At 40.9% G+C, this 288358-nt stretch overlaps 13 protein-coding genes and 10 non-coding genes across 34 annotated transcripts in view; 9 read left to right on the top strand and 14 right to left on the bottom strand.

Moving 5' to 3' along the window:
* Nucleotides 1-45493, top strand: part of LOC133441492 (sodium/calcium exchanger 2-like) — a 201862-nt gene extending 156369 nt beyond the window's left edge. The window contains exons 3-16 of the mRNA XM_061718836.1: nt 9010-9485; nt 13501-13638; nt 14347-14574; nt 14677-15030; nt 15418-15543; nt 17461-17656; nt 18546-18676; nt 26837-27210; nt 33346-33449; nt 35237-35254; nt 39185-39309; nt 42174-42273; nt 42350-42625; nt 44671-45493. Of these exons, the coding sequence (XP_061574820.1) occupies nt 9099-9485; nt 13501-13638; nt 14347-14574; nt 14677-15030; nt 15418-15543; nt 17461-17656; nt 18546-18676; nt 26837-27210; nt 33346-33449; nt 35237-35254; nt 39185-39309; nt 42174-42273; nt 42350-42625; nt 44671-45047 (2934 nt within the window). The 5' untranslated portion in view covers nt 9010-9098 and the 3' untranslated portion in view covers nt 45048-45493. The remainder of the gene's footprint in view (nt 1-9009; nt 9486-13500; nt 13639-14346; nt 14575-14676; nt 15031-15417; nt 15544-17460; nt 17657-18545; nt 18677-26836; nt 27211-33345; nt 33450-35236; nt 35255-39184; nt 39310-42173; nt 42274-42349; nt 42626-44670) is intronic.
* A 20454-nt stretch (nt 45494-65947) lies between these two features.
* srsf7a (serine and arginine rich splicing factor 7a) lies at nt 65948-78139 on the top strand. 4 transcript variants are annotated; one of them, XR_009782480.1, is made up of 9 exons: nt 65948-66141; nt 67805-68038; nt 68206-68379; nt 68475-68585; nt 71116-71157; nt 71269-71313; nt 75282-75386; nt 76221-76759; nt 77298-78139. XR_009782480.1 is itself a non-coding variant. In XM_061718834.1 (8 exons), exons 2-8 carry the CDS (start codon nt 67815-67817, stop codon nt 76312-76314), a joined length of 768 nt encoding a protein of 255 aa, XP_061574818.1. In that variant the 5' UTR covers nt 65948-66141; nt 67805-67814; the 3' UTR covers nt 76315-78139. The 4 variants fall into 4 exon arrangements, 3 of the variants coding, with proteins under 3 accessions (XP_061574818.1, XP_061574819.1, XP_061574817.1); XM_061718834.1 differs by having other exon boundaries at nt 68206-68352; nt 76221-78139; XM_061718835.1 differs by lacking the exon at nt 76221-76759.
* Nucleotides 78140-87430: 9291 nt separating this feature from the next.
* On the top strand, nt 87431-105842 carry LOC133441494 (heterogeneous nuclear ribonucleoprotein L-like). Of its 4 annotated transcripts, none has more exons than XM_061718840.1 (14): nt 87431-87548; nt 90558-90673; nt 90765-91002; nt 92085-92172; nt 92951-93045; nt 94051-94123; nt 98591-98623; nt 99669-99740; nt 99822-100072; nt 101766-101887; nt 102006-102207; nt 102304-102361; nt 102478-102588; nt 105282-105842. In XM_061718840.1, the coding sequence occupies exons 1-14, from the start codon at nt 87471-87473 to the stop codon at nt 105338-105340; spliced, it is 1596 nt and encodes a 531-aa protein (XP_061574824.1). In that variant the 5' UTR covers nt 87431-87470; the 3' UTR covers nt 105341-105842. The 4 variants fall into 4 exon arrangements, with proteins under 4 accessions (XP_061574824.1, XP_061574823.1, XP_061574826.1 ...); XM_061718839.1 differs by having other exon boundaries at nt 102478-102594; XM_061718842.1 differs by lacking the exon at nt 98591-98623.
* Nucleotides 105843-109205: 3363 nt separating this feature from the next.
* On the bottom strand, nt 109206-109396 carry LOC133442638 (U2 spliceosomal RNA). Its single transcript, XR_009782580.1, has one exon. It is a non-coding gene; the product is annotated as a U2 spliceosomal RNA (small nuclear RNA).
* Nucleotides 109397-112354: 2958 nt separating this feature from the next.
* LOC133442487 (kelch-like protein 10) lies at nt 112355-116366 on the top strand. The gene is made up of 5 exons (XM_061720495.1): nt 112355-112500; nt 113319-113805; nt 114801-115418; nt 115768-115917; nt 116034-116366. The coding sequence occupies exons 1-5, from the start codon at nt 112355-112357 to the stop codon at nt 116364-116366; spliced, it is 1734 nt and encodes a 577-aa protein (XP_061576479.1).
* A 4040-nt stretch (nt 116367-120406) lies between these two features.
* On the top strand, nt 120407-120597 carry LOC133442637 (U2 spliceosomal RNA). Its single transcript, XR_009782579.1, has one exon. It is a non-coding gene; the product is annotated as a U2 spliceosomal RNA (small nuclear RNA).
* Nucleotides 120598-124990: 4393 nt separating this feature from the next.
* LOC133442244 (olfactory receptor 2A14-like) lies at nt 124991-125999 on the bottom strand. Its single transcript, XM_061720202.1, has one exon. The coding sequence runs from the start codon at nt 125994-125996 to the stop codon at nt 125025-125027; it is 972 nt and encodes a 323-aa protein (XP_061576186.1). The 5' UTR covers nt 125997-125999; the 3' UTR covers nt 124991-125024.
* A 13598-nt stretch (nt 126000-139597) lies between these two features.
* On the top strand, nt 139598-143853 carry LOC133442243 (uncharacterized). The gene is made up of 6 exons (XM_061720201.1): nt 139598-139938; nt 141469-141604; nt 141697-141764; nt 141923-143154; nt 143288-143457; nt 143723-143853. The coding sequence occupies exons 2-4, from the start codon at nt 141534-141536 to the stop codon at nt 142828-142830; spliced, it is 1047 nt and encodes a 348-aa protein (XP_061576185.1). The 5' UTR covers nt 139598-139938; nt 141469-141533; the 3' UTR covers nt 142831-143154; nt 143288-143457; nt 143723-143853.
* Nucleotides 143854-156576: 12723 nt separating this feature from the next.
* Nucleotides 156577-156740, bottom strand: LOC133442617 (U1 spliceosomal RNA). Its single transcript, XR_009782562.1, has one exon. It is a non-coding gene; the product is annotated as a U1 spliceosomal RNA (small nuclear RNA).
* An 870-nt stretch (nt 156741-157610) lies between these two features.
* Nucleotides 157611-157801, bottom strand: LOC133442647 (U2 spliceosomal RNA). The gene has a single exon (XR_009782589.1). It is a non-coding gene; the product is annotated as a U2 spliceosomal RNA (small nuclear RNA).
* Nucleotides 157802-159007: 1206 nt separating this feature from the next.
* On the bottom strand, nt 159008-159171 carry LOC133442616 (U1 spliceosomal RNA). The gene has a single exon (XR_009782561.1). It is a non-coding gene; the product is annotated as a U1 spliceosomal RNA (small nuclear RNA).
* A 1979-nt stretch (nt 159172-161150) lies between these two features.
* LOC133442649 (U2 spliceosomal RNA) lies at nt 161151-161341 on the bottom strand. Its single transcript, XR_009782591.1, has one exon. It is a non-coding gene; the product is annotated as a U2 spliceosomal RNA (small nuclear RNA).
* Nucleotides 161342-163009: 1668 nt separating this feature from the next.
* On the bottom strand, nt 163010-163173 carry LOC133442615 (U1 spliceosomal RNA). Its single transcript, XR_009782560.1, has one exon. It is a non-coding gene; the product is annotated as a U1 spliceosomal RNA (small nuclear RNA).
* An 871-nt stretch (nt 163174-164044) lies between these two features.
* LOC133442646 (U2 spliceosomal RNA) lies at nt 164045-164235 on the bottom strand. The gene has a single exon (XR_009782588.1). It is a non-coding gene; the product is annotated as a U2 spliceosomal RNA (small nuclear RNA).
* Nucleotides 164236-168208: 3973 nt separating this feature from the next.
* On the bottom strand, nt 168209-168372 carry LOC133442754 (U1 spliceosomal RNA). The gene has a single exon (XR_009782673.1). It is a non-coding gene; the product is annotated as a U1 spliceosomal RNA (small nuclear RNA).
* An 834-nt stretch (nt 168373-169206) lies between these two features.
* On the bottom strand, nt 169207-169397 carry LOC133442645 (U2 spliceosomal RNA). Its single transcript, XR_009782587.1, has one exon. It is a non-coding gene; the product is annotated as a U2 spliceosomal RNA (small nuclear RNA).
* Nucleotides 169398-173026: 3629 nt separating this feature from the next.
* Nucleotides 173027-188253, bottom strand: LOC133442242 (pannexin-1-like). The gene is made up of 8 exons (XM_061720200.1): nt 188092-188253; nt 184121-184320; nt 183840-183955; nt 181567-181754; nt 177208-177486; nt 176884-177106; nt 173714-173963; nt 173027-173175 (listed from the first exon to the last, which is right to left on the bottom strand). Exons 2-8 carry the CDS (start codon nt 184299-184301, stop codon nt 173090-173092), a joined length of 1323 nt encoding a protein of 440 aa, XP_061576184.1. The 5' UTR covers nt 184302-184320; nt 188092-188253; the 3' UTR covers nt 173027-173089.
* A 7057-nt stretch (nt 188254-195310) lies between these two features.
* Nucleotides 195311-220014, top strand: rsf1a (remodeling and spacing factor 1a). Of its 2 annotated transcripts, none has more exons than XM_061718832.1 (18): nt 195311-195468; nt 201352-201443; nt 201621-201713; nt 201824-202029; nt 203063-203187; nt 203499-203588; nt 204446-205799; nt 205926-206118; nt 207086-207298; nt 209949-210053; nt 210210-210289; nt 210375-210423; nt 210679-210788; nt 211897-211961; nt 212249-212423; nt 212505-212731; nt 217811-218008; nt 218654-220014. In XM_061718832.1, the coding sequence occupies exons 1-18, from the start codon at nt 195315-195317 to the stop codon at nt 219433-219435; spliced, it is 4311 nt and encodes a 1436-aa protein (XP_061574816.1). In that variant the 5' UTR covers nt 195311-195314; the 3' UTR covers nt 219436-220014. The 2 variants fall into 2 exon arrangements, with proteins under 2 accessions (XP_061574816.1, XP_061574815.1); XM_061718831.1 differs by having other exon boundaries at nt 205902-206118.
* A 4960-nt stretch (nt 220015-224974) lies between these two features.
* capn5a (calpain 5a) lies at nt 224975-253135 on the bottom strand. Its single transcript, XM_061718837.1, has 13 exons — nt 253058-253135; nt 246805-247013; nt 241213-241344; nt 233550-233758; nt 232499-232691; nt 232226-232419; nt 230188-230265; nt 229812-230007; nt 229551-229673; nt 229272-229468; nt 228374-228495; nt 227436-227572; nt 224975-226520 (listed from the first exon to the last, which is right to left on the bottom strand). Exons 2-13 carry the CDS (start codon nt 246958-246960, stop codon nt 226344-226346), a joined length of 1914 nt encoding a protein of 637 aa, XP_061574821.1. The 5' UTR covers nt 246961-247013; nt 253058-253135; the 3' UTR covers nt 224975-226343.
* On the top strand, nt 235427-237841 carry ompa (olfactory marker protein a). Its single transcript, XM_061718843.1, has 2 exons — nt 235427-235570; nt 236453-237841. Exons 1-2 carry the CDS (start codon nt 235481-235483, stop codon nt 236882-236884), a joined length of 522 nt encoding a protein of 173 aa, XP_061574827.1. The 5' UTR covers nt 235427-235480; the 3' UTR covers nt 236885-237841.
* Nucleotides 253136-257626: 4491 nt separating the features above from the next.
* Nucleotides 257627-262095, top strand: LOC133441487 (uncharacterized). The gene is made up of 4 exons (XM_061718825.1): nt 257627-257805; nt 258527-258693; nt 259695-260088; nt 260657-262095. Exons 1-4 carry the CDS (start codon nt 257777-257779, stop codon nt 261537-261539), a joined length of 1473 nt encoding a protein of 490 aa, XP_061574809.1. The 5' UTR covers nt 257627-257776; the 3' UTR covers nt 261540-262095.
* dcun1d5 (DCN1, defective in cullin neddylation 1, domain containing 5 (S. cerevisiae)) lies at nt 261799-270817 on the bottom strand. Of its 4 annotated transcripts, none has more exons than XM_061718829.1 (10): nt 270733-270817; nt 269593-269670; nt 269384-269448; nt 268072-268168; nt 267745-267910; nt 267462-267553; nt 267248-267356; nt 266068-266172; nt 265770-265872; nt 261799-262680 (listed from the first exon to the last, which is right to left on the bottom strand). In XM_061718829.1, exons 4-10 carry the CDS (start codon nt 268134-268136, stop codon nt 262625-262627), a joined length of 696 nt encoding a protein of 231 aa, XP_061574813.1. In that variant the 5' UTR covers nt 268137-268168; nt 269384-269448; nt 269593-269670; nt 270733-270817; the 3' UTR covers nt 261799-262624. The 4 variants fall into 4 exon arrangements, with proteins under 4 accessions (XP_061574813.1, XP_061574812.1, XP_061574810.1 ...); XM_061718828.1 differs by having other exon boundaries at nt 269593-269650; XM_061718826.1 differs by having other exon boundaries at nt 269384-269426; nt 269593-269650.
* Nucleotides 270818-275397: 4580 nt separating this feature from the next.
* Nucleotides 275398-288358, bottom strand: part of LOC133441486 (cullin-5-like) — a 22311-nt gene continuing 9350 nt past the window's right edge. Inside the window, exons 9-20 of one of the 2 annotated variants that reach the window (XM_061718823.1) lie at nt 286611-286741; nt 286322-286429; nt 285691-285755; nt 284533-284601; nt 282336-282468; nt 282044-282175; nt 280717-280840; nt 279234-279409; nt 278573-278734; nt 278083-278201; nt 277752-277875; nt 275398-277131 (exon numbers count right to left, since the gene is read on the bottom strand). In XM_061718823.1, the coding sequence (XP_061574807.1) occupies nt 276937-277131; nt 277752-277875; nt 278083-278201; nt 278573-278734; nt 279234-279409; nt 280717-280840; nt 282044-282175; nt 282336-282468; nt 284533-284601; nt 285691-285755; nt 286322-286429; nt 286611-286741 (1538 nt within the window). In that variant the 3' untranslated portion in view covers nt 275398-276936. The remainder of the gene's footprint in view (nt 277132-277751; nt 277876-278082; nt 278202-278572; nt 278735-279233; nt 279410-280716; nt 280841-282043; nt 282176-282335; nt 282469-284532; nt 284602-285690; nt 285756-286321; nt 286430-286610; nt 286742-288358) is intronic. The other variant, XM_061718824.1, reaches the window with a different exon arrangement.

The following is a 288358-nucleotide window of genomic DNA, read 5'->3' as shown; positions in this document are numbered from 1 at the left end:
GGGTTTGAACTTTAGTCCTTGTTGTCCTGCACGAGTCCCCCAGTGTCAACGGTGCATTTGATAACGTCACATGACATCCCAAAGCATTCAGCTGATCTATAGCAGAAATCTCCAAAGTACAATAGTTTAAAGGGATTTTATTTGCTTTTGCATATTTTTCCTGATACTTATACTGCAAGCTTATCATTGTTAAAGCATTCATTTGAGTTTAGCTTACTGAAGGTCTTCCTTGCTAAAACCTGCTGAACCTGTGATGTTGTTTTGCACAGTTTTGTTGACTTCCAGCTGGTTCTTTTTCACACAAACCTCAATTTTTCCAATGTCTGTGACTGCAAACATCCATCAGACTGAAGTAAAACGGCCGGCGGCTCCAGAGCTTTTACTGAGGACGACGTCTGACTGCACGATAACGATAATTACCACCATCCTGGACTAGTTGAAAACCCCCGCTTTAGAAAAAAAACCTGCGTGTCTGTTTAAAAAGAAAACCTTTGACCGTCCCATTTACGAGGCCTTGTCCCAGCTCGGTATTTCAGTCGTCGTGCATCAAATGAAAGCTGACATCCCTGCATCCCTTTTGCTGCATTAAGACATTCAATTAGGAGAGGTCGTAAATTACAAATTTGTGAATTATGTGATTCAATATTACTGTGATTCATGTCGGTCTCCTGAGAGCAACGCCTTGATCAGAACTGACAGCAAAACAAATCGAATCAAAGGACTATAAATCAAGACTTTAGTGTGACATTTTCCCTGCTTGTCGTCGTTAGCAGCGCCGCTGGGACGTTCATCCGAAGGTCCATTAGGACCGGGAAAAGGCCGCCGCTGCTGCAGCAGCGGGCGAGATCTGTCCGGCGGACTGGAACAGGTTTCTGCGATGCGAAAGCATCGCAGAAACAGGAAACAAATCACTGCTGCACTGATTTCTGACAGCTAATTAACCGTTGAGCATCAAAACATCAGTGTAGCTGCCAATTAGCTTCAAGAGGAGGTCGTGTGCTGCTAATCAGCACATTAATTTGATTGCTATCGGACACGTTGAAAGGAAATTCAGCTGCAAATGAAAGTCTTTTGGAGCAAAAATCTGCTAAAATTACTGCAAACTTTACATCTTTTGTGCCTGTTCAGGTGCACGATAGGGAAGTAATGAGGCATAAAATCTGTTGGTGCATAAAACCTGTTAACTCCAGTGATTGATAGGTGTAAATAAATGAATTTATTTTAAATCATTCAAACTAAAGTTACTTCCCTGCGATCCTCAGTGTGTGTGTGTGTGTGCGTGCGTGCGTGCGTGCGTGCGTGCGTGCGTGCGTGCGTGCGTGCGTGCGTGTCCATGCATGCGTATCGGATGTGACTCCAGGTTTTTCCTGCGTCTCCTCCTGATCATGAATGATGGCTCTCCCTCTCTTTCCATCATCTCGGTGCCCGCCCTCCTCCCCCTTCCACTCACCTGACCTCACCCACCATGATCTATAGCGCCATTAGAGCTCCCCCTGGTCACCATGACAACACACCACATCTGTAAGGTGAATGAAAACTTCGACTCTACAGGGGCTTCCCCTCCTTTATTTATCACCATTTCATCACCCTTTTTTTATCTCCCTTGTTCATTTTCACTACTTTCTTTTGTACTCGCTCTTCTTTCCATCCCACCCTTAACAGTAGTTGTCGTCTCGGGACAGGCTCCTCCGCTCTTTCTACATTCTCACGACTCCTTTAATTTTCCCTGTCTACCGCCATTATAATACGTTTATTTCAACTTAAATTGCATTTATCCAAAGAAAGTGTGTTTTCACTGATAAGAATAGAAAAAGGCAGCATGAGGCCCTGCAACTCTGAGATTACTTCAACTTGGTGTAAATAATAATAATAGTAATAAAATTCCTCTATTGACTCTTTCTCTCTTTTCTCATCCGGTTTTCACACTTAAATCCTTTAGGCTTTATAAATGAACCCTGAAAAATCAGTCAGCATCTTTCCTGCAGGCATTAAAACCCCAAACCAACCTCATATGGAAGTTTGTCTCAGCGAAGCATTGTTAAGTTTGGTTTTTGTGTCCAAAGCAGTAAAGACTGTTAATGCAGCTTCCACAATACACAGTTATTACCTATAATAATAAACCAGGCTCACAGGAACCTCTACAGACCCTGCAGAGCCCCCTCAGTCGGCGTGTTTCCATTACACTATAACGGATGAAGCACCAGGTCACGTGACCCACTGGTTGCTTCAGAAGCGGACAGGGACTCCCGGCTCCTGCAGCCAAACCCCGACCAAATACCTGCAGGGGTCCCGTCAGATTTACAGTTTACAGCGGGATAAACTGTTCAACATGTCGAATCAACAGCAAAATCAAAAAATTACAGTCGCATTTAGCCGATGCTGGTTGATACAAACGGGTGGCTACTTTGCTAAGCGTGGTACCATGACGACCAAGTGATAATGGCTAGCTATTGGCTGAGCTGACTGTGAATCAATCATATTAGGAATAAATGTAATGCTTTGTATAAACTCTCTGTGGTTCAAAAACATTCACCCCCCTCAGATTTATTTGATTAATATTTTGATTTATTGCCATTTATCTGTCTTACTTAATTTTTTTAATTAATTTGAATGAAATGATTTATTTATATCAGGCAATTACCACAAAAGTGTTTGGTTAACAGTACTTACAAAAGAACAATCCCAAACAACATATACATATTAGCAATATATATAGCAATATATTAATCTATATTAGCAATATACAGTATATATATTCATTCATAAATTTGTAAATAATAGAAAAATAATATTAACAAAATTTCGAATTTAATAAACTTGTAAGTATTTATACCTTCAGATATGACTGATTGATGCAAATTGTCTGAAAAGGGGTATGAAGATGCAAAACTTATTTATTCATACCGCTTCCTGTTCCCAAAATTCACAAAAAATAATTAAATAAATACATATATACTCACACATACATACATGCACACACAAACCAAACTGTATTCAAACCTATATATAAACAACTACACAGCAGGCCCTTGTGAGACAATCACACCTAAATACACATTCACACCCCTGTACATCAGCATTCAGTACAGCGACCCTCTCCAAACCCTCAATCATCTGTGAGAGATTCCTCGTGGGAGATTTAGAAAGAATTGAATTAAATTTAACTGAATCAAGCACTACTCAGTTCTTGAATTAAACATATTGTTCCTGAAATTCATCGTTCCACAAGTATCTAAGCTGGCGTATGGTTGTCTTTGAAATCAGAAATAAACAACCATAATTAAAACACATGGACTAGAAAATCATCAGCGTGCATAAACTTTCCTTTTATTTGTTCTTACTCGGAGATAAAAGCAGGATTGTCACAAAGCCACTCAAGTAATCCTTTAAGTACAATAAATATCTGAAACTAAACTGATGTTAATTATGTCCTCAGTGTGTTTAATGTTTCTCCTTTAATAACTAGCAGAAAGAACAAACACATTAACGTGTAGATGCTGGAACACACCGCCAAAATAAAAGCTGAGGCGACGCCATCTCTGCGTGTGATGTCACGCTGCAGTTCCAGGGTTCAAATGATTGATGTCACTCTGTCAGCCCACCTGTTTTTAATTATTTCCTCCTCCTTTGTGAAAGTGAAAATGTAGTCCCGAAGGAACGAGAGAAACGGAGGAGTCTGCCGAATGTGTGGAAGTCCAGGCCTAAACACCAAACGATGGTCATTTTTATTGCCAACAACTAAAGTCAGAATTCGCCTTGATCGCTCTGATGGATCGATACAGTTCTAACACGACACCCCCTGCCCCCACGGCTCAGCTTTTTCTCTCCATTCCTCCTCCCTCACCATCCATCATCACAGTTTATGAAGCTGCAATAAGAAAATGAAACAAAAAGAAAAAATGAACCACAATTTCCAGCATTAACGGATGAGAAAACACACGTAGCCTGGGAGCTGAGACCAGCGGCGACTGAAGTGGAAAAACTAATATTTACATTTGGGTGGTTCTGATCCAATGAGTCAGTAACTCTGCTTTCCCCTGAGCTGCAACATTTAGCTTGCCGGGTCCTCCTACAGCTATAGGACACCTGTGTGTTATGAAATGCTCTTCCTCTCTTATACAATTACAATTACTACATCTCTTGTTCTCATCAGTCTGGTAGCTGCCTTTTCCACAATGTCCGAGGTAGATCTGATGGGTCACATCGCGTCATCGTCAAAATTTGTCAGAAACACATCTGGGACATGAATCCAAACTGACTTTGATTGATTTCTTTGGGTCTCTTGCTGAATTTAAACAGATTTTATTATGAAAAAAACTAATTTGTGTTGCTTTAAATATGATCACGATAAAACTTGACCTTTATGTTTTAATCCATTTGTATTTTGATCAAATATAAGAGTCAATGAAATGTATATTTGCATTTCTCTAGTGCTCTCTATACTCTTTGTTTTTGTAATGGAGGCCTCAAACAATGATACTAATTCACTATTTCAGTATTTTCAGACTTAAAAGACTCCAACAAGAAATCATGTTTCCAAATTTTAATGTAAAATATTGCTAAAATAAGATTTATTAATTAGGTTTATTAATAACATCCCTTTAAACCCAGGAGCCATGGTACAAGGGGCACACATCATTTAAGAACATATGCCTGAGAGTAGCCCGGGTTTAAAGGCTCTCGTGGTTTCCTTAAGTTAATGGAAACACAAATAAAAACAGACTTTCTGCCTCTTGCTTCTGCGGGACAACAAATGCAGCGTGAAGCATTTGAAGTTTCGGCTGAGAAAAGACAATTGTGCCGACGGATAAATCTCCTCTGATCATGGTCTGTGACATCACAGAATTCTCCAAAGGACAAAGCTCCCAAAAAGTGGCATGGTCACATGATTAAATGTCATTTTAGACACCAAAATAAATCCTTGCAAGCCGAAAGTTGTTTTTGAAAAAAATAAGGTTTCCTCTTTAAAGTCATCAATCATCTTTTTCAAGTTTGGAGATGAAACCTGATCTGAAACTGGGCCGAAGGTGGGCCAACGAGCGAAAGTGGCCCCAACCCCAACCCGCCCCGTTATCATTTCATTGGAGCTGGTTCCCACCAGGTTCAGTCGAGCATCTCGGCTGATGTTTAAAGTTTAAAGAAGCCTCGGGGGACTTTTCTCTTATCATCAGCAGGATTGTGTCGTTCCTGCAGCTTCAAGTTTATTTGAAATACATCATTGCATAACACTATGAATTATGATGTTTTTTTTACACTTTGAGACAAGAGGACCGCTCTATTGAAGAAAAAAAACATCTGCTTGTTTGGCAGAGCAGCTTCCCTCGTCTTTGTGTGACCCCGTCGGGGTCCGGCCTGCATGAGAGCAAACAAGCAGGATGAACATGTCTCATTACAAAAATCCAATCCAAAACCAGGCAGAATCCACAAAACCGCCATGTCAAAACATTTGGCAGCTTCTGCACAAATGAAGTTTGAGACGGCAAACGTTTGTTAGGGCCGACCTTCAGGCGTAAAAGTACGACAGCGGGGAGCCTGGGATTAGCAGCTGGTTTAGCAGCATGAACAGAAACTCTGATGGCTCTAAATGTTGTTTTTGATTATACAACTTTGTTTGTCAAATGTAAATAGTGTGTCCTCACGTAACCTCCCTCAGTCCATCTGTCCGTCCTTTGGTTTCACACCAAGTTCAAATCTCACCAGCTGGTATAGGTGATCTTTCATGCCCACACACCCACACGCATCATGTTTTGTTTGTTTTTGTTTATCCTGCTCGTGGGACCTTTATTTCGCCTTACTGCACAATTTTTCTGAGAGGATATTTTCCAGCTGGGTTCTGGACACAAATGCGGACTTGTGTCACATGATGCAGACAATTCTGACGTCATGATGAGTTCCTGGTGGAAACCCAAACGGTGAAGGGACACACTTTCCCTCTATGTGACTTGCAGTCTTCCAGCCGGGAGTCTTAAAGTTGTCATGGTGTTCACACTACATGACTGAATAGGGACTTGTAGTTACGCTCGTCATGACCCAACTGTCATGAAGTGGGGTGGATAGGACTCATATGCAGGAGACCAGCAGACAGGAGTTCCAAAAATACTGATTTATTAACAAAAAGCGCTGCTGAGCAGGATCCAAAAACCAGAATATGAACGTTACAAACTTGACCAAAAACATGGAGGGAACAAACAGTACGGACCAGCAGGGAGGAAGAGAAAGACAAGACCAGATATACCCTGAATTCCAATCTCCACCCTCACAGACTCACACACTTACGGGCGCGCTCCCGCAACTAGCGTAAGGGTTTAGGGCTGTCCCATTCCTAAAGTCGTTAAGTGCGCGAGGGCTCCATATTGGGCATACATATTGTACTGTGCGCATGTTTAAATTGTGTTCTTTGTTGAATTTTATGCTCCTTTATATAGGCTACCACTTTGTTTTCAAACATCAGCAGCCTCCTCTTCTGCTCCCAGTAAAGCTGCCGACGGCAACGATAGCTGATATGGTTGCCCGCTCCATATTTGCCAACAATGCAATTCAATATGCTCTCTAAATACTATTAAATAAGGCGATCCACAAACAATAACCTTTACCGGGTTTTTTTCCCCCGCCGTTGGCTCGTCGTGATGTACAGAAAATTATTGTCTCGTGAGACTTAAAAGCACTTAAACTAAACAAAATAGAATGAATAACATGTAGCCTACTATGAAAGGATATTGTTGCTGCTTTATTAAAAATAGGCATTATTACATTGTTAGTATACACTTGTGGCAGCCTACATCAGCGCATCAGAGTATTGTATATATATATATATACAATATATATATTGTATATATTGTATTGTATATATTGTATTGTTTTATATATATATATATATATATATATATATATATATATATATATATATATATATATATATATATATATATATATATATATATATATGTGAGTATTTCTGTAAATGTGTTTTTGTGTTTGTTTTATTATTGGCGTTGTTTGGAGCCAGGCTTTTATTTTGTTATATATTAAGACCAATATTTAGTGCTTTTATTTTGAAGGCGTCTCGCCGAGAACGCTCCGGTATTTAACGGTAAAGTTTAACGGCTGTAAACGTTTTCTGCCAGACTGTGTCGGGAGTGCTAAATGTGCCTAACCGTCACAAAAAGCACCTGGGTGATAAGGGGCACAAGGTTTGTTTTCTTTGTAAATTTTATACAGTATTTAAATTTTATGTATATATTGAGTTTGGTTACTGTCATGTATTGTGGTTAACGGTTTAGCCGACCCAGCGAGCTGCTAAGAGTAACGTAACGTTATTTTATTCCTTTATAGCTCTTTTTACGACGGAGTATTAGGACCAAACTAAGACCAAAAAAAAGGAAATTACGAGAATAAAGTCGTAAAATTACGAGAAAAAAGTCGTAAAATTACGAGAATAAAGTCATAATATTATGCGAATACAGTCGTGGAGTATTAGGGCCAAACTAAGACAAAAAAAGGAAATTATGAGAATAAAGTCGTAAAATTACGAGAAAAAAGACGTAAAATTACGAGAATAAAGTCATAATATTATGCGAATAAAGTCGTGGAGTATTAGGGCCAAACTAAGACAAAAAAAAGGAAATTACGAGAATAAAGTCGTAAAATTACGAGAAAAAAGTCGTAAAATTACGAGAATAAAGTCATAATATTATGCGAATAAAGTCGTGGAGTATTAGGGCCAAACTAAGACAAAAAAAAGGAAATTACGAGAATAAAGTTGTAAAATTACGAGAAAAAAGTCTTAAAATTACTAGAAAAAAGTCGTAAAATTACGAGAATAAAGTCATAATATTATGAGAATAAAGTCGTAATATTATGAGAATAAAGTCGTAATATTACGAGAATAAAGTTGTAATATTACGAGAATAAAGTCATAAAATTACGAGAATAAAGTCGTAATATTATGAGAATAAAGTCGTAATATTACGAGAATAAAGTCGTAATATTACGAGAATAAAGTAATAAAATTACGAGAATAAAGTCATAAAATTACGAGAATAAAGTAATTGCTTAATGTTGCGAGAATAAAGTCGTAATATTATGAGAATAAAGTCGGAATATTACGAGAATAAAGTCGTAAAATTACAAGATTAAAGTCATATTGTTGCGAGAATAAAGTCGGAATATTACGACTTGAATGTGATTTCCCTTTTTTTGTTTGTTTCAAATGGATTTTTGTATACGAGTGAATGATTGACTAGTGAAAACATATGTTCAATTTATGAAACGGTTTATTTTTATCAAGGTGGTGCTTCACCAAGAACAGATCAGTGCAATTTGCTATAAAGTGCAGTAAATTAATGCAGTATGCACATTGAATGAGACAGGTAGCCTATAGTCAAGGACCTTCTGTAAACAACACTTAAATATAACAAAATACTTTCAACTGTTTCAAGTACATTCCAGAACATGGAAACACATTAGAAAACAGAGCACCAGTCTGTAACTTCAGAGGCCTGAGCAGAGATTTAACAAATAGATTTATTTTTTTCAGAAGAACACCTGTCTGTTGCTCTAGAGGCCTGAACAGAGATAAAGCAAATAGCAATATTTCACTCAGTTGTCTGTTTCCTTTAATCCTTAAAAAGTCCTCCAGTTAAGAGTCACAGCTCGTCATTGACGAATTGTAGTGGCAAAAAAGAGTTTTCCTTGTTTCTTTACTTGCCACATGGAAAGGCTTAAGCAGTGTGTCAGACTCCCAGCTGGGAGTCTGACACACTGCTTAAGCCGTTCCATGTTTCCGAATGTGATAGTTCCGATTTTCTGCCATAACTTTTGAATGGTTTGGTATAGAGTCGTGGCTGGTGTCATCCACTAAATGTCCAGGCCTGAAGAATCTACATGCAAGTCATACAAACGCTTCCACTGCAGTATGCCTGAACGTGCACAAGGGTGCGAGGGCCCGTTCATCGCAGCTTGCAGCTTTAATTAAGGTTGTTTTTTCTCTCTCTCTCTCTTTCTCTGCAGGTGAGCTCGTCGCGTCTCTCTCAGCTCTACCTGGCGTCTCTCGCTCCCCTCTCAGCCTAGTCCCATCATCCTTTCCACCATCCTGCACCATGTCTCTCTTCACCTCCGCTGCCCCCTTCCTCCTCCTCCTCCTCCTCTTCCTCGTCCCGCTGCCTCCCTGCCAGTCGGAGTCCCAGCGCGGCGAGTCCAGCACCGGCCCCAACCTACTGACGGCCCTGCCCTCCACATTGTCCTCCCTGTTCCCGACACCCCTGTCTTTGGGAAACGCCACGGGGTATTCCCGCGCCAACAAGTGTGAGGAGGTGACGGTGTGCAGGCCCGGCATCCTGCTGCCCGTCTGGATGCCCGACAAGCCGGCGCTCGGCTACCAGGTGGCCAGGGCCGTCGTGTACTTCGTGTCGCTCATGTACATGTTCATGGGGGTTTCCATCATCGCCGACCGCTTCATGGCCTCCATAGAGGTCATCACTTCCCAGGTGAGAATCTGATGATCGGTTTGTTGTCACAAAAGACCAGCACATTTTCTCTACCCGAACATACAAGATTCAGATTCAGATTCAGACGACTTTATTAATCCCTTTGGGAGGTTCCCTCTGGGAAACTGACATCTCCATCTCACTCACTCAGCACTGTCAAATACAAGAACCAAGAAAGGAGAAATAAAACACCCCATAAACCAACACCCATATCAAAGATAAAAAGATGCAATAAATAGAATTATATGAATAGAAAAGAGAAAAAATTAAAAAGAAAATAGAATAGAATTATATGAATAGAAAAAAGAAAACCCAGAACAACTCTCTTCTTTTTTTAACTGATTGCAATCCATTAAAATCATCCCTTTATCCCATGAAAATCCTCCCTACTGAGAATGATTAAGACCACGTTTACACATAGCCGGGTATTTACAAAAACGGATATTTCCCCCTCTACGTTTTGAAAAATACCATCATTTGGCCGGGCACCGGGGGTGGATGAGATTCGCCCTGAGTACCTCAAGTCTCTGGATGTCGTAGGGCTGTCTTGGTTGACACGCCTCTGCGACATTGCATGGAGGAAGGGGACAGTACCACTGGGGTGGCAAACCGGGGTGGTGTTCCCTCTGTTTAAAAAGGGGGACCGGAGAGTGTGTTCCAACTACAGGGGGATCACACTTCTCAGCCTCCCGGGGAAAGTCTACGCCAGGGTACTGGAGAGGAGATTACGGCCGATAGTCGAACCTCGGATTCAGGAGGAACAATGCGGTTTTCGTCCCGGTCGTGGAACACTGGACCAGCTCTATACCCTCCGCAGGGTGCTCGAGGGTTCATGGGAATTTGCCCAACCAGTCTACATGTGCTTTGTGGATCTGGAGAAGGCATTTGACCGTGTCCCTCGTGCCATTCTGTGGGGGGTGCTGAGTGAGTATGGAGTCCGGGGCCCTCTACTAAGGGCTGTCCGGTCTCTGTATGATCGAAGCAGGAGTCTGGTTCACATTGCCGGCAGTAAGTCAGACTTGTTCCCAGTGCATGTTGGACTCCGGCAGGGCTGCCCTTTATCACCGGTCCTGTTCATAATTTTTATGGACAGGATTTCTAGGCGCAGCCAGGGGCCGGAGTGGATCCGGTTTGGGAACCTCAGGATTTCATCTCTGCTTTTTGCAGATGATGTTGTCCTGTTGGCTTCATCAGACCGGGACCTCCAGCATGTGCTGGGGCGGTTTGCGGCCGAGTGCGACGCGGCAGGGATGAGAATCTTTTCATACCGGAGTAGAGATAAGTGCTTTACATAATAAAATCAACATTTAACATAGAAAAACTCACACACTCATGGTTAAAAACACACATCTGGTCATTTTGACACCCATCCTCACTTTAATACCCACACAGCACACATATACACACCCTCGGTGAGAGCTCAGTGATTGGTTTTCACGGAGCAGCTTCACCTCAGTCTGCCCTTCCAGAAGACCCGTCCCACTCTATTCAGCTCATGGACCGGGCTCAATAAGACAACAAGGGATGGAACGAATGGCTCTGAGATTGCCCATTATGGCAAATCTGTCAGATAAGGTGGGGGGGGGGGGCATGTGGAAGAGGGTTGGGGTTGGTAACGGCGAGCGAAAGAGAGAAGAGAGAGATCCATCCTTTTCAAGGTCATTGCAAGTAAACGTCCAATGATGGGTCCTGCAGTCCATTACTGCGTTGGCCGGGATGCTCTCGGTACGAGCACGAGGGGATGCAGCACCACATGTTGGGGGCAGACGGAGGTGAAGTTCTTTTATGTTTTATTGGTTTTTTTACATTTATTCCACAGAGATGACAAGTACAGAACATATGCATGACTTCAAAGTGCATTGTTCAGCTAAAACCTTGACACAGTGAGTCCACCATTCCCACCCCCACCCACACACACACTCACCCACCCATAGGTTTACAGGATATAAAGCACACTTGAGGAGTAGAATAAAAGTGTAAAGGAGAAAAAATAGATAAATAAAACAAACCAAAAAATGTGTTGTCAAGAGGCTCCTGTAAGGAGTCATAGAAGTCGAGAAAGGGACTCAATAGTTGAAAAAAGATTGAGCGGATCCCTTGAGTGTGTATTTGATTTTTTTCTAACTTTAAGAAGTACATAATATCATTGACCCTGTGAGAAAAGGATGGAGGCGCCTGTTGTTTCCATCTAAACAGGATCAAACGTCTGAAAAAGAGGTTTTTAATCTCAACGGGACCTTCCTGGTTAAATAATGGTTAAATAAATAAAAAAAAAAAACATGCATGTGTTTTGGTTTTCTCCCTCCTCGTTTCGAGATGTTCCCTGTCTCATGTTTGACTGTCCTGAGGAAGATACTGGTCTTTAGATGAGCTGAGTTCAAGATACTTAATCAGTCTTAGTCCTCTTCAGCATCATTTTTCTCTCCCTTTTTATTTATTTTCTCTTCTTTCTCATTCCTTTTCGTGAGGAGTCATATAATATAGTAAACTGCCAAGACAGCTGGTGAAGGACACACTCATGCACACATACACAAAAAATCAAAAACCTTTGTTTGAAGATTAAAATGCATATATACGCTTTAGGTTGTTACCAGACTTACAGTAGGATTAACCATTAATATATATGCGGACAAGGGAAAAAAATCAATAAATAAATAAAATCTCTGCCTGCTTATTGGCTAAATGGCAGAAAAAAGCTATGAAAACAAAAGCATCCTCCCTCATGATCTGAGATGGCGTCATGAACAAATTTCAAATCTGTACGCAAAGAAACCTCTCGTGGTTGGTGTGAAATTTGAATAGAAATCAAGTTAAAAAAATAAATAAAAAAGATACGTTATGAGTATAAATAAATATCAGCTGGCAAACTAAGATGTTAGAAGAAGATGTCACATTTCAATTAATTAATCTAGTGAAGAGATGGTGCTTTTTGCTGCTCCTCCTCTACATCACCTCTAAAGCAAGTCTGGTTTTGGGATGCTTATTTTTTTTGGCTGTCGCTTGGAGCAGAGCAAAGGATTGCTGCAGGAGACATCATGGCTCAAGGAAGTGATAACAGACGACAAGAAATGAGAAGCGCAGAGCGAGAGAACGACCAACACTGAACCGTTCTTGCACTTCGAGCCTCTACACGGGGACCCGAAGTGCAAGAACATTGCAATAGTACCTTTGGGCTTCATTAGGTTATGAAAAGCCGAATTAGTTGCTGCCACTTGTACCACCATCCTGTTGTCATGGTTACTTATAATAGCAGACGTTTAAAGCGCCAGCAGTTACCAGCAGATACCCATTAAGCGGCACCAGCATTCAAACCAGAGCACAAAAATGCTTAAAGATAATAATGATTAATAACTTTTTCACAGAACAAAAAGGACACGGAGCCGAGCTCCTACGAGCTGCTGCACCAGCAGCAGCATTCACTAGCAGTCTATTTAATATAAAATATTAGTTATAAAACAAGTGATGACATCACGTGTGTTTAATGTATAAGAATCAGCAGATCTCCGCAGGTCACCTCGGATTTTGGACTTTAGGTCTGCTGCACTTTGGCGTTTGGTTGTTGTGATAACACTTTTATCTGCCCTAAAGTTGTTTTTTTCTTTGTTTTTTTTTGCAAATGCAAATTTATCAATTTTTTTATCCATGTGTATGAGCCAGAATCATCTCATCGTCAAGTGTCTCACAGTCTGTCGGTGTTTCACAAAACCCGGCCGTGATGAGTTCCTGCAAGCGGGGTAGTTATTTCACGTGCATTACCAGAAAAACAAAACCGCAAAAACTGCATCTGCTAGAACAAATCAATAGATTAATAGCTTTTATCATTTCACATTGTGCAGCGAGACGGGGTCGTTGGAAAAGTAATAACTGTGTTACAGTTAGAAGCTTGAGGTCTTTCAGAAGGTAACCATGAAGAGTGTGTGTGTGTGTGTGTGTGTGTGTGTGTGTGTGTGTGTGTGTGTGTGTGTGTGTGTGTGTGTGTGTGTGTGTGTGTGTGTGTGTGTGTGTGTGTCCACAGGAAAAGGAGGTGACCATCACGATGCCGAACGGAGAAACATCGGTAGCAACGGTTCGAATCTGGAATGAAACAGTTTCCAACCTGACGCTCATGGCTCTGGGCTCCAGCGCTCCGGAGATACTGCTGTCTGTTATTGAGGTATACACACACACACACACACACACACACACACACACACACACACACACACACACACACACACACACACACACACACACACACACACACACACACATACCCCTTTTCCACCAAACTGGTCCAGTGCTGGTTCTGGTTCACAACTCGTTCAACTTGCGAACCAGCTCAGAACCGGTTTGTTTTTCCACAGTTCGGGTGCTAAGAGGAGCCACGTCATTACGTCGCTGCGTTTGTGTGAAAGTTGAAGCAACAACAATGTATATGCTCTAATAGGACTTGGTCCACGTAGCTCCTCCGTGGACACATCTCTAACAGACCTCCTCAGACCACTGCTGCTTTGCTGCATCCAGATTCATTCTTGTTTAAAAAATGTCTCAGTCTCCCAGTCTTGCTGTTGCCGTTGGTCTTAACAACTCCGCCCCCTCCGCTTACGTAAGCGGTTCTTTCCTCTAGCCCAGCAAAGAGTTGGTGCTACCTTGGAACCGGTTTTTTGTGGCCTGGAGCCAGTTCTTTGTCAGTGGGAACAGAAAGCCCGGTTCCAAACTCATCACTGGCCCAGAACCAGAACCAGCCCTGGAAACAGTTTGGGTGAAAAGGGGTAACAAACACTCCAGTTTGGCTGCATCATTTCAACTACAGTTCATTTAACAACATGCTTTGTTTTGCTCTGCATCTTCCTGTCCCGCTGCAAACCTCACGCCTCTGCAGGTGTGCGGGCACGAGTTCAAGGCCGGACAGCTCGGACCGGGGACCATCGTCGGCAGCGCCGCCTTCAACATGTTCGTGATCATCGGGATCTGCGTGTGGACGATCCCCAACGGCGAGTCACGGAAGATCAAGCACCTCCGCGTGTTCTTCATCACCGCCTTCTGGAGCATCTTCGCCTACATCTGGCTGTTCCTCATCCTGTCCGTCATCTCGCCAGGTGTTGTGCAGGTGAGGCAGAGCGATGAAGAGACCCTCCCTGCCCTGGGACGAGGTAAACGAGGGCACGAGACACGTTCCCTGCTGTAACCTGGCTGCTGTGTAACGTTTCAGATCTGGGAGGCCCTCGTCACGCTGCTCTTCTTCCCGGTGTGCGTCCTCCTGGCTTGGATCGCCGACCGCCGTCTGCTCTTCTACAAGTACATGCGCAAGCGTTACCGCGCCGACAAGCGCCACGGCATCGTCGTGGAAACGGAGGGAGACCTGTCACCCACCAAGGGAGGCATGGAGCTGATTATCGATGGCAAGTTCCCACCTCGAGGGAGCACCGTTGTCCCCGCCGAGAACTGCGGGGACCACCTGGGTGTAGTCAGGGCCCCGGGGACCGGAGCCGGGGCCAACCTGCCCAGCTCCAACAGCATGATGGTCAATGTGGACAGCAAGGAGCTGTGTGAGAGCCGCAAGGAGGTGAGACGCAGGGAGGAAGGGAGCGGAGTTGGGAGCAGCGTCGTGAAGAAAGAGCTTTTTAATGGTTTTTATGCAACAATGCAGAAGTTGTTTATTAGTTACCATGAAAAAACAACTACCATTAATGGTCAGATTAAATCAAATCAACAAACGGATTTAATTTGAATAAATTAAATTAAATCAAATACTTTTTTGAACAACTTTATTGTTGCTGCAGCTACTTATTGTAACAGGCGTTAAAAAGTGTCAGAAATAACAGCACAAATCTGGTACACGTCCAAATCGACATATAAGATGTTTAAAACAATACAAAAACAGCATTTTAACATGAAAGACGCAGAAAAACACAGTCTGACGCGCCGTCGTGTTCGTTAATCTCTCCTGCAGGTGATTCGCATCCTGAAGGAGCTGAAGCAGAAATATCCGGACAAAGATCTGGACCAGCTGATGGAGCTGGCTAACTACTACGCACTGCTGCACCAACAGAAGAGTAGAGCCTTTTACCGCATACAGGTAAAACACACCTCTGCTGGAAAAGGACCATCTTGACGAGACACAAATTAACAACTGCAGTATCTTAAATCTCACATTTTTAAGTAAGATCATTGATAAAGCAGTTTTTAAAGCAACTTTTTAACACAAAATAACTGTTACGATGCCTTCCAGTCAGGCTTTAGACAGAACAAAATGTTAAATGACACATGTCTGAATACAGATGGTCGAAGCATGTCGGTCTTAGTTTTACTGGGTCTCAGTGCTGCATTTGATACAGTTTACCACAATATTTTACTTATATATGGAGAACTGGGCGTGTCTTTCTGGACCTGTACTAAACTGGTTCAAAACATACTAAGAGAACAGGAAGTACTCTGTCTCAGTAGGTAACTTCACATCTAAGCAGAGAATTACATGTGGAGTTCCCCAAGGTTCCATCCTGGGACCTGTTCTGTTGTCATCCACACGCTCCCACTGGCACAGATCATAAAGAACAACAAAATAAACTGCCATAGCTATGCAGATGACATGCAGATATATATTACAGTGTCACCAGTACAGGCTCTTGGTAAATGCATTGAGGAGATTAATGACTGGGTGTGCCACAACTTTCTCCAGGTAATCAAAAACAAAACTGAGGTAATTGTCTTTGGAGCCAAAGAGAAACGATCACAGGTCACCACAGAGCTTCAATCTATACACCTAAAAACCACCAACCAGACCAGAAATCTGGGTCTAGTGATGGTATGAATCTGAATCTGGAAAAACACTTTGAGCAACTCAATACCACCTTAAGAATATATCAAGGTTAAAAGGTCTGATGTCTCAGCAGGACCTGGAGACACTAGTCCAGCATACATCTTTAGTAGCTTGATTATTGTAACCGCATCTTTACAGTCCACCTTGAGTTAGACAACTGCAGCTCAGAACTCTGCTGCTCCAGTCCTCACTAACCACATCAGCTCTGAGGTCTTTACACCGGCTGTCTGTCCATCAGAGGACAGACTTTAAAGTGCTGATGCTGGTCTATAAAGATCTGAATGGCTCAGGACCAGAACACATCAGGGACCTCCTGACCCAGTAGGAACCTTCCAGACCCCTCAGGTCATCTGGATCTGGTTTTTTATAAGTTCCCAGAGTCAGAACCAGACTTGGAGAAGATGTGTTCAGCTTCTATGCTCCACATGTCTGGTACAAACTTACAGAATGCCTCAGATCAGCTAAAACCCTCAGTTGAAGACTCATCATGCTCTTTATTTATGTTTTAATGCCTCTGTAAAGCACTTTGAATCACCTTGTTCTTGCAATTATATTAGGACCGGTGTTCTGCCAATTTCTGCTGCTTTGCCAAAAAATGCTACCTAATGGTTTTCTACCTTTTGTAGAGCTACAATTTGACTGTGTTTTACTCCCTAAACCACTTCCTTTTACCCAAGTGGTCCTTGTCGCTTGCCAGGCCGTTATTGTAAATAAGAATGTGTTCTTAATGACCTGCCTGGCTAAATAAAGGCGAATGACAATAAATATCAAATAAAGCAATAGAATTGTTTTTTTTTCTCTTTATCGCATAATGTTCACAAAGTGTAATGCAATTCATGTCATGGGTAGTGTATTTTGAAGGATCAAATATTCAATGTCCCATATTATCAATTTTACATTGTGCAAGAAATGATGGGCGTGACAATCAAACTTTGAAAATCGACTGTGCACGTGCACAGAACCACAAAGTAGCATTTCTCGGCAGGTAGAAAGGATTGGCAGAACACCGGCACCTGCGATGAAGCACCTGTAATTTCATTGTTATGAATATGAACGATGACAAATAAAGAATCTTGAATCTTGTGGTAAAGAAATGAACTTGCCTCGCCTTTATCACTAAATACTCCTTTTGGTGAACTCACACAATTACTTACTGTCCTTTCTGTCTCTCCCAAGGCGACTCGTATGATGATTGGGGCCGGCAACGTCCTGAAGAAGCACGCGGCCGATACCGCGCGCCGCACGGTCATCGCAGACGAGGAGGCGCCGGTGGACGAAGACCTGCCCGTATGCAGCCGCATCTCATTTGAGAGCGCCCACAGCCAGTGCATGGAGAACTGCGGGGTCCTGATGCTGGCCGTCGTCTGCCAAGGTACTGGAATGAAGGGGACGTGATTCAGTCCATCTAAGGACCAATCACACTTCCTCCCCCCCTGGCCCTCGCTGGCCTTTTCCTCTGTCAGATCACTGAGTGGTGGTAATTTAGCCATCCAAAAGGCTGACAGTGCTTCTGTTAAAGGACTGCATGCACTTCTTCTAAGGTGCCGCTATTTTGCAGAAGGAGAAGGCAAAAAGGAGGAATTGAGAAATGCTTTAAAACTCTTAGGTTAATAGTGTCTTCTCAGTCTTGGACACTCAACTTTTGCTGTTGGCTGGATTTAATAACAACCACATTGGTACATTTATCAAAGGTTCAAATCCATGCCAAAGCCAGTTTATTGAATTGGAAGGTTATTATTTTTTAAATACAATTAACAAAATTAACCGTATAATGTACAATTTGCAGAACATAGCTGAATTTCAAGGGATTTGTGGACATCAACTGGACAAAAGCCCATAGATGTGGTTCTTCATGGTTTTTACCTGGGAGATGTTCAACACCTCTGCAGGTGGAGCCAGATGCATTTGTTGCATTTATTCATTATTCATTTATTTATTTTGATGATTATGTTTTGGTCACATTTGTTCACACTTTCCACAGCTGTTGTGACGACTTCAGCCCTTTGCATTGTGGGTAGTGGAGATGGATCGACATGATGCAGGGCTTGCAAGGCTTTTGGCAAATTTAGTAGTTGTTTTTTATTTTGTTTAATTTCCAGTGGGAATCAGAATCAGAACGGAATTTACTTTATTTGAAGGTTTACTGCAGATTCAGACAAAAAACCCTTAATTGCAGAGAGTAAGGAGGACGTTTCTACACATTAAATCAAAGCACCTTCACGGGTAGAAAACGCCTCTCCTGTTTGCTTTGTGCTGTTCAGGAGGACTCGGGGAGAACACCTTCTACGTGGACTACAGGACTGAGGACGGTTCAGCCAACGCTGGGTCGGATTACGATTATAGCGAAGGAACGCTGGTGTTCAAACCTGGAGACACTCGTAAAGAGATTAAGGTGAGTCAAGAGTTTTGGACACACAAGGATGGACTGTGTTCACATCCATCAGATCAACCAGATGGGTAAAACCAGAAAATGCTGTGATTTGGACAGGAAAAATGCCAGTGGGTGGGGGTTGAAAACAAAAACAGATGACATTTACAGAGAATCAAAGGTGACGAACGAGACTACTCAAGCAGTCAATGACAGAGGTGAAGAAAGGTCTATCACATGTCTGTCTGGCAACTCCACACACACGCACACACACACACACACACACACACACACACACACACACACACACACACACACACATATTCCACTCCTGGCAGGTTTTTATTTAGCTTTTTAAGTAATGACAGGAAACTTTTCATTTAATTTTACAACCAATCAGCTTAGTTTTTGTGAAATATTGAATCAGTCATGAGACGTCACCTTGTAATTTGCACCTTTTTTAAATTCACACAATTTTTGCAAAAGGTCGTACGTGCAAATGAGTCAAAAAACGGGAACGAGCCGTTTCACCTGGATGACTGATGGGAGACGCGTTCCTGATGAGAACGTTGTCATTGTAACAAGTTTTAAGCTGGTTTGAGAAAGCAATTCAGACAATAAATGTTGGATGTCCCAGTCGTCCGTTTCTAAAACTTGCTAAAAAGTCAGATCAGAACGGGAAGATCGTGGGAGGAAACGCACTGTTGCACCTGTACGAGGACGTCAGAGCATCTGGACAAGAGCTGCCCTGGAAAATAGAGTGCGAAAAATGAATCACCTTTTGTGATCACACTAAGAAATCAGCTAGAGGATGAATATGGAAAATGCTGCTCCTCCTGCACCTGCACCTGGACCAAGGGAGACGGTTGTCATCAACTCTACAAGAGTAAGCATCTAAAATAAACAGATTCACATCCTGGAAAACGTCTGATTACTGTAAACAAAAGCAGTTGAGATGATTATGGAGTCAGAGCGGGGAATGTTTCTTCAGGGGAAACCTCAAAAGAAAAGATGCAAATACAACATCAGGGGCCTCGTGTATGAACGGTGCAAAGAAGTCATGTGCACCATGTTCCACATCCACGTGGGGACGTCCTTAAATCAACCTCATACCGAGTGGGCTGCGTGTGCTGGCACTGGCAGGATGCCACAAAGTGTAGTTTCTCTAATGATGCTCCAGCATCGCAGGGCCTCCTCCTGCAGCCGCTGCGAAACTCCGATGATGTGAAGCAAGCCTTTGTTACATTCACTTTCATGTTGGACCACTTTATCTGGTTTTGGTTGGTTTCGTGGTGCGATGTTCAGGTCCCGCTGGTCTCACAAACTCTCACTTCAATATTCTCTCTTTTACTACTCACGCCTGAGGAAATACAACCAGAACAGTGTTAGGGCCCGAGCACTTACAGTGCGAAGGCCCTATTGTATCTGTAGGAATTATTCTTTATTCTTTCTTTCTTTCTTTCTTCTGACAAAAGCCCTTTTTGCCACCCTAAACGTGCCCCAAAAGTCACCAAATTTTGCCTGCAAGCCAGGCCTGGTGAAAAATTTGATATTTAATGGTTTGCATTAATGGGCGTGGCCTAACGGCTCAACAGCGCCCCCTAGAAAACTTTTCTCTGCCATAACTTTTGAATGGTTTGACATAAAGACTCGTGGGTGGTGTCATCGGACTCGGTATTGAGTCCTTGACCTTCATTGGCCTGAATTAGCCCCGCCCCTTCTTCTGATTGGTCAATATTTGATAGTCCCTATTTTCTGGCATAACTTTTGAATGGTTTGACATAGAGAGTCATAGGTGGTGTCATCTGACTCGGTTTTGAGTACTTGACCTTCATTGGCATGAATTAGCCCCGCACCTTCTTCTGATTGGTCGATATGTGATACTTCTGATTTTCTGCAATAACTTTTGAATGGTTTGACATAAAGACTCGTGGGTGGTGTCATCGGACATGGCTTTGAGTCCTTGACCATTAATTGGTGCAAATTAGTCCCGCCCCTTCTTCTGATTGGTCGATATTTCATAGTTCCTATTTTCTGCCATAACTTTTGAATGGTTTGAAATAGAAAGTCGTGGTTGGTGTCCTTTCTGATATGCTTATGGCGGGCTGTGGCCATGAGTGCGAGGGCCCGTTCATCGCTGCTTGCAGCTTTAATTTTGTCTTGCCACGGGTCAATTGGTAAAATTAGTTGTTTATATTTATTAATCGCAGGAAAATAGCAGAAATGAACCCAGATGTAACCGCTGCACACGGCATGATGCTCGGCATCAAAGATGCAGGAACTGAAGCCACGATTATCTTCATCTCTGGCAGCAAACCTTTTAATTCACTCACATCCTCTATGCACAAGTTTTTGGGTTATTGACGGACAACATTGTTGACATCTGGAGACTTTATTTACAAAAATGAAAACATAACTTGAAGAATCAGCACCTCCAAAACCGAGGCCATGGTTCTTCAGGGCCCTGTCCCAATACTCCCACTACCCCTACTTTTCAGCACTACCCCTAAATTTTGCTTGCTACGTCACTGCGTGGTTTACGTTCGGGTACGTAAGCGACTGCATAGTTACGTTTGCACATACGTCACACCATATCAGGAAGCAAAGAGCCAAAAGCTGTTTTAATTTCAGCTGTAGCGCTGTTAATATACCACTTTATTAAGTTTTAATATTTTTTCAGGCGTAAAAGTAACCGTTAAGATCCCCAACCTGGGCTCAGTATATCCAAATAACGTCTGTTAAGAAATTTGCTCCGAAAATTTCGAGATGAGTACAGCCGGCTGCCGGCTCGGGAGCTGATTTATGATTCTGCGTTAAATCGACGCAGAGCCTACGGTGTAGGGTACGGCGTACGCCGTGTGTCGCCACATAACCTACGCCATAGGCTCTGCGTTGGTGTAACGCAGAACCATAACCCACCCTTTATTCTGGCGAGGTTTGAAAAAGACTTCACAACAACAGGCAAACGAGTGAATATGTACATTCACTGAGTGAATATTGTGAAAGTAAAATATATATTTCTCACTAGAAATATAAAAAAAGAAAAGAAAGAAAGAAAAACGCATTTTTATGCAGAAACTAACTCAAAATATTGATTTTATTCACTAAAAAATAAGAAATGTCCGCCCTGTTTTTTTTTGGGATTCAGTCCGCAAATGACGACGAAAGGCATTCTAGGAAATTTTTCTAGCCCTCGGCCAGCTAGTGTGCATCTGAAAACCCTCGCTCCAATTTTTAAAATAACACTTGATTACATAAAACATCTGCATTGTGCTTTGCTTGCCTTTCCCTTTTATTGGAAATATAACTGTATTTTTACAGTTTTAGCTTCAAAATTGTGCGAATGATGTGCACGTGAGAAAAGGAGAGGACGGTTTTTAGTTCGTGGAGGTGCATGAAGATGCTGCAGACTCTCAAACAACTGGCAGCATGGCTGCAAAATCTGGCAGCAGATCAAAGCGAGGGGGGGGGGGTATTCCCAGCAGGAGAGCCAGAGAAAGGATGAAGACGCTGAGTTACAAGAAGAAGACTGAAAAACACGCCGTCGTTGTATTATTGAACGAAAGGCTCTGTCAAAGACACAGACCTTTTAGTCGCTCCTCCGAGAACCTGAGAAAACATCTTCATTTGTAAGTCCAGAATGAGGATGACAGAACACATTTACAGCTTAATTTAGCTTTTATTGGTAATTCAGCATTTATATTTTTATGTTAACTATATTTTCTTGAGATCCGTTCACATTTCTCCAGCCGTTTTAGGGAAATTTTTACCTGATATCTTTATAACCAACGCCGTCATCAGCCATCAATCATCCACTGAGTCAAGTTTTATTTTTATGGCACATGAAATGCAGCGTGTTTCACACCGACACGTGTACTCAGGACCCAAGCGGATATAAAAACTCTGTAAGGAGTCGGGCAGAAATGGAAACCCCAAAAAACATGTTGCAAAACTAAATATATCCCAAATGCTCAGGTTTGAGTGTTTATCTCTCTAAGTGCCACAGTTATGACACACAGATGCATCCGTGTGAGTCGTAAAGCCTAAATATAAAGTCTCACACCTCACACTATTATCAGTGGATTATCAGTGAAATGGCCTCTGATAAACAGGGAAGGGAATCGAGAACCGGTTGTTGTTCAGAACCGGTTCCCCGTGTGTTTTGCAAACGATTCCCTTTTCGATTCCAGCGGGCACGAGTGTTTAGTTGAAGTGCATCATTTAGATTTTTTTCAGCTGTTTCATCTTTCAGCATTTTTTCTTTAAGTAATGGCAAAAAATCATTGCAGTTACTTTAATTTTAGCGTTTTCTCTCTTCTTCCTCTGGATTTTCCTCTCAGAGTTCATCACATTTGTTTCCATCTGACCTGCCTCTCTTCTTCTTCTACTACAGAAAACTAGTCTTTGTTTTTTCCCTTCCCCTCCTGTGAGGCAGCTCCACCTCCAGCAGCCGCCCACCATTGATTTCGCTCCTCGATCAAAGCTCCGTTTCTTCGTCTACAAACCGTTGAATCCTCATTAATGTGATTTTGGTGAAGATCATTAAATGAACATCATTAGATTAAGTGCGGCCTACATTACTGCTGCGTTAAAAAAAAAAAAAAGATCTTATTCAGCACTATAACATTATTTCACATCTAATCTGAAATGAAAAGAGCTGATTGGTTAAAGAAAACATCTTCAAAGGTCCCCGACTTCACAGGCTCGTCTCCTGAATTGTGATCAAAGACCATCCTAAAGATCTTTACAATGAAACTACGATTAAACACGCGCCGCGTGAAGTGAAAGCACGTGGGATCTTCGGTCATGAAGAAGTGGGTTATCTCGCTCAGATTCAGGCTCTGATCAGAGATCAAAAGCAGCGTTGGAGATGCGGGGAGAATGGTACGATAGCAGTCCGGGTCTCATAAGCCAAGCTGGAGCACAAACACAGCCGGTATCCTATAGATGGGCTCGTCCTGTGACGAAGAATATATTACAGAGGTCGGTGCCTTTCATTTCAGCAGCGCAGTAGCAGATTATATCGATCGCTGCGGCAGCTAGAAAATAAACAGCAAGACACTAATTAAACCTGAACGACTCACCTGCCAGAGCTCCACTCTCACTGTCGTATCTGTCGGTGCTGGAGAACAAGAGGACGGGCTCACAAAGCTAATTAGACGCCTTGTTGGTTTCATTCGTGCAAAAAGTCCAAATGTTTTCTTTTGTCAATAGAGAAGCAAATCATTTGTTCCACATTCATCAATAAAGTATCCCTGCAGCAGACTGAGCAGATGCACAGATGTATTGGTCTCTGTGGTAGTAAAGGTACACACCTGGGGCCTCATCTATAAAGCTTGCTTGCGCAGAAAAAGCGCCTGAAAGTTGCGGAAGCCGCTTTCTACGCAAAGCCTCGGATCTAAAAAGAAAAAACTAACCGAAAAATCTGCTTATCTTTACGGCAACCGGGACCCTCCCGTAAGAATTTACTTAAGACACGGGGAACTGGCGACGCAGGCTGTGAGGTGGTGAAATGAAGCCAGATTCATGTCATACTCTTAGTAATGTCATCACATATCACAACATATATCAGACTTATAATAATAAAATAATAAAATAAAATAAAATAGCGCTGATCGTGTCCCTCTGTGTGTGAAGCTGTCAGTCAGGACTCTGCTGCTGCTGGAGCTGCAGCCTATTCTTCACCCACCGCTTTAGCACATAACAAATGAGGGGCTGCGTTTAGGGAGCCCCACGGAGCCCCTAAAGGGACTCAGATTTTTTTTCATATAATGAGTTTTACGCGCGCGTGAAACCCTTACGTGCAGGTGTATGGTGCCTAAATTAGGGTCCCGCGTTAAAACGACACAGAGCCTACGGCGTAGCGTACACGGATACGCGCACCCCCGCCGTAGGCTCTGCGTTGGTGACGCAGAACCATAAACCCTCCCTGAGCAGCTCTGAAGGGAGACGGGAGAGGAGGAGAGGGAGCGGGGGGTGAAGCGGGGCTGCGGGGCCGTTTTCGTATCGTTTTCATACAGTGTCTTGATAATTTGCAATTTAAGGCTGAGCCTACCGTTAGTTTTTAAACTTTAAAAAGTAAGGGGAAAAAATGTGGTTTTCCTTTCCTCCACATCATCTACAACATCTAGGTCTCCGTGAAAGTCAGTGTCACGGTGGCTGGACACCCTCTCATTCATTCTGACGCGTAACAGGCTGCAGGAAGCCACTGCGCATGCTCAGTAGGCTCATCCATATGCATTTATGGGCGTGTAGAGGGTGGGATTAGAGGCGGATTCAGCTGCGCAGGTCTGTGATTCATAAAGGAACGTTGCGTGCAAATCTGCGTGCACATGGTTTTATTGATCCAGATTTTTTTTTGCGCCCGGCATTTTCGGCTTTTGAGCGTACGTGCACTTTTAGTATGACTCCTACGCAGTCCATTTTAAATGAGGCCCCTGAACAATAAATAATATACGTCAAAGTTATCGTGTCTGCACATCTGGATTACAGCACTGAACTGATCAGCACTCCCATCATCTGTTAACCTGCATCTTCTCCCTAAAAGCGTCTTCTGGTCCTTACAGACTCTTTAAATGATGCCATTCCAACCCCGGGTCGGAAACAACGGGCGGTACTTTACATCAGGTCGTTATTTACTGGACAAAAACGACAATGCAGAAGCAGCATGACTGAACACTCAATACACTTTACTTACAAAGGAACTACAGGGGTAAATAACAGTCGGATGCTGATCAAACGCATTTATTTAACTGATCATCAGCTGGTGGAAGCAACTCGCAGATGTGTTGAGATAATACCGGGGATGAAAGACATTGGCAACTATCTCGGAAAAGCTATTTCTGCTGCCCATTAATCTGGAAACTGTTATTGAGCCAAACCTTGGTAGTCTACAATGATACCATCTCATTAGTGGGCATCCCAGAAAGTTCATTTGAAGGTCAGGCCTTATAATGTTCAGAGAAACTGCAAAATATTTTTTTTAAAACTTCCAAGAACTACATCCAAAATGCTGCTGGCCTTCTTTTGCTGGGTAAATGTTCAGGTTAGGGACAGTACAAAGATGTATCTCATGGTCTCCATGAAATACTGATTTCGTCCTCTTTCCTCCTCACACCTCTGTTACACCTTTCCGCACTGCCAAGTCATATTACCAACACTTCTTCCAAAGAGCTGATGCCTAAAAATTTACACCCCAGAAAATTCACAGCAAAAGTTGCAGATAGAAATGAAGCTGTCAGGGTCCAGTTTGATGTGACTTTAATACCCCTTTTCCACCAAACCGGTTCCAGGGCTGGTTCTGGGCCAGTGCTGGTGCTGGTTGATAACTCATTCAACTTGCGAACCAGTTTGTTTTTCCATAGCTCGGGTGCTAAGGGGCCACGTCTTCAGGTCACTGCAAATGTCGCTGCATTTGCATTGGAGTGAAAGTTGAAGCAACAACAAGGTATTTGCTCTAATACGGACTTGGTCCCCGTAGCTCCTCCGTGGACAATATCTCTAAAAGACAGGTTGTAATTCATCACTTATTTGAAAATGTCTCCGTCTCCCAGTCTTGCTATTGCCGTTGGTCTTAATAACTCCACCCCCTCCGCTTATGTAAGCAGTTCTTTCCTCTAGTCCAGCAAAGAGTTGGTGCTACCTTGGAACCGGTTTTTCTGGCCCGGAGTCAGTTCTTTGTCAGTGGAAACAGAAAGGCCGGTTCCAAAATCAGCACTGGCCCAGAACCAGAACCAGCCCTGGAACCGGTTTGGTGGAAAAGGGTAAAACAGCTGTGCATTTCAGCAGACCTCATTGAAAGGAGTGAACCAGAATCCTTCCCGGATCTATGACAGATATTGCAGCATCAGTTGTGGATTCAGACAACACAGACAAAAAAAGTTCGCTTTAATTAACTCACAGTTTAGAAACAGCAGATGAAAGATGAAGTCACGCTTTATTCGTTTATTGCTCGTTGTGCCTCTCAGAAGGCCAAGCTCCCCCAGATGTGAGGACAGCTGCAGCTGTTCTGCTTGGCTGTGGATGTGGATACGCATCCTGCTCCTGCAGCTCCTCGCCACCGAGGAAGCATCCGTCAGCTGCGTCTGTCATCAGCGTACCCGAGGAGCTCAGGAGCATCGGCGTAGCCGCCACTTTTTAGGAAGTAAATAAAGATTAAAACTCTTGGTCACTGTCTGTTCTCAGGTCGGGATAATCGACGACGACATCTTTGAGGAGGATGAGCACTTCTTCGTCCGCCTGCTCAACCTGCGCGTCGGCGACGCGGAGGGGATGTTCGAGAGCGACGAGGTGGGCGCCATGCCCAAGGCCCGGCTCGTCGAGCCCCTGGTTGCCACGGTGACCATCCTGGACGACGACCACGCCGGCATCTTCACGTTTGGCGAGCGCGTGCTGCGCGTGAGCGAGAGCGTGGGAACCATGGAGGTGACGGTGGTGCGCAACTCCGGGGCCCGCGGCACCGTCATCCTGCCGTACCACAGCGAGTCTGGCACGGCCAAGGCGGGGGAGGACTACGAGGACGTGCGAGGGGAGCTGGAGTTCACCAACGACCAGACCACGTGAGTCCAAAATAAAGTTTAAATAATAAACTTTATTAATCAAAATAGGTACAAACAAGTACCTACAATGGTGCTAATCTATAGAGGGCATGATGGAGGCATACTACAACATGGATTGAAATAAAATAAGGTTAAAATACACACAAAAAAACCTACAAGGGGGTATATATTTGAGGATTAACATATATTTGTGGGTAATTCCATTAAAATTTCATGCAGGTCTTCATATTTGTTTATATATTTCAGAGATTTCAAATATAATTGGAATTCAGACCAAAGTATCTTGTTCATGAATACAAAATTTTGCTAGGCAAAAAATCAACGTGCAATGTTTTTCAATAATACAAAAATATCTCTACAAATAGATTCAGGAAGTTTAATTTTCAGTTCGATCCATCTTTATAGATTATTCCAAAATATTTTGGTTTTGTTGCAAGATACAGTCTTATTGTTTCTATATCCTTTTCACAAAATGTGCATTTATTGTCATCAATACAGTAGCTCTTTGGAGGGGTCATTTGCATTTAAAATTTGAAAGTATGTTTTTTAGCTTTTGGTTGTATCTGTATCTTTTCATATTTAGAAATGATGTTATTTTTGTTTACTTACCATGTGAATAATGTTTTGTTTAAACAACTTCTAATTGTGTAGTTATTGATTTTTATTTTTTTTGTCAGTAAATGATATTCCAATAATAGATAGAGTGGCCAACTTTAACCAGATTATTTGTTGTTGGGATCTGGTTGAGCAGATTCCCCCAAATCCACCAAATCCCCCAGATCCACCAGATCTCCCACTCCCCTGCGTTCCCAAGACGACTGAGGGATCTAATCTCTAGCAGGTCTTGGATCTGCTCAAGGCCTCCTTCTGATTTTTAGTAATCCTTCATCATTTGATGGGCAGAGATTCTTTTTTTGTTAAACGATGCACAAATGTGCGTAAAGTTTGGGTCGGAGATGTTGGAAAAAAAACAGTGAGAGTCGGCGAAATGCAATAATCAGTAAGTACGACCCACATCGGAATTAGTTGAGCTGGTTTAGATTTGGAGAAGGGATTCATCTACTCTGATAATTGGAGTTAATTTTTATCTGAAGGGGAGCTGTTCACCGCTTTCTGACCGAGCTTCAGCCTTGGACGAGCTGGTTTCGTTCCAGCCGCCTCACAACCGTTATTACTGAGCTGCTGCGCTCATTTCCATAAATGCCAAATATTTGCCACCGTGTGAATTCTGAGTAATGCATCTCCATTTCAAAAGCATTTCTTAGGGAATAAATGCCTTCATTTCCATTTTATCCCTCCATCAGCCCCATCATCCCCATCTTCTCCATTTCCTTCTTTGACTTTTCCTCTTTCTTCCAGCTCCTCACTCGCCTTTTTCCTCTCCTCTTCACCTCTGTCTTCCTTCTCACGCCGCCAGTCTTCTTGTCATTACCCTCCAGACAGCCGTCCCATCCATTATTCATCAAGGCTGGCCCGGTCGGAGGGGGGGGGGTGCATTAGCCGAGTTCACGGTGCGTCCACCTGCCAGCTCTGCATTTGCTGCCATTTCTAACCACCTGCTTACGATGACAACGACTGCGGGAGGCAGATGGGATCAAGTGTTGATAATGACTGTAACTGTCATGAGTGAGATGATATCAGGCCCCAATTAAACCTTTCTGGTTAGTGCTGCTTGGCGTCGGACCGTTTGTGGGAGTCTGTTTAGACATTTTCATTCGCTCTGATGGAATATGATGGATTGCTAACTGTTAAACGAACTGGTGGGAGCATCCTGAAATATGCTTGACGCTGGTGAGGGAAGTAAACTCAGACTGACTGTTTGAGCTGGCAGCTTCCCCGACAGGCAGAGGCACAACTCACATGAGACTGGCGCTTTGACAACGGAAAACTTTACTAATCGTTGATCATCCTTTCATCACAGCCTCGGCTTTGCTCACTCTGCTTTCCTTTTAAACACTCAGCAAGTCTGAAAACTTCGAGCTCCATGTAGTTACATGTAAGACAAGTAACTGCCGTGAACACAGCTCATCTGTCACTGTGGTTTTCTGTTTTGTTTGGATTTAGGAAAACGAATGAAGTAAACTCCATTCTCCATCTTCAGAGTTAATAGTGTCAGTTTTGTTCTTTTCTTTTGTATAAACTCCATAAAACAGATGACAGTCCAGTGTTTTTCTATGAAGCTGAGAGCTGCAGATGTCCGGGCTGTCATCCCTGTGGAACTGATGCTTAACAGCCATTGGCTCATTTGCTTTTGAGGGGGTGGGTCTTGCAGACAGGTTAGTTGACCCACTGATACCCTTTTTCCACCAAACCGGTTCCAGAGCTGGTTCTGGTTCATAACCTGTTCAACTAGCGAACCAGCTGAGAACCGGTTTGCTTCTCCACAGCTCGGGTGCTAAAGGGAGGCACGTCTTTACGTCACTGCAAACATCAGTTACATCACTGCATTTGCGCGAAAATGGAAGCAACAACAAGGTATTTGCTCTAATACGGACTTGGTCCCCGTAGCACCTTCGTGGACCATATTTTCTAAAAGACAGGTTGTCTCCTCCACAAATCACTGCTGCTTTGCTGCATCCAGATTAATTAGTCTCTCAGTCTTGCTATTGCCGTTGGTCTTAATAACTCCGCCCCCTCCGCTTACGTAAGCGGTTCTTTCCTCTAGACCAGCAAAGAGTTGCTGCTACCTTGGAACCGGGTTTTCATGTCCGGAGCCAGTTCTTTGTCTGTGGAAACAGAAAGCCCAGTTCCAAACTCAGCACTGGCCCAGGACCAGCCCTGGAACCGGTTTGTTGAAAAAGGGGTATCAGTGCAGCGTTTGTGTATTTCATGCTAAAAAGCCAATGAGATCCTAAAATAATAGATACGCACGTCTGCAGTGTTGCCTGGATTTTATTTAGTGGATGCATAAATATGACGTAAAACAGATACATGTTTTCATAACTAACTGTATATGTAAGGGATAATGCCCGACGAGCTTTGCGTCGGACGGTTGACGCCCCCCCGTCGTCCATATATTTCTGATAATGTACACCTCGAAGGGCATTATCCCGTTTATACCATGGTCACTTACCAAAAAACATAAATATTAAATAAGTTATTCATGCTTTAATGTGTTTTCAGTTGAAATCATTAGTTTTATAACAAGCCACAGCTGAGCGGCTGAGTGGACTATTTAATCTCTCGTCGGCAAGCCGTTGTAACCTAGTAAGTTACAAAGTTTTTTAACAAGCCATAACTCAGTTTCCTTGGTAACGGGAGATGTTCTAGTCCGCTCAGCTCCGCTCGGATATTTTCTTTTCTCTCCTCTTCTGCATCCCAGTCAACAAAATTGTTAAATTCACCAAATAAATTAAAATAAATGACAAAAGCACTCATGTCGCCGTCCTGCGTTAGCCGGCTCTTCTTCTCTGAATCTCCGTTGCCGTGGTTACCACCTGGCAGTTGATCCAGCGCAATGATATTCAAGTTATTGGTGAAAGTTCTGGAGTAGTTCCCGTGGGATTCAGCTCCTCCTGATAATTCTATTGTATCTGTGACAGAAAAGACACAAGACACAAACTAAAATATAAAGGACAACCATATTTATATACAGTATATATATATATATATATATATATATATATATATATATATATATAAAAATGTGTATGTATATGTTTATATCACCTCTACTGCTGGCAGTGTTGTCATCTCCTTATCTCCTTGCCTGAAGCACATCCACCTCTCTTCTCCATCTCCTCAGGCCCTTGTTACATTCCTGGGTTTCTGTCTGACAACATGATTCACGCCGTCAAGTCCTCCAGGTCCGAAACTTTGAGTGAGAAAACTGCTGCAGCTGCAGTTTCACACCACTTCACGCTTCTGCAGCCCACTCAGCCCACCCGTCCGGAGAGCAGCCTCATGCTCTCAGAGCCCTGAGATCCATCAGGAGAGCAATTCAACTCCTCTCAGGCATGACTTAGCACCAATTTACTGCTCAAAACTAGATGTATTATGCCACAACTCTCGCAGTGCTGACAAACCGGCTTTGTCGCAATAATGCTCAGTTTAACTGCAGAGTTTTTCCTTACGTGAGTTTTATGGATGCACCTGCAACTGGATAATCAATGACTTGTAAAAGGAAACATGATGGGAACCAACACAGGATCCATATGTGTGCTTTGTTACACATATAATGAAATATTTGATCTCATATTTGCTCCTCAATTTGAACTTGTCCATCGAATCACCTCAATTCTTCTCTTTTTCAATCATTTTGTTCTCGACTTACTGAAGTGCTTTATATTGATTTCAGCGTTTTAGCCTCCCATTTGACTTTTGAAAGCTTACAGGGGGATTTTGTGATCAACTCAAATGACTGCAACCCTGATAGCAAAATATGAGTGAATCAACGTTGAAATATGGTTAGGCAGAAACATTGAATCCATCTTGAAGCTGTGTCTGCAACAAACAGAATCCGTTGATTCAACATTGATTACACGTTAGCATTTGAATTGGATGATTGATTGATGATTGATCCGCCATCAATCATCAACCTTAACCAAAAATCAATCTTTTTGACCATGATTCAACATTGATTTAGCATCTTTTGCTATCTGGGAAGGTTCTGTGTTTGGAACACAAGCCCCAATCATCAACCCTCCACCATCATGCTTGACCGTTAGCGTACAGCGTGTAGTGTTTGTGCTGATATGGTGCCATTGGGTCTTTACCAGAGTAACAAACAAGCAGTCCATCGTTCCAGTAAGTTTCTGCATGATATCGTAGCAACTCCGCGTCTAGTGTCTGTTTACGGAGGTCGCGACCCTTAAAACCACCCTGCACGTTGACTCCTGCTGCTTGAGGCAACGTCCTTTCCGCAGCAAACAAACTTTGCTGGATGAGAAGTCAGCTTTCAGCGGAGTGTATTTACCTGCTCATCCCATCTTCGTCTATTTAACTGTCCTTCATTTCTGTCGTTTTCACAGCACACCGCTCTTCAGGATGACCGACCACTGATTACATCTCTTTAGATCCCTCTCTTCCAGCTCATCTCGTCGTCCCACGCTTAGTCTCTCAATTATCCACCTCACCGAGTTTCATTTTCCTCACACCAGCACTTTCCTCTCTGTTTTTTTGTCATTTTAAACATGCTCCATCTCTTGAGTACATCCTTTATTGTTTTAACCCTTTCCTCTGCTTCACTTCAATCCCCCTTTTATTCTATAGACAGTCCTCAGAAATGCTGAAAGCTCTTGTCATCCTTATTAATTCAACTTGACATCCTCTTTTTTAGTGGGAAGCCATCATTGGAGTATTTACTAGGACTGAGGGTCTTACTGTGCAGCTTCATCTCAATGCTGACGTAAACTTCTTTGTGCCTCGACATTTGTTATGGACAGATAGTTAAATCATGATGAGGTAAAAAGAACCAAATTAAGTCTATATTCACTCATCATTTGGTCTGTTTCTCCGACTTGTACCTTTTAACTCCAGCTGAAGTTTCTTTCCTCAAATCTTCGGCTTCATTTTTTTCTCATTTTTTTGATGCAGCATTTTTGAATCATTTGTGTTTTGTTTTTACCTACGTGCACTAATCTTCACAGCCGCTGGGGAGAGCCGACACAGTTCTGTCAAAAGAAAGGCTGTATTGTCAGGACATGGTGAATCAAATGATCTAGTCCTTCCTAGCTCTTAAAGGCAGCTAAATAAAACTTCAGATAAAAAGCTACATGGGACATTTCAAACCATTTCATTGTTTATTGATCACAAACTACACAAAAATGCAAAAGCCATGTATGGAAACCTTTCCCATGAGTCAGTTTATGACATCATCAGCCTCTCACATCTCGCAGTTTTTTGCTTCTCTGTTATCATTGCTGATGTCTTACCTCGTTGTTGTTGTTTTCGCACACAGCTGAAGGCTCCGGAGCAGCAAACTGCTTAAACTTCTGCTTTCACAGAGATGTTCACACTTACTTTTGTTCTGTTTTACTGGATCCTGATGCGCGGGGTGTGGTTTCCTCTCACCGCTGTGCGGGTTTCCAGCACCAACGGGAAGCGCGGTGAAAGCGCGTCATTAAGCACCGATAGAATATTTTCCCACATCCTGTGTCTCCAACTTACAGTTTGTGTCTGTTTTTACGTTTGCAGTCAGACTCTGCAGGTGAGGATAATCGATGACGAAGAGTACGAAAAGCAGGAAAACTTCTTTATTGTGCTGGAGGAGCCCCGCTGGCTCAAGAGAGGAATCTCAGGTATTTGTGTGTAAATATTATTCTTGATTTTAACCTTTAATTTACCAGATTTAAAATCATTCACGGATGAGTTTGATGTCAGAACCTTTGCTATTTTGAAAGAACCAGAAGAAGAAGGTTGCAGAGATGTCGATGTTTTGCAAATTATTTTTTGGGAAAAACTGGCAGAAATGTATATATGTATCGCACAATCTTTGATAACAAAAAGGAAAAAGATGGAAAATGATTCAAATAACAATAAAATAACATAAGTAATGAATGCATTGAGGATACAACAGCTTGTTTCACCTGAACCAAGAAGAAGAAAAGACCCAAAAACCTGCAGATGAACTAAAAATGAGTCGCAATCTTATGGAGCTAAAACAGTCTCAATATTTACAAATGCACAGGACGTTTCACAGGTCCGTAGGACAAGATTCACAAATATATTTCTGATGCACATACAATTATAACCTGATTGTGCATCAGAGATACATTTGTGAATCTTGTCCTGTGAATATTGGGTCCGTTCTAGCTCCATATAATTTCTTGACATCCTTCACAGCAGTTTCTGTCTGCTTGCGTTTGATAATGGCGCAGTTTTCAGGTACTATGAAGTATATTAGTTGGAAAGTACTTAGAAATAATTCAATGAGTCTGTCTTAAAAACAAGCTTTAGATTTTTTTAGCTAAATAAATGAGAAATTCAGCCTCTGAGCCATGTCTTTATCTTCCCATATCTCTAGCCTCATTATCTATGAGGGATTCTGAGTGGGCGGGGAGGCTATGATAATCAGGCACTGTGCTGATCGGCTGCCTGAATGACGCGTAGCAGGAGAGGGCACAAAGCATTGCACTGAGCGCAGAGGAAAAATGGCTACCACGTCTGAAGAGCAGCAATTCGCATGTCTAGCTCAAACAGACGCCATCACAATACACCGCTTCGAAAAAATGGCGGAAGCTCCGGCTGGCGGAGTTGTTGTTGTTGTTCCGGCCAGAGTTAGTTGTGGGCGTGGTTTCACGCATCGCTCCCGTCGTTACGTAACGACGGGAGCAGAATCTGAACGGCTCGTAGAAGCCACATCACACTGGATGGATCATCCGGGCGGCTGTACAGACACTGCAGAATTTGGTTGCTTTCCTCCTTCTCTGAGTTGGCAGGCTGAGGGGAGACCACTTTATATATGTTAAAGCAAGAAAAAACCTGTTTTTCATAATAGGTCCCCTTTAAGAGCCTTTATGTAGCAATGCCACCTTCGACCACATGGGGGCGCAAATCACTGCCCTGTTGACAATAGAGCCGCTGACAGTAAGGCGTACTAATCAGTGGGAACTGTGTTTTATATCACTTTCACAAAGTTACCTAATGCTTCTTGCATCTGGTGAAGTATTTGAAAAAACATTATTGTAACCTCGTAATCTGCCGTCTGGTGACGAAAGGTTGCAAGTGTCCCCTTCTCTCACACGCCAATGCCTGGATCACATCCCCTCCTTTCCACTTTGTATCGTATGAACGTCTGAGGATTTCCAGACTTCTCGGTGTGTCGTTTAAGAGGAGACGGCAGGAGCATCAGTGGCTGTCAGGCAGACGCTGACGAGGAGAAACTGGTGTTGGTGGTGAATACCGAATAAGAAAGATTATAAAAAAACCGAAACTGAGACAGAAGAAGATCTTTACGAAGCCTTTATCAGTGACATCCTGTGATTGGAGATTTAAATGCATCGTCAGGATGAGTTTTTGATTCTGTTGTTGTCTTTTCTCAACGTTTTCTGTTGCTCATGACTCATCTTTTCTTTTTTGTCCTCAGCTCTGCTGCTCAACCAAGGTAAGGCCACGTCTGACCTCCGCCGCCGCTTCACACACAGGTCTGAACTTTGATTAAACCCGTCTAGAAACGTCTGCATGGCTTCAGCTTTGCATCGTGCCCACAGGGCAGAGACATCCGGGCTTCTTCTGGCACCTATGGCTCAGTTACAGACGTGTGTTAAATTTCAAGAACTGGGCCAAACGTGGGTTTTTTTATTCCTCCTACGAGCCGGATGTGGTCAGAACTCAATAAACATGTCTGTAATTATGTTTTGACCAGCGGCCCAAAGATATTCCACATTTATTCCCATAAAACTGTGCTAATCATCCAATTATCAGAGCAGCTGCTGGGGATTTTTTTCTTCTCGTCTCCTGGCGATGAATGACACATTCAGTCATTCTGTCCTCTCGTCCTCCTCCTTCCCTTCATTCAGCCGTTTCACCAGAAAATAGAAAATGTCAATATTAGACGGTGAGATTTCTGTGTTGACCTGCTGAGCAAAGCCTTGCCGCTGCACAAAGAAAGACGTGACAACGTCTCCCTTCTTCATCTCCTTTTTAAATATGGAGCCTCTGATGACATTCAGCTGCGCTGTGTCTCCGCATGAAAATGTACTCTTTATTTTGTCTTTTATGAATAGAGAAAGGATGCTGCCGACCCCAGTATCTCATCCAGCATCACACATTGCATGAATCTGAAACTCATCTAACGCCTTTTACATTCTAGCTGTTACAGAAACGACACGCTGCACGAACTAAGTCGGGCAGATCTGAACAGATGCTGCAGTTTCTTTCAGCCGCACTTGTTTTTCCTGCAGCCGCTCTGCTTGGCTTCCCTGCAGGACGGTGTTTACTCTGCACCGTATTACTGTAAAACGACCTTCCCCACATGTCTGGCATCTCTTTTGGCCTTGCCTGGGGGGGTAGTCCTCTGTGTTGCATGTAAATCACAGCAGAGTTGGCCCGTGTGAAGAAGCCCAGCACGGAGCAGTTTGGAGATAAATGCCCACAAATGCGTGAAAGCTGGCCGTCTTTGTTGGAGGGAGGTTTCCACGTGAACCTGATTTAGCTGTGTGTGTGTGTGTGTGTGTGTGTGTGTGTGTGTGCACGATACGTTCATTAAGAAACAAGTGAGCAGCTTGAATCTCAAATAACAGATGTGAGAGGTCCAGGGAAAGGTGTTGTGAGTTTAGAAGACTGTCTGGTTCTGATGAGTCTTAATGAATGTTGTTGTGCTGAAGGTGGTTTTCTGGATCAGCTCATTTATCTGCAACAGCAGGACGGTGATCCCTGCAGGTCCTTCGCCTTCGACCAGATGAAATACGTTTCTGAGAGCTAAGTGAAGCAGGGTTTGGGCTTGTAGGAGCTGAAATAGTGTCACTGAGAGCAGCAGGGACTCTTCCAGGTCTTCTGATAATGAGACAGCAGCCACCTGAAGAGAGGAGGAGGAACACGGTCCTTCACACTCATCCGAGGAGACGCAGAGCCAAGTGCTCCTAGCGCTCTTGTGGTCGTCACGGTTACAGGAAGCTGAGAACAAAACACTTCTGACCGAAATAAAACCCCTGACTGGCTCTTGGGCATTTCTCCGGAGCTCGTTACAGACACGTCTGCACCTGAGTTCACCTGAAGACGCTGCGTCCTCGCTGAATTCACAGCAATCCAAGTCTCCATGAAAAATGTTTTCAGAAACTTAAAGGGTGCTGACTCAATATGACAATGACTGTCAGCTGTCTGTCCGTCTGTCTGTCTGTCTGTCTGTCTGTCTGTCTGTCTGTCTGTCTGTCTATCTATCTCTATATCTGTCTGTCCGTCTGTCTGTATCTATATATCTGTCTAAGGATATAATGTCTGACATTTAGCATTAAACAGCAGTTTATTCAGACAGTTAACAGTTATTATGTAAATTACATTCTGAAAACTGCTTTGATTCACAAAGTTTTGGCCCCTAACCAGGTTTTTACCGTCATAACCATCCAATAATGGACCAGGAGCTGATTAAACTCTGGTATATGATTTTAAAAACACCCACTGATGGGTTTGATGTGCTGATGAAAGCCCAGCGACTTGTTGCTGCACTGATTACAATCATTATATCACCTGTCTGAGTGCTGACAGCTCCGGTCCACATGATCCCATTAGGGATGACCCGGTAACATCTGTGTGTCACTCCCAGCATAGACGTCTGGATCGCTGCAGTCGCATCAGCACCAACGTCATCAGCTGCTATAGCTGCAGAAGGACTTGCAGCGTTTAGTGGGGATGTTTCAACTCTCCTTTTGTACCAATACCGATGACAGCTCATTGGTGCTATAAGACGGGTTCTTCCTTAGAAAACAACGGCTCAGAAGATGTTTTTAGTGACGTGTTTGTGTTGACCTCCTCAGTGGTCGGTCCAGAGGATCCACCACCAGGAGCAGCGCCTCCAGCTCCAGGGACACCAGCTTAGTGGTGACAGGGTTCCTCCTGTGATTTCATTAGGAGGAAGTGTCACTAAACTTTGGTGCAGAGCGGCTTTAAACACATTTGCGACATAAAAAAGTCCCATGTTGTTCAGTCATTAGCTGCTGCGGTTAATCCTGCAGCTTAAAGGCAGTTTTAGTCATTTCTTTAACAAAATTAGTCTCGTAAATCATCCTACATACCAACTTTGTTTATATTTGTGCTCATTAAGCCCCACGCGGTCGGATATTCTCTTGAATAAAGATTAGGCCATTGTATATTCTCGGAGGCGTACACTTACCATGAATAATAGGAGGGTTGAACATTGGTTGTTGTCTCTAGATTAAATACCAAAAGAAACATACATATTTATAGTGCATCATTTATTCACCGGTATCACTGCACTGTGTGGAAACGCAGCATAAATCAGTATTAACAGGTGAAACGTACTGTCAGCTCCTTCAGCTCCAGTGGTTTCAATAGGAAACCAGAACTCTTAGAGCCGACGGAGGTGTCCTCTCTGGGAATCATCAACTTTAAGTACGACTGCAGGTTAAAGTTGATTAAAGTTAATTATGTGCAAGCTGACGGTGCAGTCGCCCCCTAGTGGCTAATACTGCACACTACACAAGTCAGACAGAAGTTCTGTCCTGCAGTTTTTCAAGGGGCAAATACTTTTCTAGTGCTCGGTCACGTGTCTTTCCAAGGGCAGGACTAAACAAAGAGGTCCAATGGGCTTCGTGAGCCCTTCAACAGAACACACAGCGGACACTTAATGAGCATCTGAGTTCATTCAGCAGACAATAAAAAGACTTCCCTGTTCTGCTGCAGCGCTGCGTCAGTCCTTGTTAAGTCCAGCCACTGAGCCGGGCTTAATTCTGTCTTATCATCTGCAATAATGATCCCCAACCCCCACCAGCACAACACAAAACCAGAAAACACCGACCAAGTTTCGTGGATCGAGCACCCGAGGAGGCTTCCTGCTAATATCAAAGGATCAAGAAAAATAACGGCGGCTGAGCCTTATTGATTACCAGCTCACTTTCCTGTTTCCACCTTAATTTATTGCTTCTTTCCAGGTTGCTGATAAAAGATCCAGTGGTCACAGCTTCCTTCATAAATAAACATGTCACTGAAGGTTCATTAAACATCCTTAGCCGCTTCATAAATATTATAACAAGACCAACTAAAGTTCATGAAAAATACTAATGGGGGAAGCAGCCTAAGCAGGGAAGCCCGGACTTCCCTCTTCCTCCAGCTCATCTGGGAGGGTCCCGAGACGTTCCCGTTCCCAGAGAAACATCTAAATATCAGACTGAACTGAGTCAAACATCCTCCTCTGTAGGTCCAACTCCCAACATACTTACATGTGCTGTAGTTAAGACTAACAATCTATTATTTATAGAGGCAAAACCTGGCAAAAAAAAGCTTGACATGCACTTTACTTTTAGCACATAATCAATATTTGGTCCTTCTGTCTGGTTTCCTCCCTTTCTTCTCCCCACAGAAGGGGGAGAGGGGCAGATGAGTGCTGAGGAGGAGGAGGCCAGGAGGATAGCTGAGATGGGGAAGCCCATCCTGGGAGAGCACAGCCGCCTGGAGGTCGTCATCGAGGAGTCCTACGAATTCAAGGTGAGCCTTCGTTTTTTGATTTTCTTGTGCTGCCCTCTACAGGATTGGCACCTCCTGTGCACCCGGATCAATGCACCCCCATCTGTGCTCCAGTGGCCTCCATGTATACATGCGTTAGTGATTTATGGCGGTTAATTAGGAAGGCGTTAAAAATCGTGTGCCTAGGTGGTTTTATGGTAATTAAAAAACGACAAAAGAGCAGGACTTGCAAAGAAACTGCCACAGAAGATGAAGCAGTGACAACAAACAGGAGCAGAGACGTGATGGAAATAGAAAATCAGCCTTGTGGAGCAGCTTTCTTCTCCTGTCCACATGATATTCAGATATCTAGTTCTAAACCCTGAAACAGCAGCAGATATGTTCACTCGTGGTTCAGTTTTGTGGTTTTCAGGGGGAAAAATATGCCAAATTAAATTCCCCGTGGTCCTTTGGTCATATTACATAATCCACCTTTATGCTCTTTCTCCTCGTATTAGACTCTCCCAGGACACTAGTGTAGTGCGGCTTTGAATTATTAAAGGCACATTAGTTGCCCTCGATATGGCAGCGTGCATGCCGGATTCAAGTTGTGCACTTGAGCACAGCTATCGCTACAAACCTCCACCTGACCCGATGCCTCTTATAAAACTACATGGCAGCTCCCAAAAGTGCACAAGGCCGTAGTGTTGCTATACTCCGTCTGTTAAATGTACCTTAAACCAGAGGAAACTTTAATTTCCAGTGTAGGACGTACACACAACACCCCCTTGATACCTGATGTGGCTTATTTAATATATACCTGAGACCTCTGCATCACCTCCAGAATCAAAACAATTAAAAATAAAAAAGATTCATCCCATTAAATACATTCTAAAAAATACATACAGTAAGTGGAAAAATAAATAAATGTACCTGATGTATTCATAGAGGTACCAAAAACAATGAATTAGAAAACTGTTAAGGACAGAATTAGGAGTGTTTTTAATCTTTATATATATGTATATACAGCACAGACCAAAGGTTTGTCCAAAACCTTTGGTCTGTGCTGTATATATATATATATATATATATATAATTTTAAATTTAAAACACAATTTTCTGTGTATTTTTTTATATATACTGTATCAGGCATCGAAGGGTTAACAAATCTGATATCCACCTCAGTTTCAGCCAATTAATGAAAAAATAAGATTGTATTGTTTTGAGGATTAATCAAAGTTTGAGAGAAAAGACAAAAGTAACAATAAACATCAATAAGAACATATTAAATTAATCCAAACGGAGTCCAATAAAGTTCAATATCGCCGTCTTCGGCTTGATTAAACGACCCCCTCACACGTAGCCGTCCTCGTCTGCTGGGATTTGTGGGGGTGTGAACCAGCCGGAGGAAAAATCCGATCATAATGATCGACGGTCTGATTTTATTTGTCTTACAAGACAGAGTGAGTTATTTGTTTGCTGCGAGCACAAATAAATGACAAATGAAGGGGAAATGCTTGCATGTCTAAGTCACAGATGTTTTACTGTTGTCTCAGTTCAGTTTTAATTACAGGAGCAGGTTTTATTGATCCAAACAAAGATGTTCCAGTTACAAAGTTAGAATATCTTTTAATTCGGAGCCTCTGAATTTAATTTTAATTAAATTAATTAAATTAGCCCTAAAGTTACTTTCCTCTTTTCAGACAGTATGAACAAAGAAAGTTTAGGTTTGTTTTTGTTGGGGTTTTTTTGGCAACTTTATTCCAATTGTTTATGTGAAACATATTTTAAGAAGAAAATGCTACCGAGTTTAAATTAGTGTCAGTAAGGAGTCGCGGGGGGAAGAATAAGCACGTTCATTCAAACAGGTGATTTTAATAATGATTTGGATCAAAATATGTATCTATGAAAGTGTTTGAGGTTGGCAGCAAATATGTGATAAAACCACTAAAATGTTTGAAAACATTGTTCCTCAAAGAAGGATTGTCAGGGGATTGGATGGATCCTCGGCAGTCACGATATCATTAAACTACGTAAGGATTAGATAGTTTTTCAGGACTAAAAGATCAGGGGGAACAAGTCTAAACTGGAAACCTTGTTAGCTCTGATCCTTCAGACTTTCATGGCTAGTAGAGGAAACCTTTTCCAGGAACTGAAGAGCATATTAGTGTTACATTAACTCTGCAGAGTCAACATCTCTGGGCTCGGAGGCACCAGTCATCCCACAGAGGAAATGTGTTGCGACCGGACAGATCTGTGTTCCAGATTTTTTCCAGAAGACGTGGATTCTCCGTTCGCCAGAGCAAAGATAAAAGGAGCAATTCCCTGATTAAAGCAGAAAAAGTACACAAAGGTTTCAGAGGAAAATGCTGCCTTCAAGGTCACATCTTTTCCCGGGACGATGTGCGTTTCTCAGAGTCTTCATCAGCCGTGAACACCCCCGAAGCTTTACTGTCCCAATCTTTCTGGGATACAATGCAGGGTCGAATACAGAAACAAACTGTTTGTATGTCAACAAATGAAATGACGCTAGAGAAAAAATAAATATTTCAGGTTCATTCTGTCAGTCATTTTTATTTGTCTTAACTTTCGAATCGAGCTCTAGGCACTATTATATTCAAATAAAGTCATTTAAACGTTTACTTTTAGGCAAGCATGTCAATAAAAGGTTAATTCCAACACTTATCACTGTGAAAAGTATAAAGTTTAAAACTGTTTTATAGTGGCTGACCTCTGAATGAATTACCCATGAACTGTTTTTGAATGATATGACCCATAAATGATCATAAAAGCAGACAAACGTGCATGCGGATGGTTCCCCGCCCACCTGAACGTCCAGGCGATGCTGGCTCACCTGTTTAGCGTAACCGGTTGCTGATGAGGTGAATTCTGCTTCTCACGTTCAGAGCACCGTCGACAAACTCATAAAGAAGACCAACCTGGCGCTGGTCATCGGCACGCACTCCTGGAGGGAGCAGTTCGTGGAGGCGGTCACCGTCAGCGCAGGTGAGCTGTGTTTCTGCGAGGTCACGGGTCGTCCGGGTCACGGCTCTGACCCCGGTCTCTCCTTCTCACCGTCCAGGTGACGGCGATGACGACGAGGAGGGACGGGAGGAGCGCCTTCCCTCCTGTTACGACTACGTCATGCACTTCCTCACCGTCTTCTGGAAGGTGCTGTTCGCCTGCGTCCCGCCCACGGAGTACTGGAACGGCTGGGCCTGCTTCGTCGTGTCCATCAGCGTCATCGGCCTCCTCACCGCCGTCATCGGGGATCTGGCCTCACACTTCGGCTGCACCGTGGGGCTCCGGGACACCGTGACCGCCGTGGTGTTCGTGGCGCTGGGAACCTCAATTCCAGGTGAGCAAACCGCCCAAATCCATTCGTCTCATCTTGGAATTAGATTTATTTTATACCCTTTTGCTATTTTTTTGTGGCTCTCATGCATCTCCGTCCAGGGGTGACGATCTATGAGAAATATTGATTTAATAAAGTTCATTTTGTCCCTGGCTTTACAATTTAATTTGTCGGACAAGAATATTTAGGTTTTTTAAATACCTGACATGTTCCTGGTCTTTGGTGCAGGGATGCTTGAATACTTCAGACATGTCCATACACACTATTTGTACACGTGTAAACACATCACTACAAACACACAGCTGGTGGGTTGATGACGAGCAGAAGCAGGTCTTTGTTAAGGGCGAGAGGAAGGAGATGGAGAGACAGTGAGGAGAAGTTTAGTGTTTTTAAAAGGATGGGTTTTTTGTGGCTCTCATGCATCTCCGTCCAGGGGTGACGATCTATGAGAAATATTGATTTAATAAAGTTCATTTTGTCCCTTTAATTTAATTTAAATACCTGACATGTTAATGAGAAACCTATGAGAAATGTTATACATTTAAAATATTACATTATTTTGTCACTTTTCAGCTGGATTTTTGTCACATTGCATTTTTTCTCTTATTTTCATTCATTCTCCATCATATTTTTTTTAAAATATTTTTATCCCGGTTTTTTCCCCATTTGCTCCTGTGCTCCTACCTACTGACAGTCCTGGGCATTGCCATCCTCTACCAACCCCAGGAGGGCCCTACACTGAGCTCAGGTCTCCTCCTTAACCTGAGGAGTGAGCAGGCCGCATCTTTTCACCAGACAGGGTGGGGATTCTCCAGCCAGACGTAGCGCGTGGAAGGATCACGTTATTCAGGCCAGATCCTCCCCACCCCATCTGGTGCCCCGGTTGGCCAGAGGGGGCATGTGTAGCCCAGGACTGTTGCAAACTCCACACAGAAATCCTTGGTCTTTGCACCAACAATAAATCTTTGTTTATCTATATTTGTTTCAGGATATCTGTTTTAATTTAATTTGAGGAATTACTCTTGTGGTCTACCATCCCTGGTTTTATCAAAAACCAGCCTCAGTATCTTTACACTCCCGTCCCAGTCATGTGACACCTGCGGATAGAGATGTTCCATACCACCGATTTCCTTTCCAATCTGATATTCAGTAAAAGCAGGCTGGTATCGGGGATATCGATTCGATACTGATACATTTTGCAAATTCACCTAATGTGCCCGATATTTCTAAAACAATTGCTGTATTTTAGCTAGCTTAAGAAAACAAGACATCGGAGTCACTTATTTTGCTATTTGTTTTAAAGTCAGAATTATACTGAGGTATCGGCCTCATTCACAATACAGCCGAGCTGCTACAACAACAGAAAAACCAGTGTTTGAAAAAGGTGTTTCCATCACTGAAAAAAGATCCTAAGTAAATAAGAGAATAATAAACAAAAATAAGAACTACTATGAAAATGAAAATGGTAAAAAGTAGTTCCTACCTGCAGCGTGTCATTCAGACAAAATCTGAATAATTTAGTTACTTTCCACCGTATTCCTGTTAATGATATAGATTACCACAAATGACTGAAGTATCAAAAGTATCTTCCATTTGAGAATCGATTTTATAGCATACAGATCTGGTATCAGAAGTATCGATATTTCAATATCGATCCACACATCACTAGCTGCAGATCATTTCATGGTTTCTTGCCAACATGCATCAGTACAGTCGAGGTCCAGACGGGATGCTGTTAGGTGACAGCTGGAGGTAGCTGACGGAGAAATCCCCGACGTGTCCGTCACTCTCATAGACGCAGGGCTGTTGGTTCCAGTTTGAACATGTGATTGAAATCCAGACCAGACGATTTTGAGATGTGATTAGAATTACATTTTAAAACAAAAGAAATCCAATTTCATGTGGTTTGTTGCTCAGACCCTGAAGCCCTCGGTGACGTTCACCTGTGTGATTTCACCTGGAGCGCAACGTTCATCTCATTTCCTGACAATGTTCAAGCCTCACAAAAGTCTCCTGACTTACTCTTTCCACCTCTCCTTCTCTCGTAGACACCTTCGCCAGCAAAGTGGCCGCCGTGCAGGATCAGCACGCTGACGCCTCCGTGGGAAACGTCACCGGCAGCAACGCCGTCAACGTGTTCCTGGGGATCGGCGTGGCGTGGTCGGTGGCCGCCATCTACTGGGCCATCAAAGGAGAGACGTTCAGGGTGGACCCGGGGTCGCTGGCCTTCTCCGTCACCCTCTTCACCATCTTCGCTTTCATCTGCATGGCCGTGCTCTTGTTCCGGCGCCGGCCCTCCATCGGCGGGGAGCTCGGCGGCCCCCGGAGTTCCCGCATCCTGACCTGCATGCTGTTCTTTGGCCTGTGGTTCCTCTACATCCTCTTCTCCAGCCTGGAGGCCTACTGCCACATTAAGGGCTTTTAAAGAAAAAGAAAAAAGGACTGGACGAATGCACAGCAACACACACAAGCCTGTATAGTTCCAACCCTCGGTCCATGCAGTCCACGGGTCGCAATGTTCACAAGGGCTCGCTGCAGCCCGGAGGCGTCCTGGTCTTTGGTGCAGGGATGCTAGAATACTTCAGACATGTCCATACACTCTATTTGTACACGTGTAAACACATCACTACAAACACACAGCTGGTGGGTTGATGACGAGCAGAAGCAGGTCTTTGTTAAGGGCGAGAGGAAGGAGAGAAAGTGAGGAGAAGTTTAGTGTTTTTAAATGGTTCTTTAAATGTTTGTTGGACTGGAGGGATCGGGACATGTAGCTGAGACAGAAACGTGTGTCCACCTGGTAAAATTCATCCACAGACTTTACAGCTTCATGTTTTTACTCTGAGAAGGTGGAGCACTGTGTGTTTGTGGGGGGGAAAGGAGTCAAATGTTTACATAAACGATAATAATATGTGTGTTTACTTAAGGAGGTCCTCATATACGTGTGATGTTTGTCTGCTGCAGAGTTTATATGAAGGACGTCCTCCTCCACGCTGTAAATAGTTGAATAAAACCACCTACATGTAACAACAGGGTGCAGAGTTTTCAGGGGACGGGCGGTGACGTCATCACTGCTGACCTGCGCGGACCTGAGGGTCTGAAACGTTTAAGCGTTTGATTTAAGGCTGAAGGGGAAAACAAAAAAACAAACTCTGCCGACCCACGATACATGGAGCATCCAAGTGTCTCACTTTATTGGATGGTTTCCATGGTAACCACAGACGGATGCTTGAGTAATTGTGATGCATGTGAAACCAGACCATCTCCAGAACACACACGCACGCACACACACACACACACACACACACTCCAGCTACTGCAGACGGAGGGCTTCCTCCCTCACTCACCGCACCGACAAACACGCACAGACACCCGGACAAGTCGACAGTGTTAGTTCACCTCACGATGTCACATTGCAAACGCGGTTTCTGTCACTCTTCACAACTCATTTGGCTGCAAACTGTTGGTCTGCAGCACTCTGATGCTTTCAGATGGTAAACAAAGAATGCCTTAAAGGAAAACACGCGCGTCCAGATCTAGTATTGAAGCTTCCAGCTGTACAAACTGCCCAGGCTGCTCTCCGTCCGACGTAACTCGTGCATAGTATTGTTGTATTTCCTTTTAGTCGTGTGCAATACAGGACAGTGGTTCTGCTGACTAATTTAACCCTGAATCCGGACGGAGCCGTCGTGTCTCTTGTGCAGAATGTAATTCATCCCTCCGTCTCTGCTTTGAGCGTCAAATCGCACTATTTGGTACCAGACAGGTTTCAAAACAAATAAATGGTCTTCTGTTTTAATGGAAAAGGGGTTTGTTAGGAGTAAATAGGGTCTGTCTTTTCATTTTAGTCCCGTCAGCAGCAGACTGGAGTCTGGGTACCACTGGCTGCAGAGGACTAACAGCCCTTCTGGGTGTTTGTGATGCTCAGTATTTGCACAGCAAACGCTTGCAAGCTTCTGTTAAATAATATGCTAAAATATGCTAAATAAACAGTTAATAAAAGAAATCGGTCAAGATCGCACAACTAGAAACCGTGAACTTCGTGCGCATTTGCCGTGACATGTCCACACTGACGTTTCATTTTTCAGAGGAAATGTCACAGCAAAAGTGGTGAGAAAAGCTGAACTTTTGGGATATTACAGTTCCGTTAGCTTTTAGGTAAAGCTTGAATCACTGCCTGACATCAGTCACCATAAATATAATTCTCTGAGGGCAAAAAATACAAATAAATATCAAGCAAAAATCATCCATGAGGTTAATACTGTTAAGATTTGATTAGTTTACCCAAACTTACGACACTTTGTAAACTTTCTAGAACCAGTTTTCTATCTTTTCCTTGCAGAAACAGCTACGGCAGACATTTTTGGGGGCTTTCTAGACCACCTTTAGACTAGTACCAGTGTTTAACTCAGATTACACTGCTGCAGAACTTAGTGGATTAGATTTTGATAAACATTTCCCACAGTGATGATGAAACTCCCCTTTAATGGCTCAGTTTCAGAGTGTAAAATAACCAAACACTGCTGCATCTGATTTACTGTCTGCTGACTATTTATCTGTCCTTTTTTTCCTCGTTAGATTAGTTGTATATTTATTTACAGAAGATTATTTAATTAGGGATAAGCTGTGCCGCAGATCCTTGAGGTGAACAGTTTGTAGTTTAGTCCAAGGAGTCTGGTCAATACAGGAAAATGTTCATTGTGTCCTATTTCGCTGCAGTGTTTGTTGCGGCCCTCTATGTGTGTACGTGTGTCTTCATCCGGCACTTTTTCGTGTAAGTAGCATGTTTACAAGAGGAAACGGTGTGGAACATTGCCAGTATAATTGTCAGGAGCGCTGCAGGCTCTGCTGAGCTGTGGCTGGGTGAGAGACTGGACCCCCCATCATCCCCCCCGGCGCTCCCAGCAGGACCCACCCAGAGCAGAACTGTCCACAATGTCCCGACAATGTTCCGTGTTTCCATAAAACTTCTGTACTAACTGTCGGCTCCGGCCTTTGCTGTTCCGTAGCTAGATGCGATGCCTCCCCCGTCCAGCCCCCCACCCAAGCACTTCCTGCAGGGTTCTCTGCACATGCATGATGACCCCCCACCTCTTCCCCGTACGTGTGTTAGCAGCATGGTCTACTGTGATGGACGCCTCCAGGTTTATTCCTACTTTCTAGTCCCAGACACAAGCGTTTCTTTGTGAGATGCAGACATTTATATACATACATATACATATATATATACACCGTATTTTCCGCAAATAAGGCGCACCGCATTATAAGGCGCACTAAATATATGGTAAAATACCGTACTATAGTGGCTGGGGTTGAGTTACGTATCTACCTGATGGAGCTGCGCTACAGGAAATGCTACAAAATCCTACAGCAAATGCAAAAAGAAAAAAAAAACAAGAAAAGTACTGTATTTCAAACTTTATTAACAAAATAAAAACATGCTTTGCTCCGTCTCGTCAAAGTCGCCATCATGCGAGTCAGCGTCGCTGCTGTTGTCTTGAACGTTTGTGACGATTCCTGACGTTTTTAGCGCCATTACTTCGGCGACAAGTAGCTACAATCCTACTGACTACAGTAACAGAAATTGCCGTAATGATCATATATAAGGCGCACTGCCGGTTTTTGAGAAAATTAAAGGCTTTTAGGTGCGCCTTATAGTGCGGAAAATACATACATAATACAATATATATATATATATATATATATATATATAGACATTCACACAAACACTCACAGCTGTAGACTACTGACTTGTTTTGTTACCTTTCATAGGTGTCAAAAGGCCTCCCAGGTCATCCTCATGATTGTTGGCGTCTGATATTTACGTCTGTGTCAGTGTTCTTCCCCTCTCCTCCTCCGATTCCTCCTCCTCCGATTCCTCCTCTTCTTCCTGTTTCCTCCCTCCTTGGTCTTGCTCTTCAGTGTGTCTTTTTGTGAAGTTGTTTCCTGTGATGATGAAAAATTTTCTCTGCCTGAATCTTTGTAGGGGAATTACGACCGACTTGCTACAAATATCATGTGATTAGACATATACATTTATTCAATATTGTAATAAATTAACTGAAGATTATATTTACGTTTTTTATGAAATGCAAAAGAAAATCCTTTTGGGGGTAAAAAAAAAAAGAAATGTTTTTGAAAACAAGGCATGAGGTGTAATGTGTCACTGAAAGAACATGAAAGTCTTTAACAAGTGAAGTTGACCTTAGTTAAATATAGTTTATTTATTTTCAATGTGTAACGTGTCTGAGTCATTATTTCTTCTGCACTGAGTATACACCGTTCAAAGTCAATATGGATAGGAGGAACTGCGCAGTCCTATTTGCCTAAGAGAAAAAGTGTAAAACATAAAAACACCATACAACAACTTACATTTAAAGATGAAAATCCTTCTAAAACATTTTCAATAACTTCTCAAAATCTTTGTTTACATCTGTTTAGAAATATATAATAAATGAGATGATAAGTTTATTTTTTTCACTTTCATACCACCATATGCTGTATATATGCTATAACAAGACACATGAAGATACTGTAGAAAATATGTAGAAAATATGTTCAGACAATCTATGAATGATAATACTATTTTATATATATATAAAGTAAATACATCCAAAATATAGGACAGAACCTTTCATGAAATGTATGAAAACAATAGGCGACACTATGGCTTTATAATATTTCATTTAGTTTTGTCAACAATTCCAAGTCTATTACAACACAAAATGTCTCCAGACACTTTTCCCAGAATATCACCCCTGAGCAAATATTAAATAAATAAATGGCAAGTAAAAAACTCCCCAAGTAGGAGAAACTGTTTAAGACAAACAGTAACAAGAAAAAAATACTTAACTCTTATTGATAAAGCAGTAAGTAATCACTAAAGGACACTTATTGCATTTCAATATCAAGAAATGTAATTGTAGTGTCCTTTTTGCAAACCAAAAAAAGTCACCACCGGTTGCCGGTTTTACTTGTTTGACTCGTGCAATAAATGCAAATGTCCAAAACTTTTATTCTACTCACACTTTGTTTCCAATTTAACAAAATGTGTCCACGCTGTCCAGTTCTGCGTTTCAAGTCTTTACTCCAAAAAAACATACAAATCTTTCCTTTTCATTTACAATACCACACGGTGAAAAAACTGTTTGCTTCCTACTCAGTGACACCTGAGTTCATTCATCACCTTAATTATATAACATTTGACCTTCACAAAAATGGAGAGTGCCCCCACTCCCCCAAGTGGTAGGAGGCTAACCCAAAACAAAACATATCCAAACATAAATCATTCAAACCCAACACAAATGCCTCTTACAATAGTGTGTTTCACACATTTATGTAAAACTATGTAGTCTGAATAAATACATTACATTTAAAGTATTTCAGTTCCCCACAACGCCAACAGATGGCACTAAAGCTCAAATGTTCAATTTGACCGAATCAGGTCATGTAAAGTTCAAGACGCTGAAGAATTTGTAAGTCAGTCCAAAGATAATTAATTAGTAACTATTCTGATAATGATCGACTTCATACATTTTCCATAAATTGTATCAGACAAACATACATATATATTTACACGAAAAAAGGTGAGTCCATCCCTGAATAGATTAGATTTTTATTTACTTAGGATTTACTTATAAAAACGATGAAGTGTGGAAAAAGTCTCATGATGCAAGAGTATGCAGTGAGATGCACATCACTGCTAAACTCAGACAGCACTCCCTGTGTTAGTTATTGAGGATTATGGGTAAAAAATGTAATAAGTTTATAAGTGCTGTCGAGATCATTTAATTACTATCACAGAGGTTTATATTCTGACACTTCACAGTCCCTAAGTTTGTCTAAACTAAAAAAAAGCCCACTCAATTATAACAAATGGCCCATTCCCCCCAAAGTCAACGAAACCCATTTTAAATTGATCAATAAAATGTATCCAACTGCTGAATTTTTGAGACAAAGATTTAAATTTGAAGTTGACCCCTGTGCTTTTTGTAATGAATCTGAAGAATCACTTGATGATATGTTTGTATTGTGTCCTGTCTCACAAACTTTTTGGCTTGAAATTAGAAATTGGCTATCTTTAAAAATAAACGACATCCCAAAATTAGAAATCTCAAATATTATTTTTTACATAGATACAATTGACAAATCAGTGACTCTCTTGGTTGATGTCATTCTTTTACTGGCTAAATATCATAAACTGCACACTGTTGTAAGCGGAGAAAAATGAAGCCCTCTTTCTTCCGATGTTTTTTAAATGATTTCAAATGTTTTTTTGTCTCTACAAAAAGAATTAAGTCAAATAACTTCAAAAGGATTATTAGCTGACATATCAAAGTATCTTTTATTTTAATCTCTTTCTGAAATGTCGATGCTATTTGCCTTAAAATGCCTTACTGTTTTTGTTATTAGTTTTATTTATGTTTACCTTACAAACACAATAGTAAGGGAAGCGTCTGAAAATCTGGGAACTAAATCGTTACCAAGAAATCTCTTCACCAATGTGTTTCTAAAGGTGTCTAATAACATGTCCTAAAAAGTTGAAATTCAACTCCTAAAATAAAAAACATAAAAAACTGCACAAAGTCAGGGTACCAATAACCGATTTTAGAAAAATCGAAAATGCTTAATTTGGCCTTAATTAACTTGTGAGGCGTCAAACTAGGGTTTTTTTTATGATTCTGAGTTCATTTATAGCATTTGTTTTTCACTACAACCATTCCTTAGTGGAAAAACTGCCACACCCTTTTTTGCATTTACATAAGATTGCATTTATTTCTATTCGTTTCACATTAGTCAGAGCAAACATTGATCCGCCTTGTGGAATGCTTTATGAGTCAATGTCTGAGTATTCCTCACCAATGCCATCAACATGAATAGCATTCTTGCAGGTAATGCCTTGACAGACTCCACAAGCTGAGATGCACTTGACGCTATTCTTCTTGCAGCTGCATCGCTGGCTGCTGCAATCTCCATGGCAATTGCAGCTTGTGAACTGGAGCAGCTCTTCAGGAGCCATGGGGTCTAGAGTTGGAACTGGCTCATAACCATGAACACCTATTGTCCATCCATAGTCACTGGGGTCCAGAGACATGCTCTGTAGAAGGAGCCAGTCCCGAGTCTGTAGGTAGCACGGAGCGAATGCTGTGCTGCTGCACCCTCTGTTGGAGGTAGAGTCTCCGGTTTGATCAGCCCAGCCGCTGCCTTACGTGAGAAGATGTTGTATCGAACTTCACCCGGAGTAGTACCTGGTCCATAGTAGATGTAGTGGAAGATCGCAGTACCAGCCTGAATCACTGCATCCCTGGTAGCTCGTATGTCCAGGAAGATGTCCATATGTTCATCTATGTCCCCTGCACAAAACCTACAAAAGAAAGCACTTGAAGTTTCGTTTCATATCTTTCAATATACAAATATTTCATCATGATATAATTATTAATAGTAGTAATAGTATCATTACCTGTCAAGCAGAGTTGTTTTCCCATGGCCAGCAATAGCAGAGACCGTATCACACCCAGTGAAGGCGTGACAAAAGACCAGGTAGCGTCTCTTTTTTTCAGAGAGAGCTTCTCGAATCCTCCTGACATTATTCAATGTCGTGAAGAAAATAGAATATATGCAATGCATGTTCAACTATGTGAAAATATATAAATAATGTCAACACTCTTACTTTTAAAGTAGTCATAGCTAATGAAAGTAATATACTTTGCATGTACACACAAATGTTACTGACCTCAACAGAGCCATCTGTAGCAGTAGCCAATGCCTCTCTCACAATTAAAGTGTCAGCGTCATTGTCACTCTGCACAACGGTGATGCTAAGCTTGCGGAATGTTGAAGAGAGGAGGTGAATGAGCTCACTCTTATTATGGCTGTTGTCCAAGAACTTTGCTCTTGGTGTCCAGTGTATCAGATCCGGTCGAATCTGGAGATCACAGCATGACTTCTTGGTACGTCGGATGTGGTCATGTTATGGCTAGTGAGTGTGACCCAAGCGCACAGCAATGAGGAGCCGTAAGTTTGGTGAAGCCCGTGGGCGTATTTATTTAAGAGGCCAAAAGCAGTGATGAGGAAGTTGGAGTGGGGTCCGCAGGTGACCGCAGCTCAGCGTAGAAATCCAGAGAACTGAGAAGAAGAGAAGAACGGGGTCAGTGGTGAAAAAACCACAGCAGGAGAAAAACAAAGGCTGCAACTGCATGAAGCTAACAGCTAGCAATAGCTGTGAGGCTAAATAGTTCTGCTACAACTTTAGAGAGCTAAACTGTAGGCTGGCCTGTAGTACTTTACCATACGTGTAGACAGGTGAAGCTCTGGCGAGGAATGAAGTGCAGACTGGGTCTTTATACTGGCAGTGGTTGATTGTAGATTGGCAGGCTGGTGTGAAGATTGGTGAGGGACATCAGGTGTGCTGGGCTGAGCCATGGAGCAATCAGTGAGGGGGGAGGGGTGGATGTGAAGGTGAAGAGGAGCGAGCCGTAACAGGACCCCCCCTCCGAGGGGCGCCACCTGGCGACCGTCCGGGAGCGTTGGGGTTAGCCCGGTAGAAGTCCCGCAGAAGAGAGGGATCCATGATGAGCTTCCTGGAGATCCAGCAGCGTTCTTCTGGGCCGTAACCCACCCAATCCGCCAGGTACTGGAACCCACGACCCCGCCGCCGCACCTTCAGCAGCCCTCTAACAGTCCACTGGGGATGACCGTCGACCATCTGAGGAGGCGGAGGGGCTGGGGCGGAGGGCATGAGAGGGCTTGAGGAGACAGGCTTGACCTTGGACACATGAAACACGGGATGCACATGCTTCATGGAGACCGGAAGCTTGAGACGCACAGCCGCTGGACTCAGGACGTGGTCAATCTCGAAGGGACCGACATACCGCGGAGCCAGCTTCCTGGAGGATACCTGGAGCGGTAGATCGGCGGAGGAGAGGTAGACCTGTTGTCCGGCCTGGTACACCGGTGCCGGAGTGCGGCGACGGTTGGCCCCACGGCAGGAGCGCTTATTGGAGCGTACCAAGGCAGCGCGAACCTCCTTCCACACCCGCCGACATCGCCGGAAGTTGGCCTGGACAGAGGGGACAGAGGCCTCAGACTCCTGGAGAGAGAAGAGTGGGGGTTGGTAACCAAGTGATGCTTCAAATGGAGACGTCCCAGTGGCGGAGCAGGTCAGGGTGTTGATAGAGTATTCCACCCAGGGTAGATCCTTGCTCCAGGAGGTGGGATGGAGAGCAGAGACGCAGAGAAGGGCAGACTCCAAACTCTGGTTGGTCCGTTCCGCCTGGCCATTGGTCTGTGGGTGGTACCCTGAGGAGAGGCTTACAGTGGCGCCGATCTCCCTACAGAAGGCTCGCCAGACCTGGGATGTGAATTGGGGCCCCCGGTCAGAAACAATGTCACTGGGAAGTCCATGGAGCCGGAATACATGCTGGGTGAGGAGTTCAGCCGTCTCAGCCGAGGACGGGAGCTTAGGAAGTGCTACCAAGTGAACAGCCTTGGAAAACCGGTCCACTACGGTGAGAATGACGGTGTTTCCATGGGAAGGGGGAAACCCGGACACGAAGTCCAAGGAGATGTGAGACCAAGGACGACTGGGCACAGGAAGAGGACGTAGAAGTCCAGCTGGTGGCTGATGTGACGCCTTGGCTCTGGAGCAGGTGGCACAGGCAGCGACAAACTCCCGGACGTCAGCTCTCATGGACGGCCACCAAAACCGCCGGCTCAGGAAGGAGAGGGTCCGTTGGAATCCGGGATGGCAAGCAAACTTGCTGGTATGGCCCCACAGAAGCACTTGAGACCGCACCGACTGGGGAACGAAGAGGCGGTGAGGAGGACAGTTGTCCGGCCCGGGTTCAGCATGTTGGGCCCGTTTGACCTCTGCCTCGATGTTCATTGTGACCACCCCTATGACACGAGAAGCAGGGATAATGGGCTCAGGCTCGGACGAGGACTTCTCAGGTGCGTGGAGTCGGGACAAAGCGTCAGCCTTAGTGTTACTGGAGCCAGGTCTGTAGGTAAGGATATAGTTGAACCTATCCAGGAACTGTGCCCATCTTGCCTGACGAGAGTTAAGGCGCTTGGCAGCCCGGATGAAGGTTAGATTCTTGTGATCAGACCAGACAACTGTGGGCTCCTCCACACCCTCAAGCCAGTGGCGCCATTCCTCAAAGGCTGCCACCGCGGCTAGCAGCTCTCTATTCCCGATATCGTAGTTCTCCCCTGCTGAACTAAACCGACGGGAGAAGAAAGCACAGGGGTGTAGCTTCTGGTCCTTTGCTGACCGTTGGGACAAGACAGCCCCTATGCCTACCTCTGAAGCGTCTACCTCCACTATGAAAGGCCTGGAGGGGTCAGGATGGAGGAGGACTGGGGCTGTGGTGAAGTGCTTCTTGAGGGCAGCAAAGGCGGCGTCGGCAGAAGGTGTCCAGATATAGGGACGTTGAGTAGAGGTGAGTTGAGTAAGGGGGGCAGCTATGCGGCTGTAGTTCCGAATAAAACGGCGATAGAAGTTAGCAAATCCTAGGAAACCTTGGAGCTGTCTGCGGGAGGTGGGTTGAGGCCAGTCGACGACTGCTTGAACCTTGCGGGGGTCAGGACGAATGCAGCCATCCTCAACAATGAGTCCTAGGAACTCCACAGAAGGTGAGTGAAAGACACACTTCTCAGCCTTAATGAAAAGGCGGTTCTCCAAGAGGCGTTGGATGACCATGCGGACATGCTGGACATGTTCCTGGAGGCCCCGGGAGAACACAAGGATGTCATCCAGGTAGAGGACCACGAATACCTCTAGCATGTCCCTGAGCACGTCATTCATAAGAGCCTGGAAGACTGCGGGTGCGTTGGTGAGTCCAAAGGGCATGACCAAATATTCGTAGTGTCCACGGGGGGTTTTGAAGGCGGTCTTCCACTCATCCCCCTCACGGATACGCACAAGGTGGTACGCATTCCGGAGGTCCAACTTGGTGAAGATGGTAGCACCAACGAGGGGTTCGAAGTTGGAGCTCATGAGGGGGAGAGGGTATTTGTTCTTGATGGTGATGTTGTTGAGCTGTCGGTAGTCTATGCAGGGCCTCAGATCCCCACCCTTCTTCTTGACGAAAAAGAACCCTGCTCCCACCGGAGATGTGGAAGGGCGAATAAGACCCTCAGCCAGACAGTCATTTATGTAACGGTCCATAGCCGCCTTCTCAGGTAGAGAGAGATTGTAGAGGCGACTCACTGGAAGTTGGGCGTCAGGACGGAGCTCAATGGCACAGTCGTAAGGTCGGTGGGGAGGAAGGGTGCAGGCGCGTTCCTTACTGAAGGCCACTGCCAAGTCGTGGTACTCAGCGGGAACCTTGGTGAGATCAGGAGGAACAGGACTGGGCCGCTTAACCGGGGAAGGCGTCTGGGCGGACCGAAGGCAGCGGGCATGGCAGGGAATGCTCCAGCTGAGAATGCGGCCCGAGCTCCAACAGACGTGAGGGGTGTGGAGCTCCAGCCAAGGTCTGCCTAAGATGAGTGGCATATCAGGAGAGTTGATAATGTAGGGGCGGATGTTTTCCACGTGGTTACCAGAGACCGTGAGGGTGAGTGAGTCGCACCGGTGGGTGACGGGCCCCATAGGGTGTCCATCCAAAGCGAATGCTGAGAGTGACCTCTCCAGAGGTGCAATGGGGAGACCCACCTCCATGGCGTAGCGATGGTCAATAAAGCTCTCATCAGCCCCAGAGTCGATCAGCGCCGGAGTGGTGAGCGTCCCTCCCTGCCAGGCAAGAGTGACAATGAACCTGGCCTTACTGGAGAGGGACTGGGGGTTAAACAAGCGGCTCACTCGGAACCCCCGAGCGGGTGAGCCCTGTCTTTTGACTGCCAAGCTGAGGAGGCTCTGGAAGACAGGATTGGGCATGAGTCAACAGCGTGAGCGGAGCTAGCACAATACATGCAGAGCCCCTGTAGTCTCCGGTGCTCACGTTCTGCAGGAGTCAAGCGAGCTCGTCCCAACTGCATAGGCTCCTCTTCAGCAGCAGAAGTTGAAGAAGTTGAAGTTGAAGGGGAGACCTGGACAGGCCGATCAAGGCTGACCGGAGGCGGAGCGAGTGGCCTGGATACATTACGACTGTGGTGAGCCCTCTCTCGCTTGCGCTCCCGGTGACGTTCATCAAGAGAAATGGAGAGGGAGATAAGCTCGTTCAAGGTACTAGGCCTCTCTCTACCGGCTAAGGCGTCCTTCACAGGCTCTGCCAAGCCCCGCCGGAAAGCACTGAATAATGCGGCCTCGTTCCATTTGCAGCGAGCTGCAAGGATGCGAAACTCTGTGGCATACTCTGCCACAGAGACAGAACCCTGCTGGAGGGCGGAAAGAGCTGAATCGGCATCCTGCCCATGGACATCATGATCGAAAACAGTCTTAAATTCCTCAATAAAGGCTGCATAGTCTTGCATATAGGGTGCAGAGCCCTCCCGACTAGCCATAACCCACCGACGAGCCTGCCCCGTGGTCAGATTAGCAATGTAAGCTATGCGAGCAGTGGCAGTGGAATACATGCTAGGTTGTAGATCAAAAACGTACTCGCACTGCATTATGAACTCCCGACAGAGAGCGAATGACCCATCGTAGAGAGCCGGAGCAACAAGATGGGGCTCCCGTGGTGGAGGCGTGTCTGGCTCAGGGACTAAGTTGGGCCTGGGCGCTGGAATCGGAGGAGCTGAGGGCGGAGCGGTCTGTGCTATGAGAGCGGCGACCTGGTCAGTGAGGGCCTGGACTGAGGTGGCGAGACGGCTGACCTGGGTCTGCTGGGAAGAGGCCTGGGCCTGCTGAGCACTTGAAACCGCTTGGAGATCAGTCCTCATGTTTGCAATGACCGTAGAGGCCTCGGATAGCAGACGAGAGTGTTGAGCCAATATGGCCTCCTGGGCCTGAAGCGGGGTCAAGGGCGGAGTCCTATCCGTCATGCTGGCTGGGTCAGTTTGGCCAGAGCTTACTGTTATGGCTAGTGAGTGTGACCCAAGCGCACAGCAATGAGGAGCCGTAAGTTTGGTGAAGCCCGTGGGCGTATTTATTTAAGAGGCCAAAAGCAGTGATGAGGAAGTTGGAGTGGGGTGTGGGCTCCGCAGGTGACCGCAGCTCAGCGTAGAAATCCAGAGAACTGAGGAGAAGAGAAGAACGGGGTCAGTGGTGAAAAAACCACAGCAGGAGAAAAACAAAGGCTGCAACTGCATGAAGCTAACAGCTAGCAATAGCTGTGAGGCTAAATAGTTCTGCTACAACTTTAGAGAGCTAAACTGTAGGCTGGCCTGTAGTACTTTACCATACGTGTAGACAGGTGAAGCTCTGGCGAGGAATGAAGTGCAGACTGGGTCTTTATACTGGCAGTGGTTGATTGTAGATTGGCAGGCTGGTGTGAAGATTGGTGAGGGACATCAGGTGTGCTGGGCTGAGCCATGGAGCAATCAGTGAGGGGGGAGGGGTGGATGTGAAGGTGAAGAGGAGCGAGCCGTAACAGGTCATGATCTTTTTCTGTTATAGCGATCAAAGACCACAATGATCTTTTGACAGTTACGGCCAAGATGCTGCAGGTAGCTTAGGTAACTGTTGGCAATCTCCTGCCAAGTATGGCACTTCACCATGTAAAGAAGCCACCCACCATCAACCACCAAAGTGGAGCAGGGTTGTTTAGTGAGGTCAAGTGGATCAGTCAACTCCTTCAGGCTAGATTTGGAAAAGCCTGGTTTGTTTGATTGTTCATTTTATGATCTCTGTTGCTGAAAAGAGACAATGGGACAGGAGTCTGCTCATACTTCAAGCTTGTCTCAAACGTCATATCCCGTTGGGCAAAAATGATTATTGTTGATCTTTGATCCATTGTTGATGTCGCTGACTGTCCATCCAGTTTCTTCTGCATCTCTCTCCCTACTTCAGCTGCTCTCTCAACATTGACTGGGTCATCTGCTGTGCTTGTGAATCCTGTAGAGAAAGATACAAGCATCTCTTTGTTGCGTCCGTGGTCAAATGGGTTGTTCTCCTCAAACCATTGGAGGGCAAGTTTAACTGCTTCTGCATCACGCTTCACCTGGGTTTTCCCAAGGTCTCTGTGGAGTGGAGCATGTTGGTTTACACCTTCCTCCATATAATTGTTGATATTAGAGAAGTGGCTAAGTGTGAGCACCCAGCACTTGTGGCCAGAATCACTGCTTCTCTTCCTCCCTCTGCTCAGTCCAACTTCTGATTTGGCCGCCTTCATTAAGGTCTGCTCAATGCAGATGTCACATCAGTATAGAAAATCAGAATAGAAATCAAAGGGACACTCTTTTGAAGAAAAAAGCAGATTAAAACAGAATTGTTAAACATAGAGTTTAGTGAATCTTATCTTAATGTTGTCTTAGTAATGACAACATTTAGCTTACATAAGTTCTAACCTTACAATCAATGTAGTTAAAGGAGCATGAGGCAGGATTGAGGCAGGATTTATGAAAAAAATTTGTATACGTTTTAAGTTTTCTAGTAATAATGTCAGATGAAGCGTTCCAAACCAAAAAGAATGAGCCCTCTAGTGTATCTCTCTGTTGCCTTGAACAGGCTGTGTGCTGCAAAATGTGCTGCAATTGTGGGGCCCAATTTCCCGCGCTGTCCTGTGGATGTGACGTCACATGACGCTGCATGTGCGTTCTCCCCGTTCTCCCGTGTCGGCTTCACTGTTGGCTGCAGTACCCCCAACGGCCGTCGTGGCGAAGGGTGGCGCTAGAGAGTCTCATTTCTTAAAAGGAGCCTCATGCTACTTTAAGTGAAACATTTCAAATTGATAGAGAAAGATTTCAATAATACTTATGTACCTGATGTTAAAAGCAGTATATTATGTCCATCCATGATCAACAAAGAAAAGGGATGCAAATGGATCCAGCATGTTTGGTCCTAATGTTAACTCAAAACGTCCTCACGTTGAATGCAAAAACAACTACAGCAACCATCACTAAACTCTGACTTGGCCTATTCATCATGTCAAACAATAAAGAATAAACTATTATCTTTTTTTATTTTTTTACATATGCTATGTGTGAGTGGGGGGCATTGCCGGGATGAACGATGACCTGGGAAAGTGGGTGTGGCCGTTTTTCCACCAGGGAGTGGTCTTGGTGAAAAATAAATACTTGCAATGAACTCAGAATATTGAAAAACCCCTATTTTGACCCTTCGCAAGTTACTTAAGGCCAAATTAAGCATTTTCAAATTTTCGAAAATCGGTTGTTGGTACCCTGACTTAGTGCAGTTTTTTACGAGGTTTCCCCCAGGAGTTGAATTTCAACTTTTTAGGACATGTTATTAGACACCTTTAGAAACACATTGGTGAAGAGATTTATTGGTAACAATTTAGTTCCCAGATTTGCCAAATATTCCATAAAATGACCTTACTAATAAAAAAATAAAGATACAAAAAAGGTAAAAATAAAAATAAAAAGGGCCATAAAAGAGAATTATAGGGATAGAAGGAAAGGTGTTGTGTAATATTGCACAAAGTTATTGCACTGTCCTGGTTATTGCACACTGACTGACCCCCCACAGTCCCTGTACAATGTTGATGTAAAGCACTTTGAATTACCTTGTGTTGAATTGTGCTATACAAATAAACTTGCCTTGCCTTGACTTGGCTTGTTTGTGTGTATGTCTCTTGTTCATGATACCTCCCAAAATATGTTCTATTTTCTTATATTGTATTTCCTCTACAAGCAGTTTGTATAAATGTGTGTTTTGTTTATAAATAGTATTCAATAGTATTCAAAAAAAAAACTTTGATAAGCACGTGAAAAATAAGAAAAATAAGAATAATTAGTAACTATTCTGATAATGATCGACTTCATACATTTTCCATAAATGTATCGGACTAAATACGACTTCACACAATCAACGCACTTTAAAATACAGAGGACCATCCCTATGGAACAATTTACCTACATCACTAAAATCAATATCTTCACTGGCTTTGTTCAAAAAACACTTGAAAAAAATCATTCTTTAGTTAAGATCAGAAACGCTTCTGGAGTTGTTAAATTGTACTTCTTTTCATGCAATTATCCTACATCTTCATCATTTTTCCTATTCTTCAGTATTGTTTTTCTTTTTCATGCTAAATTGTCTTTTTCTGTTTTATATTATGCATTTCTATATTGTGTTTTTGCTTTGAAGTCAGCTGCTACTACTGCTGCTGTTACTGCTGTTGCTATTGTTGTTATGTTTGTTTTATAAAGGGGAGGCATTTTCATAAGCCTTTTTGGCTTCCACTTCTCCTGCACAATTTGACCATTGTTTTTACTGTTTGTACGGGTTCTGTTTTATGTTCAAATAAACTAAACTAAACATACAGGACTGTCTCAGAAAATTTGAATATTGTGATAAAGTCCTTTATTTTCTGTAATGCAAAAATGTCATACATTCTGGATTCATTACAAATCAACTGAAATATTGCAAGCCTTTTATTATTTTAATATTGCTGATCATGGCTTACAGCTTAAGAAAACTCAAATATTCTATCTAAAAAAATTAGAATATTCTGGGAATCTTAATCTTAAATTGTAAGCCATAATCAGCACTATTAAAATCAGTTTCAGTTTCAGTTTATTTAAAAAAGGACAGTACACATTAATCAACATTACTGTAAATGCGCCAGTTTTAGCCAACTGGCTAATTCGCAACTGTAGTCCTTTTTTGCAAGATGTTATAAACCATTACACCTAAAACAGAAGCATCAAAAGTAAAACACAATATTTACAACACAATCCAAAATAATAGTATAAACAATAATACAATACACAATTAACTGATTACATGTGGTCACATGTTTGATTTGTTAATAGCCAGGTCTTAAGTTTTTTGTAAAGGTGTGGTAGGTAGCAAAGTATCTCATATCAGTTGGTTTGATGTTCCAAAACTGAGTGGCTCTGACTGAAAAACAGGATTGACTGAAGGAGCTGGACCTAAACGGCACAGTACAGTCCCCCCTCTGGGAAGATCTTGTGGAACTGTTATGTTTTTTGTTTGACAAAAGTACTGAGAGGTGGAGGGGCCTTACCATTTAAAATTTTAAACAGTAGGCAGGCATCAGTGAATTTTGTCAGGTTTTCCTAGCTGAGGATTCTGTACTTGCTGAGGATGTAACAGTGGTGGTAAGTGTACGGTTTTCGGTCCAGCACCTTGAGAGTCTGCTTGTACAGAGAGAGAATGGGTTTCATGGTTGTGTTTTTTGCATGGGTCCAGCTAGTCATACAGTACATGAGATGGGAGATGATCATTGCGTTCATATAGAGAATCGCAGCAGTAGATGTTAAGCAATTCCTCATGTATCTGAAATTTGACAAGTTGTATCTGGTAGTCTGTATTACTCTTTTTACCAGCTTTTTGAAAGATAGTGTAGAGTCAAAGATAATGCCAAGATATTTAAAATGCGAGACTATTTGGATTGGCTCTCCAGCAACAAACACTCCAGGATTACCAGCAGAGGTGGACAGAGTACTCGACCCCAGTACTTGAGTAAGAGTACAAATACTACTGGTCAAAATTTACTCCGTTACAAGTAAAAGTAGCTCAGTCAAAATATTACTCGAGTAAGAGTAGAAAAGTACTTGCTTTTAAAGGTACTTAAGTATCCAAAAGTAAATGCTTTTAAATTTACTTTAAGTAAGAGTAAGAGTAAATTTCTCATTTTCCACATCAGTAAATTACTATATTTTTTCTAAATTAATTTAAGTTGTAAAGTTTAAGTTGTAAATGTCTGTGGTTTGTCTGTGCCCTCGTTTTTTACTCGGTCGAACTCAAACATTGAGTTAAGATACGGCCAAGGATTTTGTGAAAGTCCCTGCTCCGAGTCCGGCTCATTATCAGACTCAGACGACTCAGCGGATTGTCTTTCTTCTCCTGACGCAGGCGTAGCCATTGTTGCGGCTCTGTCTTGACTTGTTGCAGCTCTGTCTTGACAAACGCAGGCTACTTTGGCGGTATCGTTTTGAGGAGGCTTGACGTATTTCCGCTTTACGTACATCCCAGTGGAGAGCGTGCACTGTGATAGGTCTCCTCCTTTGACAAAAACAGCTTGTGTCCAATAGGATTTTAGGGAAGAACAAAAAAGAGCAGACCTGAAAGTAACGAGTACTTTTTAGCCTTCCTAGAAATTTACTCGAGTAAAAGTAAAAATATTTGTCTTGGAAATGTATTCAAGTAAGAGTAATAAGTACCAAAGAAATCTAATACTCAAGTAAAGTACAAATCCTCTGGATATGTACTTAAGTACAGTACTCAAGTAAATTTACTCCGTTACTGTCCACCACTGATTACCAGATGTTGAATTTGATATTGTGAAGTACATACAAACTGTCTTCTGCACATTAAGACACAGTTGAGACTCTGTAAGCCAGTTGCTGACATTCACCATTGCAGCGTTTAGTTTAACAGCTGCCAGTTCTTTCGTTTTTGCATGAATATAGATAACAGTGTAATCAGCATACATTTGAACTTCACACTCTGTGCAAACAGATGGAAGATCATTTATAAATAAACTGAATAGGAGAGGCCCGAAGATGGATCCCTGGGGCACACCCATTTCATTGCTCAGAAAGGGTGATGTTTCACCTCTGACCCTAACACATTGAATTCTATCAGCAAGACAAGACTTAACCCACTTCAGTGCGCCAATGGAGAAATTATAGTTAGCAAGTTTGCAAAGGAGTATCTGGTGACTAACAGTGTCAAATGCCTTCTTAAAATCTAAGAATATGGCACCGACAACACCTCTTTTGTCCATCTTTTGTTTGATATTCTCTAGGAAGAAGCAGTTGGCTGTCTCGGTGGAGTGGTTGGTCCGAAAGCCAAACTGCATTGGGTGCAGAGTGTACGGGCTACTATTAATATGGGAGATTAGCTGTTCAACAATGCATTTTTCAGCAACTTTGGAGATAACAGGCAAGATACTGATTGGCCTATAATTACTCACTAAACTTGAGTCTCCTGATTTAAAGACTGGTACAACAATGGCTGACTTCCAGCCATTAGGATATTTATCTTCTTTAATAGAGGCATTCACTATTTTTGTTAATGGTTCAGTGAATGTATCTACATTCCTTTTTAGAAAAAGTGTGTCCAGACCAAATACATATTTAGACTTAGAGCTTTTGAGGGATTTCAGAATTTTGCTAACTTGGGCTTCAGTGACCTCCATCAAAGAAAACACTGGCTGGGAATCATCTATCGGACGTGAAATTAGCGGTCCTGTTTGACTGGTGGGCACCGTCATCTTAACAGAGTTCACAAAATAAGAGTTGAAAAGAGTTGCAATTTGTATTGGTTCTTTAATCAAGGAGCCATTCTCTTTCATTTCAAGCTGTTTTGTTGATCTTTGGCTGCTGCCTGATAGCCTTTCCAAATGGTCCCAGATTTGCTTTGGATTTCCCTTAGCATCAATCAACATATTTACAAAGAAGGTTGTTTTAGCAGCTTTGATAACTTTTATAACCCTGTTTCTTAAGGAAGCAAAGATTTGTCTATCTGTTGATAGTTTGGTCTTAAGACTTATTCTCAGTGCATTGTCTCGTTCCTTCATGAGTTTCCTTATATTACCATCAATCCAGGGGAGAGTCTGTTTGCTATTATTTTTTACTTTGCATTTCTTAAGAAATGACTTTATTGTATTTTGAATTGTATTTTGGAACATGTGTGTGTCAGTGTCCACATTGCTCCCAGATAGTAGGTCCTTCCAGTTGATGTTCTGTATTGCACTTTCAAATTCAGCCATGTCACTCTTAGGTATCCTGAATTTATCACATGTGCTAGAAGTCAGGTGTGCTCGATTTTGGTTTTTTTTTTCTAACTACGAGAGTTAGGTTATGATCAGACAGGCCTGTAATCATGTTAAATGTCTTAGACACTCTCTCAGGTTTGTTAGAGAATATTAGATCAATTTGAGTTCTTTAAATGGATGTTATCCTAGTGGGCCCCTTTACTAACTGTGTAAGATCAAATGTATTTGTAATTCGATTCAGTGCTTTTTTACCTAACTTATCTTCATAGTTTAGGTTCAGATCGCCAAGGATTAATACTTCCTTCCCTGAGCTATATTTCTTTAATACATCATGGAAGTTATCAAGAAAGACAGACTTTGCAGAGGGTGGCCTATACACTCCAATTAAGACAAAAGACATTCTTGGAGATAATGTAACATTCAGACAAATGCATTCAATGTCATTCTCGGGGTATTGGATCTCTTCACATAATATATGGTCTCGGACATAGAACATTACCCCACGCTGCAGGAGTTTGGCCTGATGGTGACAAAGCTGCACTTGTGGCATGGGTTTGGCTTGATAGCTGATTGTTTGCTAATGGACCAGGGTTCAATTGTATATCCCCACGGCATGCTATGCATAGCATTGCAATTGCCCCTCGGGGATGAATAAAGTTTTCTGAATCTGAATCTGAATCTGAATAGCAACATCAAATACAGCAGAAAACTGTAAGCATGATACTTGCTTTTGGTGGTTTGTTTACTGTGTCCACTAGAAATTCCACTGTAAACTTTTTTTCTGCCAGAAAATGGAGTATGTAATTAAATGTCCATGCCCAAAATAATTCAATCTGGGTATATCAATCCAAGGTGCAGGATGTCCAAGAGTGGGCAATGATTGATTTCTTGCCAAACAGAGGCCTTGAGTTGGTGGGACAAACAGAAGCCACAAACAAAGGAGCAGAGTCCAAACACAATCTTTTTCTCTGTACCTGTTGGTTGAATCTCACTTTGGAATCCCATCTTTCTTTGAGTTGAACCATTTTTGTTGAAAAACTTCAGCTAATACTGTTAAAAACTCAATGAAAATGTTAAAAAGGAGGATAGGTGTGGAGCCCCACAAACCACACCTGCCTTCGGCAGCCATTTGCACATATATTATATATATATATATATATATATATATATATATATATATATATATATATATATATATATATATATATATATATATATATATATATATATATATATAATAATAAAAGGCTTGCAATATTTCAGTTGATTTGTAATGAATCCAGAATGTATGCCATTTTAGTTTTTTTAATTGCATTACAGAAAATAAAGAACTTTATCACAATATTCTAATTTTCTGAGACAGTTTTCTGAGACAGTCGAAAAGAATTATTTTTTTTTAAGGATTTACATATAGAAACTTTTTCTGACGTTTTAGGATGAAATCCAAAAAAATATTCACCCTAAAACCAAAAAAAATATAGAACAAAATAAAAATTAGAAATGTTATCTTTTAACGGTTCTGAGCGGCGCTGTTTGAACTACGGTTGGTTATGTGGCTCTAGTGCGCAGATGCGGAAGTCACGTGTGCCGCCGTTCATCGTGCACAGACATGAGGGAGAGCCGCTAAAGTCCGTGTCGGCGGTGCCTTAGCAAGTCTGTGCGTGTGTTATTGTTTCATCAGGTGGTGAAAACCCGGACTCCAGCTTCTGATTGGGGTTGCAGACGCGTCTTGTGCCCGGAGCTGAGTCGGAATTCGGCGAAAGAAGGAAGGTAAGGCCGAGCTAACGCGTGCTACCGCCATTGTTTACGAGACCACAGGCCCCGGCTAAATCCTGGATTTAACCGCCTGACGCAGGAAAACACGTTTTTATTCTAAAAAGTGTCACCATTTGGGGTTTTATATCATTAAAATCGTGTTTAATATGGTATTAGGTGAATAAGTTGTGTGGGTGCGCAGAGACTACACGGCGGTGGCTACACGGAAACACATGAGGTTTGGTTTGTTATTTGGCCTCAAAATGTAGTTAATGTTGGATTAAAAGAGATTTCAGGTCAAATTGGCGCGTTAATAACGCTTTAAATATGTGGGGGCCGCTGTAACGCCGACTGCGCCACCAGACTGCGGTTTTCAGTCGTTTGAACCAGTTTTATAAAGTACAAAAAGCCTCATTCAGACTGAAGATCGTTCAGAAAGATTGCAGTAATATTGAGGATTTAAAGGGGAATATTTAATTTATAGTTTACAGTGGGAAAGTCATTGGTTTCCATGGAGATGGTTTGTTTGCATGGAGCCACTGTGTCTTCCTCCATTATCCTCCATGCTTCCTCATGTTAAATTCACGTGCAAAGCAGTATTCATCATTTGTTATTAACACGATAATGTGACTTTTATAACGTCCCAGCATTCTTTATTTAAATTTGGGATTTTTAAGAAACAAAGTGAGCGTGTGAGCATTAAAAAAAAAGGACATATATGTTTACATGTTCTGTTTGGATTATATATATAACCCGCCCACCCCCACCAACATGGTCATGCCTGTGATTAACTGCATTGTAGTAACTCTTTGATGTTACACGTGGCTATTTGAGTGTATTTAAGGTCAATCATGCCTTTTAAGAGTAACCAAACACGTGCAATATATAAATAAATCATCAAAATATAAATAAATCATCTAGCACCCTCTTTAATATTCATGTTGCCTCACTCTGCTGCACCTCTCACTTTGTATTTCTTTTGTACAATTTAAATTTTTATCTTGTATTTGTTGCATAATTCTTGTCTGTTGAAATTGTAAATAGGTCAAACTTATTCTCACTACCTCAAACTGCTGCACCTTAAAATGTTTATAATTTGTGTACATGGAAATTCCACATTTGTCTATTGTTCATTTGTTTATTGTTCACCTTATACCATAGAGAGCGAAACTACCGGAGTAAAATTCCTTGTTGGACAATGTTCGAACCTGGCCAATAAAGCTGATTCTGATTTAAAAGATGGGTAATATTGAAGCCACAAAAATCATAGTATTTTCACTTATTTTTACCAAACTCTCTGTACACTTTCACTTAATATCATGTATTATCTTATAGAAATTGATATATTAACAACTCTTAATCGCGTCCAATTTTCAAGGTTTTCTTCCTACTGCATTGAAAACGTTTTAACCAGAATTCCTACCAATATAAAAATCCCTATAATGTGGTTAAAACTGACTATTTTATACCTCCGACTACCCCCTATACGATTTATTTTTACCATAGACTGAACAGTGAGTTTGTTGGTTTTGAAGGAAAAAAATGGTTGAGTTTACATGGTAGAACTCTGTTATGCAAAAGTAACTGTTACACTTGCATTTTTATTTTTGTTTTCCATTTTGAAGGGGGGGGTTCTTGTAACATAATAATTTAAAATGATTGCTTTTCCATTCAACAGGCAAGGAGAGATGTCCTACTATTCATCCTCCCGTGGTTCATCTCGGGCCACTGACTGTAAAGTGTATGTTGGCGATTTGGGAAATGGTGCTGCCAAGGGGGAACTTGAGCGAGCGTTCAGTTATTATGGCCCACTGAGAAGTGTGTGGGTGGCCAGGAACCCACCTGGATTTGCTTTTGTGGAGTTTGAGGATCCCAGAGATGCAGAAGATGCTGTCAAAGGCATGGATGGAAAGTAGGTCACACTTTTAAACATTAGTTTAGTTTGTATTTCTGTTTGATACTCAGATTCTGTTGATGCATTAGAAAAGATGAAGGAATTTAAAGATAATATTCTTTCTTTTAACTAAAAGATAATTGCTCAAAATAAACTCTGAAACCTTTCTTCCTTAACTCTTTCAGGCTCCTTTGTGGTTCCCGTGTTCGGGTGGAGATGTCTACAGGCATGTCCAGGAAGGGACGTGGACGGCCGAGTCGTCGCCAGTTTGACCCCAACGATAGATGCTACCAGTGCGGGGACAGAGGCCACTACGCTTATGACTGCTACCGGTACAGTAAAAGAGGCCGCCGCAGCAGGTGAAACCGCAAGAATCTTTCTTGTTCACCGCAAGCATGATTTGTACGATCATAGGAACAAGATGAAAAACCTTTTCTTGATCTTTTCTTTCTAGGTCTCGCACCCATTCACGATCTCGCTCCAGGTCCAGGTCCCGTGGACGTCGGTACCGATCTCACTCTCGTTCCCGCTCCCGCAGCCGCAGCCGAAGCTACAGCAACAGCAGGTAAGTCAGTTCAGCTTTATTTATATAACGCCAAATCATATGAAATGTAATCTCAAAGAATTAAAAACCTATCAGCTCACCTCATTCCAAATTATTCCTATTAATACAAAACTAATACATTTTACAATAATTGCTTTACTGAGGAAACCAATTAATTGCATCGAAACTTTTCGAGAAAGCACCCGGCCACTGTAGAAAAGAAAAACTTGTTTTGGAGTTTAGAGGTCAGGAAAAGGCAGAGAACAGCAACAGATCAGAAACATCTGATGGGAAGAAGGACTGAAGGTTAATAATAGGGGTGTAACAATATATCGTGCCACGAAATTTCGCGATACAAAAACGTCACAATACGTGTCATGGAGGTGACAAAGTGTATCGTGATATTGGGTTATTAATATTAATCTGTTGTGTTGACTAGAAACGCGCATCCGACCGCGACCGCATCTCGACCCGCGGACCAAAATCTTCCTCCGCTCAGAAGAAACTAGTCCCGTTTTACGGTCCCGTTTTGAGCTCTGAACTTTTACTTATGTAAGGCTGGTGTAGAGTTAAGCCTTACCTTATTAAATTAAACCTTTTTCTGGTCGTGAGTAGGATAAACATGCAGGCAACTTCTGCTGAGTTCCAGTGTACTTCAATGTCGGCTCAACAGCGTAGGATTTTAGAACATCAACACAGCACCTAGTGCTGTATCACTCCGCCCAATTTAAAACATTAACAACTACAGATAAACTGACTAGTGTCATTATAGTCCCTGATTTACATCAGAATATAAAGAATATATTTATAAAATAATAAACCCTGAATTACCAAAATAAACTTCTTAACAAAAATAAATCTCCTCTTACACTTATAAGGTGAGCATGAATCAATCTTTTTTATGATGGAAAAATGTATTTATTTACTTTTATTTATTTATTTAATTTTAGTTGTTAAATTAGAAAGAAAAAAGTCAATCATACATGAGAGAAACTATTCAGTTTGTGGCAAAATATTTTTATTGTATGAAACTGAAGATGCATAATGCAAACCTGACATTTACTTTTAGTTCAGTTTGTGGAAAATGGTTGGCCTGGCTTTCTCTTTAAAACTTAAACAGTTATAAAGCATTACAAACTGTAACAATTGGGCAAATACACAGCATTGTTTTGTATTTTGTGTCTTTCAAATAAAAGACAATTTTTTCCAGTCATATGTTCCTCATGCAAGGTTGTTAAAAAAAAATACTGCTACAGTGTATAATATCGTATCGTTATCGTGACCTCAATATCGTGTATCGTACCGTATCGTGAGATCATTAATAAAGTTGGAGCAGAAGAGAACAGTGTGGAGAGAGGTGCATCATGGGGGGTCCCCCAGTACTCCGAGTCTATAGCATTTAAAAAAAAATAAAGCATTAAAAAGGGATGTTTCAGGACACCCAAAACTAAAAGATTTATCAAAAGGAACGTTTTAAGAACTAAGTACGTAACCCTTCCATCTCAAAGAGAAATGCTCCCCTTGAAAAATATGGATGAATTATATTCTGCATTTTAAAGGTAGCCAGTTAAGACAAGCTAAAACTGGAAATGTGATCTCTCCTGCAAGTCCTCGTCAGAACCCTGGCTGCAGCATTTTGGATCAGCTGGAGGTTTCTTACAGAATTTGTAGGACAACACAATCATAGAGATTAGCAAATTGTCCAATCTTGAGGTAACAGCTGGATCAGTTTTTCTGCATCAGTCTGGGATGGGATGTTCCTAATTTTTTAAATATTATGAAGCTTTAACAAGGCGGTCTTAGAAACCTGTTTTAATATGTGCATTGAAGCGCCAGATTCTTGTCCAAAATAGCCCCGGGTTCCTAACTGTTGTACTAGAGCTCATGGTACTACCATCTGGAATAATGACATAGCCCGACAACATGTTCCTCAAGCGATCAGGTCCAAAAACAACAACTTCAGTTTCATCAGAATTTAGCTGGAAAATGTTTTGAAAGTTTTAAGTCATCCAGAATTTAGTTTTTAAGCTCAGCTGATCCCTAATGTAAACAATACCGCCGCCTTTTGGTGCTATGCAACATCAATGCAGCTATGATATCAGTAAAAACCTTAATCTTGTTTTGGCTAATGATACACAAAAAGTAAAAAAAAAGAAAAGAAAGAAATATCAACAACATGAAACTATGTTTCACGTTTGTTGTGCTTTTTTACCGCGGTATAAGAAAAATGAAAGCCGCCCCAGTCCTAGATGTTTCCTTGTTTGGAGATATCACTTAAAATTCATTTGTGCTTGTTCAAAGGCTTTTTTTTTTTAAGCCTGGTATTCATTGCCATTCAACCTCACCAGATCAGACTGATAATAAATTTGTGTGGGAGTCTGTTAAGTCTGGTCATAACCTTCAATCTTTCACATTCCGGTTACGGGACTTTAACAAGCATATAAACAGTTGTCTGAATGCAGTCTTGTAATAATAAATGGCGCTAAGTGATTGTGATACATTCCACGTGGACTATGTCACCTTCAATGTTGACTTTTGTTGTTTTTATTAGGAGCCGCCGCCGATCCCCTTCCTACTCCAGGCGTAGGAGCAGGTGAGTGCACAGTTAACTACACGACTGCTCGCTGAGTTGGTGCTCTTTCTCTTAGTTTTATTTTTTTCAACAAAGTTGTAATTAACTTTTTTTCTTCTTCTCTGACCGTAGGTCTGGTTCCCCAGTTCGTTCCAAGTCCAGGACTCCAGTGAGAAGGTAAAACTGCAGCACACTGTATTTTCTCCTATCATCAGGTGTTTCCACTAGCAGTTCCGTGTCCATTTTTAAGGGCCGGGCCATTTGTGCGTGTCATTACCAGAATGGAGGAGGGGGTACTACTTGCATTTTAGAAAAACATGGAAGTAGTATCCACATTTCTTCTTCTCTTTATTCTTTTGCTTTAGAACAGCAAAAAATGTGCATTTCCACCACTTCGTGTTCGGCTGTGCTGTTATCAGTCAAAGGTTCTTGTGTGGCGCTACGCTCAGTACATTTACAACTGCAGCCCCTGATCACAGAACAGAAATCCAAATTGTTGCCTTAATCAGACCAATATTGAAGTTATAACAGCCATGTATACACCATAGCCAGGCTGTAGTGGAAACGAACTGAAGCTCTTGAGATCAAGCTTTTAGTGCCAGATAATGCGCCCTAATCCAAATTATTCCAGCACTTAAACCAACCCACGCTTAGCTGAGCTACTGACTGACTCGGGACTCCCCCTCCTTGAAGTGACGAGCCGCGGGAGCGGGAATAAAAACTAGAATAATAACTAGAGGTCCCTGTCTGAACTCGGAACTCCTGCTAGTGGAAACGCGCCCGTGGCATGGCTCCAAAAGGCCCTGAGGCCTTACACACCTTACGTGGTGATAAAAGCATTACAGTGTTTAATGTTGTTTGTTTGGAGTAGTGATGCACCGAAATGAAAATTTGTGGCCGAAACCGAAAATGATAATAAACATTTGGCCGAATACCGAATAATACCGAGCAATGGTTCTTCGCAGTTTTCATTTATTTTGCCAATTTAAATTTTTTTTTTTTGAGAATTATCTTTCACAATCTCTAATAGGCTCTAATGTTCTGCTCTTACATCTGGTAATGCTTGTAAGCCCCGTTGTTGGGTGTGTGTAGGCTGTGTTAATGAGACGAGCCTGACGAGAGGCTCCAGGCTGCAGAGATCATGATATGTATAAACTTTATTACGGGCTCTAGACCCAATATCAAGACATACAACATAAAAAATAAACTACATAAACACATAAAAACATACTCTTATTCATGAGTCTTAAAAGGCACCCATACCAATGTTTCCATAGATATGATTGATATCTGACCGAACTGCACCTAGGGCTTGTGAGCTTCATTATAATACGGTTTTGTGAGTCATCAAGTCGAGACATAAACTTAAACATCAGGTTCCTCAAGAGAGCCTGTAAAGTGCTTAGCCCTGAGTCACAAAAGAGTTTACTAGCACTGCTAGTCCTGGGCTTTTTCAGCAGTATCCTCAGACATAAACATATGCTACCTGAAGTTTGCGCAGGGTCTCCTTTTTGTAGCTGACCCATAATATGCCCCGCCCTCCGGCCCGGCTCTGATATGTTCTACTGGCGAGAGGGTTCTCGCTCCTGGGGACGGGGCCTTCTGACAGATAACCATCTAACTGTTGAGCGGCTGCGCTTGTCGTCTGCATGTGGGTTATTTTCTTGGAGGATCTCGTCATATTAGACAGTGAGGTCTCGCGCATTGGTAGTACGCGCATTGGTAGCAGCTTTCCCAAATCCAACTCAGCCTGGATCATTTCTCGTGTCCTCTGCCTTTTCCCTACATCCAAGTAATGATCTGACATGTTTGCTGCATTTAACACCGCACGCCCCTCACTCGCTGTTTGATTGCGTCATCACTAGGAATGGGCGATATTTTACCGTTCACGATATACCGCCAAAAAAATTCCCCACGGTAAGAATTTGTCATCTTGCGGTAAAAACAATAAATTCCCGTTGATGACATTTTTGTGTAAAGCCGGATTTGTGGTCCTGCGTTAAATCGATGCACAACGTATGTGTGTGAGAAAGAAAGAAAGAAAGAAAGAAAGAAAGAAAGAAAGAAAGAAAGAAAGAAAGAAAGAAAGAAAGAAAGAAAGAAAGAAAGAAAGAAAGAAAGAAAGAAAGAAAGAAAGAAAGAAAGAAAGAAAGAAAGAAAGAAAGAAAGAAAGAATCAAAGAATCAATTCCCGTTGATACGTGTTTGTGTAACAAACATGGCGGATCTGAGTCATTACAGTTTTGCAGTACAGGTGTACTCATTTAATTGGTCTTTATTAATTCAATTTAATTGGTGTAGTTTAGTAGTATTTAGTATCTTTTAGAGCAGTGATTTGGAGACTCCAAAGACTGTGGTGATAGATTTATAGTTACAAAGGTGGAGTTGAATTGCTATTTTTTTTATCGTCATTTTTATCGTTATCGGGATAAATGCCAGAAATTATCGTGATACATTTTTTTTGTCCATACCGCCCATCCCTAGTCATCACACGCCGTTATTAATTGTTCGTTTTTTTCCCGACTTAATCCACCTAACACCGAAGTGTTTTTTTGCTATTTTCGGCCGAACATTCACAGACAGACAGGTGCACATAAAAAACAAAGTATTTTAAAAATAATACTGTTGTTTGGTGAAAGTTTATGCATGTGAGCCCAGACACACAGCAGTTTGTGATGATCGTTAGCTGTCTGTCCGTTCTATGAGTAAAGAAGCTAAACAATTTAAAACCAGAAGGATGGACTCAACAAATGTTACAGAAGAATGTCCGGAGCCGTAATAATTACAACTGGTGTGTCTGAGTCGATAGTCAAGTGGTTGCACATCAACCTGAGCACATTTTTTAGATTCATTAGTCAACAGTTTGGCATTTGCCCAACTCACCCAGCCTTTAGGAGAAATGTAGCTCCCTGTGTTGAGGAAAATTTAGTTTTTTTAGGCTTAAGCTAATAAGAAATGTGTGCCAAAACTGACAGAAAAGTGGTGAGAGCTTCCCAGCACGTCCTGTTATCTGTTTCCGTGTTTCCTTGACTGGTAGGTCGGGACTACTGTGTACAATTAGGATGTGCAGCTGCTTTGGTAAAGTCACATGTTTTAATCTGTGGCTTTCTAGCTGTGACTTGTTCATTAAGATTTTAGACAGGCATTTGACCTACAATAACTGTATTTTATGTTCTGCTGCAAACTGCTGTTTTCTGTTGTTTAAAGGTATTGTGACATCATTTTTAACATGCTTTTAACACTATTAAAAGTCTTGGCCAACATCCCTCAAATGTGTCTAAAAGAGTGTAACAAGAAAATATTCACTCTAGTACTCTATTCCTGGCTTTTTATTACAGTGTTTTTTTGCGCCGTGAAAAATGCTTCCTTTTGCCCCTTTCCTGTCAATCATTGCTCCGCTCCTCCTCCCAACCTCCTCCTCCTCCAGCCATACGCTCACAGCGGCGTCGGAGAGAGCCGGGAGCGACAGGCGAAGCATGCACGGAAAAGCAGCAGGGCGAACCACAGCAAACAATCATAAAAATAAAGGCATGCAAGCAGCAGTGTCACCTTATCTTAAGTCCAGTCAGTGGCCGCGGGTCTTCTTAGCAGTTTTCCTCCGGTGATTAGAACAAAAGAGGCTCTAAACAGCTCCTTGTTAAGCCTGATTTATGGTTCTGCGTTAAATCGACGCAGAGCCCTACGCCGTAGGGTTCAGCGTACGGTGCGCGTCGCCGCGTAACCCTTCGCCGTAGGCTCTGCGTCGGTGTAACGCGGAACCATAAATCAGCCTTTATGGTGCGCTGGAGAGGAGCGGAGGCAGGGAGCTGGGTGGAGGGGGCGGTGATTTAGCGGATCGTTACGTAACGGCCCGCCACCAAACCACATGCGCCGTTTTTGCACAGTTATGCGGAAAATCCCAGAAAGCACACAATACACTGAATGTTAAAAGTTCGTTGTTTTTTGGGTGTAATTGATGTCAAGACACCCAACAAAACACAAAAAATCAAGAAAAATGTGTTTTTCATGTCACAATCCCTTTAAATTCTGTTTTTTTAATTTCGATTGTTGTACGGCAACCTTGAGTGCAATGAAAAGCGCCTAACAAATAAAATGTATTCTTATTATTAAGGTGTGCAGCATTTAAATGTTTCCCTTTCTCGTTAGTCGCTCCAGATCCCGGTCTCGATCTGGCACTGCACCCAGGAGACGCTCTGTCTCTCGGTCCAGATCTCGTTCTCGCTCTGCGGCAGCCAACCACAAGAAGAGCAGGTACACACTCCTTCTGCGTGTTTGACATATATACATATATATATATTTATGCGGGAATGGTTTATGGGCAGTCTCATAAATGTGAAATGTTTAGTTCTGCCAGTTGTCTCTTTTTTTAACGTGTATATAAAACATCCAAGTAGGAAGAAGCTCCAGTGAGAACTAGATAATAGATTTAGGATAGTCGACACTGCAGGAGAGGGTCAGGCAAGGGATGACTTTTACAGACCGACTTCCAGCCCGGGGTGTCATGCTGCCACCGATCAACGATACGATGGACGACCGCCGTGATCCCTCCGCCTCCTCAGTGGAGACCTCTCCAGTCTGCTGTCGGCCTGTGGTGGACTGGGCGGCGGAAAGCAGAGGGACATGAGCCCTCCATCTACTCTAGAGAGGGTTTAGTGAGATTGGACCTCGTGTGCTCTCTTTCAGCGCTGCAACCTGGCCTTTTAGACAGTCTAACTTGATCCTGAGGAGAGCACACGAGAGTCAATCTGCTCAGCCTGTTAACCTGACTTAGGGCAGCTAAAAGCAGTGAGATGCAGCCATGTTGTCTGTACTGATGCCCTTTTAACCTGTTAACCTGTTCTAAATGAATGAGATCTGTTAGAGTAAGAGAGAGCTATTTTCTGGAGTTACAGGTGGTCAGAGAGAATTTTAAATGTTATTTAATTTTTTTTTTGATCCAGTTTAACTATCATAACCTGAATTTGGCTAGATCAGAAGAACTCCAGAGTTAATACTAGTTCAGATCAGATGAAACAGCACCAGTGGTGTGACTTGCGGTAAGCATCTTTGCAGCATTTTTGTTTATTTTTCATATTTTCTTTAAAGCGTGTGGTGGGAGCTGAGCACTGCACTGACACCGCAGCTGATCCCAGGCCCAGGGTCTGCCAGCTGGCGGTGTGTACGTCCTGCGGGAGGGTGACTAAGCGCTGACCTGAGATCAGCCTTCGCCTGCAGCTGGTGTTAGACAGCGAGAAAGAGGTCGACCTACCGACCGAACCCTCCCCACAGTGAATGGGTGACTGTCTGTTCAACCGACGCACACGCTCAGACGAGATCAGCTGACACACACATACAGTTGTTCTACTAGAGTCGCCCAGCCAGCCAGCCAGCCTTCAGATGTACCAGAGGGCTGACCGCACAAATCAGAGTTCGACCTTTTTAAACCATTACCTACCTACCAGACCCCCTACCTACCTACCAGAGTTCTTCGCCTCCGTCTTAGCTTCTGAAAGTGAGAGAGCTCACGTGAGATCAGTCTTCAAGAGCCTCCCGGCGCAGTGTCTCTCCAAGTTGTAGTCATCCGTCCTTCAGTCCTTTCATCCTTCGCTTCTCTGTACTTGTTGTTTCTACCACTGTCACCAAAGGTAACCAAAAATCAACCCCCCTGACAACCTCATGTTGATGGTAAAAGAACATTTACAGGGTTGCTAAAGTTGAGCCTTAAACAAGCTCATAGTGCAGATGTGTGATTGAATGTGAGCGTGCGTGGACAGTTGAGTGTGACAGAGATAAACTAGGTTATGTTCATGTTTTTCTTCTTTTTTATGTTTGTAGTTTAACGGGTTAAGTGGTAAATGTTTAAAATTGAACAATGACTTAAGATAATATAAACGATGCGCAGTATATGTCTTTAGTTTCTCTTTTTTTTTTTAAGGGGAGGGGATAGAAAAATCATTTTGGAAATCACAAATTCTTAGCTGTTGGTACGAGCCAGCAATTTATGAAGACAATTAACTTATTCCAGTCAAATTGTACACTATTGAAGTGTGTGAGTGGGAGAGAGAATGAAAGAAAAAGAGAGAGAGAGAGAGAAAAATAATGCATATATTTATATTTGTTACTTCTCATGGACTTTTTATAATTCCCCTGTGGCACGCTAATCCTTCTCTATTTCTGTTTCAGTCGCTCCCGTTCAGCAAGCCCAAACCGAAGCGCTACACCAGCAGATGACTGAGTGAAGAAGACTTAGTTGCCCCTTTACCACTTTCCTTAACAGCCAGACCCTCAACCCCTGCATCCCATCTGCTTTTACAGCCCTAAAGATGAATTTTTTAATTTTAATTTTTTTTAATTTCTTTTGGTATTTGTTTATTCAGTCCCAGAAGTTCAGATTTAATTTCACCACCAGGACTGTCACCTCCGTACAGCACCAAATCCCCCAAGTCTGTGTAACAGAAAGAAATACAGTTGTTTGAGCCGTAGCTGCAAGTCATTTTTCATCTCAGACTCCATGTAACAAAAGTAGGAAGCAACAACTACAGTATATTACATTTGACTTTTAGCAGTAATCTTTGAAGTTCTTACAGTAAATTGAGTTTAAAAAAAATGGCTGATGCATATTTTTAGAATGGGGATGTTGAATAAAAACCTTTATTCTCCACCATCAAATGTCAGAACTGTATCTTTCCCCAGTAAGTATTGGCAAGCAGTATATTTGTGTTGCACTCAAAGTGGATGTTTAGTTGCTTTTCATATTGGCAGAGGGACAGAGTTACTCGCCTGCATGTTTAGAGAAGTCACATTCCTGTTTGTTTTCGGTTGTTTTGGTTATTTTTTTCCCCCTAAGCTGTTTTTACAAAAATTAGATTTCCCATCTGTTGATCAATGGTTTGTTTAATTTTTTGAATGCATTCAGTACTCAAGTTTGATTTCTGCAGGGGTTGTTGTAATTTTTTTTGTTTGTTTTCATGGCTTATATGGTAAAACTGTGAGTTTTTAGTTTTGAATAAATATCATCAGCTTATCAGAGTGGTCTTGTTAAGTTTTTCCCATCTAAGAACTGTTATTTGTCTTTTGCAGGCTCAAATAAATGCAGGGCTGTTTTTTTAAGACAATAAAAATTTACTTAAACTCTGTACTTGTTTAACTTTTTGTTTTAGCTGTGCATTCAAACATTTACTTTTGCTCCATTCACACGGGATTGAAATGGTTTGGTAATTTTTGATAATCACGGAGGGCGTTTGAGATCCCAAGATATTTTGAAGGTTGTGCCGGCTTGAATCTGCTACTACTACCGTCACTAAACCATTTTGCCCGCGGACCAATCAAGGTTAAAGTTAATCCTTTTTATTCATTTATTTTATTCCATTCGTAGCCTTTTCTGCCCCTTCCCATGGTAATACTGGTGCAGAGAGTGATATTATATTATAACATCCTATATTTTTTGCTATTTTCCAAAACCTTCATTTTAAGGTTACATGACTAACCATAACTATAAAATGATATACATGGATGTTATTATAATTTGCTAGAGCTTAAACATTTTTTAAAAGGGACTGCAATTGTGAACCATTATCAAAAGCAAACTAATAAAAACGTTACCCTAAATACTGAGATGAAAACCAGACTTGTCATAAAATTTGTAATCTCTTCCCAAAGTAGTGGTTTTTGGTTTTCAGCAGTTTCCACTCTTTTTCACTACATATCCCTTCAATTAATTCCAAACCTGCCAACTTTGGATTCACCTGTTCATAAAAGTTCCCAGAACTGCTGAAGTTGCAGGTTGGTTGGCTTTGATTCAGGAGCAGCAGGTCCATGACCTTTTGGGAGTTTTTCTCTGATCACGTTTTGCTCATTTCACATTTTACTAATTCTAATATGTGGGGGGTTAAAATCGTTTTTGAAACTACTCCTGAAATACAAAACAAAAACAATTAGGGTTGAGGTTAATCATTTTATTTATTCATTTATAACATATATACAAAGTGGATTTGGTTGAAGTTGGGAAATTGTGTAAAATGTAAATAAAAACAAAATACAACGATTTGAAAATCCTTCTCAACCTATATTCAATTGAATACACTACAAAGACAACATATTTAATGTTCAAACTGATAAACTGAATTGTTTTTTGCCAAATAATTAACTTAGAATTTCATGGCTGCAACACATCCAGCAGAAGTTGGGAAAAGTGGCAAAAAATACTGAGAAAGCTGAGAAAAGCTCATCAAACACCTATTTGGAACATCCCACATGTGATCAGGCTAATTGGGAACAGGTGGGTACCATGATTGGGTATAAAAGGAGCCTCCCCAAACATGCTGGGTCATTCACAAGCAAGGATGGGGCGAGGGTCGCCACTTTGTCCACAACTGCGTGAGAAAATAGTTACGAACAACATTTCTCAAAGCAAAATTGCAAGGAATTTAGGGATTTCAACATCTACTGTCCATAATATCATCAAAAGGTTCAGAGAATCTGGTGAAATCACTGCACGTAAGCGCCACGGGCGGAAACCAAGACTGAATGATCGTGACCTTCGATCCCTCAGACGGCACTGCCTTAAAAACCGACATGAGTGTGTAAAGGATATCACCAAATGGGCTCAGGAAAACTTCAGAAAACTACTGTCAGTAAATACAGTTCGTCACTACATCAGTAAGTGCGGGTTAAAACTCTACCATACAAAGCAAAAGCCGTTTATGAACAACATCCAGAAACGCCGCCGGGTTATCTGGGCCCGAGCTCATTTAAAATGGACTGATGCACAATGGAAAAGTGTTTTGTGGTCTGATGAGTCCACTTTTCAAATAGTTTTTGGAAACACTGGACGTCGCGGCCTTTTGATTCACCATAAAAGGTCCCAGAACTGCTGAAGTCGCAGGTTGGTTGGCTTTGATTCAGGTTCATGCTTGCAACATAATCTTGTGCGTAGGTGCTGTTGATGTCTTGAATCTTTAATTATTTTGACTGCATCTCCCCATTCACTTGTTACAAAGGTGATAGATAGAGATTTAAGTAACATTTGATTTTTAGGATATAAATCATTAATAGTGATGTGGTCATCTTCGAGTCCAGGTGTAGGTTTTCATCATTGTTGTTTTTGACCATCAGTTACAGATTTTAATATCTGCTTATAGTGTAAAAAAGTGGCTGATGAAATCAGGACTGTTTGTTGAACTTTGTCTGGCACAACTGACGTATATGAGGAAACTGGTTAAATGTATAAACAAGATCAGATCTTCATGTACGGCTTGCTTTTTAGTGATTAAAAGCGATTTATTATTCAATTTCTTTTTCATTTGTTTAACTTTCTCGGGATGTTCTGTACACTATCTGCAACAACTGCGGGCCAGTCCAGAGAATTGTCATCTTCCGGAAGAACGGTGTCCAGGCGATGGTTGAATATCCTTTTACAAAGAAGCTATTTATTTATTTTTTAACAACAAAACAAAGTATATAGAACACTTCTGAATATGCCAAATTCTAGAGACATGATGATTTTCTGCAAAGCCTTTCACGTTGCTGCAAACTTGACAAACCAGAATTTTTGCTGGAGATTGTTTGTTGTTGGTTATCAATCTGCTGGCTGATGCATCACTGCACTGCTTTGTCTACGGTTCCATCTTATCTTTTATAGATTGCTTACATACTGGTATTTCTTTGCAGAACTTTTCCTTTTGCCGGTCACAATGTCCATATGTAAAGCCACTTTTCCAGAAAGGCGCGAAATTAGACCATATCTTTTTTACCGCCAACCGAGATGGACCAAAAGGCGTGAAAAGGGGGAGTGCTCGAGATTTACCACCTCCCCCCAAATTTTTGTTTAAGGCTCAACACTGGACGTCGTGTTCTCCGGACCAAAGAGGAACCGGACCATCCGGACTGTTATCAACGCAAAGTTCAAAAGCATCTGTGATGGTATGGGGGTGCATTAGTTCCCATGGCATGGGTGACTTACATTTCTGTGAAGGCAACATAAATGCTGAAAAGTACATACAGATTTTGGAGCAACATATGCTTCCATCCAAGCGACGTCTTTTTCATGGACGCTGCTGCTTATTTCAGCAAGACAATGCCAAAAGAGTCCAAGTTCTCCCCTGGCCCGCTGGCAGTCCAGACCTGTCTCCCACTGAAAATGTGCGGCGCATTATGAAGAGTAAAATACGACAGAGAAGAGCCCGGACTGTTGAACAACTGAAACGGTTCATCAAGCAAGAATGGGAAAGAATTCCACATGAGAAGCTAAGAGAATTAGTTTCCTCTCTTCCAAAACGTTTATTGAGTGTTATTAAAAGGAAAGGGGATGTAACGAAGTGGTAAACATGCCCTTTCCCAACTTCTACTGCACGTGTTGCAGCCATGAAATTCTAAGTTAATTATTATTTGAAAAATAAAATAAAGTTTATGAGTTTAAGCATTAAATATGTTGTCTTTGTAGTGTATTCAATTGAATATGGGTTGAAAAGGATTCAACCGAATCCGGTTTGTACATTGTATATATGTTAATAAGAGCTGTCATTTGCCTATTTACTGTACAGTGAGCAAAAATAACCAAGTCAAATTCCCTGTCTTGTATGACCTGACTTGGCCAAATAAACATGATTCTGATTCTGATTATTTATTTGATTTCCTTTCGTAGCCTTTTCTGCCCCTTTCCCAGGGTAATTGTGGTGCAGAGAGTGATATCCTATCCTATATTTTTTGCTATTTTCCAAAACCTTCATTTTAAGGTTACATGACTAACCATAACTTTAAAATTATATATATGTTATTATATTGTGGGAGTAGTAGCCTAGTAGCTACAGAGGAGGGCTGGGGTCTGGAGGCCCTTAACCCTTACTGCTCCCCGGGAGCTGTACAAAGACGGCTCCTAGTTTGACTCAGGCCCCCAGTCTCGCGCTCAGCAGGCACGCCGATTTTTTCCAGTGGTCAGCCGCGGTACTGCAACAAAAAATCCCATGGGGCCCAGAAAGCTTTTTTCCCATAGACCGCAATAGTAAAAGAGAAGCCTCTAAAACTGTTCACAGGACACCTCCAGCTGTAATCACCGGCAATTACTAATCTTTGTATTCTATATTTTTAAGTCATGGACTTTATATCCGTCAAAAATGTTTTATAACGGCCAGAAAAGTCAAAGAAAAGTCTCTTTCTGGGCGTGACGTCACGGCTTTGTCCGTGCACTCGCAAAGCGCGGTCGTGTGTGTCTCGGGAACGAGCATGGCTGAAACTAAGCCGTTCGGCGGAATAATCACTCAGAAAAGTGGAAAACACGGCTCAAAGGTGTGTTTTTGTTTGGTCACATCGATTTAGTTTAACTTTATGATAGTTAAAGTCTGTTATTAGTCTCTTGTCAGCTTTCGTTTTTAACCCTCTGATGCACAACATGGGTCAAAAGTGACCCGACTGAGATTTTATGTTCTTTATATTTGTAATGGATAAGTTTTATCTTTTGGTCTTCCAGGTATTCCTCTGCAGAGCATGCGTTTCATGCGCCGGCATAGGAAGGTCAACCTACATCTGGAGCTGCTGATCCAGTTTTACTCTGCACTTGCCTGATTGTCTGGTTTGGTTCAGCCACCAAACAGGACAGACACAGTGTATGTATGTGTATGTATATATATTATATATATATATATATATATATATATATATATATATATATATATATACACATACATACATACACACACATATATGTATGTATGTATGTATGTATGTGTGTATATATATATATATATATATATATATATATATATATACACACACTTGTGTGACTTGTGTAATTTATTTGCTTTTTTTTTGTTTGTTCTTCCCCCCCAAGTTCTACGCTTAACCCATAACCCATTGTATTTGCTTAATACAAATCTGATATTTGCTGTATTTGTATCTGTATTTGCTTAATACAAATACAAAAATGTATTTAAATGAAAGAAATGCTCATCAAGGAGTTGTTTGTGTTGATATTTAAAAGAATGACTAGATATGCTTTTAAGAAACACTTGCAAGCGGTCTCTTAATTTTTTTTTCCATGACAAAAGACATTGGGTTTATAATAAAACCTCAGTAAACGAGGGGGAGCTGCTCTGATCAGTGTTGAGCAGCAGCTGAGCAGGAGACCCTCTGTCATTCATTGAGCTGGAGCTGCGCACGCAGAGCTCAGGTGGGACGCTCAGGTCACACTCGGTCTAAACGCCCTGACCAGGGGGATCACAGACGGAGTGAAGGCAGCGGTGACCACTCTCAGAATCAGAATAAGAACTGTTTTTATTGCCAAGAGCAGTAAAGGTCAGTTTACAGCACAAGGAACTTGTCTTGATGTAAGGTGCCAACATAAAGGTACCGGTAAAAAAAATACTTTAAAGAGAAGTATAAAAATAGAATTAAGAATTAAAATAAAATACCTCCCCCCCGCATAAATACACATAAAATAATAGAACAAAGAGGCTAAGTTATCGTGAAAAATGTTGTAGTGCGGTGACTGCCAATAGATTTGGGGTTATTTAGGGGGAGCTGGGCCATTGTTCAACAGGCTGACTGCAGAGGGGAAGACAGACAGTACTTGTGGCGTGAAGTCCTGGGCCCTCATTTATCAACCATGCGTACGCACAGATCTGTGCGTAAAGCGTGCGTACGAGCATTCCCACGCATGGTATTTATCAACATGTATCTGTGCGCAGAAACACATGTAAATATACGCACAGCTCCGACCATGCGTACACACAAAACCTAGTGGTAGAACAGTGAAACTACAAATAGAACCCATTAAAAGAGTCTCAAACTTTACATGTGAAGTTTGAGATCGCTGAACATGTTCCCCGTTTCCTCCAATTTCTCCATAAGTAATTCAGACATTTTGAATAATTGGTGTGAAAAGCTATAAAAGACAGCTTTGGCAGGACGACCTGAAAAGAAAATACAAGTACCATGGCTTATCTTGCAGTGTTGGAGGATTTAGAGACCGTGCGCTCCGCAAAAACACGCTCCGCAGAGAGCGCTTTTTCAAAGAGCGCGCTGATCTGTTGATCAGTGAGAGCACGGAGCGGCTTCTCAGCAGGTACCGCTTCCCCAAAAAAAGTTCTGATGGATCTATGCTGTGATTTACAACTCCATCCCAGTCACATCCAGCTCCTGCGGGATGTTTGTCCACCGGAACATTTCAGAGAGAGATTGGAGACATGCGGCATTTCGCAGCAAAATCATGCCGGCAGTGTTGGATGCAATAATTTCTCTGGCCCTAATTTACACCCAGTTTCCATAAACACATCACCAACAAGCCCAAATTAAACGAGGATTTCACGCCATCGCCGGATTCCCAAACATAATTGGAGCTATAGATTGCACCCACATTGCCATAAAAGCACCATCACACAATGAATTTAGTTACGTGAACATGAAAGGATTTCATTCAATCAATGCACAAATAATCTGCGATGCAACTATGTCTCTGTTGCCCGTCGTTGCCCGGTGGCCTGGAGGAACGCAACACTCCTTTTATTCTGCAGAACAGCTCGGTTGTTTGCACCTGTTTGCAGAGATGGGAGGCTACAGCCGATCACCCGCTCAGCAGAGTGAAAGCATGCTGCAGTTTGGTCTTGTCTCTGGCTGTAGCTGCAGCACACACACGACACTGTCAACACATTGCATTGCCAATTTGCACCAAACAGAAATGTTTAATAGCAAGAATAATAATGGTTTGTCATTCTTGTACTTAAACATTTCCGTTGTAGCCAACGGTGTATGGTTTGTGAAAATAAGATATCAGGCAGGAATAACACTTAATGTGAGCCCAGAAGCTGTAAAAGAATCAGAGAAAATGCAAAGTTAATTACGCCTAACATTCGGACTGCACGATCATTAATAGACAAAAAGATTTACCCAAAGGTATATAGATAAATAGCATATGACAGCTTGTGTTATTGTGGGGAATCCCATGTGTTTTTTTGTTTGTTTGTTTTTATAAAGATGACTCGTTTTATCCTTACTCAAAAAAATTAAACTCCACAAATTAACCACATTTAAACATAATATTTGACATATTTAAACATAATACTTGACAAAACTTGTAATACAAAATATATTTGTCTTAATGTAAGTAATAAACTTGGGAAGTTTCATGGTGATACCTGCTATTTACATTTTTACCCTATTTTAGCCTATTAACCTGGGGTGTCTCATCTTAAATAAAAATGACTCGTTTTATCTTTAATTAAAAAAAACACACAAATGAACCATGTATAGTCTATAACCATGACTTTGAGAACAGCATCGGTTGATTTGTCCTATAAATCCCTAATTTCATTGTGTACATCTATCATTACCGGTCTGAAGGACTCATGAGCGCGCAGCGCTTGTCCAGAGCGCGCAGCGCCGCGCAGCGCTCGTTCACATTGCCCCGGGGCATGATGGGAGGCCCCAGAGCATCATGGGAGGTGACTCAACTGCGCATGCTCTATGGGCCCGTGTACCAGGAAGTAAACCAGGAAGTCAGAAATTTTTTCGGCGGATTGTCACTACCTGATGTGAGTCCGCTACCCGATTTGAGTCACGCATGCGCAGTTGCGTCCAACATGTGCATTTCAGTGGAGAAGTAGTGTTGTCATTACCCGATTATTGATTAAAATGAGCGACTTTAATGTTTTCCATCATCTCCATGCCTACATGGAATCCGGAAGTTTCATCCTAGTTTGGGAAAAGCTGACAAATGGAAGATTACTCGTTCTATGAGTAATTACATCTTGAAAGGTAATTTGGCTATCATGCTTAGCTATGCTTGCTAAAAATAATATAAATATTTTTTGCCAAAAATAATATAAAGATTTTTTGCATCAATACCCTTATATAGCATAACATTCCCTGTTGTTGGACACAACTGCGCATGCGTGACTCAAATCGGGTAGCGACTCACATCAGGTAGTGACAGTGCGCTGGGTGAGCAAACTCCATTGAAATGAATGGGCGGCCATTTTCGATCCTGTATCCAGTTATATAATACATCCATGGTTTGACTGAGTTGGTTAAATGCAGGGGAAGAATTTCCCCATTGTGATGATTACTAAAGGAAAAATGTAATGTATGTACAGGACTGTCTCAGAAAATTAGAATATTGTGATAAAGTTCTTTATTTTTTGTAATGCAATTTAAAAAAAAAAAAAAAAAAAAAGTCAAACATTCTGGATTCATTACAAATCAACTGAAATATTGCAAGCCTTTTATTATTTTAATATTGCTGATTATGGCTTACAGTTTAAGATTAAGATTCCCAGAATATTCCAATTTTTTGAGATAGGATATTTGAGTTTTCTTAAGCTGTAAACCATGATCAGCAATATTAAAATAATACAAGGCTTGCAATATTTCAGTTGATTTGTAATGAATCCAGAATGTATACCATTTTTGTTTTTGTAATTGCATTACAGAAAATCACAATATTCTAATTTTCTGAGACAATCCTGTATGTATAATTTGCCTCATTGTTGTTTTCTCTTTGACCTTTTTGGATTTTTTCTCTGAACATGGTTTGCTCGCTTCACATTTGGTTTTAATGTACTAATCTTAAACTACTCCTCAAAAAACAAAACAAGAACAGTGGCTTAAACTACTTTCATGTAGATAAAAAACTCCAAAGTAAATAAAACGAGAACTGTGTCGGCAGCTGATCCAACGTCTCGACCTTAGTTTGTCATACATTCTGGATTCATTACAAATCAACTGAAATATTGCAAGCCTTTTATTATTTTAATATTGCTGATTATGGTTTACAGTTTAAGATTAAGATTCCCAGAATATTCTAATTTTTTGAGATAGGATATTTGATTTTTCTGTAAGCCATGATCAGCAATGTTAAAATAATAAAAGGCTTGCAATATTTCAGTTGATTTGTAATGAATCCATTACAGAAAATCACAATATTCTAATTTTCTGAGACAATCCTGTATGTATAATTTGCCTCATTGTTGTTTTCTCTTTGACCTTTTTGGAGTTTTTCTCTGAACATGGTTTGCTCGCTTCACATTTGGTTTTAATGTACTAATTCAAATACGTGGGTTGTTAAAATCGTTTTTGAAACTACTCCTGAAAAACAAAACAAGAACAGTGGCTTAAACTACTTTCATGCAGATACAAAAACTCTAAAGTAAATAAAACGAGAACTGTGTCGGCAGCTGATCCAACGTCTCGACCTTAGCTCGTCTTCCTATTGGCTGATATTCAAGTCTAGCGATTGATTGACAGCCGCCTGGGCCAATCGCAGCGCGTCGTCTGGGTGCGAGGGGCGTGGAAACGGAAGCGGGGTTTTTCTTGGTTTTTCCGTCCATTTCAGTCGCTCGTCACAACCTCCTTTTTAACCGGGACAACATGGCTACTGCGGCGAGCCGCTACTACAGCGAAGACGGCCGGGCGACCAAACGACAGAAAACCGACGGAATGGCCACGGTAAGAGGGTTTTCTCGCACGGGATTTTATTCTGCCGTTAAAATAAAACCAAAAAAAAAAACGACGAAAAAAAAGCAACCAGCTCGATGAAGTCTTGTTAGAATTTGATTCATTCCAATGAGGGTTAATTTAATGTCACGACGAAACTGCGGGGAATAAAGAAAATTAAAAGAACACCAACCCCGGGATATTACTCCCAATACGTGCAGTTTTAATTTAATTTTAACATTTAACGTCGTGTGTTTGTAGTTTTCGCCCTGAACCGTGCACTTTAATCCCCCACATGTGGCCGCGGTGGAGGGAGGCGCGCTCCCGGGCGAGGCCGCGCCTCGGCCGGCCTCGGCTTTGTTCCTGCACCGGCCGCGTCTGCACGGTTTATACAAGGATTGGCTTCAAATTACAGCTCACTTTGGGTTGCATTGTTGTTTTTGTGTTGGTTTGTTGCATGGTTGTATGTAAAATGTAATCAAAATGAGTAAAAACAGCCGATGCTGACTTTGGAGTTCTGCAGGCCAGGAGATGCTATTGCATTATGTTGGAAGAGTGTGGATAAGGGAGATTTATAAATGTATTGGACTGGAAAGACTAACCTACATGGATAACTCTGGGTTTCACCAGAACATTGCATTGACTGTTAAATAAAACAAAAACATCTGCTATTTAACAAACTGCTGGTCTTTTTTTATTGTGTCCAATGGGACTGCAAAGACAGTTTTCTGGTTTTCAAATTCATTGAAAAGGTAGTGTAGGTTAAGGCCTCAGATTGTAGAGAAATAACTGTTTTCACGTACAAACGTGAAATAAAAAAGTGCAACTGAAAAATATATGGCTTTAGCTGAGCATCCACTGATTAAATTCACAAATACATCTAAATGTATTGGGCTGGAAAGACTAACCTACATTGCTAACTCTGGGAATAATCTGAACATTGCACTGACTTAAATAAAACAAACAAAAAAAAATCTGCTATTTAACAAACTGCTGCCCTTTTTTTATTGTCTCCAATGGGACTGCAAAGACAATTTTCTAGTTCTCAAATTCATTGAAAAGGTAGTGTAGCTAAAGCCTCAGATTGTAGAGAAATAACAGTGTTTTCACGTACAAACTGCAACTGAAAAATACTTCCCAAAATATATGGCTTTAGCTGAGGATCCACTGATTAAATTCACAAATGCATCTACATGTATTGGACTGGAAAGACTAACCTACATTGCTAACTCTGGGAATCACCTGAACATTGCACTGACTGTTAAAAATTAAAAAAAATATGATATTTATCAAGCTGCTGGCCTTTTTTTTTATTGTCTCCAATGGGACTGCAAAGACAATTTTCTAGTTCTCAAATTCATTGAAAAGGTAGTGTAGTTTAAGGCCTCAGATTGTAGAAAAATAACTGTTTTCACGTACAAACGTGAAATAAAAAAGTGCAACTGAAATATATTATCCAAATGATATGGCTTAGTTGAGCATCCACTGATTAAATTCACAAATACATCTAAATGTATTGGACTGGAAAGACTAACCTACATTACTCTGGGAATCACCTGAACATTGCACTGACTGTTAAATAAAACAAAACAAAAAAAAACCTGCTATTTAACAAACCGCTGCCCTTTTTTTTAATGTCGTCAATCGGACCGCACATAATCTTTATACCAGTGGTTCTCAACTGGTCCAGCTTCGGGGCCCTCCATCCCTCCATCACAAGCCGAGACCCAAATCAAAGACAATTTTCTAGTTCTCAAATTCATTGAAAAGGTAGTGTGGCTTACGCCTCAGATTGTAGAGAAATAACAGTGTTTTCACGTACAAACGCGGAATAAAAAAGTGCAACTGGAAAATATTTCCCAAAATATATGGCTTTAGCTGAGCATCCACTAATTACATGCACAAATACAGTAGGACGGAAGTTATTCAGTCATTAATCAAGCTTCAAACAAGAGCTGATGTGACTTCAAAATATCTCAACAGCCACTTTTAACAGACTCGGGTAGTGTTTTCCTGCAAATACATGAAAAAAACTGAAGTATATCCAAAAAGGCAGAAAATTATGTAGGTTTACCTGAGAACTTTACCATCATCTGAGTCCCGGGGCCTCACTGAAAACTGGTCTGGGAACCATCAGTTGAGAATCACTGCTTTATACCGTATATTCTCATGTTTATAGTCTCAGCATAATTTACTACTTAACTGTATTGTACATTAGATTACAGTAGATTAGATTGTCCTTTATTACTCCCTCAATGGGGAAATTTGCTTTGTGCAGCAGCAGTAGACACAACACACGTGCAGCGAAAGGGTAAAAAATATATTATTGCAAAATATAAACAGTATATACAATAGAGAGAAAATAAAAGTAGTAAAGTACAAGAAATAAAAGCATGGGGTAGACGGATATTGTACATCTTGTTATTGTCAGTTTGCTACTGTGAGCAGACCTGGTTGTGAAATCTGATGGCAGTGGGGAGGATGGATACATATCTTTCATACTGTATATATCCTTTCATAGTTTGTCACAGTTTACAGAACTGTTGAGGTACTGTACCTCATTCTTTTATACCACTGTACATTCCTCACTTTCTGCTTCTTTGCCCTTCTGGGTAGATACTAACTGCATTTCGTTGTCTCGGTACGTGTACTCTGTGCAATGACAAAGTTTAATCTAATATATGAACATTATGACAGGTTAAAGTGAAAGATTGTGGAGAATATCGTTTTTATTCATTTTATTTTTCCTCCCAATTGGATATTAATATCATTATTTATGTTTGTATTTAGATTGGTGCAAGTTAAGTGTAATGTATGTGTCTGTGTAATGTTATTTGAATTTTTTTTTAAATGACAAAAAACATTGTGGAAAGAAAAAAAAGTCGACGCCAATGAGGCCAATTGTTCCCCTTCCCCAGTTTCACCATGAAACTCAGGCCGAGAAATCAACATCTTGTAGATCCGTTATCTTGTCTGAATCAGGTCAGACAGGTAACTGAACTTGTTTTCTTTCCTCCTCAGGGATACGAAGATCCCCACAAGACACTTCCCTCCGTGGTGGTTCACGTCCGGGGGCTGGTGGACGGGGTCACAGAAGCCGAACTCGTTGAGGCTTTACAAGAATTCGGAGCCATCAGGTAAAAAAAAAAAATAGACCCTCGAGTTTGAGAGTTTGGGCTCTTTGCTGCAGGTATGCAAAGCTTATAATTAATGTTTTTTTGTTTTCAGCTATGTGGTAGTGATGCCAAACAAGCGACAGGCCCTGGTGGAGTATGAGGAGATGAACGGGTCGTCCACGGCGGTCACCTACGCTGCAGACAACCAGGTGTACATCGCAGGTCACCCAGCCTTTATCAACTACTCCACCAGTAAAAAGATCTCCAGACCGGGAGACTCTGACGACTCCAGGAGTGTTAACAATGTCCTCCTGTTCACCATCATGAACCCCATCTACCCCATCACTACGGTAAGACTCAGACACACAGTCTCATTACTGGAATTGCAGGTTTGAATCCAGTGATGGTATTCAGGCGGGCTGAGTGAAACGCAGATCACTGTCAGCTGTAAACACAAGGTTGTTGTGCATTCAAACATTGACGTCAGCCCCACTCGCACATGGTTGAAATGGTTTGGGAACCTGTGGTAATTTGTAATAATCACAGCGACTTAAATCTGAGAGAACAAACGCACCATTTCGCCCGGAAATCAATTAGGGTTACGGTTAATCCTTTTTATTTATTTTATTCCTTTCGTAGCCTTTTCTGCCTCTTTCGTAGGGAAATTGTGGTGTAGAGAGTGATATTATATTACAACACCATCCTAAATCTGTCCCCTTTAAGTGTAGTGATCTGATATTTTCAGATGATAATCATACGGAAATTAATCAACATTAAGCTTCACACGGAGACGTCACTCAGTTAAAAAACGTTTTTTTATCTTTCATCAAGCTCAAAGCCTCTCTGACAGAACCTTTGGGCCTTCGATAAAAACTCCAGACCCGGTTAAGTTTGTTACTATGATATGCCGTGTAGTCTTGAGTTAGCCTACAAGAATGGAGAGATTGTCTCAAGACAACTTCAAAATAATTTGCATGTTGCAAAATAATTTGCATGTAACAACCCTGATGACTGGAAAAGCCAGAAGTTGTTTTACTTGGTGTTACTTGGCCGTGGTTAATGGCGACATTTTATCTTCCTCTTTTTTTCCAATTACAGTCTAGATGAAAGGTTTTAGTCCAGTAATCTTAACTGTTTAAACATGAGTCGTGCACATGAGCATAAAAGGTCCCAGAACTGCTGAAGTTGCAGTTTGTTTGGTTTTGATTCAGGTTCATGCTTGCAACATAATCTTGTGCGTAGGTGCTGTTGATGTCTTGAATCTTTAATTATTTTGGCTACATCTTCCCATTCACTTGTTACAAAGGTGATAGATTGAGATTTAAGCTGGATAAATGTATAAACAAGATCAGATCTTCATGTACGGCTTGCTTTTTAGTGATTAAAAGCGATTTATTATTCACTTTCTTTTTCATTTGTTTAACTTTCTCAGGATGTCCTGTACACTATCTGCAACAACTGCGGGCCAGTCCAGAGAATTGTCATCTTCCGGAAGAACGGCGTCCAGGCGATGGTTGAATATCCTTTTACAAAGATGCTATCAGACGTGGCGCTCATGCTTTTTATTTCTTTATTTTTTTAACAACAAAACAAAGTATATAGAACACTTCTGAATATGCCAAATTCTAGGGACATGATGATTTTCTGCAAAGCCCTTTCACGTGGCTGAAAACTTGACAAACCAGAATTTTTGCTGGAGATTGTTGTTATCAATCTGCTGGCAGACGCATCACTGCACTGCTTTGTCTACGGTTCCATCTTATCTTTTATAGATTGCTTACATACTGGTATTTCTTTGCAGAACTTTTCCTTTTGCCGGTCACAATGTCCATATGTAAGAGCCACTTTTCCAGAAAGGCGTGAAATTAGACCATATCTTTTTTACCGCCAACCGAGATGGACCAAAAGGTGTGAAAAGGGAGAGTGCTCGAGATTTACCAACCCCCCCCCCAATTTTGTAACCGAGTGAGAAGTTATATATGATATGAAGAAGCCTTACAGCATATTCTCCTCTGCTGTTTTTATTTTTATTATTAATATGAACCTGATTGACGCCTACGTCTCATTTCCCGCTCACGTTGTATAGTCACACTTCGGTTTCGGACACACGGTTGCAGCTTTTTTTATCTCTTGGAGTCAAATTGGTGGCCCACTTTTAGGGAAACGAGAGCCCCAGTATGTAACTACAAAGAGATGACGAACTTGTGAAAAATGAAAAATGGTCCAGCCTTTCATTAAATGTTGGCTCCTACAATTATGAAATATTACTTGGACGTCTCCTTAACTCTTCTCTCACATTTGACTCTGTGCAAAGTGCACAGCGGGCCAAGGCATCGCTGAACGGAGCAGACATCTACTCTGGCTGCTGTACCCTGAAGATCGAGTATGCAAAGGTAAATCTTTCTGACACTATAAACTCTTGGGTATGGAAGTCTGAGTAAAATAAAAAATGTACGCACCACCACTTGGCCAAACGTGAAGGATTGAAACGGGTGCTAAAGTTAATGAAGCTAGGTTTCAAAATCTGAATAACTGGGAGATCTCCCGTCTGACATCAAGGGGGACGGGCCAAACTGCTGAGTTTGTTTGAATCAAATGAATTTAGAAATGCAAACTCCAGATATGACATTTTCCCATTTATGGGTTGGAATGTGTACTGAGAAAAGAGTGCCGGTCTGTACTGTTGAGCTCCAGCGCAGACAATACTGCAACTAACGTCTAGTAATGACGACAAAACCAGCTGACAGCAGTTTAACATTTGGTTTATGAGCCCGTTTGCATTTTGCGGTGTGTCGGAGTAACTTCATAAAGTCTGTATCCTCACCATCGGGCTGTGAAAGTGACCAAAATGTCAGGAAATGGCCTGCATCTTTGTTCTTGAGAATATCGGGTGGAGGACAACTCGACCATCTAGTGTTGCAGCAGCTGATCCGTTGGTTTCGGGTCATAAGTTAAGGGTTGCAGAGTTTAGTGAGCAACAGACAGATCTGACATGTGCAGATCTGAGATAGATAAAGAAAAAATGCATCAGCTACGGAGCAAAAGACATAAGTAATGTCAACATACTCAAGTCTCATAGCTGCTGAAACTCAACAAACCAACATGTCTTTGTTTTAGCTTAAAATTAGAACTGAAGTGAATTAAACCGGCATTGATTTAAGTCGGAAATTGTAAAGTGTCAGGCGAGACAATATGTGCTCATTAAAAAATAAAAATGCTAATATTCTCCACTGAATTTGTCTTCTTGCCTTTTTTATACTCATGAAGATGGGTGTACAGTATTTAGCGTGTGAATTTGTAAATCGGTGCCATCTGTGGTTTTGGGTTATAAATAATCCGCATGTAGCATATATTTACGTTTGTGTGTGTTTTTAACCTTTCAAATGGAATCTCTGCAGCCCACTCGCCTGAACGTGTTCAAGAACGACCAGGACACCTGGGACTACACCAACCCCAATCTGGGAGGACCAGGTAAAGCCTCATGCACCCAAACACGTTCCCCAGCTACGGCCGAGCGCCACACACTCGTTACCGACGGCCGGAGACGGTTCGGTATCTTCTCAGTGGGGAGTTTTGACTAGCGTACTTCTGGGAAGTGTTAGGCAACTTTAATCTCTTCCAAACTTGTTTTTGGGAGGAATTCAACATCCAGACTGTCATAGTTCACATGGGGTTCACGTATATAGTGTCAGTAAGGGATAAAATTAGGTTTGTAGCAGGTTTATGAGCTGCAAACAACGGTAGGCATGAGAATCGAACCCTGCTGTGTTGGGGGACTGGCAGGAACACATTTGCAGACAAAAAGACTGACGCTGCATTGTAAGGTCTTGATCATGTGAAGACATTTTGATGCTGGTTCAGATCTTATTTCCAGCATTCTTGTTGCTCGTGGCATGTAGATTTACTGGTTTACATGAACTGATGGGAACTTTACATGTCCCTTCAGGCTGTGCAGCCTGCAGCTCACGCTGGTCACCTCTTTAACTGGCAATGTGAGCAACCGTTTTTGTTTTTAACGGAACTGCATCCTGTTGGAATACCTGAGCTGTTACTGTAGTCGCGCGTTTCCTCGTCTACACGAGGGTTTCTGCACCAACACGGCTCGTTCAGCTCGTTCACCAGGCTGAGGGGCCTGGGGACTTTTCTTTAGAGTAAAAGAACCGAGTGGCAAAACTGCCCACAGCCTGGTCCGTATAATTGTTCTCGGGTGTGATTTTATGTGTTTTACATGCAAGCAGTTGAAATGGTCACATATACAGTAGCAATCAAAATGACCCTACCCCTGCTGCAAATTAGGTTTATTGGCAAAATGTACAAACTAGAAGCTGTTTGCAATAAAGAAATCAAATAAGAACAAATTAAATAGCTCAACACAGCTAATATTACAAGTTGTTTCTCTGACTTCAACATGAAATGCCACGTTTAATGACCACTGCAGTGTTAAAACTATTCAACCTCCCTTACTAACATTCCTCTAAGGGGCAAACATTTGCATATCTGGTGTTGTCTCGAGCACACATGATGCAATCAATCAAGGTCTTCGTCAGCTTTGCTTGAGATAGAACACCTCGAATACCAAGACTGTTGATGGTAAAGGTGGATTGCATCTTAGAGATATGGCGTTGTATAAACAAGGAAAGGATACAAAAAGATATCAACGGTACTGGATGTTCCTAGAGATAAAGTTGGAATCATAGTTTGCAAGTTTAAACTTAAAGAAACCTTGGCTGCTCTACCTGGACGTGGCAGTGAGAGGACGCTAACAGCAGCTGCTACAGGAGTCCTGAGGAGGCGGGTGGTGGAAAAACCCGCGGCTGACTGCAAAATACCTCCAGCAAGACTTGGTGAAGTTTCAGTTTCCACGGTAACGCCTGCAGTAAGTGCTGAAGGGGGCTCCATGCCTGCAGTCTAAGTCCACTGCTGACCCAAAAGCCCAAGAAGAATCTGCTCCAGTTTGCTTAAAACTGTATAAATAAGCCAGAGATTTTGGAAATCTGTTCTGTGGAGCGATGGAATGAAATTGGCTCTTTTCGTGTTCGTGGATCAGCGGTATGTCGGTGGCTCAGTGATGCTCTGCTTCCTCCGGCACTGGAAACCTGTGTAGAGGGCAAGATTGATTCAGTCAAGTATCAGGAAATCTGGGAGAAAATGTCATGTCCTCTGTGAGAAAGCAGAAGCTTGGACATCCAAGTCCACCAAGGCCCGGTTTCAGAAGAAATCCTGGAAGATATTAGAGCGCCCAGCACAGTCACCTGACTGAAACTGTATTTAAAAACTTTGTCCACGAGGAATGGACTGAGATTCCCCACAAACGCTGCCAGAAGCTGTTCATCACGTTTGCATCAGGTCGTAGCAGTGAAAAGGTGCTCTAATAAGTACTAAAAATGCTTTTCATGAAGGGGTTGAATACGTTGAGACTGCAGTGGTCATTAAAAGTGGCATTTTGTGAAACTACATAATATTATCTGTGTTGAGCTATTTTATTTGATTATTGCAAACAGCTTGTAGTTTGTACATTTTGCCAATAAACCCATTTTGGGTCATTTTGATTGCAGCTGTCCATACATTTAATCTTAAAAATGGGAGTTTTTGTTGCAAGACTTTGTTTATTTTTTTAAGTAAATTGATCAATAACAGTTTATTGGAAGCTGACTGAAGTGCTTTTACCTGACACGATTGTGGCAGATTGGTGTCAATTTTTATTTCTGAAAAGTGCCTGTTTCCAGATTTGAATTGTGAAAGTACAACTACTTGAGGGTGGGTCTTTTTTTTTAACTTTTTGTTGCATTTGCTGTTCCTGCTTCCCTCGTAACACATCTGTATTGTGTAGGCAGTCACTGGAAATGATTCGTCTTGACATCAGACTGATCCTGGTCTTTCTCACTATTGTGTACAGTGAAATTCTTCCATTTCGGTTGCACATAAACTTTGACCATCATAAGGCGTTTTTCTGTCCACTTATCGGGTTTGCCCCAAAAAGAGATGCTGTTTCGTCAGAACCTCTGAAAGTCACTTTATTCTGACGACACTAAGAAGTGACAAACAGAGGCACGGACCAGCATCAGTCAGCAGGCCGTCTGCCGCCTGTCATCGCCAAAGAACACGCACACGAGTTTTTCTGCTGAGGGAAAGGCAGACATACGCTGACATCACCACGCAGCCGCCACCATCTTCACTGAGGACACACCCACTTTCATACAGAGGGTCAAACGAGCCACGATACAAGGAGATCACCTACAAGACACCATCCACTCAACATGATGACGTAGGACTGATAATCCACTCATTCCTCATCTCTTCATTCTTGCACAAGAGCCATGAAGACACTTGAGTGTTGGGGAGATTTGGGCACTGAGCTACACTTGGTCCCTCCCCCCTCTTTTTCCCCCTTCCTTCCATCCTTTCCTAACGTGAGACACAAGTGCAGGCCAAATCTTTCATCTACAATGTCCCATTGTCTACACCGAACGGAGACGCACACCAGAGGAGGCACAGCTCCACCCAAACCCACGGCACAGACAGACATCCTTCACCACAACAGACGCCGCATACTGATATCAACTAGGATCATATTTTACAAAAAAACAAAGTCCCGGCCCGTCAGCTACTACTCTGGGCTGTGTTGCTCGTCACGCTTTTTGACACAAAAAAGATAAAACATTAAAGCAACACACTTCGTCGTACCAACTGACCCAACTGATGAATTACACCTTGAATCCAGCCGACACCAGACAACTGATGAAGACAGGACACTGCTGACAACACCATCCAGCACACTCAGAGCCCAGTCAGGCCCATTTTTGGTTTTTGTCTCATGTGTACCCACCCACCCACCCCTCCTCAACATGGAATTAAAACTCTCTCGCTCTTTCTGCTTATCTCATCTTGTTCTCCCTCTAGTTTTTCTTGCAAAATGCTCCCTGTTTAGATATCATTTTTATTTTATTTTCAAACTATGAAAGTCTAGCGTCTTTGTAACGCCTTCCATGTAATGCAGGTTTGGCAATTTGCGGCTAAGAGGAGCCACCTTCCCATCTGAAATGTCCGCTATGGCATCTTCAGGGCCTACCAGTGGACGCTAAGCAGACTTTTCCCTGAAAAGGGGGTCACAAAGGATGGAAACGACAGCCAAGCCAGCAATGAGCGTTTCAACTTGATATAACCAAGAATCGATCCCGAGGTGGACCGTTTACCCCCTACCCCCTCCATAAAGGAAATGGATATGAGTTTGGGATGAAATGAACTGAATGGAGAGTTGGGGAGCTACTGCACCAAATGTCTTCCCACTGTTAATAAAGATGCAGTAAGTAAATCGAGACGCTCCATCGGAAAACAACTGCACAGCACCACATGACCCCCCCAAAGCCCAGCAACCAACATCGCCACACAAGACAGACATTATCCCCATTTTTGTTTTCTTCATAGAAGTTTAAACTTCCTCTTTCTGGAAGGGGTTGATGGTTGTGGTTCTGTCGAAACCTGTTTTGAGTGTTGCGCAAACGTTCTGCATGTTTCTGTATGGATGCTCCCTCCGTTGGCGCCTGAGTAAAACCTCCCCGGATTTGATCGTTTTTTTTCTTTTTACGGGGATTAAATCCTGTTAATTACTCAGATTTATGCGGTCTGAACTCCATACAAACAAAAAATCAGACACACTTGACCCACGACAAGCCCGGTTCGTAATGAAGTGGAGCGTCCGATGGTCACACTGGTGTTCAAAATGCCAGGTTGGTCACCCGCAGAGGTACCAAGCCATCAGCTTATCGTGGTTAACTTCTGTTGACATTTATCCTGAATAACTTTGACAGACAGTCCTGTTGTGACTAGTTGCGGCACTTTTCTCCAAACTAGGGTTACTTCAGTTAACTTTGAGCTGTAATCATGTAACTGATTAACCTGGCTTCCCTTCTGATTGTGTGTGGTTGTGTACCTGTACAGATGGTGATGCAGATGGCAATGGGAGCAATGCAGGTGTGTGTGAGCATACAAACTTTTTACTCTTAGCCATTTGTGACGCACTGTCCAGAGTGACTTCTGTTTGACTTCCTCCCCCCTCTTCACCTCCCGGACCATTAGCATCCACTGCAGCTTTTGCCATTTATCCCTGTTCCCCGTTAGGACGCCATCGTGGATGCTTTTGGACTAAAGGAGCTGTATCTTAGGGTCATTTCTCTCTTGCCATGCTACACCCTCCATGCCTCCCCCCTCATTCCCCTCAACTAATTTTGGTAGACGATACAAAACAGTTGAACCATTCGGGTCGTAGTAATGTGGGTGGGGGTTGTTTGTCTCTGCCGGTGTGGTTCTTTCTAAGTCTTGAAATGCATGTCTACTAATCTGGAGTCCTGTTTTCTAAAGTTTCCATGAAACATTTGTTTGGTTTACTGTAGTGATGCACCGAAATGAAAATTTGTGACCGAAACCGAAAATAATAATAAACACTTGGCTGAATACCGAACATGGTTCTTCAGCAGTTTTTCATTTATTTTGCCAATTTTTTCACCATTGCATAAATCAAATAAATTTGATTTAGGCTTTTCAAAGAAAAAAATCTTTTAGAAAATTACAAGGTAGAAAATATTTATTGAACATAAAAAAATGAAAATTTTTTAATTTCCCAGCATTGTTTTGGTTCCACCTCCTGGTGAATGTTAGGTAAAATTCTTATGAGGTTAGTTTTTGGTTGGCCAACGATTTATGTAGTGCGCAATGATACGGGACAGAGCGGCCAGTCTATTTCCTTATTTTACAACGCTGTTATTAATAATTCGGTTTTTTTTCCCCACTTATTATAAAGTGTTTTTTTGCCATTTTCGGCCGAACAATTTCGGTTACCGAACAATCGGTGCATCACTAGTTTACTGTCAAAGAAAAAATATGGTATTTGTAGAGAAAATAAATGGGCTCCATATTTTATGCTTGACATCCCATCATCATGTAGAGATTACAGCCGGTCTCCTGTCCCGTCTAATCTGCTCGTTGTACTGCTTCTTCCTCTACCTTTTTGTTCTCGTAGATGACGTAAACGCCAACCCCAACAAGCGCCAAAGACAGCCCGCTCTACTGGGCGACCACCCCCCCGAGTACGGTAAGTCTCAGACTCGGGTCCGTGATCCTGTTTTACATAAACTTTATATAAACGGGGGTTGACCGTGCTCTTTGTCTGAAGGCGGCGGTGGTTACCACGGCTACGATGAGAGTTACGGGTCTCCGCCCTACGAGGGTCGTCGCATGGTTCCTCCGATGAGGGGACGAGGAGGAAGGAGCTACGGGCCGGGCTACGGACCCCCGCCTCCTCCCCCCGGGGAGTACGGCGCCCACGCCGACTCACCGGTCGTCATGGTTTATGGGCTGGACCCCGCGAAGATGAACGCAGACCGCGTCTTCAATATCTTCTGTCTGTACGGCAATGTAGAGAGGGTGAGTGTCTCCCAGCATGCAAAATGTTATCTAGTATTATATTTACTGGCTCAAAAATGTGTTAAAGACTAAAGTTGCTTTCGTCAACGCAAAATTATGACTAAATATCGTCGTCAATGAACCTTTATCACCTGAGAAAAACGAGATGTAACGAAAATGCTGGTCATGTGACGATAACGATAATTAAATATATAATGCAATATCGTAGTAGGAATAAAAACGAGACTAAAATGTAGATAACAAAATAAAAACTTCATTTTCGTTGACCAAAACAAGACGAAATGTTCTAACAAAGATCTTTAATCTACATGTTTGTAGTAGTGGCTGCTGCTGGGTGACGTTAGTCCTCAATCCCAGTCGATGCAGCGGGGAATCAGATCCAGAAGATGCAGCTGCAGAGTTAGAGGCTGATGCCGTTAACGCAGAGCTCTAGGTTCACGTCCATTAAAAACAAAGTTACGTAGAGAAACGCAGGGATCTGCTCTGGGGCTGGAGAAGAAGAAGAAGAACCATCTTTGGAAACACTTTCTTACATAGATGTGGAAAAGAAAAAAACGAATGTGTCGAAAAAGAAAGACGGGGAGAAATGCAGAAAAATATTTTGCAAACTCTAGGGCTGGGCGATATGGGCCAAAAGTCATATCTCAATATTTTCTAGCTGAATGGCGATACTCGATATATATCTCGATATTTTTTCTGTGACATAATTGGGGTTTCCCCCAAATCATTATAGCATAGCATCTCTGTTAGCTTCATTTTTTCTGAGGCAAACCCTTAAAAAAAACAGTCAGTTTTAATACAAAGCCTCGTGCCAAATGTCACACAGGTTCATTTATTAACAGAGGTCTGCACAATATCAAAATGTATAAAACAAATGAAATAAAAATAAACTGCCTGCATATATAGAATAAAAATGCTTCTTGAATAAAATAAAACAAATATCCCTTTCCTGCATAACAATGAAATTAAAATACACTGTGTATACAATGTAGACAGTAACAGGCAGACTTTTCCACTGAGGTTGACAGTTGTGCAAATAACAAAACATTTGTGCAAATCTCAAATAAAACATTCAAGTCAATTTGTCACAAAATAAGCTATATCAAAAAATGTTTTTTTGTTTTTGTTTTTTTTTAATTTTTTTTTAAATCGATATAAACGATATTGTCTCGTACCATATCGCGTTTGAAAATATATCGATATATATTAAAATCTCTATATCGCCCAGCCCTAGCAAACTCAAATTAGAGTCTTCTGTATCTGGAATTAATGTATTCTTGAGTCTATAAGGTAACAATAATATAATAATAAGATAACCTTGTTTGAATTGTAAAATGGGTTTGGCTAAATACAATCTTTGACTAAAACTAGAGTAAAATGGTCTTGGACAATTCTGACTAAAATAAGACTAAAATGCTCAAGAGTTTTAGTCGACTGAAATTTGACACGACTAAAAGGAGAATGAACGTGACCAAAACTAATAAACTAAAATGATAGCTTGACCCAAAGACTATAGACTAAAACTAGAATTGAAACAGGCTGCCGAAAACAACACTAGTAAAGACTAAACAAGTTATCTGAAAGCATCTTAAAACAAAGGACAAAGGTATTTGTTTTCTTCCCCCACTGAGTGCTCGTCACCTGAACCAGAACAAGGAAAGACGGTAAAATCTCTTCCTGCCGTCTGTTTCAGGTGAAGTTCATGAAGAGTAAACCTGGAGCCGCCATGGTGGAAATGGGAGACTGCTATGCAGTGGACCGAGCCATCACGCATCTCAACAACAACTTCCTGTTTGGACAGAAGCTGAATGTTTGGTGAGTATCTGATACGGGATGCTGGACTGTTGCCATGGTAATCTGATCGGCTATTGTCTTCCACTTGAGCCTTTTCCTGCTGAGAAAAGTAACTAAAGACGATCCTTCCTCATCGCAGCGTGTCCAAGCAGCAGGCCATCGTGCCAGGTCAGTGCTACGAACTGGAAGACGGTACGAGCAGTTTCAAGGACTTCCACGGCTCCAGGAACAACCGGTTCACCTCCCCGGAGCAGGCGGCCAAAAACCGAATCCAGCACCCCAGCAACGTCTTGCACTTCTTCAACGCCCAGCCCGACGCCACGCCAGAGATTTTCTCTGAGGTCAGAGGGAACAGACTTGACAGTGCATGTGAAATATCACGTTCATACATGGTCATTAATTATAGTTGGTTTAATTAAAACAAATGTTCTTTGCAGATTTGTGAGGAGATCGGTGTCAAGAGCCCCGTCAACGTCAAAATGTTCACAGGAAAAAGTGAGCTTTGTTTTTGAGTTGAAGCCTTTTAAACTGTATACAAAATCAAATGTTGTTGCACCTTTTAAATACAGCAGTTAATAATAATAATTGCTGTTGTCTCCTGCAACCACCAGGCGGCGCTGCTCCGAGTGACCGCAGCGCTTCGGGTCTGCTGGAGTGGGAATCCATCAACGATGCCATGGAAGCGCTGGCCCTGATTAACCACTACCAAATGAAAAATCCAAGTGCGTGTAAGATTTACAAAACACTCACTTTTCAACGCTCTGCCACCTGCACCCAAGCACCATATTTAGCACCGTCAGGCGCAATATCAATGAACAGGTCAATTTTCATGTACTGGGTTTTAAGGCGCATGATAAACAATATAAAGTGAAACAAAACAGTCTGGTTAGTCAAACTTTATTCAACTCAGAATATCGTTCAGTTGTAACTAAAACAAAAATAAACTCACATTTTAAATAATTCTTCTTCCACGACTCCACCAATAAAAATTGGAGGAGGTAAGATTCGTACTACGTCCTTTTCTCTGATTGGTTCATCGTTGCCAGCGTTAGTAGACACCTGAAGTTAGTGTGAGGTTGGAACAACGTTGTATTCCAACTAGGGCTGGGCGATATGGATCAAAAGTCATATCTCGATATTTTCTAGCTGAATGGCGATACTCGATATATATCGATATTTTATTCTGTGCCATAATTGGGGTCAGTTTTAATACAAAGCCTCGTGCCAAATGTCACACAGGTATCTTTATTAACAGAGGTCTGCACAATATCAAAATGTATAAAACAAATGAAATATACAATAAATATATAGAATAAAAATGCTTCTTGAATAAAATAAAACAAATAACCCTTTCCTGCATAACAATTAAATTAAAATACACTGTGCAATTAATACAATGTAGACAGTAACAGGCAGACTTTTCCACTGAGGTTGACAAAACATTTGTGCAAATCTCAAATAAAACATTCTTTTTTTTTTAATTATTATTATAATTTTTTTTTTTTTAATCGATATAAACGGTATTGTCTCGTACCATATCGCGTTTGAAAATATATCGATATATATCAAAATCTCGATATATCGCCCAGCCCTAATTCCAACATTTGATTATAACTGGATTATGACTTAAAAACCGGACGTTGGCTTGGCGTCTAAGGTAACGTTGACTAGATGTTGGATGATGGTTGATTGCAGCTACATGATTAGTTATCTAACATTGTCTGACGTTGCAACCCGTATCCAACCAAGGACCGACTTTAATGTTTTCTGAACGGTCTGAGCATCGATCAAGCGAAGCGGCTTTGTCGCTACCAAAGTCACTAAAACGGCACTATTTTTGAGCTCAGTGTTCTACATAAAACTGGTTGGAGGTCAGTAAGCACGACAATATTCATACATAAGACCATGATTATACGGGACACTGCAGATTTTTGAGAAAGTTTAAGGATTTTAAGTGCGTCCTATAGTAGACTTGTAGTCAAGACGGCCTAAACCGAGACCAAGACTAGTTGTAGCGCAGTAGGAAACGGTCACGGATGAGGAACAGCTGATCCAGTTAGTTGAAATGAGAAGTTATCTCTATGATTCCTCCTCATTTCACTACAAAAACCTCAATAAAGTGGCAGCTGCTGGAGGGAGATGGACAGAGAGCGTCCGATATCACGCAGTGCTACAGGATAGTCGGGACGCTCATGCAGTTACACGGTTTTATAGTTGTGGTTTGCATTTTGGTTACGTAACGAAAATGCGCAGAATCTGAACGGCTCATAGAAGCCACATCAGACTGGATGGCTCATTTGGGCGGCTGTACAGACACTGCAGAATTTGGTTTCTTTCCTCCTTCTCTGAGTTTGCAGGCTGAGGGGAGAACACTTTATATATGTTAAAGCAAGAAAAAACTTGTTTTTCATAATAGGTCCCCTTTAATTTGGAGATAAAACCTGAATTTTAAATATTAAAGATACAATTATCTACTTGAAATTACATTATTACCATTATAGTAGCCAGATAACACTGAAGAACTGCTGATCACCAGATTCTGTCACCTTGGTGTGCAACGTCATCTCAATTGTCTGAGATAGGGCTGGGCGATATGGACCAAAAGTCATATCTCCATATTTTCTAGCTGAATGGCGATACTCTATATATATTGATATTTTTTCTGTGCCATAATTGGGGTTTCCCCCAAAGCATTATAGCATAGCATGTCTGTTAGCTTCATTTTTTCTTAGTCTTGTCAGTTTTAATACAAAGCCTCGTGCCAAATGTCACACAGGTTCCTTTATTAACAGAGGTCTGCACAATATCAAAATGTATAAAACAAAAGAAATAAAATAAACTGCCTGGATATATAGAATAAAAAATGCTTCTTGAATTAAATAAAACAAATATCCCTTTCCTGCATAACAATTAAATTAAAATACACTGTGCAATTAATACAATGTAGACAGTAACAGGCAGACTTTTCCACTGAGGTTGACAGTTATGCAAATAACAAAACAATTGTGCAAATCTCAAATAAAACATTCAAGTCAATTTGTCACAAAATAAGCTATATCAAAATCATAAAAAAAAAAAAAAAAAATTCGACAAACGATATTGTCTCGTACCATATCGCGTTTGAAAATATATCGATATATATTAAAATCTCGATATATCGCCAAGCCCTAGTCTGAGACCGAGAGACCCGAGACCAAAACAAGCCAAGACCACAAAAAAGTGTTCTTGGTCTCGACAGCTACCATTCTAGGGCCCAGCAGGTTTCCCTGCACACACAGCAGCTCTTAGAGGCAAAAACATGTCGCGTACCATAGTGCTGACTGATAAAGCTTCACTTATTTCCTTGTGGATTAATTTCTCTGGTTTTAATGTGATTGTTCACTAATGTGGTGTCTTCTCTTCCCTTCCCTTCCAGCCGGTCCGTACCCGTACACCTTAAAACTGTGCTTCTCCACCGTTCAGCACGCCAACTGAGCAGCTCTAGTAGCCGGGGAACGAAGACTGGTCCGTCGTTCTCACGCTCAGGCGACCTTTGACCATGACTGCTTGCAACAGAGTTTGGAAAAATTGACTTCCAGAAACTGTGATTAACTTTTCAATTGATTCATAATGTGCAAACTTGCTCATTTAACATATGAGTAGAATATTAAAAAATGTAAGACATTAAAGTTTTTGGTATTTATGCCCCCAGATGTGGTTGACAGTATCAGTTCCTGTGTGTTTAACTTTAGGTAATCCTTTTTACTTTTTGTATTATGCTTATACAGAAACCTGACATGGCATATTCGTTCAGACTGGTTTTTATGCTCAAGTGTTTAAGCCGCAGTGATTGTGTAAAAGTTGTCTTTTTTTTTTTTTTTTTACTTTTATTTTATTTTTGTGTTATTTTAAACGCTGACTGTTCAGTTTTGTGTCTCCATGTCTGGTGTGCAGGTGGAGAGTTTTGTTCTAAGAAAATAAAAAAATTATGATTACATGTTTAAGGAATCTTGTTTTAATTTTTTTTTTTAAATGTTTATTTGTTGCTCTGCTTCAGGTTGTTTTGGTTCCCAACAACAATACTCCGTTTTCTGTTGCAATGAAACACCAGTTTCTTCTGACGTATGTCTGTGGCTCCTTTTTTCTTTGTTTTCATCCATTAAAAAAACATTTAGTCACTGAAGACTGAGCTAATTTTAATTAAATAACTGAATTAGTCAGACCTGATTGTGCAGAAAGAGTTCGTCTAATTCAATACTGTTTTGGTATATTTTCATACATGGAGGTGATGGGAGGATGGATGAAACCCTTATTTGATCTCTTCAAAAATCATTGCAAGAGGACATGTCAAAGTTTTTTTTTTTCCAAACTGCCAGTTCTCTTATTCACAAATGTGATGCCTTCAGTGTTTCGTCACAAGACAGCTCTATTAAATTCTCCTGCTCAACAACTGTTAAGTCTATCGAGGCCACGTGAGAGGTGTCGATGTTGAAAGGGTTTGTCATCCAGCTGCTTCAGCTTCAGACATAGCTGGGAAATAATTGCGGAACTGTTGTCTGAGCGGTGCAGCAATGTTCTCCCTGACTCCATCAAGCATCAGGGGCCTCATGTACAAAGCGTGCGTACGCACAAAAACCTGGCGTACGCCCTTTTCCACGCAAACGTTCAGATGAATCAAGAGTGAAATGACCGTGGAAATGTGCAGTGCTCGACGCCAACTTCATGGCTGGCGTACGCACGTTTCCACTGCAGCTATTGGTCCGTTGGCGACACTTAGTGGTGATGCTGGGAAAGTGTTAATAATGTGAAAACAATTAGCCCTCAGAGTGATGTGCACATCAGACACACTGATGAACAATTAACACATTCACTGTCTGCAATTACACGAGTGGATATAAAAGCAAAGTGGTGCAGAAATACCGTTAACAACAATGGCAGCTTTGGCAGTGTTAGAAGATATCGGAAATGGCACAATAAGAAGAGAAAGAATATTTAGCCGGTTTTCCTAATGTAATCGGAGCTATCGACTGCACACACATTGCTATAAAAGCACCATCACTGGATGAATATGTGTACGTTAACAGGAAGCATTTTCATTCCATTAACGTACAGATTATATGATTAATTTATGTTATTTGTGAAGTTATTTCTTGGAAAAAGGGGCAGATCAGATAAGATTCTTCTTCTTTCTGCTTGCTTTTCATTCACAAGTTAAGAACATTTGTATTTGTATTGAATTATTTTATTTTTTTGAATGAAATAAAGAATATTAAAAAAATAAATAAAATATGTCACAGGTGTCAAACTGAATCCCAGAAGGACCGGTGTCCTGCATGTTTTAGATGTTTCACTGCTTTAACACACCTGATTCTAATTAATGATGTAACCGGCTTGTCATCAAAGTCTGGATAGTTCTGTTGATGACACAGCTCCTTGTATCATGGTGCAATTAAACAGGGAAACCGGCCCTCGAGGGCCTATTTAAATACATTTGCATATTTAAATGGAGGCGTGGACAGGGAGGAGTCTGGTACTCCTACATGTGCGCTCAATTCCATGTTGATTGGGATGTACAAAGGAAATGTGCATGGATTCATGTCTACGCACAGTTTCATACATCTGGATTTTTTTGTGCGTAGGACGTTTTCTGGATTTAAGCGTACGCCATGTTTCAGTAGGAAATCCACGCAAGTCTTTGTACATGAGGCCCCAGGTCATTACCAGACAGAGAAAACTCTCCAAAGCAGGGAAAGCTGAAACATCACCTGTCTTGACTTTGATTTCAAACAACTCCAACTTTTTCTGCAGTGCATTCATTTTGTCCTGCACATCAAAAACATTGATGGAGAGTCCCTGCAGTCCCAAATTCAGTTTGTTTAAACTGCAAAACTGTCAGACAAGTATGCCAGCTGACTGAGCCACACAGCATACTCAAAAATATCTGACAAGAGGAAATTTGTGTCCTGCAAGAGGGGACCTCTCTGTGCAATTCAAAAAATGAATTCAAATTCATTTTTAAGTGCATCAGAAGAAAAGTGTCCTGGCTCGTCCGTCACTGCCGGGGAACGTGGGAGCAGCAGCCAAAAGCGCGTCGACCAGGTTACTCTAGGTCAGGAATTGAAAACCCCTGAAGTACACAATTTTTTTTATTTACGGTCACATTAGTGTATTTGTACAATGTATCGATATTGAATTGCTGATGAATCGCTGATACCAGGCTGAATTTTACTGAATATCAGAACGTAAAGTAAATCGATGGTATTGAACAACACTTATCTATGATAAAACAGATAGTCAAAGAAATAATTAATTTTAATTGTAGCTGAATTGGATCGACATAGTTTATTCATGACTACCAATAGTTCATTTAAGTTTATACTTCACATGTTAGGAGTGCACCGTTCCTGGGTGAGAGAAGTTCAGAACAGATTGCACAAAAATATCGAACTTTACTAAAACCTCCAGGACACCGGCCCTCGAGGACCGACTTTGGACACCCCTTAATGCTAAATTTTCTAAAGAAAATGTGTGGGAGAAAGATAGTTTGATAATACTTTAAGAGAATTTATATATTCATACCCAGTCCAAAAAAAATTAAAGATCATTGAGATTACTTTTTTTCCAAAGCCTGTTGGTAAACTGAAAACGTAGGCCAGGTGTAGTAAACTAGGCAATATATCTGCCTTCACCACCAGCACTTTTCCGGGTAATGTCAGATGTCTTTTTTTCCATAAAGCTAATTTTTTATTTACTTTGTTAATTTTTGAGTCCCAATTTAACTGCGCATCATCTTCAGTTTTATGGAACTTAACTCCCAGTATATTAACTGGACCCGTACATACTGACATCCCATGTAGATTTTCAGTCCTATTTTCCCATTTCCCTAAATATTTGATCTGTGATTTTGTTTTATTTATTTTTGAACCTGAAACCTCGAAAGTATTATTTACAGTCACATTAGGTGTATTTGCACAATGTATCGGTATTGAATTGCTGATGAATCGCTGATACCAGGCTGAATTTGATTGAATATAAGAACGGAAAGTAAATCGATGGTATCGAACAACACTTATCTATGATAAAACAGTCAAAGAAATATCAAGCAGCTAATTTTGTTTAATTGTAGCTGAACTGGATCGACATAGTTTATTCATCATGACTACCAATAGTTCAATTAGGTTTATACTTCACATGTTAGTGCACCGTTCCTGGGTGAGAGAAGTTCAGAACAGATACATCTACGACAGAATTACACAAGAATATCGAATTTAACTTAGCCCGTTAACGATAACCTTCCAAAATTAAATGTGGAAGGAATAGTTTGATAATAGTTAAAGAGAGTTTATATTGTACATGTCAGGAGGAGTGCACCGTTCCTGGAGATACTGCAATACCAGGTCGATGCGTGGAGTGGACGGAGCAAGCCCCTATTCCATCTCCCTGTTCCAAAAATCAATTTAATATATGGTCCCCGGGTAGGGGACGTATCAGATATTAAACTGATAAGAACAGATACTACACTTGATCTTAGCCAAAAGGCCGAGAAGCGATAACCACAATGGTTTGGAGGAAACCTCCCCATTCCCGGCACCCTCCTTTAAACTCACGGTTTAAAAAATGGGGGAAAAAAACCACACACGTAAAATAAAGTCAAAATATAAACAGCTACTTCAGAATATTGGAAACTACATTACAGTATTTTCTTTTCTTTTTTGTGTATTCGGGGAAGTTTGGTGATTTTAAATCTATAAACAAGCCTCATCAATACTTCTTGGACACGTGACCCGCTGCGGATCAATAGGAAGACACTTGGGGCAGAACGCTCCAGAAACACGACTTCTTCACATTTATGATTGTTTAAACATAACACCTATGTGTATTCAAGTATATACAACTTATATATGTGTGTATATGTTGTCTTTAACTTGCATTGTAATGTTTATAGTGAGATTATCTTCTGTTGGTGAGGAAGAAACCTGTTTCTACGACAAACAGAGATCCTTCAGTGACCTCTAGCGGAGAGCAGGACAAACTACACAATAACTCACCTGCAAATTACTGGTGGAGAGTTGGTTAAATACCATAAATCAGGTGGATCTTTGTAAATGAAGAAAAGGTAGTTTGGTCTGGCCGGTCGGCCTTCTTCGCAGGAGGTGTGGTTCGGCCTGGTTGTATTTGGGGTGGTTCTGGTTCTGTCTGAGCTGGGTGTGGTTGTGGCATTCATTTTTATGCTCCCCATTGGAATGAATAGGTTTTGCGTCACCACAGTAAGTGCCTCAGTACTCGAGTTATAAAAGAAAATCAGGGGGGATGGTGGATTTTATCATATGGGGACAGATAATTTGTGCTGATTATAAATAATATAATATATTACAAATAATAGCACTGACCAAAACACCTGCAGAAATACTGCAGGAATGACATAGCAGCAGTTAAATGCAGCCTTCTGTAAGCTTTAAATATCCACTGGGCTTACATCAAATACATCAAAACACAACAATTAAAAACAGTTTTCTGAACTTATCAATATGACTCTGTCCTTCACAGGATAAGTAACATGGATCACTGCAAAAACTCAAAATCTTAACAAGAATATTTGTCTTATTTCTTGTTAAAATGTCTCATTTTAGTAAAAAAATCTCATTACACTTAAAACAAGACTCATCACTGGAAAAAACAACAATTTTCACCTGTTTCAAGTAGATTTTCACTTAGGATAAGTAGAAAAATCTGCCAGTTGGACACGATTTTTTTACTTGTAATAAGATAAATCTTGTCCCACTGGCAGATTTTCCTACTTATTTCAACTGAAAATGTATTTGAAACAGGTGAAAATGGTCAAATGAGTTATTTTTCTGGTGTTATTTTTCTGGTAATGACTCTAAATGTTGAAATAGCAGTAAAACCACATTCATTGATGAAATGACATAAGGGATGGAAAGGGGGGATGGCAGTTTTACAGGGGGGATGATTTGGACCGTTTTTATTTCAGGGGGGGATGCCATCCCCCCTCAACTCCAGTACTGCCCATAGGAATGAATGGGGCTATTTTGACCCACTTTTTTGTGCCTAGCGTCTCCACTGTAACACTTTTGATGGAGAAAAGTAATTCCCATCGTTGAATGATGGAGACGAAGGTTTTTGATGTTTGCCACGCCTGGGTGCACGTTATGGTTCGAGCTGCATTTACAGACGAAAAAGTGTCTGGTATGAAAAAAAAGGGAAAATGATCTTGAATACTAATATAACAGTTTTTTTTTGTTTTTTTAGGCTTTTTTTTCTTCCACATCGGAACGGGGTCATGCCAGGGGGTGTTTTGCAACTTTAGATTGCACGATTCATTAGACCCAATGTTAAAGAACACAAATACTTTTTCAATCCATTAAAAGTTTTGCAGTCATGTATTCTGGTACATGGACCATGTGTATGTTTAAAGTTGGAATCCATACAATATGCCAATTTTAATAACAACCCAATGAGTATCAAATCATAATCCACAAACGCATCATGGACAATCCCCTCATCAAGGACAATCGGCCTCGACCACCACACAGCCCCATCTCCTGACAGAGAAGTAGCTTGAGTGACTGGCTGTTTTCACCATCCTGCTCCACAACCAGACTGAAGAAAACGTTCCTCACTGTTCTGTGCTGAACTACGCACTGCAAACCATGCACCATATTTTGTTTATTCCTGGACTTTTTCACTGGGTATTTTACTATTATTACTAATATCCATTACCTTTCTATCTTGAGTTTTGAATATTGCTTGCATTTTTAAATTCCCCTTTTGTACCTACCATCTATCTTTCATGTCTAAAGCAATAATGTTATTATTGCTTAGAATATTTCAGCAAAACTGAGCATTAAAGGTTTGGCTGACAGAAGGTCAAATAAGTATTTATAATAGTCACATTTACTTTACACGAATCCACATTTATTAAAAACATCATGAAAGTTCTACAAATGAGAAGGGTCACATAAATCTCATTGGCCTCCCAACCATCAGACCTTCTGGAAGTCTAACGGTGTAAAGATAATAATCTCATCAACAAGGCCAAATATGTGCCAGAGCTGGTAACACTGGGTTAAAATACCATAAAAGAGGCAGGTGTTTTGATGCTAATATATATTATAATTTAAATTAAACAGAAGTCAAGGTGCCTATACTTGTGTTTGTCATGTAATCTATATAAGGATGTTTTGTTACTGAACTGAACTGTTTGTAAAATGACTGATTCTTTGAGACATTTTTTTGAAACATGGAACAAAAACGCATAATGATTTGATACCACTACTGTGAAAACTAAATGAAGCAAAAGGTAACTTTTTTCCATTGTAAATGTAAACTAAATGTCTTTATTGTCACTCACTGTGATGAAATAAAGGTCCATTCCGGAATACTGAGCTGATAAATAGCAGCACGTTCACAGTTCTGCATTCTTCATTTTAACAAGCTGATACGAACCATAAACATTTGACAAAGCTTCTCAGATTATCAAAGTTTAAGATGAGTAAAGAAGAGAAACCTTCAGACAACTCTGTGTACAATGAGCTCCGTCTGACGGGGGAATATTGTGATGCCGTTATCAAGGTTGAGGATGTTGAATTTCAAGTCCATAAAGTCGTCCTGTGTAACTGTACCCCATATTTTCGGTGAGTTGATAATACAATTATAGCTTTAATTTATTTAAAGATCTGAATCAAAGAATTAACTTCTCAGAAAGTAAAATTGGAAATACAAATTAAGATTTTTACTAAAGCAGGTATGTCAAATTTGATATTGACAACCTTGCACATTAAGCAAGTTTTATATTTCAAAGATATGGCAGATGATTTAAAACCAACGAGGTCTGTTTTCTCTCACAGTTACATGTTCCAGACAGCAGTTTAGATAAAAAACCATTTAACTGAACACTTTTCAAACAATTGTTCATATTTTCTTCCATGGTAATCATATAGAAATCAATTCTGCACCACATATTTCTGTCAGCGACACATCAAGTAGTTATTACAAGCACTGCTTCTGATGCAGTACACACTGGTCAGTCTCAATATCAAAACCTTCAAAACGTAATTCTATATACACCTCCCTTGAGGTGAAAAAAAATCAGATTATGGACAAGTAAATTGTTAAAAAGTAAAAAATTGGTATATTTAGAAGCATATGAAGTCCCAGTGGATACATTTTTATCAGATATCAGGATGAGTACTGTATTGTTAATGATTTTTTGCTTTGTAAATACATGCAGGGTGGCTTCTGAAAGAAAAACAGTTAGGAAACCATTGGAGTAGTTTATATTCTCATGATTACACATAGTTGAGATATGGCAACACATAGCTTCTATTTGACATTTTAACTTATGGTGTCAAGTATTCAGCTGAAAGAATGTGACATTGATAGAGTGATTAAAGCATAATGTTACATGATGACTGTTGCAGAAATACATCTCTCTACTGTGCTTTCATTTCAGAGCTCTCTTCTCTTCTCGCTGGTCTAACCGGGACAAGAAGATCTTTAACATTCCCAATGTGTCTCCTGACATAATGCAGCTCATCCTTGACCACTCTTACACCGGCTCCGTTTCTGTCACAGAGGACAACGTGCTGGACCTTCTGATTGCTGCCGATCAGTTCAACATAGACGATGTCATACGTATTTGCTACAGTTTCCTTGAGGAGCAAATGTGCCCTGAAAACTGTATTGGCATTTGGCAATTAACCAACTCCTGCTTCTACCCCAAACTGCGCTCCAAGGCGTTTGACTACATCACTGAGCACTTTGAGGAGGTTGCAAGCGGTGAAGAGTTCCTGCAGATCCCCGTGGAGGAGCTCACTGATATCATTGAAAAAGACCAACTCAATGTAAAACAGGAGAGTACTGTGTTTGAGGCCATCATTAGGTGGATTAACCATTTACCCAATGAACGGGAGAAACACATTGTTGCTCTCTTACCGAAGGTACAGTAGCTCGTATGAATATGTTTAGTTTAATTTTCATATTATCAGGCTTCAATGGATGGTGTTGTGCTGACAGCTGTATAATTAACACTGCAAAGTCATATTTATTGAACTGAAAACAGTCTAAGGTTTAAAGGTTTAGTCTGATGAAGCTTCAATCTTCTCTAGTGTCACAACGACAGGCAGCTGGATCCTCTATCATAAACATTGAAAAACTGTTACAGAAATATAAAAGGGCGTAGGGCTGCACGATTAATCGTTAAAAAATCGCGATCTCGATTCATGCTTGAACGCAATCTCATTTCCAAATGACGACGATTTACTTTTTTTTTTTTTTTTTTGGATGTTTATTGTTTTTATGTTCAATGTCAGCTGTTACAAAGTTGATGCCAGTCTTTTATCAGGCACCATCATATTTTTTGTAACGTTTACCTTTTGTATCGGCAGCTTCTTAATAGCAGCAAAAGGCAATGGGGGGTTCATCCCAGCCAGAGGAATAATTTGTTGCCTCAGAACTACAGGATCTGTTACAAGTCCCCTTTCTGAAAGGGTGTTCAACTCAGGGAGGAACAAATATTGTTCAAAATTGTTATCATTGTTTAAATTATTCAAAGGTTTGTGTAAAGAAGACAAGAGATGTTTATTGTTATTATATTTTTGTTCAGCTGTTGCAAAGTTAAAGTAATAAGTGCAATACATTTTATATTGGAAAAAAATTGTGAGAGAATCGTGATCTCAATTCTAAGCAAAAACATCGTGATTCTCATTTTTTCCAGAATCGTGCAGCCCTAAAAGGCCTTGGCTGCATTGTGAAATCTGAGTCTTTTTAGCTAGTCCATTGGCTATGACTAGCTGCCTTGTCTTTCATCAATCTTTTTATCCTTGAATCCTTTTTATCATTTACATATAACGTTATAAAGCATATTATTTCACATTGAGTGCTAAAGTCCATGCAGTTTTATATTAATGGATTCTATCCTTTCATGTCTGTTTAGGTCCGACTGGCTCTGTTGGATATGGAGTATTTTAAGATGAAAGTGATCACCAGTGAGCTGGTGAAGAGGAACCCTGAATGCTACTCCATGATCAGTGATGTTCCCAGAGCCATAGCTAATGTCATCAGATTTGGGCTGCCTTCACGTCGCTTCGGCAACAGATTTACCCGGCCTCGCATGCCAAGGTCCATTTTGCTGTCCATGGGGGGATGGAGTGTTGGAGATCCAACCAACAGCATTGAGGCCTATGATATCCGCACTAACCGATGGACAAATGTGCCGAACGATGCTGGGCGTCCTCGTGCCTATCACGGCACTGCGTTCCTCAATGGGTACGTGTACTTTATTGGGGGTTTTGACAGACGGAGCTATTTCAACAGTGTGTGCAGGTGGGACCCAACAACACACACGTGGCAGGAAGTGGCACCGATGTACCATCGTCGCTGCTACGTAAGTGTGACTGTACTAAATGGGTGCATATATGCTATTGGAGGCTACGATGGATACACTCGGCTCGACAACGCAGAGTACTACGAACCCCAGACCAACCAGTGGACTTGTATTGCACCGATGCACGAGCCGAGGAGTGACGCCAGCTGCACAACATTACACAACAAGGTGGGTGAACTGACAGAGACACAGGGAGTCATTGGAGTAGAAGTGAATGGAATAGAGTCCCCAACCACTGAAAACACAAAACCCTAAAGAAATGCTAGATGTTGAGAAAATCAAGGGGTTAATAAAAAAAAATTGAATTACATAGTTCTTCATGTAAGGGTGCTTCAAAGACACATGCGGAATGTTAAAAATCCTAAACTATTAATATTATGCCTTACAAAGTTAGTTATATCTGACCAATGGAAAAAAGATCATTTTATTAAGCCACGTAACATTAAAACAAAGATTACACATGAATACAAAACTCATAAAGGGTAAAATCACTTAATACTTCTTATTTTGTCTTCAGATCTATATTTGTGGTGGATTCGACGGGCAAGAGTGCCTGGAAACAGCTGAATACTACGATCCACAGACTATGCAGTGGACATTGATCTCACCAATGACTTGTCGGCGCAGTGGAGTTGGGGTGGTTGCGTGCGGAGATAAAGTCTATGCAGTAAGTTGAAAACCAGCAGACATTACCAAAATATTTTTTATCCATTGGTAATTAGTCTCTTATAAAAGATGCAGAGAGCCAAATTTTAACCATAATATTCCAATTTACTCCAACAGGTTGGAGGGTTTGATGGTGACAACCGTCTCCGCTCTGCTGAGTGCTACAACCCAGGAACCAACACTTGGAACAACGTTGCATCCATGATAACTACCCGCAGCAACTTTGGCATCGAAGTCATGGAAGACCTGCTCTTTGTTGTGGGGGGTTTCAACGGCTTCTCCACCACCTGTAGTGTGGAGAAGTACAACGGAGAAACAGATGAGTGGTGCGAGGTCTGCGATATGGATGTCTTCCGGAGCGCCCTGAGCTGCTGCGTTGTGTTTGGACTCCCCAATATGGCTGATTATGTTCCCCCTCGTGACCCCCGGAGTGACTCTGCCTCCTCCTGAAACCAATGTGCCCAACTGTTACAGTCACCATCCCTTTGGGCTGCCTTTACCTGGCTCTGGGAATGTTACAACATCATCCAACAGACTTGGCTGTAACATAAATTGATGAAATAAATGTTGTCATCATTAGCATGAATTCTGTCAATAGCATTTTTCTAGACATTTCAACAGCTTATTAATGCTTTTTTTGTGGAGCTTTATGCCTGAAGAACATGGTCTGACCAATAAGTTTTTATAAGTTTTCATGATTTCTCTCTGTAGATTGTGTACATGCATTATGTACATTTCATAACAACTGGAGGAGGGGCCAGTTCACTGCACAACCTGCAGTCTGATGGAAAGTGGTTATCATGAAGAGGCATATAAAAAACGTTTAACTAAGGTCTATAAACACACTAGAGCTGGGCGATATATCAAGATTTTAATATATATCGATATATTTTCAAACGCGATATGGTACGAGACAATATCGTTTATATCGATTTTAAAAAAAAAATTATGATTTTGATATAGCTTATTTTGTGACAAATTGACTTGAATGTTTTATTTGAGATTTGCACAAATGCTTTGTTATTTGCACAACTGTCAACCTCAGTGGAAAAGTCTGCCTGTTACTGTCTACATTGTATTAATTGCACAGTGTATTTTAATTTAATTGTTATGCAGGAAAGGGTTATTTGTTTTATCTTATTCAAGAAGCATTTTTATTTTATATATGCAGGCAGTTTATTTTTATTTCATTTGTTTTATACATTTTGATATTGTGCAGACCTCTGTTAATAAAGGAACCTGTGTGACATTTGGCACGAGTCTTTGTATTAAAACTGACTGTTTTTTTAAGGGTTTGCCTCAGAAAAAAATGAAGCTAACAGAGATGCTAACAGAGATGCTATGCTATAATGCTTTGGGGGAAACCCCAATAATGGCACAGAAAAAATATCGATATATATCGAGTATCACCATTCAGCTAGAAAATATCAAGATATGACTTTTGGTCCATATCGCCCAGCCCTAAAACACACATAACCAAATTTAAAGAAAATTATGTTTTCACATGTACATTCACCATTCACATGCAGATTAATACTAATGGTTACTTCCAAAGAAAGAAAGACATTTACGTATGGATTTAGTTCAGATTAAACTGTCAAAATAATTCCCAGCAGAACAACAATAGCAGACGAGCAGTAAACGTAAAGCCTGTGTTGAAAACAAACATCAATGGGGGGCAACAAAAGAACAAAGTGAAAAACTGAAAACTACTTCACTGCCATCTGCTATCTGAAAAGATCATTTTTCCTTATTCCCATTCTCTGAATTTACTGCCTTTACAACAATGTTTTCACATTTCAATTAGCCCCATAGAAACATCTGGACACCTCGCCTGTCAGATCCATTCATTCTCGGTATTTCATCATGATAGCAGGGAACAATTTTACGTGGCCCAGACGATTGTCACCATGAATGAGCTACAGCAGGAGATGGCTTTCCCTTTTATATGCAGTATTTGCCCCTGACAGGATTTAAAACACCACTAAACATACTGTAATTGTTCTTTTCACAAGACGTAGTGTCACAAGGTCAACAAATGATGTACGAAGCAATATTTCAAAATAGTGAGACAAGCCAGAGATTTTATTAGTTATGAATGTATTACAGTTCTATTTTGTAAGCATTTTTGAAGTTATGTTCCTGTAAATTCCTAAAGGAGTTTAGCATATTTAAGTTACTGCAAGCCATAAGGAGCCACCATTCACATAGTTATCTACTTAGCAACTGTTGTGCCACACAGTGGGTGCTGGTTCAGTTATCAAAGGGTTATTAATGATTGTTGGAGAACAATCCTTATTCATTAATAAAGTAGATTATTTATCAAATTGAATGATCAAAATGACTTAATCAAAACGGGGCACCACCTGATGTAGTCAGGAAAAATGATAACTAAACAGCAAAAATCAGTCTCAAGGTAAATTAAAGCTGTAAGCAGCGACGAACGGGCCCTCGCACTCATGGCCACCGCCCCCCATAAGCATATCAGAAATGACACCACCCACGACTCTCTATATCAAACCATTCAAAAGTTATGGCAGAAAATAGGAACTATGAAATATCGACCAATCAGAAGAAGGGGCTAATTCATGCCAATGAAGGTCAAGTACTCAAAACCGAGTCAGATGACACCACCCACGAGTCTTTATGTCAAACCATTCAAAAGTTATGCCAGAAAATAGGGACTATCAAATATTGACCAATCAGAAGAAGGGGCTAATTCATGCCAATGAAGGTCAAGTACTCAATACCGAGTTACGGTTCGGGCCGTATTAACTGCCGAAGGAATGGCATAAATTGTGCCAAAATTACGAGATTAATTCAAAATATTCAAAATGGCTGACTTCCTGTTTGGTTTCGGCCATGGCGCCAAGAGACTTTTCTTTAGGTTGCGACATGATACAGATGTGTACCGATTTTCGTGCATGTACGTCAAACCGTATTGTGGGGCTTGGGGGCACGAAGTTTTCTAGGGGGCTCTGTTGAGCCATTAGGCCACGGCCCACGCCCATTAATGCAATCCATGAAATATCTAATCTATCGCCAGGCCTGGCTTGCGTGCAAAATTTGGTGACTTTTGGGGCACGTTTAGGGGGGCAAAAAGGCCCTCATTTTGTCGGAAGAAAAACTAGGAAGAAAAAAAAATCCTACAGATACAATGAATAGGGCCTTCGCACTGTAAGTGCTCGGACCCTAATTATTCTTCAGAATAATAGTGAAGGGAGGAGTCCGAACACAGGCCTTTGCACCCAGCAATTGTGACAAATAGGTGTAAAATAAGCACAAACAAGGTAGGTTTGGTCTCAACATTGGTAGGGACGATATAACGGCATAACCTGCATGTACACTTTTTGCTGGGGACGGGACATTACTGTAATTGCCACCTTTATTTCTATTGTTGCTACTAACTAAACCAACATTTAGCCTTCTGCCAGAGTGTAAAAGGACTGGTAGACCAACCAATACATCTATCAGGTCAGGTGAGTTGAAGCAGGCAAACATCTAAAACATGCTGGATAGGTGCTCTCGAGGGCCAGGGTTGGTGAACCCCCCATCTTTTCTAATCTGTGCTTAAATGTAAAAACAAACCCAAGCCCTGCAGCCCTCCCAATGCAGAGGACTCCCATGGAATAAAGACTGGAGCTGAAAAGTGCAAAGTAAGAAAAATTTCAACATTTTAATTAAAAAAAAGAATCAAATAATAGATTAAAAAAAATCTAATTATTAATCGTAATAGAAATTCTCAAATGAGAAAATAAATAACATAAATGTTAAAAAAAAAAAAAAACAAGTTGTACAAAGGTTGATGGTTGGTTTCATTAACTATTAATGAAAACGTTTATGCTCATAGTGATTTTTCTGGACTGGTTGTAATGATCACATAACTTCTGTTTTACTTAAAAGATGTTTTAAAATTTAAACTGAAGTCTGAAAGGGGGTACATTTTGTATTTTCTTGTTATTTATGGTATTTAACCAACTCTCCACCAGTAATTTGCAGGTGAGTTATTGTGTAGTTTGTCCTGCTCTCCGCTAGAGGTCACTGAAGGATCTCTGTTTGTCGTAGAAACAGGTTTCTTCCTCACCAACAGAAGATAATCTCACTATAAACATTACAATGCAAGTTAAAGACAACATATACACACATATATAAGTTGTATATACTTGAATACACATATTTGTTATGTTTAAACAATCATAAATGTGAAGAAGTCGTGTTTCTGGAGCGTTCTGCCCCAAGTGTCTTCCTATTGATCCGCAGCGTGTCACGTGTCCAAGAAGTATTGATGAGGCTTGTTTATAGATTTAAAATCACCAAACTTCCCCGAATACACAAAAAATAAAATAAAATACTGTGATGTGGTTTACAATATTCTGAAGTAGCTGTTTATATTTTGACTTTATTTGTGTGTGTTTTTTCCCCATTTTTTAAACCGTGAGTTTAAAGGAGGGTGCCGGGAATGGGGAGGTTTCCTCCAACCCATTGTGGGTATCGCTTCTCGGCCTTTTGGCTAAGATCAAGTGTAGTATCTGTTCTTATCAGTTTAATATCTGATACGTCCCCTACCCGGGGACCATATATTAAATTGATTTTTGGAACAGGGAGATGGAATAGGGGCTTGCTCCGTCCACTCCACGCATCGACCTGGTATTGCAGTATCTCCAGGAACGGTGCACTCCTCCATACATGTACAATATAAACTCTCTTTAACTATTATTATCAAACTATTCCTTCCACATTTAATTTTGGAAGGTTAGCGTTAAGGGGTTAAGTTAAATTCGATATTTTTGTGTAATTCTGTCGTAGATATATCTGTTCTGAACTTCTCTCACCCAGGAACGGTGCACTCCTAACATGTGAAGTATAAACTTAAATGAACTATTGGCAGTCATGATGAATAAACTATGTCGATCCAGTTCAGCTACAATTAAACAAAATTAGCTGCTTGATATTTATTTGACTGTTTTATCATAGAAAAGTGTTGTTCGATACCATCGATTTACTTTACATTCTGATATTCAGTAAAATTCAGCCTGGTAGGTATCAGCGATTCATCAGCAATTCAATACCGATACATTGTACAAATACACTAATGTGATTATTGCAATGGCATCTTTACAGGCCTTAACAAGAAATCAATCAGGCAGCTGCAGCTGATCCAGAACGCTGCCGCCAGAGTCCTTACAATCACCAGGAAACTGGACCACATTACACCGGTCATGAAATCACTACACTGGCTTCCAGTGAGTCAAAGGATAGAGTTTAAAATCTTACTGCTGGTCTACGAAGCACTGAATGGTCTTGGACCAAAATACATGGTTGATCTGTTAGTTCCTATGAAGCTCCCAGACCCCTGAGGCAGAGCCGCCTGGGAGATTTGCGAGGCCCTGTGCGAAATGGCTGGGGGGGGCCCTCGAAATTTTTGTTTTTTTTTGGGTCGGATCGGGTGTCTATATGCGCAATTTTAACTCTCCAATTAGCAAAATATTGGATACCTTCCCCTGCCTCATCATCATCTCTTGCCTCGACGCGGGCCCCCACGGCTGCTTGAGACCCGGTCGGATCGGTGATTTTTGTAACAAATTTATCAAACAAGCCTTTCAGAGAGGCATTAAACTCTTCCATTTTCTTTAGTTTTTTTCTTTTTTCATTCCGTGATGGAAATTTCCTGAATCTGTCTCGTTCTCTCGACATTGTGTGATAGTTTGTTCCAACTCCACCTGTCTGGATCAGAGCAGCTTGTGTCTGCGCTTGGTTTGATCAGTTGTATTGAACAACAGACACGCGCATCATTGCACATATATTTATTGATATGCACAGACTATTACACATTTAGGTCTGTAATGGAACGTGACTGTTGATATTTATAAGGGAAAAAACGAAAGAAAGAAAAAAAATAAATTTAAAAAAAAAAAAAAAAACATTGCTGCACCGCTCAGACAACAGTTCCGCAATTATTTCCCAGCAACTGCAACAAAAAATTACAGTTTTATATCTTTATGTTTGAAGCCTGAAATGTGGCAAAAGGTCACAAAGTTCAAGGGGGGTGAATACTTTTGCAACCCACTGTATGTCTGAAGCTGAAGCAGCTGGATGACAAACCCTTTCAACATCGACTACTCTCACGTGGCCTCGATAGACTTAACAGTTGTTGAGCAGGAGAATTTAATAGAGCCGTCTTGTGACGAAACACTGAAGGCATCACACACACACACACACACACACACACACACACACACACACACACACACACACACACACACACACACACACACACACACACACACACACACACACACACACACACACACACATACACACAACATACATGCACACACACACATAGACATACACACTGGCTTGTTCACCTGCATGCTTGCTCTGTAGTTTTTGGGGTTAGTTAGTTGCGGTAGCTTAGCTTAGACTGTGATCAGATCTCGAGATTTGGGTCGATTGCTGCTCGTGTTTTGGTCGGCTCCGTGTCGGTTTTGTGTTTTCGTTTAGGGTTTTTGTTGCAGATTTCCAGTGCTCGACTTGTGCCTCCGTGTGTTCTTGCCGCCTATATCCGACGAAAGGAGGGCCTTTTTGCCCCCCTAAATGTGCCCCAAAAGTCACCAAATTTTGCACCAAGCCAGGCCTGGCAAAAATGTGATATTTAATGGTTTGCATTAATGGGCGTGGCCTAATGGCTCAACAGCGCCCCCTAGAAAACTTCGTGCCTCAAGCCCCACAATACGGTTTGGTGTACATGCACGAAAATCGGTACACACCTGTATCATGTCACAACTTAAAGAAAACTCTCGGCCAAACTGAACAGGAAGTCACTCATTTTGAATTAATAATGTAATTTTGGCGCAATTTATACCATTTCTTCGACCGTTTCTTCGCACGAACCGTAACGTGCACCCAGGTGTGTTATACATCAAAATGTGCGTCTCGATCCTGCGACGATGGGCATTAGTTTTCTCAGTCAAAAGCGTTACTATGGCGACGATAGACATCAAAAAGCGCGCCCCCCCTTCATCTGATTGGTCCATATTTGATAGTTCCTACTTTCTGCTGTAACTTTTGAATGGTTTGACATAAAGACTGGTGGGTGGTGTCATCTGAGGGTATTGGGTACTTGACCTTCATTGGAATAAATTAGCCCCGCCCCTTCATCTGATTGGTCGATATCTGATAGTTCCTACTTTCTGCAATAACTTTTGAATGGTTTAATATAGAGAGTCGTGGCTGGTGTCATCTGCTAAATGTCCAGGCCTGAAGAATCTAAATGCAAGTCATACAAGCGCTTCCACTGCAGCACGCCTGAACGTGCACAAGGGTGCGAGAGCCCGTTCATCGCTGCTTGCAGCTTTAATTTATCTTACTATTGCTTGTCAGTTTAGTTCTTGTTATTCTTTTGTTGCTGCTACAACAATTACGTTTCCCCTATGGGGATAAATAAGGTTATCTGAATCAGAATCTGAAACACACCCTTAAAAACACTTCCATCAAAGATGCCCTTTTCCCCTCTGAAATATTCAGTTCATGCCCTAAATGCGGTTAGGAAAAGGTTCATGTCAGTACAGGTGTCATGAATGTGAACTCTATTCATGGAGACAAAATTATTTTTTGTACCAAACGGTAAATATGTTTATTTCTGCTGTAAATTTGGTTGCCGCTTGGTCGTCACATGACTCCATAACAAAAGTGGCAAATATACAAGAATGTTCATGCTTGAATCTGGCAGAATACAGTAAAATATGTGCATGATATACAATATGCTATTATTATTTAATAATCCTATATTTGCATATCCTAAATATTATAGGTTTACTGTTATTTTTTGGGATGATTTTTTATTTTGGTTTATATATCCTATGAAGCGCTCTATTTACCAGTGCTCAGAAGAGTGCTATACAAATGATTAGTTACGTTACCTGAATATCAATGATGTACTCTTTTGTAGTTATGGAAGACAGGTACAACGATGTGTACAATTTCCTTGCGGAATTATCATACCCGGAGGGGTATGATAAGGCCCAGAGGCAAAATCTGCGGAGGTACAGTATGCCTCCAAATTTTCATTGCAAGGTTTGTATTTTCCATAAACTTGTAATTAATCGGATATGTACTTCAATGCATCATTAAATAATTGAATGATAATTTGTGTTATCATGATTCTTAAAATTATTTTAATGTACTGTAGGTGGTCAGCTCCTTTTTGGAACTCGGCGAGCTGTCAAAACTCAGCAAGAGAAGAGGCAGCTTTTTGACGAGTTCCACTCCGCTCCCTTGGGTGGCCACACTGGAATTGCTGATCTTCTACTGCATCTTCATTTTACCCCCAACTGCTACCCCACCCCTCATATCCACTGATATCCACTTTTTATGCACAGGTTGATTTCTCACATCGAGACTACTGCTGCATTCAGATGAATCTGAAAATCTGATGAATATGAAACTTTGTATAAACCTTTTCTTTATGATACTTCCTGGGAATGTGCATTTACTTCTTTTCAAAAAGAAATTAGTGATAAAAAATAGATATATGTAGTTTGAAAATTTATTGAAACACAACAAGGTGAGATACAGGCAGTTCTATCCGCATGCGTGTATGTGACAGCATGATTTGACGGGGTATTTTCATCTGCCAAATCGTGCTACATGATATCTATGTGCTTCCACATAGATAAATGCAGGTAGGATGATTTGACAGATGAAAATACCCTGAGATCACGCTTCCACATAGATAAATGTTGATGTCTATGTAGAAGCGTGATCTGACGGGGTATTTTCACCTGTCAAATCATCCTACCTGCCAATATCTATGTGGAAGTGCGATTTGACAGGGTTTTTTTCCTCCGCCGAAGCGTCGTACACATAGATCTATGTGGAAGCACATTCTGACTTCCTGCTGTTAAATCGTCTATTTGCATGAAAAAGGTTTTGAAAAAAAAGAAACTGAGATAAAAGAAACGGGGATCGTACGGTAGTATTTCCTGCCGAGGTAGGACATCTCGCCAAGGTAGGACATCTCACCAGAGAAGTATGTCATTTCATCCTACGGGTAGGACGATTCTTGGAGGTAGGACAACTCGGCAGAACACCGGCCGTCTTTTAAGGTCACTGTACATAGAAACGTTTCTTACATGGGCTCTCAGTCAGCTTCTTCTTACTGAGGAAATGTTTGCACGTGTTTCTTATTTTGGACATCTGCAGTCCAAACATGAGCGGATTCAGGAGCGGCTGGAGTATCAGAAAGTACAGAGACATGATAAGCTGCAGCACACTGGGAGAACCGGTGCTATCATACCTGCTCTGCAGCATCACAAACAAGCAGCCAAGAGAAAAATTTAGGAGGGAGGTGAGTTGAGGCGTGCAGGTGCTGACGGCTTTCCTCCTGGTCTGTGTGGAAGCAGCAGAACAGACTCGGAGGATTTTCATGTAAGAAAACAGGATTGGAAGCAGAGGGACTAAGAGGGTGAGGACGGTACCGAACAGTCCATAAATGTTGTTGAACGTGACGTCAGAACACGCCAACTTCACCACCAGGTAGTTATGGCAGACCACGCCGTTGATGACGTTCCCACACAGCGTCAGGCGCAAGTTCAGGCATAAGGTGATAACAACTTTGACAAAGCTGTAAAACCACACCACCACAATTAAGACCATCACTGTGGTGGCTGACATACGGGTGTTGTATTCTAGAGGATGACAGATGGCCACGTACCTGTCATAAGACATGACGGCCAGGTTACAGAACTCAACATTTACATATGAGAACAAGCAGAAGATCTGCAGGTAGCAGAGCGGAACAGGAATGGTGTGAACATCAGAGAGGACCTGGAGCAGCAGGACCGGGAACAGGCTGGTGCTGCCGTACAGCTCGTTCACAAACAGACTGAGCAGGAACAGGAACATGGGTTCATGGAGGCTCCTGGTGCAGCAGATCACTGCGATGATGGACGTGTTGGCAACAATGATGGCAACATAAGACAGGAAAGTAATCACAAAGTACAAGTACTTTAACTTTCCAACCTCCAAATAAGCTCCAAGGATGAAATAAGGAAAAGATGAAGAAGTTGAATTCAACATGCTTCTTTTGCTTAAAGGACAAAAAGACACAAGAAAACAAACACAGTTGACTTATACTCAATCACGTCCTTTGAGAGACTGAAAAAGAGACATGGGTTCAGTTTTTTCTGCAGTTCAGAGTTTCTAGAACACTATCCTGACCTCACCCTTTTACCTGAACACAACTCTGACCGAGGTCAGAGACAGATCCGTCCAGACGGTCGGTGCTGCAGCATCTGCAGCGTTTATACCTTCTCAGAGCCAATCTCTGCTCTGAGCTCATCCTTCGTGGATCAGCAGGAGGGTTCAGTCCCACGATGACTCAAAGCTCTAAACACACTCTAGCAGGGTTTTTTTTGTTTACTTCTTTCGAGTAGACTGCTGTGTATAGATACGTGACTGGCCTACACAAGCGTACGCACCGAGACAAACACAAACACAAACACAAACACGTAGGTAATATGAAGTTTGTGTTTAATGTTTAGCTAGTTGTTGTTTATGTAGTTTAGCATCAGAATTTATCCCAAGTGTTGTTTCATTATCTTTTAGAGAGAAGAGGACGCTGACATGTTTGTTCGCCGCTTCTCCGTCTCTGAGTTTTTTTTAATTTGTACCTGTTTTAATCTTGTAAGCACTCTGAGATTCTTTGAATGAAAAGTGCTCTATAAATAAAATACATTATTATTATTAAGGCCAGAGCACTGACCGTGCACAGGTCTGTAGGAATTTTTATTTTTTTCTCGTTTTTCTTGTTTTTTTTTTCCTTCTTCCGACGAAATGAGGGCCTTTTTGCCCCCCTAAACGAGCCCCAAAAGTCACCACATTTTGCACGCAAGCCAGGCCTGGCGAAAAATTTGATATTTAATGGTTTGCATTAATGGGTGTGGCAAAATAGCTCAACAGCGCCCCCTAGAAAACTTTGTGCCTCAAGCCCCACAATACGGTTTGATGCACATGCACGAAAATCGCTACATACCTGTATCATGTCACAACTTAAAGAAAAGTCTCTTGGCGCCATGGCCGAAACCGAACAGGAAGTCGGCCATTTTGAATTAATTGTGTAATTTTGGCGCAATTTATGCCATTTCTTCGACCGCTTCTTCGCCCGAACCGTAACGTGCACCCAGGTGTGTTATACATCAAAATGTGCATCTCAATCCTGCGACGATGCGCATTACTTTTCTCAGTCAAAAGCGTTGCCGTGGAGACGATTTTGTGTTTGTTTTATACATATTTTGTCACAGCTGCTGGTTGCAAAGGTCTGTGCTCGGTCCCCAGAATTTACCAACATGGGAAAATTGACGTTGGTAAATGCAGTAAATGATTTTCGTTTTTTATCGCCGAGGCCTAGGAGGTCATCACAACACTACCTACCACACAACACTATCTAATCCCTTCCTAAGGTGTTTGGGACCAAAAATAATAACCTCTGTTTATCGGAATTTAGAAGCAACATCCAGTCCTTGATGTCCTTAAACCATGCCTGAAGTTTAGCTAAGGATTCTGTTTCACCTTCATAGACAAACACAGCTGCGTAGCAATGAACATTGATGCCGTGATTCTGGTTTATACTTCCCAAGGACTGCATGTATAAACTGAACAAGATTGGCCCTAGCACCCTGCGGAACACCATAGCAGACCCACGTCTGTTCTGAAGACACCTCATGTAGGCTATATAAACAGTATTGGTGGTGCACTGCTTCTCCCACCTGAGGCACCGGATGGTGGACCTGAATTCTCATCCTGTACCCAGGTTTTTGCCTCAGCTAAAGAAACAGCTTCTTTCAAAAATAAAAGCTGGTTTTGGAGCTAAAGCAGAGCAGGAACGCTATACAATTAAAGCGGTGGCTCAAAGCCGGCAAGGGGATTGGTCATCATGGGAAGGTGTAATGGTCAGGCGGATGACATAGCCTGACCTGTGGAAGATCCCCCTAGCCAGGATCAGCTTCCTAATCCAAGCAACGTATAACACCCTACCTTGTCCCCAAAACCTCCACCTGTGGTTCGGCACAGAAGAGATCTGCCCCCTCTGCGACACGTCAATTCAAGCCTCCAGCACATCCTGTCGGGATGCAAGACGGCTCTGTCCCAAGGCCGCTACAGATGGCGGCACAATGCCGTCTTGAAGAAGCTGGCCGAGGTGGCAGAGTCTTGCAGACTGTTGCAACACAGGTAGGGGGCGCTGTTCCAGTTATCAAAGAGTTATTATTAATTTCATTCAACAACTGTTGTGAGGTAGACTGGCAGATTGGCAGATATTGCACATCTTATATTATTGCACATATTATTGTCATATTATTGTCCACTGGCTACTGAGAGCAGGCCTGGTTACAGTCTGCTGGCAGCGGGGAGGAAGGACCTGCGATGCCTCTCGGTGGTGCATCGTGGGTGACGAAGCCGGTCACTGATGGAGCTCTCCAGGGCTCTGACAGTCTCATGAAGGGGGTGGGAGACATTGTCCATGATGGAGGACACCTTAGCCACCATCCTCCTCTCCCCCACCACCTCCACCCGGTCCAGACTGCAGCCCAGGACAGAGCCGGCTTTCCTCACCACCTTGTCCAGTCTCTTCCTCTCTGCTGCAGTGATGCTGCTGCTCCAGCAGACCACCCCATAAAAGATGGCCGACGCCACCACAGAGTCATAAAAGGTCCTCAGGAGGCCGTCCCTCACTCCGAAGGACCTCAGTCTGCGCAGCAGGTGGAGTCTGCTTTGGCCCTTTTTGTAGAGAGCCTGAGTGTTAACAGTCCAGTCCAGTTTATTGTTCAGGTGAACACCCAGGTACTTATAAGAGTCCACAATCTCTATGTCCGTTCCCTGGATGTTCACCGGCGAGGGGGGGACTTTGCGCCGGCGGAAGTCCGCCACCAGCTCCTTCGTTTTTCCAGAGTTAATCTGGAGGCGGTTCCGCTGGCACCAGTCCACGAATCTGTGATTCAGTTCTCGGTACTCCGTCTCGTCTCCGTTGTTAATGAGACCGACGATGGCGGAGTCGTCCGAGAACTTCTGGAGGTGGCAGGTTGATGTGTGGTGGGTGAAGTCGGCTGTGTAGACGGTGAAGAGGAGGGGGGCCAGGACGGTCCCCTGTGGAGCTCCGGTGCTGCAGACCACCGTGTCACACGGCAGGACACGACAGGAGGCCGTGACACACGGCCTCCTGTCCTCACAAACTGTGGTCTGTTTGTGAGGAAGTCCAGGACCCATGATGTCAGCTGCTGGCAGACTCCAGCATGGTGCAGTTTGTCCCCCAGCAGTCCTGGCTGGATGGTGTTGAAGGCACTGGAGAAATCATAAAACATGATCCTCACAGTGCTTCCAGCCCGCTCCAGGTGGGCCAGGGACCTCCACATGAGGAAGATGACGGCGTCCTCAACTCCGATGCTCGGCCGGTAGGCGAACTGCAGGGGGGCGGCGGTGGAGCTCACCAGGGGGCGCAGGTGGTGGAGGACCAGCCTCTCCAGGGTCTTCGCCAGGTGGGATGTGAGGGCCACCGGCCGGTAGTGGTTGAAGTCGCTGGGGCGAGATGACTTGGGCACCGGTACCACGCAGGACGTCTTCCACAGCTGTGGTACCTTGTACAGCCTCAGGCTCATGTTGAAGATGTGCTCCACGATCCTGCACAGTTGCCTGGAGCAGGATCTGAGCAGCCTGAGCAGCCAATGACCAGTGGTCCACAGCTGATGACCCAAAGTTAGCCCACGTTGAAGTTGGTCCATTTCCAAAAGGCACCAGAGGAGGTGCGTCAGGCAGAAATGCCCGGCAGGAAGAACACCTATCCTGTATTTCCAATCAGGGTAGTTCTTAAACAAGGCCTGGGTCTAAAATGAATAATAAACAATAAACCACATGTAATAGACTTTTGATTGTTGAAATTTGATTGTTTTTTTCCATTGTATATTTGAAGCCTCTTTATTTCATGTGTTTTTTATGTTTTTGTTTCTATTGTGCTGTTCTTTGATTTACTTAAAGAGCATATTGCAGGTTGGAGACCCCTGTGAATCAATGTGTAGGAAAATAATGTAGGAACTGAATTTTCATTGAAATACGCATAAATATATACTACAGTGACCTACAGAGTGGTTTTTGTGAGAGTATTTTACTTCCGCATCTGAAAAAGCTGAACCGGAAGTGACGTGGCACCAGGGAGCGCGGTGAATTTAAACAATAGGAAAGATAATGGATCTTAATGTTAGTTGTGACACTGAAGAGGTTGTGAATGTGTATTCACACCAATATGACAGGCCACAGCCTTATCATTAAGAAACCCGTTAGGCCCCCCACGTTCTTTTGATTGACAGCTGAAACTTGCTTTTTAAAAGGCTGATTTATGGGTCCGCGTTACACCAACGCAGACCCTACGGCGTAGGTTACGCGGCGACGCAGTACGTTACGTGCGCCGCGTACCCTACACCGTAGGCTACGCCGTCGATTTTACGCGGAACCATAAATCAGCCTTTATTCACTGCAGCACTCCTGCTCCGTGCTCCTGAAAGAAACTCCGAAAATAACTCCTTAAAAACGGGTGAGTACTTGTAATCTGTCTACGTTTGTACTTTCTAAACAGAAAACAGGCTTATTATCTTCTCTTTTTTCTGATTAAATGCATCCGAAATAGCCGGGTATTATTAAAACCGAATACTTCCCCCCCTTCGTTTATCCACATTACATCGTTGTTAAAAAAAAAAAAACCTTCCACACATAACCGAAGATCTGCGTTTTCGACCACATTCATAAGCATTCCAAACCTATAGATCATCTGGTCTTCCGGCCTCCGGGCCGCCTCTGCGGCGCCGCTTCACCGGGAGCGGCGTCTCCTTCTCGGGTAACAAGCTCAAGTCCCCCCGTGTCCCACCACGGAGCTGCCGCGTTAAATCGACGCAGCCCTACAGCGTAGGCTCTGCGTCGGTGTAACAGTGTCAAGAGCAGAGACCATTTATTTAATAAATAGCTTGGAGCACAGATGGTGGATCATCTGTAGTTCTGGGTCGCACGTTGGACGTCAGAATCAGAGCAGATTTTTTGTTGTTTTGGAGCATAATGTGATGTTCGAAAACGCAAAACTGCTCTCTGTCTCTGTCTACACACATCTACATAAACAGAGTTTTCAAAAATCTTCACTTTGCCCGGAGTTTTTTTAAACATTCGTTTATTTGCGTTTTCATGTGGATGACAGGTCCAAACGTAGGAAAATATCTTGGGTTTAGCAGATACCCGGATACGTGTGTACGGGGTCTGGGCATACAGAGGGGGCAGAGCTGTGGAGACTGCTCCCTGGTGCTGCGTCATATGACGCGGTGTTCGGAAAAAAAAAAAGCGTTTGTAGGAGCTTGGCTAAAATCAGCCACTTTTTCCTCTGAATACGTGCCCTTATGTCTTGTAAAACATATTAAATCCTACATTAACTTCTCACATAGTCATTTTCACATAAGGTCAGGTATCATTTTTGAAAAAATTCTAACCTGCAATATGTTCTTTAAGACTCTGCTCTGTCTTGGAGTCTCCATGTTCTTGCTTGTGTGGGTTTCTGGGTACTCCGGCCTCCTCCTACAGTCCAAAAAACAGGTCTGGTAGGTTGATTGATGACTCTAAAATAGCCGGTAGGTGTGTGTTTGTGTATGATTCACATATGGGAACCTGTGATGGACTGGCGACCTGTTCAGGTGTCCCCCTGTCTTTCACCTGTGATGAACTGGACCAGTCTCCAGCCCACCCTCGTGAGCTTGTACAGGATTAAGCAGGTATAGAAAATGAACGGATGGATGGATGCTTCCTCTTACTGTACAAGTAGATCAGGAGGAAATTTGTAAATTGACACTTGTGATTGTTTTTCCCGTCTTGTCTGCTGATCCAATACATATACGTATATATACACACACACGACTCGTAGAGTATCTTGTAGTTGCCACTGCAGGCCATAAGTGGTGTTGCTACAAAGGTAAATTATCACTTTGATTAGGCTGTGCAGTCAGAAAACTCCTCAGAAACTTTGTTTAGCTGGCCGTCGGTAGCATCATGGCTGAAAGGAGAAACTCTGACGCGTGTCCACCAGGCCCGAGACGTCTGTGGTCCTCCATGGACCGGTAACACCACTGAAACCACAGCTGAGCTGGGCTCAGGCTGATTGGTCTCTGCGGTCAACAGCTCCGACTGTAATGTGCTGCAGAGGGAATTAGTGGAAACTGTGGCTGATGTAAATCTTCCTCGGGGACAGCTGTGTTGACAGGACTCTCTGGATCTAGTTTGTCCAACATCGGCAGCCTCTGTGGACGACACACCAACTTGAGCTGAGAGAAACAATGGAGGAGAAGTTTCATCATTGATAAAAACCTCTGAGCAAATGAACAGACATGAGACTGTTAAAGGCCTTTAACGTGAGTCACCAAGTCGCAAAGTGTTTTTCAACTTTTCTGATAACTTCCAACATTTTAGTTTTTATGAGCAGTGAGCGATTACGAGTTTGTTCGTGTATTTAGATAAACAGCAATCATAAGAAGCTGGATATGTCAAAATTACCAACAAAATAGATCGTGGCAAGAAATACCTCATTGACTTCCATTCAAACCACATTTTTAATTCTTCTACCATCAGTGTATAAAACCATGCCATGTGTAATGTCACCATTTCATTTTGAAGGAGAATATTGATATTTGACACTGCCAGATTCAACCATTTTTCCAGTTTTCTAATCAGAATCAAGTTTATTAGGTCAGCTTAGAAAACTGTTTTTGACTTTGGATACACCGGCGGCGATACGATGGTATTGTGCGCCTGTTTTCCAAAGGGTAACACTGGGATAGGGGGGGGGGGGGGGAGAAAAAAAATACATCTTCACACTGAATATCATACAATACACAGTATCAAGTTGCAAAAAAAACACCTCGCAGCACACAAAGCACAGACGTCACAGGACTTGCATGTGGGTGATGGGGGCTGGGCAAGTCGGGGGGGGCCCCGGCACAGTTCATCCAAGTGAGCGACGCGCGTGGCACTCAAACTCGAAGTCCGTGTCAGGGGGGCTGATAAGAGGGGAGCCAGGGAAGGCGCTGAATGGGGGGTGGGGGGGTTGTGGTTGTCAGTGAGTGTGTGTGTGAGATAAGTCCGTGAACCTTCGCCCAGAGCTGCTCTCAGCCGAAATGTCCTTGGTGTTATCAGGCAGCTCGGTACAGTTCTGGGAGGGAGATCCGCGGGTGTTCGTGGGAGAGGGGGAGGGTTGGGCAGAGTCGTCTTGTTTACATTCCTCCAGGGAGATTGTAACCGAAGAGGCCTGCCAAGCCGCTCCGTCAAGGGGAAATTATAGAATCAACAATTCTTGAGAGCAGGCAGCCCAGTAATTTTCCGTCTGCCTTTCAGTCTCTGGTTCATCAATGGCAACTCCAATTAGACGAATTTGTGATCAATTCCCGCCAAGCCGAGTACCCAGCTTCTCCAAGGTGTTCTCCATCTTGCTAATGAGCTTGAAGACCGCCGCTAGCCTGCGATTCTGTTCAAGGATCGCATCTAGCTTGCAGCCCTGCTCTAGAGTCTGAGTGCGGATCCCCGTGCTTATTCCTTCAGCAACGTCGGGCAGCTCAGAGAGGGCCAGAACGGCTGTCGCCGACTTACGAGATTGTCGATAGGTCAGGAAAATCCCCACTCCAATTAGAAGAAATCCTGCTATCATAAATCCAATTATGAAGGCGTCTTCAACGTCCTCGACGGTCAAGATCTTGAGGCCCAATGGCTTCCAATTTTTGTAGGAATCCATTGTGTAACCAGCCAAAAAAGTTCCATCGGGGCAGGAGGGCTCCCTAACCCCCTGACTTCTCGTTGCAAAAATTTGGTCAATTGTGCTGAGGGACCAGTTAATCAATTCCATGATTGTAGAGTTTTCAGAGGAGTGGAAATGAGAGGCTCTGAGTCAAGACAGACAAAAGCAGGCAGGGAAGGTTGATAAGGGAGAGGAGTAGAAAAAGCGTCTGCCTTCGCTGAGATCCGGAAGAAGAAGCTGGAACTGTTTGATGACCAGGGAGCCCCAGGAATGGAGCAGCATTTTCCAGTACATACCTGGAGTAACATAGTTGATTAGGCAGTTATAAATCCTGCTACATGGCTCCATTTACTGACATGAAGGTGCACACACACTGCGCAGCAACAGGAAGTCACATGTGTTGGTCCACAGTCCGATGTGAACTATGTGATTATATGAACAGTGGAGGCCTTAAGTCAACTTTGAGGCCCAACTCTGAGGCCTAAATCTGAGACTAGCCTGGATTTCCTTTGCAGCTGGAACCCCATGGTGACTTGCGGCGGCAGGCAGGTGGAAGCAGCAGCGGGTTGACCAGGGGGGGAACAACCGCAGGCCAGCACCCAACTCCTGAAGCTCCGGCCTGCAAACATGCATAAAAGAGAAAAAAGGGGGCCAGCACAAGAAACTACAGGAACGATGCACAAAAATGATGGGGGAATTATTCTATTCGGATTTAAATTCGGAATAAACGAGCCACTTACTTCAGAATTAAGTTTAATTCGGAATGGCCATTTTCATTAGGAATTAGCTGTTTACATGGTAATTTTTACTCATTTTAAATCGTATTTCATTTTAATTCTGAATTAAAGAGGAATTAAACTTACCATGTAAACGCACTCACTGACAAAGACATGGACTATCATTCTCTCACCACTCCCATGTGCTGTAATTGTGATTTAGTAAACCATACCTCTGGAAGTCCAACTGTCAATTGTAACAGCAACACATCGCTTTTTTAAAATCTGCACAACCTTTGTCTCAGGCCCCGTTTACACGTTTTCATGCGTTCTGGCCGTTCGTTTACAAGAAAACGGAGCTCAAAGTCACCGAAAACAATAATTTCTGAAAAACTCCGGCCAAAGTGGAGATTTGCAAAACCTCCGTGTTCACGTTTGCTTGTAAACAGAGAGAAACGGACATTTAGGCTTCAGAATGTCACATTATGCGACAGAAACGTCACCAGCGTCATGTGTGCGACCTGTGTTTACAATTTGTTTGGCCACCGTCAATATTTTCTTGTATTTTACTTGTTTTATATTCTAACGTCACACTTAAAAGTAACCACTTCTCTGTCACTCCAAATGAAAGACTCTCGTTCATCTTGGAAGTAACTGGAAGTTGCGCGTGTCATTTGTTGATGTTTTTTTCCAGGATTCTGATTGGCTAGCATGACTTTATGCTTCTCGTTACACTGCCCCCTGTAGGTTTGGCTGCACATAGCACCTTAACAGCATGTTTATGTGGGTTTGTGTAAATCAGTGGTCCTCACCCCTGGTCCTCGAGAGCCGCTGTCCTGCATGTTTTTGATGTTTCCCTGCATCAACACACCTGATTCTAATTAGTGGTCATCACCAATCTTTCCTCCAGGTCTGCACAGTTCTGTTGGTGACACAGTCATTTGTATCAGGGCTTACTGGAGCAGGGAAACATCAAATACATGCAGGACAGCGGCTCTCGAAGACCAGGAGTGAGGACCACTGGTGTAAATGATGGTATTTTTCACGTGGCCTTAGTCAGTGCCTTTATAGTGGTTCGGCACCACTGGCCAAATATGCACCTGAAAGGTACGATGGAGAATATCGTTCAGTTGTAATTAAAACAGAAAAATACTTTCAGATTTTAAACATTCGTCTTCCACGAATCCACAAATAAGGTGAGCGTCGTACTACGTCCTGCTCCCTGATTGGTTCATCGTTGCCAGCGATAGCAGACACCTGAAGTTAGTCTGAGGTTGGAACAACGTTGTATTCCAACATTTGATTATAACTGGATTAGGATGCAGATTTGAAAACTGGGTTTACGCTAAAAACTAACGTTGGCTTTACGTCTCATTATGGTAAGGTAACACTAGCTAGATGTTGGGAATGGTTGCTTGCCAGCGCTACGTAAATAGTTATCTAAGTTATCTGACGTTACAACCCTTATCTGATTAAGGACTTTAATGTCAGCTGAACGGTCCGACCATCAATCAGGCGGAGCGGCTTCGTCGCTACCAGAGTCACTAAAACTGGTTCCAGGGACTAGAAAGGCCCCTGGTGGGGGGGACCGTGAACCTTATTGGTGCCAGACACCACTAAAGTTGCTGTTGTCAACGAAAATTATGACTAAATATGGTCGTCAACGAACCTTTATCACCTGAGGAAAACGAGATGAGACAAAAATGCTGGTGATGTGACGATAACGATACTTAAATATATAATGCAATATCTTAGAGGAATAAAAACCAGACTAAAATGTAGATTACGAAATAAAAACTCTGCTAAAATGTGTCTTTATTTACGTTGACCAAAACGAGACGAAATGTTCTAACAAAGATCCTCGATCCCATTCAAAAAAATCACAGGAAAAAATAAACATTTGTAAACTCAAATGAGAGTCTTCTGTATCTGGAATGAATGTATTCTTGAGTCTATAAGGTAACAATAAAATAATAATAAGATAACCTTGTTTGAATTATAAAATAGGTTTGGCTAAATATAATCTTTGACTAAAACTAGACTAAAATGGACAATTCTGACGAACGTTGAACTGATGAACGTGACCAAAACGAATAAAAACTAAAATGATAGCTTAAAAGACTAGACTAGAATTGAAACAGGCTGACAACACTAATCTCACGCCTTACTTTTATTTTTACACCAAAGTTCTTCAACTTTCACACCTATTTGGATATATATATCTACTTTTTGAGTAAATCCTTTTGAAGTATTTTAGCTCTGTGTTCTGTGCAAATCTAATAATTGTCAGTTAAACCAGAACAGAGAATAAACAAGTTTGTTTCTGAAAGTTGGATGTTGACGTGACCCTCTGCAGCTCATTACTCAAGTCCCTGGATCAGAGGTCATCTGAAGACACCTGTCCCTCAGGTGTGTTTACCACTCTGAACCAGTCAGACCTGAGGGACCAATCAGGCGGAGCAGACCTCGGCCGGTCCCCCGAGGACCCGGGACTAATGACCCCCCCAGACCAGCAGCAGGAGGCTCCGCTGGGAGTTGGACCAGCAACTCCAGCTGCAGGTCACCAACACGACTGGAACTCAGAGCTGGAAGAACCACGACAACCAGGAAACACACAGGCCCAGGTCCACTAGCAGGGGGTTCTGGGTAAATTAATCTCAGCTCATACGGAAGAGTATTAGGGCCATGCAGGAGAAAAAATACTTGAGAGGGGAAGATTTTTTTTAACTGTGCACTTCGAGAAAAAAGTCGAAACGTCGATGTAGCAATGCTCGTGCTACTGAGGGTAACCAGACAGGACAGCAGACACAGGGTTTAGTGCAGAAATACTGTTCTGAAGCCGCGGCCCTTCTCCGACATGTACGGCAGGAAGAGGTGGAGGAAGGTCCTGAAGAGCGAGAAGATGTGGTTCCACCCTCCCGAGATGCCCGGTGTGGTGGATGGCAGTACGGTCCCCGTGGCAGACAGCTTTTTCAGGCACCGCGTGTTCTTCTGGAGGCCAGTTGGTGTGTGGCGTTACAGCGTCCGCTGCACCAAGCCCGACTGCCCTGCCAAGGACATCCCGAAGGCTTTCCTGTACCGGTGTGGCTACGGCAACACGGTGAGGCCCATCTGTGACATCAACGGCTGGTATTTCATGCTCACCGAGGTCCTGGCCTGCGACGCCTGCCGGAAAGCCGCCAGGGGGGCGGAAGACAACACCATCAGCCGCTACTTGTCGTGGGAGGGGAACATCCTCAACCAGCTGACTCCAGCTCACAGAGCAGTGTTTCCGGCCGTGTTGACTCTACGGTGAGTGTCTGCACGATACACATTGCATTCATAAGCCGTACTTTGCAAACACCAGAATGAGTGCATATCTAAAAACATTAATCACATCTTTCTTTGTTTTGTGTGTGTGTGTGTTTGATACAGTCGTGGAGTGGACAAGTCCGTCATCCGCCTAATGAGGGGCCGCACAGAGGGCAACACCATGGCCAAGGTGTGGAGGCAAGTCCAGGAGAGCCACTGTGAGGACTACCTGCAGAGGAAGGACCTGTACACCACCCTCCTCAGCCAGTACAACCAGCCTGGGAAGGTCACAAGTAAGTCAGGTCTCATCTTCATCTACAATTTAAAAGAAAAATGCAATGCACAAGACATATTACACTTAACCATCACCCCCAGTCTTGTGTCAACCAAAAATAATGTTAAACACATTTATTTAAGATGTTAAAAATAGAAAAATAATTTAAAAAAAGTATTGTGAGTATTGTGCCTCCTGCTGTGTCTTTAATTGACCACTAGATGCTGCCATTTTGTCTTACTCGCTCACTTATTTCTCCTTTCTCCTCTCAATTTCAGGAGTGCTCAGTGGCAATTTTCAAAAGCCTCCACAGAGGAGAAAACTGCCCCAACCCCTGCTGCTGAGAAAGGCGTACCTGATATCCGAGGCGGAAAACATTGAGGACTACCGCACTGTTACGGCCTCATAAAAGTAAAGAAATTAGGCTCAATGAGACCACAACATATTAATAGGACGCCACACAAGGATTTCAAGTTTGAAAACAAAAGTTTATTGAATTATTGTTTTCAAATACTGGGGAGAAAAAAAACAAGGAAAAAGGTTAACCCAAAAGTAATGAACCAAAAGGAGATGGAGATCCCGGCCAAAAAGAACAAAAGAGGGGTAAGCACAGGGCCAGCCACAGAATGGGCCGTCGGACCGCGCACTTTCCCCACTAAATAAGAAAATCCAGGTTAACCTATAACCAACAAAAACCGATAACAGGACTACCGGCAATCTCCAACTCAAACTAAAATAACAAACTAAAATAAGAAAACTCTGCCATTATGGCCAGAGGAAAAATAAGGGTTACCTGTTCTCAAAATAAAACAAAATAAACCTTCCCCTGCTACTGCTGCCCCAGTGTCAACGAGGCCTCCCTCCTCCTCCTCCTCCTTATCCCCTACCTCCTGATTGCTAATTGACTGCCAGCTTGTGGAGGAGGGAACAAAGAAGAAGGAGAAGGGGGAGAAGACAGCAGCAACAACACACACACTCCTAGGTGTGGAGCAACCCATACCTGGCCACACATAACACTGCTAAAAAACTATGGTTCCATACATATTTAGAAAAATCTGTTGCACCAACTACGCCAAAACAAATTCCTTGTATACCCAGTTACGTTTGGCAAAAAACCTTTTTCTGATTCTGATATATACTCTTTCACATTACAGCCAATGTACTTAAGGAGCACAAAAGATAATTCGTAGATAAATATCTATAATTCAAACATTAGTTATTTACAAGTTTTAAGTGTAACACCCGGCAGAAACTATGTAACGGTTAACTATAAGAGGTATTGCGTTGGCCATCTACGGAACAATGTTATCACTTAAAACAGACAGTCAGGTTTTCATTGAACAGCTTTATCAGGGGAGAGCGCGAACGCAGTCCCCCGCTATCAGAAATTATGCAGTCGAGATTCCCACATTTGGGGAGCTCGCAGACGTACGAACGAGTAAAGTGCAAAGGCGCATGTAGACATGTAGACTATTATCCAATCAAAAAATCGCATTGTCTACATAATGTAGATTTTTCTGACCAATGGGCGCGGCCGACTGTCTACAGCAGCATAGCAACGACGGCAGAAACAGCTCGGCCAATCAGAAAATCACATTGTCTACATAATGTAGATTTTTCTGACCAATGGGCGCGGCCGACTGTCTACAGCAGCATAGCAACGACGGCAGAAACAGCTCGGCCAATCAGAAAATCGGAGGGCGTGGCAGATAGGTGCTCAGACGGCGGATCAAGCGGACATTACAAACGAGACGAGAGGACCAAACTTTTACAGCGATTTGAGACTTGTCACACTTTTTTGCCTATCGTTACGTTTTCCCCGGCATTAAAAGCCAATGCCCTAGTAAATACGTTGAGCACCAGCTTCGCCAACAGTGGATTTTATCAGGGAGTCTGCCGTAGCACTTCAAAGGGACACCGAAAACTTCAGCTGAGGTAAGATATCATTCAATCGCTTTTAATATATCCTTTCTGTGGGTGTTATTTCTCACAAAGTCTAACGATAATAATGTGTACACATTAATTTTCTGTCATACAAATGACGCCAAGCGCCGTTGACGGTAATGTTACCCAGTACTCGAGTTGTAAAAAAACAATCAGGGGGGATGGTGGATTTAATCATATGGGGACAGATAATTTGTGCTGATTACAAATAATATAATATATTACAAATAATAGTACTGACCAAAACACCTGCAGGAATGACATAGCAGCAGTTAAATGCAGCCTTCTGTAAGCTTTAAATATCCACTGGGCTTACATCAAATACATCAAAACACAAAAATAAAAAACACTTTTCTGAACTTATGACTCTGTCCTTCACAGGATAAGTAACATGGATCACTGCAAAAACTCACAATCTTAACAAGAACATTTGTCTTATTTCTAGTTAAAATGTCTCATTTTAGTAAAAAATCTCATTACACTTAAAACAAGACTCATCACTGGAAAAAACAACAATTTTCACCTGTTTCAAGTAGATTTTCACTTGAAATAAGTAGAAAAATCTGCCAGTGGAACAAGATTTTTTTTGCTTGTAATGAGAAGATAAATCTTGTCCCAGTGGCAGATTTTTCTACTTATTTCAAGTGAACATTTACTTGAAACAGGTGAAAATTGTCAAATAAGTTATTTTTCTGCTGTTATTTTTCTGGTGATGACTAAATGTTGAAATAGCAGTAAAACCACATTCATTGATGAAATGACATAAGGGATGGAAAGGGGGGAAGGCAGTTTTACAGGAGGGATGATTTGGACCTTTTTTATTTCAGGGGGGATGCCACCCCCCCTCATCCCCCCTCAACTCCAGTACTGATGTTACCTCACTTTGCTAGATTCAGATGTCATTCAACTGAAGGCTACGGGCTACGCTATAACTGTTGTTATTACTGTAGCTAGTGTCAAACGGGATGTTGAGATAACTACGATTTACTTTGTTGACTACTGCCGTTTAAAAATGTGCCGATAGCGGCGCAGTTGACACTTCAATTAGTTAAAACATAGTACGATTATTCCCACACGCCGTTAGAGTCTACAGTACTCAGAATGTTCAGTGTACAGTAATTTTACCTCAGTTGGTATGTATTCAGATTTCTGAATAATATGCCTCCTATTCTAATACAAAGCTTTTATACTAGTCTCACGCCATTACTACATGGAACAATTTACTATTAATGTCCTAGTTATACAGATTTATAACTACAGTAATGCAATCGTGTCAGCCTCTGTGCTTTTCCCCCCCTCTATAAACAGGCAGCAGTGTGTGCTTGGGATGACCAGGGAGGCCAAGGACTTCCTTAGGACCCATGCACGGGACCGTGAGTCAGTGGACAGTAGGCTGAGAGACTCAGACAAGGCTTACAAAGAAGGTGAGAAGAGTACATGCACAACCCTGTGCTTACAACTGCACTACTGTCTAGGCATGATTACTTTAATTTTGTTCCCCCTTTATTCATCTGTCAACAGCTTTGAAGAAATGCAAGATCATCACACCCTCTCCAACTGAGGCGCAAGTCCTGGGGCAGCTGGTGATGACCTTTGGCAAGTACACCAGCAAGAGCTTCAAGTGGCTTGTCGAGAATGATGTCGGCTACTGCAAATAGTAAGTGTGGTACACTAAATTTGATCGCCATGTGAATAGTGTTATAACTTAATAGTACTGTATCACTATGTTACATTACTATGCCATTTCAGCATCGTCGACCGCCACATGAAGGAGATGAGGCACCCTGAGAAGAGGAAGACCATCAACGAAACACAAGGTACATATTCATTTAACACAAGTTGTATTAGTTTACTGGGAAATAGCACACAGATCATGCAGGTCACATCCAGTGGGCTGCTGTAATGAAAAGCCTCATTCGACAGTGTGGATATAAGCTTACTATAATAAATGTGTTTTTTTTTTTCTTGTTTGAAGGATGGCACAAATCCTGGGAGGCTGAGGACAGCGGGCTGCCCAAGCAAGATATCAAGTGGCTGAAGGAGGATGAGGAGAGGGGGCTCTTTCTGAAGCCGCGGCCCTTCTCCGACATGTACGGCAGGAAGAGGTGGAGGAAGGTCCTGAAGAGCGAGAAGATGTGGTTCCACCCTCCCGAGATGCCCGGTGTGGTGGATGGCAGTACGGTCCCCGTGGCAGACAGCTTTTTCAGGCACCGCGTCTTCTTCTGGAGGCCAGTTGGTGTGTGGCGTTACAGCGTCCGCTGCACCAAGCCCGACTGCCCTGCCAAGGACAACCCGAAGGCTTTCCTGTACCGGTGTGGCTACGGCAACACGGTGAGGCCCATCTGTGACATCAACGGCTGGTATTTCATGCTCACCGAGGTCCTGGCCTGCGACGCCTGCCGTCATTTAACTCTCTATTATAGCTTAATCTTCCCTCACCTTAATTACTGCAACATTGTTTGGGCTTCGACACATCCAACATATATTAATAAATTATTGATTATTCAAAAAAGGTTTCTCAGAATGATATCACACGCAAACAGATATGAGCCATCTGCTCCCCTTTTCATTAATTATTCATTATTATCCATCAATAAAATTAACATTTTTAAAACATGTTTGTTTATGTTCAAATTCAAAAATTATATACAAAATCTTCCTTCTTCCTTTCATAATTTCTTTTGTGTTAATTCCAATATTCATTCTTATGCCACAACGAAATATTTTAATTTACCGTTTTGTAGAACATGGAAACATCAATCTTTCATCACTTACAGAGGCCCCCACTTGTGGAATTCACTCAATAAATCTCTTAAATCATCACCATCCTTGCCAATATTCAAAAAACATTTAAAGAACTTTCTTATTATTTCATCTTTGTAATGTTCATTATTTGATCTGAGTTACATTTTCTTGTGTTTTTTTGTTCTTTTACTCTCCATTGTGTAGCTTTGTTTTGTTTTTTATTCATATATGGAAAGGATTCTATATAAGCCACCAGGCTTCTTCCTTTCCTTGCATGTTATTTCATTGTTTTTCATTTTTTGTTCATATTTGTCTTATATTGCTAAATAAACTAAACTAAACTAAAGCCGCCGAGGGGTCGGGAGACCACACCATCAGCCGCTACTTGTCGTGGGAGGGGAACATCCTCAACCAGCTGACTCCAGCTCACAGAGCAGTGTTTCCGGCCGTGTTGACTCTACGGTGAGTGTCTGCACGATACACATTGCATTCATAAGCCGTACTTTGCAAACACCAGAATGAGTGCATATCTAAAAACATTAATCACGTCTTTCTTTGTTTTGTGTGTGTGTGTGTGTGTGTGTGTTTGATACAGTCGTGGAGTGGACAAGTCCGTCATCCGCCTAATGAGGGACCGCACAGAGGGCAACACCATGGCCAAGGTGTGGAGGCAAGTCCAGGAGAGCCACTGTGAGGACTACCTGCAGAGGAAGGACCTGTACACCACCCTCCTCAGCCAGTACAACCAGCCTGGGAAGGTCACAAGTAAGTCAGGTCTCATCTTCATCTACAATTTAAAAAAAAAAATGCAATGCACAAGACATATTACACTTAACCATCACCCCCAGTCTTGTGTCAACCAAAAATTTTATTTACAACACATTTATTTAAGATGTTAAAAATAGAAACATCATTTTAAAAAAGTATTGTGAGTATTGTGCCTCCTGCTGTGTCTTTAATTGACCACTAGATGCTGCCATTTTGTCTTACTCGCTCACTAATTTCTCTCTGTCTCTCCTCTCAATTTCAGGAGTGCTCAGTGGCAATTTTCAAAAGCCTCCACAGAGGAGAAAACTGCCCCACCCCTGCTGCTGAGGAAGGCATACCTGATATCCAAGGCGGAAAACATCGAGGACTACCGCACTGTTACGGCCTCATAAAAGTAAAGAAATTAGGCTCAATGAGACCACAACATATTAATAGGACGCCACACAAAGATTTCAAGTTTGAAAACAAAAGTTTATTGAATTATTGTTTTCAAATACTGGGGAGAAAAAAAACAAGGATAAGGGTTAACCCAAAAGTAATGAACCAAAAGGAGATGGAGATCCCGGCCAAAAAGAACAAAAGAGGGGTAAGCACAGGGCCAGCCACAGAATGGGCCGTCGGACCACGCACTTTCCCCACTAAATAAGAAAACCCAGGTAACCCTATAACCAACAAAAACCGATAACAGGACTACCGGCAATCTCCAACTCAAACTAAAATAACAAACTAAAATAAGAAAACTCTGCCATTATGGCCAGAGGAAAAATAAGGGTTACCTGTTCCAAAAATGAAACAAAATAAACCTTCCCCTGCTACTGCTGCCCCAGTGTCAACGAGGCCTCCCTCCTCCTCCTCCTTATCCCCTACCTCCTGATTGCTAATTGACTGCCAGCTTGTGGAGGAGGGAACAAAGAGGAAGGAGAGGGGGGAGAAGACAGCAGCAACAACACACACACTCCTAGGTGTGGAGCAACCCATACCTGGCCACACATAACACGCACTCAGGTCATGTCGGTGTTTGGGAGAGTCCTAAAATACGACTCCACCTACAAAGTGAATGTCAGTGCTCATCCATTCACTTTAAGTAACAGTGCACACAAAATACACAATAATAACAGCAGTAATAATAACAACAATAGCTACATATCAACACTAAACAACTACACTTGTGCCATATATAGAAATGTACACATATTCACACACCCCTCTTTTTTTTGTGTGTCATCAGATCTGCAGGAAGCTGTCTGGGGAAGGCAAGGGCACGGCGGCGTGGTGCACCAACGTGGCCAATGAGAAGAACCAGATCCTCATGTCGGTGATGACGTGCGAGGAGTCCCTGGACAAGCTCAAGCCCATGGCTGACGGCCTCATGGAGCGCTACAGGAGGGCAGGGGAGCCGGCCCCTCAACTGATGTACGTGGACCGCGGCTGCTGTCGACAACACGGGGTGTCATCGATGGAGCAGCTCTTCGGGGAGTGGACGGACGCTGGCATGTTGGTCCGGCTAGACATCTTCCACTGGATCCCCCGATTCAACCGGGCCAACAGGACGGACCACCACCCGAAGTACAGGGTCTTCAAGTCAGCGTTGTCAGCCGCTGTCTTTGCGTACAACAGGGACGACATGGCACGACTGCTGAGGGCCATCCGAGCTGGGAATCCTGAGCGGTACGAGGGCCTGACGGACAGTGAGCTGATTGAGACGCGCGTCACCAGACACGAGCTCACGCACTACGTCAGGAGGGTGACTGTCGGGGCCCAGGAGACCTACGCTCGGGTGCAGTGTGCCATCGACCTGTTGAAGGGGCCGGCAGGGATGGACGAGAACTGCATCCACCTGTTCAAGAGCGACGCCGACATCGACGCCGCCTGGGCCAACCAGCAGAAGCATCTGGAGTGCATGCAGGACCCTCCAGGCGTCGACCTCTACACCGTGGTCAAGTACGTCAACCGCAACGGCGTACAGCTGCCGTGCTACACCACGTTGAGGGGGAGCAACAGCCTGGAGGGATTTCACAGGTTCCTGCCCAGGATGATCCCGGGACCCCACTGCGCCGCCGTGCCCTTCCAGGTGTACCTGCTGGCGGGTATAGCACGTGGAACTCAAACAGATAGTCAGACAGCGTGAGAGGACGACAGGGGAGGAGGCACATGGTCTACCAGTCTCCGCTCGTGGATCGCCTCAACAAGCGCTGTCAGGAGCTGTTTGGGGAGGCGGAGGAGGAGAACTTCAGGCGCCCCGTCCCTGCTGACGATGAGCGCATTGGCCTGGAGTTTCTCTTTGCTCAGTCCAGCGAGCACTACAGCACCACCACCCACTACGCCCAGACCCGGGAGGTGCTCCAGGCGTCGGATGACGAGGAGGAGGAGGAGGGAGAGAAGGGAGCCACTGCTGCTGCTGCTGCTGCTGCTGACGATGACGAGGGCGGCTCGGACGGGACAGATGAGGAGGATGTGGGCTACGACTCGGCTGTCGAAAGTGAACGCCACCTCATTCCTCTGAGGCACAACATCCGCCTCACGGACCAAGAGGTGGCAGCAGAGCTGGATCCAGCCGTGGAGGAAGTGTGTGGCCCCCGAGGTGCGCTTTGTGCCTGTGGGGTTGCATCTAAATGACAATAACATTTCATTCAATACCATTCCACCACTGTTTTCATCTGTAATATTATAAGACAGTCTGCTTAAATGTTAAATGAATACTGCATTCAAACCTACACATCGACTCGGGCAGCAACTTTCTCCCACCCCAATTGTCTCTCCTTTGCTGCTGCAGCTGTGTTGCTTTTTTTCCCGAAATATTAGGGGTGTAACGGTATATGTATTTGTATTGAACCGTTCGGTATAGCGTGTTCGGTTCGGAACGGAGGCGTACCGAACGAGTTTCCACACGGACATATTAAGTAGAGCAGTGATTCTTAACCATAGGGCCGCGGCCCAACGTTGGGCCGCGAGCGCCCTCTAGAGGGCCGCAAAAAAAATTCAGTTTTGTAAGTGTGGGCCGCGAGGGCCGCGGGACTGCATAGCAACTCCCGACCAAATGAGGAGAAGACACTCAGCTAGCTGTACGTGTAATAGTAAGAGAAATGGTGTGTATTTACAGAAAAAATCATTTATTTTGCACAGAGTACGTTTAGATCCACCAGGATCAGGGATTCTACAGCGTAGGCTCTGCGTCGATTTACGCGGAACCATTATTCAGGCTTAAGGCGGACGTAATTGAAGCCACCATGAGAAAGGGGAAGGGGGGCGTGATTTGCCAGTGATTGCCCGGCGGCAGCTCCGTGGCGGACACCTGGGGCGGACGGCGAGACCTGGGGCTCGCAGCCGAGAAGGAGACGAGACTCCCGGGGGAGCTGCCCGCAGAGGCGGGCCGGAGAGCGGGAGGAGCCGCCCGGCTGAGCGGGAGCCGACGCGTCCCCGCGGCCCGCTGCCGCTCGGGCAGCAGCGGGCTCCGTCGTTACTGCTGGAGGATGATAGATGCGTGGGTGTCTGCTGGACTGGACTGTTGTTGCAAAAGCATCGGAAAGTGACTGGGCTGCAGCGCGGAGAGCTGTGGGCGCAGCTGATCAGGCTCGGATGAAGCCTGACACGCTGAGACAACTGATTAATTTAATATCTTAAATAAATAAAATCTTAAAACACCCATGTTTGAGTCCAGATACAGCTGTGAAGCAGCTTTCTCCACAATGAACATAATTAAAACTAAATATCGTTCCAGGTTCACCAGCACCTTCACATGTGTATGAGAACCTGACACCATCCAGCCCAGATTTAAAGTCCTGGCAGGAGAAATTAGATCAGTTCTCTCACTGAACGACAGAAAGTGGGGGCATAAGATTAAGGGGAAGAAAGACAAACTGCAAAACTGTTCAATTGCTAAAATGTGTTTGTATTCATTTATTATAAAAAATTGTTGAGACAATTAACAAAGAAAAGGGGAAATTCAAACTGCTGGTAGAGAAATAAAATAAGATAGCACTTGAAAAATAAAATAAAATCAATTTTATTTTTAAGAGAAAAAAATATGTGTAATTCAAGTTACACATGGCAAATATTTTTGAAATTTACTTTTTTTAATATAACAGTCAGGCTCAGATGTTGATACAACTATGAGGCTACTTGAATATATACACACACATAATATATATATATATATATACAGTTAGGTCCATAAATATTTGGACACTGACACAATTTTCAGTATTCCAGCTCTGTACAACACCACAATGGATTTGAAATGAAACAATCAAGATGTGCTTCAAGTGCAGACTTTCAGCTTTAATTTGAAGGTATTTACATCCAAATCAGGTGAACGGTGTAGGAATTACAACACATTTTATATGTACCTTCCACTTTTTAAGGGACCAAAAGTAATTGGACAACTAACATAATCATACATCAAATTGTCAATTTTTTATATTTTGTTGCAAATCCTTTGCAGTCGATGACAGCCTGAAGTCTGGAACCCATAGACATCACCAGACGCTGGGTTTCGTCCCTGGTGATGCTCTGCCAGGCCTCTGCTGCAGTTGTCTTCACTTCCTGCTTGTTCTTTGGGCATTTTCCCTTCAGTTTTGCGTTCAGCAAGTGAAATGCATGCTCAATCGGATTCAGGTCAGGTGATTGACTTGGCCATTGCAGAACATTTCACTTCTTTGCCTTAAAAAACTCTTTGGTTGCTTTCGCAGTATGCTTCGGGTCACTGTCCATCTGCATTGTGAAGCGCCGACCAATGAATTTTGAAGCATTTGGCTGAATATGAGCAGATAATATTGCCCGAAACACTTCAGAATTCATTCTGCTGCTTTTGTCAGCTGCCACATCATCAATAAATATAAGAGAAGACTTCACCAGAGGAAATACAGAGGAAATACAGATGGGTTACACAAGGTAAACCGTTGGTGAGCCTCAAAAACAGGAAAGCCAGATTAAAGTGAACAGTTCCTTCCCTTCTCCATACTCTTCTCTTTCCATCATTGTGGTACAAGTTGATCTTTGTCTCATCTGTCCATAAGATGTTGTTCCAGAACTGCATTGGCTCTTTTAGACGTTTCTTAGCTAACTTTAATCTGGCCTTCCTGTTTTTGAGGCTCACCAATGGTTTACACCTTGTGTAACCCATCTGTATTTCCTCTGTATTTCCTCTGGTGAAGTCTTCTCTTATATTTATTGATGATGTGGCAGCTGACAAAAGCAGCAGAATGGATTCTGAAGTGTTTCGGGCAATATTATCTGCTCATATTCAGCCAAATGCTTCAAAATTCATTGGTCGGCGCTTCACAATGCAGATGGACAGTGACCCGAAGCATACTGCGAAAGCAACCAAAGAGGCAAAGAAGTGAAATGTTCTGCAATGGCCAAGTCAATCACCTGACCTGAATCCGATTGAGCATGCATTTCACTTGCTGAAGGCAAAACTGAAGGGAAAATGCCCAAAGAACAAGCAGGAAGTGAAGACAACTGCAGCAGAGGCCTGGCAGAGCATCACCAGGGACGAAACCCAGCGTCTGGTGATGTCTATGGGTTCCAGACTTCAGGCTGTCATCGACTGCAAAGGATTTGCAACAAAATATTAAAAATTGACAATTTGATTTATGATTATGTTAGTTGTCCAATTACTTTTGGTCCCTTAAAAAGTGGAAGGTACATATAAAATGTGTTGTAATTCCTACACCGTTCACCTGATTTGGATGTAAATACCTTCAAATTAAAGCTGAAAGTCTGCACTTGAAGCACATCTTGATTGTTTCATTTCAAATCCATTGTGGTGTTGTACAGAGCTGGAATACTGAAAATTGTGTCAGTGTCCAAATATTTATGGACCTAACTGTATATATATATATATATATATATATATATATATATATACATACATACATACAAAGTTTTAGTTGAATACCCCCGCTATACAATTTTAATATTTAATGGGCCCCGGGCCACTCTGTACTGAAGAAATTGGGCCCCAAGGTCAGAAAGGTTAAGAACCCCTGAAGTAGAGGACCGCACGTTGTGGAGCAGAGTAGGGGTGGGTTAAAAATATCGATATTTTATCGATATGCATGTGTAGGAACGATTATCGATACATAAATCCAAGTATCGATTTAAAAAAAAAATATATATATATATATATATTTTTTTTAAATCCCGATTTTTTTCCCCCATTTCATCACCCAGTGCTCCTACCTAAGTCAGTCCTGGGCATTGCTCCATCTACCAACCCCGGGAGGCCCTGCACTGAGCTCAAGTCTCCTCCTTACTTGAGGAGTGAGCAGGCTGCTTCTTTTCACCAGGCAGGGTGGGGTTTCTCTGGCCGGACGTGGCGCGTGGAAGGATCATGTTATTCCCTTATTGTAACCAGAATATCGATATCAAATCGTATCGTCTTGGGACCTAGTGTATCGGAATCGTATCGTATCGGGAGGTCAGTGATGATACCCAGCTCTAGAGCAGAGCGCTGATGCAGCTGCACATAGCCAGTTGCGCTCACACGAGAAAGTATTAAGATTAAAGAAAAAAGCACTAACTAATGAAGAACTAAAGAGCTAAGCACATAATTGTGACAAGTCCAGTGTTTCCCCTACCATCGAGACCCCCCGCCAGGCCTAAAAAAAACAAAAAAAAAAAACAATGATCATTTACGTTTATGAGCGCCTCTGCAGCGCTGTTCTGCAACCTGAGTCAACCTGCTTCGTTGCCTAGTAAAGCCTGAATTATGGTTCGCGTTAAATTGACGTAGAGCCTACGCCGTAGGGTACGCAGCGACGTGCACCGTACGGCCGCTGGCCGCGTACCCTACGCCGTAGGATCTGCGTTGGTGTAACGCGGCACCATAAATCAGCCTTAACGATGCGAGTACCACTGCTGAGAGCGCGGTTATATTATTATACATTATGGGATGTATAGAGTTTGTAGCCAGCCAACTATGGCGCCGGCCAAAAAAAGAAAAAATATCGCGGGCGACAGACAACATGATATAAAGAAATGTTTCTGCCAGGTACGTGTGTTTGTGTTTGCATGTTAATATGCATTTATCCTCCCTTTACATTAGCACCTACTTTCATCTCCTGTTTAAGGCTTCACTACACTCCAATTAAACAAAACTGTATACTCTGTGAAACAAATCATCTGTCACACGCCAGGACTAACAACATACATAAAGTTTTTTTTAGCAATAGATGAAGAATGATTTGTTTGGTTCTCTCCACTGCAAATCAATTTCCTTGTGGGGACAAATAAACATGTCTGCCTGTCGCATAGATTCACCCACCCCTGTTGTTTTCATACTGTATCTAATAATCTGAAGGCTGAGAGTGTAGTCTATCTTTGCATTACATAAATGAGATATGTTGTTAACTGTGTGTCATACCCAAATTTGATCCTTTGCAGTAGGTGTGGTCATCGCTCCTTTCATTCACCACTGCTGAAGGCAGTGTGGGGACTTTCCTCCTCTTGGGCTTTGGGTGATGAATGAATGAATAAATTAAATTAAATATCATTGAAATATCATTATTGTGTATGCTCAGTAATGTGATGGCCTTAGAAATGTTAATAAGCAACTGTCATGTCACCATGTCAACATTATTTACCTGACCATTTTTTCTGCTATTGCAATTTCCTTTTACTCAAAATGTTCTCTGCTGACCATAGCCAGCCATCTTTTACGTGGGTCCGTGTCCTTGGGGAAACCATACAGTCGATGGCCTCCCTCCGACCGATTGGTGCTCCCAAATGCTGCACGGCCGACCATGATATGATCACTGTTCTAAATACAATACAAGAAAAAGAAAAAAAAAAAAAAAGCTTGTCAGACCTCAAACATCACATAAAATAACTGAAATTTTTCATTTAGTCACATAATAATTATGCACACTAATAGTTGCCCAATAATTGTGCACATACAGATATTCTCCTAAGAAAGCCAAAACCACACTTTTACTTTTGTAAATATTCAGGTTTGATTATTTTTAACATTTCGGATTGCCTGAGAGCATTGCAGTTGTTCAATAATAAAATAAAAACCTCAAAAATACAAATTGCCTAATAAATTGTGCACATAGATTAATACATTGTAGTGGTGTGTATACTTAATTGACACCTTTATTTTGTTGCCATTGATGAATATATAGACATTAAGATAGTGAATTTAGTGAATGCTCAGATGCTGGATTACTTTTTCTCACTCTTGTTTCTGTGTCCCACAGGTTTGGTTGATGTGCACAGAGGATATTGCTAGAGGATATTGTAATAAAGCCAACTTTTACACCAGATACGCCTCTTTTTTTAATTGTTCCTCTTTGGAGAAGTCAGAGTAGGTCAAACACTAAACTGATGGAATATTAAAGGTTTAAGGGTCCGTCCTGCCCCTTAGCAGAATGGGGCGTCAGGCACTTTTCAGAGTATTCTAATAAAATATATGCTCATATTCTCTGTAAGTGTGTAAAAGGAGCAAGGAATCTTGCTCTTTTGAGTCCAGGAAGTTCTTATAAACATGGAGAAACGCAAGACCAGGAGGAGACTAATCACTTCATAAATGTAATGAAAGATATGAACATTTTGGCATTTGTAGACGGTAGAAAGTACCGGGATAGCCAGATTTACAAAAAGATGAGCGAAAAGTTGCGCAAAGCAGGATTTGTACGAACGCCAGACCAGATCAAGCTCCGCTGGAAGACGCTGAAAAAGCAGAACTACAGGGACGAGAAAGAAAAAGACTTCTACTGGGCTGTTCATAGGGATGCAAATTATCGATTATTTCATTAATTGATAGTTGATAACCTTATCGATCGATCATCGATTAGTTGATAAGCGGCGTTTTTCCCCCATCTGAGATACAAACATAATTTTTTTTGCTTATATAAAATACAAAGGACATTTTAATGTATTCCTTAATCAAATATTTATTTGATACAAAAGTAACAAAAAGACATTTTTGTACCACAAGGAATATAATATAAAGTGCACTTCAAGGCTATTAGTAGTAGCAGCAGCCATAATAGTGTCATTTGTGTCAAGCAAATTTTAAGTTCTAGTTACGTTTTAAGTTTTGGCAGTATTCAAAATAAAATGATGAGACCTGCTGTATTGGAGCACATTTTCTTTTAGTTAAAACTGTAGCGGGGACAGATGTTTAGAGAAACCTATGTATGTACCGGGTGAAGGCTGATTTATGGTTCCGCGTTACAACAACGCAGAGCCGCCGCCGTAGCCTACGGCCTAGGCTCTGCGTCGATTTAAGGCGGAACCATAAATCAGGCTTTAGAGGGGGAACATATCGGAGAACAACCAGAAGAATATAGAGTGGATTAAAAATAAAAGTTAAGCACTGAGCTACATGTGTCTCCCGTCTGGGCCATGGCAGACTCATTGCCTGAGCCAGTGCTTTAAGTGGGAAAAAATAAGTGCCGGTACTCTCCCCCTCCGGTCATACAAATATGGGACTATGTAAATTTGTGTGTGTGTGTGTGTATATATATATATATATATATATATATATATATATATATATATATGTATGTAATATATAAGCTTTGAGCATCAAAACACCTTAATCAACAAATCCAACCTGTACATTTTGGCATGGGCGTCAGCAGCCTTTGTAATGTGGGGGGACACTTTTTTTTGGGGGGGGTCTGGGGGTCCTCCCCCAGAAAATTTAGAAAATAGTAGATTCAATTTCCCGCATTCTGGTGCATTTTACACCCAAAATAATGTCCCTCTGTCTTTGTTTTTCCTTGGAGCTGGCATGGTCTGCAATTACTGACTACTATTATGTTTTGGTTTAATTCATAGAGGACTGACACTGACAACTTTTTTGGCACTTTTTAGGCACTTTATTAAATGAGGATTAATAATGTCATTCAACAAAAAATCTCTTGGAAAAAAGTAATGAGGAAATACAAACTATTTTTGTATTTCTGTTCTGTGACCTGCAGAACATACAACTATAACTCAATACTCAATACAACCTGTTAAATGTTCCATATCTTCACCCATCTCCTCTTTTATCTGTACATGCTTACAGCAGGATTTCTACAAATAGAACATAACCATCATACAAAGGCTCCAAAAGTGTGACCTCTTTTGTCATTTGCAGACACAAATGACTGGCAAATCTCCTCTAGTCAAGTTTGTCAAGATGCTCTTGGTGGATGTGGCAAACAGCCACATTGTTCAAGCGATTTGAGTCATTGAAGAGTGCAGCCAGGTCTTGAACCTTCTTAAGGCACTAAAACTTCTCTCAGCCTCTGCTGAGGAGCATGGCACAACAAGAAGAAGCCTGACCAACACTTCTACTTGAGTGAACAGACCTGGAACCTCTGGCAGCAAAGCTCTCAATGTATCCACCACTTCACTGACTGTGCTGCAGGGATACTGAAGTTTGAACATGGCCAGCTGAACCTCCAACGAATGGCGGTTTAGTTCTGGGTACGAACTGACCACATCCACATCCTCCACCTTTCCAGTTATTAACACTTTATATATCAGTGGCGGCTGGTGACTGAAAAAATTGGGGAGGTTGGGAGGAAAACCAACCCACGGCGTCATGTTATTTTATATTAGTTGACTACTTATCCCTATTTTCTTATATAAAAAAAATAAAAAGTAAAAGAATGGCTTACAAGATTTCTTAACAACATCATCATTTTATTCAATCCTGTTGTTTCCAGATGAACCTTACAGGCCTACTACAGTATTTATGAAGGATGTGAGGTGTAACAAGAAGCAGCCCAGTGTTCAACACTTGTGAAGGCACTCAGTACGTCACAGTGGGAATTTTACACAACACCCTGATTTAAAAAGAAAAAAATAGTTTTCTAGGGACAAAATAAAATCCCAGAATGCTTTTAGTCGTCATACAGCGAGAAATATATATTTTACTTTCATAATATTCACTCAGTGAATGTACATAATCACTTTTTTGCACGTTTTTTGCAACCTCGCCAGAATAAAGGCTGATTTCTGTCTGCTGCCGGCTCCGGAGCTGATTTATGGTTCTGCGTTACACCAACGCAGAGCCTACGGCGTAAGCTACGCGGTACGCGCAACGTACGCCGTACCCTACGCCGTAGGCTCTGCGTCGATATATATATATATATATATATATATATATATATATATATATATATATATATATATATATATATATATATATATATATATATATATATATATATATATATATATAAGCTGGCTGTGTTTGACCATGGAACAACGCAATTTTGCTGTTTGGCCACTCAAGGTAAAACTTGGTAACTTACTTAATTTCTTATGTCCATCTCCGCATCTCCACATCGGCTTGCCTCAGACTGACTGAATGTTTTGAATGGTGCTGCTGCTGCTGTGTTAAAAAACAGAAGTAAAACGCGGAGTGGATTTCTGTAGATATGGGTAATCTCCTACTCATAAAGTGGAACGGATTTGATTATGAAGCAATGAAAACACGCTGGACTAGTAAATGTGGGGGGGTCCGAACGACTTTTTTTCAAGAGTGGGGGGGGGCGCGTCCCCCCCAAAATATATGGTGGCGACGCGCATGGACTTTGGGGAGATCGGGGGGAGTTACTGACTGACGGGGAATCTGGGAAGAACAGCACCGGTACGCGCCGCACACAGTAAATAATTTCCGGTACGCTGGTGGGTAAAATTTAGAAGTGCCGGTACTGCGTACCGCTCCGTACCGGCCCACTTAAAGCACTGGCCTGAGCATGATATTACTAAAACCAAACATATCCGCCGTCTCTTTCTTCTGTGCGCGCCGCGGCGGCAGCGTGTTGTGTCGCATTAAATGTGGTCCGGGCGTAATACCAGCTGGTGAAATTAAACGAAAAAAATTAATAAATAAATAAAGAGATTAATTGTAATCGTTAATTTTAATCGGGTAATTTCATAACGGCAATTAATCGAAAATCGATTAATTATTAACATCCCTAGCTGTTCATTATCTGCCGTGCTGCTGTTATTTTTGTTGTTTTGAATTTGGATACAGGAAGAAGAAGCGGAAATGACGGGAATTGCATCATGAATTTCTCCGTACGTCGCTGGTTTGATCAAGATATCCAAAATGGTCAATTACCATGTTTACAGGGATAACCCTGTTTTTCTCACGCATGTAAACAGATTATTCCGAATGTTTTGGTAACCGGAATATTGACCTTAACCCGAATTTTGACTGCATGTAAACGTAGTCAGTCTCTGTTAAATAAAATTGTTCTTCCGTAATGCCAAACATATTTTTCTGTGATGCAAGAGCCTTCATATATTATCTTTTAATTATTGTACTTGTTATCACAGACAAACACTCCCCAGCAGCACAGGGACTACGGATGGAAAGTAGCTAGTAAGCTGAATCCGGTACAAAGCATCTTTTCTCATCTCGGAGACTAATGTCATTTTGTACATTGTCCCTGATACAAATAAACTTAATAAATAAATAAAAATAAATAAACAACACACTTGACACCACAGACTGATAAAACACTGCAGCATCGTACAACGGATGTCAATAGATCTGGATCATAAAATATTTAACTGAAAACCATAATTTATCATTGTCCAATGTAAAGGAGTATTAATAAATCGCTTACATTAATCTCATGTAGCTTCACAAGAGATGCATGGCACCAGATAACAGTTAAATTGCTAAATTTATCTGCAATCCATGAAGCAAAGTTTTCCCTCCCCCAAAAACACATAAAAGCTTGTCTAATTACGCTTTTAGTTTTCATCCAGCCATTCAATACACGTAACTGACATGTATGTATTCAAAGTGATTCAATATCAGTTGTAAATGTACCTATATACGGTTTATTTTAATATTTACCATTCAAAAGCGGCTCACTGCTGTCTGTCCCATACACAGATTATTGCAGTTATTAGATGAGAGGAATACACCCAAAACAGATCTATAATCTACCAGAGGGCGACAGCAGGGTTTTACGTACTGGAGAACAAAAGATAATCAAAGATAAATATGTATAATTCAAACAACATTAGTTATTTGCAAGTTTTAAATGTAACACACAGCAGAAGCTATGTAGCATTTAACTATAAGAACTATTGGGTAACCAGATCATATAACATTGTGACTTATATTCAGTTTATATTGAACAGCTTTATCAGGGGAGAGCGCGAACGCAGTCCCCCACTACCAGAAATTATGCAGTCGAGATTCCCACATTTGGGGAATTCGCAAAGGTCAGCACAGCCGAAGTGCAATGGCTTAGCCTCGCCTTGGGTGAACCACCTTCTTGATCATGGTGTCTCCCCTGCCAGGTAAGTATGAGTTGTACACGTCACGGCTGGGGGAGTCTTTCACACACACACCAAACTCACTGACGGTGTCAACAATACAAACTAACTAAACCACAGGATACAAGTACCAGAACACTTCACTATTTTAGTACAAACAACAAATGTGTGCTAAAAGGTGACAATTGACAATGTTTTGATTATAAAAACTACAAAACAAACAGAAAACGGGTATTTCCCATAATGCATTGCTGAATCTACAAAGCAGCAGATAAAGAAATATCAGATTTCCTCTGATTACCCCCTCACAGAGATGACCCACAACCCAACAAGAGGTTCAAGTGACACAAAACTGAATTAAACTGAAGATATAAATCATTTGATTCACGTGTTATTTAAAAGAGGTGTATAAAACATACAAATCCGAGGTCTGTTTCTGCTCACAGTGCAGCTACTTCCTGTTTCTTTGTTCACCAGTGGTAGGAAGCTGCATGTCCTGCTTTTGCCACCTATTGATCTGGAGAATGAACAACTCTGGCAGATTTATAATGGGATTTTAAGATGTTTTAATACAGTTCAAAACCACAAGTAGATGTTCCTATTAACCTTGTTAGTGAACCTATGTTATTACACGTAAAGAAAACCCCGTTCTGCTGTTCACCAGGCTTTAAAACCACTTAGCGCTCTGTCGCCCTCTAGTGGAGAAAAGAGTGAACTGCAGAACAACCAACGTGGAGTAAACGTCCATCCACTCATTTTCTACACCAGTTTCATGTTTATATACGATCTACCGCAGCTACTAAGTGAGAGTTCACTCATAACAGATATATATTACCTGAATAATTAAGACTATAGTCCAAAAATCCTAACTTTTTCAAATAAATTTATATTTCACATGTCAAGAGAAGTGCACCGTTCCTGGAGATACTGCAATACCAGGTCGATGCGTGGAGTGGACGGAGCAAGCCCCTATTCCATCTCCCTGTTCCAAAAATCAATTTAATATATGGTCCCCGGGTAGGGGACGTATCAGATATTAAACTGATAAGAACAGATACTACACTTGATCTTAGCCAAAAGGCCGAGAAGCGATACCCACAATGGGTTGGAGGAAACCTCCCCATTCCTGGCTCCCTCCTTTAAACTCGTGGTTTAAAAAAAAAAAAAGAATGACATTTTTTTTCCAGGTTAGATGAATAACAGTGATTACCACAAATCTAAATCCTGTAAAACTATTTTTTTAGTATCTTTCGGCAAATTAAGTGAATTTAAATCCACAAACAAGCCGCCACAATTCTTCTTGACCACGTGACACGCTACTGACCAATAGAAAAACGCTAGAGCCTGAAGTCTGTCGTCTAGAAAAACAGATTTCCTCACATTTAGGCTTAAATATACATCACACTTGTGTCTTAACTTTAATGCCGTTTATAGTGTGTGTATGTTATGTCTTTGAGCTATAATATGATATATATGTTATAACTTATAACATCAATTTATGCCGCTGAGATTTAAACTATTTCTTCGACGCTGCCCAAAACAGAGCTCCTCCTGCGACATCTAGCGGAAGGGAGGATGAACTACACACTAATTCAACTGCAAATTACTTTTGGAGGGATAATTACATAAAAAAACAGCGATAAAATGCAACGCATACAAAATTAAAGACTTGTGTTTAAACATTTGTTTAAGGTTAGTCAGTATACGAACATTTAAAACAAACAAAAAAACTGTTTTTATTTTCTTAGGGGGCAATAGTGTTAAATTGTCATTTTAATTTAAGCATGCAACTTTTCTCTCACACTAATGCTCAGTTCACACTTTGGAAACTTGCACTGTGATCACTTGCACTTTGTTGGACCGCTCTTCATCCACTTACTGAATCACTTATGGTGTATATATATTTATAGTTACTCATATACTGCTAATACCATTACTTCTTTTAATATTGTTCATACTCCTAAAAAAACTATGGTTCCATACATCCATATTTAGAAAAATCTGTTGCACCAACTACGCCAAAACAAATTCCTTGTATATTCCAGTTACGTACTTGGCAAAAAACCTTTTTCAGATTCTGATATACACTCTTTCACATTACAGCCAATGTACTTAAGGAGCACAAAAGATAATTCGTAGATAAATATCTATAATTCAAACATTAGTTATTTACAAGTTGGAAGTGTAACACCCGGCAGAAACTATGTAACGGTTAACTATAAGAGGTATTGTATTGGCCAGCTATGGAACAATGTTATCACTTAAAATAGACAGTTAGGTTTTCATTGAACAGCTTTATCAGGGGAGAGCGCGAACGCAGTCCCCCACTACCAGAAATTATGCAGTCGAGATTCCCACATTTGGGGAATTCGCAAAGGTCAGCACAGCCGAAGTGCAATGGCTTAGCCTCGCCTTGGGTGAACCACCTTCTTGATCATGGTGTCTCCCCTGCCAGGTAAGTATGAGTTGTACACGTCACGGCTGGGGGAGTCTTTCACACACACACCAAACTCACTGACGGTGTCAACAATATAAAATAACTAAACCACAGGATACTGGGACCAGAACACTTCACTATTTTAGTACAAACAACGAATGTGTGCTAAAAGGTGACAATTGACAATGTTTTGATTATAAAAACTACAAAACAAACAGAAAACGGGTATTTCCCATAATGCATTGCTGAATCTACAAAGCAGCAGATAAAGAAATACCAGATTTCCTCCGATTATCCCCTCACAGAGATGACCCACAACCCAACAAGAGGTTCAAGTGACACAAAACGGAATTAAACTGAAGATAAACATTATTTGATTCATGTGTTATTTAAAAGAGGTGTATAAAACATACAAATCCGAGGTCTGTTTCTGCTCACAGTGCAGCTACTTCCTGTTTCTTTGTTCACCAGTGGTAGGAAGCTGCATGTCCTGCTTTTGCCACCTATTGATCTGGAGAATGAACAACTCTGGCAGATTTATAATGGGATTTTAAGATGTTTTAATACAGTTCAAAACCACAAGTAGATGTTCCTATTAATCTGGTTAGTGAACCTATGTTATTACACGTAAAGAAAACCCCGTTCTGCTGTTCACCAGGCTTTAAAACCACTTAGCGCTCTGTCGCCCTCTAGTGGAGAAAAGAGTGAACTGCAGAACAACCAACGTGGAGTAAACTAGACCCTCCAGAAAAACGCGGGCAAAAATCCTTGATTCTGCGGGCTAAAATCATTGATTATGCGGGCTAAAAGCATTGATTATGCGATTAAATGTGCAGGTTTTTATGTGCTTTTATGCGGTGAAATTGCGGAATATGCTGGAAGTTGCGGAATATGCGGGAAGTCGTGGAATATACGGAAAGTTGCAAAATATGCAAAATATGCAGGAAGTTGCGGATTCGGCGCTGAGCTCTTCCCTCTTCGCTCGCCACTACTCACCATCATCATCATCATCGTTTAGGCTATTAGTCAGACTCGAGGTCCATGATGAAAACATACAACACTCATAAGAACACAGATTAAAAGAATGCTGATTGTACTGAGGGAATCCTTGTTAGTTTCTTGTCCTCCGTTTAGTAATATGCTTAATTTAGCGGGTTGTCTCGTCTGATCTGAGGTCGTAGACGAAAAAAAAAAGGAGAGCGCAGGTGGAGGGGGGGGGGGGGGGGGTACGGGTTGGTGGCGGCCCGGGGGCCGGCCGCCTCTCTCCCTCCAGCCCGCGGCTCGGTGCTCGGGTGATTGCCGGGCGCACCGGCGCGGTGAGGGGACGACCCAGAGCGTCGTCACCCCACGCGTCCGCCCCCAAGGTCCCCAAGTGGATGGGAACGTGCGCAGCGGTACGCAGTCAGCGCGGATCCTGAGTCCACCGGCAGCCGCGCCCACCGCGCAAACTGGGGGCTCGGCGGAGACGGCACTCTCTTTTTCCTCTCACCCCCGCGGGTGAGAGCTGCTGTTTGGGGAGGTGGCGGCTTCTGCGAGGGATGCGGAGGTCCCCGGGCGGGTCCCACACGTCGCGACCGGGCGTCCCGAGATGTCACTCACAACACACAACCCTTTTCCAAACTTTATGCGAAAATGTGCGGCTATTGTGAAATCAAGCGAGCCCCGCATAATCCCCGCATAAACCCCGCATAATCGCATATTTAGCGCGGACATATGCAATTATCGCGGGAAATATGCGCCCTTTTAGGAATAAATCTATCCCCGCGTAATCTGCGCCATTTGGCTGATTATGCAATGAATTCTGCGATCGCGTAATCGCGTTTTTCTGGAGGGCCTAGTAAACGTCCATCCACTCATTTTCTACACCAGTTTCATGTTTATATACGATCTACCGCAGCTACTAGGTGAGAGTTCACTCGGAACAGATATATATTACCTGTATAATTAAGACTATAAAGTCTGAAAATCCTAACTTTTTCAACTAAACTTATATTTCACATTTCAAGAGAAGTGCACCGTTCCTGGAGATACTGCAATACCAGGTCGATGCGTGGAGTGGACGGAGCAAGCCCCTATCCCATCTCCCTGTTCCAAAAATCAATTTAATATATGGTCCCCGGGTAGGGGACGTATCAGATATTAAACTGATAAGAACAGATACTACACTTGATCTTAGCCAAAAGGCCGAGAAGCGATACCCACAATGGGTTGGAGGAAACCTCCCCATTCCTGGCTCCCTCCTTTAAACTCGTGGTTTAAAAAAAAAAAAAAGAATGACATTTTTTTTCCAGGTTAGATGAATAACACTGATTACCACAAATCTAAATCCTGTAAAACTATTTTTTTAGTATCTTTCGGCAAATTAAGTGAATTTAAATCCACAAACAAGCCGCCACAATTCTTCTTGGCCACGTGACACGCTACTGACCAATAGAAAAACGCTAGAGCCTGAAGTCTCTCGTCTAGAAAAACAGATTTCCTCACATTTAGGCTTAAATATACATCACACTTGTGTCTTAACTTTAATGCCGTTTATAGTGCGTGTATGTTATGTCTTTGCGCTATAATATGATATATATGTTATAACTTATAACATCAACTTATGCCGCCGAGATTGAAACTTTTTCTTCGACGCTGCCCAAAACAAACAGAGCTCCTCCTGCAACATCTAGCGCAGGGGTGTCAAACTCATTTTCACCGAGGGCCACATCAGCATAATGGCTTTCCTCAAAGGGCCAGATCTAACTTACAAATGTAACTAAATGAAATCAAATGTGATGTTAAATAAATGTTACTACTCCTTAATGTTAAATAACTCATTATTTATTATAACTTATTCAAGTGACAATTACAGTTGCATAGAAAACATACGTTTGCTTGTTGCTCTAACATAAATCTTTTTAAATTGTGTCAGCTTACGAAAACCCACATAACTCCATTAATGAAATCAAACTGTCCATTTGAATAAAGAAAAAATAAAACTGAGCTGCAAAGAACATGTATGACATGTAACATTTTACATTTGCTGTCTTTAATATATCCTGTCTTTTATTTTGTTCATTATTGTTAGTTCATGTTCATGTGTGACATGCATGCATGAGACAATTGTGAAATACGGAATCAACTGCGTTCCGTATTGGTTCAATATAGAACGCGACTTTTAATTCCCAATTACGTAACAATTCTGTATTTCAAGGGACGGATGGCGACCCTAGGCGGGCCACATAAAATGAAATGGCGGGCCACATCTGGCCCCGGGCCTTGAGTTTGACACATGTGATCTAGCGGAAGGGAGAACGAACTACACACTAATTCAACTGCAAATTACCTTTGGAGGGATAATTACATAAAAAAACAGCAATAAAATGCAACGCATACAAAATTAAAGACTTGTGTTTAAACTTTTGTTTAAGGTTAGTCAGTATACGAACATTTAAAACAAACAAAAAAACTGTTTTTATTTTCTGAGGGGGCAATAGTGTTGAAAACGTTTAAATTGTCATTTTAATTTAAGCATGCAACTTTTCTCTCACACTAATGCTCAGTTCACACTTTGGAAACTTGCACTGTGATCACTTGCACTTTGTTGGACCGCTCTTCATCCACTTACTGAATCACTTATGGTGTATATATATTTATAGTAACTCATATACTGCTTATACCATTACTTCTTTTAATATTGTTTATACTCGAGCACAAAAGATAATTCGTAGATAAATATCTATAATTCAAACATTAGTTATTTACAAGTTTTAAGTGGCAGAAACTATATAACTGTTAACTATAAGAGGTATTGTATTGGCCAGCTACGGAACAATGTTATCACTTAAAACAGACAGTTGGGTTTTCATTGAACAGCTTTATCAGGGGAGAGCGCGAACGCAGTCCCCCACTACCAGAAATTATGCAGTCGAGATTCCCACATTTGGGGAATTCGCAAAGGTCAGCACAGCCGAAGTGCAATGGCTTAGCCTCGCCTTGGGTGAACCACCTTCTTGATCATGGTGTCTCCCCTGCCAGGTAAGTATGAGTTGTACACGTCACGGCTGGGGGAGTCTTTCACACACACACCAAACTCACTGACGGTGTCAACAATATAAACTAACTAAACCACAGGATACTGGGACCAGAACACTTCACTATTTTAGTACAAACAACGAATGTGTGCTAAAAGGTGACAATTGACAATGTTTTGATTATAAAAACTACAAAACAAACAGAAAACGGGTATTTCCCATAATGCATTGCTGAATCTACAAAGCAGCAGATAAAGAAATACCAGATTTCCTCCGATTATCCCTCACAGAGATGACCCACAACCCAACAAGAGGTTCAAGTGACACAAAGCTGAACTAAACTGAAGATATACATCATTTGATTCACGTGTTATTTAAAAGAGGTGTATAAAACATACAAATCCGAGGTCTGTTTCTGCTCACAGTGCAGCTACTTCCTGTTTCTTTGTTCACCAGTGGTAGGAAGCTGCATGTCCTGCTTCTGCCACCTATTGATCTGGAGAGTGAACAACTCTGGCAGATTTATAATGGGATTTTAAGATGTTTTAATACAGTTCAAAACCACAAGTAGATGTTCCTATTAATCTGGTTAGTGAACCTATGTTATTACACGTAAAGAAAACCCCGTTCTGCTGTTCACCAGGCTTTAAAACCACTTAGCGCTCTGTCGCCCTCTAGTGGAGAAAAGAGTGAACTGCAGAACAACCAACGTGGAGTAAACGTCCATCCACTCATTTTCTACACCAGTTTCATGTTTATATACGATCTACCGCAGCTACTAAGTGAGAGTTCACTCGGAACAGATATATATTACCTGAATAATTAAGACTATAAAGTCTAAAAGTCCTAACTTTTTCAACTAAATTTATATTTCACATGTCAAGAGAAGTGCACCGTTCCTGGAGATACTGCAATACCAGGTCGATGCGTGGAGTGGACGGAGCAAGCCCCTATTCCATCTCCCTGTTCCAAAAATCAATTTAATATATGGTCCCCGGGTAGGGGACGTATCAGATATTAAACTGATAAGAACAGATACTACACTTGATCTTAGCCAAAAGGCCGAGAAGCGATACCCACAATGGGTTGCAGGAAACCTCCCCATTCCCGGCTCCCTCCTTTAAACTCGTGGTTTAAAGAAAAAAAAAAGAATGACATTTTTTTTTCAGGTTAGATGAATAACAGTGATTACCACAAATCTAAATCCTGTAAAACTATTTTTTTAGTATTTTTCGGCAAATTAAGTGAATTTAAATCCACAAACAAGCCGCCACAATTCTTCTTGGCCACGTGACACGCTACTGACCAATAGAAAAACGCTAAAGCCTGAAGGCTCTCGTCTAGAAAAACAGATTTCCTCACATTTAGGCTTAAATATACATCACACTTGTGTCTTAACTTTAATGCCGTTTATAGTGCGTGTATGTTATGTCTTTGAGCTATAATATGATATATATGTTATAACTTATAACATCAACTTATGCCGCCGAGATTTAAACTATTTCTTCGACGCTGCCCAAAACAAACAGAACTCCTCCTGCGACATCTAGCGGAAGGGAGAATGAACTACACACTAATTCAACTGCAAACTACCTTTGGAGGGATAATTACATAAAAAAACAGCAATAAAATACAACGCATACAAAATTAAAGACTTGTGTTTAAACTTTTGTTTAAGGTTAGTCAGTATCAGACCCGTCACCAGACCTCAATCTTAAGGGGGGCATATCAACTGCATGGGGGGGGCACCATTACTTCAGCCATATATTCGCGCAGCACTGATACACGTAACCATCACGTTAAACATAACCAACAGCAAATATGACCAGCTATATACCCTATATAGTATAATTCCTCGCAATTTTAAGCATAACATCAAAGCAGTATCCACAAAACATTAAAGCAATATCCACAAAACACTTCACTATGCAACATAGATGGGACATCAAAATCGTTTCTCAAACTGAAAAAGCACCACGGCGGGTGCATTTTAAAACAGTCAACAGAGGGATATGCATTTCCATTACGCACACGCGCGCACACATATATACACACACACAGGCACACGCACTTTGATCCTACTTTTAGTGGAGGCAGCGCTGTCCTCTTATTAGTCCATCCCGTGTCAGTACAGCGGGAGGCGGCGTTTCTCCGAGCTGAATCCTTCCATCGGGACTTGAACCTGTGAGTGAGGTCCTTTTCAAAAGCGCGCTGAATCCGCTGGGCCTTGCGTCTGTGCAGCATACTGCGCCGATGCTCCAAGAACACGTTTTTGAGCGTGGAAAATTAGTTTTCACATACTGCTGCGGAAGCTCCTAAAGTTAGGGCAAGGGTGTATGCTGTGACAACAGTCGGCATAGCCTGGAGAGCACAGTTGAATGTGCGAAGTAGGGCTGGGCGATATGGCCTTTTATTAATATCTCGATATTTTTAGGCCATGTCACGATACACGATATATATCTCGATATTTTGCCTTAGCCTTGAATTAACACTTTGATGCTACAATCACACCAGTATGATGATTTTATATGTCTACATTAAAACATTCTTGTTCATACTGCATTAATATATGCTCATTTTAAACTTTCCTGCAAAAACGGGGAATAAGTCAAATTTACCAAAACTGTATTTATTAAACAGTTACTAAGCAGTGAGTGGTACAAACATAAAAAGTGTAATTTCAAAATAGAAAGTGCACGTTGCATCTCTGACTCCCCGTCTGAAGAACATCTGCTAAGAACATCTTCTGGTCCTGGTTTTACCAGGATGACCAGGTTTCACCTGGTTTTACCAGGTTTTACCAGGATGAGCTGCTCTGAGCAGGAGGGCTTTTAGAGCACCTTTATATTAAGACTAATTGTAGGTGTAGGGACTGCAATGTTTCATCCTCTCCTCCTTTACTTTGCATCACTTTCACGTATTGTTAGAAATATGACGTCATATAGTCTTGTTTGACTTTGTTTCAATGATAGTGATTGATTTCATGTGGCCACATTTAAGCAACACTAGATGACGTTTCTCAGCTATGGAAGAGAAAAGCCTGAATTATGGTTCTGCGTTAAATGGACGAAGAACCTACGGCGTAGGGTACACGGCGACGCGCACTTACGCCGTAGGCTCTGCGTTGGTGTAACGCGGGACCATAAATCAGCCTAAAGGCTCGGCTGCGCGTGTCGCGCTGAGCGGCTCCTCAGAGCCGTTCGCGTCGTGCGAGGAGAAAACATCCCTCCCGTCTTTACTAAGCCGGTTAGCTTTGAAGAGTCCGCCGCGCGTAGCAACCGCGCGGTTGAGCTCACGGCGCAAACAGGCCGAGTTTGGGAAAGTTAAAGTAAAGTTAAAGCGGGGTGGAAGTGAGCGCTGGTCCCGGACCGCAGCGCTGACACCAGCAGGACCAATGATAATGCACACACGACAGCACGTGACTGACATGTGTAACTTGTTTTATGTCTCAGAGAAGGAGAGACGAGACGAGAGAGTGAGAAAAGCCTGTAATTTAATGCCTGCGGCTAAAAGCAAAATGCGTGAAAATTTATACTCGAATATGCACGATAGAGTCATTTTGTACATCGCACAGAGTAGAAGCCGAGATACATCGGCTATCCTCGATATATCGCCCAGCCCTAGTGCGAAGGATGTTGGCTATTGTCCATTTTCCCATCTTCGGGGAGGACCGGGGTTATTTTCTTCGCCAAGAACTCACGGGCCACAGCATATTCAGATTCAACCATCAGCTCCAGCTAATTCGAGTAGAGTGGTTACCTTTGATGGGTGCAGGAAATTATTCTCGGCCTCTGGATCCAGAGCAGCCAGTGCGCCTATGAGCTCGCTGCTGCGCTCTCCAAAACGAGCATCTTGCACAGCATCGATGACACTGTAAAATAACCTCTTGAACTTGGTCTTTTCGTCTATGTCTTTCTATACTTGCCCAATGGTTTCTTCAACTGCAAATTCACAGAGGTTCTTGTTAACTGTGCGTCTTCTCTTGCTTGGACCGGGGCCGGTCACTGGCACAGCCTCGCTGGCCGTGCCTGGAGGAGCGCAGAGATCCCATAGCGCAGCAAATTCTTTTTCTGTGTCTTCACACAGTCAGAAGCGCTATTCACAAGTGTCACTGCAGTGAACAAGTCCATGTCCAGATTCATTCATTCATTCGAATTGCGTGGTAACGGTTATTGACGTAGGCTATGTCAAGTACGTAATCTGACATTTTGAGTGTTGCAGTGTAAATTTCCCAATCAAACAAAAACACCATTGTTCCATTATATTTTTAATATTTTAGTGATAAAGAGAGCAACATTAGTATTTTTAACAAAAAAATAATAAAATAAAGATTAAAAAAATGTTTGTTTGTTTTTTACGTGCCACCAGTGGGGGGGCACACCCGTCGCTATGGGTGGGCCCGGCCCTCTATGGCTCGCCCATAGCGACGGGTGTGGTCAGTATACGAACATTTAAAACAAACAAAAAAAAGTTTTATTTTCTGAGGGGGCAATAGTGTTGAAAACGTTTAAATTGTCATTTTAATTTAAGCATGCAACTTTTCTCTCACACTAATGCTCAGTTCACACTTTGGAAACTTGCACTGTGATCACTTGCACTTTGTTGGACCGCTCTTCATCCACTTACTGAATCACTTATGGTGTATATATATTTATAGTAACTCATATACTGCTAATACCATTACTTCTTTTAATATTGTTCATACTCCTAAAAAAACTATGGTTCCATACATCCATATTTAGAAAAATCTGTTGCACCAACTACGCCAAAACAAATTCCTTGTATATTCCAGTTACGTACTTGGCAAAAAAACCTTTTTCTGATTCTGATATACACTCTTTCACATTACAGCCAATGTACTTAAGGAGCACAAAAGATAATTCGTAGATAAATATCTATAATTCAAACATTAGTTTTTTACCAGTTTTAAGTGTAACACCCGGCAGAAACTATGTAACGGTTAACTATAAGAGGTATTGTATTGGCCAGCTATGGAACAATGTTATCACTTAAAATAGACAGTTAGGTTTTCATTGAACAGCTTTATCAGGGGAGAGCGCGAACGCAGTCCCCCACTACCAGAAATTATGCAGTCGAGATTCCCACATTTGGGGAATTCGCAAAGGTCAGCACAGCCGAAGTGCAATGGCTTAGCCTCGCCTTGGGTGAACCACCTTCTTGATCATGGTGTCTCCCCTGCCAGGTAAGTATGAGTTGTACACGTCACGGCTGGGGGAGTCTTTCACACACACACCAAACTCACTGACGGTGTCAACAATATAAAATAACTAAACCACAGGATACTGGGACCAGAACACTTCACTATTTTAGTACAAACAATGAATGTGTGCTAAAAAGGTGACAATTGACAATGTTTTGATTATAAAAACTACAAAACAAACAGAAAACGGGTATTTCCCATAATGCATTGCTGAATCTACAAAGCAGCAGATAAAGAAATATCAGATTTCCTCCGATTATCCCCTCACAGAGATGACCCACAACCCAACAAGAGGTTCAAGTAACACAAAGCGGAACTAAACTGAAGATAAACATTATTTGATTCACGTGTTATTTAAAAGAGGTGTATAAAACATACAAATCCGAGGTCTGTTTCTGCTCACAGTGCAGCTACTTCCTGTTTCTTTGTTCACCAGTGGTAGGAAGCTGCATGTCCTGCTTTTGCCACCTATTGATCTGGAGAGTGAACAACTCTGGCAGATTTATAATGGGATTTTAAGATGTTTTAATACAGTTCAAAACCACAAGTAGATGTTCCTATTAATCTGGTTACTGAATGTATGTTCTTACACGTAAAGAAAACCCCGTTCTGCTGTTCACCAGGCTTTAAAACCACTTAGCGCTATGTCGCCCTCTAGTGGAGAAAAGAGTGAACTGCAGAACACAACCAACGTGGAATAAACATCCATCCACTCATTTTCTACACCAGTTTCACAATTTCTACTTCAGCTTCTACCCGGAATAAAACCAAGTGAAGTTAGAAATCGTTTTGCTTGCCATATATATTTATATTGTACATGTTAGGAGGAGTGCACCGTTCCTGGAGATACTGCAATACCAGGTCGATGCGTGGAGTGGACGGAGCAAGCCCCTATTCCATCTCCTGGTTCCAAAAATCAATTTAATATATGGTCCCCGGGTAGGGGACGTATCAGATATTAAACTGATAAGAACAGATACTACACTTGATCTTAGCCAAAAGGCCGAGAAGCGATACCCACAATGGTTTGGAGGAAACCTCCCCATTCCCGGCACCCTCGTTTAAACTCACGGTTTTGAAAAAAAAAAAAATATATATATTTTTTTTCCCAGGTTAAATTACTAACAGTGATTACTACAAATGTCATGCAAAACTATTTTTCGTTTTAGCGTCTTTCGGTAAATTAAGTGAATTTAATTCCACAAACAAGCGGCCAGAACGCTTCCTGGCCACGTGACACGCTACTGACCAATAGAAAAACGCTAAAGCCTGAGGGCTCTAGAAAAACACATTTCCTCACATTTACGCTTAAATATAAATCGCACTCGTGTCTTTAACTTAATACAGTTTATAGTGCATGTATGCTGTCTTTGAGCTGTAATATGATATATGTTTATGACGTGAATTTATGCCGCCGAGATTTAAACTATTTCTTCGGCGCTCCCTCAAAACAAACAGAGCTCCTCCTGCGACATCTAGCGGAAGGGAGGATGAACTACACACTAATTCAACTGCAAATTACCAATAAAATGCAACGCATACAAAATTACTTGTGTTTAAACTTTTGTTTAAGGTTAGTCAGTATACGAACATTTAACAAAACAAACAAACAAAAAACAGTTTTTATTTACTGAGGGGGCAATAGTGTAGAAAACGTTTAAATTGTCATTTTTAATTTAAGCATGCAACTTTTCTATCAGCATGACCAAAATAAAAAGTCTAGGTAGGGCTCAGTTAATGTGAAAAAAAAAAAAATAAGGAGAAATGGCATCAAGCATGCTTGACGGCCTTTAACTGCAAGCGTTCGACTGCCTCTAAAATAAGACAATAATAACACCACGGAAACTAATTCAGCTTCCCAGCAGTTGTATAAATGTTTAACAATCCAGTCTTCTTAAACGGAAAATATAAGTGTTTTAAAGTATAGAGACTCACCAACTTTGTCGTTTTTATCCATATTTTCGCCAGTGCCTCGAGGTCCTTAATTCCACTGCGGGAATAAACGTGACGGAGGTTGAGCGCATGCGCAGATTTGGGGACCTTGATCGACGCAATTGAAGTTTGCTCGATTTGCTCGAATTAAACTACAAAACAACAACGTTATCAAAAGGTCTTCAGCTCGAAGCATAAAATGTATTTTCATTGAATAAATAGTCGTTTTGGAGGAAAGATTTAAGGTGAATGCGAAATGTCTGTCAAGCAAATTATGTGCCATACTGGTGCCAATGTTGCCAGATCTGCTTTGAAAAACAAGCAACCACAATCGAAGAGAGGCGCCATAAAAGGCTATTTATTGAAGACCAATTATCTACAGAAGAAAAAACAGAATAAAAACTAAAACTATTACATGCATGATTACATTGACTATCTTAATTCATACATTTTTATTGATATGTCTCTATTTTCAACAATCATTTGGGGATAACTGGTTCATGAAGCTTAAAATGAATTCAGCGAAGTACAAAGAATTATGTTTGACTACAAAGTTAAGAAAAGTATGCTTCTTGTAAAAAATATAATTATGATTCAACTGTAGAGTAATACGTTTATTAGTTTTATTATTTCTGCTGTAAAACTGGGCTCACAAGAGCTAAATAGATCTAGTTGAAACTGTTTCCACTGAAATGTGTACATTGATTCTCCAACTGATCTTGTCTATTACGACCAGGTTAATAACATGTTGCTGTCCAAATGAGCATGAGCATCAATGACATTTTGCTGCACAGGCGCAGGTGAAATCTTCTTAAAAGCTGGACTATATTGACCTGCTGGAAGCTGCATGTGATGGCATTCCTGGTCAGTGCATGAGAAACTCATTTGTTCTGAAACGCCTGGGAAAGGTAACCTGATAAAAGTGGTGTATGTGTATATTGCAGGGAGAAGATGAGCCAAGACATCACCAACAATTACAGATATGCAAAAAAAAAAAATGCGTTGAGAAGGTCTCATGTTTCCAAGGTTGCAGTCAGACTGTTCACCCTCCTCCCCCAACAGTAATCAGACACAGTTCAACCACAATGTCCACTATATTTATTTTTACAACAATTAACAGCCACAAAACATGAAAAACTGAACACTAGAATATTTTACAACTGTTTATCTTTACAGATTGCACAGAAATGAGATCCCACTACACACACACATACATATATATATATATATATATATATATATGTATACACATACATACACACACACACACACACACACAGAATATCATGAGACAACATCATAAATACAAACATGCACAATAAAGAGAAGATCTTACCATCACACTTTCATGCACACATTCTGAACTGTCACATAAAAAGTAGAAGAGTCAATATGCAAAAAATCTGAAGTAAACACTAACATTTATCTGCAGTGTAGTCAGGGGTTTCCATCCCTGAGAAAATAAGAAAGTGAATCTCCAAACTGAGAAACCAAAGATGTCTAAAACGTATTTATTTTAGCAGAATGATTAAAGCTGAAAGGCACTAAATCAGATTTTATGAGACCATTCCTGGTCAGTTTGATATTCACTGATAAATTCTCCAACAATTCATATATCAGTAAAACTTGAGCTATAAACATTTTAAAGCTTTTGCTTTAAATAGATAAATGAAACACTGAAAGGCAGCTTCGTGCACCTATACCTCTAAAAAGAAATACTCTACAGATTTATACACGAGAAAATTCTCAACTTCTTCAGCAAGAAAATTATCAGTAGAATTTGTTTATTTTTGCAAACGCTTGATGCAAAAACTGAGAACATCATTGAGCTGAGTGCACACTGCGACAGAAGTTTGTTGGCAGTTTTGCTACCCAAACCACTGAGTAAGAGGTATTCCCACTTTATACAATCCCAACATTGTCCCGAAACACGTCTGGTAATCTCATTTAAAAGTACATTCTTCCACAGATGATGCAAAAGATAAACTGAGATTCTCCACTATTTCAAGTCATTTTCAGTCGTCGTTTTTTTTTTTTTTTTCCTTTTCCAAGTAGTATGATTTCCCTCCACCAAACAAACTCATGCTGAAACCCCCCTCCTCTTAAGTACCCCACAGCGAGAAATAAGTTGTAAGGTGCTGAACTTTTGCAAAAGTTTCCCTCCGACTTGTAGGGAAAAGTTGAGCTTTATTATTCAAATGGAACGACGTGTTAAAAGTGTACTCAAGCAGCATCTGCATACTGTCAGGGATCAGCAGTGTGTTATAACAGAACTGGAACGAAACACCAGCTGCTCAGAGGTCAGTTTGAGGCAAAACAGAAAAACAAATCCCCACCTTGTGTATCTGATTGCTGGTGATGCGAGTCAGAAGAGTCAAAGCCTTTAAAAACACACAGATCCCTGGCAGCATTGTAAACATGCATCACATCTGAACACAAGATTTGCTTTGTTTGTCTAGAAACATCCTCAGTTCTGCTGTAGATGCAACAAAAAGGAGGAGTAGCATCTTTTAGTCGTGTAGTGGTTCAACCATCACGTCACAAAAAACATGTGACAATTCAGCAAATTCAGGGAAACTTAAGTCTGTACCAATGTGAGATTGAAACTGTCAGTTAATAATGCTCTTATCCTCTTCTCTTTCTTCTTAAAGAAATACAAAATCCAGGTTTTTAAATCCATACACTCCGGTCAGGTAGTTCCACAGACGGGATGAGAAGGAGCGTCAATCTTTATCCAGTCTCCAGGACAGAGGTGTTACGAGTTGCTGCTCCATATCATACCACTCGCTGCCGAAGAGTCCCAGCATCGTCAGCCTTGCCGCTCGTCCCGTCACTGTTTCCAGGCAGCAAAGGACTAAGTTCTGAAAATAAAAGCATCACAATGAACATGAAAGAGCTTTTATTTTGAAAATCTGTCCTTAGACTACTTATGTTCGTGTACAAAGCTTGGGATTTCCCGTTGCTCTCTCGAATATCTTTGCATTAATGTTGGTAATTGAACACAAATATGCTGTTCCTTAACTGAATACGCAGATTTTGATTTGTTAGATCTGTATAAAAAACTACTGTAAATGCAAGACATTTAAAAAAACCTATGAGGCAATATCAGTCAGATCTATGTGTAAGAAAGGAAATCCCAAATCTATGGGAGTATCAGATAGTTTTTAGATGTAATAACGTGTTTAATATTCCTGTTTAATAAACCAGTTTTTCTGGGTACTGATGACAGCTATCCCGTCACGCAGGCCTGCAAACTTTCCTCCACCTCTCAAATGAATGTGTGTCATTATACAGAAGAACCGGTTAAAATGTCATTAAAAAGATGGCTGCAGAAACAATTCAGTGTTAAATGATACCAGTGAAGCTTTTTAATGTTGTTAAAAAATTAAATGTGCCCACCTTTCATCTCTGTTTCTATCTTGGTGTCGTTCCCAGAGTTCATGCATCTGAGGTTGTTCTTCGTCGCTGCTCGCTCACTGGCCGCTGCGTCTGTTGCATCTATCTTCACTTCGTCCAGCTTCCTTGCCTCAGTGGAGCCTTTTCTTCCATCGACGTTGTCCATCTTCACCAGGTAGAGAGTCTGCAGCAGACCCAGCACGTCAAAGTTTTCATCAGCGTATTCGCCCTGTTTCTTCAACATCTCCAACACCTGCAGGGAGAAACCATGGAGGATTAGAGAGAGGAAAACAGCGACCGTCGGAAAGAGTTAAACATTTACGAGCAACAAAAAGAAAGATATACTACCCTATGTTATTATTATTCACTCAACAAAACCGAAGCCAACTTCTCCTTCTATCGGCTTTTCTATTCAAGGGTTGTCTGCATCTTCCTCTTTTTCCTCTTTCACCACATCCAGAGAGGTCATCTTCACCCTTTTTCTCCTGTCTGTTGGCTCCATCTTCATTACCCTTCGAGCAATAAACTACATGTCCCTCCTCTTTATGTGTCCCAATCATCTCGATCCAGCTTTTACTTTGGCATCCTTGTTTTTAAATCCTATCCATCCTAATTACTCTCAAATCAAATCTTAACATTTTCAACTCTGTCTCTCAATCAGCGCCACTGAGTACCGTCTTGCAAACCTCTCCCTTTAATCCAGCTGCTACTCTTCAATCTCAGATAACTCTCTTCTGCAACTGTTTCCCCAAACTCCTCTGCTTCCAGTCTTCCCGGGGAAGAACATCTCAGCAAATTCACATCAGACCTTCAGGAGGTCTGGGTTCAAGGACCTTTCAGAAATACAAACCCCCCATGAACTCTACAGTCCTCAGATCAGCACGGTAAACTTTAACATTCTTTAAAGTACAAAAAAAAGAAAAAAGAAAGACTGAAAAAAGATGTCATCAAAGAAAAGCTTTACTCTCTGAAACATGTCAGCAGCAGGGCTCAGATCTGCAACGTTGCATCTGAATAAACCACAAGATTTCTGCAACCATGTATTGTGGAGAGACAAAACCAAAGTGAAGATGTTTAGTTATAATACACAGGGATGTACATGGTAAAAAAAACAAAAAAACAAAAAAACAAAAAGACAGCACATGAGCATAAACACCTCACAGCAACTGTCATGCTCAGTGGTGGAGGGGATGACTTGAGCTTGTTCTGCAGCCCTCATGACCGCCATAAACTCCCCTGAACACCAAAGAGGCAAATATTACGACGGAGTATTAGGGCCAAACTAAGACCAAAAAAAAAAAATTGAAATTATGAGAATAAAGTCATAATACATTGAGAATAAAGTCGTAACATTACGATAATAAAGTCATAATGTTGTGAGAATAAAGTCGTAACATTACGAGAATAAAGTCGTAACATTACGAGAATAAAGTCGTAATTTATGAGAATAAAGTCGTAAAATTACGAGAATAAAGTCGTAATTTATCAGAATAAAGTTGTAATATTACAAGAATAAAGTGGTAATTTATGAGAACTCTAACAGGAAGAGTGTGTTAAAATGTTGAATATTGAGCATCTTGTGACGTTATATTTATATATTTATAATATATTTAATATTACGACTTTATTCTCGTAATATTACGACTTTTCTCGTAATATTACGACTTTATTCTCAAAATATTACGACTTTATTCTCAAAATATTACGACTTTATTCTCGCAACATTATGACTTTATTCTCGTAATTTTACGACTTTATTCTCATATTATTATGACTTTATTTTCGTAATTTCCTTTTTTTTTTCTTAGTTTGGCCCTAATACTCCGTCGTACAAATATAAAGCCATCAGTATAAAAAAAGAAAACTGTCTGGTAATGCAACAAGACAAAGACGAAGTGTTTCTCAAATTAGTGGAGCACTGAGAGAGACTAGTGTAGGCCTCGATGACAAGCTGATCCACTCATTTAGATCAGGGTGGTTTCTGCAGAGCTACAGCTAAGACTTGCAGGACGGTGGCCCCGACACTCAAGACGTTCCAGCGGAGCAGTCAAAGTTCAGACCTCAAGCAGACTGAAAACAGAGCTGTGCTTTATCAAATGGGTGCAAACTTCACCCAAAAGTCCTCCACAATGACCTGGGCGACTCATCATTCCAGTTCAACTTCAATTTGTTGGTTGCTTATTATGTTCAGAAATGCAAAACCTTAGAACTGAAGACGTAGATTTTTCACACGACTGAACAATTTTTTGATGAAACTTAATGCCGTAACTGTCCACACATAGAAACTACTTTAATGAAATGAAGAACTAGTAGAGTCTCCCACAGCTTCGTGCTTGAGGCAATAACTTATTTCTCCTTGCAAACTAATCCAGTCTGTGGCAGAGAGCAAAAAAATTTTTCTCCATCGCCATTCAAATGCTGTCACGGATGGGAAATACGTGTTTTAGGTTACGATCAGAAAGTATGATCATTTTAAAAGATGGGATGGGATGTGCAGAGTAGGAATGGGCGATATTTTACCGTTCACGATAAACCGTCAAAAAAAAATTCCCCACGGTAAGAATTTGTCATCTCGCGGTAAAAACGATAAATTCCCGTTGATGATGTTTTTGTGTAAAGCTGATTTATGGTTCTGCGTTAAATCCACGCACAACGTATGTGAAGGAAGGAAGGAAGGAAATGAGCCAGAAAGAAAGAAAGAAAGAAAGAAAGAAAGAAAGAAAGAAAGAAAGAAAGAAAGAAAGAAAGAAAGAAAGAAAGAAAGAAAGAAAGAAAGAAAGAAAGAAAGAAAGAAAGAAAGAAAGAAAGAAAAATCCGTGTTTGTGTAACAAACATGGCGGATCTGAGTCATTCCAGTTTTGCAGTACAGGTGTTGTAATTTAATTGGTTTTTATTAATTCAATCTAATTGGTGTAGTTTAGTAGCATTTAGTAACTTTTAGAGCAGTGTTTTGGGGGCTCCAAAGACTGAATGTGGTGATAGATTTATAGTTAAAAAGGTGGAGTTGAATTGGTATTTTTTTTATCGTCATTTTTATCGTTATCGAGATAAATGCCAGATATTATCGTGAAAAATGTTTTAGTCCATACCGCCCATCCCTAGTGCAGAGTACAGTGATGTATTTTGTGTACCGGTAATTGACAAACTTTAAAAGCTGCGACAATCCAATATACCTTCATATATTTGTAAGATTTCAGTTCGCTGATGTTTTCCTCCAGGAAGAGCAGGTAGAGGCAAAGATCGTCCCATTGGCCGTCAGGGGAGGGCCCGACGCTCACGGTGGGCAGCGACTGGTAGATCTCCAGGAAATGGGCATATCCTTGACAGACGAGGGGGCGGAGACCGGCATAAATCACTACTGGGATCAGTGCAACAAACAGGACCAAGTTGACAAGGCTGGAAGGAGTAAAGCAGACAGACAGCCGTTTGATGTAATCAACGCTCGCCCCCGTCCGTTTCCCAATCGAGACTAAACTGTACTCTGCGCAAAGAAATACCTCAGCAGAGAGAAGACTCCCACGGCGATGAGCTTACACTGGACCTGTTCGGGGACGGTGGGGTCGGAGGCCAGCAGGCCGAAGCGCAGCGTGCAGCCGAACTCGTCTCTGACGGAGGCCAGGCGGAGGTAGTAGCCCAGGCAGATGCAGGCACACAGCAGGATGACCAGAGTAATGCCGCGGCACAGCAGGTAGTGGAACAGCAGCGCCCGCGAGCCGCGCTTGGTCATCAGAAACTTCTCCACCAGCGGGTAGTTAAAACAGCCCACGATGGAGTCGCTGCCCGAGGAGAGAGAGAGAGCTTTAACATGTTGCACCAGACCAGGGGTCGGAAACCCAAAATGTTGAAAGAGCTGTATTGGACCAAAAAACACAAAAAACAAATATGTCTGGAGCCGAAAAAAATTAAAAGTTTTGTATAAGCCTTAGAATGAAGGCAATGTCAATATTAATGTTGAAGTACAATCTTGAGACAAAAGTGGAAATGTTGAGAAAAAAGTGGAAATGTCGAGAAGAAAGGCGAAATGTCGAGATTAATGTTGAAGTACAATTTTGAGAAAAAAAGTCGAAATGTCGAGAAAAAAAGTCGAAATGTCGAGAAAAAAGTTGAATGTCGAGATTAATATTAGAGTACAATTTTGAGAAAAAAAGTCAAAATGTCGAGGAAAAAGTCGAAATGTCGAGATTAAAAAGGAAAGGAAAAAAAGAAGAGAAAAAGGGAAAAAAAGAAGAAAAAAAAAGAAGAAAAAAAAGGAGAAAAAAAGAAGAAAAAAAAAGGAAAAAAAAAAAAGGTAAAACATTTTTGAAAAAGCTCCAGGAGCCACTAGGGCGGTGCTAAAGAGCCACATGCGGCTCTAGAGCCGCGGGTTGCCGACCCCTGCACCAGACAGACAGAGGAGTCCATACTTTAAACATCTTTATGGAGATGAAGGTCTGTGTACATTTCTTGACATCAAACTGCAATATGATCTACCTGGTACTTCTTTTATCTGAGACTGAGATCCTTGATGAAAGCGTATAGAGTACCCTGGGACAGAAAACTGAACTCACTGCCTTTCCACTTGGTTATTGTCAAGGCCAATAAATCCAGAGGCTTAGCTTCATCATTGTATGAATTGCTTCTCAAGTCGACATATAAAAACCTTACTCACGTTGGCAAACTGATCTAATCTCTGATGAATTACCCTGGAAACACCTTTTCACCAACTTACAACTTTCCTCAAAAAATCCTAACGACCAGTTTATTCATTTTAACTTTCTGCATAGAACTTATTTAACACCAAAAAACAACATGCAATGAACAAAATCAATTATCCTCTTTGCAGTTTCTGTTCAAGTAACACCACAGGATAATTCCTTCACATGTTTTGGCAATGCCCGTCTGTATTATCATTCTCGCATGTATGTATGTATGTATGTATGTATGTATGTATGTATGTATGTATGTATGTATGTATGTATGTATGTATGTATGTATGTATGTATGTATGTATGTATGTATGTATGTATGTATGTATGTATGTATGTATGTATGTATGTATGTATGTATGTATGTATGTATGTATGTATGTATGGTATTTATCGTATTTTCTGGACTATAAGCCGCTACTTTTTTCATAGGTTTTCAACCATGCAGCTTATACAAAGGTGCAGCTATTCTGTGGATTTTTCTTTCACCGCTCGGGGGCGCTCTAACTGGAATTAGAATAAAATCTAAGACAAAATAAATGCAAAGAAGAATACGTTACTTCTTCTTCAGCAGATAGAAGTAGGTAGAAGCAGATTTCAAACAGATAAATAGATAAATAAATACTGGTTATTTTCTCTTGGTTCTGTCCCGTTTTAATCAGCAAAGTTGCTTCCGTGTTAAAAGACACTGTTAGGAAAGGATCTATTTAGGTACAAACATGTACATCATTTACAGTTCAATCCTTCTGTACATGTAGTAAATATCTAATCTAACAACATAAATATCTGCGGCTGAAATATCTTTTTTTTTTTTTTAAATAGAGCGGATGCGGCTTGTATGCAGGTGCGGCTTGTATATCTTTTTTTAATTATTTTTAAAAAAAAGAGAGCGGATGCGGCTTATAGCCCAGAAAATACGGTATATATATATATATATATATATATATATATCCAATGTCACTGGAAAGGCAATCCCATGTTCTCCCAGGGTGCTCCTGATTAATGATGACTCTCAAGTTAAATTTACAATACAAAGAAAAAGTTGTGTACCTGGCAGGATTAACAGCCGCTAAAAAAATGCTTGTTCTTCAATGGAAACCACCAACATGTCACTGGTTTAATCTGTTTATGGACATTTTACATATGGAACTTTCAGTGGCAAGAATTCATGGTGCGGGACCCAGGACATTAAAAATATGAACACATGCCATTGAAAAACTGAAAGAACTGAACATGTATGAACATTTATCAAAAAAAAAATTTCTTGGTTTTCTTGTCTTGCTTGTTTTGTCCTGTTGTTGTGTTATTGTTCTCTTGTTGGATCGCCACAGGGTGGGTGGGGGGACAGGTGATTTCAAGGTTTTTGCTATACAATTACGTGCATAATTGTTCGATTTAATTGTATGCATCAACAAAATAATAAAAAATAGTTGATCACAAAAAAAAGAAACTTCTCCACCAGCGGGTAGTTAAAACAGCCCCCGATGGGGTCGCTGCCCGAGGAGAGAGAGAGAGCTTTAACATGTTGCAGAGGAAAGTGAAATAAAAGACCTCAAGAGGAAGCAGAGTGACGGAGGTAATTTCACTAAATTCAAAACGCCACCTGTTTGACAGACATCCAGAAAGAAAACTGATGGATCCGAAGAGGTTCACAAATCACATCACAGGTTAATGTTTTGACCCTTCGTGTAAAAGTTTTACACATCTCAGCAAATAATTAACACTTTTATCACCTCATCTTGAACCTTAGTTATAGTTCCTATTTAATATGCAATCTCTCTACAATCATAAAAAGCTTCTCAAAGATTATTCCTCTAAGTGTCATGAAAGTCCTGCATAATACAGAATCAAACTTAGATCATGAAATGTTGGTCTATTGTTTGTCCTTCTTGTTAATCCCGCTCTGTTACAGATGACCTGACATGACTCCACCTGCAAGATCACAGACTTCCTGTCTGACATAATTCAGGTTTACAAAACGCATCTCTCGCTCTCTGAACCCTCGAGTTCCCTCAGCGCTCGCCTACTCTGCTCCGGAGCTCATTTTAGTGAATGATGTGGCGACAGCACACTTGGGGAGAATCCTCCAGAGGGGACTCCCCAGTCACCCATGTGGGGTGGGAGTTTCCTAGAAACCACAACCTGCCCAGACCCACGGTGGGGGCGGAGCATCAGCTGTCACATAAAAATCCCCAGCAAGGTCATAAAAAAAAAAAAAAGTTTCACTTGCCAAGAACAATGACTGTGAACTGAATCCACCTTCACTTTTACTATCGCCATCTGCTACGCCTCTGCTGCTAACAAGGACAAAGGGATACGGCAGCGAGTTATCAGCCTGCTCAAACGGTGATTGCCTGAGTCCTGCCATCTGTGCAGGATCTCGATACCACAGGACTATGAGCCGTCGTACTAGGGCTGGGCGATATATCGAGATTTTAATATATATCGATATATTTTCAAACGCGATATGGTACGAGACAATATCGTTTATATAGATTTAATTTTTTTTTTTTTTTATGATTTTGATATAGCTTATTTTGTGACAAATTGACTTGAATCTTTTATTTGAGATTTGCACAACTGTCAACCTCTGGAAAAGTCTGCCTGTTACTGTCTACATTGTATTAATTGCACAGTGTATTTGAATTTAATTGTTATGCAGGAAAGGGATATTTGTTTTATTTTATTCAAGAAGCATTTTATTCTATATATGCAGGCAGTTTATTTTGATTTCATTTGTTTTATACATTTTGATATTGTGCAGACCTCTGTTAATAAAGGTACCTGTGTGACATTTGGCACAAGGCTTTGTATTAAAACTGACTGTTTTTTTTTGGAAACGCCAATTATGGCACAGAAAAAATATTGATATATATCGAGTATCGCCATTTAGCTAGAAAATATCGAGATATGACTTTTGGTCCATATCGCCCAGCCCTACGTCGTACCTCCCGGGACAGACTTTTTGAATCATTCTCCACTGGCAGGAGATGTGTTCATCACACTACAAGGACACCCACATCCACTACAGGTTATATTAGAGAGACGCTTTGAATGAAATCAAGTAATGAGTGAACAGCTGGGATGGGCTCACATTTGTCCTTCTGGTTCCTTCCACTTTTCTAACCCACACTCCCATCAACGGTCAGTGGAAATGAGGCTCAAGGGTACCTGTCTGAAGTGGGTAGATCTGAGGTAGCCATATGTTTAGCCAGAGTGACGGCGCGGTTGTAAGACCGGTCCAACTCCTCCATGATGAAGCCGAGGTCCGACTGCAGGAGCGGGGCCGCAGAAAATCTCCAGAACAGCGCCGGGGTGTACATCATCACCGCCACCAGCAGCAGGATGTATGGAAAGAACTGAGAAGACAGAGCATGGGAGACGACAAGTAGATTAACAGACGAGCAACAGAAATGTCTTTATAATTTAGAAATACTGCTTTTTTTTTTTTAGTAATTTAGACTTTTGTTGATTTTTCATTTAGAAAAAAGACAATACTCATGCCAATTTGACACATAGACTAGAAATACACGTAAAAATGCATTTATCCATGTGTGCTAGATAAGAAATTTCATTTGAAATGGATTTGCAAATGTGTTTTCTTTCCTAAGGTCTCATGATGTCATAGGTTCCTTTTTAAAAAGTTGTCATTTTTCTTGTGTGTCTGAAAAAGGGAAAATTCAAGATTAAAGGATGAATAAAACAGTTTCTGTAGCACTGGGTGGGCTGCGTTAAATCTAAAACAAAGCACTCATTGTAAATCATGTCATTCCTGTACTTTAGACATTAGAGAGACTGAATGATGATAACACTACTGTCATGACTAGAAATGTGTGTGAGCATTAAAAGTACAACTGTCAATTGGTTCCAGTCATATTTGACAAAAAATGTTTGTTTTTGTCCACATGGGCCAACATACATCAGCTGCATCACCCCCAGAAATGTGGGGTACCCCAAGGTTTTATTTTGGGCCCCATTCTTTTTGCATTATATGTTTCCTGTCCGCCATTTAGCCAAAAAAACAAACATATTTTTTGAAATATTATTTTCAATTGCTTTCAATTAATTTAAATTCAGTTTTGCTGATAATTTGCAGATTTCTCTACCCACACCAGCAGCAATGCCTTTATTCAAGCTCTAACTGTCTTGAGGAAGTTCTGCATGGATACATACAAATAAAGTTTTCACTTTTTGAGAGGATAACTTCAGCAAAACCAAATTCTGCACATATTACAACAGAATGACACCATTTCAAGAGTCTGTGTGCTAAATCCACCAGTCTGCAGTCCATGTGAGTTTTAAACAGAAATAAAGAAATGCTGCAAAATAATTCTTTCAATCCTTGTTTTGTCAGATTTTCTGTCAATGTATATAATGCAAAGTGAGTGAAGAGAAGAAAAAAAAATCTAATCAATATTTGGGATGACTATCCTTTGCCTTCTGAACAGCATTGGCTCTTTTAGGTAACGCTTGTACTCAGCAGGTAGGTAGTTCCAAACTTCTAGGAGGCTCTTTCTTCATGTAATCCCAGAATTCCTCCTTGTTTTACTGTTTTTGTTTTAAAGCTAAAGATACCTCCTGATTTCTTTGGCTGTGTGTTTGAGGTTGTTGTCCTGCTGCCATCCCAGATCCTATGTTTTCATGCATCATTGAGTTATTTAGCTTTGTCTTCACATTGAAGGTTTCTGACCATTTCTGGTCTGACTTATCCAGACAGTATTTGGATATACCTGGATCTCACTGGTTCCTAAGGAAGCACAAGGTGTCTTTCCTGTGCTGCAATGTTTTCTTGGCTGACAGCCGTGTCTATGGTCCTCAACGTTACCCGTGTCTTAATACTTCAGCGAAGGAGTGTCAGCAGTACATCCTGTCATCGCTTTCAGCTCTTCGCCCTGGAGAGAGCTTGGTGATTCCTTTTAAATGCCTTGCGACTTGTTGCTGCCGCATGACCTGTGACACGACCCCGCCCTCAACAACCTCACCTTGGCAGCAGTTTGACCTTTCCTCAACAAGTTTGAAACAGTTTCAGTTTCACCGTTGTTTCTGTTTCAGTTCATGACTGTGTTTTGACCTTCGTATGAAACTGAAGGTCATTAGCACTTGTTTGGTGTAATTGGTTAATCGTGAACCCGACTATGATCTGAAGAACTGATGCCGTTTTGAAGGCGAAGGATGATTTAGCTTTTTCTTCTGTTCGCTCACCTTGCATTTTGTAAAAAGGTAAAAATTAACAATTAAATGTTATATTTGAAAGCGTAAATGCTTTACAGCATTTTTTTCAAGCCCATCTAATACTTTTGCACAGTACTGTCATCCCACTGCCTGCAGCTGGAATATTATTATTATTTTTTTAACACTACGGCAGTTTAAGTACAGCTCGTTGTTAATAGATGCATGTTAAGACAAGTTCACCATCACACTCATGCTTTACTGAGTGTGTGTACCTTGTGTAGCCACAAAGGCAGCGTGTGAGTGTGAACAGTTGCCCAGCAGTACGAGTCCACATACGCAGCTTGCCTCCAGGAGAAGTTACTGGGAGAAAAACAGCTAAGCTGAGTACCTGAGAGAACAGACAAAATCAGATATTAAAGTCAAAATGAAGAAGGTTGTCAGTGATGGGTTTAACATCTCCTTGAACGTACACTACAGTCATTTAAACAGAGCAGATCTGGACCTTTACTTTACTGGATCTGGTCTTGAAAAAGAATTTGCAATCTGGACTCACCAACTGAGACTTCTTGAGCGAAGGCCAGCGAGATGAGGAGGAGGGGAAGCCCCACGGCCACGCAGGTCACAATCTTGTCCGCAGCCAGCTCCGTTCGGACGTTGCGGTATCGAGCCTGGCTTGGCTCCTTCAGCATAAAGTCGCTGAAGACGTACTCTGTAGCCACATGAGCGATGGCCATCTCGCCGCCCTGCTGTTATCTGCAGTGTGAGAACAAGAAACCGCTTGTGTTGTCATGATCCCGACATTGCATCAATTCACTCTGAGCTGCCTTTCTTATTTGATTATGCGATTCAACATCGAAAGTGGATTGAACCAGTCTGGTGGTACGTTTTAGTCGTTGTTTAGACAAAAACAGATGAACAGAGCAATCGCATATTCATCCTAGGGATGGGCGGTATGGAATAAAAAATGTATCACGATAATTTCTGGCATTTATCCCGATAACGATAAAAAAATACCAATACAAAAAGTGTCATCAACGGGAATCTTTCTTTCTTTCTTTCTCTTTCTTTCTGGCTCATTTCTTTCTTTCTTTCTTTCAGGCTCATTTCCTCAATTTATCGTTTTTACCGTGAGATGACAAATTCTTACCATGGGGAATTTTTTTGACGGTTTATCGTGAACGGTAAAATATCGCCCATTCCTAATTCATCCTCACATAATTAAAGTATAATGTTTTAAATTGCATCATTGTCTTTTCAGAGTTTTATTCACTTTGCTTTTTTTCTCCACTAAAGGTTCATATGCTTCACTTAGAAATATGCAAATTTGCTCATGCAAATTAAAAAGCAAGTCAAAGATAAATCTCCACTTCTCAGCCCATTATGACCTGATGCAACATTTGTTGTTTTACCTTTTAAGCCTGGAACAACACATATGCCTAATCACATGTTCATGTCATGCGTTTCCAATTTCCTCTGGAGAGACTGAGAAATTAAGCATTTTTGTGGACAGAGCTTATTTCTAGGAAGGGGACGGTTTTTAACCAGGACCAAGATGCAGGTCATGAGCTTCAGCTAACCAAAGACCATAATGAAACAGTACTGAAGGGACTGATTAGAGCTGGACTCTCTTGACTGAATGTTTCTTAACTTACAAACTTTTAAAGTTTGGTGTGGTGTCGACATAAAAACTGTTAACTGATCTGCAGCTTTGACTTTGAGGATGGAAACGCCTTGTTGCTGTTGCAAGGCTGATTCGACTCAGATAAACTCTTTTTACAGCAGGGCTGAGCAGAAAATCCCCTCAGATACACTGCGTGTCCACCGATGACTCTGATGGGCCACGACAGCATGAGAGCATTTTGGGTTTCCCTCATACCAGCCGAAACCAGAAACCCGACGCTGCACTGGGTTCATGCTTCCCGGTCGCCCCAAAGACTGGAAAGACCCGGCCTGTTATTATTTCTATTTTTATTCATTTGAGTTTTGTATCCATGGCGTCATTAGTTCATACTGCAGCTGCTGCGACGGACACTTGTGAGCCCTTTAATACCAACAATCACGGCCTGAATCTCATTATTGTTGGCGACACATGTGCATCACATAGCCACAGTTGAAATATTTTTCTTTAGCGATACATTAGAGTTATTAGAGGCCACCTGTTTGCTTTATATTTGCAGATCTGAAAATCCCCCTCCCTTAACGCTGTGATGTTTGCCTTTGCAACCAAACCTATAAGACTAATTAGAGGTTAGAAGACTGTGGAAGTGAAGTTAAACAAATATAAGTGTCCAAGCGTCTCTAATAATGAACAGTTGGTATTGATCTTCACTGACACATCCATTTAATAATGAATGATCAAACAGCAATGATGCAAAACGAAAACACAAGACATCAATACTTGTACCGGTAATCCTCATCAATACATGTTTATATACAGTACACACCAAAAGTTTGGACACACTTCCTCATTTGTTTCAATGAGAAGGTTACATTACATTTTACATTATTATTTTTTAGTTCCTTGCTGTGTTCCTTAATTTGGTTTCATATTGATCCTTAGCTCCTTGAATCAAATCCAGTCAACATCATATTGTGGCAGACGTTGTTGTAACGGCAAACATTGAATCATCATGCAGTTAATCAATGTTATATCTTTATGAAACAGGTGATTTATACCCCTGTGGGGGATAAAATGATAATAACGCAGCAGCAGAAGGAAGTGAAACAATAGAGAAAATTAAACCGAGCATGCATCAACAACAAATGTGATGTTTCTAACATTTACAGAAGTAACAACAGGAAGAATTGGCTGTCATTTGAGTTTGGCTGTGCTTGTGGACAAAAGCAGTAGTGTTTAACCTGAAGGAAGGTTCCATTTTTATTTATTTTTGTTTTTGCAGTTATATTTAATTTATTTATTTATACAGACAATGTTGTACGGAAGAGTATTAGGGCCATGCAAGAGAAAAAAAATTTGAGAGTGGAAGATTTTTTTTATTGTGCACTTCGAGAAAAAAGTCGTAATGTCGTGAATAAAGTCAAAATTTCGCCTTTTTTCCTCAGCATTTCAACTTGTATTTTTCTCCTGCCTGGCCCTAATACTCTTCTGTAGTTCCTTCTTCGAAATAGACACAGTTGTTTGCACAATCGCTTTAAAGTCCTTATACTGATAATAATTCCATGCTGATGTGCCAAAAGTATTTCCTTATTATTTGTGAAACCGATACCAAAATATAATTTCACAAGATGCTCAATATTCCTCATTTTAACACAGGGAGAAGACTGCTCAGAGTTCTCATAAATTGCGACTTTATTCTCGTAATATTACGACTTTATTCTCGTAATATTACGACTTTATTCTTCTAATTTTACGACTTTATTCTCGTAATATTATGACTTTATTCTCGTAATATTACGACTTTATTCTCGTAATATTACGACTTTATTCTCGTAATTTTACGACTTTATTCTCGTAACTTCCTTCTTTTTTTTGTCTTAGTTTGGCCCTAATACTCGTAATGTTGAGTGTTCTTAAGACAAATGTTTATTTTTTGCATTCTGGATAGTTAAGAGATTATTAATAAGTTTGTATTTATTGTGTATGTTAATATAATTTAAGTTATGTTCAAATATTGCAATTTAAATTGCTAATAAAATCCTGGAATATTCTGGAAGTTTTCAAAATGTTTCTTTAGTAGTTTTTGAAAACAAAGGTTTGAATTGAACCGTGTATCAGGTGAACCAATACACATGAAAGTTAGTATAAGTCAATACAGATTTATTTTGCATTGATCATTTAGCCTATCAATTAATTAGGTTCATATTCGTGACAAATGCAGCCCTGACCCCCGTTCACCCAATCTGTTTGGTCTTATTAATGTCCCGTCCCCAGCAGTGAGTGTACATGCAGGTTATGCTGTTATATCGTCCCTACCAATGTTGAGACCAAACCTACGCCCTTGGGTCTGTGTTTAGGGGCCTGACCTCATGCAGTATCTCAAGTCTAGACAAAATGCTTGGCAGCCAGTGTCAAGTCTATTTCTGACCTGATTTTAATATTTAAAGTGAGCATTATCCCCTTTCTTTCCTTGGAGCAGGTTGTGGGTTTGAAGCTGCAGGTTTCCAGCCCCAACAACTGTAATCACAGTGTCAGACAGGAGCTTTATTTAGTACTAGGGGCTGGTGCCACAACAACATACTTATGACGTGAATCATATGTTATCCGCTACGTTAGTCTTGTTAAGCAATTTCAAGATCTTAATGTGGGAAACCATGAAGCCAGACAGACTCACAACAACTCGTGATTTGTAACATCTGCAACATCAACAAGCGCCTTTGTCCTAAACGCTCATTTAAACCTGCAATCATTATTATTAGTATTCTGATCTAACCTCACAAGTGTTGCTTAAATAACCACATATCCCCTCTGGCTGACTTACACAAAAACGCTTCTGACAAACATTACATTACAGCTGAAGTGTTATATCATAAGAGTTTATTATAAAAGAGCTTAACGAAACTCACCAACAGACCCGGTCCCGCTGCGTGTAATTGATCAATTAAACTACCATATCTGCGACGCAACAGATTCGGCTGCAGGAATCTTAAAGTAAAGTTGTTTTTCCCGGACTGCAAACCGACAATGTGGCGGTGTAGATGTTCAGCAAGTGGGACAATAACTTTCGAAATCAATCCTCTTCCTGTAAGACGCAAAACCCCTTCCGCCCTCCTTAAAATTAAGACGCCTTCACGTACACGCCCGCAGCATCGATTTTACTGAAAATGATGCCTTCACTTGCAGCTCGGTCATTTATAATTGGCTCGAAAAAAGGGCGAGTGATTTTTCTTCCAACGTGTCTTTGCAAATAAAGATGTAATTACAAAAGTGCACTTGAAAAAATTTACTTCTTCAAAAGTTTGATAGAAATTGCTACTGAACTGATGGTGTAAGAGAAAACTAAGATGCTAGTAATAGATTAAAATAGCAATACAGTATGTGAATTAAAAAAATAGAGAAATATTCATCTTCGTTATTTTAAGGGATTTCATAGATTATATACATTTTGAAATGGTATGGTATTTATTTGTGTGTGTAAAATAGTGTTGCAAGAGATTTTTTGGTTTAAAATAATCAAACCAAATAAAAGTGCTGATTTATGAAAGAAAATAAAAGCTTCAATCAATTACACAGTTCAGTCCAAAATTATTTTTGAAATGCCTTTAGATGAATTTATGGAGACATATGTGATCTTAAACTAAGCTTTTTGGGGCTATCAGTAGTGAGCGGTATTATTCTAATTATAATAATTAAGTCTTAATCATATTTAGATCAAATGTTATCACTAATCTCTTTACCTGGATAAATCTCTGTACGGCATAGTGATACAATGATTATTACATTTGTATTTGTTTATTTTACTAGCAGGAACCTATAAATAGTTGATTGGGGGACCTGTAGAGTAATAAAGGGATTACCGGTATGTGTATTTGTGTTTCTGATAAGGAGCAGAGATTAAAGCTTTACATAATTGTTGGAGGTTGGTCAGTAATAGATTATTTGGTCATCGTGGGTTGAGAGGTGAGATCTCAAATAAATTAAATAACATAGACTTGCAGGAGGACGTGGGGACTGTAAGGGATTGATGTTATCGCGTTAGGGGATGTGATTGATCCGCGAAAAATGTTGAGGTAGGTGTCACAACTGCCAGAAGTTTGCATTGTAACAAGATGAGCAGATTACCTGTCAGGATGTGACAGTTGGACAGTGTTTTAATTAACTAGTCAAGAGATATCTTGTGTTGTGCTGGATATTATTAGTCACACTAATCCTTTTGTGTGGGGCCCCAGGTGTAGCATGGACACATTACCTAGAATGTGATGAAAACTGATGAAACACTTTTTGTTAAGTGAAAATCATTATCCAGAAGTCTTCACAGCTCAACCTTGCAGCTCTAAACTGGATGTTTCAACAGCTGGTTTTTTACAGGAGAAAATAATCCTGTATATCCAGCAGACAAGAGAAATGAGAGTAAATAAGAAAGAGAATACATTCAGACATTTAAGAGGCTATTTAAAGGGGTAAACGCTGATGGAAAATAAAATTGCAAAAAATAAACAAGTGTCCGGTTGCATGCACTGGGTTCAGAATCAGAATCAGAATCAGAATCAGAATCATCTTTATTGGCCAGGTTCGAACATTGTCCAACAAGGAATTTGACTCCGGTAGTTTCGCTCTCTATGGTATAAGGTGAACAATAAACAAATGAACAATAGACAAATAGGCAATAGACAAATGTGGAATTTCTATGTACAAAAATTATAAACATTATAAACATTTTAAGGTGCAGCAGTTTGAGGTAGTGAGAATAAGTATGACTTTACTATTTACAATTCCTACAGACAAGAATTATGCAAAAATACAAGATAAAAAATTAAAAATTGTACAAAAGAAATAAAAAAGTGAGAGGTGCAGCGTGTTTGGTTACTCTGAGACTTTGTTATTTGTGAGAGTTCATCAGAGCAACCGCTTGCGCTGTGGAAACATCTGAGGTTTTAAAAAAAAAACAAATACATTTTAAACTGCTTTTGATGTATCTGTGTCGCGAGGAATTCTGGGCATTATGGTCTTCCTAAACTTCCAGCAACTCAAGTTTATAGTTTATCTTTATATGTCAAGTTTACAGAAATAAGCAGATCTACGCCGGAAGCACCACGTTTTTGATATTTAAAATACAAGTCTATTATTAGAACTGATAAAGAAGAGACAGGTAGACGTTTACCTCGGTGGTTGCTGTGTGAAATAACTACAAAAAGTTATATCTCACAACTCGAGTACAATTCAGAGTTAAACAGATATTTAAAAATGTGTTCATGGGCTGAGTATACAGACATGAACACAATATAGTCTTTGAAATACTAACATTTGTGAAATGAATTTTTGTATTTTGTTGAATTTTTAAACGTGTTGAGTTTCATGGGTTTTATTTTATTTATTCCCCATTCATTTCAAAGAGACTAATTTGTTTTACCTTTTAAATATTGCTAAACTCTGGAAAATCATATCTTAGATTAAGATGCATAAAAACTGGTCCATGTATTTGTTGCAACATAGTTGTATTTTATGTTGTAACTGCATACTGGTAGGGTGTCCCATCTTGCTCTGAACAACTTCCAGTTGATCCAAAATGCTGCAACCAGAATTCTGATGAAGATAAACAGGAGGGGGAAGATTATTTAATATTACTTCAATTGCTTCTTAAATTTCTTAATGTCCTAGCTCCAACTTATCTCAAATAACTTATTGTTCCTGTCACAACAGAGCACTTCGCTACCAAACTACGAGGCACACGAGACTCCTAGGAGCACAATTGGAGGCAAATATTTGGGTTTTTAGGCTCCACTAATGAAAAACTAATTCCTAGCTAGTGTTCATGATGCAGACGCTCTATTTTTAAATTATACGGTCTGAGCAAGGTAACCTGAACCTTCCCTTTTATCTGCAACGTTCTGTTGTTTTACTATTTTTCTCATGCTTCACGTGAATTTATTGAAATTTTATTTCTATTCAATCAATGATTTTACATGTGTTGTTTTAGCGCGTATTGATAACATTCATCATTATGTTTTACTGATATCTATATTTTGTATGGTTTTAGCATGTTTTTTTTTAAATTTAGTTCGTTTTACTGTAATTTATTTTTCTTGTATAATTTGTTTTTCTAGAATTTATTACAATAAATAAGGCAAGGCAAGTTTATTTGTCTAGTACATTTCAGCAACAAGGCACTTCAAGGGGCTTTACATAATGCATTTATAGGATGTATAAACATTTTAATTTTTATTCATTTTTATTACTTCTCTACTTATATATTTAGGTTGAGCTTTCACTTTTCTTTTGTTTCTGTATTTTATGCTGCTGCTGTACAGTCATTTCCCAGTCCTGAGATCAATAAAGTACATCTTTATCTTTTTATTTTCATGATAAACATATGAAGTGAGGAGGTGAAAAAAAGTTACGGTGCAGTGGCAGACTAAAGAAAAGTTGGACTTACACTAGAGTGACAATTGTGTACTAAAATTAACCTTGTTTAAAGTTAAATTCTGAATAGTTTAAATAATTTTGTCAAATGCAGAGTTAACAAATTAGTTTTTAACTTTGATTTAAAAACAACTGGGGGTTTCAGCATTTGTGCAGTTTTTTGGAGACTCTGTTCCAGATCTATGGAGCATAAAAGCTGAAATAAACAAAGTTAAATAAGGTTATAACGCCTTTAAGCTGCTAAATAACCCAATTTGTTTCTTTTTGAAAGAATATGGCTCCTTCAAAATAAAACCATAGGAACAAATCTATGTGCGTTTTATTTTGAAGGAGCCCCGTTTTTTGGAAGTTTGTTCCAGATCTGTGGAGCATAAAAGCTGAATTAAAAAACGTATTTATTTCATATTCAATGAAATAATTAAATAATTAAATGTATAATTTCATTAAATAATGCAATGGTGAATATATTTCATTGGATATACATTAGTCGAAGTGACAGTTTAAATAAATTCATGATGTGCTTCAGCCTATGCAGGAGCCATGAAATAATTAAATATTGGCCAAGAACATGTTAGACAGGGAATTTGACTTCGGCTGTTTCGCTCACTGAACCCAGATTTAAATAGTTACAAACAGTAATAGACAAATGGCTTTTATTAACATATATACAATTTAAAAGGTGCAGCAGTATGAGGTAGACATGGTTACTGAAAGGTTCATTGTTACAGCATATTATTGTGGGTATTTTTCTTATTCTTATTCTTATTCTTATTCTTATTCTTATTATCATTATCATTATTGTTGTTGTTGTTTTGCACAGTGGTTGATTACTCTGAGACTCTATGAGTATATACATAATGAAATATATATCCAATGAAATATTCAAAATGTAATTCTTTCATGACACATTTAATTATTTAATTGTATATTAAATAAATTATATATTTATGTATTTCCAATTGTATTTATTTCATGGTACATTTATTTAATGATTTCATTAATGAATTATATATTTAATTTTGACAGTTTCAGCATTCCATACTTATTTCATTGTACATTTATTTAATGATTGAATGAATGAATTATTTATTTAATTTTGACTGTTTCAGCATTCCATACTTTCAAGCCTCAAAATAAACCCGAGTTGCTTCTTTTTCAAAGGAGGCTCCTTCAAAATAAAACCACAAGAACGAATCTATCTGCGTTTATGTGCGTTTGCGACCAGAACGCTGCTGCCAGAGTCCTCCTTACTGGACCACATTACACCGGTCATGAAATCACTACACTGGCTTCCAGTGAGTCAAAGGATAGAGGTTAAAATCTTACTGCTGCTCTACAAAGACCTGAATGGTGTTGGACCAAAATACATGCTTGACCTGTTAGTTCCTATGAAGCTCCCAGACCCCTGAGCTTCATCTGGATCTGGTTTGTTGTGGTTCCCAAGAACCAGAACCAAGCAAGGTGAGGCAGCGTTCAGTTATTCTGCTCCTCACCGGTGGAACAAACTTCCTGTAGACCTGAGGTCTGCTGCAACTGTAGCTCCTTTAAATCAGGCCTAAAAACATTACTGTTTACTGAAGTGTACTCTTAAATTAAATACTTACCTGCTGTACTCTACTGCCTTTATTTTTAACAACTTGTGCTTTTTATTATTTTACCTCTTTTCTTATCATTTTATTTAATTTATTTGGTATTTAAGCGTACTCTTAAATGAAATACTTACCTGCTGTACTCTACTGCCCTTAGTTTTCAGCAACTTGTGCTCTTTATTATTTTACTTTCTTTTATCATAATTTTATTTCATTTTATTTGTTATTTATGAATGCATGAATGAATGAAAAGCAGTAGTTCTACTTTCTCTGAATCCATATTGATTTTCACTTAATAATTTATTTTTATGAATGAACAGATTTAATTGTTTCACAAACAATTTCTCTAAAATTTTAGAAAATTGCGACAAAAGTGATATTAGTCTCTAATTTTCCATATAGTGTTTATCTCCATTTTTATGAATTGGGATCTCCTTCGCTAACTTCATGTTGTTTGGAAAGATTCCTTTTTGGAAAGACAGATTACAAACATAGTTCAAAGGTCTGACAATATAATCAATAACATCTTTAATAATTACTGTATCAATGGAGTGTATGTCGAGTGATCTCTTATATTTTAATTTTCTTACAATTTCAATAATATCAGTTTCATGTACTCCACTTAGAAACATAGAACTGTCTATGTGAACTGTTTAATTTACTGTCTAATTATGTTTTGCCGCTTTTAATGTTGATGTAAAGCACTTTGAATTACCTTGTGTTGAATTCTGCTACAGGACTGTCTCAGAAAATTAGAATATTGTGATAAAGTTCTTTATTTTCTGTAATGCAATTAAAAAAATAAAAATGTAATACATTCTGGATTCATTACAAATCAACTGAAATATTGCAAGCCTTTTATTATTTTAATATTGCTGATTATGGCTTACATTTTAAGATTAAGATTCCCAGAATATTCTGATTTTTTGAGATAGGATATTTGAGTTTTCTTGAGCTGTAAGCCATGATCAGCAATATTAAAATAATCAGAGGTGTCAAAAGTATTCACATTGATTACTCAGGTAGAAGTATAGATACTAGAGTTTAAAAATACTCCTGTAGAAGTTGAAGTATCAACTCAAGTTTTTTACTCAAGTAAAAGTATAAAACTACTGGTTTCAAAACTACTTAAAGTATAAAAGTAAAAGTAATGTAAGGGGAAAAAAAGCCATTAAGGACAAAAGCCATTGAAAAAGAATGCATCTTAGTATACTGCAAATATATTAAAGAAGCATATATGTGTACTATTGAGCATTAACATGTGTTTCAGAGAGCAGGAGATATGATGACTAGTTGCCTATAAGTATTGTAATGGTGCAAAAAGTCAAACTTCAGAGGCGTGTTATCATTTATCCTAACCTTTATTTGAATGTACATCCAAGTTTAGTTGCAGGAATCTGAGGGAACGGATGTAAGAACAAAACTGGACAAGAACATCTGAAACAACCACAACCAAATTCACTCTATCCGGATGGAGCAATTTAACTGGATAGTTTTTATTTAAAGGCCGAAATGAAATAGAGTAACAAGGCTGTTTTTAATATGTAAGGAGTAAAAAGTACAGATAATTGTGTGAAAATGTAAGGAGTAAAAGTAAAAAGTCGTCTGACTTACTTAAGTAAGGTAACAAAGTATTTGTACTTCGTTACTTGACACCTCTGAAAATAATAAAAGGCTTGCAATATTTCAGTTGATTTGTAATGAATCCAGAATGTATGCCATTTTTGTTTTTGTAATTGCATTACAGAAAATCACAATATTCTAATTTTCTGAGACAGTCCTGTACATACTGTAGATAAACTTGCCTTGCCTTTTATTTTGAAGGAGTCCCCCGGAAGCCCTGCCGCTCCGTCGCAGCAGCAGCTTTGACGCGGGTCGCTCATTTCCCCGCTCCATTCATTTCAAGGCTGATTTATGGTCCTGCGTTAAATCGACGCAGAACCCTAGCCGTAGGTTACGCGTCAACGTGCACCGTACGTTACGCGTCGCCGCGTAACCCTAACGCCGTAGGCTACGGCGTAAGCCCTACGTCGTTTTAACGCGGAACCATAAATCCGGCTTCACTCGCATCCGAGCAGCAAAGCCCTCCCCTCATATATTTTTTCTCTCCGCCTGGAAAGATGGCTGCTCCGGCGGTGGTGAGGAGCTCCGGGCCGCCGCTGTGCCCCAGCTTCGCGGAGGTGTGCTCGTTCCTGGAGCGGTTCGGCGCCGCGCTGGACCTGCCGGCGCTGACGCTGCCGCAGCTGGAGCGGTACCTGCGGGACACGGCGGCAGGTGAGGCTCGGCCCGGGGTCGTGGCGGGGCTCGGTGGTGGTGGAGTGGTGGGACGGAGAGCTGCGACACTTGAGCCCGAAGGAAAACAGGGGGGCCAAACGCTCCTTCATCCCCCCTTCATCATCACCATCACCACCATCATCATCATCATCATGATGGTCCTGTGTGTTTGCACTTATGAGACACTCTCCTTTACAGTGAAGCCTGAATGGGAGGGGGGGAGGGGGGATTTGATCTTTATTTATTTTCCTCTCTTATTTCAAGAAAAAAAAATTCCTGGTCAGAAAAAAAAACTGTTTTGGGTCAAGTTTGTGCAGGAACGTGCTAACATGGAGCTAACCCCCCCCCCCCCCCCCCCCCCCCCATTGGCTGCTCTGTGGGGTTAAAGTTTTCTTTTTGGGAGGGAAACGGCCACAGATTGGGGGATACAGCACCAGGCACCACGTTGATGGTGTTTTCCCTCTGCTCTGAGGTAGAGGGGGTCGGTGTTGTGGTAAAGTTGCTGAGGAGCCATGATGCTCCTGAACCGGTTAGCTCCGGAGTGTTTGTCAGGTGTAATTTTTCACCGGCCTCGGCTCACAAGCCAGCCCTATTGGGATGACACCGAGCCGAGCCGCCGCTGTTATGTACCAGCCAATGATCCATGATTGCAATTCCGCCCTCCCGTCGACCCAGGAGCGGTGATTGTAGCTGAAAAACACTTGGATGTTTATTTTCTCGTTGCAGGCAAGAGTTGCAATCAAATGTGCGCATGCGCGGTAGCTGGCTAACGATTTAGCTTCAAGGATTGGTTTAGTTTTAGTCAAAGCGGCTCTCAGAGACCCACAGTTAATTTAACAAGTCATTCTTTTATTGATAATAGACTTGTGTTTCTGTTTTTAGCGACCTTGCTTTGCCACTTGGCAATCTATATGTTTTAGCTCCGATAGCACATAGGTAGCCACCGGGATAAAAGTTTAACAGTACAGTTTATTTGTTTACGGTCGTTTAACTTTTCTATTTCTCTGAAAAGTTGTTAGACGATGTTAACTTCAGTTTTTTTGCCGATTGGAAATCAGAGTTTGTGTTCATAAGTCAAGAACATAGATCTCAGTTCGCTATACAAAGTAAGGATATAGAAATTTCCTGCTAATTGAAAGGTCCCCAAAGGCACCACATTAGACCACACATGGAGCTGTTTGGTCTTAATGTGTTTCTGTTTTCAAACCTATAAGACTCTCACTTTAGCTATCTTAGTTTCAAATGATGAGACCTTTGTTGTTATGACAGAATAGTAAAAAAGCCATAACAATTTAATACCAACAATAAGTCAGGTTTTTTAGCCTCACTGAAAAACCCAAGATCTGACAAATAGGTTGTGTATTTTAAATATATTTTCTTAATGTGTTTTTGTTTATTTATTTTCAGCACTGTAAGACTGTCGCTTTAGTTATCATAGTTACAAATGATGGCACCTTTGTTGTTATGACAGAATAATAAAAAAAAATCATAATTTAATTACAACAATAATCAAAAGGCAAACAAATTTTGCTGATTTTTTTTTTTCCAACTATATAATGGTCAGATTATTGTTTTTTAGCCTCACTTAAAAATCCAAGATCTCATAAATATGTTGTATATTTTAATATCATCTGCTCTTTGTTTATGACGGAGGGGATGCATCTTTACAAATGTGTCCATTTCAGAATCAGCTTTACTTGACAATGTGTTCAGTTTTTGGAGTTTGGTGTCCCTGCTGTAATACATCATATAGATCAGGGGTGTCCAAAGTCGGTCCTCGAGGGCCGGTGTCCTGCATGTTTTAGATGTGTCCCTTTTTTTATCAAACCGTGATACAAGGAGCTTGGTCATCAACATAACTATCCAGACTTTGATGACAAGGTGGTGACGACCATTAATTAGAATCAGGTGTGTTGATGCAGGGAGACAACTAAAACATGCAGGACCGACTGTGGACACCCCTGATATAGATGATTTGATATTGATACAAGTCACTCAGTAGATACCACATATGACATTGTAGTAACTGATAGTCAGTAATTTAATGTCTTTTAAAGAGTCATTGTAACTGTGGCAAAACGGGTCTTTTGTAGGAGTCTGTATTGGAGCAGATCTTTAAAACACTTCTGACCAAAGATGCTCTATTGGTGAAACACTATATTATAAAAAGGAGTCACTTTTATCCGTAATATTCTTCCTTTTATGGAGCAATCTTCTTTTCACACTCAGCTCTTGAGGGTCCAGAACAGCCCCATCCTTCTTGGTCTTTGTTCTTGTCTTTGGAGTCACTGGCTACCATAATGCTACCTCAACAGATGACTGCAGATGAAAATGGTCTCTCCACTACAAACCTGTTGAGAATATACATCTTACTGCATACTCTGAATGTCTTAAGCTTCCTTAAGAGACTGCTATGTTGCTTCTTGTAGACAGCCTCAGTGTTTTCCAGGTAAACACCAAGCTGTTTACAGTGTATTCCTCTACCATCTTCCACTATTCATGGTTCTTCTAAAATCAACAGTCATCTCCATTGTATTTTTCATTATTCATATGAAATTATTATCATGCATTCGGAGCAGACAGGGCTCTGACTTGTCTGAGGTGTATGTAGTGAACAGAAGTGATGGAAGTACAGTCCCCTGTGGTGCTCCTGTGCTGCTGACCGCCTAATCAGACACACAACCATTCAGTCTCACAAACCATGCTCTTTTTCTAAGGTAGTAAGTAGGGCTGTTCGATTTTGCCCAAAAATAAAATCTCGATTTTTTTTTTTCTCTCAAAATCTGATTTTCGATTACGATTACGATTATTTTGTGAATTGACAAAAGGCAAATAAATGATTTCAAATATGCTATTTTTTTATTGAACATTTGCCCCATTGGGCTTTAAGTGCAAACTTTGCTCTTATTAAATCAAAAATGAATGAATAAAGTGCAAAACTCTGTAAAATAAGTTGAAAAAAAGTTAAAAAAAATATAATAAAATATAAAGTTTTATCTCTGAAAAAAAATCAGCAAATCAGCACTTGCAAACATACAGTAAGTTATATTTCCAATTAAATAAAACAAGACATTTTCTAATTAAACTAAACTGGGTCTTTGCATGCTAAATAATAATGCAACCCATGAAGGAGGTAGAGGTGTGTAATGTCAGTCATTACATTTGCTGTTCACATTTGCAAGTTTTTTGCAAGGAACACGAGCCGGTCTACGGCATCTGGCTTGAGGGATGCCCGGTGGCATGTTACAACGCCCCCTCCTACACTAAAGAGCCTCTCCAATGGGGCACTTGTCGCAGGTATTGAGAGGTATTTCCATCAATCATTAATATGGTATCAATCATTAATATGGTATCAATCATTAATATGTGTGCAGACAAGGTAAAAAAAAAAAGTGAAAAATCGATTTTACGATTTTCACGTTTTAACATCGTTCTAATTACAAAATCGCGATTACGATTTAAAATCGATTAATCGAACATCCCTAGTAGTAAGTAACTCAGGTGTTTGTGAAGGCCTGTGTCTTCTGGACCAGACCTGGGCATTGTCACCCCAAATCAATATTACAACCAATTGAGCATTTGACTTCTATTATATGAGTCATTATTTTAGTTATTTTTGATGTTCCCCCCCCCTCATAGATAATTGATTAATAATTAAAAAAAAATAAAATAAAAATACTCGGGCCGCTGGGTGGCACAGTGGTTAAAGCAAGCGGCCCACACACTGAGGCTACAGTCCAGTCGCCAGTCGCTGGTTCGAGTCCCAGCCTTCTAAATTCTCTCTCTCTACCCCCTTCCTGTCTATACTCTGAATAAAGGCCACTAGAGCCACAAAAAATATCTTAAAATTAATAAATAAAATAAAGATACTCAGCTGGTAAAACCACGGTATTTTTCTTCATGTAAGTATATATTTTTGTGGTTTTAAAATAAGAGAAGGGAAACACATACTGATGAATTATAAAGGTTAATTAATCAGTTCTAACAATTGAAACTAAAGTAAACAATACTTGAACATTTCTTAGGAAGAAGTTTTTAATTTAAAAGGAATGTTAGCGAGCAAAACAAAAAGGAGAAAAAAAAAACCCTCAAAAATTCTTACTGCATATTTGAACAGCTTTAGCAAATGGCGACCCGCGTGTATAGTGCACTTCACAGTGAGTGAGGTGGTGAGTTAGGGCAAAGCTTTCCCCTGTTTTTGAGTCTTATATTGTTCATCTTTAGTAACTTGACTGTGATGCAAGTGTTGAAACAGACTATTGCAGTCAGTGAACCTTTGGTCACTGAAACTATTTTTCTGCGGTGTTTACATATCACTTATCTATGTCCAGTATCAGACAAATCGTGGCCAAATGAAGTATAATTATTATTTTTTGTTTTCAGCGAAAGCTGACGGGGTTGCTCAGGTGTGTCTGTGTTTGAGTCTTTCGTCGTGTTGCTTCCATGTCGTGGGCTGGACAATGTGGGGCTCACGTGATTACGTGGGTGACAGTACGTGCGTTAACACACACAAAGGGGAAAATGAATATTAGGAGGAAAAAAAAAAATGAAATAACTGACATGGACAATATTACTTTGGTTAAAGTTCAGAACGTTGGTTTTGATTCATTTTCAAATATTTGCCCAGAGTTTCTTACTTAGTTATGCAGGTTACCCATATTACTCTTAAGTATCATCACAAAAGTTTACTCAAGGGAAAGAAAAAATCACAAAAATGTCCCTTGTGACTGTCAGGCTGTTTTATTTTAAACAACTTTATTATAGTTCAGAATTTAATGTAAAAAGTAACCTAATTTGGCCGTGTTCTTTATGACCCTCAGCATTAATCTGAGTTTGGGATTGACACTATGAGTGGCTGTGGAAGTGGGGGAGGGATGTGGGGTCAGGGTCCTGCCTCGGTACAAGATGGAGCTGGAATCGAACCCACAACCTGCTCGTTGAAACACGACTGACTCCACCCACAACACCATGGCAACTCTTCTTTATTCATTCCCCAATGTCAAAGCAGGAATTCACTTTTATAGTCGATCAAGTTGGAACCTTCAATCGACTGCTTTTTATGTTAGAATGATGCTCTAAAAAAATATATATAATAGATTTTTTTTTTTCTGTTAAAGTTATTGTTTGGTTTGTTGATATTCCAGTGATTGCTTACGAAAAAAATGTATGAAATGGTGTAAAGTCATCAATGGGAAGCTTCAAGGTTGCTGCAATACAGAAAGTACATAAATGCTATAAATATATAGCAAATATCACAAAGTTCATAAATTTTTTTTAATAGATGTGCTTGACAAAATTTTTGGTTTGAGTATTTGAAACGTAACAAAACACATTTTTTTCGAATTATTATTATTAGTATTTTATTTTGGGTTCAAAGAACCTAATTTGAAAGTAATTTATTATTACAGGAGATAGATGAATTAAGTTTGAGAAAACAAAAGACAACTATATTTTGCTGTGGAATGTTACATGTTAGTGTCATTAAAAGTAAGCAGGATGAAAGTATTTTGTTACATATAACCTCTAATATTTACTTGTGCTTGCACTGTAACGGGGAACATCAGACGTTTGATCTCAATTATTAACATTAGACAACAAAAAAAGTTTGCTGAAAATTAAACATTTACCGGTGAGATCTAAACGAGGAAGTAGCTCAGCTTATACCGGTAAATGTGAGACTGCATCTTCCCAATGAGGCTGATTTTTTTTTTTTCTTTAAAAGATCCAGGTTTGACATAAAAACAGTTCAAGACCTGATTAATCTTGAATAAAAACAACAGTGGAACTGGCTTTACATATCAGGGGTTTTCAGTAAAATCAAGTGCTGATTGAAAATGAACAAAGAGCAATTACATTTCTGATAATCATATGTGTTTTTTCTAGTCCCTAAACCTCTCGTGGAGCTCCATGTGAAGCTGCTCAGAAAACTGGGGAAGTCTGTGACCACTGATCGCTGGGAAAAGTACCTGGCTAAGGTGAGGAGCTTTTGCTTGTTACCTTCAATTGTATTCGCCACACAGCTGTGGTCAGCCGAGCAGGAAGGCTGGAGTGTTAGTTAGTTAGTGGTAACTGGATTCAGATCCACCACCAAAGATACAAAATGAGTATTTTCTGCAGAAAACTTTGACCTTCATCCTTTTTGTGTCCTTTAGGTTTGCCAGGAGCTGAACAGTACATGGGCCTGGGAGCTGGAGCAGAAAGGTTACCAAGAGATGTCCATGGAGTGCAAGTCGAGCATCCTGAAAGTAATTTTTACCTCATTTAAACTGCGCTGAAACCTCTCCAGTCAGTTCAGCGACTACAATTACACCGACGTTCCTCTTCCTCCCTCACGTTTGTGTTCTCTGCCCTGCAGTATCTTTGCGAGTGCCAGTTTGATGAAAACCTGAAGTTCAAGATGGTGGTCAACGAGGAGGACCCGGAGAAGATGCGCCTGCACCCTGTCGGCCGGGACCGACAGGGCTTGATGTACTGGCTTCAGCTGGACCGGGAGCAGAACATCCGACTGTACACCGAGGAGCAGGACGATCTGGACGGCTCCACTTGGAAGTGCATCGTCAGGTAGTTCTAGTCTCATTATACAGGGAGAAACAGTTTTACAGGGTTTGTAAGTGTTCATGCCAGCTGCTTCTGAGATTCAGATTCAAATAGTATCTGATATTGCTCTGAACCCTTCACTTGTCATCAGCTCACTCTCTAATTGCTTAATAATCTAATCCAGGGGTGTCAAATGTGCGGCCCGAGAGAGGTTTTCAGGCGGCCCGCGAGAAGTTTCCAACGCAAAAAAACAAAATGTTAATTTACTAAAAAGGAAGGCATAAATAATTGCCGTGAATCGCAGCATATCCGATAATATATTTCTTCTACAAATCCATCGTTATTCCACAAATAGAGCAGTTTTCGACATTTTTTTAGTTTTCTAGAATGCATTTGCCGATTTTATTTCTTTGTAGACGGTCGTTTTATTTTTATTAACTGACTACTATTATATATTTTCACAGGAAAAATATCACTGCTAAAAAAGATGATAGAAGATATTTATTCTGAGAATTTCAGTTTTGAATACGAGGATAGCGACAAAGTAAAACAGTTAAAAGAGAAGTGCTGACTTTTTCAGCACACTCGCGTAAATATCCGCGCCAATCTTTAAAAATAAATACACTTAATTGTACTGGAAAAATCTCTAAATCACAAAGAAACACTCTCGGATGTAATAAGAAAGATTTTGCTTTTAATTAAATTTCCTATAAAAAAAGCTAAATATAAAAAAAAAACTTGTTTCTGTTTATCTTTGTAAAATTATATTAAAAGTATCTCACATAAGTTGAAAAAAACCAGAGAAATTTCAAGAAAAGATCCTGAAGAAATATATTTTACATAATTATAGTGTAAACAAAGTGCATATTTCCTTTTAAAATTAACTAAACTGATATTGGATTAGATTAAAATAGTAATAAAAAAAAAAAAGAAGAATTTTCCGCACAGTTTTTGTTATTTTGAGCGTGCGGCCCGCAAGAAAAAAATTGGTCAAATCCGGCCCGCCAAGCAAAATGAGTTTGACACCCCTGATCTAATCGATCTCTTGTCTTCTCAGGACTCGGAACGACTTGGCTGAGGCTCTGGACCTGCTGAAAACTCAGATTGAACCAAACCAGAACCAGGACCAGGACCAGAATCCAGCTGGATCCAGGAGCACCAGCCCTGTAGAGAAAGACACAGGTGGAACATAAACTTCTCTTGCTTGTGCATGTTGACAACACTTTAAATACATTTTATCAAGGAATGAAGGAGAAAGGTTAATCGAACCACAAATCTGATCAAAACGAAGAGTTAATTTGAATTTAAACAGTTGAATTTACTAAAATCTCACCTCACCTTCTACTTTTTCCTAGTTTTTGTTTGCTTGTTTACCAAAACGAGGTGTATCTTTGATAGATGAAAATTTTAATAGGCCAAGATGAATTATTTGAAAGAAGTTCGTTTGAACTTTTGGGTCTAAACTTTTGTGGTGTTTTGGACGTGTCTGGCAGGTGATGAAGCCGAACTCTCCAAAACTACAGAGGAACAAACTGACAGTACGAGCGTCGACCTTGTGAAGGAAAAGAAAACCATAAAACAAGGTATCAGAGTTTTCTCTTACACTTAAAGAAAAGCTCAGTGAATCAGAGCTGAACAGATATGTATCAATGCATTTAACATTTTTAAATCTGGGCTAAAAACCCACCTATTTAAAATGGTTTATAACACCCAGTAGTGTGATGAAACTTGTATCCTTTTAGATGTCGTATTTTATTGTTTTTGAATGTTTCCTATTTATCATCTTTTTTATTTATTACTTGTCCTAAAGCACTTTTGCAGACCGAAAGGCTGTTGTAAAGTGCTTTATAACTAAAGTACATTACATTAAGATCTGAGCAAGATCTCACTATCGGTGTGTGTCTGATAAACTACACGAGTGGATAAATCAGGTGATTCACAATCCAGATGTTGTGCTTGTTTGGTCGGTGTCATAAATTCCCAGAAAGCACTTCAGGCTTGGTATTTGGCCGGAGTGATGTAACCAGGTTTCTGAACGAGACGTGGGCCCAAGGTTCATGAGAAATGAAGCAGTAACATTTACAAGACAAAACATTTACAGGATTCACAGCCGGTGACTTAAAACAAGCACCAGCTACAGAGCTGTGTGGTTTGTGGTCTTTAAGTCGGTCTCAATCTCCGTCCCATGTGTGTCGCGGTTTACTGCGTCATTGCCTTTGTTTCATAATCAGTCCACGGTGCCAATTACAAGAAGAATAGATCTGACTTTTGTAAATGGTAAATCAGCGCGAGTGACTTGTGGACAAACATCCACCCCCAGTCTTATCCACTTTATTTTTTGTGATTATCGTTTTGGAACAATTTACAGTGCTTGTACACTGTCCTTTTCTGTTGTGCTGTTTTTTTTTCAGAGTGTAATTGTTGTTGTTTTGCTTTGCAGAGCTAAAACAGGTGGAAATGCAGCCGGTCGAGCAGGAAAACGACAAACCTGAGGTGAAGGAAGAGAAAACGAACCACAGCACGTCTGCCTTTGACAACCGCGTGAGCACGATCACCACCGTCAAACCGGAACCCAAGGACGCGGACGCCCTGAAGAACGCCGTGTCTGTCGTCATGGCGCCCACTGTGAATTTGAATAAAGTAAACCCGGAAGATGAAGCAGAGCGGGCGGTTGTCAGGAGCAACCAGCAGGCCAAGATACCCCTGAAGAAGCGGGACCTGAAGCTGGGGGGCAGCTTCCACAGCAACCACCTCAACAACAGCAACAGCAGGAGCATCATCGTCTGCAACCCCTCGGTGATCCAGAGCAAGGACGGCTGTGGCAGAGACGGGAAGATGCTCAACTCTCTAGCCCCCCCTGGTGGTCCGGCCGCTTCCCTGCCACCGCCTGCAGTCACGGTAACCAAGCTGGAGCTGCCCAATGGCAGAGCATCCGTCTTCCTGCCTCACAAAGAGGGTCAGAACGGTGTCATCGGCATTGTGGGTCAATCTGGGGTTGTTGGCCACGTGGGGGTCATCCGTAGCCCCCCCGAGCATCACAAAACACCTGGTGCCGAGCAGCAGGAGCAAAACGGGCCGAGTTCGGAGCTCTGCAGGGCTGTGAAGGAGGAAAAGGAAGTGAGCCGGCAGTCGGTTTTGGTGACAAAGGGACTCGGTGAGAAGGAGACGGCACCCGCCGCAGCCGCTCTCCCTCCCCAGGCCGGGACGGAGGCTCAGACGCCCAAACAGCCCCCGCTGCCCGCCATAAAACCCGAGGAGCTCCCGCTCCCAGACAGCACGGAGAGGAAAGACTGCGTCTCCTCGCCGTCTGAGCCGAAAACACAGACGGTGGAAGACCACCATGAAGAAACGGGAGAGGACGAGTGTGACAGAGTGAACAACACTGGGGACAGTTGTCAGCAGAAGGATGATCTGGAGGAGATAAAAAAAGAGGAGGTGGAGCAACATGTGGCAGAGACGGTCGACGAAAAGAAAGGAAGCACTTTAGGAAAAGTGGACACAAAATCGAGCAGCTCTACTTCACCCCCCAAAGTAGACAAAGAGGACCATCAGGGGGAAGGGGTCAACGGTAGGTTGTTGACCCAAGTGAGGGTGAAGGGGTCGGAGGAGAAGAAGGCGCCGCTGGAGGAAGCGTCCTCCGAGCTCCAGAAGGAAGGAATCAGGTTGAAGATCAAGATCCCCCCCCACCGGAGAAACAAACTAAGGGCGAAAGGAGGCAAGGAGGAGGACATAGGCAGGGAGCAAAAGGTGCAGGAGGAAGGGAGGCCGCTGAGGAGATCTGCCCGGATATGCAGGTACGAATACAATCACAATCACGACTGGGGGAGAACAATTAGAGAATTAACTGCTTTGATTCCGATGATAAATTCAACCCATCTAAACCTTTTTTCTTCAAGATCATCTGCTTTACCAACCTGCAGGCCAAGCTCGAAGGTGGCCGAGAGCCAGAGAAAGAAACTGCATGGAAAAAAGGCGGCACCTGTTACAGCCAGGGAAGAGGAGGAGGAGGAGGAGGAGGAGGAGGAGGAGGAAGAAGACGATGAAGAGGAGCAAAGTTCAGCTGCAGCGAAAGATAGAATAGCTGAACCTCTTGGGCTAATTAAGAAACCGAGGGTAACGCGTTTCTAAATTTGCATCCAGCAACAACTAACACCGTGTCAACACTGCATGCGACGCGAGCGAGCGTCAGCGACAAAATCAATTCCATTGCTTTATTTTATATTGGACTGTCCAAACTGAACGCGAGCGACGCAGCGTGATGCGGCGCGCCGTTTTGAGCTGAACATTTGTTGGACGCCCTGCTTCTATTTTCTTCCTGTCGCTCGCGTTGAAAGCCGGTTGAAAGCGCTGTAGGAAACAGTCATTTCAATACAAGAACCTCAAAGTGGCAGCTGCTGGAGGGAGATGGACAGGGAGCTGGAAGGTTCTGATAAGATAATAAGATATAATAATAAGATAATATATAATAATAGGATAATATTTCTTTCTGTCACTTTATTGAGATTTTTGTAGTGAAATGAGGAGGTATCATAGAGATAACTTCTCATTTCAACCGTTCCTCATCCATGACCGTTTCCTACTGCGCTTTCAACCGGCTTTCAATGCGAGCGGCAGGAAGAAAATAGAAGAACATTTAAATATCACAATATCAAGCTTGTTTTCTGTTTAGAAAGTACAAACGTAAGAAGATTACAAGTACTCACCCATCTTTTACTTGTCTCTTTACTATTTTAGGAGTTTCTTTCAGGAGCGCACGGGCGGGTAGTGCGGTGAATAAAGGCTGATTTATGTTTCCGCACATTTATGGTTCTGCGTAAAATCAACGGCGTAGCCTACGCCGTAGGGTCTGCGTTGGTGTAACGCGGAACCATAAATCAGCCTTTTTAAAAAGCGAGTTTCAGCTGTCAATCATAATAACGTGGGGGGTCCATAACGCGTTCAGTGTGGACAGAGAGCGTCCGATGCCACGCAGAGCGACGCGATAGTCGGACGCTCGCGTGCAGTTAGGACAGGCTGTAATGATTACTTTATTTTTTTGTCCATTGGTTTTGTGGCTGACACTTTTATTTTTTCACTTTAGGGGAAACGAAGGCACAAACGCCATCGATGGTCAAATATACGCACAAAGAGACGCAAAGTCAATGAGGAGGAAGAGTTGGAGGACAGGGGTCAGAAACGAGGAGTGGAGAAGGGGGAAGAAGGGAGCGGCTCGGAGGACGAGTCATGTAAATCCGAGGAGATTCCCACTGAGGACGCCTGCTTTCACTGCGGCCTGCCCAACCACCCTGAACTGGCGAGTGTTTATTTTTCTACACAAATGCTTTTATTCTGGCGGTAAAGTGGAATTGAGGGAGAAATGTTGCCAACGAAAACCACATTTATACGGTTGTTCAATCAAACTGCAAACCCTCCAAATGGATGCCTCGCCGTCTCACTGGGGCACACAGACGCACTCAATGAAAGAATAATCTCCAAAACTTTAATGGCACCTTTCTCCTGAGCGATTGCTTGAAAGATCTCTGATAGGGAACGACTCGCGAGATCAACCGTCTCAGACACTTATTAGTAGTAGTAGTATTTTTTTTTTATTCAACAATATATTTATTGGCTTTTTTCATTAAATATATAGAACAGACATCCATAAAAACCCTCCCTCCCCAATAACACAACATTCTCAGTCAAAATGTCAAATAAAGAATACAATTATGTACATATACACATACACATACACACAAGCCTGCATATACATACATGCATACACATTTGCACATATACTCATATATACATATACATGGGGAAATTAAATTGAAGAAATAAATAACGGAAGAAATAAATGAGTAAATACAAATTAAAAAAAATTAAAAATAAATGAATAAAAAAATTAAAAGTAAAAATAAAATATATTTAAATTGAATAAATCGTAATTATCAGTCATCATTCTGTTTATCTCTTACAACCAAGTTATTATTTGCACCTGAGTTACCTTAGCTGGAGTGCACTTTCACAAGCAAAACCAGACTGAGAATAAAAGTACAATTACAATTATCCAATCACAAGCATCCTACATCCTCACGTAACTCATAAATTGTAAGAAAGGCGTCCACATCTCATAAAAACTCTTGACTTTACCTCTTACTATGCAAGTAAGTTTTTCCAATGCCAAATTGTTAGACATCTCCTTAATCCATTAATTAGAATTAGGTCCCACAATATCCTTCCATTTCAATGCAATTATGTGTTTTGCCTGTAACAAGCAGAAAGTCGTAGTAGTATTAATTAAACTGCAGAAGCATATCCTTAGATAACCCAAACCTTTTTTAGATCCATGCCCCTGAAAGTGCATCTTTGAAATGTATTACAATGTAAATTTCAGTGTTGTCAATACGTCGCTCAAGAAAATGTGGAAGGAAGCGGCATAAATTCCCAAAGTGATTATTATTTGTACTGAAAAAGTCCCAGTTGATGTCAAACAGGCGGAAATGTCGAATGAATATTACATGGCACATATTATTCTTACTATTAGTAACAGGAACGATCAGCTTCTTCAGGAGAATAAGGAGCAGTGCAGGAAATCCTCAGTGTCCTGATATCTACCATCAGAAATCCCATCATGCTCTGAGAGAAAAGAAACACCTCTTCTGCTGTATTTGGGATGGAAAACTTCAGACATTTTTAATAGATCCTGAAAATCTATGAAGCCAAATCAAGGCCAAAAGTTTTGCTAATTTGAAAATAAAATTTGAACCTGAAAATTCAAGTTTTGATCATGAACTTATTTTTTCACAGTTTAAATTTTTTTTTTCCAGTATCAGATCTTTTTTTCAGTTTCAGATCTTTTTTTTTTCAGTTTTACATCTTTTTTTTTTCAGTTTCACATCTTTTTTTCCAAACTCCTACGCCAGATCGGGGCCAAAAGTCTGAAACTGAAAAAAAAATTTGAAACTGAAAAAAAAAAAGATGTGAAACTGAAAATAAAGATGTGAAACTGAAAATAAAGATGTGAAACTGAAAAAAAAAGATCTGAAACTGAAATAAAAAGATCTGAAACTGAAATAAAAAGATCTGAAACTGAAAAAAAGATCTGATACTGAAAAAAAAAAATTTAAACTGTAAAAAAATTAGTTCATGATCAAAACTTGAATTTTCAGGTTCAAATTTTATTTTCAAATTAGCAAAACTTTTGGCCTTGATTTGGCTCCATAAAAATCTCAATACAAAATTCAGAATTAAACATCAGTGTGTGCTGGATTCTGGGTCAGCGGCTGAACCCCTTCTAGCAGACATATGTCTATGGCTACAGCAGCACCATGGGTTGGGGTTGGGGTTAGTAGCCTGGGGTATCTGCCAAGCTGGTCAGGGGTTCATCCTGCTGCAGGATAATGACCCAAAACATATATCCAAGCTTGGCCAGATCTAAAAAAAGGACGAGATGGTGAGCTGCAAAACATGAAGTGGGTTGCTCAGACTTGAACCCCATCAAGCTGGTTGGTGTATTTATGGAAACTTCTTCAGCAGAGTTGGGAAATAAATCAGCTGTTATCTCTGCCAAAGCTGGTTACTTTGATTAGTCAAAAGTTTGGAATATATTTTGGTTTATACATTGATGCCATTATTCCCTTTTTTTAAAAAAAAATAATCAATTGTTTATGCCCTAGGCTTCCTTTTCAGAGTACAGTGGATAGATTTCAATAACAAACTGGAAAAACTGGGGTGTTTATAAAACCTTTGACCAGCAGTGAATGTCAGAAAAAGTGCAACGTAGCCAAGACCTGCTGACACATTTATTCACTCTAAACCCGGTTGTGAAAAAGAGCTTTCATGCACATTTGCTGAGATGGATCATTAAAAGAATTTGCCTCAAACTGTCTTCACAGCTGGAAGGAAATCCAAGCGTCCGTGTGATTTTCACTGCGTCTGTATGTCTGTGTTTGGTACTTCCACAGATCCTGCTGTGCGACTCGTGTGACAGCGGATACCACACCGCCTGTCTGCGGCCGCCGCTCATGCTCATCCCCGACGGAGAGTGGTTCTGTCCACCGTGCCAACATGTGAGCTGTTAGAACGCCTTCTGAAGTCCTCATTCGTTTCAAATTAAAACTAAGTTTGTGTTTATGTCAACACAAGATTTATCTCAGCACCTTTCAGTGTGATGCCAGCGCCTCCGCGCAGCTATTAATGACAGATTTGTGGTTCACTCTTTTCAGAAACTGCTTTGCGAGAAACTGGAGGAGCAGCTGCTGAATCTGGACAGCGCTCTGAAGAAAAGGGACAGAGCGGAGAGGAGGTAAATACAAGAATAAATATGATCAGCCTTTGCTTTAAAGAGATGCAATAAGAACATTAAAGAAAATGTGTTCGTGTCTGTGCAGGAGGGAGAGGTTAGTGTACGTGGGGATCAGTGTGGAGAACATCATTCCTGTGAGTAATTATTTATATTTATTCTTGGTTTTGTGCATACTGCTACATAATAATAGAGCTTAAAGAAATGTTTTGTAAATTTTAAACATGTTTTCTTGGAGCAAAACATCATTCATTGCTAATTATTAGAATAAATAAGAAGTTTATGGTTAATCAATATGAAAAAAAGTAAAGCAAGCTATCTTTTTATTTTGAAGGAAATTTGAGCCTTTATTATACCGTTAAATATTCTCTTTGATTTATTTTATTCTAAAGGAGGGAGACGAGGAAGAGGAGGAAGAGAAGTCTGCAAAGAAGAAAGATTCCAAAAAGAGCAAAAATCTGGGGCGGAGATCAACCAGGACGAGGAAGCACATCAGCTACAGGTGAGCAACCTGATTCATCCCATTGTTTATGTTTATTTTCAAACCTGGAGGTCGTCTGTGCTCCACACAGGTTTAGAAACTGTGTTAACTTTGGTCCGTTTTGTATTTTTCAGAGTTTTGTCGTAAAGATATGTTCTTATTTGATCTGTCATCCACCCGCAGGCGTAGCTCAGGTGTGCAGCATTAGCGTCCAGAGCGCCGGCGTCGCTGAAGCAGCATTTAAAGCTGGAAAATTAAGCACCGTAACGTGTCCCATCCAAACTTCTTGTGAGATTTGGTGGAGTTTCAGCCTTTTATTAGACAGATGTCCATCAGATTGGGTTTCCCCGCTTCCCCGTCACACACTCGGGATGTCTAAACATACACAACTGGAACTTTAACCATAAGATCAGATGAAACCAGATTATGAGCAGATTATTGTTGGAGCCTGTTTGAGCTGAAGTTACTTGATGGGGATTTATTTACAGTAACGGGATCATCAAGTTCTCCAAAGCAGCTCACTGAAGCCCTATGAGCTTACAACTGTGTTTTAAACCCGACCTGATGGACATATTTATCTATCATATTTAAGAGTATGTCGATGTGTCATTGATCAGTAGCAGCTCTGGTTCACTGAGCGGACTCCGACCACGGAGTGGTCTGAACACCATCAGCCACATGAGCTGCAAGCAGAGAAGGGAAATGTTGCTTTGGATATATTTATAGGTTTTTTTCACCACGACGAATAAATTGATCACAACTTGGAATATGGACCTAAAAAACACAAGACATCAAGAAAAGACTAAGTTATTTGACTTTTTCATATATTTTATTTTACTTTTTGTTTCGCTTTTTTGGTTTGGGAGAAAAAATGGAAACGGTTTATCTAATTTTCATTGAGGTTTTGCAAGCAAGTGTTTTTTATTGTGCTTTTTTTTCAATACAATAAATGAGCTATGTGATGTAATAAAACTTTATTTTCTAGGTACATTCACACAACTTTATTACAACCAAACGTTTTATGGAGTCTTATTTTCATGTATAAGTCCCGTAATGGATTATTGAGTCTCTTACAGCCAAATGTTATTTAAAATATGAGGGAAAATAAATGTCACATGTCCTGATTTAGGTTTGATGACTTTGATGACGCGATTGATGAGGCCATAGAGGAGGACATTGGTGACATCTGTGCAGGTGAGTGAACCGTTTTGATGACAGATTTCAGTTTAAATGAGTGGTTAAAGCAAGCGGTGCATGTGCTGAGGCTACAAACCTGCAGCAGTCGCAGGTTTGAATCCCGGACGGTGGCCCTTTGCTGTATGTCTTCCCCATTTTCTCTCTCTACTTCTTTCCTGTTTACACTTCAAATAAAGGCCACTACAGCCACAAAATCTTTTTTAAAAATGTGTTAGAGGTCTATTAGTAGCTACTAGTTTCACTACATGACTGACTGTGGCCCAATGTCATTTAAACTGATGCAGAAGCAGAGAGGGGTCAAGACATCACCTCCGCCCCGCCAGGAGACGGGAAAGGGAGCCAGCGGCCAATCAGAAGCCAGTCTCGTTCTGCCAGGAACAGGAAGAAGCGGAGATTGAACGACCTGGAGAGCGACAGCACGGCGGCGGAGAGCGAAGACGAGTTTATGCTCAGTAACAGGTGATTTTTCTGCCTGAGTGTCTCTTCCTCCTCATCTCTTTTCCATCCGTCTCATCCTTTGTCCTGATCTTCCCCTCACAGCTCAGAGGATGAGGAGTTTGGTGCGTCAGGGGCGGATGATTACGAGGATGAAGACGACGAGGGGGACGCGGGCAGCGACGTGGGCCGCTCGGACCGGGGGAACCGCCCCAGACGGATGATGAGAGGCGCGGTGAAACACAAACCCCGGAGGACACAACGCAGGGGCCGGAAACGACAGCGGAGATGTTCCACCGAGGAAGAGGATGGCGACAGCGAGGAAGAGATGGGTGAGTGCTTTGGTCACAACACCTCTGGTCTTTAAAGTCCTGCAACGTCTGCCAGAACTTCATATGACCAGGGGTGAAAGTAAGCCGGTACGATCCGGTACTCCGTACCACCAAAAGATTCTGTGCCGGTACGCAGTACCGGGGGAAAAAACACAATTGCTGACAACAATCTTCACATACTCGAACCCTCCATCTTTCACACCAAAGACGACGACGCTGACCGCTCAGCCATGACTCAGCTCCACCATTTTAGACTGACTGAGCGAGGAGAGATGAACGTAGCGATATAATCTAACTGAGTCCCGACCTGTTTTTTCATAATTTTTAAAAATTTGTACAATATAAATATTAGTTAAAACCCCACTATTTGTGCTTTTGTGAATAGTATATTCCAGTCTTTACTTCCTAAACACACACACTGCATGGAAGGGAGCGTTTGATTTATTGTTCACGTAACGTTACTTTTTATTTTTTCACGACCAAACCACCAAACCTTTATCTATGTCATTTGCACCGACGGGCAATGACAAAAAATAAATGATTCCACCAAAATTCCAGAGATTTTTGTGGTTGTCTGACACATTACCAGCATATTTCAAATATGCTGGTAAATAATCACACGCCAAATAATCACAAATATGATATTTGTGATTGGTTTTCATTCCTCGTTTCAGGAAAAAAAGAAAAAGGCGTCAAAAATGTTGAGTGAACTTTTTTTTTAATGTTTTTTTTATGTGTTTATGTGTTTTAAGTGTTTTGCTTTGATGAAAAAAATGCTTAAGAAGTTATTTTCCATTTTGAGACATTTTACTCATCTTTTACTCTTTTTTTCATTTATGTGCCCAATGTTCTGAAAATTCAAAGACAGAGACTTGTCAACTGTTCAGCTGCTGATGAATTTAACTGTAAATGTATTCTAATTTGAAACAAAACAAATTATGATTTTTGAAAGTTTTGTTAACATTTACAAATTATTCTGTGACAATCCTTGGTCCGGACTGGCCTTTATTTACACCATTTAAATAAATCATTTGCAATAGGCCTACACAGTGTTGTGTTTCTAATTTCTACACCGTACAGGCGTTTAAAAAATTGAATGTGTGAGTTGCTCGTGACGTAGTGGGTTAAGCAGCTCATATACTGAGGCTACAGTCCTCCTGCAGCGGTCGCAGGTTCGAATCCCAGCCTGCGCACCTTTGCTGCATGTCATCCCCATTCTCTCTCTACCCCTTCCTGTCTGTACACTTTGAATAAAGGGCCACTAGAGCCCAAAAAAATCTTTGAAAAAAAAAAAAAAAAAAATTGAATGTGTGTTCAGGGATGAAAGAAGCTGGTGGTGGGAGGAGAACAAGCCATGAAGGTTGGGGTCGTAGTACCAGCAAGAACTTTAATCTACTTTCACCCCTGAATATCACAACATGTCTTTTTAGACGTAGCTTTCTTATATTTTTTTTTTTTTTTTTTTTTTTTTTTTTTTTCTTTTTTTTTTATTAACAAACAGTGCAAACGATGACAAAAGACAGCATCAGTATGTGTGTGTGTATGTGTGTGTGTGTGTGTGCATGCGTGCCGTGTTTGAGTGTAAATAAGGTGATGAAAATAGGTACATAAATTGAGAATATTGATTCGAAAGTGAACAAATAAACAATTTTCATATAGAGTGGTGTAGCATGATATCATATAAATATAGCAATATCCTAATATAACATAATTTGTATAAAATATTATAACATATAACCAAATTATATCACCATACTATTATATATTACAATATAATACTATAGTTTAACATGCCAAGAGATTTCATAACTTAAATATAATAATATGAAACAATATATCATGATAATGCCAGTAATAATTATTAGAGTTAGAATTGGTCATTTATGTTTTGCAATGAGGGGTGAGGTCAGACCGGGGTGTCAGGGAAGCGAGCAGGAGGCCCCCACCAGACTTCAGTTGCCCGACCGGGAGCCCCAGCAGGAGCTTTCTTATAGATATATATTCTATAGCAGCACCCGTGTCCAACTGGACTCTCAGCAGTCTGACCAGCACTGATCCAGCTGGACCTCCTATCTGATTTTGTGCTTGTGTTTCTCTCTCAGATGTAAGTCGCCCTGAATAAAAGAGTCTGCTAGATGACAGTAGTAGTAGTAACAGATTAAGAAGTGTGTTTTGGGACGGGCTGGTCCTGGAGGATGCTCTGTGCTTTCCTGAGGCAGCAGGGACCGCCATGTTCCCCCGGGGAAGGAGGTTGCCACGGCGACAGCTCCCTGGAGCGCTCTCCTGTCTGACACCAGGCAGCATCGGTAGAGGGAGGGTAGCAGTCTCTCTGTGTGGGGGGGGTCCTTTCTCAGTATCCTCAAAAACAATCTCTGCTGGGCCTTTTTGATGATGGTTCTGGTGTTGACGCGCCCGCTCAGGTCGCCCTCAATGTGCACTCCCAGGAACAGCAACACCCTTTCCACACAACAGCCAGCAAAGTTATCAAGCGGTTGCTGTGAGGAGGGTGAGGAGGGTGTGAGTAGGGAGCTCTGAGCTCACACGGCCCTGAAGGGACCTGGTGCTGATGCTGATGTCTGAGGAGACGTGGCGCCCTACTCCCCCCCTCTGGGAACCATTCGTCTTAAATCCAGCGGCAGACGGAGTCTGACGTTCTCAGATCACGCAGTTTTGACACCAGTCTGGGCGGATAGGCAAGGCAAGTTTATTTGTATAGCACAATTCAAAACAAGGTAATTCAAAGTGCTTTACATCAGGGGTTCTTAACCTTTCTGACCTTGGGGCCCAATTTCTTCAGTACAGAGTGGCCCGGGGCCCATTAAATATTAACACTTTATAGCAGGGGTATTCAACTAAAACTTTAAGAGCGAAGGTCCAGAACATATATATATATATACACATACATACATACACATATATATATATATATATATATATATATATATATATATATATATATATATATATTCAAGTAGCCTCATAGTTGTATCAACATCTGCCTGTTATATTAAAAAAAGTACATAATTGCCACTTAAGATGTGTAACTTGAATTACACATATTTTTTTCTCTTAAAAATAAAATACATTTTATTTTATTCTTCAAATGCTATCTTATTTTATTTCTCTACCAGCAGTTTGAATTTCCCCTTTTCTTTGTTAATTGTCTCAACACATTTTTATAATAAATGAATATAAACATTGGTGAGCCTGGAACGATATTTAGTTTTAATTATGTTCATTGTGGAGAAGCTGCTTCACAGCTGTATCTGGACCCAAACATGGGCAGGATGTTTTAAGATGGTCAGTTTATTTTCTGTGACTTCAGTTCAGACTTGAGTGGACACACAAGCATACAAGTGTGCATATTTAAAAATAGAGCGGGAACAAAACTTAGTTTGATTGTACTTTATTCAAAATATTACATTAATCAGTTGTCAGAGGACTCAGCGCGTCAGGTTTCATCCGAGCCTGATCAGCTGAGACGGGCAGGAGCCCCGCGCTGCAGCCGATCCGATGCTTTTGAGAAAGCCCAAACAACAGTCCAGTCCAGCAGACACGTCAGCCCACGCATCTACATGTACAATCCTTCAGCAGTAAACGACGGAGCCCGCAAGCCCGAGCGGCACCGACCGCCCTGGCCGCGGGGACGCGTCGGGATAAATTATCACGCCGCGCTCGCTCTGGGCGCAGACCCAAGTAATCGATCCGTGATCCTGGCGGATCTAAACCTACCGGTACTCTGTGCAAAATGAATGATTTACTCTGTAAATACACACCATTTTTTGCGGCCCAAGTGTGGGCCGCGGCCCTATGGTTAAGAATCACTGCTTTACATCAACATTAAAAGCAGCAAGACACAATTAAACAGTAAATAACAAATACAATTACCGTAAATAAAATGATAAGAAAAGAGGTAAAATACAAAAAATCACAAGTTGTTAAAAAGTAAGGGCAGTAAAGTACAGCAGGTAAGTATTTAATTTAAGGGTACGCTTCAGGAGTTTGCATGTTCTCCTTAGGTAGCTAATGTGAGCTACCCTCACAAAAACATGCAACAGTCCTGGGCTATACTGCCCCCTCTGGCCAACCGGGGCGCCAGATGGGGTGGGGAGGATCCGGCCGGAATAACGTGATCCTTCCACGCGCTACGTTCGGCCGGAGAAACCCCATCCTGTCTGGTGAAAAGATGCGGCCTGCTCACTCCTCAGGTTAAGGAGGAGACCTGAGCTCAGTGCAGGGCCCTCCCGGGGTTGGTAGAGGATGGCAATGCACAGAACTGTTAGGTAGGAGCACTGGGTGATAAATGGGGAAAAAAAATCAGGGATAAAATATATATATATATATATATATATATATATATAAAAAAAAAGAGTATGCTTCAGTAAACAGTAATGTTTTTAGCCCTGATTTAAAGGATCTACAGTTGGAGCAGACCTCAGGTCTAGAGGAAGTTTGTTCCACCGGTGAGGAGCAGAATAACTGAACGCTGCCTCACCTTGCTTGGTTCTGGTTCTTGGGACACACAACAAACCAGATCCAGATGAACCTCAGGGGTCTGGGAGCTTCATAGGAACTAACAGATCAACCATGTATTTTGGTCCAAGACCATTAAGTGCTTTGTAGAGCAGCAGTAAGATTTTAAACTCTATCCTTTGACTCACTGGAAGCCAGTGCAGTGATTTCATGACCGGTGTAATGTGGTCCAGTTTCCTGGTGTTTGTAAGGACTCTGGTGGCAGTGTTCTGGATCAGCTGCAGCTGCCTGATAGATTTCTTGTTAAGGCCTGTAAAGATGCCATTACAGTAATCCAACCTACTGAAAATGAATGCATGAATACGTTTTTCCATGTCTTGTTTAGACAGAAACCCCTTAATTCTAGCAATGTTTTTTAGGTGGTAATAGGCAGATTTAGTGATAAACTTTAGATGGCTGTTGAAGTTCAGATCTGAGTCAATAATTACACCAAGATTTCTGGATAGCTTTGAATCTGACCGGGGTGTGTGGTGGGGGTGTGTGATGCGTGTCCTGGACAACCAATCAGTGCTCTCTCTCTCTCTCTCTCTCTGATGTTCCACGCAGACTCGGATCAGTACAGCGACATGAGTGACAGCGACGATGACAAAAAGAGGCGGGGCCTGAGGCGGGGCATGAACCAGCAGGTCAACTACCGGGAGACGTCCGAGTCCTCCGACAACTCCAAGTCCTCCGCCAAGAAGGATAAAGTGAAACACCACAGGAAACCACACAAGGAGCACCTGTCGAGCGACTACAGCGACGGTCAGTGGTAGGGCTGGGGATCCATTCAAATGTCAAGAATCGATTCGATTCCAATTCTTAAGATTCAGAATCGATTATCACGATTTGATCCGATTCGATATTGATTTGGCTTAGTGTTATTTTAAATGTTTTTTGAGCTGTTGCCTGAATTATATGACTGTAAAATAACTAGTGAAATAATAATTTCACAATAATTATTGTGAAATAACTAAGAAATAAATAACTCAAACGGGCCTTTCAATATCCATTTAAAGTGCAAGAAAAAAAGAAATAAATTGCAACAGTTCATGCAGTAAACAAATCATTTTAGTTTATCTAATTTATTCTGTCACCACGCACACATATTGTCATGAAGCACCAGGCATTTTTCAGAAGTGTCATGACAAACTGTGTGTCCGACTACTGGGATTAAAGTTCACCTGGCGAAAATGTTGAGGAAAAACAAAAAAATCGATCTTTAGACATAAGAATCGATTTTTAGGAATTAATATGAGAATCGATTTAGAGTCAGAAAATCGATTTTTTTCAACACAGGCCTAGTCAGTGGCTCCTCGTCCGCGTCTAAGCAGGATGTGAATCGAGCGGCGAACCGGCGGCGTGATCTGAGCTTCAAATAACCCGACTCTGTTTTTTTTCTCGTTGCAGTGGTGCCTTCCTCCAGAGAGTCTGAGGAGGACGATTACGAGGACGACGACGACGACGACCAGAGGAGGAGAGTGAAGAAGAGGAGAAGAGATGTGGAGGAGCTCCGGAGGAGGAGGAGGTCGGGAGAGAAGCGGAGGAGTAAAGAGGACTACGAAGGTAAAAGAGAGAAGCGGCTGAGGAGGAGACGGCTCGAGAGGGAGGTGGACAAAGACAAGCGGAGGAGGCTGACGAGGACGCGCGGGGAGGACGAGGAGGATCTGGAGAAGATGGGCCGGGGGAAGAGGAGAGAGATCCTCTCGGAGCAGCGGCGCAAGCGGCTGGCGCAGATGCTGAAGAAGCGACGGCCGTCCGACGAGGAGGACGAGGACGAGTCGGAGGACTCCGAGGAGTCGGACTCGTCGTCAGAGGAAGACCGGCCCATCCGCAAAAGACTCAACCGAATCGACTCGGATGATGAAGAGGACGAGGAGGAGGAGGAGGAGGAAGAAGACGTAAAACAGAAAATAACGACCAAAAAGTCCTCGGCGGCGGACAGAACGGCCGACGACAGGAACGACAGCGACGCTCAGGAAAAGGAGCGGGGCCGCAGCCCGTCTCCGCCACACGGACACCAGCCCTCCAGAGGCCCGGCCAGGCTCCGGGCCGGGAGTCCTGCCGGACCCAGGGACAGTTCAAGCTCGGGGAGGCACAACGGGCCCTCGCTCCCCGGCGGAGAGGCGGAGGACGAGGACGAGGGCCAGGCGGACTCTGTAAACTCTGTCCAGAACAGTCCGCAGTCGTGATGGCTGTGTGGCCGCGAACAACGCTCGCCTCTTTGTTTCGGTTTTCTCTCACCAACAGACCGCCTGTCAAACTGGATACCCCCCCCCCCATGGCAAGCCGGTTTAATTTTTAACAGCTAGACTGGATATGTGTAGCAGATATCCGCAATTCAATTCTTCCTAGTCAAAAAGAGCATTTCAGTTATCTACAATTGCATTCTTCCTGTCCACAATTGTCATTCTGCCTGGGACAAATGACGTCACTTTTGCCAGTCATGTGTGTGGGGTTTCTAATTAGAGATATCGACAATTCAGTTGCAGATATCTGCAATGTGAATTACGGATATCTGCAACTGAATTACGACTAGTTGTAATTCCGGTTTCAGATATCTACAATTTAGTTCTGACGGACATAATTCCAGTTCAAGATATCTTTAATTCCCCTCAATTCAAGATATCTACATCGTCCTTTTTAGATGTCTTAAATTAAGTTTTGACTAGTCCAGGGGTCGGCAACCCGCGGCTTTAGAGCCGCCCTAGCGGCTCCTGGAGTTTTTTCAAAAATGTTTGACCTTTTTTTCCTTTCTTTCTTCTTTTCCCTTCTTTTCTTTTTTTTTCCTTTTTTCTCCTTTTTCTCCTTTTTTTCTTTTTTTCCTTTTTCCTTTCCTTTTTAATCTCGACATTTCAACTTTTTTCTCGAGATTGACCTTCAACATTAATCTCGACATTTTGACTTTTTTCTCGAAAACTTTTCTCACGAAATTTTTACTATTTCCTTGACATTTCAACTTTTTTCTCAACATTTCAACTTTTTTCACGAAATCTTTACTATTTCCTTGACATTTTGACTTTTTTCTCAACATTTCGACTTTTTTCTCGAAGTGCATAATGAAAAAAAAAACTTTCCCCAGTTCTAGCTAATATAGAAACATGCAGCATGTGTTGCCTTCATTCTAAGGTTTATACAAGACTTTTCATTTTTTGCGGCTCCAGACATATTTGTTTTTTGTGTTTTTGGTCTAATATGGCTCTTTCAACATTTTAGGTTGCCGACCCCTGGACTAGTCAGAAAGAAGTTGTAGATATCTTTAACTGGAATTATGACTAGTCAACATGACGTAGATATCTCAGACTTGAATTGTAGATATCTATAATCAAGTTATAGATATCTTGAAATGAATTTTAATTAGAGATATCTTAAATTGGAGATATCTTTGACTCCCGACAACTGTAATTACAGATATCTTGAATTAGAGTTTTGACTAGTCAAAATGACATTACGACTAGTCAAAATGCAGTTGTAGATTTCTGCAATGTTAATTCCGGAGAGTCAAACTTAGCCATTACATGTTAAAACGGCTTGCCCCCCCGTCTTCCTCCCCGCCCTCACTGTTGTATCGTGGTAGAGTGCGCTCCACCATCAGAAACTCACAGCTACCCCGTTGAGGACGCGTAACCGCCAACCAGCCGGACCAAAAATCCTCCCTGACAGCAGATCACATTTTAGCGGACGCACCTCCCCCCCCGGGTCTCGGACTTAATCCCACTTGAGCCCCGTCAAGTGGGACACTGGAGTTAGTTTGTAGTGGACCTTTTATCCTGAAGCACTTCATCATTCTCATAGCACTTACTAACCTGCCAGCAAGGAGGGCGTCCGAAACCGAACACTTTGTATCTTCTGCAAAGAAAATAGTGGCAAACATTTTAATCTTTAAATGAAGAAACACCTGAGCAGTGAGTTTAACTACCTAAAGGGGGGGATTCAGCTCTGATCATCTAAATTAAAGGAGGTTTGACAGCAGATGTTACCAGTATTTGTTCTTTAAGCACACTCGGGATGACGTCACCACACAGCAAACGTCCCGAAAAAGCGTCAACGCAGGTAGAGAATCTCCTCACCTGCAGGAAATGAGCATCCTGGATCCAAAGTGTTCGTTTTTCGACGGCTCGGGCATTCACACAACCTCGGGCTGGAGGGTTCATGTTTGCTGTAAATAATTTTGCCTGTACGCTGTTCTTCTTTGTAAGATAATAGATGTTCTGTTCTCTTAGTCTTCTTGTAAAATATAGTGTTATATTTTCTATATGAAGGTGAGGAGTAGAGATGCTGCTGCGAGTGATGTATAGATCAATCAGTTTTGGTTTCGTTTTTCCAGCTGCACGTCCATCTGCAGTTTCGCTTGTTTCCTTTCAGACTTTTGCCGCCGAGTTGAGATAAACTTGGAGCAGAAACGCCCCCCAACGCCGCCGGTGACGCTGCTCGGGCTCAGACCAGTGTCTCCTCAAAGTTTTTAAACATTTTATGTCCCGAGGGATCAAAGCTTTTTCATTTTTTTTCTATTTTGATTGGGGTTCAGGGGCAGAAAATAAAAATAAACACTAATCACACACATTAGACAACTGTTAGGATTTGTTTTCTCCGCTTCTAAAGAACCGTCACTGTCAAGATTAGTTTAAAATTTTAAAATTAAATCCATGTACTCCGTGTAGTCAGATCACTGTTACGGTTTTAAGAGTTTCGTCTGGCTTTTACTGGAAGAGGCTCCGCTTTGAATTTGTAGTGATGCCCGTTTTCAATCCGCAATTGGACTCAGACGTCACCGACGTTTGACAAGCAGAGCTTTATTTTCTTTAGACCCATAAAAAGTTTGAGCTGGAGTGGATTATTGACCATCAGACCTGCATTTATGTTTATTTTTTATGAATTTATGCCAAACGACATCAAGAGTGTAGGAGTTCACTGAGAGCGAAAACTTTATACAAAATACTTGTGTGTGTGTATATTTATATATATTAATAGCTTTAAAGCACTTACTTGGACGTTAATTCCTCTCTCGGTCTCTACTTTTCTTAAAACATAACTGAAACATCTCCACTAACGATTAAATGAATGCAATTGTCTTAAAGAAATATACAGAGATGGAGTAATCAAGGTCAAAATTGAAAATCCAAACTGACGCAGTGATTTATTTTTTATTTTTTGGTAATATTTTACTTATTGATGACATGTAATCTTATTTGTGTTAAAGAAAAAAGACCCAACTTTTAAATTTAGGAGCATTCGAAGTCATAAATGACTGAAATTTGATCTGAAGTTGTTTTTATATCTTGAGGGTTGCAAGTAAACACTGTTTTTATATTTGGCTTCAGTCAGAAAATGTGATGTTTAATGGTTTGAAAGCAGAGCTCTGATTTGCGGACACCAGTTTCCTGTCGATTCACCGCCTGGCTGATTTCTGTTGATTTAACTACAGGAAGAGTCCAAACAAAGAAACAACGTCTTTTAAAAAGTCTAGTTTGAAGCTTTGGCATGAAACATTTAAAATTGAAAAAAATTAAACAGATTCACGCTCATCACTCTTTAAACAATCGTTAACAGCTGTGGGACGACTCTTTTTATTTTAACATCCAAACACAAAACCTACTAACAAAACCACCTATTTCCTGTGTTTTTATGTTAGAAAGGCTTCTGGGGCAAATCTGTATTTTTATAAAAGAGCTTCACTGGTTGAAACAAGAGTATGAAATGGTTGATGTGTTCAAACAAACTGAAGGTGCACTGAAATAGAAACTGTTACATAAGAAACCAGTTACACAGCTTTTTCTTTTTCTTCTTTTTCTTATTTTATTTGACTGCAAATGAAACCTGTACGCGAGTCTGAGCGTCTGATGGGAAGTTTTGATGCTTGAAAAAGTTTAAAGTGTGGCTGTGAGAGTTTTTGATTAATCGTGTCAATAAATCAAAGTGTAAAAGTTAAAGGACACTTTTATGTAAACCTGAAAGTGAAATTTTGAATTTTGTCCCCACCCCCCTCCCCCCCCAAAAAGGAGAACTGTTTCTGAATGACTTGCTGGAGTCTGTGTGCCGTGGTTGCAGTGTGGTTTGGTCCAGGTTTCTCACCAGCCTGCAGCTCTGGGTCAAATAAAATCCCACCAACTGTTCTTTCAGGTACTTTCCTGCATTTGTTCAGGTGTTTTAGGCTCCAGCTGCAAGCCGTGCTCTTTGGACCAGCTCTCATTACCTTCTCATCATGTGCTATCCTCTGTGTGAACAGGTATTTCTTAAATAACCCCCCCCCCAACGTTCAAAGATTTAAGAGATAATGAGTTATTTTGGAGGAGTCATAATCCTTTTTCTGATCACCGACGACGACCTCGGGCCCCGCTGCTCTTTCTGCAGTTAAAAACCTCCTCCGACTCTCTGAAAGCCAGACTGAGCGTCTGTTTCACTAGTGAGAGCAGATCGATGCCCGGCATCATCCCAGCATCTCCGGTGAGCTCCTCGTCTGCTGCACCGGCAGGATCTGCTGCTGTTCAAATGTTCAATCTGGCGCTGCTGGATGTGGACGCAGCTCCTTCCATGTCGCTGTTGTACTGTTATTGTAGTACTGCTGTAACAAATGTTTTCTAAGTTATTAAAACCAACACCCCAAGCATCTCCTGAAAACACACCGTATCTGTGTCCTACCTTTATTCTTAAGAATAAGACTCACTGAAATGAAGATTATGGTGAGCAGAGATGTGGACAAGACTTCTTTTTTTTGTTTTTCCCCCCTTTCTTTTCACTAGTTTTTGTTTTTTCTCATAATGTTTGACTGAAAGTTGACAAATGTTCTCTTCAGGTTACTTCTTTTGAGTAACTTCATCACAACAATAAGGAAGCTTTTACCGTCAGACTATTCTACTTGGGAGTGACGTGATCATATCTCCACATATTTTGTTGGCTTCATATTCAGAGTAAATGTTGACAGATGTTAAAAGTCCTATAACAAAAATCTACTGGTGTTTTGGGTTATTCATAGTTTAATACATAAAGACGCTGCTTGGTGGCGCAGTGGGTTAATCAAGTGGCTCATGTACTGAGGCTACAGTCCTCCTGCAGCGGTCGCAGGTTCAAATCCTGGCCTGCGCACCATGTCATCCCCATTCTCTCTCTCCCCTTCCTGTCTGCAACTTGGATAAAAAGGGCCCAAAAAAAGTCCTGGGGAAAAAAATACACTACAGCAATACCACTCCTGACCACACGGGGGCGTAAAGATGTAATGAGTTGATAAAAGCCACTGATCTGATCCAGCAGGTCTAGTTGTGCAAGCTGGGAACTAACAATTGGCTAGATGTGTTTATTATTTTATTTTATTTTAATACGACCAGCTCCCGACACAGCTGTTTGACAGCCGGTGGTTGTCTGCATGAAGTTTCTGCATGAAGCTGCACCAGTTTCTCTGGTTTTAACAGAAGAAGGTGGTATAGAGGTTGGTAAATATCTGACATTTTGACTTATAAATGTAGTTGTGGTTTATATTTTCAGGCAGTTTATGGCTTCCAACTTGAGCGCTGAAATGCTGCTGTGAATAAGAGATTAACAGAATATTTGGTGCAAAAATAAACAGTAGATTGATTTCCTGCAGCAAGAGCTTTTTCTTTCTATTTCTCATCCTAAAATATAAAAGAGCTTGGTTAAACTTAAACTGATTAAATCAAGAACTGATCAAAGCCTCAAATTGCCTCAAACAATAACAGAAGAGGAAAAAAGCCTGACGAGAACTTTCATTTTTGACAAAGTAAACTTTATTTGTTGTCAAAGAAACTTCATTTCTGGACGTCTTTGATAAGTACAAAGATTCATAAACTTCTTTTGGGCTGTAAATTATAACATTACTTCAAATGTACAGCGTAAACATTTTAATCTAGGTAAAGGGGTTATTGATGCAAAAAGAAATTTCACGACCGTAAAAATAAAAATAAACATTTGGTCCGATTTTCCTTCACAGCAAAGAATGCAGCGCTGAAAGCGCAGGAAGTGGACTAAAACCCATCCCAGAAGTGGTTTCTATACGTTAGTTCCCCCCTCAGAATCCCAACACTGAAATAAAGCAGGCATCATCCACACATCAGTAAACACACATTTAATGACCTACGGCCAAAGTGTTGAGGCTCATAAGTTTATACTTGGCACTTTTATATGTGGTGTCACCCTAGTGGGCACGTTTATGTGTACAAGACCTGCAAACCAAAAGCTAAAACTAAGTGACATAAAAAAGACATAAAAATGCACAGTAATGATTGAGAGAGAGCGAAAGAGATAGAGAGAGCACCTGTTGGCAGTGGAAACAGTAACTTTAGTGGTTCTGAACCCGGTGTTCAGACTTCAACTGTCAGTTCTAAGATGAACCCACTAATATGGCTTAGGCATAAACTCATTACCGTCTACTGCTAAAACAAATGGTTAAAAACATGCTAAATATTAAATTATTTAAAAAACCTCTATGTTTATAACGTATGTTGCTTCCTAGTACTTTACAGGCACCATCTCGTCTGTCTCCACGCATCCGTTTGCCGTCTTCATCAACGTGTGACGGTTGGTGTTACAGCGGTCGGCAACATTATGGTGAAACCCTCATGTCCAAATTATGATATATAGTGTTTTGTTTTCTTCAACCCAAGTATTTTGATTTAACTGCCACGGTCAAGAGGAAGCTCTCATGCGTCTGAGAGGGCTGATAAAACTGAAAACTGGGCCGTTGCATCAGACCGAGGGAAGAATCAGTTTCAGTGGACGGTTCAAAGTTTGCTCACCAGCAGTGGGAAAATCAATCGGCACGTGAAATTGATGAAAAAAAAATGAACTATGATAGAAAAAGCAAGATATAATAGTGGTATAAACATCTCCCTGAACAGTTTCTGATAAACAAACGGGAGAACTGATAAACATAAAGACCTGTAAACAATATATATAAACTAACTAAAATCATTTCTTGTAACTTTATTCAGATACACACTGTGATGGTGCCTTGTGAAAGATTAAACGTCTATGTTTCTACTCTCCTGTGCAGAATTCCTGCTGCATCTGTAATCCTCTTAAATAAAGTCGCTCTTTTTATTCTGAATATTCACCCTCAAAGCCGAACAAAGCTCTGCTCCTCGACAACTCAGATGCTTGTCATTATTGAGCTGGTCACTATGGCAACGGTGATGGTACCGGGGAGGTCGTTGTCATGGCGATCGCCCTTGTTCTTCAGGTGGAGAGTCTTGTGGATTGTTCCCTGCTCAGCGGGAACCGTCACTTTTCCCAGGAAGGAGTCCATGACCACGTTGTGGTTGTAGATCTGAGAGACGGCGAGAGAGGAAGTCAACGACACACACACACACGCAGAGGTGTCAAAAGTATTCACATTCATTACTCAGGTAGAAGTATAGATACTAGAGTTTAAAAATACTCCTGTAGAAGTTGAAGTATCAACTCAAGTTTTTTACTCAAGCAAGAGTGTAAAAGTACTGGTTTCAAAACTACTTAAAGTATAAAAGTAAAAGTAATGTAAGGGGGAAAAAAGCCATTAAGGACAAACGCCATTGAAAATGAATGCATCTTAGTATAATGCAAATATATTAAAGAACCATATATGTGTACTATTGAGCATTAACATGTGTTTCAGAGAGCAGCAGATATGATGACTAGTTGCCTATAAGTATTGTAATGGTGCAAAAAGTCAAACTTCAGAGGCATGTTATCATTTATCCTAACCTTTATTGGAATGTACATCCAAGTTTAGTTGCAGGAATCTGAGGGAACGGATGTAAGAACAAAACTGGACAAGAACATCTGAAACAACCACAACCAAATTCACTCTATCCGGATGGAGCAATTTAACTGGATAGTTTTTTTAAAGGCCGAAATGAAATAGAGTAACGAGGCTGTTTTTAAAATGTAAGGAGTAAAAAGTACAGATAATTGTGTGAAAAAGTAAGGAGTAAAAGTCAAAAGTCGTCTGAAAAATAATTACTCCAGTGAAGTATAGATAACCAAAGTTTCTACTTAAGTAAGGTAATGAAGTATTTGTACTTCGTTACTTGACACCTCTGCACACACACACACACACACACACACACACACACACACACACACACACACACACACACACACACACACACACACACACACACACACACACACACACACACACACACACACACACACACACACACACACACACACACACACACACACACACACACACACACACCTCTATGTCGATTGGCCGGTTCTCCTTCTTCCTGTAGAAGAGTCCCTTGGTGTCGAAGACGGGGCTGCGCGTGTTCTTGTGGACGCCAGAGCGAACCTTCTCTCCCTCACAGCGGATGATGACGTACGGATCTGACACTGGAGGAACACCGTTTCACAATCTTTTCAGAAACAGTACAATAACTGATTTCCCTTTATGTAGGTTTACCTGAAAATTGGATCAAAATGAACAAATAATACCCCCAACTAGCTTTTATTAGCTTCTGAGTTGCTAAAGCTAAACACAACTCTACTGGGAAACAGTTTTACCCTCCGTCTGCAAGTTTACGTAACATCGGAAATGAGATGTGGAAAAATTCAGCCCGACCTAGAGAATCTGTTAACAGTTATAACCAACACACACTGCATGCAGCTGGTTCCCTACTGGACATGTACGAGAGAAGTTTGGAACATTTTCCTACAAATTGAGGAGAAACAGATGTTTTGGGTCAGACGGATGTGACTTTTCTCTGTTAGAGCCACAGATACGACATGATGACTGTACACTTAGGAATATTCCCCAGAACAGACTGCTTTGTGTTGGAGCTGGCAGATGTGGGGCTTTTTAGGGTTTATTTAGCTTTTCAAGATGAAAAAAGGAGTCTTTGATAACAGCATAATGATCTTCTTCTCCTTTCGGCGAATCAGTTGCCTCCATCTGAGCCTGCCCTTTGCATCCTCTTCTCTTACCCCAACTACCTTCATGTCCTCCTTCACTACAGCTATAAACCTCCTCTTTGGTCTTCCTCTATTCTAATCTATTAAATATAAAAAAAAACAATAATAATTACAGCTTTTAATTTGAAAGCACTCTTATTAGCATTTTTTCCCTGTACTCCTGAGCTCTTTAGATGTAAAGCAAGTGAACATTGTGCGAAGAACAAGCAAACAAGCATGTACCTCCATCTGAGTCTTGCCCTGCGAGTCCGTCGGCCTGCAGGATGTGGACCTGCGTGACCATGGAGGGATGACCACACAAGCCGGACCAGCAGGTCTGAGGAGGCTCGTGCAGAGTTAACTCCCTACAGCACAGAGAGAGACACATGTGATGCTGCAGTGTCCGCGCTGTGTTCATTACATTCAAACATAGATTAAAATCACTTAAATTATATGGAGAGAGAATTAAAAATGAACACCTCTTTGTTCACATTTAAACTCTCAGTTTGACCAGTCGGACATAAGAAATACTGTATTTTCTGGACTATAAGCCGCACCTGCATACAAGCCGCATCCGCTCTATTTAAAATAAAAAAAAGATATTTCAGCCGCAGATATTTATATTGTTAGATTAGATATTTACTACATGTACAGAAGGATTTTGAACTGTAAATGATGTACATGTTTGTACCTAAATAGATCCTTTCCTAACAGTGTCTTTTAACACGGCAGCAACTTTGCTGATTAAAACGGGACAGAACCAAGAGAAAATAACCAGTATTTATTTATCTATTTATCTCTTTGAAATCTGCTTCTACCTACTTCTATCTGCTAAAGAAGAAGTAGTGTATTCTTCTTTGCATTTATTTTGTATAGGTTTTGATTCTAGTTCCGGTTAGAGCGCCCTGAGCGGTGGAAGAAAAATCCACAGAATAACCTTTGTATAAGCTGCACGGTTGAAAACCTATGAAAAAAGTAGCGGCTTATAGTCCAAAAAAACGGTAAGTAACCTGATCAAGTTCATTGATTAAAACTATTTAAGAACAGTCTCAAGCTTTATGCCTTATCCACAGCTCCCTTCCGTCTAGAATAGCTTTTTAAAACCTCGGTTTGTCCTACGACAACCACTAAGAGTCCGTACTTGCAGTCGGAGGGAACGTCGGTGAAGATGCGGAGCAGGAAGTCTCCCTCCAGGCCGGGGTCAAAGGTGGTGGGGATGATGACGTAGCGCCCCATCGGCAGGTCGATGCGCAGGAACACAGACCTGGAGTTGATGTACATGCTTCCTCCCACCTTCTCCTGGGTCACATGCATGCGGTAGGTCCTGTTCAACTCCACCTGAACACCGACGGCAGCAGGTTACCAACATCCATGGAGGTTACGGAGCTGGATATCTCTAATGGAGATGTCAAGGACTCACTCTGTGTATGTCAAAGCCGATCGCCAGGTTTTCTCCCCTGCCTTCTCTTCGCCCGGTTCTGCGGTCTTTCTGCTGGAGACATATGAGGACCTCGTCCTCCGGCTTCCTCACATCAAAAAAGTACTACAGCACAAAAGAACCCCCAGAAAAAACATGTAGTTGGAATTCACTCTTTATCACCAACAAAGAAGATGCTCGAAGTCTCCCCCGAAGCAAATCTGTGATATTCTGAATAAATGAGAGGATGAGAGGAGGGATCACCTGCGGGTTCTGAAGGAAGGTGGTTTTGTTGTTGGTGCAGCCGCCAGCCCGGTTGAGAAGCGGGTCATCGTGGCGACGCCATGACGCCGTCATCACCGCTTCTTCCCAGGTCTTGTGGAAGCTCAGGTAGGATGTGTTGATGAGACGACAGAGGATGAGGTCTGTGTAGTTGGCGATGAAGTCATCAAAAGTCATCCTACAGGGTTAGAAAACAAGAATAGACGGGAATCTTGGACTGTTTCATAATTTAAGGTGTGATCAAAGAAAGAGAGTTAAATGTTCTTTCATTTCATCAACAAATTTAACATGGCAGATATTTGAAAGTATGTTGTCATCTAACTTCACCAACAGGTGGCAGCGTTGGACTAAAACTCACCAAAACTCTCCATCGTCCTGCACTGTGACGCCGATCCGTTCCCTCTCACTTTTACTGACCTTCTGCCATTCCTCAGAGCTGAAAACGAGCAGTTTCAGTTATCTCACTTTTTTTTAGTTTAGTTTATTTTCGGTCATGACACAAAAAAAATAAATAAAAAACCAAGAATAAAACTGACAACAAGAAAACGTTCAACAGTTCAAAGAAAACATAACAAAAAAGTTTCCAGTATACAAATAAACAAATAACATCTAGACCGAAAAAGGGGTACGCTGAAGCAAAGCTTATTATTTGCCTACCCTCAAAAAGATTAATTAAATTAATAAAATAAAAGCAAAAAGTAAGAGAAAGACTGCCGGTAAACAAATTGCCTCTGTGGGGATAACAAACATTCCTCAAAAAATAAAAAAGATTTTTAAAATAAAGGTGCAGTCTACATGTTTCCGTCATCCTTAAAAAATCAAAGCAAAGCACCAATTAAATAAATACCCAAATCAACATCAAGCCACTCATTAATTTAATATAAGGAAATCATCCTTCTTTTCAATGTTTTTTTTAAATAAAGTTAAAGTTCTACATAATTTCAAATCTATATCTAATTTATTCCATACATCCACCGCTGCCACTGTAGCATCTCAGTTTAGTGTTGGTTCTGATTGTTGATTATCTGTATATGCTCTCCCCTCTGAGGTTGTAATGGCTTTGTCTTAAATTGAACATATTTTGGATACTTTCATAAAAACAAACAGAACACTACAAATACCTACAGGTCAGACATTATGTCTATACAAAAATGAATACTCTCAGTCCTCCAGATGACTTTCATTTACTGGAAAAAAAACTCTTAGATAGTCTTAAAAAAGGTCACTTTGTCTCAAAATTCTATTCCAAGCTGCAACACTTGACTACAGGCAGACTGTCATTCTTACAGAAACCATGGGAGACTCAGTTGAAAACAACAATAGATATGCAACAGACTCAGAGAAATGCAATATAATATTCTACAGAATGTCTATATATCTATATATGTATAGTAAATATACAACAGGGGCCTCTCCAAACTGTCAAAAACTGTAAGACTATTTTAGGAACAAGATTGCACTGTCTTTGGGAATGTGAAAAGATTCAATGTTTCTAGGAAAACTGTATGTGATGAGGTTAGTGAGATAATCGAACAACAATCACAGCCTAAGCTACTACTATGTCTACTGGGATGTATCCTTGAATCACTAAGACGACATAAAAACACTTTACAGTTCTTGCTTATATTGGGCTGAAAGGCTGTTATGACTAAGTGGGTGGGAGAAGAACCTCCCTCAACACATTTGTGGAAGTCGTTCATAGCGGACTATATTTCTCTGGAAAGACTGAGATTTGGAAGTAGTGGTCAGAAGTGCCTTTTTACAGCAACATTTGGAAAGTGTTGGAATCCCTGGGAACTGCTTGAAATGTTGGATTCACAGAGGAGTTTAGGAATCATTGCTGTGTATGTATTCTGGATATGCTACATATTTCAAATTATTTGTATACATACTGCACTGGACATGTATAATATTAAAAATGTAGAATAAAAAGAATGTTAAAAAAAGGTGTCAAAAAGAGCTCTAGTTCAGTAAAAGGTCTCATCGTGCCGAAGTTTTTAGTTACTTCTTTAAAATGATATCAAGATCTCATGAAAACGAGGACAAACAGACTCAAACAGCTTTTATCCAACAGCACTAACCACCCTTAACAAAAACAGAAGCTAATGTGCAATAACAATAACAAAAATGATTGTATGCTGATGAAGGTTCTTGTGGGGTCCGTGTGTTGATGTGGAAAGGTGAATGTGTCTAGAGATATATATATACATTTATTTTATTTGTTTATATTTTAAATTACATTTTATTGGATTATTTTCAGTTATTTTATTTTTTTATATATGATGCGCTGACTGGAGAGCACTTTTAATTTCGTTGTACATATGTTATAATGACAATAAGGAAACTATCTATCTAAAAGATGACAGCTGACAAGTCCCCCCCCTCGCCAGACTCACCTGTCGCTCCAGGGCCCGTTCCACTCCCTCTGCCCCCACGGGTTCCTCATGCGGATCATGGTGAGTTTGTCTGACTTGAAGAAGGCCAGCAGGCCGTGGCCCAGCCGCACCCTGCGGACCTCCGTCACCGCGTACGCGTGGCCCTTCACCAGGCCGCAGTCCAGTCGGGCCTCCATGTCGGCTGCGGTGGTTGCCTAGACGACGAGCAGTGATTCCTAATCAGACAAAGCCGACCATCGAGTGGTTGTGGGGCTTGCGGGAGCGTCTTCTCACCCGGATGGAGCAGCTGATCAGGCCTCCTCGGTTGTGCACTTTCAGGACCCGTTCAAACAGCTCGTTGCGTTTCTCCTCATCCTCTTTGTAGCCGTTCTCCATCAGATCCATGGGCTCAGACACCCCTCCGGTGAAGTCCACCAGGGCATCGGCCGTGTTGCCCCCATCCAGAGCCTCGTAGCAGCCGCACATCCTCAGAAACACATCATTGACACATAAATGACGCCATATTGTTGTACGGCCACCTTGAGTGTCATGAAAGGCGCCTAACGTAATAATAATAATTATTATTATTATAAATTCAGAGGCGTAACATTGCAGGCCAGAATTATCTAATGTGTTTTATTACATTGTTAAAAGAACTGAAACAAGGAGTCTGGAGTCTGGTGGGGGCCCCGGTCTGACCTCACCCCTCATTGCAATATATAAATTAATATATTATAGTATGGTGATATCATTTTGTTATATGTTATAATATTATAAAAATTATTATGTTATATTAGGATATTACTATATTATTACACTATATTTATATTATATCGTGCTACACCACTCTATATGATAATTATGTATTTGTTTACTTATTTATTCTCGAATTAATATTCTTAATTTATGTATTTACTACATGTCATTGTAACTGATGTCGTCTTTTGTCACTGTTTGCGCTGTATGTTAAGAAAAAAAGAAAAAAAAAGAAAAAAAGAACTGAAACAACAGAAAAGAACAGCAATGAAATCTCTCATTCTGTTCTTTAAAGTGTGAAAAATTACACTTTGAAATCATAAAAACGTATAAATTGATACAAGATCCGTGTTATCACATAAATCAAGGAGCAGCTGTAGGGTTCATCTTGAAGCCCACACGTCAGTGTCTGCGGGTGAAACTGACACATTTCCCCCTGACACGTGCATCAGCATGTGATTGCAGAGACAAAAGCGTCGCCTGCCGTTTACAGAGGCGATATGCTTCAAAAAGAGTCACTGCGAACGTGTTTTTTTTTAATGAACGACAAACACAGAACCTGGACGAGGTGGAGGACATGGCTGCTTACTTGGCGTAGGCCTTCTCCACCAGTGCGCTCCAGAACTCATTGCTGTCGTTGGAGTGGCAGTAAACCAGCTCTCCGTTCACCGTGGGGAGCCGGTCATCAATCACCACATCCACCCATTCCCCGAACCGCCAGAACCGGAAGTGGAAGATCCCGGCGTAGGACTCTGGCTTGTCTTTACTCCATTCCTGGTCTTTCCAGTCTGGAATCACCTGGCGGGAGGGGAGAGGGCACAATGTGAGTAGGGGAAGAAGCAAGCCGGGCATCTTATCGCTTCATTTACTCTCATCGTGCTGACACAGTCTGTCAGATTTAAAGCTTGCAGTTATGTAAAAAAAAAAAAAAGACAACCAAACACTCTTTTAGCCTTTTCTGACAGGACATTGTAAAATAAAGTTATAAGATAATTTAAAAAATGAGGAAACTGTAAACTCAGATGAACAAAAATACATCTTATAACAGTGAATCACACATCATGCATGCTTGAAAAAGTCAACAACTTTTTCAATGAAGGTAACACGATCAGCTGCAAAATGATTTGAAGCTTGAAAACAGTCATTTGTATAGTCCCTCTCATAACCCTGCAGGGTTAACATGCATCAGTGTCCCAGTCTTTAACGCACAGGAACTTTGCATCGTATTCATGTTACCAAGCAAAGCTTTAGATATCTGATCTGACAGAAGCGAAGGATCTCACTGACGTTACTGAAGGTCCATCTTTTTGTATGATTAATTACATTTTCTGTAGACTTAGACTTAGACTCCTTTACCTAAAAAAAACAACAACTAAAACAAGGTCAAATAACAGACTTCCTGGAGAGGAAGTAGTAAAATAAGGACTTTCAGACGAGGTCAAGCTTATAAAAACCTGATAATAGTTTAGGCTCAGCCTGATAGTTCACCAGTCTTGACTAGATTAGTCTCTCACCTCGAGCTACCGAGCATCTGATCTCGAGTTATGCTGACCTTAAAAATGAGTCAAATTAACTGGAATAATCTTGAGAAAGTTCCTGAGAAGTTTAAAACATCAACATTTACCTGGCGTGGGCACTAAACCTTTACAAGGTTTGCAACAAGGGAAAAGCGTCCAGCCGTATCCTGTGCTGAAGTCCCTACTGAGAATATATTAACACTGATGTAACGGACTAACGCAAACACACAATCCTTGGTGACGTGAGGGGTATAATTAAACATGAGATCTATTAAACCAGAAAGAGCTGAGCCCCCAGAAGCCCTCAGGAAACTCCCAGAGTTCCCTCCTGTACGTCATCAGTGCCTCCTGTTGCTTAGCACCCTCACACATCATCCACCTGCCTCACACCTTCAAAAAACTGTATTTTCATTTGTCTTTCAGATATTTCAAAGATTTCCAAGAGTATCTAATATTCATAGTAAATTACTCTGTTGGGTTCAGACCTTTTTGAATATATTTAATGCATCAGACAGATGCTGCACTTTAAAATCCAATTCTATAATGAAATTTCATGCTGGAGTATCAATACACCTTTGTGTAGCATTTTCTCTTTTAATCTGTGTGACATTTGCAGATATGCAACATATCAGATGTTAAAATGACTGAAATCATCTCAGCAAGGTTAAATACACGAGATGACACTAATAACTCGGCTACTGTTGGCATAATTGGGCATTGATCTCATGTGTTTGTGCTGCCCCTCGTCCTTTCATACCAATCAATATGTCCTAACCCAACTAGCCTGTGGGCAGGAGGGGGATGGGGGGGCTGTGGACCAACGTGTGAAACTGGTAAACTGGGATGGTAACAGCTGGGAGGGGAGGAAGCAAAGGGGAGGCGTATGAACCTATGAGCACTAGAGGGAGGGAGGGAGGATAGGGTGAGAAGATAAACTCCACCAGAGCTTCATCCATCACACATCCCTCCACACAGGCAGGTCTCGCCCTCCCGCTAACCCAGGATGACGAGCTCAAAGATGGATATGGACGAGACCAAATCTCCCTCCAAAACCCTGGTACTAGACTTTAAAGAGGATGCTGCCCTCACGGAGGTGAGCTTCACACTTTCTCACCCGCAGATATACGACAGCATCTTAAAATATATGGAATCGTACGTCATCACATCCCAGCTGATATCTATTTAAAAACGTGTAAATATTAATATCTTGAAAAAAATAAGTGTATGATGTAAATTAAATGAAAAATTATTTTCTTTACTGTTGTTGAGTAACTTTTTACAAAGTTTTCACATTTCAAAGACAATGTCACCTTTTATTATTTAATCAGGCCGTTATCATCAGAATATTTGGTCCTAAAGTTGGCAGCTACGTTCCTGGTACTCTTAATTTCCCTGGGCTGATGATCGATAGCTTTGATGACGACTAAGCTGGCACACAGCCTAAAAACAATTATCTTTAGGTGGGATTGATTAACGTAATGCAACCTATATGTGAAGCCCACGGTGGAGGCCAGCAGTCCCTCAGCTGCCGGGGTCCAAACATGAGCGTGTGTGTGTGTGTGTGTGTGTGTGTGTGTGTGTGTGTGGCACAGAAACACTCTCTTAACACCAGTCCTGGTGTCAGTCCATTGATTCCACCAAATGGTGATACACTATTTGAAAGCACACACAGAAAGTACTACACACCCCGTTTTCTTTTTAAATGTCAACAAGCAAAGACATGAAATTACAATATAATGCCAATTTTTTAGATGTGGTGGTAATTCCATCTTCAAAGCCCCATCTTGATTTGATAAAACTGCAGATTCATTGTTTTAACTTCACTATATTGACTATAATACTATAGTGATGCATTGTCATAGTAATATATACTATTACTATAATATGCTGCACATAACTGCAGCACATCAATCTTTGCTGCTTCTCCTTCAACACCTTTACGGTCCCGTTTCTTTTGTGTCTGTTTCCTCTGCAGATGATGCGTCTTCGCGTGTCGTCGCTGCAGCGGTCAGGGCAGAAGCGGCAGGACGGCGAGCGCCTGCTTCTCCCCCACGAGGCCGTGTACCGCCTGGACTTCGCCACTCAGGAGCTGAGCTTTTCCCGCTGGTACTTCTCGCTCTCGGGCCACGGCCGAGTCACCATCACCGGCATCTCCCAGCACTGGACCCCCGACCTCACCCATCTGATGACCCGCCAGCTCCTCGAACCCATTGGGACATTTTGGCGAAACGCCGACGACCCGGAGGACTCGCCGCTCAAGTGCCTGGAGGCGGACATGCAGGAGTTCGGGGAAAGGATCGCAGAGTTGGCCAAGGTCAGGAAGGTCATGTACTTTCTGCTCGCTTTCAAGGATGGAGCTGAGGCAGCAAATCTCAGCTGCTCAATTGAGTTCACGCCAGAGAAATGACCATCAACGTCTAGCCAGCAGATGTTAGAACAGTAGAAACGTTTTAAATGTTTAGTTCAAATATTCTCCTCCAAACTATCCACATACCCAGCCATGCACACTAGCAAGACTTTTTCTTTTTTCTTTCTACAGTTCTGTTTTAAAGTAAAAATGTCATATGTCTGCATCACAACGGGGCTTTTAATGTTCCTTATGAAACAAAGGAACATGTCTCCAGTAAAAGAAACAAACCTGGGATGAACAAAAACTCATGACGGAACAAGCGTAAAGAGATGAAACAAAGTTAATCACACAGGTAACTGTTGAATGCTTTCATATCTAGTGGTGCGTCAATTATGAAATCATCTACATTTGAAAACAAAACTTCTATATAATTAAAGAAAAAAGCCTTTCTGTTATTTAGTTATTTCTGAATTCTTTCACAGCTCACAGGAGCCACAGTCACAAAGCCGGTGATGGAATATCAAACATCCACAAAGCATAACTGCTGACCTGACAGATAAAAGATCAATGAATCAATCACTGAAAGCCGTGTGTGTGAGAGTGATGTTGGGGGGGTGATGTTACCCACAACAGCATGAACCAATATTTAGTCCAGCAGCGCGAGATGCCTTTACTGTCGTTTTTCAACAGACAGAAAAACAAAAAAGTAATTTTGATAATTTCCCCCATTGTAATGCTTTTTGACTTACTTTTCTTACTTTATAGTTCTCTTCACTAATGATTGATCTTTTCATTGTTTTTCTTTGAGGACATGAGCCCCTCTCACTGCATCTGAAGACTTTAGAGGTGAAATGTGTGATAATCTTCTCAAAGTAAAAGCCTTTAGTTCTCCAGTAGATGAAAGTTTGCACATTAGCTGTCACCATTTCAAAGCATTTCTTTTTGTATAAATGTTATTTACTGATTTTAACTGATCCTAGCATTGTGTTATGTGATTTAAACAACTTGTGTGATGTGCCATTAAAGTGTTCACAGAATTTAAATTATTCTCCGTTTACTGTGTCTCAGTTGATTTTCAGTTTGATCCTGACTGAACATGTGAGTTTATAACATGAGTTATAAGTACCACCAGTTCTCATTGTCTGTTCGGTAACTTTAATACTTAACTGATCACTTTCTCTCTTCTCTGTCAGTCAAAGATTTGGATGAAAGTCTGAGAAATTATCATAAATGGATCGTTTTATTGTCATACTCCTCTTTAGCTGGTTTTTATTAACCCCCAGAGGCCTATCAATAACTGTAGAACCAGTGTTTGTTTCTGAGCCGTGAAGGCTGTCTAGACAACTGGCAGATCCGCCGAGACAATGACACTTGGAAAAACTCCATGTTCCACTTCAGCTAATGGGAAGCTGAAAGCTACGGAGGACCTTGGAGACCAGGTGGTACACATGAGGTGACAGTGGAAAACGCTGAAGATGCACACAATGCACAAAGGCAACGACACCGAGACCAGCGACTCAAACACGCTCACGTACAGTTAATCCCAGAACTTCCAGCATGTTTTTCTGCTGGTGAAAGCTTAGAAAAGATTCTGGTTGGATCTCAGGTCTGTGCACAGCACAAATGTTGGCTGTGTGTTTTGGATCCTTGTCTTGTTGGCTGCTTTAAAGCACTAGATCCGTTTTTTCTGCACACAACCTCAGATTTTCCTCCAGAGCCTAAATGAGCATCACCTTCCCACCACCACGTTTTACTTTAGAGAGGCTGTTCTTGGAACTGGAGGCTTCTTCTTACTTTGACAAAATTATATTTTTTTTAACCTTCTTCTTCGTTCAGGAGCCCCAAGATTAACAATGTGTCTCTTTATTGGCTAAGAAAGTCTGTTACTGGTCTCCATTCAAAGATGTTGGCAACAGAACAGCTCAGCTTTATCTGGAGGTTCTTGGTGATGATCCTTGTGTCTTGAACAGCACTACATTACAAAACTGCAGAAAAACCTGGCCGTGAGCTGCAGTGGACTTGCCAAAAGGACAATGTTCCAAAACATGAAGCCAATGTGGCGTATTAACGATAAAAAGAGTTTTGGAGAGGAGCAGATAGAGCAGAGACCTGAAACCCATCCAGAATCTTTGGAAGGAACTAAAGACAAGAGAAAAGACACAAGGAGCCCTTTTCCAACCTCTCAAAACCAAAGAGGTTTCGCCAAAGATGAGGGGTCTTATATTCCAGAGGAGACAGAAAAACTTGTTAGCTACAGCAGAGAAAATACAGATGCAATCTGTAAACAGCTCTGCATGCAAAAAAGGAAAAATGTAGTTATTAAAACTTCTAGTACAAGACATTACAGTGCAATTTTTAATTTCAGATACATTCTAATCCAAAAATATCCATAATAAATTATGATAATTCACCATAAACCCAAATTTTAACCTGGATTAAATCGTGCTGGGACCAAAGCAACTGGAAGACCTTCCAGTCATCCAAATTAAATGAACTACAGATCAGTAAATTAATATTCTACTTCAAAATGACGGACAATCTGTTCACTTATTACACATAGTGCATCTGTAAACATCCAGATGTACCATCTCTGAACATCAGGGTGGTTAGTGACGGTTTATCAGTGCCACCTGATGGATGAACGATGTTACTGAAGTGCTGCAGCACCCGGTTAAAGGTGTTTAGCTGGAGGTCCTCGTCAAATTAATCTAGTTTGTGAGGGAATCATTTCATTTTAGGATGCTGCCTTAGACATCTTATTAAAAAAGTAAACTGAATAGAAGTATAATAAGATAACTGGTGTCTTTAAGAAATGAGACAGAGAGAGAACACATGATAAAACCACTCGGCTTCCAAGAGGAGCTTCGTAAAGCGCCACGCCCATCTGGCAGCATTTGTTCAGAAGACCCACACCTGCAGGATCAGGGCGAACACGCCCACCCACAGGTTATCTGTGCATGCAGAGCAACGGCAGCAGGTTGTCCTTCAGCCGCAGATCCAACGTGCTCCTGAGCTCAGAGCAGAACTCTGCTTGTACGTGAGAGCGGGTGAAAAGCAGTTCAGACTCTCTCACATGCTTATGGAGCCAAATCAAGGCCAAAAGTTTTGCTAATTTGAAAATAAAATTGTAATTGAAAAACTAAGATTTGAACCTGAAAATTCAAGTTTTGATCATGAACTTATTTTTTTTTACAGTTTCAAATTATTTTTTTCAGTTTCAGATCTTTTTATTTCAGTTTCAGATCTTTTGGCCCTGATCTGGCGTAGGGGGCGTGGCATCAACTGAGAGGGGCGTGGCATCATGAGTGACAGCAGAACAGAGAAGGCTATGGAGCCATAGAAGGCGGGGGACGTTCCTCAGTCATGTTGCCTTCAGGAAATGTAGGTTGCAGAAGTTATCAGTAGAAGTATGATTCAACACTGTATACACCATATTCACGTGATTGACAGTGGAAAAAACAGATACTAGTGACACATTTCTGTTTAAAAAGCTGTTTTAGACCGTACTTGGCACTAATCGCAGTATAAAAGCAATAAACTATGCCAGACTGTACAGTTCAACAGCCACACTTTAAAGTTTGACAATTCCCACTTCCACATACTACCGTGAACGCATCGCAGTATCGTTTGCGAAGGCGTCCGCTCCGCAGCTTTTTAAACAGAAACGTGTCACTAGTATCAGTTTTTTCCACTGCCAATCACGTGAATATGGTGTATATACAGTGTTGAATCATACTTCTACTGATAACTTCTGCAACCTACGTTTCCTGAAGGCAATATGACTGAGGAACGTCCCCCGCCTTCTCTGTTATGCTGTCACTCATGATGCCCCCCCCCCACGCCAGATTGGGGCCAAAAGTCTGAAAATGAAAAAAAAAATTGAAAAATTGAGTTTATGATCAAAACTTGAATTTTCAGGTTCAAATCTTAGTTTTTCAATTACAATTTTATTTTCAAATTAGCAAAAAACTTTTGGCCTTGATTTGGCTCCATACATGCAGAGTTAACAAACACATCATCCCTGCAGTCAGACCCACACAGCTCATGTGTAAAGTTAAAGGAAACCAATTGTAAGGTAAAATAATGAGATTAAAACATTGCAACTGAGTCATGATGATCAGTTTTTTCATTTGCTAACTGTCAATAATGCGATCCTTTGGAGACACACCTCTATCGGTTGTTGATCTTGTTTTTGACGGGTTTATCATTGTTGTGAATGGTTTCTAACACGAGTTTTGTTCGTGGAGTTGAAATCCTGCAGAGTCACTGTTTCCTGCGGAGGCCCCACACTCTGTGGAATTGGCCTCTTTTGTACTACGAAAACTTTTCTCTTTTGATCCATAAAAGCTTTCTGGATTTATGTAGCCTTTTGTTTTGTGTCTCACCTTCTGCCACAACGCTTCTCGGGAGGCCAGACTGGAGCAAGCGGCCACAAACCAGCAGTTTCCCAGCTGGCCTTGGTGCAAGTCGTGGGCACTGATGCCGTCCACAAACAAATGGGGATCGCTGCTCAGCTCCTATAAAGATAAAATTCAGAATCAGTGTTGCAGCCACTTTTTATGTCCCCAACATGCAGATAAGAAATACAATCCTAGATGTATCTGTGAATGTGAAGCAGGGCATTTGCATTTATAGTCAGCCAACCGTCACAGGGTAAATACAGGGTAAGATATCGCCCAATTAAACAGAAGCTGTTTGACTTTTCAGGGTGACACAAACCGCAGAGAATCAGGGAGGCAGTGGAACTGGAAAACATTCAAATGATAGAGCTGAGATTAAATGAGTGGTCCACACCCAGCAACAAAACCACTAACTACTGCATGCGGGGACATGCATGGGCACATCACACAGAGACTGATATTTATAAAAAGGAATCCAGAAATACTATGAAAACATATAGCATGTTACTTATTGCATAGTCTGTAAAATTAGAAGGCAACATCTCAAGCTGGGTGGGTCAGAGCAGAAAAATAGAGGCCGGCTCCCCTTTATACTACTACTACTACTGCTACTGTCATTTAGCAGACGCTTTTATCCAAAGCGACTTACATATGAGAGAACAACACAAGCACAAAATCAAATAGGAGGGTCCAGCTGGATAAGTGCTGGTCAGACTGCTGAGAGTCCAGTTGGACACAGGGGCTGCCAGGCCAGTGCTAGAATATATATATGTGTTTTTTTGTTTGTTTTTTTTAAATAAGAAAGCTATGTCTAAGAAAACACCATCTTGTTGTAAGTGCATGCATCTTACTAGATGCTCAAGTGCTCCTTAAAGAGCTGAGTCTTTAGCTTGCTCTTAAACATCTTCTTTGTCCTGAAGAACTTGTATTAAAGTACAACAAGTGCACTGCCACTAGTCCATCTACACACACTGACCCACATGAACGTAAAGTTAATACGCAGCATACAGACTTAAACTGACATTATCTAAGGATTTCAGGTCGGATGACAACCACGAAACACTTTTAGGTTTGTGAGTAATCTGCATTACACAATAACTAAGACAGTATGTCAACATATCATAAAGAGGCTGTTACAGGCCAACCACCAACTTCTCCTGCCGTGTCGATGCAGCGATAGAGACTTCCATGTCTCTATCGCTGACGATGATAGAGACTTCCAGCCTCTATCGGCCTCTCCGTCTCCATCCTCTCTACACACATCTCTAAGTGCAAGTTGACTTATGCTCATTGTTCAGGATTCTGGGTAACTTGGTCAACAAACCGAAAAGTGACTAAAATAAATCTGTTTCTAGTCCGATTTCACATGTTATCAGTCAGGTTTGGTTAAAAGGAGCTCAGTTTACCAGTTACGAGTGCAGTTCGTTTGAGTCGGTGCAAGAGCACCGTGAGCAGAAACAACTCCGTCCTCTCAGAGCAGGAAATACTGCTCATTCTTTCATGATTCAGGAACACCATTCTGATATTGTAAATAACTTGGTTAAATTAACTCATAACACAGATTCATAACTGCTGTACAACCTATACCAAGAGGCTTTAGCTGGTCTGGGATAGTAACACCAATGTGATGATGCTGTTGGACTTGCTGCAACGATAAAAACATTCTTCCCCATACTGGCAACTGCACAAATTAGGTTATCCTTTGCAGAGATGAAAAACACATCTTGAACTGATCCCTTTAATATGGGAATGCTTTCAACTCAGAACATGTAGCTTATGAGCAGCACCTAATCTGATGCCTCACCAAGGGCAGTTCACAATTAAAGCAGTATTTGTTTAGCTTGGGAAACACTGATCTGGTTGAAAGCAAAGATATTACAGTCAGTGAAAAACATATCTGACTCTCCAATAGGTAAAATATGTTTTTCACTGACCCAAAAGAATAATAATAAAAGGGTACGTGCCTTATTTCAAAAAGATATTGTTGCTAACCCTAATATTACTGTTTATTGGAATCGTTTCACAGATCATATTGATTGGAAAAAAACTTGGATGCTTCCTAGCAAATTTTTAATCACAAATAAGGTTAAGGAGGTCTCTTACAAAATCATACATAAATATTATCCTGCTAGCCATTACATGCAGAAATTTAAAAAGAACATTAATACAAATTGTTCCTTCTGTAATTTACATCCAGAAACAGTTGTTCATTTATTCTGGCTTTGCTCTCATTCGAAAAAACTATGGGCAGATATCAGCAAATTTATTATTGACTCTTTTGGTATAGATTTTAATTTATATTGGGAAAATGTTGTTTTTGGTTTCCATTGTTTCCCTAAGAAAGAAGGAAAATATTGCTTTTTGATGAATCTGTTTTTATTTCTTGCCAAATTTCATATTCATAAGAGTACATTTTCAAAGAAAACCCCTTGTTTTTTTGTTTTCCAGAAAGAAATGGAACTTTACTTGAAATTAATCCTAAAATCAACAAATGAAAAGGCTATTAAAACCGTAGACTTGTATTATATGTTTAATCTTCTTGAATAACAAACATCACCCCAGGCACATGTTCTGTTTTTTATTTGTATACTGTTGTATACTGTTTTGTGATAATTCTTTTAAATAAAGTTAAAAAAAAAAAAAAAAAAAAGCAAAGATATTAGCCCTTAAAGGATCCTGAGGTTAAAACCTGCACTAGTGTAGTTTCATCCACACTTCTGGCTCATTCAACACAAGAAAAATGAAGCAATGTTTCACCCATTTCAATTAGCCCCCGTCCCAATTTTGTAAGTGGCAGTTTGTGGTCTAATGTGGACGATTAAAATCTAGAGGCTTTAGAGACGATGATGTAGCAGCCCACGTTTGCTTCCTGATTTGGTCTTTGGGGTGAGACAAACCCCTCCCTGATTCATCAAGCCTGTATCAAGTCACCATTACTGGAAGACGACAAGAACAGAGCTGTAATGACAGTATAAACAAGCACATGGAGAATAAACAGCAAGAGCTGCTGACTGTTGCTGGTGTCATTTGTTTAGCAGCTAAAGACTTAATTTAAAAATAATGTAACCGTCTACTTGGACCGGAATAAAGTCATTATAAAAACTGTTTGCAACAAAAGGTTATTTCCATCAGATTATGGGTGAGGCCAGTCAGGTGCACATCCCTCCTGAGCATGGGTGTGATATGATATAGTTTACTCTATCTGCTTCACTCCCTGGGAAAATTCAATAATATTGATCCACTTTTGTGCTTCAAGTGTCCTGTTTAATTATTAAACCATTCAGATTATCAGTAACAGTAAAAGCATTTTATCCATTCAGAACTTGGGCTTGTGAGTTTGGGCTTGTGCTATTACATACATAGAGTCCTGTAGACAGAGTCTACATTAGACCAAGTCACTACCAAAATAAAACTGGTGAATCAATTACTTTGAATTCATTTAAGAAACTGAAGTATATATTGACTCTGCATTTATAACAAAAAAGACAGTTTCTACACCTTGGTATGAATGTGTAGCAAATAATATAATCAAAGCTCTTGACATAGTTTCAATTACCCTTTTTAAGTGTTTTAAATGTGTTTGTTTATTTAACCAAAGTGAAAAGAAGATGGAACCCCATTAAGCTACATTACCATTAAAAAGCATCATATTTTCTAATTATCTGAGCTGTTGCACAACATAAAGCGTTCCTGAGCAATAAGTGGTTTCGTGCCGTGCAGCAGACGGAGCACTGAGGTGAGGCTGCCTCCAGTGACACTGTATAAAACTATCTCAAGAGGTTGTTCTAGGCTGCAGACATGTGATTATTGCTAAAAAACAGACATTTACACGCAGAACTGTGTAATAATTGTAACTACCTTCTGATTATCCTTTCTAATAGTTAATCGTTTAATTTTTTAGGGCCATGATTAAACAAATCGTGACTCCGGGGAGATTATCTGTTGGCTTGTTTTAGTGACGGATGAGGAAGAGAATTTGAGGAAATGAAACAGTTTTGCTTAAAAGTTTACTTACGGTCACAAGCTCTAACCTGTACAACTTGCGTTCTGTTGTTTAAAAGCCCAGTTTCTCTCATGTTTAGAGTCTACAAGTGCCCATTGTCCTTTTTAGATGGATTACCACTCAGAGGGAAACATTGCTGGACACACAAGGAGCTGCCAACTCCTGCAACGCTATCTTCATGGATCAGTTCTCTCACACACAAACACACAGTACTAACGTTATCTGAGTGTTTTCCCTCAGTGACTTATAAGCCCAAAATTCTGATCTGAACTGAGTAAGTGTTGATGAAAGCTCTGTGCTCTTGTACTGACTTTATCAGATGAGTGCAAGGTTTCCTGTTTGTAAGAATTAATCAGGTGTGTCATTGGATTGAGATGAAACGGGACCTTTATGCAAAATAAACAGTAGCTACTGGGCGTAACTCTGGCTGATGTACGTCAGTAGATAGGCCTGTACAGCCCTCCTCGCCAAAAGACTCTTCAAATCAGTATTTTTACTCACTACCACTCAAATTAGAACAAAATATTGACCAGAGCACCCGTATTATTTTAGGTGAGTAATTCATAGCCGATGATACTGCGAAGTATATAAACTACCTATTTATATGTCACTATTCTTTGCAAAGTAATTTTAATTTCTGTAACTGCTTCTCATCTTAGCAAAAAAAACAAAAACAAAAAGACACACACTTCAAATATTGAACTAGCAGTGTGTGGAAAACTGACTGTATTTGTCATGTTTTCCATTTCATTTCACTACGTTTAGCTGACAGCTGTGGACAAAAGAAAGCAGTCACCTGACATGGCAGCTCAGCTGTCTCTTGTGCACATGGTTCTCTGAATAAATACACTTTACAATTGACACCTACTATTTGTGTTTCCATAGCACAGTAACGTACACTACAAAGTCAATCACTAGTTTAAAAAAAACAAACAATGTCTTTCCATTTCCAGAGAGACATTTCCCCATGCTCAAAAGACCAAAAACACTCAAACGCGTGTAGATACACAGACAAATACACAGCAGTGACTTCTTGCTTTCTTACCACTATGTTTGCCTGCAGATTTAACAAAGTTAAGATTAGGATTTTGGAAAAATGTGCAAGAACTTTGAGTGGCAACAAGCAGAATCTCAACGAGCATAAGATAATCTTCACATCTTTAGAAATCCGAGTTCTCCCTCAATAGGGGTCTTTATTTTTAAAAGCACGTACGCAGCTTCGGCCTGCCGCCTGTTCAGATTTCAGTTAACTGAAATTCCATGAATTCCTTTCCCTCCCCAGTTCATGTAAACGCTCCTCTGTTTGTGCAGCTTCATCTTATGACCACCATCTCCACCTCCCACCTACTGTCTCTCTCCCTCTGGGAATCAGCCAATCACTTCATTGAACTACTTGTGCTGCTTCAAAAGCCCAGCCTTCGTCTGGGATGCAAATATATGTAAATGTTTATAGACTATTCTTCTCCTCCTCAGTCTTCCAATTCATACTCTGCAGGGTGTGTGGATTGTTTAAGTAAACTGTAAACAATGAGAAAGTGACTTATTTAGCCTTGAGTTTGTGTAACCGTTCTTACCTTGGGTCTTTTCCAGGTGACTCTGCCTATCTGATTCCTCTGGTAAAACAGAGACTCGTCCGCTGTCGGGAACAGAGGGTCTTCAAACAGACCTCCATTCTGCTGGCACCGCCTCTTCAGGGCAGAGAAAGACTGGCCTTCGTAGGGAACAACCATCCCCCTGCACACGCAGAAGCCGAAGCTTTGGGAGGAAGCACCAACAACACCACCTTCAACACAGACACGACGTCATTCAGCATGTGCACCATTATTGTGGCAGTTTAATACAAATACATAAACATTCCTGCATCTGCAAGAGAAATGTGCAAAACAGCATCATTACAGGAAACAGGAAGTTTTAAACTACTCTGTGACAGATAGAGGACAGTAACCAATAACCAAATGAAGCAAAAGTCATCTGTCTGTTATTCTGACATAAAATAGAAAAAGAATATAAGATCACAAAAGATAATTTACACAAGTTCAAGCATAAGCAGCCGACGTTGCCGTTTAAACTTCAAGGTCAACTCTGAAGGCTTCCACTTTGCTCCGAGTTCACAGGACGTGGAGAAAGATTAGTAAGATGGAAACACACATCTAAAAACCCTTTAAGACGCTCAAAACATGTGCAAACACTACAGACACACGATGGACAAATGAACATTACAAAAACTGCCTCCTCAGTCACGTAACAGGATGACAAACAGAAACTCGGACGGTTGTGTTTGGCCACAGATCACCAAAGTAAACACACCAGATTTCTGTTTGTGCAGTTTCATGAAGTTTTTGATCTGATGCTGCCGTCCCACCAGCAGCTTCCTGGCGGCCAAATACAGTGGAACAAAACAGGGAGGGACTGCGTGTGTGGAGCTGGCTGGAGATCAGATATTTCTTCAGATACAACACACTTTTGAAGTAATCTAAGCAATTATATATTTTTTAAATCATATAGTCCTTACCGAGTCTTAAGATTAAGAGATGCGATAGTAGTTGCAAATTAATTTGGGAGGAGTTATATAGCTGTTTCCAAACAATATAAAGATCATCTTTTCTACAATGAAAAAATGATTGACTAGCTGCAAACATTCAATCTTCCCAGGAGTGATTTCACACCAAGGTCGGACCACGCAACGCTCAGTTAGAATGTTAAACGTTAAGGTTCATGAGAGGTCAATTCGTAAAAAGACTTAACAAGTGCAGCTTGTTTGGAAATGCTGCCGGAGAGAGACTCTTTTGTCTGAAAATGAGCCTGGCAGCACAGTTCAGGTCTGCTAAACTTCATCTGAATGAGCCACAAGACTTCTGGAACAATGCTCCGAGGAAAACCGAGGAAATGTTTCTGCCAACCCAGACAGCACCACGTTTGCTGGAAATCGAGCTCAAAATACAAAAAAACACAAAAACCTTAAGACACCAGTCAAGCATGGTGGTGTAGGACTGACAGTTGAAAATACGATTCAGTTATAGGTACGTTGTAGTTCCATAACACTTCAAACCAAAAAAAATGTTATTATAAAAAAAAACACCACTAAAGAAGGTGCACACAGAGGGATGAAGCTTAATAAACAAATTATTCTATCTTAACATCTTGTCCCGCAAACAAAAAAGACAAGATTGTAACCAAGGGAGAAATGCGGCAGGCATCCATTACTTCTACTGCTCATTTACAAAGGTTTAAAAGTACGTCTCAACATCTAACATCAGAGTATTTGAATAAAGAAAGCTCCTCTTCATTCCTTTATATCACTTAACTTGCCTGTGTTTCTATCAAAGTGATCATACTGTTGTCCGTGGTAACAATAAACCCTGAAATCGGAATATTTCTATACAAACATCAATGGAGACAAACAAAAAGAAAGAAAAACAACGAACAAAAGATGTATTGAAGAAGCTGAACAGTGTAACTTGAGTATAAAAACTAATAAACTAATCCTGATCTCCCTCAGTACACTCAACACACTGATTACTATGGAGACCGTTCAGAAGACACATGAAGCCAATCCATAATAATATCAGCGTCACTTAAAATCCACAAACGGAGATGATACTGAACAGAGCAGAGTGTGTGTATGTGTGTATGTGTGTGAGAGTGTGTGTTTGTGTGAATGTGCTTTCTCCACAAATCATGTTATGCTTCTTCTTGATGGTCTGTGTCAGATCATAACTTCTGAGACTAACGAAACTGAATATGTACACTGAACTTTCAGCGAAAATACATGGACATACTTGGTTTACACCAGCTATGTTCACATATCCGGGGGGAAAAAAAATGCTTCAAAATTCTTACAACTCTGGAAAGTAAAGCATAAGAGCACAAGTTTTAGTATCAACCTAGACGACTTTTAAAAAGCAGATCTCATCAGATGTATAAATAGACATAATATGGGAGTGGAAGTGGTAGCCTAGTGGTTACAGGGTGGGTTTGGGTCTGGAGGACCCCGGTTCAAGTCCCCGGGGGGGCAACTGTGCAGGGCCCTTAACCCTAATGGCTCCCAGGTGCTGGAAGAATGGTATCCAACTGATGTTTTAAAAGCAGATGACTTTTTCAGTGCATTTTGTGATGTTTACTGACAAATACAGATTATTTACATAACTTATTTGCCTTGTTGCTGAAATGTGATGTACAAATAAACTTATTTGTAAATGTGATATAAATCTGTTTGCAGACTAGACAACATTTACAAATACTAAATAGCCCACAGAAATTGGTAAATAAACTTTTTGACAGCTGTATTCTGAAATCATTCTCATGTACCAAATTCACTGAATGTAAAAATAATAAATTCAATTCAAGTTCAATTCAAATAAACTTTATATATCCCTGAAGGAAAATTAATAAAGAAATCTATTTTGGGCAAACTTTGCAATAAATCAGCATGGTGTGTAGCGGGCTGTGTTGTTGTATCCCTCCCAAGACTGAGTAAACTGCTTCACCGAGACCCATTTTAGCATCATCCTACCTTTTTTTAATTACTTTCTCATGCAGACAAACATAATCAAGTTGTGTTCCGTCACCTCTTTCTCATGTGAAAAGCCAAAAACATGCAACCAACATCTTATACAACCATTTGCAATGCTGGTGAAATGAACCTTTAAAAATTGCTTTAATCTCAATCTGAAATAACTTAAAATTCATTGTTTTATTAAATGTGTAGATATAAAAACTGAATTATGAGAGGCTAATAGAGAGTATGTTTGAATAGACTCGACTCTGAGAGGAAACCAGACTTAGAGAAGAAAACAAAAGCAAAGCAGACCTTTGCTGCAAACGGCATTATTGTAGAATGACTCATCAGACAGAGGAGCGGCACGATGTATTTTCTTGTGGTTTCAATTTTCAGAGTTTTACAATGACGGATTACTGGCACTATTATCATTCATTGTCAGTTAAGCAGCATCTTCTCTTATTTAGTTATAACAGCTAAGTGGCATTTTTTTTAACTGCATGTTGAAAGAGAGAAAAAAATTATCATCCATTAACTTATTTTCTTTATTGTTTGTACTCCAGTATCTCCTCAAAAAGATTTTTCACGGTTCCCGTGTCAAGGTCCTGCTCTATTACCTCCTAATGTAAGTTATATTTTAATACTATCACACAAAACAACAGCGTACATGCTGCTCAGCGTGTCGAATCAGTTAAATTCTGGTATCATATCATGTGGTAATAAACTTGTGAGCGGGGTATTTAAGGAGTCTTGTTACTGCAGGATGACTCAACTTGGAATGTAAACATACGGTGGCCCACAAGGGCCAAACGCACTGCAACGCCCTGCAGGTTTGGAGCACTTCCGGTTGTAGTGACCGGTTATGAAGCGTTTGTCTTTTGAAGATGGTTTCTTGTTTTATATCCTTTTGTGCTTTGCATCGTTTCTCTATTTGCAGCTCGTTTGATGATGCTGCATTTGTCTTTGTTTTTTTGCAGTTTTTTCATTTGCACCACGTTCCTCTTTTTGAACCTCGCTTTGAGTTTGTGAATTTGAATCGTTTCTGTACTTGAAGCCGTTTTCCTTAACTGAGACGCATTAGGCCGTTGCGGTGTGTTTGGCCCTTGTCGGCCACCGTATAAACAGCACTGAAACAGTGATAACACATCAAAATATAGTGTGCAAAGGATCTAAAAGCAGTCCTAATATTTCCTGAATATTTTAAGAATTCTGTTAAAATCTAATAACTATAAATGCGTCACAAACCAATTATATTCTGTGACTAAAATCTGATCTTCTGGGACATTCATATACGGTATAAAACTGGGCATTTTTCAGAGTAAAGCAAGCAAGCAAGAGTGAAGCAAGATTCATAAATAAAACACCTTTAAAAATTGTACTGCATTATATATAATATGCTTTAAAATATATGTTTTTTGTTTAAAAGTACTATTGAGGGCATATTATTTATTTTAACATTTAAGGGAGACGTATCATGTATTTGGGGCTGCCAAAGAATCAAAAAGATCTTTTTAAATGAGTTGTTAAAGTCTGTACGACACTCACAAACATCACAGACCCAATTAGAGCAGACTACACAGCTTCAACAAGTTTATCTCCACCCAAATTCACGTCATGTTGCATTTTCTGCAACTTGAAAGAGGGTAATGCAAAGCTTCAACACTGATTTAAAAAAAAAGGGTGGAGCAGAGTAAATATAAGTGTCTGAATCTGCCCTCTAAAACCTGCTGCTTTACAGGGAGATGTTAAGACATGAAAAGAGTGTTTATGCATCTCTGTGATACTTTGACCAAAGCATGTTGGATTTATCTCATTAAGACAAGAATGGTTTGAAAAAATGATTAAAAGAAAGAATTTCACCACACTATCTTGATGAAAAAATATATTTAACGAAAATGTACACTGAATTATACATTTCATAAGCTCCATATATTTTAATAGGTAACATATTTTATAGGTTATGACTAAAGCTGTCAGATATTACAGATATTTGCCTTTGTTTCTTTGGGTTTTTTTTCCCTAGGATATAAATTTAAAAGCTAATTTAACTAAATGTAGCATTAGATGAACACTGAACAGACTCCCTACCCCTCTGCTTCTTTGAATTAACAATTACATGCTTGCAGCATGACTTAACAACACGTTAAAAGCCTGAAACTACCAACCCCTTAACTATAAATGAAGAAACCTTCAAGATTGAGACAGAAACGTGTTGTGGGACCATGTCAATCTGCCTTCAACTCAAGACTTTTAGGTTCGCCATGAACTTATGTGAAAATCTACACCTTCATCTCAACAATCAGTCCCAGCTGTGGAGTGTAGGCTGTCATGAGGAAGCCCTTAATATTTGAAATAATCATCTGCTCTGAAGCCTTAACACATCTAGATCTAAAAGGTAAATCAAGAGTTTCTGTGTGATGTATCTCGTTTTAATAAACCATTTATTGATATAAAAACCTTCATTCATCATAATCCAAACCTGCTTCTTCGTTTGGGACTGGGTGGAGAAGAACAAAACCAACATCAAACATGCAGAGTTTGTGTAAGGAGCTACCAGAGAAATACCAGCCTAATATGGGTGTGGTTTCACGTGGGCACTAATAAACAAGAAATGCGGTACAACTTAACAACAATCCGAAGAATATGTATAAATTACACAGTGACTTTTTAGTAAAGACATACAGTATTTCCACTCATGTATGTATAACTTTACTAGATTTTTTTTTAAAAAAGGCTTTATTTTATTATATACTTCAACTGTTTTCCAATGATGTGAAGTCTGTCCTAATGCGACACAAACCATGGCGGAAGTCCACAAAATGATCCTTCAAAATAAAATATAAATATTTGTACATATTTAAAAAGGAGCCAACGTTATTTATGTTTAGCCATATATCACATCCCAGTATTCACAATCAACCTCATCTTTGACTGATATTTCTTATGAATACACGTTTGTCTTCATAATTCCGACAGATAAAAATCAAACGCTTTAAGATTTATTTAAGTGCCTCCAAGATTTAAACTTTATTTTGAATGCAAATACCGGATACGTCTTTGTTGACGTTGGCAAACTAGACAAAACAGTTTTATATGAAGATTGATCAAGTTTCCCCATAAACGTTTTTTTGTCATGGTTGTTGAAAGTGAATTTACTTAATAAGATTTTATCTACATATATAAACGATTAAACGTGCAATACGTTGACGTTAAACATTCTAAAACGGGACCAATGGCTCGAATTAACGGTAAAAAACAAGATGAAAGGGCAGTTGGGGGGAAAATAGAGCTAAATATGAATAATTACAATGAATTTAATTTAATTTTACCTGGAAATAGGTCTGGCTTAATGTCCCTTTCCTGGTGCCCCACACAGCAGCTGTCTCCTCTCAGTTGGTTCAGTTGTTTTACTACAACTCTCAAAATAAAAGCGGAGCAAACGGGAGGAGCTTATTACACTAATGGTGCCTTCAGGGTCCGCACGGACAAACCGCCATCACATCTGATAGATACGACTAATGATGCCTTCACGTCCACACGGACAAACCGCCATCGCAGATCATTCCAACCTCGAGTCAGGGTCCTTCGGGGATATTACACATTTTTTGTAAGAACATTTCATTGAATATTTCATTTTATCATTTTATTTTGCATGTGTTTGGTGATGTATGGGTTTCCGGGTGTAACTGTTTGTGTTTCTAACAGAAATAAATTCCTAAAATGAAGCACATTATCTTGTGGAAGAAAAACAAATCTAAAATAATGAGTTACAGTTGATCAAGTTGGTACGATTATTGACATATATTGATAAACTTGTACAATCTTGAGGTACAATATCCTGAGGTAAAATTTAAATGTTATGCATTCAATAGAAAAATAATATCCTCAAGTTCAAGTTCAAGTTTATATATAAAGCACTTTAGAGTATACAACAACTGCTGACCAAAGTGCTGGACAAGTGAAAAAAAAACAAACAAAAAAACAGGACAAAGTAAAACATTAAACACATAAAACAATCATGGCGAGTTAAATGCTAGTGAGTAAAAATGAGTCTTAAAATGAGATTTAAAAACAGCCATAGAAGCAGCCGAGCGTATGTCCAGCGGCAGCTCGGTCCAGAAGCAGGACCGGTGCTGCAGAGGCCCGGTCACCCCTGCTCTTTAGCCTGGAGTTGGTCAGCTGACCTAAGAACCGAGAAGGTCTATGGACACTTAAAAGCTCTGGGAAAGAAGAAGGTGCAAACAAATAAAATAACTTTAAAATTGATCCTATAACGGACAGGGAGCCAATGAAGAGCTGCGAGCACAGGTATAATTTGGTCCCGCCTTTGCGTTCTGGTGAGGAGGCGAGCTGCAGTATTTTGATCTTGACTCGAAAAATACTTTTTTTTTTTAAATCATGTTTTGAGAAGTTTTGATTTTAAAGCCATATTATGTAGCAATGCCACTTGTGACCACATGGGGAAATACAGATCTGCTGTGTTGACAAAGGAGTAACTGCTGCTACTGTGAGTGGACACTTATCTTGGAATACCGCTTTGTCCCACTAGAAGTCCACTTTGTTGTGTCTTATGCTGAAGGTTGACACCGTACATTGCAGAAATATGTGGACAGGCCATCAGTGATGTCACCCAAAGGTTTTCTGAGGAGTGGTTGGGGAGGCTCTTTTTTTCTTGTGTGGCACCATGTTGCCCAGGAAGCTGATGGGAGCACAGCCACAAATGACTGTGTCATAAACCGGTTCTTGCAGACTTTGGCGACATGCTGAGGATGGGCATTAATTTTAATCAGGTGTGGCGCTTGATCGACACGTGAACTTTGTTGTGACATTCCTCCTCCATGTCATCAGACAGAGATGAAACAAAGACACGGTTAATGCATCTCTAGACAAAGTGCTATTACGTGACGCACCGGAATATCCCCACTCATTGTTAGTGTGTTGATAGTTTAGCCTTTGTCAACAGATATATATATATATATCCATCCATCCATCCATTATCTATACCCGCTATGTCCTTTGCAGGGTCACGGGCCAGATATATATACCGTATTTTCTGGACTATAAGTCGCACCTGTATATAAGCCGCACCCACTCTATTTTTAAAAAAATTATAAAAAAAAAGATATACAAGCCGCACCTGTATATAAGCCGCATCCGCTCTATTTAAAAAAAAATATATGCAAGCCGCAAATATATTTATGTTGTTAGATTAGATATTTACTACATGTACAAAAAGGATTTTGAACTGTAAATGATGTACATGTTTGTACCTAAATAGATCCTTTCCTAACAGTGTCTTTTAACACGGCAGCAACTTTGCTGATTAAAACGGGACAGAACCAAGAGAAAATAATCAGTATTTATTTCTCTATTTATCTGTTTGAAATCTGCTTCTACCTACTTCTATCTGCTAAAGAAGAAGTAGCATATTCTTCTTTGCATTTATTTTGTCTTAGTTTTGATTCTAATTCCGGTTAGCGCTCCCCCTAGCGGTGGAAGAAAAATCCACAGAATAGCCGCACCTTTGTTTAAGCTGCATGGTTGAAAACCTATGAAAAAACTAGCGGCTTATAGTCCAGAAAATACGGTATATATATATGTCTCCATGTGGTCACACATGGAGTTGCTACATAGAGCCGCTTTATTAAGATATTTTGTAACTGGAAGCCAGCGTAATTTCTTCCAACAGATATTTGTTTGCACAACACAAAATCTCATAATTATAAAGTGGTATTTACTTTGCTTTACAGTATAACAGCTTTAATTAAAAAAGATGGATGCATTCATACATCAACTGAATTACATTTAGTGAAAACTGTTAATGATAACTTCATTATAAGCTATATAATTAGATCATATTCCTCCCACAGTCTAAAAACATGCAGTGATTGATCATTTTAAATTGCCCGTAGGTGTGTGTGAGCGTGCACAGTTATTTGTCTATACATGTGGTCCTGTCCAGGATGAACCCCTGCCTCTCGCCTGTGATGAGCTGGACAGGCTCCGACAGTGGATGGATGGATGGATAATTAGATGATAATTATATTATCATCTAATTATAAGTATAATTGTATACAATTTTAAATGTATATCTATTTCAAGGTGTTGTAATGCGTATATACCTATTTTAAATCTTGTACTCAGGTTAAAATAAAGTTCTTACACATTTAAGGTAAAACACAAACAAAATTATTTCTTCTTTTTCTAAAGACCTTTCCAAGGAATTAAATGATCAAGAATATGTGTTTGTCCCAAACCTTGTTTTAATTACTGCTGACCTCTGGTGGCCTGCTGCAGCAATTACAGGCTGCAGAAAACACTTCATGTTTTGACCATTTGGAAATCAGGAGCACGATGAAACCATTAATATACATAGCTACACCTAAAGCAAGTGTTACTTTTATTAAAAAGTTTAACAAGTAATAATAATTGAGTCCCAAAGACATAAGTTTGAAGATGTATAATACATTGTCTCTCTTGGGTCGCTGCACCGACAAAGTTCAACACATCTTGCATGTGAGTACTCTCAGCCTCCATAATGATACCTCAGTGATAGAACCACACAGAAGCTTTTTGTTTTATTTCCAAAACACTATTAATGTATATTGTAGCTGGCAGAGCCGTCTGGGAGATTTGCAAGGCCCTGTGCGAAATGGCTGGGGGGGGCCCTCGCACCGTCGCTACGCTCACGTGTGCAAAATTTTTAGGTTTTTTTGGGTCGGATCGGGTGTCTATATGCGCAATTTTAACTCTCCAATTAGCAAAATACTGGATACCTTCCCCTGCCTCATCATCATCTGGGCTTGCCTCGACGCGGGGCCCCACGGCTGCTTGAGACCCGGTCGGATCGGTGATTTTTGTAACAAATTTATAAAACAAGCCTTTCAGAGAGGCATTAAAGTCTTCCATTTTTTTTTGTTTTTTTCTTTTTTCATCTCCTGATGGAAATTTCCTGAATCTGTCTCGTTCTCTCGACATCGTGTGACAGTTTGTTCCACACTCCCCCCGTCTGGATCAGAGCAGCTTGTGTCTGCGCTTGGTCTGACGCAGTTGTATTGACAACAGACATCAATCAGCAAGCACATCATTGCACATATATTTATTGATATGCACAGACTAGTACACATTTAGGTGTGAAAAACAAAAAAAAAAAAAGGCCCATAGCGCGAGGCCCCTTGGGGCGCGAGGCCCCGTGCGGTCGCACGGTTCGCACACCCCTTGCGGCGGCCCTGGTAGCTGGATACAGTTGCCAACACATATTCCGTCTGTTGCAAATGGGTTTCAAGGACAGTGTATTTTGTTTACTTTCTTTTTCTTTTCCAGACTAAGAATAAAAGGACTGGCTGCAGACGCAGCGACCCTTGCATCTCCTCCTGTCAGTGTCCAGCTGTCTGTTTAAACTACTGTTTACAGGTAGCTGGAGGCTGGAGAGGATGCAGGTTCCTCTCTCTGCCCCCCCCCAATCACCAGAACCGCTCCACAGCGCCCCCTACAGCTGAGTCCGAGCCACCACCACCACATAAACATACACATATTGTAAATCATTAAGGGTATATTGCTTGTTTTTCTTTTCTTTAAAAAAAAATGTAAGCCTGAAAAACAGGATGAAAATACATAACAAGAAACATCTCTGCGTAGCCACTCCATCGTAGTAGCGTCTTATTATTTAAAATGTGCACTTTGATAGTTCATATTTTTGTATTTCTTACTGGTTTCCAGTAAAATAGATAAAGTATAAATAACAGTGGACAGCAGCAGCATTTTATACATAAAAGTCGGTCCACAATCTGTGGATGGTGTAACTTATTTTTCTGAAGTTTAACCATCGTCAGGCTCACAGGGGTTCAGTTTTAGTAGAAGTGAGTCCGTCAACTGTCGCTGAAAACACATGAAACCAGCGTTGCTGTCACGGTGATGTTATTAATCTTTAACATCATCAGAGGAGAAGACATCCACAGAGTCATGTGAGAAACTGCACTTTATACTTGTCTGGATGAGACTTTAAGAGCAAGACGACCATCAGGAAACATGAGCTCAAACACAAGAGGATGAAAATGTCTTCACTTGGAAGAATAAGGTAAATATCTCATATCTCATATGGATCAAGGCAGGTACTGTTCTATACACTTTATTTCTGGGATAGTTTCTTAGTAACATACGTTTTAGTGACATATTGACAACGGATTTCCATTGACTACCATCTTTGTTTTCTTGTATTGACTTATTGGTTCTGCATGTACATCTGGATCTATAGATGATACTTGAATTTTTGCATTAATGAGTAATAATCTTGCATAGAAAAGTATAAATTGATAGAAATCTAAGATTTTATACTTCTTCATTTTGTCTTAATATTCGTTTCCTTTCATCGTAACTAAAGGAAAATGTTAAACCTTATAGTTTTCATGTAGTTGAGGCAGCTAAACATGCTGAAATCGAGAAAAAAAAATATTATGCTAATCCCTTCATGAAGCTCCTACAGCAAACACCCAACATTCACAGAGCCACATAATCATGTACTTTAAGTTGTGTTTATGACTTCACGAAGTCCAAAACTCAGTTTATTTTATCTGCTGTTGGGTCTTGAGTGAGATGTTTCACTTTAAAGCAGACAGCTGTTTTTTACTCTGCGAGCGTTTGCTGCTGTCGAGGTTGACATTTCAATCCTTCCACTACCAGTCAGGGCTGCTGTAAACAAATCGGTTTATTTCTCTGCTTTAACCTGGCGAGTCACAGCCTCGTGTCATTCACTGCACTTGAGCCATAAAATCCCACAGCTGACTTCATTTCCTCTGCAGGTTTCAAACGTTAACCAGCTGGTTAGCTTTCACAGCTTTGTTCGGCTCAGCCAATCCAGGACGAGCAGCTTCTGGCCGCAGCCCTCTGACCTTTGCCCCCACCTGCAGGATAAGAGGTCATCCGGAGGTAGAGATCACTTTAAACTGTGGAGATGGAAACAACAGCGGTGAGGCTGAGCTTTTCACTTTAATTCATGTTCATGAATAACCCACCTGATATTTGTACAGTGAACAATGGAAAATCTCATGTTCATTGTACTTTAAGAAGATTTCCGGACTGTTCTGAAACTAGTGCAAATTAAACTGGAAAAAGCTTTACATATGTTAGATTTATATCTGTGTTAAATGTTAAAATGTTGGTGATTATTTTTCTTTGGTAAGAAAACTAATTTTCTCATCATCAAATATGCCTAAACAAATGAATCATAAATAACATTTTCAAGCAAAACTTTACTACAAGCATCTGACTTGAGATAATTTGAAGGCAAGTTTAGTTAAATGTTGCATAACTATAGAAACAGATGTGATATAAATAGAAACCAGTTATGTAAAAAAAAAAAAAGAATGAAATGTCAAAGTGACGTGGAAGTTTTAGAAACTGTTAGAAATAAATCCTCTTATAAAAGTGCCATCCCTGCCGTTCATAAATATAACAGAAACATGGTTCTTTTATACAACTGGTTTGGATGCATGAGCCATTTCTGCACCAGTGCTGTCTTACAATGTTGTATACACTATGTACTACTGGTTCATTGTAGTTTGCAACTACAACTATGTTACCGCACGAATGGGAACTAGTTGTGTGAACACTTTGACGGGCTCTCGCTGTAGCGGCACGTTGCATTTGGGGATATAATATATAGTGTAAACAGGTCAGCTGCACACTAGAAATGTTTTGTACCTGAGTTTTACGGTTGTTCACATACTGCATACTATGTACTTCATTTTGGCAAAATGAACAAGCACAAGCAGCATAGTATACAGTTTCTTAAAGGGGCATTCACTTGTGATATGCTGCCCCCATATTGTCAGACACGGTATTGCTACATAAAGTGACTTTAATATTAAAAGGAAAAATAAGATGATGGAAAAACGAGGAATGTGTGAAGCATCCTTCCAAGGATCAGACTGGTGAGTGTAACAGCGTGTGCCTGCTCCTCCTGCACAGGTGTGGTCCAGTACTGGCACACTCCCTTCGGGGGCCTCCAGACTCCTGGTTTCCACACTGAACTGGACCCCGTTTTCATGCACCATGACGGGAGCCTGGTGATCCCAAACTCCAGCCTCCTGCACAGCGGGCTGTACTACTGCCTCCTGCAGCGCCCGGAGGGAACCACCCTGTGGCCCTACGACCTTCATGTCCTCAGCCACCAGGAGCAGGAGGTTTATGAAGAGAGAAACAGCTGCGCTGCAGTCAGGTTCAGGAGGAACGCCGGCTCTGCAGAGGAGAAGAGCGCCGGCGTCTCAGACGGCCTGTTTGCAGGAGCCGTGGTGGCGTCAGTGCTGCTGACCTTCGTGGTGGGATTCTGCGCCGGGGCCCTGAGCAGGAACTACGTTCTCAGGTGCCTTCAAAGGATTCCAGATCTGCTTTCAGCTAAATCTGACATGATTTCAGTTCAGCATTTTGTCAATTTAATGCAGCACAACGTAACTTTCAGCCTTTGTTGAGTTTGGCGGCTCCTTTGGACAAAAGCGGTGGTGCTTTACCAGTAGTGTGGAAGGGTTCCTACCATGCTCCTCAAAGTTACATAGTGCCAGTGAAGGCGATACAGACCCCTCAGACCATGACAGAGGTTCATTAAACATGTTGGAAGTTGATGTACCATCACAATGACTCTGGAAATATATTAAGGTGGAAAAGTTACATTGTGCTGCTTTAAAAGATTAAAATAATTTGTAGTAATTTGGGCTGAGACCCTAAAAAAACATCTTTTGGATACAATTACAATCAAATGTTTTCTGAAGAGTCACATCATTTTCATAGTTCCAATCTTCTAACTTTGGTATTTAAAGTTTATCAGAATAATATGAAACAGGATTGCATCTAAAAATGTCAGTTTACTCATAATATCTTTGATATGATAGACTATATAAAATATACTAACTCAAGTTACATCGTTTCCTCTTTAGGTGCTTAGCAACAGTCGCTATGAAACTGCAGTCAAGGAAGCAGCAGGAACCTGACACGCCAGACCACAGCTCTCAGGTCGCCATGACAACCTTGCCACCCATGTATACCAACCGGTCTTTTGAAGCGGAAGAAGTGATGCACGACGACTCTACGAGTACAGATACGACTATTTCATCAACGACCGCATCTCCTCCTCCCAAACCCCAGAGGAGCTTCCGGCAGAAGAGAGCGGCGGGGCAGGAAGCCACCGCCTATCTAGAGGGGTGCGACTACATTGAGGAGGAGAGGGCAGAGAGGGACGGGGGGGCAGGAAGGGGTGGGGAGGAATCGACAGGGTGTGATGGGGAGGCAGAGGAAGGAGACTTTGGTGGCGTCTATCTGTTAGAAGATGTAGGGAGTCGGACTGAGACCGATGTGGACAAGTGCAGCGAGGATGAGGAGGAGAATGATGGAGATGAGAGCAGAGAGGAGCAGAGGGACTGGGGATTGGAGGAGGAGAATAAGAGCAAAAAGCATAGTGAGGAGATTAGAAGAGGCGAGGAAGTTGAAGAAACAACTAGCACAGAAGTGGAAGAGTCACACACAGAAACGTCAGACAACAAAACCAGCATCACAGAGGATCCATCTCCATCCGCACCCCCCCGGGGGCGCCGCAGCCGTGTCATCCGGCTGTACCAGTACAACGAAGACGGGGAGAGATTCCACCACCTTCCAGACACGACTCCCCAACAGCCAGTGCCCCCTCCCCGGCTCAAACAGCGCTCCCGCTCTCTCACACGCCTCAACGCCATCATGGCTGCCGCCGCCGCGGGGCCGATGGAGGAGGGAGACGCGGAGAGAGGGGAGAGGGAGGAGAAGCCAGGCTTCCACATGGAGATCTAGAAACCTACAGACTAATGACGGGCCTCGGCCCGGAACAGGCCTTTTCCTTCGGGCTCACTGAGTTTGGGAGCGGAGTTCCAAGTGAACAGCATCTTTACACTTTAACAGACTGGATCACTAAATGACTGAATTCCCCTCACCTCCACACGATCACTTCTAATTAAATCTGTCAATAATAAGCCAATAAATGAAAGTGGCTCAAAATTTGTATTTTTAAAATAAATGACCCTCCACAGCTTTCACCTTGACATCATTAATGAAAAAAGGGGAAAGAGAAACATGTAAGGAGTTAACAGACAACCTTGCTGAAGTGGGGATTAGAACCAGTGACATGCAGCAGTCAATACGTCACCAAAACCATCAAATATTACGCTTGATGCATGTTTGTCCCTGGGAAGTATAGCAGATAAATTCAAATACATTCATAACTATTATTGCAAAACAGTTAAGTCTAAAAAGTAAAACATGTTTCTCCAGAGCGCTCAGTCACATTCCTGTCAAAAGTGAGTGTGTGGAAATAAATCACCCGTTGCTTTGAATGCCGCAGGGACAAAGACCTGTGGGACAAGCGTCTTTCTTTTTTCATGAGGGATATTTTTGTTTCCTATACTGAAGGTTAAAAAACAAAACCCTTACTAGTGTTTGCATATCGAAATTACACAATGTTTGTTGACGGAAACCTGCATGTTGCACCATTTATTAAGAAGCAACTTTGTTATACTTCCACATCTCCTTTTTATTACCATGAAAACAAGACAAAACCAGAAAACATAATTACCAAGAAAACATTCCACAGCTCCCTCAGTCCATTTTTTTTTTCCATTAAAGATGCTTATCCAAGCACTTTTTTCTTCAAATTAACACTATTTAAAATTAAAATAAAAAAAGGAAACTATTTGGGTAAGAGAAAGGCCTCGACAGCTCGTTGACGATTTTCAGCATGGAGTCCACAGGGATGAGTCTACAGTCCTTATTTCATGTGTATGAGGCGGGCTTTTTTTATTTTCACATGACAAACATATCCCCTTCTTCTGTGTTTGTTGTTTCCGTTGTCTTCCTCTTTTTTGGGGGGTTGGCGACGTCTGCTATGACGCAAACCTCATCTTCTGCCATTCCACAAATTCATCTAGCAGCACTGGCCCTGCAGAGAAAACCAGTTTTAAAGATGTCTTTCAACTCCTGCTCATTTGAAAAAAAGGGGATCCTAGAACGTAAACACACATTGATTAATGCAATTAAATGAGTCGACCACCATCACCTCTGCAGCAGAAATGATTTGGCCACAATTATCAAATCTCTGCATAACAAAATCCAGATTCATACATTCAGAATTAGTTTTTTTTTTTTTTCAGCGTCTATTTTATCTGAATATTTTTGGTGGGCTTCTATGAACCTATACTATATCATTTTTGTTTCTAATTCAGAGGTGAAATTAGTAACTTTTCTTTTTTAACTATATTTTGCATTGTTGATAGATATCCCAAAGATCCTCAACAGGCTTTAGGTTTTGGACTTTGGTATCCAATCCATCTGTGAAAAGGATGTTTCCTCAACTATTTATTCTCAATTCAAGGCTGTTAATCTTGGAGCCATCATCTAAGAACATTTCAGTGCCATCAAATAAAAAAAAAGCCAAGTGACTCAACATATTCAAGTAGTTACATAATATTGTCAAACCTGGAGCTGATGAACTAAAGCAACTCCAGATCAGGCCACTGCCAAACACTGCAGAAACTTGGCATGATCACATGTTTCTTCTCTCTCTGCCAGGAAGCAGATGAAACTTGGATCATGTGACTATTTTTCCATTGCTCCAGAATCCCATCTCTTTGCTCCCTAAAAACTGAAGCCGTGTTTTCCCTCGGTTTTCTCACTAGAAAAGTATTTTGCTTGAGGCTAAACACCAATACCTTTAAGAGTATTTTCAGTGTACAGAAACTGAGTGTTCCTGTAACGTCTGACTCAATCACCTGATCTAGTGTTTATCATATTATATTCCACTTGCTGCTGACAAATGCAGTAAAACCCTCAAACAACTAAAGACATCTGCAGTAAAATGTAGTAAAACCCTGGCAAAATATCAAAAGGTGGAGGCCTTTTCTGTGGAGATGCCCGTCAGTCAGTCATGACTATGAACATTATCCATCAATTATTATTACTTAACCTTTTATTCATAGGCAATGTATTCTGTTAGATTTGAATCCCTGAAAATTTGAGTATTTGTACAGGGTATATACACAACTATGCTTAAGTTTTCTTTACTACCTTCAGAATTGTTTTTAAAACCATCACGGCACTGAGCTGCAAGTGTTGATCAGCGACCTTTCTAACGTTCACGTGGATTTTGACATAAACACTTTAGACAACAGAATAGATATAGACTCACTGACATTGATCCCACATTACACACATTTTGTGAATAAAAATAAAACTAAATAAAATAAGCAATGAATAGGAAGTTCCAGCACACTGACTGGCATTCGCTGCATAAACTGTTGATGCATTACAAACTGGCATCTGATGCTGTACCTGGTTTTGTCCTTACCACACGTGAACGACTTTGCGATATCAGAGTATAATTCCTTCATTGGAGTTCAATGAGAGGTTTAACTGCAGTGTTCAGAAACCACAGAGCCTCCATAGTCACCCGGAGGTCAGACGCAGTTTCCGGAGCTGTAACGTTGGCTTGTAGCGGGGCAGTAGTTTGCAGTGTGTATGTCATACACTAACATATTGGTAAATTTACAGTTTGCGGGGGTGATGGTGGTGCAGCATAGGGCTGGGCGATAGAGATTTTAATATATATCGATATATTTTCAAACGCGATATGGTACGAGACAATATCGTTTATATCGATTAAAAAAAAAAAAAAAAAAATTATGATTTTGATATAGCTTATTTTTTGACAAATGGACTTGAATGTTTTATTTGAGATTTGCACAAATGTTTTGTTATTTGCACAACTGTCAACCTCAGTGGAAAAGTCTGCCTGTTACTGTCTACATTGTATTAATTGCACAGTGTATTTTAATTTAATTGTTATGCAGGAAAGGGATATTTGTTTTATTTTATTCAAGAAGCATTTTTATTCTATATATGCAGGCAGTTTATTTTTTATTTCATTTGTTTTATACATTTTGATATTGTGCAGACCTCTGTTAATAAAAGGAACCTGTGTGACATTTGGCACGAGGCTTTGTATTAAAACTGACTGTTTTTTAAGGGTTTGCCTCAGAAAAAAATGAAGCTAACAGAGATGCTATGCTATAATGCTTTGGGGGAAACCCCAATTATGGCACAGAAAAAATATCGATATATATCAAGTATCGCCATTCAGCTAGAAAATATCGAGATATGACTTTTGGTCCATATCGCCCAGCCCTAGTGCAGCAGCACAGAAAGTTGAGCGTTAGAATTAACTGCTCTCGCCGACAGGCGTTTCATTTCATGTTTGGTGGACTGCATGTGCCATCGACCCGCGTTGGCTCCCATCCGGTTGATATTGATGGTTGTGTTTACAAACCAAACAATAAGCTTGTCGGTCATTGCTACGACCGGCCTGAGCCGGTCCTTAAATGCTGGGTTTCCCGTCCAGCTGTGAGAAAAACTTGCATTTGCCCATATTGACGATGATGATGGTCGTCTGGATGCTGAAAATACATCTATGCAAGTCTAAAAACATAAGCCAGCCAGTTGACTATGCAGTTGAGCTGAACCTGTGGTCGAGATGTCCAACGACCACTAAAAGTGACGTCAGTACCACACGTAGCCTACGAAGTTGGGATTTCAGGATTGAGACGAGGATCTCTGATTATGCCCAGGTATGCTAAAGCCCTCATTTAAACGAGATAACGTAAACTTAAGGGGATAAGATGTAAAATCAGAATAGGACACCTCATAGTCTGAAAAAAATAATACCTCTAAAACCACATTTAACATTTTTTATGGCAATTTTGATTTATTTAATACTTTTTAAAACCCTGTGAACACCCTCTTGTAAAAATAAAATCAACTCTTAAATACGCCGTATGTTTTTGTCAAAACGTTGACGAAAAGCTTAAAATGTGCACTTTAGTTCAAATCTTTGGTGGTAATCTAAGCTTCAGGTGGATTTAACACTTCTTTTTTCACGTGTACATTATTTCCACCGTGTCACCGCCTGGTGGGACCGTCAATGAAGCGAGAAGCTGCTGTAAAACGTAACCTGACTGAGCTGCGAGGAAAACTTACAAGCGCCATCTTCGTCGTAGTTGCTGAGGTCCGTGTTGATGGTCCTGCGGAACTCCAGAACGTTATACCACTGGTCCTTATTTAGTCCTTTGTACTTTGATTGCTGTAAAAGGTTTATGGGAGTGAGCGGGAAGAGGGGAAGCAGAACAATTAAAGATGAGCAACGATTGTGATTATTTTATAATCGTGCTTAGAAAGTAACTGATGTTACCATCATCTACAGTCTCCTAACATTTCATCGTGGCCATCATCAATTACACTCACTTTCTCAGCACAAAGTAGATCAAAAAGACTTTACCTCCAGGAACTGGCAGAATACAGGGAACAGAGGCCAAGTCCTCTCCAGCAGCAAGGCCAGCATGGATTTAGCCGTGTCCATGTCCAAACTCCTCTGGTTCTTATCCTGACAGCAGAAAAAATGGGTGCAAAAATCACCATAGTTCAGATGATTTCACTAACATAAGTCTGGGCATTAGCAGTAAGATTCACATCATCACGTTATCCACTCTTACTTTAACCTCAGCTGTATTTATTGAAAAGAAAAAAGTCTAAAAGCAGGCAAATCACCAAAAGGTAAGAACCACATTTACTAATTTGTCTTCTCAGATAATTCAAAATATAAATCACATTTAGAGAATTAGCCTGCCTGAACTTTCAACTACAAGGAACGAGTTTTAGAAATGCAATTAATCACATGATCAGGTAGTGTAAATAAACTCCCTACAAATTCAGACGACTTTATTAATCCCTTTGGGAGGTTCCCTCTGGGAGATTGACATCTCCATCTCAGCCACACAGCACTGTCAAATATATAAGGGTGCATAGTAATTTTGCAGAGAGTCTTTACTCTTCGACTAAATATACTCTGATAACTAAACGGATGGACTCAGATTAATGAGAAATGCCCTGCCCTTGATTTGCCAGTGCAAAGAATGCTATTGGTAAATTTACACCAAAGCCTGACATGAAATGAGAATCACGCATTTAATGACATCTTTTGTATTACTAACATTCTTATGACCAAAGGAAATTGCTAAGTATGACCAAGATTGCATTAACATGATTTTAAAAAAAGGCTTCAGCTTTGAAAGCCTTAATTTGAACTTATTCAGACCTGATGAATCATGTGTATGCTTTTACCTCTCATCACTGATGACGCATAAATGTCACAAATTCACTTTATGAGGGCAAAGTCAGTTATGTACAAAAAAGGTTCAACCTTATGGGGAGGGGTGTCCTCTTTCACAGTTCAAAGTTTCAACCCGTTTCTTATTTGTGCTCATAACCGCATCACTGATGGATGTGAGTAGCTGACTATAAAAACGCTTTTCTATAAATGTAACCACACCTAATGGTGAACTCGCAGTTCCTGTAGCACATCTGTACCAAGCTGAAAGGTTAAACCAGGAGATCAGCATAAAAACAATGAGATGAAAAAGTACTCTAAAAAAAGCAAAAGCACGCATGAACATACTCACCCTGGAAAAGTCAAAGGCATATCTGTAAATATTTTTGAAGAGTGCTGAGTCGTTGAGCTCGTTGCGCAGGTAATCAAGTTTGCTTTGTAATCTCTCCGTGCAATCACATCTACAAATAGACAAAAGATCACATTTAAGTCTCATGTGTGACTTCCAATAATAAAATTTAAAGTAAAAAAAATTAAAAGGTTGGTTAAAAAAAAAAAACTCCTACTGTAATATTGTCATTCCTCTGAGCCACTCGTCTTTTGTGAAGTATCCCATAGTGGCTGCTTCTAGATGCCATGCTAAAACTAACATGATGATCTAGAAGAGAGTGATGGGAAATACGCTCAGTCCATGCAAACATTTAAATCAGTAGACATGCACAGGTTATTTCATCTACTAAAAACAACAACAAAACACTCCAAGTTCAAAAAAATAATCAGCTGATGAGGCCTGGTGAAAGACTGAAAAACTGTTTGCGTGAAAATGTCTCAAGAGTGGGATCGACTCACATTTTCTGGTTCCACGCCGATGTCTTCACAGAACTTCTCCATGGCCTCTGGACCGAACACCTTGTCAGGACCAGCATACTTGTGGAACCAGGTCAGGCATTTCTTACTGGAAAATGGCTTTTCATTGCTGGCGGGCTTCAAGCCACGATTCTGAGGACGAGCAAATCTACAACAAAGCACAACAATTATGCTCATTTAAAAAGGTCGTTAGCAAAAGGCTACAGTCATACTGTCAGCACTTTGGTGAATTTCATTTAGAGTCAAAGTCAATGCTCCAAAAACAACATATAGACAAGAACCGCCAAGTAGGATGCGTTAAGAGCTTACCGTGCAATTTTACACTTGTTCTCATGCTCATCTGAATCAGGTACCTTCCTCTTCTTTACAGGCATTACTGAACCGTTAGTGGGCTTTACTAGCTGGGCTACACACAGGAAGAGGCAGAAAAAGAAAAAAAAAAAAGTCACATCTGCATTCATTCATTTACACAAGTTTTTGCAGTGCCACCATTTTTGCAGCTTGGATATAATTTTTACCAGCATTGCATACAAATGCCTAGATGCTGAATATCATTTACAGAAATATCAAAATATTGCTTTACTTGGAAGGCATTAAGAGTGAAGAATGAATGTATTTATAGTTGTAAAAATAACCACTCTACTGGACAGGGCATGCATTCTTTACCGTGTTTATGGACTTAACATTGATGCATGTCTATGCAAAATAAACAGTACTTGCAGCTCTTACAAAATCGCAACTGCTCAGGACTTCAAGAAGCTATATGACAAGGTGGCGATTGCATTGATTGATCAGATTCTGCCACGGACTAAAGTGGCCACGAGAGGGATGACTTTATGTGTTACGTCACCAGCAGAGCCAACAGCAAATGCTTATAGAGCCGGTAGAGTGTGAAGACATATGGGGACACCACATCCTTTTTATGATTTCAACAGTAAACCGAGGATCGAGTGATTAGCTTTTGCTTCCTTTCAAAGCTTTTGTTTTGGTTTCCATAATGTCTTATGGGCTGTGAGGACAAAGTCAACCGTTCCCTGAATTTGCTTAATTGATTTCACAGGAGGTCCCAACAGAGACATCAGGACAAAATCTTAGTTGTTCCTTACCAAGTTCCTCTGATTGATGACTTTCATACTCCAGATCCAATTCTTGCTTGAACATATACATCTCATTATTGAAAATATAAGTAATCTGTCAATTTTGTGTATATTGTAGCTTGGTTTGTAGGTCTGTGTTCTGTTCCTGACCAGCAACAGGAGCTGTGTGTGTTCATGAGACACTTGCCTCTCACAGAAAGCTTACAGAAATTCAACCAATCAGAAGATTGAGACAACATGATGCTATTTTCAGGAAACTGTTTTGCTCGTGCACATTTTTCATCATGGTTCTAAAGAGATAAACTGTTTTGAGGTATGCCGGGAAACCAAAACTAAAGTACAACTACTGCAGATAAAAGACAAATGGCTGGAAAATGGGCATCCAATGTCCACTTTAGAGTATGTTTTTCCTTTATTTTGATTTAAACCAAAAGATTTATCAGCAACATACATGCAGTGTAGAGTTGTACTCTGGATATCAATATAAACAAAGATAAATAAATGTGAAGAATGAAAGAGCTTACCTGTATAATTCGTGGTGCCTTGTCCATTCAAATCCAAGAAGTGCTAGGATAAAAGAAATTAAAGTCTCAAGTAAAAAAAGAAAAAAAAGAATCTGATAAACCTTAGTCCAGTCAGAGAAGATTAGAGTATGACAAAGACGAGTATGCTGCAAAATTTCACAAATGTTATAATGCATTCCCTTTGTTCGCTTCATGAAAACAATACTTACTAGTTTCTCCAGTGTTTCTGAAACTTTATTCCCGTCTGCCACACTGCAAAGGCTGTTTCTGTGATCAGACACAACAAGCTAAATATTGTTAGTATTCACAGCGTCAATCCAAAGATCAAATCAAAGTATTTAAATAGCCATTTTGTGTTTTTGTCCACCACCTCCCCCCCAAACCCCGGATCTCCATCAATGATGCAACATGTTTGATCAAAAAGGTAAAAAGATATGTTAATATAGCCAGAAACAGAAGAATAAGAAGAAGGATAAGAGAGGAAAATACAAAAAAGGACTCCTGAATGCATACTGAACTTTAGCTTTCACTGCTCACAGAACATAAACAAAAACCAAACAACTTCTCTATTCCACATAATTTAAAACTCTTTGAAAGACTATTGGGAAAACCTTTGATCCCAGCTTCTAATTTCTCTAAAAAGCCAAAGATGTGAGCATTTATTGCTCAGATTGTGGAGGTTTCTCCTTCACCAGGGGAACAGAAATGTGTCACTTTTCTGTTCAACACGCTTCACAAAGTAGACGAATAAACCTCCACATCTCACAGGACTGAAACAGAATTTTATTTAAGGCCTAGATGAGCTTTTCAGATCACAATTTCAACCTAGGAACACGAGTTAATGAGTAATAAATACATAAATAAATAAATAAAAACACTTTAGTTTGTCTACGTATAGTGGAAAACTACCGAAGAAAGAATGCGTCAAAGTGAGAATCCAACCATAACACAACAGAGTTTAATATTTGTAATAAATGCACACCTTTAACTTGGTGGAAAACTAAAGTTTGATGTTTTAATGTTACGTTAATAAAATGGTTGATGCTAACGTTAGCCGAAATGGTTTAAGCGGGTTATGACGACTAATCATCACAATTTTTGGCTTTTAACGACGTTTATATTCAGACTAAACGCTTCACAACTTTAATTCACAATCCTTTTAACATTTTGATGGTAAAAGACAGTTCTTTTGTTCGCTCAGTCCTTTCAGCAGGCGGGTGTCAGAGCTGCTCTGCTAAGGGGCTTTGGCTCGTTTATCCACATAAACGCCCAACAAAACAAACCTGGCATTATTCAATTACTACATTACCAACTGTTTGGTTTAATACTTGACATTAGTGCTCACTTACTTTGTTGTTGTGTGTCGGTGTAACAGACGAACTAATTCCACCTGCTTCTCCGCTGGTCAGGTTTCTACTGTAGCCGGCGTTTCCCTGGGAATGGACGAGTCCACCTCTGCTGGGAGGGGGGGCGACTGTTAAAATAACCCTGCAGTGTAAAGAAAACGTTTCCCACTGGCAATTATATATGCGTATCTGTTTATAATTATATTTAATTACATTTCAATATGAATGTGTCATGTTTTGACGACAGCAAATATCGTAGCGAAATTGAATAAATACGGCGTCCCCCCTTGAGAGCGGGAGGGGATGGAACGCGCCGTCTTTTTAAAGGAACGATCCAGTTTTTTTGGCTCTCACGTGTAACCCAAAAGTCACGTGATCAATGGTGAACTCAAAAACAAGCATGTTAGTTAAAGTAATTTAGGACACCTTTGCTGAAACACTAGTTATTATGGGCGTGGAGACGTTGAAAAGGCATAATATAATCCAAAATATGTTCCAACGTTTGATTTTGCTATTAGAATCAGAATGAGAATCAGGCTTATTGGCCAAGTTTGAACATGCCAGACAGGGAATTTGACTAAGGGCTCTTATTAACATATATACAATACAAAAAAAGCGAAAGGTGCAGCAGTATGAGGTAGACATGGTTAATTAAAGGAGCATTGTCACAGCATATGATTGTGGTTATTATTATTATTATTATTATTCATCCATCCATTATCTATACCCACTACATCCTATGCAGGGTCACGGGGCTGGAGTCCATCCCAGCTATTTTCAGGTGAGAGTCAGGGGTTACACCCTGGACAGATCACCAGTCCATCGCAGGGCCACATTAACACAAACAACCAGACATCATACTCACACCTATGGGGCAATTTAGAATCATCAGTTAACCTACCATGCATGTTTTTGGACTGTGGGAGGAAGCCGGAGTACCCGGAGGGAACCCACAATGGCTCTTATTAACATATATACAATAAAAAAAAAAAAGTGAAAGGTGCAGCAGTCGAGGTAGACCGGATTACTGAAAGATGCATTGTTACAGCATAGGATTGTGGTTATTATTATTATTGCACAGTGTTGATTACTCTGAGACTCTATGAGTGATGAGAGTTCATCAGAGCAACAGTTTGGGGGAAGAAACTGTCTCTGTGTCTGGAGGTTTTAGCGTCCAGAGCTCTGTAGCGCCGTCCAGAGGGCAGGAGTTCAACCAGACTGTGTCCTGGTGTGAGGGGTCTGCAGAGATGCTACCTGCCCGTTTCCTGGTCCTGGACCGGTACAGGTCCTGGATAGATGGGAGTACGGTCGCCACCCGTCCCTTGAAATACGTTATTGTTCCGTAATTGGGAATTAAAAGTTGCGTTCCGTATTGAACCAATACAGACACATATTATGCTCTTATTTATGTCATAATATACAGGTGAAGGTCGGAAAATTTGAATATATTGCAAAACTTAATTCGTAGTAAATCCAACTTAAGGTGAAACAAATATATTATTTCCCACTACATTCAAAGTGAGATATTTCAAGCCTTTATTTGTTATAATTTTGGTGATTATGGCTCACAGTTTATGAAAACCCCAAATAAAAAAATCTCAAAAAATTTGAATATATTATGAAATCAATAAACAATTCAATCAACAAAATTATAACAAATAAAGGCTTAACATATCTTGCTTTGCCTGTAATGAGACTATGTAATATGTATTAGTTTCACCTTTTAAGTTGAATTATTGAAATAAACTAACTTTTACACCATATTCTAGTTGAATTATTGAAATAAATTAACTTTTACACCATATTCTTCACCTGTAGGCTATATTATACATCTGGGCTGATGGACGTACACATCATAGGAGGATATTTCAGTTGCTAGTCTGGTTGTCTGTCTGTACAGTCATACAAGTTCAATGCTATTAAAGCACTTTAAACTTTAAATCAAAGCATTTTGTTTTTTCATATAAAATAAACACATTTCTATGCATTTTAGAAGTTTTGGGGATGTCCCTTTTTTTGGCTCCTGCGCTGCTGAAATCGGGGCGTCCCTTATTTCTATTTCTGAAAGGTGGCAACCCTAGATGGGAGGTTAGTCCCAATTATCCTCTTCTCTCTCTCTTGTGGATCTTACAACTGAAACGTCTACATTTTCTTTGACAAACTAATGTTTGGAAAACAGCGTATGTGCAGTCAGTTTAAGTGGGACGATTTCCAATGCAAGCCATGAAGGAACCAGAGTGAAAAGAGTTATTAAATAATCACACACAGATGCCACTGAATGTATGGCAATTACTTTTAGTATTTGATTTAATTTGTTGGTGAACACCAATTATGTAGTTTGAGCCATGAAATCCATTAAATAAGTTTCTAGTTACAACAAAGAAAGAGAAAAGTACTGACAATCAGAAAGTCCTGATTTACTGGACTTTATCTCACTGTACTTCTGCCCATTCTAGAATTTAAAATTGAAAAACAAAAAAAAATAAACAAGCAGATATCATCTACATTATACCAATTGATCCAGGCATGTGCATAGAGAATAGGGCTGCATATCGTGAATGACAGAAGAGTTGGTTTCAGGTACAACTAAGCAGATATTTCCAAAGTAAAGCCTCGCTGTATTCACATTAATTGACATGAAAAAGACCCCCCCCCCTCCCTTTTTGTTGCAACTCAATTACTCAATTAGTAAAATGAAAATCCTGTTTCTGTGTGATCAACTAAGAGTATATGTCAGCTTCTTGTTATGAAACTGTAGGTATCACTTGCATTATTATCTTTATGGACAATGATTTCATTTCAGTAACGGCTCTCGATTCCTTGTGAATAAAAATTCAAGAGGAAAGTGACACTAAATAAATACTGTTCATCTAAGTATTGCAAACATATGGAAACATCTCTTAAAAAAAGAAAACAAAAATGTTTCAACTGAGAAACAAAAGCAGGATTTTTCATGGCTATAAAATAACTAAAATCCAAATAAGCCTCAATTACTGTTATGCCTTTTCCCCTCACCCCTCACAGAACCTCTGAGAAAAGCCAGTTTTGTCTCTAACTTTGTCTCTAGCCATTTCTGTAGCTGACTCAATACTCACTGACAGGACTGATGAAACGGAGGAGCAGCTGCTTAAAACCCAAAGCATATTAAATGTCTCAGAGGCAATAAGAGTAAAGAGACGTCGTCGTTCATTCCCTGAAAACAAATACCACGAATCAACTCTGACAGTCACAAGGGGGGGAAAAAAGGTTAAGATATTTTTGTGCTGAATTTAATTGGTCTGTCAGCTGTATCACCTATGATTTAACATTATTGCCTCATGTTTAAATTGTTGGATGTTGATTCAGTCAGTAATAAATAGCTGCATTTATTTCATCAACCTGTGGCTGGATATCTTTAAAAAAATGAACTGCTTTATTTTAGAATAAAGCTTTAAATGACAACTTTCAACCTTTTCCCCTTGATAGCAGTGATCCACAACCTTCTCACCTCTAACATGAAAGAAAAAGATGCAAAAATCACCAATATTAGATTCTTGGTCCTAATGAATTCAAGGATATAACCAAGCTACTTTCTTCACATGAAAAAGATATTATGCCCACACTTTCTAAATTAAAAAAAAAGATCTGGTCAAACCGTGCTATTTGTTTCTTGCTGCTTCTGATTCACTGTCACACAAACAGCAGACTCTACAACACACCTGGACAGTGAGTTTCTGCAACCAAATATAATCTTCCCAAAAAGGTCAACACATGATCTTTTTTTTCCCAGGTAAGAACACACACATGACTTGATTACCATCGACATTGTAATTCTAAAAGGTTTTGCAGTTTAGGAAGGAACTCAAGCAGCCAGCGAAGTACATTTCAGAAAATATACGCTAAAATGCTGTAATAACAGCCGAGATGTGACCAAAGAATCACAAGACTGGTTTTCTTTAACACATTCTCAAAATGAATGTGTTGAAGGAAAAAGGGACTCTTATGTAAACTCTATGTTGGATTTGTGGTTTCAAACAAAAAGAGACATTATGAGGTCAACATATGTAACATAATGGCCATCTAAGCATGACTGTAACAGCAGTACTCAATTCACTCAAACAAAAATACATGTCTGCAGCTGCGTGCTCTTGGTTTTACACTGTGCAAAGAAAAATTGAGAAGTGTTGCCTCAAACTGGTATCTAAACAGTCCAGATCATTAGCATTGTGACAGTTTTACACCTTCTCTTTTGTTGCTATTTCCGCACAATTAAAGTAAAATAATAAATTAAACACTGAAGTCAGCTTAAATCTGAGCAGCTTTACTTGCGGACAGGAAGAATGGTGTTCAACACATACAGCAGCCTGCTTAACAGATGATGCCCAACAAAGATTTTGGGTTCAAAATTAATTACACACTTGGCTAAAAAATACAATTCATCAAGTATGGGCAGCTGTATGTTGCCGAGACTTTAACAAAAAAATGGACTTGTATGCCTTAAGAATGAGAGAGTGACCCTTTAGGTTGAGATCATTTTAAAATCAAAATGTAGTGTAAAAGTGACATGAAGATAATTATATTCCAAATAATAATGATAAAAAAAACAACCTATCGCTGTATTCTTTTAGTTTAATCCGACATAATTGGTAAAATAACATCAACAGGATGTAAAACAAGCAGCAGAAGTGTTTCAGACACAGAAGTTAATCTGTATGTTTCAGAAACCCTTTCTGGCGCTCCATTCAGCCTTGCACTCACATTCACATAAATTAGTCTAAAATAAAACCCAAACCAACCGAGCTGCAGTCCACCTGAAGAAGAAAACAGGCAGAGCAACAAGCCAGAACTGAAGTGGGGGCTCCAGTAAATGTCTGGGACAACAGGAAAGATACATGTGCTCGTTGATGTTTGAGTCAGAAACTTAAAACCAGCGCCGAGTGGAAAGAATTTGACAGATACAGATGAGTTTGTTTCCCCTTCTGTGCACTCTTTCCAATTACATTTGAATCTCCAAACTTTAGGCACAGTGTGTTTGAAGGGGCCAGCATATACAAACATCTTTGTAGATTGGTCTAAAGACCCAAAGCATGGCATTTCATTGTAATACTGTGTAACTGTCCAAGTACGTCTGGTCTGGACTGAGCAGATTCTGTTGTACTGACACCAAAAAGTTTACCTCGTAACAATTTTCACCGTGTCCCCCTTTGATGGATTAAGGTGGCATTTAATCTCACAATATTTAGAGCATGGGTTTTTTACATGTAAAATAAATAGTTTGCATTATGATAACTATCCAACACAGACTAAAGACAATACTTGTTCACCTGCTGATAAAAGTTTTCCTGCAGTCACAGGGCATCAACATAACATAAAATAACAGCATTTCAATTGTGGCCGATTTTAATTTCTCGGCCACTTCAAAACAAAAAATTGTGACAGATTCTCCAGTGAGGAAAAAAAACATAAAATAAAAAAAATCATAAAGCAGCATGCTGTTAAAAGTGCACACACATACACACATCAATGTGACCAGATACACACCATGCATCCAAACACGCACCCAACACACACACATATACACACACACAGAATTTGGCAAAATACTCCTTGGTAGTTTGAACTAGTCTTTCTCCGTGCCTGCTCCTCCTCATTGGCAGCTTTCATGCGGCTCTTTGCATTCCCCGTCCATTAAAAAAAAAAAGAACCAGAATCGATGGAAAATAGGAAGAATGCAAGGTGGCTGCCATAAAGACTGCAGCTGTGGCATCACGTGAACGGATTAATATCTGTTGCTTTTGTCCTCTTTTTCGCTCCACTCTTTACCTCCTCCTCTTCTGCAGTCAGGTGCTGATAAAAGTAAGGCAGGAAGTATTTAATTATTTCACTATTTCGTTATCCTTCTGAGCTGCTGGCAAACAGCGCATGTTGCCGTGCCTCTCCGCCGACACGAGAGGGCAGCAGAGACAAACAGACAGCCTGGTGACTCAACGCTACATCTTGAAAGGACACTCAGATAACACACCGGCATCTTACAAACAGAAATTATGTCCACGCTTTTGTTCAATGGGCTCAACCTTGTCTTATAACAACCTCCCCGCTTATTATCAACCTTCTAGCTCTCTTCATACAACTCTCTCCGTCTCTTGTCCGTCTCTTCTTGCAGGATTTTAAAGCGCCAGTTGCAGGCCAGCAGTAAAAAACAGCAAAAATGTACTACTTTTTCACTGCCTAGGCCATGTAGATGAAGGTGTTGATGTCTGCCTCATCCCTCTTTATATACTTGTGTTCGATGAGCCACTCGATCTGCTCTTTTATCATCTTCTTCTGAGGCAGAAACATATTTTTCAGGATTTCTACCAGCTCCGTCTGCAGCTGTGCATTGCTAATCCTCTTCCTCATCTTCATGATTTGGATGATGGCCTCCTAAAAACAAAAAAATACAAACTTTAAAGCTCTCAAAAATGTACTGTATAAAAAAAATACATATATGCATTTCTGAGTAGATCATCTTAATAACAGCAGAAGAGTTCTATGTAATCCGTCAAACCTTTGCCCGATTTTGTTATGTGGCAGATGTGTGATTTAGACAAAATTATTTCATATTTAAGGTCGTGGCATGATGGGATTGTTCACATTCCAACCAAAGTGAAAATTAATTTTTGATCCAATTTAAATACATAGAATGGTTTCCCTTTATAGAAATTGCTTGCTTTTATTTAGCCATATTATTCTGTGCTGATGTTAATGTGGGAAAAAAAGATTTTTAGTGTGCTGCAGCAACAAGATAATTAGTCTCGACAGAAGAAAATACAGGATAAAAATGTGCTAATTGAGGCAGCAGTCTACATACAAAAAGAAGAAAAAAGAGAAACATCCCTCCTACGACCTTCAACTTCAGCAGGGAAGAGGCTTCAGCTAAGCTTTAACACGCTGTTGACCACATTAATTCTAGTGTAGTCGTACAGAAAAGAGTAAAAGCAACTTGAGCACATGCAGGATACTCCTAAGCTTGTAAACAAAATGCAGAAATTCTGTTTTTGTACCTGAGTTCTGAGTATTCTGAGCTGAACGATGCCTTCATTCTCCTCTTCTCTCATTCGCTCTGTGGTTAGCTGAAGTCGACCAATCAAATTTATCTTCCCTCGCTTCTGGACTTTGGAGTTTTTGCTGAAAAAAAAAGTCCAGACAAAGATACAAATGACGAGTTCACATATTTCCAATACTTAGTAAATAAATAATGTTTAACACAAATCTCTTTGCTAAGAGCTACATTTTATGGATCTCGTGTTTTCAGGATGAAAAACTGTGAGAAATAAGTGTCACAAACAATGATAAACAAATGTTTTTAAGCTTATAAAAGCAATATTAACATACATGAGCGAGAACTCCTGGTTGACGTAGAAGAGCGTGCTGTCGGTGAAGTCTTTGGGCGAGCTAACGGGAGGGTCATAAGACAACACTTGTCTCTTCAGCTTGGGGAAAGCGACCAGAGACTGAAGACAGGAGAGAGCAGCAGAGAAAAGCTCATCAAAAGCTGGGATTTAAACATGTATGTTGAGACTATTGTTGGTGTTAGGTAACATGACAGTGGTTTAACTACGATACTACTGCTGCTGCTGCTGCTTTATGACATCATGCACGGTAATTATTACGCACAACTTTTATCGTTTGAAGCTAGAACCTTCCTTAATGAGCTCTGTAACTTTGATAAGACTCCAGCTGATTACTTGATGGCTAGAAAGTTTTGTACAATCTCAGCGGCGACAATCAGGGAATGTTTGCCAAGCCATGATGGATAATGAATATGTTATATGCCAATTAATAGCCATGTTAATGATGAATCAACTTCAGTCCATGCTCTGACCCAGAGTGTTCGGCGCAGCTCTGCATCCGGCAGCTCTGTGGCCAGTTTGAGGTTCTCAAAGGTGATTCTCTCCCTCGGCCGCTGGTTCCAGGCAAACAACACTGCCAACTGGAACGTCGTCACCTCCAGGTCATACTGGCCCACTTCGTTTTTAAAAGTAATCTGAGCAGAAAGGGAAGAAAAAACCCAAGAAAATAGAGATGGTGAGGAGAGAAGAGAGTCCTCCAAATAGCAGGACATCCACACAGATCATACACTTTTAGTGGCCTGACAACTGATGCTCAGAATAAATCAGATTACACATCTTAAATAACTTTCCCTGCCTTTGTCTATTTACTGTACAGTGAGTCAAATTCCCTGTCTTGTTTGACCTGACTTGGCCAAATAAACATGATTCTGATAAGAGAGTCAGTATATACAATTAGTTCTGCTCTAGACACAAGACACCCACAGGTCCATTAAAGTAAACAATCCTCGCTCTGATGCCGTGTCAATAACTACAAACATCTATGACAGTTAAACTAAGTTTGAAACTAACATGTACAAGTAAACAGAAGTGACTATTCGTGCGATAAAAACAAAATGTACAACAACTAGATAGTAAAAATAAAAATGGTGAGGGTTGGCTCAGCGGCTGCAGTTACATTTACTATCGACTCACAATGCCGTTGGACATGAGGTGATGCCAGTGCAATTTACGACCGCTGTGGTTCCTCTTGTAAAAGTCTTCCACCTCTGGGATCAGGTCCTCCAGCTCGGTGGGGAGCGACACAAAAACCTTCTCGCTACTCCGTGACCAAGCCCCAGCGTTGAGGATTTTGATGTTCACGCTGTCCGCTGCAGGAACAGAGAACGAAGAACTAATGAAAGGACATGTAAATACTTTCTCTTGTTAATGTCCCATTGGCACAGGATTAAAATCACCTGGGGGCCTGCGGTAGTTTGTAATAATCTCAGAGGACATCTTTGATTTTAATCCCATCCGATTGCACCATGTCTGTGATTTGTTATATAAAATTTCCACCGTAAAATTACCTACCCTGTTTCAGCAAACACTGAGGTCATGAGATAAATTTAATCCCGTCCGAATGCGCCATGTCTGAAGGCATGGCACTAATTCAATGATGTGCAGGATGAAATCCATAAAAAATAATCCTCTCGTTGCCTTTTTTCCCGGCGTGATTTGGGGAATTCTTTAGGGGAATCATAGTGAGATCTTATGTTACGATATCAGCCTATATCCACCCCCTATAGTGTAATGATCCGATATTATTAGCTAATAAAACAAAGAAATGAATGAAATGTAATTCTTGAGTGTCTGATCAGATGCTTTGAACTCTATAAATGAAATTGAATGTTTAATAAAATGCAACGCCTCAACGTCAATTCTTGGATCAATGTCTATAAATCACAGTAAAACACAGACTTTGCTTATCCAGCAGAAATGGACTGAACTAAATACAGACGTCGGGGTGTAATTTCAGAATTACTGAAGGTCCAAAGGTAATTTTAGTCCAGTGCAAATAGGACATAAGACACAGATTTCTATTTTAAATTCAAAATATGCCACACAGTTGAAAGGCACTTAAGAGGTTAGCTAATGTATGAAAAACAAATGTCATTCAATTATTCATTTAAGAACATAATTTTGAACTGTGCTTTTATTTTGAAATTTTGAAAGGGACACATTGTGATCTAGGCATCTTTTAATTTCTTCCCATCTGGGTTTGGATGATGGGAGAACTTGTGTTTATTTGGAAAATATGTGAGTTAAAATTTATTTTATAACACCAACAGTGAGTTAGGAAAGTTTGAAATGCAGATAAAGATGTACATGAGTGTAAAACTAAAAGCCTGGAAAGGTCTTGATAAACAGCTGTAGTACACAAGACATCTACGGTAATGTCTGACCAATGACCCAAACCAATCAAGGCTGAAAAACCCCAGAGAAGCTAATTTAAAAATAAATTAATGCTGACAGAATATCAATGTTACCATGCATGATATACACTTTATTTTTAAAGTGCAAATGTTCTTCAAATTAGTACTTGTGTCAACTCATTTATTTATTTCAGACAAAATTATTGCATTTCCAAGAGCTTTGGAGACACTTTGGCTTGTGTGCGCGAGTGTGGCCGTGGTACCTGGCAGCGCCAGCTTGTTGTGTTTGTGCATCTCTTTGAAGACCTGATTGAGGTCCTCAGAGACCTTGATGTCCTGAAACATCCTGGCCAGCTTGTTAACATAATCAGCAGGCATTCCTACTTCCTACAACGACAGAAGCACACAGACGTGTACACAAAGAGTCACACAACATGCACAGAAAAAACACAATAAATACTGCTCATTTTAAGATGGGGAATAACAACACAGCAACATTTTATATATCAAACAAATTAAATTTGGCTTTAAACAATATTTCATGTTTTTGGAGTTGCAATGTTCCTTGTTGGTTATTTAACATTTTAACAAGAAGTTTACTTACTTTAGAGGAAAGAAAACAAGAAAAACATTCAGTTGTCTTCTACTAAATCCCCTAAGAACAATGAAACCAAGACTCTTTGCCAGATTTATGGCTATTGTTATATTATTGTTATATCTTTTCAGCAGAAATCTGTGACCAACCTTGACCATTTGAATAAACAATACACACACACATTGGGCTGGACAGCAACAGTTTTAGAGCCTCCCAACACCCACATGTCATCTAAATGTGTGTCTTCTTAACTGTTGCTAAAAGAAATAATTTGCAGACATAGAGCACTCTAATTCTGACTTGTTAGTGGAAGCTTCCACATAGAAGCAGTAGGAAACATACTTGTTGGCATTAACTGGAACGGTTCTGAAGAGCTTTAAAAGCATAAATAATCCGATAAAACATGAGAAGAATGAAGTATGAGCAGTGAAAAGGTTTATCTTCGTCACCAGCCGACATTGAAGCTCTTCGCTTTCGCAAAAGATCACTTCATCTTTGTTATTGTTCTTTGTGCACCAGACCGAGAAAAAAGTGAAGTACAACCAGTGTCTGCGTCATGGGGGTCATTCATGGGCCAAGTCTAAGTTTGAACCGTAGATTGAAACTGATGCCCAGTGAGTTGTTGAAATTCGTATTTTATGGACGGTAAAATTACTTGTAGGATTTATTCTGGAGCCGACTGAGTACAGCCATGAATGCTGATGGGCACAACTTTCTGCAAACTTTCTTCTACTTTGTTTGGCTGAGTCACTAAAATGGCTAAAAATAATGGGGGAAAGGTTTGGTCTGCTATGATTTATTATCTGTAGATACTCTGGTGGTGAAGCAACGAGGGTGTTGAATATTACATTAAAACGCCTTACTTTTATACATAAGTGAACTCTGCTGTGCCGTAAATTCCTACAAGAGTAGGTGAGATGTGTTAAAGTGAATAAAATTAATGTTAATTTTGTTTCTGAGCCCTCAGTATCAGAAATGAAGGAAGTATAACTCACTCTAAGCCACTCCACCATGTTCTCTTCAATCTCGCTGTCTGCTGAAATGTCCAGGATCAGGCGTCTGGTCAGGTGAGCTTTGTGGTAACGCATGAACACGTCTTTGTTCTGGACGTACTTCAATACCAGTAACTGACAGGGTAGAAAAGGGGGAAAAGAAACCAGTGGGAGAGCTGTCAAACAAAAATAACTCAGAAGAGAATGAAATGGTCTGAAACACAACAACAAAGTTAAATTAGCCCCGAGCCGAACAATGTCATGTGAAAGTAAAGCTACCGGAGCAAAGACTCACCACTTCTTTCAGCTTGAGCTCAATTTCTTCTGAGGTGAGTTTCTTGCTGAGGGGAGTTTTCCTCAGCAGCATGTCACAGTAGTTTGCCAGCAGCTCAGGACACTTCGACTCTGGCTGGGTCTTCATGCCCACACTGATTGATCGGAGAAATACACAAGGCAAGTTTATTTATGTAGCACACAAGGTGATTCAAGGTGCTTTACATCAACATTAAAAGCAGCAAGACATAATTGTACAGAAAATAAAATTATGAGAAAAGGAGGTAAAATAATAAATAAAATAAGAAAAGAAGTAAAATCATAAAAAGCACAAGCTGTTAAAAATAGGGCAGTAGAGTACAGCAGGTTAGTATTTAATTTAAGAGTAAGCTTGAGTAAACAGTAATGTTTTTAACCCTGATTTAAAGGAGCTGACAGTTGGAGCAGACCTCAGGTCTACAGGAAGTTTGTTCCACCGGTGAGGAGCAGAATAACTGAACGCTGCCTCATCTTGCTTGGTTCTGGTTCTTGAACCATGTATTTTGGTCCAAGACCATTCAGGTCTTTGTAGACCAGCAGTAAGATTTTAAACTCTATCCTTTGACTCACTGGAAGCCAGTGTAGTGATTTCATGACCGGTGTAATATGGTCCAGTTTCCTGGTGTTTGTAAGGACTCTGGCGGCAGCGTTCTGGATCAGCTGTAGCTGCCTGATTGATTTCTTGTTAAGGCCTGTAAAGATGCCGTTGCAATAATCCAACCTACTGAAAATGAATGCATGAATAAGTTTTTCCATGTCTTGTTTAGACAGAATCGCCTTAATTCTAGCAATGTTTTTTAGGTGGTAATAGGCAGATTTAGTGATAAACTTTAGATGGCTGTTGAAGTTCATGTCTGAGTCCAAGATTTTACACCAAGATTTCTGGCTTGATTTGTAGCTGTCAATGACATGGAGCCAAGGTGAGCGCTGATCTTTTCCCTTTCATTTTTAGGGCCAAAAATGATCACCTCTGTCTTTTCTGCATTTAGCTGGAGAAAATCCTGGCACATCCACTCATTGATTTGGTGAATACAGTTACTCAATGAGAGTAGGGGACTGTAGTCATGTGGTGACACTGAAATATAGAGCTGTGTGTCATCGGCATAAGTATGGTAGGAAATGCTATGATGTTCCATAATCTGAGCTAGGGGTAGCATATAGATGTTGAATAGAAGCGGTCCGAGAATGGACCCTTGAGGAACCCCACATGTGATCTTGGTTCTCTCAGACTCATGGTTTCCAATTGACTCAAAAAAGGCCCTATCGTGCAAGTAAGATTTGAACCATTGAAGCACAGTGCCGGTAAGTCCCACCCACTTTTCCAGTCTGCTGAGAAGAATGTTATGATCAACTGTGTCGAATGCAGCACTCAGATCCAATAATACCAGAACAGAGGATTTGCCTGCATCATTATTCAGATTAATATCATTTAAGACGTTGATGAGTACAGTCTCATGGCTGTGGTGTGGCCGAAATCCAGACTGAAATACATTAAAGAGGTTGTTTTGCATCATAAAAGCATGGATTTGTTGGAAAACGACCTTTTCAATGATTTTCCCCAAAAATGGCAGATTTGATACTGGCCTATAGTTACTAAGTGTTGTCGCATCCAGATTTGATTTCTTTAGAAAAGGTTTTATTACTGCAGTTTTCAAGGCCTGGAGAAACTGGCCTGTTTGAAGAGAAGTATTTATTATCTGCAATACATCCGGAGGTATGCAGTTAAAAACTGTTTTAAAAAAGTTTGAAGGCAGAATATCAAGACAGCATGTTGTGGGCTTTAATTTTGAAACCGTTTCTGTTAGGGTTGTATAATCTAAGGGGCGGAACTGTCCCAGCTTTACTAAAGGATAGGAAGGCCAGAGTGTTATCATTCCTGAGGTGGAGCTGCACATTGCTTGTCTTATCTGTAATATTTTGTTTGTGAAAAAGTCAGCAAAGTCATTACAGGCCTTTTCAGACAGCAGTTCAGGGGGGATTGAGGCTGTGGGGTTTGTCAGTCTTTCTACCACAGAAAACAGTGTGCGAGCATTATTACTGTTTCTATCGATAATCTCGGAAAAATACGATTGCCTTGCATTCTTCAGTTTCTGGTTATAGTTGCGAAGACTCTCTTTATAAATGTTGTAATATACCTGAAGTTGGTTTTTCCGCCACCTGCGTTCTGCTTGTCTACATACCCTTCTCTGTGCTTTAACCCGTGTGGCGTTTCTCCAGGGTGACTTTTTCCTCCCGGACAGAACTTTGCTCTTAATTGGGGCGATAGAATCAATAACAGTCATAACATTGGAACTGAAAATTAACGAGGTCATCAACTAGAGCTGAGGGAAGGGTTGGTGATGGTGTAAAACCCTGGGTGAATAATGCACAGGTGTTATCATTTATATAACGCTTTCTGATTACCTCTGCTTCACCTTTCATAGGATTGGCAACGGTGGTCATTTTAAACAAAACACAGTAGTGATCAGACAGAGCAACATCTTTCACCACAATCTCTGAGATATTAAGACCCTTGGAAATAATTAAATCTAGAACATGTCCTCGGTTATGCGTTGAATCTTTGACATGCTGGGAAAGCCCAAAATGATAAGTTCCTTAGCACATCCATCTTTGGGATTATCAACATGAATGTTAAAATCACCCACTAAAACAACACAAAATCCATGCACATAATTGACAGTAGTTTGGCAAACTCATCAAAAAACCTTGCATCACATTTGGGGGGTCTGTAGATGGTCACTAAGATTGCTCGACAGGGGGATTTTAACTGAATGGCAACATATTCAAAGGAATCAAATTGACCATAAGACATTTTCTTGCATTGGAAGCTGTCCTTGAACAGAGTGGAAACTCCACCTCCTCTCCTATGTATTCTTGCTTCACTAAAGAAACAAAAATTCTGGGGTGTTGACTCAATAAGAACTGCTGCAGTATTATCCTGACTTAAAGCAGCACAATGTAACTTTCAGCTTTTGTTGAGTTTGGCGGCTCCTTTGGACAAAAGCGGTAGTGCTTTACCAGTAGTGTGGAAGGGTTCCTACCATCCACCTCCAAGTTACATAGTGCCAGTGTAGGCGATACAGACCCCTCAGACCATGACAGAGGTTCATTAAACCTGTTGTAAGTTGATGTACCATCACAATGACTCTGTAAATATTATATTAAGGTGGAAAAGTTACATTGTGCTGCTTTAACAAAGTTTCAGTTAAAAACATAAAATCAAGGTTGTGCTCATATATTAACATATATTAATGTAAACGAAAACAATACAAGACTTGTTTAAATCAATACTGGGTTATTCCATACGAAAGAGACCAAAACCCGGTCTTTTCCCTCACCCTTTCTGTTTCAAAGGTAGCTCCAGTTTGAAGATTGTGGCATCATTGACGACAGCCTTGTAAGCCTGGAAGGAACAAAAGCAGAACCATTAATAAAACAGTATAGTGTCGGGGCAACGGCTGATGCTTTTTGATCGATAAATCAAAAGAGAATTCTCCAAAATAAAGCATTTAAAAACTTTTTGGGTAAATTAACAGCTGAAAAGTTCTAATAATATTCAGCGGACATGACATAAATAGATACACGTCTTTTGGTTCACTTACTTTTTCTCACTTTACTAATAAAAGGATTTTTCTCATCACTCCTGCGTTTTAGTTTGTCTTATTATATTTAAATAAACCAAAAGTAGCCCTGAATCAAATGTCCTTTCAACAATGAATTCCCCTAGAAGCCACAAGGAAGTGTCTAGTATCGTACTTTGTGTTTATTAAAGTAAACAGATATATGACTGATTTCACATGTCATAAAAACAAAAAAAACACAGGACAGAACAGCTGCGATGAACCCAAATACTGCAGACCAGAGGAACAAAATATACCACTTGTATATTAAATCACATCAAACTTTGTGAAAACTGTTAATTGTGATTGGCGGTTTTGTCCTGTGGTCTGAAAGTCAGATAAAGCAGACCTTGTCTCGCGCTGTGAGGAAGCGAGGGTCATCCTGGAAAGCCTCCTTAACCAGCTTACTGAAGCGGTTAAACAAAGTCAACAACTGCTCCACGTACTTCTCAGAATCCTGGATGAATACACAAACACACACAAACATTAGCGACTTCTGACCCCTCCTACACTTCGAGAGCTGCCGTCTGTTAGTTGTGCTCCAACAGTCTTCTCGTACCAATATTTTGTTAACGTTCTCTATTAAAAGGCAGGACATTGACAAGCTTACGAGCTGAAGTCTGTGGTAATACACGTACAGTAGTGATAGTCTCCGCAGCAGCCACCATGTCTGCCAGTCCAGCATTGATTATGTGCTCTTCCAAGTCCTTCAGCATGGGGTCAATCCCATTGGGGACCTTGTCCATCAATGAGAACATCAGCTGCAGCCCTGTTCAGGGACGAGATGACAACAAGATGCATGAAGCTCTCAAGCACGCAGCTACAGGTGTGTGCAGGCTGCAGTAAAACCTAGTCATAGTTCCCCCACCGCTTCCCAGCAAGAAACCAACACTCAGAGAAGCTGGTCGTAGTTTTTGATACTAGCTGGCTCACGAAAGGTGTTTTTAGATTGGACCCTACGATTATCCCTGGATGAAGAACGCGTGTCTAAGGGTGCTTTCACACCCGTGGCCCGTTTGTTTTGTTCCGATTCAGGGGCTAAATGGATAGTTGTTTCGTTTCTCGTTCGTGGGGTTTATGTTCACAAGGCAAACGTCTGTACCGTTTCAAAGCTGAAAACAAATGCCATGCTCGAACCAGCTGCTCTCTGAGTTTCCTCTTCCGCACCCCGGGATAAACAACAAGCCCCTTTCAGTGCAGCGCAGACCGCAGCCGTGGCTTTAGGCTGATTTATGGTTTTCGCGTTACACCAACGCAGAGCCTACGGCGTAGGGTACGGCTTAGGCTCTGCGTCGATTTAATGCGGAACGATAATTCAGGCTTTACCTAAATGTTCAATTCGGGCAGGGTTTGCGCTGCGCAAACCCTGCCCGAATTGAAATTTTTTTAATTTCACCGTGCCGCGCTGGGACGACATCTCAGCACGTCCAGTAGGAGAGAAGGTGGTGGAGGCTGCGCCGACTCTTCTCCTTGTGCCACGGTCACACATACACAATGAATGGAGTTGTATCGGTTGCTGTGTCGATTATGTTCTCACTACAAATTTAAAAAATGAACCGTTTCAGGTCTCGAATGGAATCGGGCTTGTTTTGTGCCGTTTCAGAGCGCGATTGCTGTGTTCACATATACCAAACGTTCCGATCTTTAGGGGGAAACGTTCCCTGTTCCGGAACAACTGCTCCAAACGGGACAGGTGTGAAAGCTCCCTAACACGCGTTGGATGATGTAAAAGCGTGTTATTGCCTCCCTGGTACCCGAAGCTGAATTGAGGGAAGGGAACACGACTTGGGAGACGTTACAGGGTGGAACTAGGTCACATGGCGGCCCACTGTCTGTTTGGTCCGCGCCACTGGCTTCACCAGCATCAGAGGACCTGGCCGAGGCAGGATATGGAGCATGTGGTGGATCCATGCGGAATAACGATGGGATGTAGCGTAGCGACTTCGCCCCAAACTGTGTTGCACATATATGACCAGCAGTCACTCCTGCTGTTGTGTTTACTGAATGCAAATAACTTCTTTCGATGCTCTTCAGTTTCCTTTCTTACAAAGCGAAATCTGTCATTTTAGTAGCGGGTTGCAGATTACGGTTTTGTAAAATGCTGATTTGATTATGATTTGATTATTTGACTATGGCTCTAAGGGTGAGGAGCTCACGGACATCCTCGTCTTGTCACCAACGAATCCAACCAACAACCCGCCACCCCACGTCAGTTCTGTTTACATTAGTCCTGACCTGCGATTAAGAATACACGTAGAGGCGAGTTAGTTGCGGGGCCAGCTCGACACGCAACCCCGTTGCAGTCAGGCGACACACTAGATACGAGTGTTAAACACAGGGTATCCACCAGTATACTAGGGGCTAAAGACTGCCATCAGGCACCGTT

Source organism: Cololabis saira, chromosome 4 (genome assembly GCF_033807715.1).
Source record: "Cololabis saira isolate AMF1-May2022 chromosome 4, fColSai1.1, whole genome shotgun sequence".
In the NCBI taxonomy this organism is placed as follows: Eukaryota; Metazoa; Chordata; class Actinopteri; order Beloniformes; family Belonidae; genus Cololabis; species Cololabis saira.
Note: the sequence above shows the minus strand (reverse complement) of the source record. Positions and strands in the feature narration are given on the sequence as shown.

What these genes read in the sequence shown, in the direction of transcription:
- LOC133441487 (XM_061718825.1), top strand. Translation starts at nt 257,777, where the DNA reads ATGAAAATGTCTTCACTTGGAAGAATAAG. An exon ending in TCTTCACTTGGAAGAATAAG is followed by an intron (nt 257,806 to 258,526) that starts GTAAATATCTCA and finishes TTTCCTCTGCAG; the next exon opens with GTTTCAAACGTTAACCAGCT. An exon ending in TGGAGATGGAAACAACAGCG is followed by an intron (nt 258,694 to 259,694) that starts GTGAGGCTGAGC and finishes CCTCCTGCACAG; the next exon opens with GTGTGGTCCAGTACTGGCAC.
- LOC133442487 (XM_061720495.1), top strand. Translation starts at nt 112,355, where the DNA reads ATGAGTAAAGAAGAGAAACCTTCAGACAACTCTGTGTACAATGAGCTC. An exon ending in AACTGTACCCCATATTTTCG is followed by an intron (nt 112,501 to 113,318) that starts GTGAGTTGATAA and finishes CTTTCATTTCAG; the next exon opens with AGCTCTCTTCTCTTCTCGCT. An exon ending in TTGTTGCTCTCTTACCGAAG is followed by an intron (nt 113,806 to 114,800) that starts GTACAGTAGCTC and finishes ATGTCTGTTTAG; the next exon opens with GTCCGACTGGCTCTGTTGGA.
- dcun1d5 (XM_061718829.1), bottom strand. Translation starts at nt 268,136, where the DNA reads ATGCCTGTAAAGAAGAGGAAGGTACCTGATTCAGATGAGCATGAGAAC. An exon ending in AACAAGTGTAAAATTGCACG is followed by an intron (nt 267,911 to 268,071) that starts GTAAGCTCTTAA and finishes GCTTTGTTGTAG; the next exon opens with ATTTGCTCGTCCTCAGAATC. An exon ending in TATTCTGCCAGTTCCTGGAG is followed by an intron (nt 265,873 to 266,067) that starts GTAAAGTCTTTT and finishes AACCTTTTACAG; the next exon opens with CAATCAAAGTACAAAGGACT.
- LOC133442244 (XM_061720202.1), bottom strand. Translation starts at nt 125,996, where the DNA reads ATGTTGAATTCAACTTCTTCATCTTTTCCTTATTTCATCCTTGGAGCT.
- LOC133441494 (XM_061718839.1), top strand. Translation starts at nt 87,471, where the DNA reads ATGGCTACTGCGGCGAGCCGCTACTACAGCGAAGACGGCCGGGCGACC. An exon ending in CCATCTACCCCATCACTACG is followed by an intron (nt 91,003 to 92,084) that starts GTAAGACTCAGA and finishes TAACTTTCTCAG; the next exon opens with GATGTCCTGTACACTATCTG. An exon ending in CGTCCAGGCGATGGTTGAAT is followed by an intron (nt 92,173 to 92,950) that starts ATCCTTTTACAA and finishes CTTCTCTCACAT; the next exon opens with TTGACTCTGTGCAAAGTGCA.
- rsf1a (XM_061718831.1), top strand. Translation starts at nt 195,315, where the DNA reads ATGGCTGCTCCGGCGGTGGTGAGGAGCTCCGGGCCGCCGCTGTGCCCC. An exon ending in CCCTGTAGAGAAAGACACAG is followed by an intron (nt 203,188 to 203,498) that starts GTGGAACATAAA and finishes CGTGTCTGGCAG; the next exon opens with GTGATGAAGCCGAACTCTCC. An exon ending in AGGAAGCACATCAGCTACAG is followed by an intron (nt 210,789 to 211,896) that starts GTGAGCAACCTG and finishes GTCCTGATTTAG; the next exon opens with GTTTGATGACTTTGATGACG.
- LOC133442243 (XM_061720201.1), top strand. Translation starts at nt 141,534, where the DNA reads ATGACCTTTGGCAAGTACACCAGCAAGAGCTTCAAGTGGCTTGTCGAG. An exon ending in GATGTCGGCTACTGCAAATA is followed by an intron (nt 141,605 to 141,696) that starts GTAAGTGTGGTA and finishes ATGCCATTTCAG; the next exon opens with CATCGTCGACCGCCACATGA. An exon ending in GACCATCAACGAAACACAAG is followed by an intron (nt 141,765 to 141,922) that starts GTACATATTCAT and finishes TCTTGTTTGAAG; the next exon opens with GATGGCACAAATCCTGGGAG.
- srsf7a (XM_061718833.1), top strand. Translation starts at nt 67,815, where the DNA reads ATGTCCTACTATTCATCCTCCCGTGGTTCATCTCGGGCCACTGACTGT. An exon ending in GTCAAAGGCATGGATGGAAA is followed by an intron (nt 68,039 to 68,205) that starts GTAGGTCACACT and finishes TAACTCTTTCAG; the next exon opens with GCTCCTTTGTGGTTCCCGTG. An exon ending in TACTCCAGGCGTAGGAGCAG is followed by an intron (nt 71,158 to 71,268) that starts GTGAGTGCACAG and finishes CTCTGACCGTAG; the next exon opens with GTCTGGTTCCCCAGTTCGTT.
- LOC133442242 (XM_061720200.1), bottom strand. Translation starts at nt 184,301, where the DNA reads ATGGCCATCGCTCATGTGGCTACAGAGTACGTCTTCAGCGACTTTATG. An exon ending in CGCTCAAGAAGTCTCAGTTG is followed by an intron (nt 183,956 to 184,120) that starts GTGAGTCCAGAT and finishes CTGTTCTCTCAG; the next exon opens with GTACTCAGCTTAGCTGTTTT. An exon ending in GATCTACCCACTTCAGACAG is followed by an intron (nt 177,487 to 181,566) that starts GTACCCTTGAGC and finishes CTCCTCGGGCAG; the next exon opens with CGACTCCATCGTGGGCTGTT.
- ompa (XM_061718843.1), top strand. Translation starts at nt 235,481, where the DNA reads ATGACGAGCTCAAAGATGGATATGGACGAGACCAAATCTCCCTCCAAA. An exon ending in AGGATGCTGCCCTCACGGAG is followed by an intron (nt 235,571 to 236,452) that starts GTGAGCTTCACA and finishes TTTCCTCTGCAG; the next exon opens with ATGATGCGTCTTCGCGTGTC.
- capn5a (XM_061718837.1), bottom strand. Translation starts at nt 246,960, where the DNA reads ATGGTTGTTCCCTACGAAGGCCAGTCTTTCTCTGCCCTGAAGAGGCGG. An exon ending in CCTTCCTTCAGAACCCGCAG is followed by an intron (nt 229,674 to 229,811) that starts GTGATCCCTCCT and finishes TTTGTGCTGTAG; the next exon opens with TACTTTTTTGATGTGAGGAA. An exon ending in GACGTTCCCTCCGACTGCAA is followed by an intron (nt 228,496 to 229,271) that starts GTACGGACTCTT and finishes TCTGTGCTGTAG; the next exon opens with GGAGTTAACTCTGCACGAGC.